Source organism: Acinonyx jubatus, chromosome D3 (genome assembly GCF_027475565.1).
Source record: "Acinonyx jubatus isolate Ajub_Pintada_27869175 chromosome D3, VMU_Ajub_asm_v1.0, whole genome shotgun sequence".
NCBI lineage: Eukaryota > Metazoa > Chordata > Mammalia > Carnivora > Felidae > Acinonyx > Acinonyx jubatus.
In genome coordinates this window covers 22,820,004-23,083,691 of record NC_069392.1, presented here as the reverse complement: position 1 = coordinate 23,083,691, position 263,688 = coordinate 22,820,004, and the positions used below count along the sequence as shown (strand labels likewise).

The 263,688-nt window shown below is 49.3% G+C and overlaps 7 protein-coding genes, 1 long non-coding RNA gene, 1 other non-coding gene and 1 pseudogene across 29 annotated transcripts; 5 read left to right on the top strand and 5 right to left on the bottom strand.

Moving 5' to 3' along the window:
- The first annotated feature begins 40,759 nt into the window (after positions 1-40,759).
- On the top strand, positions 40,760-88,731 carry EMID1 (EMI domain containing 1). 9 transcript variants are annotated; one of them, XR_003417457.2, is made up of 17 exons: positions 40,766-40,961; positions 49,098-49,211; positions 49,703-49,806; positions 57,448-57,531; positions 58,645-58,706; positions 60,683-60,803; positions 61,007-61,057; positions 61,141-61,230; positions 62,007-62,162; positions 63,144-63,233; positions 63,379-63,431; positions 63,912-63,974; positions 64,081-64,125; positions 78,551-78,595; positions 83,575-83,659; positions 84,642-84,732; positions 87,947-87,994. XR_003417457.2 is itself a non-coding variant. In XM_027050765.2 (16 exons), exons 1-16 carry the CDS (start codon positions 40,861-40,863, stop codon positions 88,069-88,071), a joined length of 1,395 nt encoding a protein of 464 aa, XP_026906566.1. In that variant the 5' UTR covers positions 40,763-40,860; the 3' UTR covers positions 88,072-88,731. The 9 variants fall into 9 exon arrangements, 8 of the variants coding, with proteins under 8 accessions (XP_053062085.1, XP_026906570.1, XP_026906566.1 ...); XM_027050765.2 differs by lacking the exon at positions 83,575-83,659 and having other exon boundaries at positions 40,763-40,961; positions 87,947-88,731; XM_027050766.2 differs by lacking the exon at positions 84,642-84,732 and having other exon boundaries at positions 87,947-88,731.
- Positions 66,829-66,996, top strand: LOC113596676 (uncharacterized; annotated as a pseudogene).
- Positions 83,438-95,927, bottom strand: RHBDD3 (rhomboid domain containing 3). 5 transcript variants are annotated; one of them, XM_053206113.1, is made up of 8 exons: positions 95,592-95,927; positions 95,211-95,263; positions 94,520-94,667; positions 92,698-92,886; positions 91,687-92,070; positions 90,624-90,786; positions 90,248-90,535; positions 83,607-83,926 (listed from the first exon to the last, which is right to left on the bottom strand). In XM_053206113.1, the coding sequence occupies exons 4-8, from the start codon at positions 92,843-92,845 to the stop codon at positions 83,629-83,631; spliced, it is 1,281 nt and encodes a 426-aa protein (XP_053062088.1). In that variant the 5' UTR covers positions 92,846-92,886; positions 94,520-94,667; positions 95,211-95,263; positions 95,592-95,927; the 3' UTR covers positions 83,607-83,628. The 5 variants fall into 5 exon arrangements, with proteins under 5 accessions (XP_053062090.1, XP_053062088.1, XP_053062089.1 ...); XM_053206115.1 differs by lacking the exons at positions 91,687-92,070; positions 95,592-95,927 and adding an exon at positions 91,160-91,266 and having other exon boundaries at positions 83,438-83,926; positions 90,624-90,790; positions 95,211-95,351; XM_053206114.1 differs by lacking the exon at positions 95,211-95,263.
- On the top strand, positions 95,310-122,633 carry EWSR1 (EWS RNA binding protein 1). 3 transcript variants are annotated; one of them, XM_015083638.3, is made up of 17 exons: positions 95,310-95,472; positions 99,438-99,474; positions 99,617-99,668; positions 101,426-101,549; positions 105,880-106,066; positions 108,016-108,183; positions 109,928-110,139; positions 111,179-111,359; positions 114,132-114,166; positions 114,702-114,734; positions 115,052-115,170; positions 119,219-119,348; positions 120,201-120,323; positions 120,830-120,992; positions 121,411-121,508; positions 121,809-122,061; positions 122,216-122,633. In XM_015083638.3, the coding sequence occupies exons 1-17, from the start codon at positions 95,460-95,462 to the stop codon at positions 122,253-122,255; spliced, it is 1,968 nt and encodes a 655-aa protein (XP_014939124.1). In that variant the 5' UTR covers positions 95,310-95,459; the 3' UTR covers positions 122,256-122,633. The 3 variants fall into 3 exon arrangements, with proteins under 3 accessions (XP_014939124.1, XP_014939123.1, XP_014939125.1); XM_015083637.3 differs by having other exon boundaries at positions 114,129-114,166; XM_015083639.3 differs by lacking the exons at positions 114,132-114,166; positions 114,702-114,734; positions 115,052-115,170; ... (4 more) ...; positions 121,809-122,061; positions 122,216-122,633 and adding an exon at positions 112,999-113,314.
- A 6,646-nt stretch (positions 122,634-129,279) lies between these two features.
- Positions 129,280-134,780, top strand: GAS2L1 (growth arrest specific 2 like 1). The gene is made up of 6 exons (XM_027050761.2): positions 129,280-129,434; positions 130,413-131,064; positions 132,353-132,460; positions 132,555-132,651; positions 132,755-132,926; positions 133,451-134,780. Exons 2-6 carry the CDS (start codon positions 130,432-130,434, stop codon positions 134,484-134,486), a joined length of 2,046 nt encoding a protein of 681 aa, XP_026906562.1. The 5' UTR covers positions 129,280-129,434; positions 130,413-130,431; the 3' UTR covers positions 134,487-134,780.
- A 149-nt stretch (positions 134,781-134,929) lies between these two features.
- RASL10A (RAS like family 10 member A) lies at positions 134,930-138,441 on the bottom strand. Of its 2 annotated transcripts, XM_027050775.2 has the most exons (4): positions 137,232-138,441; positions 137,018-137,053; positions 135,850-135,974; positions 134,930-135,567 (listed from the first exon to the last, which is right to left on the bottom strand). In XM_027050775.2, the coding sequence occupies exons 1-4, from the start codon at positions 137,448-137,450 to the stop codon at positions 135,300-135,302; spliced, it is 648 nt and encodes a 215-aa protein (XP_026906576.1). In that variant the 5' UTR covers positions 137,451-138,441; the 3' UTR covers positions 134,930-135,299. The 2 variants fall into 2 exon arrangements, with proteins under 2 accessions (XP_026906576.1, XP_026906577.1); XM_027050776.2 differs by lacking the exon at positions 137,018-137,053 and having other exon boundaries at positions 137,232-138,110.
- Positions 138,442-147,404: 8,963 nt separating this feature from the next.
- AP1B1 (adaptor related protein complex 1 subunit beta 1) lies at positions 147,405-232,960 on the bottom strand. Of its 6 annotated transcripts, XM_053206107.1 has the most exons (23): positions 202,927-203,065; positions 195,303-195,393; positions 183,354-183,416; positions 180,319-180,424; positions 177,337-177,472; positions 176,305-176,550; positions 174,318-174,508; positions 173,298-173,519; positions 170,660-170,780; positions 170,100-170,195; positions 168,991-169,106; positions 168,477-168,642; positions 161,385-161,483; positions 160,588-160,847; positions 159,734-159,935; positions 158,938-158,958; positions 158,244-158,387; positions 153,283-153,428; positions 151,399-151,528; positions 151,017-151,101; positions 150,233-150,319; positions 149,975-150,129; positions 147,405-148,406 (listed from the first exon to the last, which is right to left on the bottom strand). In XM_053206107.1, exons 3-23 carry the CDS (start codon positions 183,388-183,390, stop codon positions 148,332-148,334), a joined length of 2,841 nt encoding a protein of 946 aa, XP_053062082.1. In that variant the 5' UTR covers positions 183,391-183,416; positions 195,303-195,393; positions 202,927-203,065; the 3' UTR covers positions 147,405-148,331. The 6 variants fall into 6 exon arrangements, with proteins under 6 accessions (XP_053062082.1, XP_053062083.1, XP_014939128.2 ...); XM_053206108.1 differs by lacking the exons at positions 195,303-195,393; positions 202,927-203,065 and adding an exon at positions 232,937-232,960; XM_015083642.3 differs by lacking the exon at positions 195,303-195,393 and having other exon boundaries at positions 202,927-203,086.
- On the bottom strand, positions 152,619-152,715 carry LOC113596680 (small nucleolar RNA SNORD125). Its single transcript, XR_003417499.1, has one exon. It is a non-coding gene; the product is annotated as a small nucleolar RNA SNORD125 (small nucleolar RNA).
- Positions 164,412-167,397, bottom strand: LOC128312409 (uncharacterized). The gene is made up of 2 exons (XR_008291718.1): positions 166,483-167,397; positions 164,412-166,258 (listed from the first exon to the last, which is right to left on the bottom strand). It is a non-coding gene; the product is annotated as an uncharacterized LOC128312409 (long non-coding RNA).
- A 9,732-nt stretch (positions 232,961-242,692) lies between the features above and the next one.
- Positions 242,693-251,276, top strand: NEFH (neurofilament heavy chain). The gene is made up of 4 exons (XM_053206015.1): positions 242,693-243,654; positions 245,492-245,691; positions 246,665-246,789; positions 248,427-251,276. The coding sequence occupies exons 1-4, from the start codon at positions 242,781-242,783 to the stop codon at positions 250,666-250,668; spliced, it is 3,441 nt and encodes a 1,146-aa protein (XP_053061990.1). The 5' UTR covers positions 242,693-242,780; the 3' UTR covers positions 250,669-251,276.
- Positions 251,277-263,688: the final 12,412 nt, after the last annotated feature.

Here is a 263,688-nt window from a genome sequence, read left to right as displayed (position 1 = left end):
AGATGCAGACGGCTGCCTCCTTTGCTGCTGGCAGCATATGTGTTATGCAGCTGCAAAGTCTACCACCTGGGACAGAGAGGGGACAGAGAGGGGACAGAGAGGGGTATCGGATAAAAGGCACAGCACAGCAGGTATTCCAGATACTTCTCTGGTATGGAGCCCGAGTGCCCCTTTGCCCGCTATCCTCCCCGTGCGTCGCCAGCAGCCAGCACTCACACCCGCTGTGGCCCTCGGAATATGAGGGTTCCTTGAAGGCCAGCTTCACCTGAGTGTTTATCCTCTCTCTTCTCCTGGAAGCTCTCTCCTTCCATGAAGGAAAATATTTTTGGTGGCTGACGGAAAACAAATGGGGTGGCCTTGCTGTTGAATCAGCCTGCCACAGAAAAATGGATGCAGCCAGAGTATGCAACTCTCCTGCCTAAAACAGGACTGGGAAGAGCCCCCCACACCCATCTGTGTGGGCTTTGGGGGCCACCAGCCTGGACCTCGTCCCCTTGTTCTCCCAAACCCTCGAGATGCGGACATTGTAAGACCCGCCCATGGGGAGCCAGCACCAGCCCCATCCTTTGTCAGGCAATCAAAGGCTCTTCTTCCTGTGGAGACAAAAAGGGCTGGACAAGAGTGACCTTGTCTCCAAGCTTGGAAGTCACATGATTGTCTCTTCTCCCCATGGGCTGTGTGTGCCTGAAACTTCAGACCATCTCTGGGAACTGGGAAGCTTTTGTTCCCCGGTGGCGGGGTCGGGTCCCCATGGGGGACTGTTTTTTCTTGGCTGAAAGGGACACTTTGGGGATAGAATATTTCAACCTCAAGAAGCAGCAATATTTGCTTGTAGCTGGAACTCTTCGTTTCTGGTCTCCAGCTGTTGTCTGGAGCCACCAGGCCCCCGCTGAATGGGACTATGCCTGGTAACCGAGGGCGGGCCGCACTGGGCTGGGCTGGCCGTGGACCAGCCCGTGTCCAGGGAGGCCCGTCTCCAGGACAGCCCGGAGGCAAGGATGCCTGCGGCCCTCCCAAAGGTGCTCACTGAGCTCTGGAATCAGCCTGCTAGCAGCAATGACTGGGCTAGAGAATGGCTCCACAGAGAAGCATTTCAGGGGGAAAGTGGATCCAAGATTAACGTGCAGAATAACTCCTCAGGGGACGAGCAGAAAGGACTGAAACAGCCAAGGCTTTTGCAACTGAGGAGCTTCAGATATCACTTATTTCACTCTTAGGAATGTTTAGCATTGTCCCCATTCAAATGAGGCCACCAAACTTTTAAAAACTTAGTAGGGGTCTGCTACTTTGCGCGTTAATCGTGTGAACACGTTTTGGGGCGCCTGGGTGACTCGGTTGAGCGTCCAACTTCCGTTCAGGTCATGATCTCACGGTTCATGAGTTTGAGCCCCGCGTCAGGCTTGCTGCTGTCAGTGCAGAATTTGCTTCAGATCCTCTGTCCCCCTCTCTGCCTCTCCCCTACTCACTCTCTCTCTCTCTCTCTCTCTCCCTCTCAAAAGCTGAATAAACATTTTTTAAAAATCGTGTGAATATATTTAATGAACATGCTTTAGCTGCTAGCACCAAAGATAAAATTGGATCAAGGGCACCAAGGGGTATTCAAACCTCCTATTTGGCCCAATATGGGGCAATTTTTTGTTGGGCTTGGAGGTGAGCTGAGGAAAGCACTTTTCAATGTGCAAGGATAATAATAATGATGAAGGTGATGATCATAACAGCCAGACACTGTGCCTAGCACTTGACAGACAAGACTACATTCATCTTTGGGACAACCCAGCCTGCGGACCTAGGCTCACAGAAGGGGCTCAGCCCAGGGGAGGGCAGAGCCAGGATCCAGCCCCCGTCCACTGGCTCCGAAACCAGGGGGCCTTACTCCTGTTGTGCTGCAGGCCTCTTCCACCCAGGCAGGGGCATGGGCTCTGAGGAAGGCCCCGCAGCCCCCAAGTATCTCCCCATCATGAGCGTCGCCTCCAGACAGCCCAGGGACAGTACCAATCAATTTTCTTGGAGCAGGGAAGGCATCAGACCTATGCTTCTTTACCTATTTGTGGACACAGGACCCTCTGAGAATCAGATGAATGTTATCAAGCCCCTCCCCTCCCCCAAAGACCCCACCTACAAAAATCTGCATAGAAATTCTGGAGATTCAGAGACACTCTCCCCTCCCTGAAACCGTCCCATGGACTTTAGCTTTAGAATTTCTCCATTAAGCTATAAGCAAGTTTACCTAAAAGTTAAAATTAGGCCAAAAGAGTGTCCTAATAATAACAACCGTGGATACACTTTCCTGATCACTTATTAAGTGTCCAGCAACCTTTTCTGCTAAATAACTATTTTAGACTTTGCAGACCATGGGGTCTCTGGTCTCTGTCACAACTACTCAGCTCTCTGCACTAGTTGGGAGGTATCTGCTTGCCAGAAACAGGGCCCATCCTCTGGGACCCTCAAGGATCCCATATGGCACTACCCATCTTGGCGCCATCCAGACAGTTCCATGAGGGGTGGGGGATTGGTGGGTGGGTGGGGAAGGGTCACCAAGTCTCATGAGTAAGCAGCCACAGCCAACATGTAAATAAACCTAGTTTATGGACACTGACACTTGAGTTGTATATAACTTTCACATGCCACCCACTATTCTTTTAATTTTTCCCCAAATCAAAAAATGTAAAAGCCATCCCTAGCTCGTGGGCCCAACCAAACAGGGGACAAGCCCGCAGCCCAGGGTTTGCTGCCCCCTGCGCTATGCTGAGCACTTTTCATATTATTTCATGCTCCCAACACCTGTACGGATTAGGCATTCTTATTATACCTTTGTCAGATGAGGCCACTGAGGCTCAGAGAGGTTAAGTAACTCACTGAAGAAGCACAGGAGTCAGGACTGGAACCCCCTCCCAAAACTACTTGCTTTCCAGAGAAAGGGAAGGGAAAGTTGCCGTTGGAGCAGGAAGGGGGACCCTCACTCATGGCAGCACTCTGGGCACTGGGAGGGCCCAGAAGAGGCTCCTTCCTTCCTCATCTTTGCTTGAACGCTCTGCACTGCAGGGGAGGGTGGCTCGTTTCCTGACCCCCTCCTCCAAGGATGGAGGCCTCAGACCCAGGGCAGCTGGTGGTCCTCACATTGTTTTGCACCTCCCAGTTTCTCTTAATTATAACCAATTTACCACCCTCAGCAATTCCTTGTTCTCCTTTGCTAACACCCGCAAGTTGGAACCATCAGCCGGACTCCCAGCCAAACGCTTGGCTAAAATCACTTCCCTTTCCCATGTAGGGAGCCCCCGTCCCTTACAGGATTGCCTTTCTTCTCAGGCCTGTGAGGCGGGCAACACCGGCCTTTTTGCATGCCGCCTTGCTTGGCTGGGATTTGCCATCCAAATCTCTTAGCAAAGGGGGAGACAGGATCTGTTTAACTTTGTCCGACTCCCTGCCTTCCGGGCTGTCTGGCTCAGAGACTGACTGCAAAGGGCAACCTTCCTTCCCTGGTGCTCTTCGCCATTTCTCCATTCCAGCCTTAGCAACTTGGGCCCAAGGCTTTGGAACTCTCTGCTCCAGAAACACACTCCGGGGTGGGGGGGGGGGGGGGGTAGGGGGTGACAGGCACCCAAGGCTGGGCCTGAGGAAGGTAGAAAAAGGACACGGGTTTGACGTCACAGCCTGTGTAGGTAACCTTGGCCGAGCAACCTGGCTTCACTTTGGAAGAGCCTTGATTCCTTATCGGAGGGACATTAGGACTATGAGCTCCAGACTCGTGGGGACCTGGGTTCAGTTTGGGCTCTGTGGTCACAAGTTCCCACATATCAGGCAAGTTGCTTTACCTTCCTAACCTCAGTTTACTCACCTATAAAGTAGGTATGGCAGTAGTTTTTCATAGGGTTGTTGTGGAGCTTTAATCAAATAATAAAGGTAAAATGTTAGCTCTGCTCCCAGCATTCTAACGGTTTTTATCAGTAAACTCAGGGTGGTTATCCTCCTAACCACAAAGGTCTGGAGAGGAGTCAACATGTCAGGGGCCTGGCCTGTAGTCCCGATCCTGCAAGGGGGAGCTAAATCATAGGGTTCTCACTAGATCCCACGGAGACCACCAGGAGCACAGGGGACTTCAGATGCACCCCGTCTTTGGGATTGAGAACTCCATTTATCAAACTCCAAGCACACAATGCACTAAGGGCAGTTCTCTCTGTAGAAAATAATTCCTAATTTGGTTCCTTTAAGGAGCTAGTTTTCCCCAGTGCATTCTATATGTGGCCCTGTTTTACAAAAGTATCTGACCTTCACCTTCTCAGGGACGTATCTATCTATGGGGGTGAAAGTAACCTTCTCTGCTGGCTTCATGCCCGCAGTGGATTTCCTTATCAGGAACAAATACAGAATTTGGATGTAGTCCTATTTCCCTCCTGGCGCCAGGTGAGCAAACAGTCCGGCTAAGTAAGCCCCCGGGCTCAGCTCGCAGAGGGAAGGTGCAGAAGGGCTGCGTGCCAGTCAGGCTGCCCCTCTGCACAGCCCCCAGACCCGGTCTTCCGCGCCCATGCTTTCCCTGCAGGAGCTTTCCCAGCGCAGCCTTGCTCGCCAGCGCCGCCCAGTGGTAAGACCAGAGACCTGCCGAAGAAGGTCCGCCCTGAACCGCCGCTTCCGCGCAACCCTCCCGGTCATTAACTCCGGCTTCTCACTCTCACCATGACACTTAGAAGCTCTGTGATTTGCTAACCGTGCCAGAAGGTGAGTCCTCTGGGCCTTGACCCCACAGAAGATCTTTATTTAAGAGCATCCTTTTTGTTCTGCTTATAAAAGGAAGCAATTACATCAGGTGGGAGTGAAGCTGCCGAATCCGACCTCGAATCTCTCCCTGTCTCCCGGAGACACCTGCTGGTGCAGGGGGCCTCCCAAAGCCTTCTCCCCAGGGTCAGCAGGACACTCGGCCCCCATGCCGAAAGGTCCTTCTCTTTGTGAAGTCAAAATAAACATCCCCAGCCCCCCTGGGCTACTTGAAGTACAAATGTTTCTGCCTTTGGAAAGAGAAAAAAGAAAGACGCAAGTTCTCCCTGAGCAGATGGGCGCCAAAGCAGTAATTAACCCTCAGCAATCGGGGTGTCTGATCTTCTGCCAACGGGTCTGCAGCAGGTTGGGGGGGTGAGGGGGAGGCTGATGTGGGCTTCTGCTATAAGTTTGTGTTTGATGGGCCTTTGAGGCCTTGGAATGCTCTCTGGAAAGGACGCTGACTACGTCTTTAAAACTCTGAATTAGGCCCTAGGGACCCATCCACAGAAAGTTCCTGATGCCGCAGCACCCGTTCTAGGTGGAGGGCTGTGAACAGCCACAGCATTCAAACCACTCAGGACGAGGTTCCTGGTTGGGGGTGTACATACAGAACCCGGAGGAGCCGGGCCCACCACGGGGCTAACATTGGCTAAAGTCACATTAGTAGCCAACATTTATTAAATGCCTAAGGACCAGGCTCCCTGCTAAACTCTACACACAGCATATTATTTCATTTGGTCTTCCCAGCAACCCCGTGGGCTGGGTATGGTCATACTCTCATTTTACAGATGAGAAAATTGAGTCTCAGAGAAATAAAGTCTGTTGCTGATGTCACTTCATCCCAGCTGAATAGACTCTCTTCTTCATATAACATGTGTCCTTTGCCCAAGGTCATCAAGCTTGTGAGTGGCAGCAGAGCTGGGACCGAAACCCCAGGCTTTATGACTTCAAAGTCCCATCTGCCCAGCCCTGCCCATTTGTGTTCACAAACACAAATGACAGTTATCACTTTTCAGACTTCCAGAAGCACTGCCCAGCTCAAAGGAGCTAACCTATGGCCACTCACTACAAGGATTATGGTCAGGGCTCCCCTTGGGTGTAGCCAGAGAGAATGGGAGAGGCAGTTGTCAGACTCCCATCATGAGAGGCCAGGGCAACTGAGAGGATCAACCCCTTCCATCTTTCCAATGAGGAAACTGAGGCCCAGAGGGCAGAACTCATGCCCAAGATGCCACTGTGACTTTGTCTCCACAATCAGCGTCCTTTCCATGGCTGCATGGAGCTTCCTGGTGAAAAATGGAGCCAGTGGCAAGAACCAGACTGGGAATATAGGGAGAAAGCTGATCTTCCTGGTGTGTTCCCTAGGCCCTCTAGTATGAAAGGAGGGCACCATGCAGTTTCTAAGGGTGTTTCTTGCTTATGCACAGTCATCCATGGATGGCTTTCACCTTTAGCTCTACGATCTTATAGATTTAAGGCACACTTGTATCACAAACAGGCAGGTGAGGGCATGGAGTGTGCATAGAGGGTCTCCAGGAGATTTTAGGGGTAAGGGCTAGGAGTATACTTCTTCACTGTAGTTCACTTCCTCCCACATCCCATTGGCCATAACCAGTCACATGAGCTCACCTGGATGCAAGGGCCTCTGGGAAATGTAGTCTTCCTTTGGGCAAGGAAGTATGGGAAATGAAGTTGGTAAATCCATGGCATTGTCTCTGACACACTATTCAAAAGTGCACAGTCATGGGGTGCCTGGCCGGCTTAGTTGGTAAAGAATGCAACTCTTGAACTCAGGGTCATGAGTTCAAGCCTCACACAGGGCATAGAGCCTACTTAAAAAAAAAAAAAAAAGTTTATTGTCATGTCAGGGTCTGAAACATCTCAAGATCAGAGGGAAGTCCAGTGTGTGTGTTGCTCAGCACATGTGAGGTTGGTGATGTGGGTTGGCACAGCGTGAGAAATGCCAGTGAAAAGGTGAAAGGGGAAGAAGGTACTGATTTGCATTCAAGCCCGATGTGGCTCAAGTCCCTGACATCAATCCAGCCATAGCAGAAGGTCAAGATGGTGCCAGAGCAAGATGCAGAATCTTCCAGATGAATGTCAAGGGAAACCCAATAACCCTGAAAACATGAAGCGAGGAGGCCTTGCTGGCTCTCCAGAAAAGAAGAGGATGCAAACTGGGAAATACAAATAAAGAACAGAAGAGAGAAGCAAACAAGGGGCACTAGGGCATTCTAAGACACAGGGACTGGTTCCAACAGGGCCTGCTTCACAGGTCTGCTACTTCTCAGTCACAGAAGGCACCATGTTCAGAAGGGGCCCATGCTTGGCTCTGCTGTCGCCATCTTGAAATTCTTTTTATTTTTTGTTTTTTTCAGGACAATCTTAAGTTTATTTTTCCCCCATTTATTTATTTAAATTTTAATTCCAATATAGTTAACATACTGTGTTATGTTAGTTTCAGGTATACAATATAGTTATTCAACAATTCTATACATTACTCAGTCAGGGTGAGTGTACTCTTAATCCCCTTTACCTATTTCACCCATCCCCCACTCCCACCTCCACTCTGGTCACCATCAGTTTCTTCTCTATAGTTAAAAGAGTTTGGTTTTTTTTGGTTTGTCTCTTTTTTTATTTCATTTGTTTGTGTAGTTTCTTAAATTCTACATAGGAGTGAAATATGGTATTTATCTCTCTCTGGCTGACTTATTTCACTTAACATTATACCCTCTAGATCTGTCCGTGTTATTGCAAATGGCAAGATTTTGTTCTTTTTTATGGCTGAATAATATTCCACTGTATATGTATGCCACATCTTCTTTAGCCATTTATCTATTGATAGACACTTGGGCTACTCCCATAATTTGGCTATTGTAAATAATGCTGCAATAAACATAGGGGTGCATATATCTTTTCAAATTAGTGTTTTCATATTCTTTGGATAAATAGCCAGTAGTGGAAGTCCTGGATCATGTGGTAGTTCTATTTTTAATTTTTTTTAACGTTTTATTTATTTTTGAGACAGAGACAGAGCATGAACAGGGGAGGGTCAGAGAGAAAGAGACACAGAATCTGAAACAGGCTCCAGGCTCCGAGCTGTCAGCACAGAGCCCGACACGGGGCTCGAACTCACGGACCGCAAGATCATGACCTGAGCCGAAGTTGGCCGCTTAACTGACTGAGCCACCCAGGCGCCCCTATTTTTAATTTTTTGAGGAACCTCCATACTGTTTTTCACAGTGGCTGCACCAGTTGGCATTCCCACCAACAGTGCACAAGGGTTCCCTTCTCTCCACATCCTCACCAGCACTTGTTGTTTCTTGTGGTTTGGTTTTAGCCATCCTGACAGGTGTGAGGTGATATCTCATTGTGGTGCCATCTTGAAATTCTTAATAACTTTCAAAGAAGGAGCCCCACGCTTTCATTTTATATGGGGCACCACAAGTTATATAGCCAGCCCTATGTCCAGAGATAGCAGCACTGGTTCTAGATGACTGTGTCTCCAGGACATGGGGTGCTGCTGACACAGGCTGCTTTCCAGCCTGGTGGGACAGTGAGGCAACAAGGAGCTGGATCTGAGGTAAGATGAGTAGGGGTGGTCAACCCCCGAGTATCTTGCTCCTTAATGTGCCCAGGTATAAACATTTAGAAGGGACTGGCTTCAGATTCCACTTGCTCAGGGAATCAGATTGGGAGGAAACAGGTGCTTACTGGTAAGAGATTTTTCAAAAACAGAGAATGATGAGCTCTGAAAGAGGTGTGATGTTGAGGATGACAGATGAGTAGATGAAGTCCAGGAGCCCAGGCGGGAAAACGAGGGCATCAAATCGAAGTGCGGATGCCCCTAAAATCAGTAGTCTCTACTTTCATATACAGACATCCAAAGAGGCCTGTGCATTTTTAAAAAATAGTCCTGATGCTGGAGACATTACAAAAGCAGGGAATAGATTAATCGGCCTAAAATGGAAATGGCTATGGATGGTGGTAGTGGGGACCCTCTTCAAGTCAAGGAGGGATTCAGGCACAGCTGGCAAGCTGATGGGATCAGCCCCCCATTGCATTAGCTAGAAGAGGCCACGGCCTAAGGGAAGTAGGAAGCTGGCAAAGTGAGCTCAACCCAGTTACAAGTAAGAGGAGTGAGTAGTAATAAGACCTTGGTATCATTTGTTCAGCACGTACTGTGCCAGGCACTGTGCTATATACATATTAGTTATCCCCTGCTGCATAACAAATCATCCCAGAATTTAACATCTTAAAACAATGACAGTATATGACCTACAGTTTTTCTGGGTCGAGATTCAGGAACAGCTTATCTGTTCACAGGGTCTCCCACAGGGTCATAATCTGGATGTCAGCGAGGATGGCACTCATCTGAAGGCTTGACTGGGCCTGAATGATCCGTGTCCAACATGGCTCACTCATGTATCTGGCAGGTGGGTGCTGACTGCTGACAGGAGGCCTCAGTTCCTCACCACTTGAACCTCTCTATGGGGCTGCTTAAGCATCCTCAACACATGGTAGCTGGCTCCCCCTGGGGTAGTAGAAGAGAGAGGAAGATGGAAGTTTCCATGTCTTTTGTGATGTAGCCTCGGAAATTACATTCCACAATATCCTATTGGTACAGAGGTCAGCTCTATTCAGTGTGGGAGGCAACTACACGAGGGCATAGATACCAGGAGGTGAGGGTCATGCTGGGTACCATGGCGTGTTACTTGCATTATCTCATTTAATCATCACAATAGAGTTGTGGTTATAATATTTTCCCCTACTCAGAGAAAGAAAGTTTATTTAATATCAAACAACAATACATAGCAGAGTCGGGATTTGAATCCAGCTGTCCCTTGGATATGTCTGAACTCTGTGGTGAGCAGCAGTGATGTAAGCAAGGCCAGAGAGAAATGTTCAAAAAACCCCATTAGACAGTGGACTCCAAGCAGCAGGATGTGTTTCTCTCCTCTGCGGAGTTCCGAGGGAAAGAGGCATCTTCTCTCGAACTGTCTTACGGGACATGAGGAGCTTTGGTCTGGGAGGACAAAAAGTAGCTGCCTCTCTCCAGGCCCTCCTCGTTTCTCTCCAAGAGGAGGGGCTGCTACTCCAAATGAATCTGATTCCAGAATAGTGACTGAGTTGAGTTTATTGGTGGTCAGTCATTTTTAGAAGATACTTCTCACATGCACCTCTCTCTGTCTCTCCACATACATACATACCACATGCATGCATACAACCACACATGCATAAGCCTGTGCACACACTGTCATACGCACGTGCGTACCACACAGTGCATGTGTGTGTCACATGCATGAACATGTCACATACATGAACACACACCACACACTCTCCTTTTAGGCTCTCTGCCCCTGAGCGAACACATGATTCATTGTTTTCTTTTTTTAAATATTTATTTATTTTTGAGAGAGGGAGGAGCAGCAGAGACAGAAAGAGACAGAGGATTGAATCAGGCTCTGTGTTGACAGCAGAGAGCCTGATGTGGGGCTTGAACTCATGAACCGTGAGATCATGGCCTGAGCTGAAATTGGACACTTAACCGACTGGGCCACCCAGCCACCCCCATTTTTTTTCCCTAAATATTTATTGAGCACGTATTTTATGCCTGGCATGGTGCTGGGTTCAAGGGATAAGGGATATGGCATTAAAAACAGACATGGTTTCTCCTAATGCAATGGGACAAGAAAGAAAGTAAAAGGTATACAGAGTGGGAGGGAAGAAATAAGACTCTCTTTGTTTACTGATGACATGATCATCTATGTAAAAAAATTTTTTAAACTTGACCAAAAAAACAAACAAAAACCTCCCAGAAATAATAAGTGATTATAGCAAGGTTGCAGGATATAAGATTAATATACAAAAGTTAATCACTTTTCTATATACCAGAAATGAACAAGTGGAATTTGAAATTTTTTAAAAAATACCATTTGGGGCACTTGGGTGGCTCAGTCAGTTGGGCGTCCGACTTCAGCCCAGGTCATGATCTCGCAATTCATGAGTTTGAGCCTCACATCGGGCTGTCAGCACAGCTCAGAGCCCAGAGCCTGCTTTGGATTCTGGGTCTCCCTCTCTCTCTGCCCCTTCCTCACGCATTCTCTGTCTCTCCCTCTCCCCCAAATTAATAAACATTTAAAAAAAATTCTGTGAATTGGACAAACTGACTCTTAAGTTTATAGAGTGGCAAAAGACCCAGAATCACCAATACAATATTGAAGAAAGAAGAATGGAGAACTAACACTATCCAATTTCAAGATTTACTATAAAACTACAGTAATCAATATAGTGTGGTATTGGTGAAAGAATAGACAAGTAGATCAATGGAACAGAATAGAGGGCCCAGAAATAGACCCCCATAAATATAGAAACTGATTTTTGACAAAGGAGCAAATGCAATACAATGGAGCAAAGATGATCTTTTCAACAAATGGTGCTGGAACAACTGGACATCCACATTAAAAAATCTAGACACAGGTCTTACATCCTTTACAAAAATTAACTCAAAATGGATCACAGATCTAAATATAAAGTGAAAAACTATAAAGCTACTAGAAGATAACTTAGGAGAAAATCTATATAACCTTGTGTATGGTGATGATTGTTTTAGATACAACAACAAAGACACAATGAAAGAAATCACCAATAAGCTGGACTTCATTAAAATTAAGAACTTCTGGGGCACCTGACTGGCTCAGTTGGTGGAACAAGTAACTCTTGATCTCAGGGTTGTGAATTTGAGTCCCATGGTGGATGTAGAGATTACTTAAAATCTTAAGGGGTCCCTGGGGGGCCCCATCAGTTAAGCTTCTGACTCTTGACTTTGGCTCAGGACATGATCTCACAGTTCGTGAGTTTGAGTCCTGCATTGGGCTCTGTGCTATCAGAACAGAGCCTGCTTGGGATTCTGTCTCCCTCTCTCTCTATCCCTCTCCTGCTTGCTCTCTATCTCTCTCTCAAAATAAATAAAAATAAACTTAAAAAATAAAAATAAAATCTCTTAAAAAGTTAAATACTTTTGCTCTGTGGAGCTCCTGAGTGGCTCAGTACGTTAAGCTCAGGTCATGATCTCACATGATAAGCTGAGGTCATTTTGGCTCAGGTCATGATCTCACAGCTGGTGAGATTAAGCCCTGCATTGGGTTCTGTGCTGCCACAGAATGACCCAAACCTGGAACACTGACAACACCAAATTCTGGTGAGGATATGGAGCAATAGGAACTCTCTTTCATTGCAGTGGGAATGCAAAATGGTACAACCACTTTGGAAGACAGTTCGGTGGTTTCTTACAAAATTAAACATACTCTTCCTGTACGATATAGCAATCATTCTTGTTGGTATTTACCAAAAGGAGTTGAAAACTTATATCCACACAAACCTCTGAACACAGATAATTACAGAAGCTTTATTCATAATTGTCAAAATTTGGACACAATCAAGATCCTTCAGTAGATGAATAGATAAATAAACTGTGATACATCCAGACAATGGAATATTATTCAGCACTAAAAACTAATGAGCTATCAAGTCATGAAAAGATGTGGAGGTAACTAAAATGCACATTAATAAGTGAAAGAAACCAATCTGAAAAGGCTACATACTGTATGATTCCAACATTCTGGAAAAGGCAAAACTATGGAGACAGCAAAAAGTTCAGTGGTTGCCAGGGGCCTCGGGGGAGGGAGGAATGAATAGGCAGAGCAGACAGAACAATAAAATACTCTGTATGATACTATAATGATGGATATATGTCATTCTACATTTGCCCAAACCCACAGAATGTACAACACCAAGAGTGAGCCCTAATGTAAACTATGGACTTTGGGTAATAATGATGTGTCAATATATGTTCATCAGCTGTAACAAATGTCCCACTCTGGTGCTGGATTGTTGAGGGGGAAGGCTATGCATGTGTGGGGCAGGGAGTATATGGGAAATCTCTGCATCTTCCTCTTAGTTTGCCATGAACCTAAAACCACATTTTACTGTCATGAAGCCTGTGGTCATGCACCCCAAGTGGAACTGGCCTTCTGGGTGTCCCTGCTCCTCCTATCACATCTGCTGCACTCACTCACCCCTTCCATTCAGCATTGGGTGCAGGCATGGGAAAGGCCGGCCTAGACCTGGAGCCTGAGCCTTGGACTCTGCCCGGTTTTCCAGAGGTCCACAGTATGGAATTGATCATTAGCTTAATTAATGGTAACGTGTATTGTAGAACCTGCCAAAGTTATAGATGCACAGCCTCTCTTGACTTTTTGAGTCACAGTAAAATGGAACATTACAGAAATCAAGAGACCAAGATCAAAGGGTTTTTACTGTTCTTTTCTCTTCTGCCCCAACTGTGCTAAGCAGCTTGTAGATATGACTCGTTTCTGCTTTCTGCCTTCTGCCAGTGGTAGGATTTCTTTGCCCAGGCAATGCAGGACTCTGCAGTGATGAAACTCAGCATGCCCTATTCTGTGGGCACAACTAGTGGTAACTTCAAAGGACAGAGAGGACATTTTCATTACCCCTCCTCAGATAGAAACAGTGGGCTCAGCACAACTGTCTGACTTGCTTGAGGCAGGTCACAACTTTCTTAGCTCATATGGGACCCCTGGAGGTGACTCCCCCTTTCCTCTCTCATCAAAACAGCACACAGCAAGCTGCAAATTCTGGGGCAGAAGGAAGGAGTTCCCACAGGAATTCAGCCCTGGTTGCAATATGTTTTATCATCTGGAAGGCCACATAGAGCCTTGTGTGGCTTCCTCAGGATCGGTGATCACAGTTGTTTAATTCCAAAGAAGAGCTTGTCACCCAGTGATGTCAAAGTGCAGTGCAGGCTTTTCTGAGAGTGTCCCAGAACCAAGTTGCATATTGATTTCCTTTTTGTCAATGTCTTTGCGCATTTAACAAGCGGGGGACCTCCCTGGAAACAGGATTAGAGCATTCCTGGAACTCCCAGCCAGACACCAGCTCTGAGAACTACAACCACAGGTCTTTGGGCAGTATGAGCTCCCAGCAGAAGACAAGGATGGTGGGCGATGCCCTGTGGAGAGTGCATTTGGTGGGTGAGCCCATAAGTGCATGTGAGAGAGCCTTGGGATCCTCAGCACATTGGGACCACCCCATCTATAGACCAGGCCTACCTAAGTTACCTCTGGTTCCAGATGTAAATGCCAAGGCCAAGTGATTTAAAGTCACAATCCGGAAAGTCTGCCCATCAGAGCTGGAGATCAACTGCAGACACCTCTGAAGCATCTGGGCAAATGGCCCACTACCCCCGCTTGTACCCTCCTAGGGGGAGAAGCTCATACCTCTCCAGGCAGCTGGTCCTGCATTCAACAGGTAGGACACTTGTCTGTCCAGACTTTGGACTCCTGTTGGCTCAGGAATATGGGCCTTGTCCTGACCAGTCTCTCAATCCCATCTATTACCCTTTACCCCTCTGCCACCACTGAGGTCGTGCCATAATCAACCCTTGCTGAGTGACCATAACAGCACCCTCAATGGTCTTTCTCCTCCCACCCATTCTCCACCATCCCACAGGGGTTCCTTCCTGAACATAGGGCTTACCAGCTCTTTCCTACCTAAAACCTTCCCTGGTTCTGCAGTGCTCCCAGGATAACAGGGCTTCCAGGGCTTTCATGAACTGGCCTCAACTGACCACTCCAACCTCAATGATGATGATGATGATAATTATAATAATAATAATATGATGATGATGATTGTCAACACTTACATGGCACCTATCAAACTCCAGTTTAATAGGAGTTTAAATGTCCTGACTACACCGACTCACTTCATCTTCTCAACAGCTACAAGGATGGGGTCTCCAGCATCCCTAACTTATGCCCAGCTTCAGTCCTTGTACAGTCCATACTCTTTCTCCTCTGGCCCTCAGACACACTTTTCCCTTAGCCCTGAACACACCTCCATGTCCTCTTTGCCAGACTAAGGCCATCCCTCCCTCAGTCCCCAGTAAGGCCACCCCTGGGCATGTATCTATCCCAGTTGGAGCCCCAGGAACAGCTACATAATCTGCAGGGCTAAGTATGAAATGAAAATAAGGGGCCCTTATTCAAAAACCATGGAAAGTTTCAAAACAGTGACAGCAGAGCATTAAACCAGAGCATTAAGCAGGGCCCTTCTGAGCTTGGGGTCCTGTGTGACTATGCAGGTCACACACCTATGACATCTGCCCTGTGGGTCCCTGCAACACTTTCGTAAGAGCCTTGCATTAAATCCTGTGCAGTTAGCCCTTTTGAGTCTGGCCTTGACTGATACCAGCATCCAATCTATGCTACCAAGGTCCCCAGGCTAAGCCCCTGGATGGAGATGTTGCTGGCTTAGCTCTCCAGGAGAGCAAGGTCCCTTGATCCCCAGGCCTGTGCCAATGCTGGGTACACATTAGAGGCACTATGGTACTGGCTGGGGACATGGATGAGTCCACACAGATACCTCAGGGGTCATGAGCAGGCCCACTTTGGGTCCTTGCACGGAATGTAGTGCGCAATGCCAGTGGCAGGGGCCAGGCCTCCTGAGATACCGCACTACCCCACACCCTGGACTCCTTAAGCCAGCAAGAGAGACTCAAGGCGGGGCTTCAGGGTGGACTGGATGAACTAGGGGATGAGAAGGAGTGGTCTGGCAAGTGTGGAGAGGAACAGGTCAGAAGAGGAGGCCCCTCCCAGAGAGTAGGTGGTGAGGGATGAAGAAGAAAGAGTGGGCATAGGGGTCTGCAGAAATCTCAGAGGTCCAGGCAGCAGAAGCTTTAGAAACAGACATGCATGTGACAGATACATCCAATGTGAGGAGAAATGCCTTCAGTTATCCAAGGAGAACCCTCTGGGGACACCCGGGACCCCAGAGAATATTTTGCTAAGTCCAAAAGGGAGGACATGAGACTGGCTGCAAGAATCCACCCAACCCTGTGGGTGTGTCTCTACATGTGGCCTCCTCAGGCTTGTGTCCCATGGCTGCATCCCCTTGGCTGTATCCCTGTGACCCTGTGACAGACACCCTTCTGGAAATGGAGAAACCAGGACACAAATATACAGTGCCTGTACTCCACCTAAGCAGGCACAGAATCCAGTGTGACTCTCTGTGTGGCCAGAGGTTCCGTAGCAGCCTGGTCACCAGGTCAAGACCTGGGACCCTCAGGAGGGTGGGAAATTGAAAGTGGAGCACCAGCCCCACCCAGTAGAGAGAACCTATGAGGGGGGCACTCAGGGAGCAGCCATGGGGGCCACAATATAGACGGGGCCAGGGCCAAGATGACTTTGAACCTGTACCTCCCTCCTGGACCTCTCCTTGCCATAGCCACATGTTTGCCCAAGGCCCTGGACAGACCATCCCTGCCCAGACTTAGCCTTCTCCATGGCTGGGAAATACTCCTGCAACTTCTGTAACAACCCCTGACCTTCCCTTCATTGCCTGGACTGAGTCAGGGTTTCTCCACATTCAACCTAATTGGCATTTACATAATTCCCTACCTAACGAAAGCAGAATGCATATCTCTCCAAGTGCGCATGGAACATTTACTAAGATAGACATATTCTGGGCCATAAAACAAGCCTCAGTGAATTTAAAAGAACTGAAGTGAGCTTCCACCTTAAGAAACTAGGGGGAAAAGGAGGAGGAGGAGGAGGGGGAGGAGGAGGGGGGAAAGAAGAGGAAGAGCAAGAAGAAGGAGATGGAGAAGGAAGAGAAAGAGAAGAAGGAGGAGGAGGACAAGGAGGAGGAGGAGATGATTAGTGAGACCCAAAGTAAGTAGAAAAAATGCATAAAAATCAACGTGGAAATCAAATAAATGGAAAACAGAAAAACAATAGAGAAAAATCACTGAACCAGATCTGGTTCTTGAAGAATAACAATAAAATTGGTTAACCTCTAGCCAGATTGACCAGTAAAAAAAAAGAAAGAAGACACACTACAGAAGTGACATCTCTATGGATTCTATAGATATTTAAAAGACAAAAAGGGAATATTTTGAACAACTTCATGCCAATTAAATTGGCAATTTAGATGAAATGGACAAATTCCTTGGAAGACATGATTTACCAAAGCTCATTCAAGTACCAAGAATAACCAGAATACCTTTCTATATTTTAAAGAGTTGGAATTTATAGTTAAACATCTTTCTACAAACAAAACTTTAGGTCTAAATAGCTTCTGGGCCTGGAACTCTACCAAATGTTTAAGGAAGAAATAATACCAATTCCATACAAACTCTCAGAAAATTGAAAAGGAAGCCATATTTCCCAATTCATTCTATGAGGCCATTGTATCCCTGACACCAAACTGGACAAGAGTATTATAAGAATAGAGAAACTATAGTCCAATATCACTCATGAATATAGAAACAAAAACTCTTCACACAATTTTGGCAAACTGAATCCACTAATATATAGCAAATTCTCTCAGTTCTTGTTTTTCTGGGAATGTCTTTATTCTTCCTTCAGTTTTGAAAGATAGTTTTTGTTGGAGATATGATTCTTGGTTGACTTATTTTTTCCTTTCATCACTTTGCCTTCTAGCATTGTTTCTGATGAGAAGTCAACTGCTAATCTTATTGAGGTTCTCTTGTAGGTGATGACTCGTTTCTCTTTCTGCTTTCAAGAATTTCTCTGTCTTTGAACACTTTTACTCTGATGTATTTGGGTGTGGATCTGTTCATATTTTTCCTACTTGGAGTCCATTAAGCTTTTTGGATATGTACATTTTAGGTTTTCATCAAATTTGGGGAAGTTTTGGGGCACCTGAGTGGCTCAGTCAGTTGAGCACCTGACTTCGGCTCAGGTCATGATCTCGCAGTCTGTGAGTTCAAGCCCCATGTCAGGCTGTGTGCTGACAGCTCAGAGCCTGGAGCCTCCTTCAGATTCTGTGTCTCCTTCTCTCTCTGCCCCCACCCCTCCTCTCTCTCTCTCTCTCAAAAATAAATAAAAATTAAAAAAAAAGAAAACATAACATAACATAAAAAAATTGGGGGAAGTTTTCAGCCATTATCTCTTCAAAAAGTTTTTCTTCTCCTTTCCCGCTCTCCTCTCCTCTGGGGCTTCCATTATGCGTGTGTTGGTATGCTTAATGGTGTTTCACATTTCTCTAATCTCTGTTTATTTTTCTGCATTCTTTTCTCTCTGTGTCCTTAAAATTGCATAATCTCTACCAGTCTATCCAAAAGTTTGCTGATTCTTTATGAACTGTTGTGGATAGGGGAGGGAGGGAATAGGCCATGGCTCAAATGCTACAGACTCTTGTGTTCTGAGATTTAGTAGATTTTCTTGAATAAATGTTTGTTTGTTTGCTGTATGCCCTTAGGGACATTTTCAGAGGCTTTAAATGGTTGTTGTTGTTTTTTCAAATAAATTTTACCAGTTATAGTTGTTTCTCTGGGGAGAGGGACCACAGAGCTCCTCACACCACTATTCCAGAAGCCATCTCTGAATATAATATCTATAAAAAGAGTAATACATCACAACCAAGTGGAATTTTCCTGAAGAATGCAAAGTCACTTTAACACTGGAAAATCAATCAGTGTAATTTACCATACTAACAGACTTAAAAATAAAAACTATAGAATCATTTTAATAAATGCAGAAAAACACCCATTCCTGATTTAAAAAAAAATTTTTAAGCAAACCAGGAATAGAAGGGAACTTTCTTACCTAATAAAAGACAACTACCAAAACAAAAACAAAAACCAACAAAAAATACAGAGCTAACATCATCTTTGATGGGGAAAAACTGAATGTTTCCCCCTAAGATCATGAACAAGACAGGCCTATCTACTCCTACCTTCTATTCAGCATTGTGCTGGAGGTTCTAGCCAATATAGCCAGGCAAGAAAAAGAAATAAAAGGCATCCGTATTTGAGAGAAAGAAGAAAAACTTCCTGTATTTGCGTATAACATGTACATCTCTGTTGGAAATCTGATGGAATTTACAAAAAAGCTACTGGAACTAGTGAGTATTATAAAGATGCAAGATACAAAATCAACATACAAAAATTAATACTATTACTAGCAACAAAAAATTGGAAATTAAAAAAATTTTAAACACTATTTACAATAGCATAAAAATATGAAATATTTAGGGATAAACACAATACAAAGTATTAAACATTGCACAGAATATTGTTGAGAGAAAATTTAAAAGTCTAAATAAGTGGAGAGGTATACAATGTCCATGGATTGAAAGACTCAATATTGTCAACTTTCCCTAAAACAATCTATAGATTTCAGCATAAACCGTAGTCAAAATCCCAGCAGTCTGGTTTTGTTGTTGTTTTTTGTTTTAGAAATGGACAAACTGACTCTAAAATTTATATGGAAATGCAAAGGACTTAGAATGGTCAAAACAACTTAAAAAAAAAAAAAAGTTGGAGGACTTAAATACCTGCCTTCAAGACTTGTTTTAGGGGCTCCTGGGTGGCTCAGCTGGTTAAGTGTCCAGCTTCAGCTCAGGTCATGATCTCACAGATTGTGAGTTCGAGCTCCGCGTCGGGCACTGTGCTGACAGCTCAGAGCCTAGAGCCTCTTCAGATTCTGTGTCTTTCTCTCTCTGCCCCTCCTCTGCTCACACTCTGTCTCTCTCTGTCTCTCAAAAATAAATAAACATTTTTTAAAAAGACTTGTTTTAAATTTATAGCAATTAAAACAATGTGGCATTAGTATAAAAATAGACAAGTAGCTTAATGGAAGAGAACAAAAGTCCAGAAAAAGACCCATATATGCATATGGTCAATTGACTTTTTAAAAGTTGCAAAGGTGTTTTTGTAGAGAAAGAGTAATATTTTCAACAATTATAGTGTGCTGAATGGTACCCCCTCTCCAAAAATATGTCCACATCTTAATTCCTGGAACCTACGAATGTTACCTTATTTGGAAAAAAAAAAAAAAAAAAAGGTCTTTGTAGATGTAATTAAATGAAGGGTCTTGAAAGGAGAAGATTATCCTGGATTGTCTGGGTGACAAGTATTTTTTTTTAAATTTTTTTTAATGTTTATTTTTTTGACATAGAGAGAGACACAGAATGTGAGTGGGGGAGGGGCAAAGAGAGAGGGAGACACAAAATCCGAAGCAGGCTCCAGGCTCCGAGCTGTCAGCACAGAGCCTGACATGAGGCTCGAACCCACAAACCATGAGATCATGACCTGAGCCAAAGTCAGCCGCCTAACCGACTGAGCCACACAGGCACCCCGACAAGTATTTTTTATAAGAGACACACAGAGGAAAGACACATAAGGGGAAGGTGGTGTGAACTCAGAGGCACAGTTGTGATGTGACCACAAGCCAAAGAATGCTGAGCAGCCACCAGTAGCTAGAATACATGAGGAATGGATTTTCCTATAGACTTTCCAGAAGGAACATAGCTCTGCCAACACCTTGATTTCAGACTTCTAACCTCTAGAACTGTTACACAATAAATTTCTATTATTTTTATTTTTTTAAGATTTTTTCAAGGTTTATTTATTTTAGAGACAGAGGGGGGGGAGGGGCAGAGAGGGTGGGGGCACAGGATCTGAAGCAGGCTCTGTGCTGACAACAGAGAGCCCGATGCAGGGCTTGAACTCACAACCCTCGAGATCACGACCTGAGCTGAAGTTGGACGCTTAACTGACTGAGCCACCCAGGTGCCCCAAGCATCCAACTCTTGATTTTGGCTCAGGTCATGATCCCAGGGTGGTAGTATCGAGGCCTGCCTTGGTCTCCAAGCTGAGCATGGAACCTGCTTAAGATTCTCTCTCTCTACCTCTGCCCCCTTCCCCTCTCATGCATGTGCTCTTGTCTCTCTAAAAAAAAAAATTTTTTTTAATGATCTCCATATCATCGGTTATTAGAAAAATGCAAATTAAAACTACAGTGAGGTTCCTTGCACATATTTTAGAATGGCTAAATTTTTTTTAAGTAACCTCTACACCCAACGTGGGGTTTGAACCCACAACTACGACATCAAGAGTCACGTGCTCTACTGACTGAGCCAGCCAGGCGCCCCTACAATGGCTAAAATTAATGACTGACAATACTAGCTGTTGGTGACGCTGAGGAGCAAACGTAGCTCTCGTGCACTGTTTTATAACCACTCTGGAAAACAGTTCGGCAGCTTCTTTAAAAGTCATCCTCCTTGCCCATGACCCATCAATTCTACTCCTGGGTCTCTCTGCCCAAGAGAAATGAAAATATATGTCCACACAAACAGTTGTATGCAAACGTTCATGGCAGCTTTATTCATGAGAGCCCAAAAGTGGAAACCACCATCTATGTCATCAACAGGCTGAGGATAAACAAGCTGTGAACCACTTTAGCAATAAGAGGGAATGAACTATCGGTACACGTCACAATGGAGAACACTGTAATAACTATGTAGAGTGAAAGATGCCAGACCAAAAAAAAATACAAATACTATGATTCCATGTATATAAAATCCTAGAAAATACAAAATAATCTATAGTGACAGAAAGCTGATCAGTGGTTGCCTGGGGATTGGGGAAGGGGCTGGAGGAAGGGAATACAGCACACAAGCAAAAGCACAAGGAAGCTTTGGGGGCCATGGGTGGATAGGTTCGTTATCTTGGTTGCGAAGAAGGTTTTTCCAGATATAGACATATGTCAAACCTGATCAAATCGTACACTCTAAGTGTGTACGTTGATTGTAGTCAATTTTACCCTCATTAAAACTGCTTAAAATAATGTCTTATGGGGGCACCTGGGTGGCTCAGTTGGTTAGACATCTGACTTTGGCTCAGGTCATGATCTTACGGTTTGTGGGTTCGGGCCCCACGTTGGGCTCATGCTGGTAGCTCAGAGCCTGAAGCCTGCTTCGGGTTCTGTGACTCCCTCTCTCTGTGTCCCTCCCCCATTCAACGGTCTCTCTCTTGAAGATAAACATTTTTGAATAATTAAAAAACAATAATGTCATATGATATATGACATAATATAATGTAATTTTTTTAAATAAAGGGGCTTTTGTACTGAGGATTGAGGGCTTCTTTTCCTTTTTTTTTTAAGAATGTTTATTTATTTTGAGAGAGAGAGAAAGAGAGCATGAGTGGGGAAGGGCAGAAAAAGGGAGAGAGAGAATCCCAAGCAGGCTCTGCACTGTCAGCACAAAGCAGGGCTCGAACCCACAAACCATGAGATCGTGACCTGAGCCAAAACCAAGAGTCAGACACTTAACTGAGCCACCCAGGTGCCTGGCCCTCTCTTCCATCTTAAAAGGGACATCAGGAAGTAGTCAGGTCATCTGACCCGGAGTCTGTGCCCTCAACTGTCTCCTGCCTCTCGTTATTCACCAAAGATGATCCTTTCTGGGGCCAAAATGGAGATCAGATTCCCCTGAATAGCACAACACCCAGAGCACATGAGCCTATGTGAAGCATTTATGATACTTCACTTTCATCTATGACAATGATGGTGAGGATCATGATTTTGCTTTTCTTGTCCCAGGTGCCTCAGACCTCTTGAAAATAGCTCCTAGCTCCCATAACAGCATATTCCTACCTCAGGGCCTTTGCACAGGGTGTCTCCTCACCCAGTGGCGCCAGTCTCTTCACTCTCCACCAGTTAATTCCCCTCATCCTTCAGCTGTCAACTTACAAAGATTTTCTTTGACCTGCACCCCCACTCCCAAGCCCTGCTATCTAAATTGGGTCCTTGTTACTCTCTTGCACGTGCCTTGCCTCATTCCCTGCCATCATTTCCTATCACGATATGCATTACAGTTATCTGACTGTTGGTTTGTCTATGGCCTGTCCTCTCGGCTGGTCGTGCCTGTTCCTGCATGGCCAACACCAAACCTGAGCTTGGGCTCTGAGTGGCGCTCAGCAAACATGTGTGGGGCGAGTGAGGACATTCCCCGCACAGTGCCCGGTATGCTCGAGCCACAGAGCCAGCATTGAATCTCCCAGGGATTCAGTCCGCCACGTTCCACCCAGCAGGCGAATTTCAGAGCTGACATTAATTCAGACCCCACATACATGATTCTTACTGAGTAAGACATCAGGACAATCTCGCCCTTTGTCGGAACTGTGGGTGTTTCACTTACGCGTAGAGAGAAGCCAGTCTAAAATCAGTCGCTTTTTGAAAACCATCAGCTCAAGAAATTAAGGATTCTGTCAGCGTGCCCTGAATTTCTGGGCCCAGCAATTAATTCCTCCTAGATTAAAGGATTGTTGTGTTGCTGATACATTATTATGCAGAGTGGGCTTGCTGTGAATTTTAAAACTTTAACCAGAATCCTCATTAACTGGGACCTTTTATCTGTGTGCAACTTCTAGAAGAGGCCAGTGGCCAGAAAGTGAACTGACACATCCAAAAAAAAAAAAAAAAAAAAAAAAGGAAAGAAAGAAAAACATTCCAGGGGGTGTCCCAGTGCACATTCAGTCTGGACAGCTGTCCTCCCTCCTAATGGTCACAGGGCCTTTTACTCACAGTGCGCTGGGCACAGCCTGTACATCACCCCACTGAATCCTCTCCCGCCCTATCAGGTGGCCACACTTATTATTATCTCCAGTCTATCAGTGAGGAGACTGTGGCTGGTGAAGGGGAGTGAGATGGCCTGCTCAGGCCCGCAAGGGCCTCAAGTCTATTTGACTTCCAGACCCCAGGCTTGGCCCCATCGTCCATCACATCCCTTCTCCCTGGATGCTAAAGATCACTATGCAGAAGGATGACCCCAAGGCCTTTTGAGTACATCAACCAACCAAGGACCATTCCATCTCAGAGTGGTGCCCAGGGCCACTTGTGTGCTGGGAGGAAGGCTCTGCTGAGCAATGAGAGACGGCGGGCCAGAAGGAGCAGTGGAAGCAGCTAGTCATGTGTGAGGCTGAGGGTGACCCAGGGGCCAGGGGCTCCATCCTGTCGGGGAATTTCGAGGTCCTCTCTGGCAGGGTCCAGCCTGGCTGCACGTATGACAGAACATAAGCTCAGAGGCAGCTCTGGAGGGGAGATTTCCAGGACCCCCATCAGATGCTGGCTGAGACACCCCAAGTTAGACTGGGTCCTCTCAGTATTCACCACTCCCCTTTTCAGTTGATGTAAATTTATACACATAACCTTGGTGCACACAGCCATTTCTTCACCCCACCCCTGGGCAGGCTAGGAACCAGCACCCCACTCCTGCTCCAGCCCAGTGTGGGTTCCCAGAGCCCTGGGACCTTCTTTTAAAGTTTTTTTTCTTTTTTTTTTGTTAAATGTTTTTATTTATTTATTCATTTATTTATTTAAAAAAGATTCTTTTAACGTTTTATTTATTTTTGAGACAGTGAGAGACAGAGCATGAACAGGGGAGGGAGACACAAAATCTGAAACAGGCTCCAGGCTCTGAGCTGTCAGCACAGAACCCGATGCGGGGCTCCAACTCACAGACCGTGAGATCATGACCTGAGTCGAAGTCGGCCGCTTAACCGACTAAGCCATCCAGCCCCCCTGTTTTTATTTATTTTTGAGACAGAGAGAGGCAGAGCATGAGCAGGGGAGGGAGAGAGAGAGAGAGAGAGAGAGAGAGATACAGAATCCAAAGCAGGCTCTAGGCTCTGAGCTATTTGTTAGCACAGAGCCTGACACGGGGCTCGAACTCACAGACTGCAAGATCATGACCTGAGCGGAAGTCAGACGCCCAACTGACAGAGCCACCCAGACGCCCCAAAAAAGTTTTTTTTTTCTAGAGAGAGAGAGTATGTGAGCGGGGCAGAGGGGCAGAAGGAAAGAGAGAGAGAATCCCAAGCAGGCTCCACACTCAGCATGGAGCATGATGCAGAGCTTGACCCCACGACCCTGGGATCACGACGTGAGCCGAAATCAAGAGTTGGATACTCAACCAACTGGGCCACCCAGGCGCCCCTAGGCTCTCCTTTTAGAAACTTTAGAAACTCAAAAGGAAACGGCTCAGGAGCTCCAGCATCCCTAACAAAACACCCCATTCTGGCTCCCCAAACAAGAGGTAGACAAGGCAGCCTGCCCCGAGAGCAGACACTGTCCCAGGGCTTGCTTCCTCCAGGACCAGGGCACCTGCTTGTCCCTCAGTCACACAAACGACTTCTCAGTGCCTTCACCCGAGGTGACCAGGAGCCTGCCACAGCACGAAGCACTAATATTATTTTTCCTCATTAAAAAAACAACACACACACACACACAATGGGGCGCCTGGATGGCTCAGTCGTTTAAACATCCAACTCTTAAACTCAGCTCGGGTCACGATGTCGTGGTTCATGGGTTCAAGCCCCACATCAGACTCTGCACTGATGGTGAGGAGCCTGCATGGGATTCTGTCTCTCCTTCTCTCTGCTCCTCCCCTGCTTGTGCTCTCTCTCTCTCAAAAGAAATGAATCAACATAAAAAATTTGAAAAAAAAAAAAACACTAAAGGAAATTCTGACACATGTTACAACGTGGATGAAACTTGCGGACATTCTAAGTGAAATCAGCCACAAAAGGATTGTGTGTTTGCAGTACCCTATATGATTTCACTTATGTGAGATACCTCAAAAGGTCAAATTCATAGGCAGAAAGAAGGATGGGTGCCAGGGGCTGGGGGTGGTGGGGGGAGGGGGAGAATGGGGAGTTCAGGTTTAACGGGGACACAGTTTCAACTTTTGCAAGACGAAGAGTTCCAGACACAGATGGTGGTGGTGGCCGCACCACAGTGGGAACGTCCTTAATGCCACTGAAGCACTTACAAATGGTTAAAATGGTAAATATTCTATTCTGTGTATTTACCACATTGTTTTTAAAGAATAAAAAAAAAAATCTGAAGTTTCCCTTTGTCAAGCATCTTGCTATTTGAATTATCCCATTGAATCCTGGTGGCAACATCTGGAGGTAAAGTCTACTATTGTCCTTGTTTTATAAGCGAGAAAACCAAGGCCAGGGCGGTGACGTGAGTGGCCTGAGGTCACCCGGGGCCTGGGTGGCAGGACCAGGGTTCGGCCCAGGGCCTGCCTACAAGGCCTGCTGTCTCCGCACGCGGGGCCCTGGCCACAAAGGGAGCCACCCCCTTCCTGACCACGTTCCACAGTTCTGCTCAGATTCCCCTGCCAGGGGACAGCAAACAGGATCCAGATGGCAGATCCCCCGCTGACCGGGATGGGGGCGAACTTGAAACCCCTTCGCCAGGGTTTCCAAATGCATCCCAGACTTCTGTCCTGGAAGCGTCTGGTGCCCTCCTGCTGGGGTGGTGGGGAGCAGAGAGGCAGACGAGCCTGACCACAGGCCTCGTCGGTGACCGTTGGGGGGCCGGGGGATGGCACTAGCCCCCTGTATTCCCACAGCCCCTGGAGGGCCCAGTTTCCCCAGACAACGAGACTCATGTTATTCCACTGGCATTAATTCCCCGGAGCTGCCATGACAAAGTGCCACAAATTGGGTGCTTAAACAACGTAATTCTTTGTCTTGTAGCTCAGGAGGCCGGAAGACTGAATTGACGTGCTGCCCGGTTGGCTCCTTCTGAGGGCCGTGAGGGAGAATCAGTTCCACTGCTCTCTCCTGGCTTCAGGAGGCCTCAGGCGTTCCCTGGCTTGTAGATGGCCTCCCTGGGTCTCCACATCATCTTCCAGCCACGCATGCATGCCTGTCTGTGTCCAAATTTCCCCTTTGATAAGGACACAGTCATGTTGGATTAGGGCCACCCTAGTGACCTCATCTTAACTTGGTCTTCTGCAAAGACGATCTCTACATAAGGTCACATCCACATCTTCCAACATTTTTGAGGGGGATGCAGTGCAACCCATAATCTGTCCCCTGATGCCATTACTCCACTCAGCACCCAGGAGGCCAGAGGGGAAGGTTCTGCGGGCCAGAGAAATTGGCCAAGCAAAACGCTATCTCGCCTCCTCTCTGCGGTTTCAGGACTTCAGAACCTTCGCCATCGTGAACTGAATGCTTGTGGTGGGCCGGGCGCTACGGTCTACACGGTCCCCAGGCCTGAGCAGCTGGGTGGCTGTTGCCACCTATCTGATTTTACAGGTGAGCAACACGACTCTCAGCTGGAGAAGTGAGGCTCAAATTATTGCCTCGTTGGAGTAAAAAGCTATGCCTGGGGATTTGGGAGAGGAGCTATGTGAAAAGAGGTCGTTTCGACCTCCTAAAAATCTCTCGAGACTCCGGTGACTTTTCTCCATCCCTGCTGTGACCTCCTATACGTATTAGCGTCCAGAGGCTGCCGTAACAAATTACCTCAAACTGGGTAAGACTTAAGACATCAGAAATGTATTCTCACAGTTCTGGAGGCCAGAAGTCTGAAGTCGAGATGTCGGTAGGGCCTCACTCCCTCCGAAGACTCTGGGCTCGGGGGAGGGGAGGGGGGGCAAACGGAGGTGGGGGAGGGACCCCCTTCGGGCCTCTTCCAGCTTCTGGTGGCTCCAGGCATTCATTGCCCGGTGGCTGTGTCCCCCTGTCTTCCTGAGGACTTCTCGTCTTCTCTGCCTCTCTCTCCTCTGGGTGTTTCGCACTAGAACATTTGTTATTGGGTTTTGGGCCCACCCAGGTGACCTAGGATGAGCTGATCTCAAAATCCTTAAATTCATCATAACTGCAAAGACCTTTCGTCTCCCAAAAAGGACACATTCACAGATTCTAGGATCTGGACAATACATTTTGGGGGTCACCGTTCAACACTCGTGTACCGTGCTGGACACCGTCGTCCAAGCTGGACTGCTGAGCAACAGCCCCCATCTCCCGGCCTGCAGCCCTTGCAGCCGGAGGGATCTTGCAAAATCAGGGAGCAGCCTCGTATCCTTCCCTACTTAAATCTCACAGTGGCTCGAAGGGCCTCAGCAAGCGGCCCAGACCCCGGGCTTGGCCCTGCTGGCCTCTCAGGCGTGGGCTCTCTCTGCTGCCCTCCTCCAACCCTGTTCCCACTGCGCTGCCCTGCCTTTGGTTCCCACAGGGGTCTAAGCCTGCTCTCGCCTTCAGGCCTCGCTTCCACCACTTTCCCAGCACCTGGGACTCCTCCCTGGGCTCCACCCGATGACTTGCTCATCCACCACGTCTCGTCTCAGTGTAGACACCCCTCCCTCACCAACCCTGGCTGGGTCACGGCCTCCTCTGAGCTCCCATAGTCCCTGGGCTGTCGCCGTCATGAGCTACGGCAGTGGGGTATAGCGTGGGTTCACCTGATTCGCTCCCTGGATGGGGAGCTCGGCCAGGGAAGGCGAAGATTGCCCACATCCATCTTACCTCGGATGGTCACCACCCACCCCAGGGCAGTGTCCTAAGGTGTTTCTGGGGGCCTGAATGTCAGGCATGGCTGGACCATTCCCTCTACCTCCCACCCCTGCCCATCTTCCTTCCTCAGAGTCTTGAGGAACACCTTTCTCTCACTGTTAAAATCTTAAGTTCTGGGGCGCCTGAATTTCTCTATTGGTTGAACACCCAACTTCGGCTCAGGTCATGATCTCACGGTTCGCGAGTTTGAGCCCCACATCGGGCTCTCTGCTGGCAGTGCGGAGCCTGCTTCAGATCCTCTGTCACCCTCTCTCTCTGCCCCACCCCGTTTGCACTCTCTCCCTCTCTCTCTCAAAAATAAACATTAAAAACAATTTATAGGGGCGCCTGGCTGGCTCAGTTGGTTAAGCCTTCGACTTCAGCTCAGGTTATGATTTCTTGATCCATGGGCTCAAGCCCCGCGTCGGGCTCTGTGCTGACAGCTCAGAGCCAGGAGGAACCTGCTTTGCAGCTTCTATGTCTCTCTCTCTCTCAAAAATAAATAAACATTAAAAAATTTTCTTAATTTATAAAATCTGAAGTTATGTTTGAGTGTGTGTTTTATATATAACAGCTGTATTGTGATATACTTTACGTATCATACAATTCACCTATTTGAAGTGTACAAGCCAGTGGTTTTTAGTATATTCAGAGTTGTGCAACCATCACTGCAATCAAATTTAGAACATTTTTATCGTCTCCCAAAGAAATCCTGTGCGTATTAGCAGTCACTCCCCATTTCCCTCCAATTGCTCTCCTTCCCCAGCCCTTGGCAACCGCTAACCTGCTTTCTGTCTCTGTAGATTTCCCTCCTCTGGACATTGCATAGCAACGGAATGGTACAATATATTGCCTTTTGTAACTGGCTTCTTTGACTTCGCATAATGTTTTTGAGGTATTGTAAGCCTGTGTCAGTATTCATTCCTTTTTATCGTCTGAATAATATTCCATTGTATGGACACATCACCACCGTTTATCCATTCATCAGCGATGGGCATTGGGTTGTTTCCACTTTTTGATTATGAACAAGGCTGCGTGCAAGTTTTTGTGTGGTTGTATGCTTTCATTTTTCTTGAGTATACACCTAGGAGTGGTGAATGTGGGTTTTTTCCTTTTCTTTTTCTTTTTTTTTTTTTCATTTGGCTCTGTGACCAACATGGGGCTCGAACTTACAAACCCTGAGATCATGAGCTGCTTGCTGTACTGACTGAGCTAGCCAGGCGCCCCTGGAAATGTTTTTTAAATTAAAAATAGCTTTTATTTAAAAAATTTTTTAATGTTTGGTTTATTTTCAAGAGTGAGAGTGCAAGCAAGGGAGGGACGGGGTGAGGGGGAGAGATCTAAAGTGGGTTCTGCACTGCCAGCAGCAAGCCTGATGTGGGGCTCAAAATCACAAACCGAGAGATCATGACCTGAGTCAATATTGGACGCTCAACCAACTGAGCCACCCAGGCACCCCAGATAACTTCTATTTTAAATTACAAATGTGGGGTGCCTGGGTGGCTCAGTCGGTTAAGCATCCAGCTTTGGCTCAGGTCATGGTCTCGCGGTCCGTGAGTTCGAGCCCCGCGTCGGGCTCTGTGCTGACAGCTCGGAGCCTGGAGCCTGTTTCCGATTCTGTGTCTCCCTCTCTCTCTGACTCTCCCCCGTTCATGCTCTGCCTCTCTCTGTCTCAAAAATAAATAAATGTTAAAAAAAATTTAAATTACAAATGCGATACATTGGAGATCACCCAAATGACAAATTAGAAGAAAATATAGACACAGTCCATAATCCCCCCAAAGATATCTTGTGTCCGGCCCTGCAGACACCCCTTTGCTACTGTTTACTTATATGGTGGGTGGACAGGAGGCCGTGTATGTGGAAACTGACTACTTTCCATCCATGGAAAAGACAGCCTACATCTGGCACCCCCTGATCCCTCCTGTGACTATCAATAAAGTGCCATTCAGTGCAGATTAGAAAAGAAACCAGATTTGACTTCAAAGGACAAACAGCTAAGAGAATGGAGAATTTTCAGGTGTCTAGAGACAGATTTTCAAGGGGCTAAAACTTATCTTTGGAAAAAAAAAAAAGGGGGGGTAGTAAGAAAACAAAGGAGGTAACAGCCAAGCCAAAACCTGGGGAATCATTATATCAAGGTGGATGGCTTACAAGTGATTTATTTTCTTTTAAGAAATGTTAATGATACAATATTGTGATTATAATGTTTTACCACTAAAAAAGATTCTAAGAAGCCTTTGAGGGCTTACTGATGAAAAAGAATGATTTTATAAAACTCAGCCATTCTTAAGAAGGGTGTGGCCAAAAAGGCTTTCTTGCTCCTTTATAGTTTCTTCCAAGAACTGGCTCACTGAGACAGAGGCTGAGCAAGCAGACAGCCGCAGACCTGCGGGAAGCTGTGAAGATCTCAGCTCCAAGACAGAGCTGCTTATGAGCATGGAGGAAAAAGCAGGTAAGAAAAGGCATTAAAGCTTTTCCCCTTTAAAACCACTGTGGGGGGAGAAATTGGAAATTCTTAACCATTCATGACCAGTAAGAAAGGCTATGCCTACATATTTGTCTTTGTAAATACCTTCCTTCTGGGGTGCCTGGGTGGCTTGGTCGGTTAAGCGTCCGACTTCGGCTCAGGTCATGATCTCACGGTCCGTGAGTTCGAGCCCCGCGTCGGGCTCTGTGCTGACAGCTCAAAGCCTGGAGCCTGTTTCAGATTCTGTGTCTCCCTCTCTCTCTACCCCTCCCCTGTTCATGCTCTGTCTCTCTCTGTCTCAAAAATAAAAACGTTAAAAAAAAATAAATACCTTCCTTGTGTAAGTATCCATTCCCAAACTGTATGTTCTTATTATAATAATGATTTATTTTTTAATTTTTTACTTTTGAGAATATTTTGAGAGAGAACACAAGTGGGGGAGAGGGGCAGAGGGAAAGAGAGAGAGAGAGAGAGAGAGAGAGAGAGAGAGAGAGAGAGAGAATCTTAAGCAGGCTCCACACTCCTTGCTGAGTGTGGAGCCTGACACAGGGCTCAATCCCACCACCCTGAGATCATGATATGAGCAGAAATCAAGAGTCGGATGTTCGACATGCTAAGCCACCCGGACGCCCCTATAATAATAATTTTTATAAGCATCGCTTCTTAAACAGTGATGAATATTTCTAATATTTATGCTCAAGTGTTTTAAAAAGAGTCCCACTTATTCTAAAAAGTACCATTAAATAGAAAAACATGCTTGTCTACTAAACAGCACAGTATAGAGGTGGCAGGATGCCTGGCAGGGGACCGGCTACTTCCCCACCTTCACGCAGGACAGACATTGCTAAATGATAACAGCACTCTTTCCCACCAATCTCAGGACAGTCTCCGTAGCCCTGTCTACTCTTCTCAAAAGGCAGCTTCTAGGAGTGGATCGGTGTGGGTACAAACCCAAGACGCCACCTACTGGCAAAGCTTTCTAATTGCAGGCAGAGTACACAGGACCTGTTCTGAGCCAGCAAACCCAGACAAAATGATGGCACATGAACTATTCAGCCTAGTCTTGCATAAATACAATAGCTCTCCTAGACAAGAGCTTTGAATTTCAACATGACTTTTCCTTGCTTTAGCCCAACAGATTGGCCAGTAGAAGCATTTCAAGCAACAATTAGTGGTAAAGAGCCTTTAGGTAACCCTAGATTCTTCCCCAACATTCTCTTTGCCAAAGGCTGACCCTTCTGTCTGTCCCAGGCCTCAGGTCCCCAGGCTGCCCAGATGTCTTATTTCATAAACTACATGTCACATGCTTCAGATTCAACATGGGTACTTTTTCCTGGGCAGACGTGCCGGTCACTGGGCAAGGAGCTCATTTAAAGGCTCCTCATAGCAGTCTACCCTGAGACACCTGCTGCTATCCCCATTTTCCAAGCAAGAACACTGAGGCTCAGGAAGGGGAAGCAACTTGGCCAAGGTCACACAGTGAGGAAGACAGAGGCAGGATTGAAGCATCCTCCTGGTCAACGGGGGCTACGGGCCCCACAACATTAGCCACGTGCTGGGCCCCTTTCTGAAAACAGGCTGCTCTTGTTGCTGGAGGAGTCCAAAGCAGGTCAGCTGTGCTCCCGGGAGCATCCCACTGGGACAGGGCACAAGCAGCCCCAGAGGGGTCAATGGGCCCCTTTCGGCAGGGAGATGTCCATGGGGCAGGGTCCCAGGGCCAATTCTGGACCTGGACAATCCTGACCACAGGCCAGTCCTGACCACTGGCTCCAGGGTTCTGCAGCCAGACGTTGGGTCCCACTCTGCCATTGCCTGCGTGCAGTGTATCGACCTCCCTGGCCTCCCTTTCTTGGGCAAAATACCTCCGCGTGGGCAGCTGTGATAACGCACGCAGTCTGCAGTCACACAGATAAGGGCCTGGGGCTGACCCAGTAGGAAGCAGGTCAACGCTGGCCCCCTTCTCCCTGCCCCCACACCCCTCTCCACCACCGTGTCCTCCTTCGGACTCTCTGTTCTCTTAGTATCTATCTCTGTCTCTGCCTGTATGACTACTCTGACCTGCCTTCTCTCCACGCCAGGCTCAAGTTCTGCCTTGCTGACATTAGAGTTCAGTCTCTCTCCATCTCTCACACAGCCTCTCTTATCCTTCCCCTCTCTGTCTCCCACCCTTCTCTTCTCTGTTTCCATCTTCCCTCCTCCTCTCTTACTCTTCCTCCCTCCATGGGATCAGGGGATGACACCCAATTTCAGCTTCTGGTGGCTCCAGCCTGCAGACATGGAGGCTGTCTGTCAGCTCAATTCCTGGGACGGGCCCTTCCCACTTCTCTGTCACCTCCCTGAACAGCCTCCATGCAGGTGTGTCATGAGCCCAGGAAGCCCTGGGCCAGGCCTGCTCAGGCCAGGAGCTTGGGGTCCTCCTGGGGAGAACAGGTTCAGAGGTACAGTTCCTTATGCGGCCTTGGTACTAGCCGATCTCTGCCTGCCCAGTGGCGGAAATCTGTGTAGCTACCTCACCCCAGCACCCAGGGGCCCTCCCAAGATGCAGGCAATGGCCACCAGAGCTGGAGGCGTAAGAACTGCCATCTTATATGTGCATACATGTATAACACATAGTTAATTCTTAGGGCAAAGAGTGACTGTGCATGTGTACTTTTGGGTATTCATTTTTTTCAAACTACATAAAAGGATTCACAATGAAAACAAACACCCTCAGTCTAGCGGCTCACCTTCCCAAAGGCAGCTGGTTACCAATTTCTTGTGAATCCTTCTAGAGACAGTGAGTGCACGATGCACGTATGGGTATACATCCCTGCAATTTCCCCCCTAAATGGCGGCAGCCTTCATACACAGAGGTACTTACCTTTTTCACTTAACATCCAATCTTGGAAATTGTTCCATAATCTGCCTCATTTCACGTTCCACAAAATTCATCTTTGAACGTGCACGATTCAGTGGCTTTTAGTGTATTCAGGGCTGTGCAACTATTATTATGATCTAATTTTAGAACATTTTCATCACCTTAAAAAGAAACCCCGTACCCATGAGCGGTGCCTCCCCATCCCCCGTCCCCAGCTCCTGGCAAACATTAATCTGCTTTCTGTCTCTGTGGATTTGTCTGCTCTGGACATTTCATATGAATACAATATGTGGCCCTTGGTGTCTGGCTTCTTTCATTCGGTGTAATGTTTTCAAGGTTCATCCATGCAGTAGCGGGTGTCATATTAATGGCTAATATTCCACTGTAAGAGTATACCATAGTTTATCTCCTTTTTAAAAAATGTTTATTTTTGAGAGAGAGAGAGAGAGAGAGACAGAGGCAGAGAGAGAGGAAGAGAACCCTAAGCAGGCTCTGCACTGTCGGCACAGAGCCCAACACGGGACTCAAACTCACGAACTGTGAGATCATGACCTGAGCTAAAATCAAGAGTTGGACGCTCAGTCAACTGTGCTCTAGGCGCCCCAACCCCCTCATTCTTTTTAACGGCAATGTAGCATTCCACTGATGCGTGCACTTTAATTTACCCATCTCCTGCAATGGGCGCTTAGGTTGTTTCTAGTCTCTTACTTCCACAAATAGTGCTGCAGCTGATTTCCTTGTGTTCTTTGCAAACATATGTGTAAGAGACTTGCTCGGTGTGGAATTGCTAGGTCAAAGGAGTATACGTTTTACCTTTCACTACGTATTACAAACGGCACTTCAAAGCGGACATATGTGAAGTGACATTTTTCCCACACCCTTGCCAACCCATTTTATCAAAAATGGTTTAAATCCTTAGCATTCGTTTCGGAGGGTGCTATCTTATTGTAGTTTTCATTTGCATTGCTTCTCTTTTGAGTGAAGGTGAATGCCTTTTCATTCCACGTTGTCTGTTCATGCCTTTTGTTCATTTCTCTATTGGGCCATTGGTGTCATGATTTGTAAGGGCTCTTTATATATGGAGGGAATCAACCTTTTTATCTGACTGATACTTTGCAAATTTTCCTATAGCTAATCACGTTACTTTTTTCTGTACCCAAATGTATCTTTGATGATGCCTGGGGTATGTATCTTTCCTGGAATTCTTAGAAAAAATTACAAAACAGTCCCAGCATCTATGCCTATTTACGATCTACCAAGAGAACCAGACAAATCAACAGGTGGCTCCAATACAGAATGCTGTGAGTGGGGAAGCCCAGTCTTGGGGGGTATCATTCTAGGACATCTTCCAAGAGGCAAAGGGGGTGATAGCTGAGCTAGACTGAAGGATGAGTGAGCATCGGCAGGCAGAGGGGACAGGATAGGAAAGCTATATGGCCAGCTGCAGAGCACAGAGTGGTCAGGAGAACTAAGACACATTTGATATCCCAGGGTCAGGGGCAGAGGGAAGATGAGCAGGCTGGACCATATTCAGTTCTCAACCTGAGGGCCACAGAGAGGCTAAAGTATTCCTCACAGGGTGAATTGGCTTCATTTGCCTTTGGAAAGATCCCGAAGAACTGGAAGGGTCAGAGAGGACGTAAGGCCACCAAGGAGACTGAGGCCATATCCTGTGAAGCAGGGAGGCTAGAGGGGACAAAGCCATGGAGATGGAGATGGGATCCAGGCTCAGCGCCACAGGGCTGGACCAGAGGGCAGGGCGAGAGGAGCCTGGAGTCCAGGTGCTCAAGGGACACACATACCCCCATATGGCTGTCCATCCACTTAAGACTCTCCAGGCCAAGCAGGAAGCTAGGGATCCAATTCTTTTAGGCTCAGAGACTCTGTTACACAATTTATACCAGCCCAGGTCAGCCAGTGCCAGGCATGGGTGAGAGACTGGCTCCCCACCCTTGAGGCATAGGGGTGTGGTTCTGAGGGAGGCCAGAGCCCATGGGGTGCAGAGAAAGGGGCAAGGCTCAGAAGTGGTGCTGGGCTGGCACCCTGGTCCTGCCCGCTCTGCCCGGCTCTGGAAGGACCTGAGGTCTTCTGCCCAAAGGACCCTTCTCCCTGTCTCTTCTTCTGTCTCTCCATCCATTTACTTTCTCCATCTCTCTAGTTTATTTGTCTTCCTCTGTCTTGGCTTGCTGGCCCTTTCTCTCTCCGAGTACCTCTCTCTGGCTCTTTCCCCTTCCTCTTGTTCTTCTCTTCCCCCTCAGAATCACTTCCTCAGAGGTAGAAACGATTCATCCTAAGGGTGTCACGTGCTCATGGCCCAGCAGGCACCACCCGGGACTGGCAGGAGCCCAGGGTCTCTGTTCTGAGTCGCTCCTCTTGCTTGCCCTTCTTGCCTGCCAGATCCATATAACCCCAGGGACTTATGGCCAGCACCCCAAATGCATCCAACAGGGGGTGGGCTTCATTTCACTGGAGCTGGGAGATAGACACCTTAGCACACAGAAGGCCCTCTCACTTGGCAGACCTTTGTTCCTAGACCATTGGTCACCAAATATCCCCCTTATCAGCCTCGAGGTTCCACTACCAATGATTCAGGGCTTAAATGAGGAAGAATCTCTGTTAACTGCCCTCCAACATTTAACATTCAACATATTAGTCATTGACATGCTAGTGCAAGTGAGCCAACAGCTCCTCTCTCTGCCCCCCAGCTAGGTGGACGCTGCCAAAGGAGACCCCATTAACCCATTTTTGCAGGAGGACAGGTGTAAAAAGAGAAGCAGAATAAAGGACCCCACAGAAGGCAGATGGGACAGAGGTGGAAGGCAGAAAGGAGGGGATTTGGGGGAAGGTAACAGAGGATGGGAGGTGGAACAAAAAGTTGTTAAGCAGAAGGCCTCTTATTTGTCTATCCCTTCATAGTTCACAAAGCACAGTCACAGGAAAGCCCCCAAGTCTTGTCATCACCCCCACTTTCCAGATGGGAAACTGAGGCCCACAGAGAAGGGACCCGCTGTGGATCACACAGAACATCCAGGACTCCTGACTCCAAATCCAGGTCCCTTGTCCTGCCTGCCATGCTAGTTTGTGCCCTGTCTTATCACTCTGTTGTCTTCCTCCTGCTCCCTAAGGTGCAGGCCTCTCCTCCCAAGGATTCCTGAGGAGGGCAGAAGTCCCTCTTGTAGCCCTAATTTATGATTTTCTGACAGCTTCTTTCCTACCTTTCTCTTCCAGACTCAGACCCAGCTCTGTGAGGAAGGAATGAGCTGGGTAGAAGGCAGCTCCATGGAGCATAAATAATTTGTCCAGGCAGCTGCAGGCTCTCGGGAGGCCCCCAGCACCCCCGCCCTGGCCCAGCAGGGTGTCCTCTGCTCTGGGACTGAGGGGCAACAGGGCCAGGCCTCCAGATCAAAGGCACAGAAAGCGGGCATTGTTCCCCAACCTGGAAACGCTTGGGGAAGGCCTAGCCCTCCGGCCTGCCCTTTGTCTGGGCAGAAGCTTTGAAGGCCACTGACATTTACGCAGCCCCCTCCCTTTCATAACATCCAGGCACTGCCTGGGCCATTAGGCCTGGGGCCCTGGGGGCTGCTGCCATGGTTCTGTGGGCACCCCTGGGCCCCCAGCCCACTTGAGCTGCTTCCTCACCGATAGAATCGGGGTGATATGGACAGATGAGGTGGGGTTCCTGGGCTCACACAAGCTGGTACGCAAACAAGGCCGATAATGACGGCGCCCCTGAGGCCAGGAAGGCTGTCCTGTGGGACATAGGCAGGGGAAAGGCCCTTAGCCCAGGCTCCAGTGGGAGTTCATAAGGAAGGGAGGCTGCGACCCAGGTTTGTTTGCTATGAGAACACTATTTCCTGTTTGGACTAGGCCTGGTGGACATGTCAGTGAATCCACAGCAGAAGGGCTGTGTTTCCCCAGACCCCACGGCCTGCTCCAGGAGGATGTGTGTGCGTGTGTGTGTGTGTGTGTGTGGACATGTGTGTCTGAGTCCGTGTGCCTGTGTGGCCGACACACACGTGCGTGTGCCCATGTGTTTTCTCTCACCTCATCGGCTCCCAGACGGGAGCCTAAATCTGAGCCAAGTTCTCTTTTTCCCTAAAGCAGCCCCACTGTGGGGCTCGGCCAAAGGGCGCCAGTGTGGCCTGGTGGGTAGATCGGCACCCATCACTCACCAGCCGGGCCTCGGGCGAGCCCCACACCTGGGGGGATGATAAAGCGGCCTCCCTGGGGACGGAGAGGAGGGCAGGAGACAATGCAAGCAAAATGCTTAGCACAGCACCTGGCACAGGGTCAGCTCTGGGGAACGGAAGCTGCTGTCTTACTGGCCGTTGCGGTCTCGGGTCTTGGCAGTAGATAGGACCAGGCCCCGAGGGAGGAGGCCCCGCCCACAGGGACAGCCCCCACTCCCTGAGAGCTGGAGCCAGCGGCCCCTCTCCTCTCTGCCTCAGCAAACACTGAAACCTCAGTTGACCAAGACCCAGGTCCCCGCAGCATTTCCTGCCCTTCCTGCTTAGGGAGGAAAGAGGACCAGAAAACAGGATGACATTTACCAGGAAAGTGTGTGCTTAAAAGGGGGCTTCAGGCTGTGCGCCAGGACCACCACACGGAGACTCAGAGCTTTCACACTTCCCCAGAAGCACACTCCTGAGCCAGAGGGATCTTTAAAAGGTCCTACGGCTTGTTCTTTCAGGCAAGGAAATGAGACTCAGAGAGGGGAGGTGACTTGTCCTAGGTCACACAGCTCCCAGAGCTTGCTCTGGAATTGACACCTAGGTTTTTGAGAAACTGAGACCATGCAGTAACCAGCAGGCTGCACTACCACACGGTGTGGCTGTAGTTATAGGAGATCCCAGGAGATCCCAGTCTCAGCAAGGACAAGGACCCCTTCTGATGTCCAAATGTCGATAACACCTATTACTGAGAGTGTCCCTGGCTGAGAGGTCCCTTTTTTGACAGGGTTCGCTGGCTGGAAACATTCCTCAGTAGCCTGAAGCTCCCACAAGTTTGGTGGCATTGACAAAGGAATGTGTGTGCCAGTAATCACAGGAGCATCTTGGACACGTTGCACATAGACCTGGCAGTGCCTCCTCTTTTCTGTGGCCCCAGAGGGGGTCTCGGACATCTTGCAGCCCCTTCCAGGCACTCTGCAGGACAGAAGCCACTGCCTGGCACTTCTCCTTCCTCAAGAGATGCATGCCCTTCAAAGTGCCCTTTGTGGGGGTGCCTGGGTGGCTGAGTCGGTTGAGTGTCCGACTCCTGATTTCGGCTCAGGTCATGATCCCAAGGTCATGGGATCGAGTCCCTCATCAGGCTCCATGCTGTTTAAGATTTTCTCTCTCTCCCCTTCTGCCCCTGCCCCCAGCTCACTCTCTCTCTCTCTCTCTCTCTCTCTCTCTCTCTCTCTCTCAACCTGATAGATAGATAGATAGATAGATAGATAGATAGATAGATAGATAGATAAAATGAAGTGCCCTTTGGGGAGACGGTTTTTTATCCCAGTCGTTTAACCAGGATTTGATGGGTCTGGGATCCTCTCATGAGATGGCCCCTTGGAAGTGACCAGTCATCCAGGGGATGAAGTCACTGATCTAGTTGTGTCAAAACAAGGGCTAACCACAGAGGTGCAAAGCTGCATTTTGGGAGGTCAGACAGATGGTATAAAGTAGGTGGCCCAAAATGGCACATGGAAGGGAGGGAGGCAGCTCCCCAAGGAGGCAAAGTTGGCACTATGACGATGTCTTTGGAGGAAGTGGTGCATGCTTGGGGGACCATATGAAGCAAGGGACGGTGGATGCCAGGGCAGGGCCAGACATCTCATGGTCACACCCACATAGTGAACGTGCAGATGTCCTTACACAGAGAAACTGAGGCTGGAGAGGGGCAGGACTTGCCCAAGCTCACTTGGGCAAAGGCAGCAGAGGCAAGGTTTGAACCTGGCTCTCACTACTTGCCCCCTCGTGGGTATTGGCATACCCTCCCCCATCCTGACTTAGGCCCAGGACCCGGTGCTGGCCCAGCCCTGGTGAGTCCAGGAGAGACAGTCCCTGGGAATCAGAGTTAGGGGCTGGCAGATCCTTCCTGCTGGAATGTTTCTAGCAGAGATCCTAGGTTTGGGTCTGGACAAGCCACACCAGGATCCTGAGAAGCAGGCCCCTGGTGCACTGCCAAGCTGGGCAGGGGGCTCCCCAGCCCAGGACTGCCTGCCGCATGTCAATCCAGGAAGAAGAGGGAGTTGAGACTGTCCTGAGGTTCTGGAGGGGTCCCCTCTGATGACAGCTGTGGTTCCTCCCCATAAACACACACACCTATCACACCTGCACACACACATATCACACACATGCATCACAAGCATCATCATACACATACACATTCATCCATTGTGCACACACACACACAAACACACACTTGCATACACCTTTGAGGGATTCACAGCCCTCTCCCCAGAAGTTTATCCACGTACTTCAGATACTCTAAGCCAATCCTTACCTTGTTACAGATGAGGAAACTGAGGTCCAGACCAATATGCTGTCTGCTCTCTTCCCTAATTGTGCTTAAGAGGTAATCCCTTCCTTGGGTGGCTCAGCCCATCAAGCATCGGACTTAGGATTTTGGCTCAGGTCATGATCTCACAGTACCTGGGATTGGGCCCTGTACACGCTCCCTGTGCAAACAAGCGTGGAGCCTGCTTGGGATTCTCTCTCTCTCTCTGCCTCTCCCTGCTTGCACGTCCTCTCTCTCAAAATAAACGAATAAACATTAGAAAAAAGGGGGGGGGGGAGCTGACCCCTCTGAAGTCAGAAGATATGGGTTCAAATCCTGGCTCTTCCAACCACTGACAGCCCCTCTCTGTGCCTCAGTTTCTTGATCTGTAAGATGACAGTAAAAGAAGACACTGATCTTATGACCAGCTCAGGTCTTCTCCTTGCAGGAGCGGCTACAAGGACCTGGGCCTCAGGTTTCTTCTCTGTATAATAGGAATAATCATGCCCACCGTGCCCAGAGTGGTTGGAGGAATAAACAGAGACAGGATGTGAAGTGGAGGCCAGGTGCCCTGCACACAGTGGTGCTCACCGCTCAGGAAGCCTTTGTTGCATGGATGGATGGATCCCGCGTGCCTTGGGAACTAGATCTCTCACAAATGTTGGGAAGGGATGAGGGCCCTGGCATCTCTAGTCCAGGCGTGGCGGCTCTGGTTGGGTCCGGGCTGCGTCTGAGATGGTGGCCCCGGCCACAGGTCCCTGGTCTGCAGCACGTGAGAGTGCACCTCCGAACTGGCAGCCTGGTTCCAAAAGGGCCACGCGGCGAAAGGCGCCAGGCTCAGGTGGGCACCTGGCGGGCCTCCCGGCGGGGGCGCCCGACCCCCCGGGGCTCCTTCCGGGTTGGCAACGGCTGCGCAGGGGGCGGGGGGCCGCGCCGAGGGGCCGGGCGAGGCCGGGAACGCGCGCCCCCGCCCCGCGCCCGCCTCCCGCCCGCCCTCCGGTCGCTGCGCTGGGAACCGGGAGCCGCGCGTCCGGGGAGGCTGGCGGCGCGGGCGGGCGGGGACGGCAGGCTGGGGGCGGCGACGGCGAGGGGCCGCGCGCGGAGGGCGCCGGGCGCAGCATGGGCGGCCCGCGGGCCTGGGCGCTGCTCTGCCTCGGGCTCCTGCTCCCGGGAGGCAGCGCCGCGTGGAACGTCGGGGGAGCCCAGTTCTCCGGACGCAGGTAAGGGCTGCCTCCCACCACCTCTGTGCCCTGCCAGCCCTGGGGCCAGGACTCCAGGCACCCCCCCTTCCCTCCCCCCAACCTCCGTGCAAGCCAGGGATTGGGGAGGGGACCTGGTCCCCCACCTCAGTGCCGGCCGGGATGGGAGTAAGGGACCTGGGCAGCCCAGCTATCTGGCCCAAGCTCCCGGCAGTACGGGGGTCTCCTACTGCAAGTGTCCTGAGCCGGCGTTCCCCTACAGCCTCCTCCACCCCTCCACCACCGCTTCACCTCCAGAGCCCCAAAGGAGGGGGAAGGGGAACAGCCAAGGAGAAGCCCGCCTCTCAGGACTTCCGTGGCCCTAGCTCAAGGGACCCCCTCCCTGCACACAGGAAAAGCCCAGCACATCCCCTAGCTGACCCCCCTTCGGGAACCTCCACCCTTTCCCCTCTGCTCTTGGCTTTTTTTAGTACCCTGGCTATTTATTTCCCTCGGAGGGAGAAGACAGGGGTGGAATTTCACAGTCCGTGGGTCAGTGGTCACCCCCAGGGACCTGGCATTTTGAACAGAGATGGGAGAGAGTATTCTGTGTTCCTGCTGCTGTTTCTGGAGCTGGGAACATTCTCTCTGTTGGTGTTTGTGGAGCATCTCCCCAGTGGGGAGTTGAGCCCCTTTATTTGCCGTGTGGTCATTAATCCTTCAAATGAGGGATTTGAATGAGGTAGGAAGCACTATCCCCATTTAGCAGATGAGCAAACTGAGGTCCCAGAGAATTAACATAATGTTCTAGGCTCTTGGGCCATTAGTAGAAGTGCTGGGATTTGAATCTGTCTTTCTGGCTTTGATAAGTGTTTGAACCTGTCCTGGCCCCTGGCCCGGCTGCAGCCCCCACCCCTGCTGGGGTCCTCTCTCTCGAGGGCCAGCCCTTGTCTGAGGCAGACAATACAGAGTAGCCAGGCCTCTTCAGGCCTTTTCATCCCATTCAAAGGCCTTCCCCGGCCCCCACCCCCTAGGGCCTCAATTCTTTAATTCTTTTCAGAGATTCCCTTTCTCAGTGGTCAGGGGCCAGCATGCCCCTGCTGGGCTAGCAAGAGCAGGTGACATGGCTGGGGCTGGAGGGCAGAGGTGGTCAAGGCATCATAGGCCAGAATAGCGCTTATCTGAGACAGGGACAGGCAGGTGGCAGATATCACAGCCGCCACCACCTATTACATGCTGAACACAGCTGACTTGGGTTGGGCATTTTACCCACATCTACCACCTCCAGAATCTTCTTCCCAACTGCCATGGAAGGCATGCATTTTGATGGTTCCCATTCCATAGAGGAGGAAGCTGAGGCTCTAAGGGAGGATAACACCTACCCAGGGCATGAATGTGAACCCCCAGGATCCTAGGTGCTAAGGTGACCAAGACCCTAAACTCGAATTCCCAGTGTCAGGCTCAGGATGATGGTTGAGGGGACTGAAGGTCCAGACTGCCCTCCGGCCAGTCCAGGGCAGGGCCTTCCAGCCTGGGCTTCTCACCTCCTCACGGCTTCCTGCGTGGGAGCAGGATAGTGGCTCTGGGCAGGTATCTGTTGTCACTGGGGACTGTCACCCCATCTGTTCTCAGAAGGCTCCCAGTGGCCTGAGCATCACAAAAGCCCTGTGGGCGGTGCTGTTGCTCCCATTTTACAGATAAGACTGGGGCCCAAAGAGGAAAAGTGGCACCTGGATCCAGGCCAGCCAGTTTCCCAATCCAGTGTCCTTTGCGTTGTAGCAGTGGTCAGCTGTGGGTCTGGGAAAGGTGTGCAGCTTATGGTTCGGAGGTGGGGGCTCTGGCCCTGGCTCTGGCACTCACTCAGTGTGTGACCTCAGGCAGGTCACTTCATAGCTCCGGGTCTCTGTTTCCTCAATGTTTCCCTCTTTCCTCCCCTTGTCCCCTGCCTGTTCTGAGGGTGGATGGTCCCCCATAAGAAGAATGAACAGTGGTTCCTCCTATCACTGACATTAGGTGGAGGAAGGGACCCCTAACTCGAGGAATCTGTGGTCCTCGGCTGCCAGGACCTCCCCTTGTGGCCAGTCCCAGCATTGTTGGAGACAGCATGGGGACGTCACACCCCATCAGCACTCCCTCCACCCCCAGCCCAGCACCCCAGGCGCCCCTTGGCAGCCAAAGGATCAGAGGCAGAAAAGAGGCTTTGTGCTTGGGGAGGGGGAGGCCCGGGAAGGCATCCAAGGAGCCGCCCCAGCCCCGGGAATGTGGCAAGACTTTGAGACCCCCGGAACCAGGGTGCCCGGGGGCTGTGCAGAGCTGCCTTGGCTCACCCCTGCCCCTGTCTACCCCCCCCCAATCCCTGCTGGGGCTGCTTCCTGGCCCCCATGAGATCCCTTCCCACCTGAATCCTTATTTCCTTTAACAACCCATCTCAGCACTATGGCTCTAGAGTAGAAGCCATCACCGCAGCCTGGCCTAGGCCACTTCCCTCTGCAAGATGGGCTTCCTTTGGGCAAATCCTAGAATCGAGAGGAGTGGAGAATTTTCCTCCCCAGCCCCTCCCTGGGGAGCTCAAATCCCAGCTCTCTGCCCACATGGGTGACCTGGCCAGGTGACTTCTCTCAGAACCTCAGTGTCCCCCTCTTTAAAATGAAGAGCCTGAGGCGCCTGGGTGGCTCGGTCGGTGAAGCGTCCGACTCTGGATTTTGGCTCAGGTCATGATCCCAGAGTCCTGAGATTGAGCTCAACCAGGAGCTCCATGCTCAGCGTGGAGCCTGCTTAGGATTCTCTTTCTCTCTCTCTCTCCCTCTGCCCCTCTCCCCTGCTCACATGCGCATGCTCTCTCTCAAAAACTAAATAAAATAAAATAAAATAGTAAAATAAAATAAATAAAATAAAATAAAATAAAATAAAATAAAATATAAAATAAAATAAAATGCAGAGCCTGGCAATTCCTATCCCAAAGTCAAAGGAAGGACCTGTGGAAGGTACTGTGCTGGTGTCTCTCAGCGAAGCCACTCTACCACAGCAGTGGGGTGTGGAGCCAGTGTCACAGTTCGAGAACAATAGCTATTAGCACTGTGCTTTACAGTTTGTGTGAGAGGAGATTCTGCTGTCCCCATTTGCAGATGGACAAAGTGAGGCGCAGAGAGGGTCAGGGTCCAAGGTCACTGAGTTAGGAAGCAGCAGGGCCAGGACTGGAACTTCTCCTCCAGAGCGGGGCTCTGGCTGTGATCACCCTGCCCCCACCGTGTACATCTCCTTTCTTTCCTCTCCTTTTCATAACGGCCCTTGGCCCCTGGCCCGCTTGGCTGCCTCCTGCAATTAGCCCTATCACTGTTCCGGATCGCAGCCCTGGGCCCTGCAGAGACAAAGTCCCCTGGGCCCACATGGCAGGGGGTGGAGGGCAAGTGGGGGGGCCCTTATAGGGGTAGCTGGTGCCACACCGAGCTGGTCTGGCCTGTTTTCTCTCCTCCAGCAGCCTCTGGGGGCCCAGGAAGTGCTGAGTGGGAGCAGTGGCAAGCCCGGAAGAGAAGGGCTGCCCCCTCCCAGCTCCTGCCCTCGCCCCGTCCCACAGGCTCAGCCTCACTGGGCTCTTGGGCAACTTATCACTGACCCGCATCTCAGAAAAGAACCCCCCCACCCAGGGGTGCCTGGGTGGCTCAGTCGGTTAAGTGGCTGACTTCAGCTCCGGTCATGATCTTGCAGTCCGTGAGTTCGAGCCCTGCGTCGTGCTCTGTGCCTGGAGCCTGTTTCAGATTCTGTGTCTCCCTGTCTCTGACCCTCCCCTGTTCATGCTCTGTCTCTCCCTGTCTCAAAAATAAATAAAATGTTAAAAAAATTAAAAAAAAAAAGAAAACCCCCAGGGACAGTGGGATGTAGGCAGGCTTCCAAGTACAGCACCTATCTCTGGGAACCTGGGTCCTGGCTCCTCTGACCAGGGCCATTGCCTGTTCTTGGTCATTCAGTCATTCAGCAAACCTCCCTGGGCACCCTCAGGCTGAGCCCCATTCTAGTGTGGCCCCTGCCAGTGCCTTCCCTCAGCATCTGCAAGGAAGGGAAAAGCTCAAGGCTGCCTTGAGTGGCTGAAGGTGACCCCTGGAGGTGCCTCACCTCTCCTGGGATCTTAGGACTGAGACTTAAAGGACAAATAGGAGTTTGCTGGAGCAGGGGGGAGTGGGTGCTTTCCAGGCAGAGGGAATTCGAATGCAAGGACAGGGCTGGCAGGGCTCACAGGGCGATGGGGAGCCTTGGTGGCTGTGCACTCACAGCAGGCAGTGGCAACCTTAGGTCTGTGCTTTAGAAGGAGGTCCTGCTGCCCCTGGAAAGTAGACAGAGGGGCCAGGCCAGGACTCTTCAGAGGAACTTGGGTTTATCCTGGGAGCAGTGGGGCTGGGGTCGTCAAGGCCTGGGGAAGGGTGGGCGTGGTTATTGGTGACTCCCCGCCCCATCCCAGGGGAGTGGCCAGGGGCTGACCTTGAACCCCACATGGCCTAAGTATCCCCTCCTGTTTAGTCAGCCATCAGCTCCACATCTTTTAAGCAGGGGATTCAAGCAAACTCCAGCTCGTGGGAAATAAACCAGGGACCCACATGGGGGCAATTTTAATTAAGGAAGAAGAAAATCGTTTTCTTTCACTGCCCCCTGGTATAAAGAAAGAGGGGCAGGTCAAGCAATTGTGGGCAGTCACAGGCCCACCTCCCCCAGCCCGGTCCAGGGCCTGGGCATAGAGGGAGGCGTGTGTGCACAGGGCCGTTTGCCTGACAGGATGATCATTCTGTGGCTGCGTGTCCTATTGGATTTGCCTACGTCTGACTGTGTGCTTGAATGTGTGTGTGTGTGTGCTTATGTGGGTCTGTGTGTGTGCACATGGGTACACGTGTGTCCAGGAGTTGTAGGCACTCATAAATACGTGTGTGTGTGTCTGTGTGTGTACTCACTGCGTTGATGGATGTGCATGCCTTTGCGTGTGTGTATACAACCATACACTGGGACGGAGTCTTCATTCCTGGCGCAGGGGCCCCTCCAGTATCTGGAGCTTCTGACTGTCCTCTGCCCGGGTTGCTCCCTCCCTCCCTCCCTCCTTCCTTCAATCCCAAAGCCCTAGGGCCAGCCTGAGGAACATCACACAGGCTGCAGGGAACCCCCAGCACCCCTCAGGAAGTGCCTTCCAAAACTTGCACCCCAAGTTTTATGCATTTTTCTGGACAGGAACCACAACTGACATCACTTTCTCAAAGGGGCTTATGCCGCCCCACACACCAAACAAAACTCAAACAGCTCTAGGGACCCAGAGGATCTAAAGAGTGGGGCCTTTTTGAAGAAATGTATTTTTTTTTTTTTTAACTTCTAAAATCACCCACCTGCTCATTGGGAGAAAATTTCCAGCCTGAGGTTAAGAGTGCCAACTCTAGGGTCAGATGGACCTGAATCCCAACCTTTACTGTGTTGTTCATCTTGGGTGCCTGGGGCTCATCCCAGACCTGAGAGCCTCAGTCTTCCCATCTGTAAAGTGGCACTCATAGTTGGTATGTGAAAGGCTTTGGACCCAAGCTCCTGGTGTGCAGCACGCATGATCATTGAAGGCTGCTGTTACTGCAGGAGACAGAGCAGATGGAAAGCTCCTCCCTGCCCCCATGGGTGGCAATTTGATGTGAGCGTGTGATTTTTCCTAACTTTGCACACATAGCTATATATGTGCATATACGTATAAATAGTCTTTGAGCTTTCTCTTTTTTAAATTTCTTTAAGTTTATCTATTTTGAAAGGGAGCATGAGCTTGAGCCCGGGAGAGGCAGAGAGAAAGGCAGAGAGAGAATCCCAAGCAGGCTCCCCCACTGTCAGCACAGAGCCCAATGGGGGGCTCGAACCCATAAACAGTGAGATCATGACCTGAGCGGAAATCAAGAGTTGGGCAGTTAACCAACTGAGCCACCCAGGCACCCCTGAGCTTTTTTTTTTTTCATGTAATGTTTATTTATTTTTGAGAGAGAGAGACAGAGGGTGAGCAGGGGAGGAGCAGAGAGAGAGGGAGACACAGAACCCGCAGGCTGAGATGTCAGCACGGAGCCTGACACACTGTGAGATCATGACCTGAGCCAAAGTCAGACACTTAGCCACTTAACTGACGGAGCCACCCAGGGCCCCCCACCCCCACCCTGAGCTTTCTTATTTTAATAGAAATCCAATCCTTCTCTATCCATTGGTCTGCACTTGCGTTTCTCAATTAGCCAGACATGGTGGTCTACACGTGGAGAACTTGGGCTCTATCTCGCATCTGGTTTTCCACGTCCAGTGGTCCTGTAGCTGTTTAGGCTGTTCCCAGTGTCGCGTGGTTCCCAGCAGTGCTGCCACAAGCCCCTGTCACCTCTTCCATGTGGTGTCTGGCCAAGGGCTATGGTGAGCCTCTGCCAGGTCATTGGTCTAAACAGAGCCATCCCTTCTCCCCACTTTGCCTTTGGCTAAGGCTGTTTCTTCCTTCTGGACTTATCCCAGGGTGACAAAACGGTGAAGGGACTTCCCCAGCGTCCCACAGTGAGTTAGTCGGCAGGTCCCGGCCAAGGACATTCTCTGATGGGTGACCAGGGTCGGGGGTGGGACGGCAGCTGGGAGACTGGATGTCGGTGGTGGCAGACATCTCTGTGATGGCTGAGACATTCCAGCGGCTCAGCAGCCCTCAGCCCTGCACAGGGTCACAGGCCCTGCATTTTTTGCCGGGATTGGGAAAGGAGGGACTGTTTCAGGTGACCCTTTTCAGCCAGAGCCTGTCACCCCACCAGACTTTCCTTTGTGGTCTTGAGCCTGGGGTCAGCAGGTTCCCAGGCTGGGGCCTTCACAGAACCATGGACCGTGGCTCAGGAGATGGGGAGGAGACAGGAGCTGAGATCTCTGGGATGAAGTCAGGGGCCAGGCTGGGCCATCCACATTCCTGGGTGCAAATCCGACTCTACCATGCACTAGCTCTGGTACGTGAGCAGTTGTCCTCCCCTCCCCAAGCCTCAGTTTACACCTTTGTGAAATGTAGGGAGGTGCCTTCCTGACTTACTAGGAAGATAATGTAAATACCCTTAGCATACAGTGGGTGCTCAATAAATGCAATGCAATTATGTTTTTTGTTTTGTTTTTTGTTTTTTTAGAAAGAGAACACATGAGCAGGGGAGAGAGGGACAGAGGTAGAAACAGAGAGAATCCTCCCTGCTGAGTGTGGAGCCCAATGTAGGGCTCGATCCCACAACCCTGGGATCATGACCTGAGCTGAAATCAAGAGTCAGCTGCTGAAATGACTGAGCTACCCAGGTGCCCCGCAAAGCAATATGATTATTAATGGGCATTTGGAGAATCCAGTCCCCCATGCTTGGGACATCTGGCTATCACACAGAGGGGACACAAGGATAAGTGAGATAGGGCCTCTCTTCTGTCATGCCAGGGGAGGGACAGGGCAGACATGAATCCTCAGCCTAACTCAGCGAGACAGGTATACAAAGTGCTGCAGGGGATCCCTGGCAGGGAACCATCAATTCTGTTCAGGTAGGGGTGGAGGTGGAAAAGGACTTGGGGAGAGGTGACAGCACAGTAGGGCTTTGAAGGTCGGAGGTGCCAAGTGGAGAAGTGGGGGCAGGGTGGGCCCAGCGTGTGGCAGTGGGCCCAGGCAGTGGGCCCAGCGTGAGTGTGTGTGAAGGCCTGGAGGTGAGGGTTCACAGCAGATGTGAGCACAGGAGATCTGGAGGGCTCCGAGTGAGGATGAGCATGGGAAGAACATGGCCAGGTTTCCATTTTATGACATTCTCCCTAGGGAGCAACTGAGGGGCAAGACGGGGGCTGCTGCTGTTGTCCGGGTGGGAGGCAGGAGGCCCTGGTGACCCGGATGGAGAGAAGTAATATCGAGAAAGGAGAGCGCAGGCAAGGATGCCTTGCTCCCGTCTTGTCCCCCGCAGCTCAGTCCCCACGACCTTCCGAGAGCCCCCAGCACAGCTGCCCCTCCAGAGCTATAGGAGTCACTCCTCAGCCACAGTAGCCCAGAGACTCCTGACTGGGGCCCAAAGGACTCAGAGCTCAGGGGTCTCTCTCCCTAGAGACTCAGGGCTCCTGGAGAGAACCTGGACCTCCTCACTCATCCTCCCCGGGGTCCTGGGCAGAGGCTGCGCATGGCACCTGAGCTTCCTCACTGTGGGTCTGTTTCAGGAACTGGTGCTCCTATGTGGTGACCCGTACCATCTCATGCCACGTGCAAAATGGCACCTACCTTCAGCGAGTGCTGCAGAATTGCCCCTGGCCCATGAGCTGCCCAGGGAACAGGTAAGTGAGACCATGGTGGAACAGGGGCTGGTGGCATGCTAGGTGGAGGCCAGCAGGAGCAAAGGCCTGGTTGTGACACTGCATCGAGAGTGCAGGGAAATGCAGGGGCCCGAGGGTGGGGGGAGCAAAGGGAATATTGGCCCCGTCCCCATCCTCAGCACCTCCCCTTAGGCTCCTGGGGCACTTGGAGGGCCTCCTGGTGGAAGGATTCCACCATTTACCCACATGCATTCACTTGGTGAGGCTTCACTGCTCGGCAGGACAGGCCAACCCAGCTTGCAGGGACTTCTGTCCACTTAGTATCTAGATCCCCCCACCCGGGGAGTTACAAGGGATTGGAAGGGCTGAATCCCTGTATAGAGGAGGAGAGAGGCTCCAGAGGGGCTCAGAGGTAGCAGAGGACCCTGGAGTTTGTCCCCACGGACATCCAGGTTTCTGGGAAAGGTGGCAGAAAACTCTGTCTGAGTCCGGCCCCCTGGACACTCTTTCAGCTACAGAACCGTGGTGAGACCCACATACAAGGTGATGTACAAGACAGTGACCACGCGTGAGTGGAGGTGCTGCCCCGGGCACTCAGGGGTGAACTGCGAGGAAGGTAGGACTACCCTGAGATACAGGCCAGGTGCCTTCCCTCGGGCGCGTGGGTGGGAGTAGTCAACCCTTGCTAAGTCGGTAGATGCTACAGTGGCCAGCACTGGGCACACCCGGGCCCACTAGTGAGGCGTGGCTGGTATGCACACAGTCAGGGCCTGCTGTCCCATGGGTGTTGACCGCCTAACTCTCAGGAACCCTGAAGGAATTTCATACATGCTGCATAGCTCATGTCTTGAGGCACACCATCCCAAGCCTTTCCTCCAAACTTGGGGAGAACCCGTGTGGACATTTCCATTGGATATGGTAACAGCACATGGAAGCAAAGCACCCCTTAAGTCTGTGAACTGGCCCGGTTGGGATGGTTATATCCATCTTGTGGGTGAAGAAACTGAGGCTCAGGAAAGTGATGGGTATACAGCTCCTGAGTGGCGGTCAGGATTTGAAGGCTGGTCTGCCTGGCCTCTCCCGGGGCCTTAGAGATGGGCCACCACATGTGGAGTGTGTCGCAGGCAGAGGGAGCCCTTTCACCCCACCCCCCTTCTCTGCATGCAACACGGGTGGCTCAGGGCCCAGCACCCAGCAGTGGTACAGAGGACACAGCCCAGGCCTCCCTGCACCCTGGACACATGGTTACCTGGAGAGCCCTCTCTCAAGGGCACCTGCCTCTCTGCGAAGCAGTCTGGATGGTTCCCACCCTCACTACCTATCTGAACTCAGCGAGAGAAGCTGTCAGAACCAGCCCAAGAAGCACGCCTGTAGGCACATCAGTGGAAAGAGGCATTCAGGGCCCCCAGAGCAGCACGTTAATGTGAGCATCAGTCACAAGACATACTCTGATTCCAGAAACACGAACGTGTGAGACATGGCCTCTGAATCAAGAGAGCGTGATGCTAAAGAAGTCACCATTCATAGGTGCTTCTTGAAAGATTTACATGCTTCGCCTCCCTGGGACCCCACAAGAGTCCTGCTTCATAGGATGGGCAACAGAGGCCCAGAGAGGTGGAGTCACATGCCCAGAGTCACACAGGGTGGGGGGTAGAGCTCACGACAGAGTGGGGCAGGGAGGGGCCTGGCAGATTTCCCTGTGGGGTTGGGGAGTCTCCAGTTCCGGTAGGGGTGGCCAGAGGGAGTGGGGGAGCTGCCTGATGCCCAGCAGGGGTCCTGTACAGAGAGGCAGCTGCCGTGCCGGTGTGGGAGGGCAGACATCAAGGGGAACCAGGAATGGGACCCTCCCCTCCCTGGTGGGAGGAAGAGGGGCCCAGAGGGCAGGAGGAGAGCCAACAAGGAGGGGCTGCTGCCAAAGAGGACACAGAGTAGCTGGTCGGGGGGGAGTAAGTCCCCAGAGTGTGGGGGCCACCTGGGCCTAGCGGGCCTGAGCCAGGCAGGGCCTGCCCAGACAAAGGCCACTCTGTCAGTGGCTTCCCTCCCAAGGGCAGACCTTCCCAGGTCTGTGGGGCCATCATGGAGCCCGTGAGGGCGGAGGACAGGTGGGGGCAGCTCCCATGCCCTTGAGTCCCACAGCTGGAGGCTGTGTGTCCAGAAACCAGGATCAAGGCTAAGGTCTCTGCCAATGGCAAGGTTGGCGTGCAAGACGGGGGCTGGGCTAGGCCAACCCTGACATCTGCCATCTCCTCTTTCAGGGCCTCCAGGTCCCAGCCTGGGATGGACGTCTCCAGGGCTTCATGGGCCAGGCCAGATCTGCCACACACCAGCTGTGTGCCCTTGGGCCAGGGACTCCCCATACATTGTGCAAGTCATTGTGCAAGGGCACCGGGCAGAGGGGGCGGGGTGGGGACTGCAGTGCAGGTGGCCCGTATCTCATGCCCATTCAGAGGGAGGAATACCTTCTCTAAAGAGCACCAAGCTGCTGTGTGCTCTTGTAGAGCCTGGGCTCTCCCACACTAAACTTCTGTGTTCTCACTTGTGAAATGGGCAAGGTACTAGAGTCTGCTTCCCAGGGATGTTTCAAGGATGAAATGAAGCCATAAAGACCCTGCAGTGGCACGGCAGCCCGTGGTGGGCACTATGTGATAACCAGAGACAGGAAGGGCCTCTCCCACACACATACCGGCAGAGCAGACTAAAGAGATGCCCAGGCCTGGATGTTCTGGAACACTGCTCTTCTGGGGTCCTGGGAATGAGGGTGGGGAAGCATGAGGACATTGCAAGCCCAACCCAGGCCATGCCCTTCCTCTGACAGCTTGGTTGAGGCTGAGCCCCACCCCCCCAGCAGTTTCCCTGGCTGGTAACTGCCCTCATAGTCTGCCCAGCCCTGTGACATGGCCCTGGGGCCACAGAGCAGTGTCACCAGAGCAGTGTGGGGTGACATGAAGGAGGAGAGGGAGCACCCATCATTCCAGAATTCAGATCTAGATCAGCTGTGCTCTGCTGTGTGATCTGGGGCAGGTCACCCTACCTCTCTGAATCTTGTCTCTATCTGGAAGTCACCTGGGATTGAAAAGTGCCCACCTTGTACTTTATTATGAGCATCTGAGACTCATGCCTCGAACACAGTGGATATTCATAAATTTATATCTTCCTCTCCCCCTTGGCCCCTGTGCTGGGGATTCTGCGATGGCTCTCTGGGACTGTCCGGCCTCCCACCTCTGAGATTAGTTTCTCAGTCAGCTGCTCAGCAAACAGGCCTCAAGTCTGCATGTTCTTCATTCACTCGTAGCTCTTAGCCCTGGCTTTCTCATCTTCAGAATGGCAATGTTCACTCTGGGATGATGAGTGAGGATGTTCCCTGATGTTTATGACAACCTATGAGGAAAAGACTGGAATAGGCCCCATTTTACAGATGGGGTAACTGAGGCTCAGAAGGGTATTCACCTGGACCTGGAGTCACTCAGCACGGGACCTGTCTGATCAAGCCTCTACTAATGCCTCTTGGCCTTGGGAGGTGGGACTAGATGGAGGAAGGGAGCCTGGCTGAGTCTCACCTGGCTGCCCACTCCCACTGGAAAACGTTGAGGAAGGGCCAAGGCCAGATGCACTGTGTCTGCTGGTCCTGAGCCCCTGGTGGGCTCTGCTGAGGGCAGGGCTGCTGTGGCCTCCATGTTATTCTGCCTCTGGGAGGAGGGAGTCCTTGCAGACAGATTTTTGACCCATCAGCCCCATTGTTCAGGCGATGTAAGTGAGGCTCAGAGAGGGTGTAGATCTCATCCAGGGTCACACAGCAAATAAGCTTTATAGCTGGGATTCTCAGAGGTAGGGCTCTGACCTGGGGTCTGCAGCTTCCCCCTGGCTCAGACCCTCCCGTAATAATAATGATGAGGGGAAGGAAAGCGTCCGCTGTCTTCCATGCCGGGTACCATGACTCACACCCACCGGTGTCATGCTACCTATCATGCCATGATGCAGAAGGTCCAGGTATGGAAATTGAGGCTGGGAGAGGGAAATGCCTTGCTCAAGGTCACATCCCGATTCAAAGTCCATCAGTATGACCTGGGGCCAGGATTTTTCCTCTGCAGCAGCATCAGCTGAGGATTTCCAGTAGGGGAGTATTCAGACAGCTGGGGCACCATGAGACTGGTGGAAGCCAATCTCAGCCCCAGTTGCTTGCTCCCTGATAGAAAAATCGAGAAGCTGCCTCACCCTCCTCTCCCATGGGATCCCCTGCAGCTAGGTGACCTGTTTGCCCCTCACTGTTCCACTGTCCTTAGCACACATGTCCCTTCCCCATCTGTGGACTCCCACAGCCCTTCTATGATGGGGTACCAGAGAGGGAAGAAGTTTGCCCTAGGTCACACAGCAAAAAAGCTTAAGAACAGACCAGAGGTTCTGGCCCAGGTGTTGCCTGGGCCCTGGGCTTCTCCACCATCCAGGGCCAGGCCCTTCCTGCACCTATCTTTCCAGCCCTAACTAGATGCCAGTTACAGTGCAAAGTTTGTGCTTTACTCTGAAGATTCAGGATCCTGTGGGCTCAGTGCTGCCCGAGTCTGCCACCCATCTACTCCACTCCTGTCTGGAAGGTCCAGCAGCCCCTGTCTTCTGACTCCCTGCCTGTCCATCCTTCACCCCTAGCTGGGTGGCTCCCCTCTCCACCTTCCTGACCACCCCAGTGATGTGCTCCAGCCTTGCCCTCACTCCATCTTACCCCTGGCCTACACTGGCCTTCTCTCCCACCCCACAGCCTGGTCAGCAGCTGTCCCCTCTGCCTGTGACCCTCCTGGAGCTGCCACCTGGCTACGGTGGCCGCCGCCTTGCCATCACTACTCGTGTCTCTCCAGTGCCTGACGTACAGTGGGTACATGGGAAATGAATGGGAACCTCCTTTTACCCTGAAGAGAGGGCCAGGCTAGACACAGACTGAGGCTTCCCAGAAGCCAGCTGGAGGGTTCTTGGAGCTCCTGGCCCCATCCCTGACCCCATCTTTGGTTCAGGCCAACAGCAGCAAATATTTACATTTGCAAAGTAAATTCCCAGGATGACACCTGGACTGAGGCTGGGGAGACTGCATCTCTGTGGCTGTGGTCACTGGACCCAGCAGACCTGTGGGTGGCTCATGAATGAGGAAGCCCCTCTGCTGGCCCCTGTCCTGGAAGAGAAAGCCAGAGATGAAGCCCAGGGACACTCGCAACTTCTCACACCCACATTCCCAGTGTAGGGTGGCGTTTGAATCCCCACATCCCTACCTCTCTGTGTGGGCAGGCAGCCTCTCCTTTCTGGGCCTCATGTTCTCATGAAGACCCAATGAGAAGGGGCTTCTTAGCTTAGCCCTAGTGGTGGGCAGGGGGAAGGGGAGCTGCTTATGGGGGCACAGGGCTTGAAACTGTACCTGATGCTGTCCTTGTGCAGATCAAGGCAGGGAGTGATGAGAGTGTCATGGGGGGAGCTTTGGTGGGTACCCTGGTCTGTCTGGGAAGGCTTCCTGGAGGAGGTGATATAGGACTGGCAGCTGTGGGGAAGGGGGTAGGGAGGCAGTGTGTGTGGTACTGGCAGAGACCTCCCAGGTGGTTCGAAATAGCCCACAGTCAGGTTTCCCAGAGTGAAGCTGGGGTTTGTGGTCCTGGAACCCAGCCTGGAGCCCCTGAGAGGGCAAGGTTAGGGCTGAGGGGTGGAACTTCAGGACAGACCACCAGGCTGGGGTCTGGGGGACTTTCAGCCCGCTGGGGTCTGCTCCAGAGGTCCTGGCCCAACACCAGTGGGAAGGATATGATACTTTTGGATGACAGGGGACCTTGTCCCAACCCTGGGCTTTTTCCCTACTGGGATTTGCTGTGCGAAAGGGCCATTTTACAGCCTGATTTGCCCCTTAAAGTAGTTCTGTCCACTTACCAGAATTTGAAGTTTTAGGGATTGTTTTTGTGAATCCTGAAACCAAACCAATATTTTCTGGGTTTGTTTGTTTTTTTTTTTAGCAGTTTTGTTATTTCTTTAACTATCTTCCTTCTTTCCTTCCTTCCTTGCTTCCATCTTTCTTTCTTTTAAAATTTTCACTTGCCATCACTTTGAACCAGTTACATCTATGCTGATGGTCAGACCATGTTTTCATTAGTTTTTCTAGTTCTCTCTGGCGTCCAGTGAAATGTATGAAAGCAAATTGGTTGAAAAAGAATTTCCAACCACAAGTGCATAGATTAGTAACTCAGGGAAGCCTTCGTGTGACATTAGAACATTTATGCTCATTTTCAAGACCATTGTGTCTGCCGTCCACATTATTTTGCCTTTTGTTTTGTTTGTTTTACATTCATTTTGGGCCTGTGATTCATGCATTTGTTAACAGAAGGTCTGTTGAGGCCACTGAGGCCCTACTATGCAACAGGCACTTTTCCAGGCCATTCATGGGACAGACTAGGTCCCTGCCCTGGTGGGGCTCATGTTCCAGCCAGTGGGGTGGGTGACTGGCCGTGAACTGGAGAACTGACACAGTACATGTTAGAGGGTGGGAATGCCATGAAAAAAGGGGGAAACAGCAGGGTAAGTGAGGAGGCCGGGCTGGGCAGATGCTCTGCCAGACTTCATTCCAGAGAAAACCCAAACTTCCATGAGGTTGCAGAGACAGCAGCTTCCTTTGGTTGACTTCCTGAAAAGAGTAATAAAATGGCCTTTTACATCTTCACCTGGGAGCAAAGAGGACGAGGAAGGCTTGGCGAGCCCATTCTCCTCCAGAGCCAGCATTCCTACAGGTGCCAGGCCTCCCTGCCTCCACCCAGTGGGCTGACTCGAGGTGCCAGGTGGCCCAGAGGTCGACCCTGGAGTTAGGCTAACCTGAGTTCAAGTCCAGGCTCCAGCCGTCTTGGTTTCCCCCCAGAGAGATACTCATATTCACTCGTCCATTCATCTGAGCACAGGGGACAGAGGAGCTCTGTGCCTCAGTTTCCCATCTGTAAAGTGGAGGTGGTACTAGCTACCCATTTATAGGGTTCCGTGAGGATAATGAGTTAAAAATGTGTATGTGAAGTGCTTACTGGAATGTGCCAGGCCCAGAGTAAGTGCTAGCTGTTAAGTGTTAGCTGTTACAACCTACCATGTGAGATTGAGCTGGGGTGTGTAGAACACTTAACATTGGCCTTGGCTCACATGGCATTCCCCCCACCTTGCCCCGATCCCTGGCCCCGGTCCTGGGCTGCCAGCCCACCTTCCTCTGTCCTGGGCCAGATTTATTCCCTGCAATGGGGCAAGTCCCAGGTCCCCAGGGAGGGTGAGCGGGAGATGCAAGGCCAGTCTGAGCAGAGGCCCCATAGTGGAGCAGGGTCTGGCCGCCTCCCTGCTGGGGGCTGGCCAGAGACACCCGTCTGGTTTGAGTTCCCGGCGCCGCACTCCCTGCACCAACCCGCAGCCTGGCCCAGAGCTGCCAGGTCTGTGCCTTATTTGGGTCTTTTCTCCCCGCCCCCCCCCCCCCAACCAGATGGCACTCTGTGGCCTTAAAAGGCAGGCCTGGGGGGCGGTGGGGGGGGGGGGTAGGCAGAGAAGGGCAGTTGCTACTGCTGGCTCCAGAGCCCCTCCAGCTGTACCCCTGCCCCTGGCTCGGCCAGCCCATCACTCTGGCTGTGGGGAAAACCAGGCCCCCAGAGCCAGACCAGCCAGGGTGGCCGCTCTTCATAGGGGTGGTGGCAGAGTAGAGCACAGCCCCCCTTGCCCTTCCCAGGCAGCCAGCCTCCCTCTGGTTTTCATTTAAAACCAGGGCAGGTTCCACTTCAGTGTCTTCTTACCAATTGGGGCAGGGAGAAGGGGGACAGCCATGTCCCAGCTGCCTGCTGTGTGCCTATGTGTGCCCAGGGGGCCCTTTGTATACATTGCCTTCCTCAGGATCACGCCAGCCTGGGGGGTGTAGTAGCCTTATGACTCCACTTTACAGATGGGAATATAGGCGGGTCCAGAGAGGACAAGTCATACAGGTCAGCAAGTAGCAGGGCTGGGACCCAACCTTGCATCTGTTACCTCTAAGCTCTTAACCCATGCAGTTTGCTGGGGTCATTGGCCCCTACCTGCTGCCAGCCCGCTCCCCAGTCCCATCAAGTTGGCAGTCTTGTTCCAGTTCATCCCAGCTCTTGCTGTGTGACCCAGGAAAACTGTCCCACCTCTCTGGGCCTCTGTCTCCCTCTTCACCAGGAGGGGTAGGGATCCTGGCGGGGGCCACAGTGGCACATGGGGAATAGTGCAGGCCAGCGGGGCTCTCATCAGTATCATCCCTCAGTTTCAGGTTCCGCTGGCTTCTTGGAGCCTGGCTGGTCAGGCAACACCATGCGACGGATGGCACTTAGGCCCACAGCCTTCGCAGGTGGGTCCTGGGGCAGCTGCTTGGGGTCCCCCTGGTTTAGGAGAGGCCGGGCGGGGGCACAGGCAATGTGGTGATGATCCTAAAGCCAGCTGAGTCCAGCAATGGAGGGTCAGGGAGAGCACCCACCCTTGCCCACCCCAGCCTGGAAAGAAAAGTGAGGGGTGGAGAGAAAGGGCCTAGAAGGAGTCTGACCTGGGCCCAGCACCCCAAGACCCATGACCCCCAAACTCTTTTTTGTGTGTGTGTGATCCCCAGACTCTTGTAGACGTGGGCCCAAGCCGCCAGTCCTCTTTTTATTTAAACTATGTTTTTCTCCGCATCTGCAATGAGTGAGGCACTGCGCCAGGTGCTTTCCATTGTCAACCCATTTCAATCTCACAGCCCCAGGAAGGCATCATTGTCCCCATTCTAAAGAGGAGGAAGCTGAGGGTCAGAGAGGAGACGCGCCCTTCCCAAGGCCCCATAACCAGGAAGGGGCAGCTCTGGGACTCGACCCCAGACTTTGTGCTTGTCAAGAACTCACTGCACCCTTGCTCTGAACTCAGTGCCCTCAGATGTGAACTGGGGTGACATTCGTCGTAACACATGGGATCCTGGCGTGGACTGGAGAGATGAGCCCTTAAAGCACTAGTCCCCGTGCACCGCAGCTGGCAGGTTCTGGAATGGGCCAGAGCTGCTACCAATAACTTAGGGGTATCCCTGGGGAGGCCTGAGGAGCTGGACGGTGGTTGCGGAGGCAGAATCAGAGGGTAGCGCCTCTGAGCCAGCTCAGTCCAGGTTGTGATGTGTCAGTCCCCAAAGCTGGCAAGCCCAGGCCAGCCGTGCCCAAGGGGAAGCAACAGGATTTCCTGCCCTGGCTTCCAGGGAAGGAGTCATCTTGGATGTAAAGATTGCAGGAGGTGGGTCCCTGATTCTGCTCTGGAGGATCTGGAGCCAAAGGAAACCCTCAGGACATGGCCTACCTTGAACATGGCCCCTTCTCCTGCATCGGGCTATCTCATGGTTTGGGGTCATCAGGTGTCCCATTGCCTCCATCCTGCCCCCAGGCGTTGAGGGGCTCCATGGGGAACCTGTGGCGCCTGGCCCCAGCCCCAGCCTCGTCCATCCCTGCAGGTTGCCTCAACTGCAGCAAAGTATCAGAGCTGACTGAGCGGCTGAAGGTGCTGGAAGCCAAGGTGGGTGAGCAGCTGCCCCTCCCCTGGCCTCCCCACCCCCTCCCTGTACCCCTACACCCCATCCACTCATGATTCCCATTGCATCTCTGAGCTGAGCTTCAACACCCAAGAGCATGTGACCTCCCTACCAGGCACCCACCATCCTCCAGAACAAGCTGGCTTCCCCTCTGTGCCCTTCCCCAGGAAGCCTGCTCACAGTCAGATCGCCTGGCCTGCTCTTCCTCCGGGAGGCCTACGAAGCTCCCTGTGCACCCCCAGCTCCATGCCATCCAGATATTTGTAGACCCCACCCCCCCAGAGCCCGTGGCTGAGTCTCTTATTTGCCCTGTCGCCTTTGCCTTTTATTCCCCTCCACCACCATAATACTATCTTCCCAGTTTCCAAAGCAAAACATCTGCACATCCCAAATTATCTCAAGATACAAAGGTTTCAGCAATTAAAAAGCAAGACATTCTAAGTTTAGAAACATGAATAGCTCAGAACTGTGAAAAACCTACCAGAAAACCATCTGCAGCAGTCACCTATGCCCCGAGAGAGAGCAACGGTCAATATTTAAGCATCTTTTCTTCCAGATTTTCTTTTCTTTTTTTTAAGTTTACTTATTTATTTTGAGAGAGAAAGAGAGAGAGCGTGCACAAGCATGCGGGGGCAGAGAGAGAGAATCCTAAGCAGGCTCTGCACTGTCAGCAGGGCTCAATCCCACGGACCATGAGATCATGACCTGAGCAGAAATCAAGAATCAGACGCTTAACCAACTGAGCCACCCAGGAGCACCAACCCCCCCCCAGATTTTCTAAGCACACGTAAAGACATACATGTTTTGTCTGCATATCCTTTCCTCCATCATTCTCTCCTTTGGGAATTTATCTTAAGGAGAGTAGATAGATGCAAAGGTGGTTACCAAAATGTTAATGATTAATAGGGAAGGGGCGCCTGGGTGGCTCGGTTGGTTAAGCATCTGACTTCGGTTCCGGTCATGATCTCATAGTTTGTGAATTCGAGCCCCCGCAGTGGGCTCTGTGCGGACAGCTCAGAACCTGGAGCCTGCTTCAGATTCTGTGTCTCCCTTTCTCTCTGCCCCTCCCCGACTTGCACTCTGTCTCTCAAAAAAATAAATAAATAAAAATTTAAAAAATAATAATAATCAATAGGGAAAATTGAAAACCAGATGGCAGAGGGAGTGGTTGCATAATTAGCATAATACCAGACAGCCGTTCACAACACCTCCGTTTTGTAACATGAAAAGATGCCCCTGAGGTATCAAGGGGGAAAAGGAAGTTTCTGAACAGCATGTGCTAGAACCCCCGCTAGGAAGTGTGGGAGCTCCGGGAACCCCACACTGCTCCCCAGGCTTCCTCCCAGGAGGAGCCGGCATGAGGGGTTCAGTCTCAGGTCTGGGGTGTGGTTCTTAGTTCTGGGTCTGTCTGGGAGTTTCAGCTTTTCTCTGGACAGAACCACACGACCCCTGCCCCCTGGTCAGTGGGCATTCTGGCCCCTCTTTAATCCCAGGTCAGAGGCTCAGCGGACACCACTGACTTTCAGAGGCTCCCCACACTGGGTCCCAAAGTGGTTTTGTATATACCTCGGGGCCTCTATTTCATGTCAGACCTTCCCAAACTTCCCTCAAAATTTAGTAAAAATCCTCCCAGCCTGTAGTACTTGAATAGACCAAGAGGAGTTTCATGTTATTTATGCAGCTCAGCATAGGAAAGACCCTGTGGCCCAGCAAACATGACGACACAGAGCTCCACTTGGGTGGCAGTGACGGTGTATGATGGCTTTTTTACGGTGACGAATTGTGTAGTTTGAAAACCACAGTCACTTCTGATGAAGTTCTGAGCCTCTGGGAGGTGGGTCTCCACTCCAAGCTGGGCTATGCTGGCTGCATGGGCCTCCTGCCCCCAACACGGGGGCCCCTCGGCTGACCTGCCCCTGTTGAGACCCTGGTACCTACCTGTGTTTTTCTTCCTCTGCAGGTGGCGGTGCTAACTGTCACTGAGCGGGCAGTGCTCCCGACCCCAGTGGCACCCGGGGACCCTGTCCCACTCTGGGGCTCCCCAGCTGCCCGGGGTAGCCCGGGAGATGGAAGCCTCCAAGGTGAGTGGGTCAGTAGGGGCAGTGTGTTGGGAATGAATCAGGGGAGTGAGACTCCAGTCCCCACCCTGCTGCTGACTCCCAGCTTGACCCCTTTCTGGGCCTGAGGGGATGGGGCGCAGCACCCCAGTAGCTCCTGTCATACACACTGGAGCTGGAGGCAGGGACCCTGGATGACACTGACCCCTGTCTACCCCCTGCCCCAGGGCTACCAGGAGCCAGAGAGAACGTGAGGGCCCCGCTGCTCCCTCGAGAGGGTAGGTGCTGACTGGGGGACGAGGGCCAGTGTGAGGGCAAGAGCAAAGTTGGAGCTGCCAAGCTGATGAACTTTCTCCCCCAGATCGAGTTGGTGGCCAGGGGCTTCCTGGGCCCACTGGCCCCAAGGGAGACACTGGCAGCCGGGGCCCAACGGGGATGAGAGGCCCACCAGGTGAGTGCCCACAGCACTGCCCCTACCCCCAGCTTCCTAGGTCAGCCCTGTCAGGTGAACCCTTACTTGGCCAGAGGTAGCCTGGGCCCCTTCCACCCACATGTCTCTCAGCTCATCACCCCTCCACTCACACCTGGGCTCCCCAAAACCCTCTTTTGCATTCTCTGGACCCATGCTTCCTGGGCACCTACCACAGCAGGCTCTGAGCTGGGTACTTGGTGGGGTCAGACCTGTCCATACCCTTCTGATGCTTCCAGACCAGCTGGGAGGAGAGGCAGGCAGAGGAGAAATAGCAGTGTCCCCCACCATGTGACCAAGGTTGTTCTGGGGGAAGTTGTAGGTATGGAAACCCCAAGGAAGGAAGCCTAGACCCAGCCTGGATGGGGTGGGGCATGGGAAGGGCTTCCTGGGGAGTGACATCATAGCTGAGGCCTAAAGGATGACTTGGAGGGGACACCAGACAGAGCAAAGGGAGGACTGATGGAGGGAACAACTCATTCAAAAGTCTGGAAGGGAGAGAAGAGAACATTCTGGAAATCAACATTTCCTAAGAACCTGCTGTATACCAAGTGTCCATTGTCCTAAAGCCCCTGAAGAGGGCTGTGTTCATCCCCTTAATACATGGCCAGGGAGGTCAGGGCCAGGACCGGCCTGGGCTTGTGGCCTCCGCAGCCATCGTGTACCCACTCCCCCAGGCTGCCTTGTTCCACCCCCTTGCAGCCACCCTGGACCTCCCTGCCTCTCATACACCCAACAACTCCCTGGTTCCATTGTAGGTCCTCAGGGCCCCCCAGGAAGCCCTGGCCAGGCTGGAGCTGTGGGCACTCCTGGAGAGAGGGGACCTCCAGGTCCACCAGGGCCTCCTGGCCCCCCTGGGCCCCCTGGCCCCCCAGCCCCTGTTGGACCACCCCATGCCTGGAACCCCCAATATGGTAAGTCCCTTGGGGTCATGACAGATAATGGTGGGAGTGGGGGCAGGGCTGGCATAATGATCATCCCATTGTCACTGCCATCTACCAGGTACCTTCTGTATACTAGGCTTGCCCTTGGTCAGCTATTGTGTCACCCAGTCCTCCAATAGTGCCATTGTCCTCTTCTGTTCTCCAATGAGGAAGACTGAGGGCCAGAGAGGAGCGATTACATAGCCAGAACATGAGAGACCAGCTTCAAACCCAGGCGTCCTCCGGAGCCTGTGCTTAGAATTACCAGCATCCGGCCCTCCTGCCAAGCCTTGGAGCTGGCGGTGATCCAGCCCTCAGAGCGCTGGAGAGCCCCAGGCCTGATGGCAGGAAATGAGTTCTGTGCTCCCTGACCCTGTGCTCAGAGAGCCTCCTCCACCCATCTGGACCCAGACATGTATCCTTGACCTCCTCCCCAGGCTGACCTATGTGTGTGCCGCCAGTGGTCAGAAGCTAGGAGTACCAGGTTCAATCATACCTGTGCCATATCTTTGGTGTATGACTGGGCGCCATTCATTCCATCTCACCACTCCTCCCTCTCCAAGCCTCAGTTTTCTCATCTGTACAATGGGGAGAGTGACTGCACAGTTCTCCCAGAGCTCCATGACCCCCATGCACAGAAGCCCGGCACAAAGTAGATGGTCAATAAATGGTAGCTGTTATTATTATTCCCATTTGACGTGTGGCAGTATAGGCTCAGCAAGGTGGAGGGTCTTGCTGAATGTCACTAGCCAGAGTGCGGTAAGGTTAGAACCCAGGCCTCCCTGCTTCCTGGTCCCATATGACCAGCACTCTCCACACTCCCCACCCTTGGAGCAGGTGTCCAATGGCCCCGCCCACACTATAGTTTGTCCCACAGGGTACTCAAAGCTGGCTTGGCAGAGGTATGGCAGGTAAAGACTGACTGCCCTATCCCAGCCCAGTCCTGCTCACTCACCATCTTTCCTCCCCCAGGGGACCCATTACTGTCCAACACCTTCACTGAGACCAGCAGCCACTGGCCCCAGGGACCAGTCGGACTCCCAGGCCCCCCAGGGCCAATGGGTAAGTTGAGTCCAGGCCCAATGTAAGGGGTGGGGTCAGATGATGGCAGAGTGGCTAGGGCTGTGGCCATCAGGAGGGAGTGGATAGTAGACTTACTAGTATTGTACTCTTGTTTGAGTCCTGAGGATGTCGTGTCTTACTCCAGGTCCCCCTGGACTTCCTGGTCCCATGGGCATTCCTGGGAGTCCTGGACACATGGTGAGTAATTCTCCAAGTGGTCCCACTCATCTGTCCATCCATCCACCCACCCACTATCAGTCCACATATTCATCCATTCACCCATCTACCATTCATTCATTTGTTCATTCATTCAAGCATTTATTGAGCACTTAATATGCAAACTACTTTCAGTAAATCTTTTTATTTAGTCATTCAGTCCATGTAAGGAAGAGCAGCACATACAGCCAAGAATGATAGAGGTTCTTTTTTTTTTTTAAAGGGCTGCCACCAGCACATGGCAACTTGCAGATCAGGGGTAGGGACTCTCTGACTCCAGGGCCATAACTCTAAACCCTGAGATGTATAAACTGCCAGCTGTATGCCAGGCACTGGGAGTGTGGTAAAGAACCCAGAGGTCCAGGCCAAACTGGGACTCCCTCCTCGACCGCTGTGCCCCCCAAGTCCTTGCCCACCCCACCCTGCCTCAGTACAAAGCTGAGGCCCTGTCTTGTTGCTCAGGGACCCCCAGGCCCCACTGGACCCAAAGGAATCTCCGGCCACCCAGGAGAGAAGGGAGAGAGAGTGAGTACTGAGGCAGCCCCTGGTGGAGGATTCTGGGGAATCCTGGGATCCCTGGGTCACACCCACTCCAATAGCTGACTCTATACCTCTCCTCCCTCCCACACAGGGACTGCGTGGAGAACCTGGCCCCCAAGGCTCCATGGGGCAGCAGGTGAGTGATGCTGCCCACCCTGCAGCACCCCCTCCAGGATCCCACAGGCTCAGACCCCTGCTCTGGCTCTACACACTGAGACCAGAGCTCCTGACCCCCTTCCTCTCCAGGGCATGATCCATCCCTCTCTTTCCTTATCTCTGGGTCCTGTCAGCCTCTTAGTATCAGGCCATATACCTCTCCGTCACTCGGGCTCTGTGTCCCTGTAGCTGTTTCTCTATCTCTTTCTTTCCTCTGTGTCTCTGACACTCTATATTTCTTTCACTCTCCATCTTTCCAACTATGATTGTTGATTTGTCTGTTTCTCCCTTTAGTTTGGTCAACTTTTGCTTTGTGTGTTTTGAAGTTTTGTTATTAGGTGCATACATGTTCAGAATTTTAATGTCTATGAAATGAATATTTTTCTCTCTGGGAATACTCCTTGTTCTACATTCTACTTTTTTTAATTAAAAAAAAATTTTTTTTACTGTTTATTTTTGAAGAAGAGAGAGAGACAGAGTGTGAACAGGGGAGGAGCAGAGAGAAAGGGGGACACAGAATCCAGGTTCTAAGCTGTCAGTACAGAGCCCGATGCGGGGCTCAAACTCATAAACCATGAGATCATGATCTGAGCCAAAGTCAGACATTTAACTGACAGCCACCCAGTCACCCCAATTCTACCTTTTTTTAAATAAAGTTTTTTTATTGACTTTTTTTGTAGAGAAAGAGCGCATGTACACATTGGGGGGAGAGGTAGAGGGAGGGAGAGAGAAAGAGAGAAAAAAAAAAGTCTTAAGCAGGCTCCTGGCTCAGTGCAGAGCCCAACAGAGGGCTTAATCTCATAACCCTGAGATCATGACCTGAGCCAAAATCAAGTTGGATGCTTAACTGACTGAGCCACCTAGGTGCCCCAATAAAGTTTCTTATTTATTTAAGTAATTTCTGCACTCAAAGTAGGGCTCAGACTCACAACCCCAAGATCAGGAGCCTCATACTCCTCAGACTGAGCCAACAAGGGTATCCTCTGCATTCTACTTTGATACTAAAACACACCAGCTTTCTTACACTTAGTGTTTGAATGGTATATCTTTTTCAATACTTTTGCTTTCAACTTTTTCTATTTAAAGTATACCTCTGGTAAACAGCATATAGTTAGGTCTCTCTTTTTTCTTAACTGCCTTGACTGTGGAGTTCATTTACATTTATTAATACGGTACCATTTACGTCAACCAGCTTGCTATTTGTGTTCTATTTACTCCATCTCTTCTTTATTTTTTCCCCCTTTATTCTGCTTTCTTTTGGATTGAGTACTGTTTACTCCATTTTATCTCTACCAATGACTTTGTGTTATTTTTTCACAGTTGTTCTAAGGATAACAAATACATCCTTGACTTATCACAATTAACTTGAATTAATATTATACCACTCCACTCCACGTCTGAATAGGAATGTTACAACTGTATAATTTGCCTCCTTCTGACCTTGTGCTATGACTACCATATATTTCACTTCTGCATTTGTTATAAACCCCACAATACATTGTTGTTATTGCTTTAAACAGTTGACTTTGAAAGAAGTTAAGAAAACAAAGAAAAATTGTCTTTTACATCTATTGATATATTTATCATTTCTAATGATTTCCTGTAGCTCCAGATTCCATCTGGTATCATTTGTCTTCAGCCTAAAGAAAGAATGCCCTTTAGCTCTGCTTGTATGAGTCTGCTGGCAACAAATCCTCACCGCTTCTGTCCAAAACTGTCTTTATTTTACCTTAATTTTTGAAAGATATTTTAAATTGGATATAAAATGATAGCTTGGCAGTTTTCCTTCCTTTTAGCACTTTAAAGATGTTGTTCCATGGTCTTCTGGCTGAGAAAATTAGCATTTCTCATGAGAAATTGGCTGTGGTTCTTGTTGTTTTCCTTGTACATATCTTTTTGCTCTGGCTTTTAAGATTTTCTCTTTAGGGGTGCCTGGGTGGCTTAGTCGGTTGAGCATCCGACTTCAGCTCAGGTCATGATCTCACGGTTCGTGAGTTCAAGCCCAGCGCCGGGCTCTGTGCTAACAGCTCGGAGCCTGGAGCCTGCTTTGGAGTCTGTGTCTCCCTGTCTGTCTCTGCCCCTCCCCCACTCGTGGTTTGTCCCTCTCTGTCTCTCAAAAATGAATAAACGCTAAAAAAAATTTTTAATAAAAATTTTTTAAAAATTAAATAAGATTTTCTCTTTACCCTTGGTTTTCAACAGGTTGATAATGATGTGGTTGGGATGATTTTATGTTTATCCTGCTTTGGGTTTGCTAAGATTCCTAGATCTGTAAGGATTTTTATTTTTGTTAGTTTTTTTTGTTGTTGTTTAATTAATGAAATTATTTCTTAGAGCATTTGGGGGGGGGGGTTCACAGTAAAATTGAGCAGAAAGTACAGAGAATTCTTATATACTCCCTGTCCTCACATATACACAGCCTCCCCCCACTATCAACATCTCGAATACAGTGGGACATTTGGTACAGTCGAACCCACACTGACACATTATTATCATCCTCAGTCCACAATTTACATTAAGGCTCCCTCATGGTGTTGTACATCCTACAGTATCGATGGATGTATACTGTTATGTATCTACCATTGTAGTATCATATAGAATAGTTCACTGACCTAAAAATCCTTGGTGCTCTGCCCATTCGTCCCTTTTTCCTCACTAATATGCACTTAAGTTTCCTCCATATATTGCTTCTCGGCCTTTTGGCTAAGATCAAGTGTAGTTTCCTCCATATCTTTTCATGGTTTGATAACTCATTTCTTTTTAGCTGTAAATAATTTTCCATTGTATATACCACAGTTTATTTATCCATTCACCTACTGAAAGACACCTTTCCGAGTTTGGGCAATTATGAATAAGCATCCACATGCGGGTTTTTGTGTGGACGTAAGTTTCCAGTTCATTTGGGTAAATGACATTGAGTGCAATCACTGGATCATATAGTATGTTTGGTTTTGTAAGAAACTTTTTTGTAAGGGGCATCTGGGTGGCTCAATTGGTTAAACGTCCAACATCGGTCAGGTCATGATCTCATGGATCGTGAGTTCAAGCCCTGTGTCAGGCTCTTTGCTGCCAGTGCGGAGCCCACTTCGTATCCTCTGTCCCCCTCTCTCTCTGCCCCTCCCCTACTGATTCTCTTTCTCTTTCTCTCTCTCTCTCAAAATAAATAAACTTTAAAAAAAAGCTTCTTAAATAAGAAACACACCTTTTGTGTGTGTGTATGTGTGGTGAGAACACTGAAGATCTCTCTTAACAAATTTCAGTTATACAATGTAGTATTATTAACTCTAGTCACCATACTAAATATTAGATCCAAAGAACTCGGCCATGCTATAACTGAAAATTGATATTCTTTTATCAACCTTCCCCATTTCCCATCCCCTGCCCCAGGCCCTGGGATCCACCATTCTACTCTGTTTCTCTGAGTTCAACTTTTTTTTTCTTAAAATCCACATATCCTTCTTATCATTAAGATTCCATCTTTTTTAAGGATGAATAATGTTCCATTATATATATACACACACACATATACATACATACCACATTGTGCTTATCCATTCATCCATATCTTGGCTTTTGTGAATGATGCTGCAGTGAATATGAGAATGCAGATGTTTCTTCAAGGTAGTGATTTTTGTTTTCTTTGGATAAATACCCGGAAGTGGGACTGCTGGATTGTATGGCAATTCTATTCTTAATTTCTTGAGGAACCTCCATTCTGTTTTCCATAATGGCTGTATTAATTTACATTCCCACCAACAATGCACAAGGGTTCCCTTTTTTTTTTCACATCCACACCATTTTTTTATCTTTCTCTCTCTCTCTCTCTCTCTCTTTGATAATAGACATCCTAACAGGTGTGAGGTAATATCTAAAATTGTGGTTATGATTTGCATGTCCCTAATAATTAGTAATCTTGAACATCTTCTTACATACCTATTCGCCATTCGTATATCTTCTTTGGGAAGATGTCTGTTCAGGTCCTTGCCTGTTTTTAATTGAGTTATTTGTTGGGTTGGGTTTTTTCCACTTGATTTGTATAAATTCCTTATATATTTTGGATATCAACTCTTGTTGGATAGGTGGTTTGCAAATATTTTCCCCCGTTCCATAGATTGCCTTTTTTTTCCTTCCCTTTTTTTTTTTTTTTTTTTGAAAGTGAGCAAGCAAGTGGGAGAGAGAGGGAGAGGGCGCCCAATGATGCATGGCTCCATCCCATGACCCTGCATCATGACCTGAGCCAAAATCAAGAGTCCAACGCTCAATTCACTGAGCCACCCAGGCACCTCTGTGCAAAAAATTGTTAAATTAGTTTTCTTATTGTTGAGCTTTAAGAGTTCTTTGTGTATTTTGGATAATAGTCCTTTATCAGGTGTGTCTTTTGCAAATATTTTCTCCCAGTGTGTGACTTCTCTTATTCTCTTGACATTATCTTTTGCAGAGCAGAAGTTTTTAATTTCAATGAATTCCAACTTATCAGTGATTTCTTTCATGGATTGTGCTTTTGGTATTGTTTCAAAAAGTCATCATGAAATCCAAAGTCATCTAAGTTTTCTCCTACATTATCTTCTAGAAATTCTATGGTTTTGCTTTTTGCACTTCGATCTGTGATCCATTTTGAGTTAATTTCTGTGAAGGGTATGAGGTCTGTGTCTAGATTAATTTTTTTTTAATTTTGTAAAGTTTTTTAAAATTTATTTTGAGAGAGAGAGAGCATGCATGCATGGGAGGGGCAGAGAGAGAGGGAGGGAGAAAGAATCCCAAGCAGGCTCCACACTATTAGTGTGGAGCCTGATGCGGGACTTGAACTCACAAACCATGAGAGTTCAACCATGACCTGAGCTGAAATCACGAGTCAAACACTTAACTGACTGAGCCACCCAGGCATCCCTAGATTATTACTTTTTTTTTGCCTGTAAGTGTCCAGTTGTTCCAGCATCATTTTTGAAAAAGATTATCTTTGCTCCACTGCATTGTCTTCATTTCTTTGTTGAAGATCAGTTAACTATATTTATATATCTGGGCTCTCTGTTCTATTCCATTTATCTGTCTATTCTTTAGCTAATTGCACAATGTCTTGATTACTGTAGCTTTATAGTAAGTCTTGAAGTAGGGTAGTGTTAGTCCTCGGACTTTGTTCTTCTCCTTCAATATTGAGTTGGCTATTCTGACTCTTTTTCTTCTCCATATAAACTTTAGAGTTAGCTGATCAATATCCACAAAATAACTTGCTAGAATTTTTATTGGAATTCCATTAAATCTATAGATCGAGTTGGGATGAATGACATCTCGAAAATATGGAGTCTACCCATCCATACATATTTATTTAGTTCTTTGCTATCTTTCATCAGAGTTTGGTGATTCTCTTCATATAGATCTTGTATATATTTTGTTAGATTTATACCTAAGTATTTCATTTTGGGGAGTGCTAATGTAAATGATAATGTGTTTTTAATTTCAGGGGCACCTGAGTGGCTCAGTTGGTTAAGCGTCCGACTTTGGCTCAGGTCATGATCTCACAGTTCGTGGGTTCAAGCCCCACGTCCGGCTCTGTGCTGATGGCTCAGAGCCTAGAGCCTGCTTAGATTCTCTGTCTCCCTCTCTCTCTGCCCCTCCCCTGTTCGCCCTCTGTCTCTCTCTCTCTCAAAAATAAATAAACATTTAAAAAAATGTTTAATTAAAAAAAATAGATCTAGGCCTACTCAGATTGTGTATTTCTTCTTCTTTTGGCAGATTAGGTTTTTCAAGGAATTGGTCTAGTTCATCTAAATTACCAAATTTGTTGGCATAAAGTTGTTGATAATATTTTATCCTTTTAATGTCCAGGGGATCTGTAGTGATGTCCCCCCTTTCATTTCTGGTGTTAGTCATTTGTGTCTTTCTTTTTTCTCTTTTAATTATCCTGGCTAGGGGATTGTCAGTTTTATTGATATTTTCAAAGAACCAGCATTTGACTTTGTTGGTTTTCTCTATTGATTTTCTGTTTTCAATTTCATTGATTTCTGCTCTAATTTTTATTATTTCTTTTATGTTGCTTACTTTGGATTTAATTTACTCTCCTTTTTTCTACTTTTCTGAAGTCAAAGTTTAGTTTATTGATTTTAGATTTTGTTTTTAAGCTTGTTTTTTTTTTTTTTTTTGAGAGAGAGAGAGAGGGAGTGAGGTCATGAGCAGGGGAGGAGCAGAGAGAGAGGGAGAGAGAGAATCCCAAGCAGTTTCCATGATGTTAGCATGGAGCCCAATGCAAGGCTTGATACCACAAACTGCAAGATCGTGACCTGAGCTGAAATCAAGAGTCAAAGGCTTAACCAACTGAGCCACCCTGGTGTCCCAGATCTTTCTTCTTTTCTAATATATGCATTCAGTGCAATACATTTCCACCTAGGCATTGCTTTCGATACATCCCATAAATTTTGGTAAGTTGCAATTTTATTTTTATGTAGTTCAAAATATTTTTAAATATCTCTGGAGATTTCTTATTTGACCCATGTGTTATTTAGAAATCTGTTGGTTAATTTCCAAGTATTTGGGGAGTTTCCAGTTATCTTTCTATTATTAATTTCTAGTTTAATTCCATTGTGACTTAATAACATGCATGGTATGATTTCTATTCTTTGAAATTTGTTGAGATATATTTTATGGCCCCAAATGTTCCATGTGAGCTTGAGAAGAATGTGTAATCTGTTGTTGGATGAAATGGTCTATAAATGTCAATTATATCCAGTTGATTGATGGTATTGTCGATTTCAACTATATTCTTTCTTTTTTTTTAATTTTTTTAATGTTTATTCATTTTTTTGAGAGATAGATAGAGATAGAGCATGAGTGGGGGAGGGACAGAGGGAGAGAGAGGCACAGAATCCAAAGCAGGCTTCAGGCTCTGAGCTGTGAGCACAGAGCCCAACACAAGGCTCGAACCCACGAACTGTGAGATCATGACACCATGACCTGACTTGAAACAGCACTCTGAAACTGACTGAGCCACCCAGGCGCCCATCAACTATGTTCTTTCTGATTTTCTGCCTGACTACATTTGTCTGTTTCTAGCCAAGGTTGTTAGAGTTTCCAACTCTAATAGTGGATTCATCTATTTCTCCTTGCAATTCTATCAGTTTTGGCCCCGTGTATTTAAAAAAAATTTTTTAATAATTTTTTTAATGTTTATTTATTTATTTTGAAGAGAGAGCACAAGTTGGGAGGGGCAGAGAGAGAGGGAGAGAGAATCCCAAGCAGACTCCATGCTGTCAGCACAGAGGTCAATTCGGGGCTCGATCTCACAAACCATGAGATCATAACCTAGGCTGAAATCAAGAGTTGGACACTTAACTGAGCTACCCAGGCACCCCTTTGCCTCGTATATTTTGATGCTCTCTTGTTAGGCACCTACACGTTAAGGATTGTTGTGCCTTCATTGATCGCTTTATCATCATTATGTATTGCCCCTCTTTATCCGTGAAAGTTTTCCTTGCTCTGAAGTCTGTTCTGTCTCAAATTAATATAGTTACTCTCATTTTCATTTGGTTAGTGCTAGAATGGTATATCTTTTTCTATCCCTTGGCTTTTTGTGTGTCTTTATATTTAAAGTGGGCTTCTTCTGGACAACTTACAGTTGGGTCTTGTTTTTTTATCCACTCTGACAATCCTGTCTTCTAACTGGGATATTTAAACCATTGGCATTTAAAGTGGTTATTAGGTTAATATTTACCGTATTTTTTACTGTCTTCTATTTGTTGCCCTTATTCTTTGTTCCTATTTTTGTCTTCTACAATTTTTCTGCATTTTGTGGTTTTAAGTCATCATTTCACATGATTCCATTTTCTCTCCTTTCTTGGTACATTGACTGCACTTCCTTTTTTTTTTTTTTTTTTTTTTTACTTCTTGTAGTTGTTTCCCCAGAGTCTGTAATATACATTTACAACTAATCCAACTCTACTTGCAAATAACACATTACTGCTTCATGGTTAGTGCAAATACCTTATAATAAAATATTCCAATTCTTCCCTCCTGTTCCTTGTATCATTGCTGTCATTCATTTCACTCATATATAATCATATGTAAATCTATCTATCTATACACACACACAGATATACATAGACTCACATGCATAAGCCTATATGATCAAATATATTGTTGGTATTACTATGTTGAACAAAGTGTTTTCTGTTAGGTCAGTTAAGAATAAGAGAGATAAAAGTTTCATTGGGTTTTTACCTTCATTTATTCCTTCTCTGATGCCCTTCCTTTCCTTATATAGATCCTGAGTTTCTGACTTGTCACTTCCTTCTCTTTGAAGAATCTTTTTTAACATTTCTTACAAGGCAGATCTACTGGCAAGAATTCCCTCAGTTTTTGTTTTTCTGAGAAAGTCTTTCTCCTTCACTTTTGAAGGATAATTTCACAGGGTACAGAATTCTAGGTTAGCGGTTTTATTCTTTTAACACTTAAAATATTTCACTATGCTCTCTTCTTGCTTGAATGGTTTCTGAGAAGTTGGATGGAATTCTTATCTTTGCTCCTCTAGATAAGGTGATGTTTTTCCTCTGGCTTCTTTCAAAATACTTTTTTTGGCAGGAGGTGGGGGGCACCTGGGTGGCTTAGTCAATTAAACATGTGACTCTTGATAATCAGCTTAGGTCATGATCTCATGGTTGTGAGATCGCGCCCCACATCAGGCTCTGCACTGAGCATGGGATCTGCCTGGGATTCCCTATCTTTCCCTTGCTCTCTCTGCTCCTCCCCTGCTCTTACTCTCTATCTCTCTCAAAATAAATAAATAAACATTTATTAGGTATAAAAATACACTTTCTTAAACTTAAAAAAAAAAATAATCTCTACAATCATTGTGGTGCTCAAACTCACAACCCCCAAGATCAAGAGTCGCATGCTGTACCAACTGAGCCAACCAAAGCGCCCCTTTCAAGATACTTTTTTATCTTTGATTTTCTGAAGTTTAAAGATGATATGCCCAGGGTGTAGTATTTTGGGGCGGGGTGGGGGGACGGACATTTATCCTGCTTCGTGTTCTCTGAACTTCCTGATCTGTGCCTTTGAGAAAATTCTCAGTCATTATTGCTTTAAATACTGCTTCTGTTCCTTTCTTTTTCTTTCCCTTCCCATCTTCTCATTACATGTATGTTATACTTTTTTTGTGATCATCCTATCATTCTTGGATATTCTATTCTTCTTTTTTTCAATCTCTTTTCTTATTGCTTTTCAGTTTGGGAAGCTTCTAATTGTCATAATTTCAAGTTTAGAGATTCTTTCCTCCACCATGTCCAGTCCACTACTGAGCCCATCAAAGGCATTCTTCATTTCTGTTACAAGTTTTCAATCTCTAGTATTTTCTTAAACATATATGCAAGTTTTTAACCTGAAAAATCTAAATATTAATATTAAGTCATATATTCATGTGCCCAACACCAAGCTCAAGAAATAGAACCTTATCAGTACCTTTGAAGCCCCCCATGTGCCCCTTTTGAGTCTTTCTCCTTGAAAGGTATCTTTATTTTTATATTTTTAATTATTATTTAAAAACTTTTTTTTAATTTTTGACATTTATTTTTGAGAGAGAGAGAGACACAGAACATGAGCAAAGGAAGGGCAGAGAGAGAGAGGGAGGCACAGAATTCAAAGCAGACTCCAGGATCTGAGCTGTCAGCACAGAGCCCAACACAGGGAAACCCATGAACCACGAGATCATGACCTGAGTCAAAGTCAGATACTCAACCGACTGAGCGTCCCAGGCACCCATGAAAGGTATCTTTAAAGGGAATGTGAAGGGTGCCTGGGTGGCTCAGTCAGTTAAGCATCCAAGTCTTGGTTTCAGTTCAAATCATGATCTCACAGTTCATGAGTTTGAGCCCTGTATCAGGCTCCGTGTTGACAGTGCAGAACCTGCTTGGGATTCCCTCCCCCTCTCTCTCTCTCTCTCTCTCTCTCTCTCTCCTCCCCTCCCACGTGCTCTCTCTCCCTCTCTCAAAATAAATAAATAAACCTAAAAAATAAATAAATAAAGGAAATGTGAAATCTTGGCCAAGAAACTGAAGGACTTTATGACTACAGGTAGTGTTTTGTTATTTTTCTTGCTGTAGGTAGAACTTTAGGGAGGGGACAGTCTGGGATGAAATTCTGTTGAATTTGTATTTCTGGAACATGGCTCCTGATACTAGAAAGAAAGGCCTTTGTTAGGCCTGAAATATTTCTTTTTTTCTTTTCTTTTCTTTTCTTTTTCTTTTAGAGAGAGAGTATGCATGAGCAGGGAAGAGGGGCAGAAGAAGAGAGGAAGACAATCTTTTTTTTTTTCTTGGAGAGAGACAAAGCATGTGCATGTGTGTGTGTGCAAGCCAGGGAGGGGCAAAGGGAGAGAGAAAGAGAGGGGGAGGGGTGGGGTGGGGAGAGGATCTTAAGCAGTCTCCAAATTCAGTGCGGAGCCTGACACAGGGCTCGATCCCACAACTCTGGGATCATGACCTGAGCCGAAATCAAGAGTCAAACACTCAAATGACTGAGCCACACAGGTGCCCTGTGGATTTAAGTATTTCTTAAGAGGCCTGGGAAAAAGTGATTACCCTTAGCTAACAGACTTTATGAAGAGGACCTTCGACTGAAATCTAGCATTTCTTTTTGATTTTTAGAATTTTCATCTCTCTGCTCACATTATCCGTGTTGTCAATTTTTTACATTAAAATTAATGGAAATTTAATTTAGAATATTAATCATAGTGTTTTATTTGCTAATTCCTGGTCTGATAATTCCAACATCCATGCTATATCTGACTCTAGTTCTAATATTTACCCACTCTTTTAAAACTGTGTTTTTTGCCTTTTAGTATGCCTTGTAATTTTTGGTTAGAAGGTAAACATGAGGTACTGGGTGAAAGGCCTCTTTACTCCAGTAAAGAGTAATGTGGTGGTAATGTACTCCAGTAAAGAGTAATGTGAGGAAGCATTCTGTAGTCTCATGGTTAGGTCTCAGTCTTTGGGTAAGCCCATCTCCCTACATTGTTAACTTCACCAGTGCCTCTTAATTTTGTTTTGTTTGTTTTCTTTCCCCTCAGGTGGGACAAGGTGGCTAGAGCTGGGATATTTCTCTTCCCCCATGTGGAAGGCTAAAGCTAGCTATAGTTGGGCATTTCCCTCCCCCTCCAGATCGGTAGGCTCTGATAAGACCCCAGCAGGTTAAACTCTGATAAAATAGTTTCTCCTGAGGGCAGGCCTTGCTGAGAGCAGAATGCTCTGGTGTGTTTCAAGATGGTACCTTTCCCCCTTCCTGCTGCTGAAAGCAAGAGGAGATTTTTCTACAGAATTCACTATAAGGACCTGACAGAGCTCTTGAGTAAAACTAGCAAAGATGTGACTATTCTCCAAAATCTGGGTCCCCCTGGAATGGTTAACTCTCAGAGTTGTCCACACTGAGCCTTTGGCAATTTGTTAATACATTTGGGTTTTCCTACCCTGGTGCTGGTTCCCAAGGAGGCTTATGTTCAGTAAATTATAATCCACCTCTCTTCTTCTTCTTCTCTCTCTCTCTCTCTCTCTCTCTCTCTCTCTCTCTGCAATTTGGGGGGCAGTGCTTTGTCCTGTGACCTCACATCTTTGATGGTTCTAAGAAGAGTTGTTGATTTTTCATTTTGTTCAGTGTTTTATTTGTTATTAGGAAAAAATGGTGACTTCTGAATTCCTCATGTGCCATACCAGACACAAAAAATCTGTTTTGTTTCATTGTTTTTTTTTTTAAGTCAAATTTAGGGAAAAATTGGTTAATATTTCTCCACATTTTTTCTGTTCCTGTACTCTCTTCTCTCCTTTTGTGATCCTAATTATATTTAATACTCTCTCATGAGTCATTGAGTCTCTGTTAACTTTTCTAAAAATCTTTTTTCTCTTTGTGCTTCAGTTTGAGTTATTGTCTTGACCTGTCTTCAGGTTAACTAATTCTTTCTTCTGTTATGGCCAATCTTCCGTTAATCTCAGCTACTGAGTTTTTTCTTTCAGGTATTATCCTTTTCATCTCCAGGATTTCCATCTGATGCTTTTTCACAGTATTCACAGATCTCCTGAAATTCCCCATCTCACCACCATTATATCAGTTCCACTACATTCTTTAACATGTTTATCGCAGATACTTTAAGTTTGTATTTAAATTCCAGTTAATTAGCATCCAGCGTAATATTAGTTTCAGGTGTACAATATAGTGATTCAACACTTACAAACAACACCTGGTGCTCATCCAGACAAGTGCCCTCCTAATCCCCATCACCTATTTCACCCATCCCCTCACTCCCCTCTGGCAGCCATCAGTCTCTTCCCTATAATTGAGTCTGTTTCTTGCTTTGCCCCCTCCACCTCTCTCTCTCTTTTTTTCCCTTTTGCTCATTTGTTTTGTTTCCTAAATTCTACATATGAGTGAAATTATAAGACATTTGTCTTTCTCTGACTTAGCATTATAGTCCCTAGCTCCATTCATGTCATTGCAAATGGCAAGATTTCATTCTTTTTTATGGCTGAATAATATTCCATTGTATGCATACACCACATCTTCTTTATCCATTCATCAATCAGTGGACACTCGGGCTATTTCCATAATTTGGCTATTGTAGATAATGCTGCTGTAAATATCAGAGTATATATATCCCTTTGAATTAGCATTTTTGTATTCTTTGGGTAAATACTCAGTAGTGCAATTGCTAGATCATAGGGTAGTTCTATTTTTAAATTTCTGGGGAACCTCCATACTGTTTTCCACAGTGGCTGCCCCAGTTTGCATTCCCACCAATAGTGTGAGGAGGTTCCCCTTTCTCTGCATCCTCACCAACACCTGTTGTTTCTTGTGTTGCTGATTTTAGCCATTCTGATAGGCATGAGGTGGATATCATTGTAGTTTTTATTTGGATTTCCCTGATGATAAATATCACAGATATTTTATTTTTTATTTATTTTTTTGAGAAGATGCCTGTTTTCTTTTAATGTTTATTTATTTTTGAGAGAGAAAGAGCACAAGCAGGGGTGGGACAGGAAGAGAGACCCAGAATGTGACACAGGCTTCAGGCTCTGAACTGTCAGCACAGAGCCCAATGGGGGGGGGCTCAAACCCACAAACCACAAAATTATGACCAGAGCTGAAGTCAGATGCTCAACTGACTAAGCCACCCAGGTACCCCCATTTTTAAAATTTTTTTTAATGTTCATTTATTTATTTTGAGAGAGAGAGTGCAAGTGGTGGGAGGGGCAGAGAGAGAGGAGAGAGAGAAAGAGAGAGAGAGAGGGAGAGAGAAAGAGAAAATCCCAAGCAAGTTCCATGCTTGTCAGCACAGAGCCTGATGTGGGGCTCCATCCCGAACCATGAGATCATGACCTGAGCCAAGATCAAGAGTCAGACGCTTACCCGACTGAGCCACCCAGGTGTCCCTGGATTTCCCTGATGACAAATATCACAGATATTTAAAAAAATTTTAATGCTTTTATTTATTTTTGAGAGAGAGAGACTGAGCACAAGCAAGGGAGGAGCAGAGAAAGAGGCAGACACAGAATCTGAAGCAGGCTCCGGGCTCTAAGCTGTCAGCACAGAGCCCGGCGCGGGGCTCAAACTCGTGAACCACGAGATCATGACCTGAGCTGAGCCACCCAGGTGCCCCAATATCACAGATATTTTAAACTTTGTGTCTACTAAACCCAAAATCTGGGTTGGCTATGGATCTGTTTCTACTGACTTATTTTTCTCTTGATATTGGGCCACATTTTCCTGTTTCTTCACATATCTAGTAATTATTATTGCATACTGGACAATATAGATAACAGAGTAAAGAGAATCTGGGATCTATTATTTTCCTCTGAAGAGTGGTGATATTTGGTCCAGCGTGTGGGTTGGACTCAGCTTGTGACTTTAGGATGGGTAGTTCATGGACCATCTGAGCATTAGAGGGGGGTATTTATATAGATTTCACTCCCCTACTGTAGCTCCCTGCTTTCCAGTATTTCCTTTCAATTTCACTCTCCTGTGGCCATCTCAACTCCAGCCTGTGATTCTTTGGCCCAGTAAGATGATAAAGCTTTCTGCTTGAGCTATTTGCCAGGCTGAGGGGGCTGCAGTGTGCCCTCAGAAGAAACGCCACAAGTATTTATTTTTTACCCAGTGTAGTTCCCTTCTTTCAAAAGTCAAATAGCCTCCAGTTTCTGGCTGCTCTTTCCCACGTTCTATTGTCTTCAAGTCACTGTTTTTTGGGGTTTTTTTGCATTTAATCTAGTGTTAGTCCCATACAAGCCACTCTCTGTCTCTCTCAGCCTTCTAGCTTCTTCCGGTCTCTCCTTCCCTCTTTCCCTCTCTTTCCCCCTCTCCTCCCCTCCTTCCTTTTCCCACTCTCCCTCCCTCCTTCCCTCTCTCATTGCTTCTACCTCTATCTCTCCTTGCAGGGAGAACCTGGCCCCAAAGGAGACCCTGGTGAGAAGAGCCACTGGGTAAGCTCCAGCCGAGCACTGACCTCCCACTGCCCTTCCTGCCCTGGGCTCTCAGGAGATCATTAGCAGTGGGGACACCTCATCCAAATCCCCACTGTAACCTGGTCTCCTAGGAAGGAGGCTTGACAGATCTCAGCTCTAGCCCCCTCCCAATCCTGTCCTTCCCAACCGGACAGGGCCAGCCTTATCAGCAGACCCCATGCTCTCTGTCTCTGTCTTTGTCCCTGTCTCCGCCTTCCCTCTGTGGCCTTTCCAAGCCAGGGTGACCCTGCCTGTTCCGCCTGGGTGGTTTGGGCTGACCCAGTCCAGACTGCATCCTCTGCCTCATAGTCCCTTCCCAGCAAGGGCTTTGGCTTCTGCTCCTTTGTCTGCAGAAGAAAGGGAGGTGTGAAGACAATATCCACACAAAAGAATGGGACAGGGGCCTTGAGAAATCTGTGAAGCATAGGAAGGGAGGCATAGGAATGGTGAAGGCCCTATGGTTAAAGGGACAGGGGACCTAGATACCACCGTATACATAGGAAATCCATGGAGCACAGGAAGGGAGGCCTAGAAGCCATTATGTATACATGGTACATGGTAAATGAGGTCAGGGACCTAGACTTCACTATTCTCAAAAGACCTGTAATTAACACGAGGTCCTAGACACCATCACATACATAGGAGACTCAGGGGGAGTGCAAGGACAGGACTATCATGCATGGGAGAAACACGGAAAATGAGATGGGGTGATCTAAAAATCACTCTGCACAAAGGAAGCCCAGGAAGATTGAGAAGGAAGGCCTAGAAACTGTCACATACACAGGAGACATAGCATGTATGAGAAAGGAGACTTGGAAACCACAGGTGGGGTCCTAGAGACCTTTACAATCATTGGTGATGGTTGCAGTGAATGAATTCCCAGGCCTAGAAATTGACCCACCCAAGATACATGGGGAGAGGACCAAAAGCCCACAATGCAAGAACCTGGAAACCATTGCGACATAGACATTTGGAAAATGGACAGGGTGGAGGCAGACACCCCTACAGGAGAGAAAACTGGGAAGCTCTTTAGGAGACTGGTATCGTGCCTCCCTTTCCCCCAACCCCGTCTGGATGCAGTCTGGCTGGGGTGCCCTGCTTTCCAGCAGGCACTAGTTAACGAAGACATGGGATGCACCCAGCGCCTGCCTTGCCCTCTCTGCTCCTGATTGTGGGGTCAGTGATGGATACAGCCGTGGGAGCCCCTCACCCCGCACGAGCCCTTCCCCATGTCTTCCCATGACTTCTGGGGCCCTGCTACCTCTCCGGCAAACCTCCCCCAGCCCCTTGCTTGTCACTCCACTCCCCATACCCCCCTTCATCCCCCAGTGGCTCTAGAGTCTCTTAAGCATACTACCAATAGGTGCATGAGCCAGGCCGGGGGTCAGGTAGACCCATATAAGCCCAGCCCTCTGCCTCCCCTGGGCCTGTCACTGGCCACCTCCACTCTAGGAACATGTTTTCTACTCAGCCCAGGAGAGGTAGGAGAGGTGAAGTGAAGCTGAATTAGGTTATGCAGCTTTATCCATACATGGAGATTCTGGGAGGAGAATGGATGCCTGAACTATCCCAAACCAGGCCTTGAACTCAGGACCACCTGTAGGAGGGGCTGCCCAAAAGGTAGCAGGGCCCCTGCCCATCCTCCTTCCTCCCTGACTCCCACCTGTACTTCTGCCCCTGCTTGCTGCCTGCCTGAGGGGGACCTGCTGGGCTGGGGTCAGCATGAGGCTTTGGGGACTTGAGGACCAGCTCTGTGGGGGGTAGGTGGGGATGAGGCCCAGTGTGGGGAAGGGCCCTGAGGGGCCACTCACTCTCCACCTACCACCCCCAGGTAGACCTGAGCCAACAGTCCGATTGCGGCTCGGCAGTGACACCCAGTGGTCATGAGCATAAAGTGCAGGCACTGCCCCAGAGTAGGCTGAGCCATTCCATCTAGCCAAAGCTCATACCCCTTATTCAGACAAGAAAAACTGAGGCCTAACTCCACAGAGCAAATTGTTGGCAGAGCTGGAAATGAAACCCAGGATTTTCAGCTTCCAGGACCTGGGAAACCAGCCCTTCCTTGGTGGGTGCCAGGCCCCAGGCTGGGTTCTGTGGACATAGATGTGATTTGGGAAGTGGTGGGGGGGGGAGGGATACAGACCAGTAACCAGCAGCAACAGGATAGAGGGAGCTCAGCTGTGATGGGGGAGGATTTAGCCTTCTGAAGGAGGAGATGGGAGCTGAGGCCCGAAAGGTGCATTAATCAAGCAAAGGGTATTCAGGTAGAGGAGTGGGAACATCATGAACAAAGGCCTTGGGGCTGGAGTGAGCCTGGGGTAGCCAAGGAGCTGCAAATACTTTGCATGGTACAGTGTGACAGTCAAGGGGTGAGACGGAGGTCAAATAGCCTTGCAGGACTTAGGCCATGTTGAGGAATTTGAACTTCGTTCTGTGGACAGTGGGGAGTCACTGAAGTATTGAACAGCAGGAAAGAGACACAGTCAGATTTCTGTTTGCAAACCGTTCCTCTGACTGCCCTGCAGAGAATGGATGGGAGAAGCAGAAAGAGAGACGGCAGGCAGGAGTCTGTTGTGGCCATCCTGGCAAGAGACCCTGGGAGCTGGAACTGGAAGGAGGGCAGTGAGGATGGATGGATGGATGTCAGTGGACTAACAGAGACTTGGTGCTGGTTTGGCTGTGAAGGGGAGCAAAAAGTTAAGGCAGCTTTCACAGAAAAGAACAAGAAGAAGAAGCCCCCCCCCCGCCGGGGTTCTGCCCATGGAAAATGGGAGGTATCTGTCGTAAAGCTGAGTACGGGGTGTCCGGCAGACACTGGACGCTCAGTCTGGGTTTGGAGGCGACTGGGGTGTTATCAGTACAAACAACAGGCCTCTCATCTTGGAAGGGATCCAAATAGCAGGAATGTTGCTTTAGTGTTTTCCTCCAATTTTCATTTAGAAGATTTTCAAATGTTCAGGAAAATCCAGAATGAATATCCTGCCTTCCACTAGCCAGACCAACTATTAGTATTTTGCCACGTTTGCTCTTTCTTTACTTATATTTACAGACTTTAAAAAATCTATTTGAAAGTAAGTTGCAAACCTCATCTGTATTTTCCCTAACACATCAGTGTGTATCTCAAAAGAGTGTGGACATTCTCCCAAAACGCTCCAATACCACCATCACACCTAAGAAAGCTGAAATTGATTCAGTGAAATGATGCTGTAAAGTGATGTATCATTTAACCTACATACAAATTTTACCAGTTGTCCCCAAAATGCCTTTTTTTTTTTGCTTTTTTTTTTTTAATCTAAGCTCATCAGGATTCATGCATTGCATTTGGTTGTTATAACTCTAGTGTCTTTTCATCTAGAACGGTCCCTGTCCTTTTCTTCTTTCTCTTGACTTTGTCTTTTTGTGAGTGTCCCACCATCTATCTAGATTTGCCTGATTGTTTCCTTGTGACGAGATGCAGTTAAATGCTCTTGGCAGGAGCATTGGTGGGGGCTGCAGTACCCTTTATTACATCTTATCAGGAGGTTCGTGAGGTCAGCTTGTCCCACTGTCCATGCTGGGAGTGGCTTAACATAATTTTTGAAGGTCATCCATTTTTAGATCCTGCTCTTGTAATACTTGAAAGGGATTACTTTGGTGTGCGGCCCACGGTGACTCTGACCGTTAGGCTGCAATGTCCAGTCAGTGGCCTGAGAGTATCCAAATCCTTGCGATGTGGACAGGACAGCTGGGCTATAACAGACAGCCCCAGCAAGGCCACAGCAGGCTCACAGACACGTTGGGAGGTCTCTCGGTTGTTAGATGTTGGATTTCAATCGTGGCAATATGCATATGCTACCCCATCCCTTCACTTAATCTGAACCAAGTAAAGGACACTGAGAGAGACTCCCAGATATGTGAGGGCTGGAATAGTTCTATTTGCTGTCCTGGGGTGCTCCTTTGGAATTAAGATATCAACATTCCGGAAATAGCTTTAGTCTGGATTAGGAAAGAGGAAGGAGTGAGGGAGTGTGGAGTTTCAGCCAGATCGTGGACCTCATGCTGGGGAAGGAAAGGACAGACAGACAAACTGGAAGTGAACGTGAGGGCTGGCCTGAGCCCTGGGTAGCAGCCGACAATATCTCGGGGTGGGGAGGCCTGGGGCAGGGGCTTTGGGGGCCCGCTGCCACATCCCTGGGCCTGGGAGCTACAGACCTAGGGATGCTACTTCGAAGGGAGGGTGGGGCTGGGGGCCTGATTCCAGGACATGCAGAATGCGGACTTGGAACAGTCAGAGCCTGGGGAGGGATTGAGCCCAAAGTGAGAAGGGCTGAGGAGTGGACACCTGGGCCTGAGCCTTAGTTTCTCCAACACGTTAAGCACAAGTTCCCAAAAGTGATGCCACTCAAACATTTTCTAATTTTACTTGCCTATATTCATTTTGATGTTAATGGAAAGAAGATCAGTGGGAGCCTGAGTGGAATTGATGGAATTCATTAGAGTGAGGTTAATGTAGTATGTTAATGTAGGCAAAAAGTGAGTCAGTTTAAAGAATATTAAGTAAACAAGAGTACAGGTGGCCCAGGGATGTGGCAGGAATCATGCAGGTGTCAGGCAACAGAGATTTGGGGGTGCCCCATGACAACCTCCAGGGCAGGCCCCGAGGCAGGTTTTGGGACGGCAGTGCGGCCCCTGTGGCCTGGCACTGCCCTGCCCCCAGTGCAGCAGATGTGCAGGGGTGTGGGCAGAGAGCAGCCAGCTGGGACCCATCAGGACTTACTGAGGGGGCCGCTTCCACCTGTCTTGCCCCCCCCTGCCCCATCCTCTCCCGGCCTTATCCTGGCTGTCCGCGGACCCTGGGTTGTGGCAGGTGGTGCAGGGCCGCAGGTGCATGTCCAGGGTGGGGCATGGGCCACCAACGAGCTTTGCAGGACCTCCTCCCTTGCCCCCTTCACGGCTGCATCTGTCTCTTTCCTCCGCAGGGGGAGGGGTTGCACCAACTACGCGAGGCTTTGAAGATTTTAGCTGAGAGGGTTTTAATCTTGGAAACAATGATTGGGCTCTATGGTGAGTAGAGACAGACAGACGGACAGACAGCCCAGCCCCCACCCACCAGCCTTCCCCAGGCCCTCCAGGGGTGGAGCTGCCTGGACCCAGTCATGAGGCTGGAGAAGGTGCCTGCCCCAGGCAGGTGAGGACGTGAGAGAACAAGGCCACCCATACCTCAATGGCTGGTTCCTCCTCCACAGGTGAAAGGGAGCCCTAGAAACCTGGGCCCCCACCTCTGTGGTCAGACTGGGCCTCCGGGCATTGTGAGTAATGCGGTTTCCAGGCCTGCAGGGAAAGCAGAGATGACAGATTTTGAGTTTCGAAGAAACTAGGGGCAGTGGAGCCAAACTCCAGACCAGAAAGGGATTGTGGGTAACAGAACCAGATGGCAAAAGAGCAGGGGATCATGGGTAATAAAGTCAGAACCCAGGCCCACAGGAGGGTTATGGGTAAGAAATCCAGACTCCAACCAGGCTTCATTCAGCTCTAGAGAAGTCATGGGTAAGAGAGCCAGTCCCCAAGCCCACAGGACAATAGGTCATGGAACTAGACTCCAGAAGTGTGGGGACTGCGGGTGACGAAGCCAGGCTCAGTCCCCGGGGTACTCCAGGTAATATACCACCCACCAGTTCTGATCTCCCCTCCCCCAGGAGCCCCCAGAGGTTCTCACAGGGCAGGCCTTCCTGGCCCCAAGTATCTCCCTTACAGTTCCTCCTCTGGTCCTCCTAATGTGTCCTGCAGGTCCCTTTGGGGGCTGGAGGGAGCCAGACTGTCACCCCAGGCTCTCACCCTCCAATTTCTCCACCCATCTGATCACTTGAGGAGCCAGGCAAGCCCTGTCCCCAGTTAGAAGGGGAGACCGAGGTCTCAATAGAGACTCACACCCAGGCTCCTGCTTCGAAGCTGGCAGGGGCCTGGCCCCTACACCCCACCTTCAGCACCCCGGCCCAGCCCTTGGAGGCCCGACTTGCACCGTCTGCTTTTCTTGATCTCCCATCAGGCTCCTAGCTTACAGAGCTTCCTGCAGCAGCAGGCTCAGCTGGAGCTCCTGGCCAGACGAGTCACCCTGCTGGAAGCCATCATCTGGCCAGGTAACGGCAGGGCGGGCAGGTAGGGGCAGTCCCTTCCAGGAAGGGCCTAGGGACATAGAAGTTACCTCCCACTGCTGGATCCAGGCCAGCAGACACTCCTCCTTTAGTCCTTCCAGCCAGCCAGCAGATGGTGCCTGACACCCTGCTGGCACAGGCTCCCAGATTAGACAGACATAGTCCTGCTCTCATGGAGTACAGGGTGCAAGGACACGGGGGTTGCCCTGGTACGGGCTGCTAGACCCAGGGCAAGGAATACCACGGTGGAGTGAGTACTGTGACAGCACAGAAGTGCCCCTGACCCAGGCTGGGGAGTGGGGAAGGGCATCTCAGGGAGGGCTTCCTGGAGGAAGTGTCATCTAAGTGGAGACCTGAAGGGCAAGGATTGGGGCAAGTAAATGGGCACAGGAACAGCATGAGCAAAAGCCAAGAGGCCGGTTCTGTGAGGTTGCTAAAGAGCAATAGGTGAAGCTAGAGAATCTGGCAGGGCCCAGTTTGAGAAGGCTCTTGAAGGGAGGTAGAAGGCAAGGAAGGAGGTTAGACACCAAGTGGGCAGCACCCCTCCCTGCGCCTGGATTGTCATGGTGGGGCTAAGGAGGGCCCTCCCCATGAAACGGAGCTTGTGGGTGGCCCTCAAGAGAGGCAGGGATTGGCCACCCTCGGGGCTGAGCTCTGGTCTTCACCTAACCACTAAGAGGCCCCCATAAGCCATCCTTCTCCCACCTCCAGCCACCCCGTATCACAGCCTGGTCCTAGTACATCAGTGCACATGGGCCTCAGAATCATGTCCAAGTTCGCATCTGTTTTATAGATGAGGAAACAGAGGCCCCAAGCAGGAAGGAGGGCTAAGAATACAGCCAAGCCTCCTTCATTCAGCAAAACTGTAGGGCACATCTACTGAGTGCCAGGTCTGGGCGGACGCTCTGCACCCATCAAGTGATGGGGGATCCTCAGTGTCTACAGAGATGAGGGCCAAGGGGTACAGGGGCACCAAAGGATGTGAGTGAGTGGCAGTCACTTCTGGCTGTGGGTTGGAGAAGCCTTCCTGGAATGGGGACACTTGCACTGAGTAATGGAAAATCCCTACGAGAAGGTAGAAAGGGCAGCCTTGACAGAGTCCTGCATGGACAAAGACCTGGAGGTGCAAGGGGCGTGTGGTCTGCTTCCCAAGCTCCTCTCACCTTGCCACATGGCTTCTCTAACTTTTAGAAACATCAGTGACCATCTCCCAGACCTCCTCCCCTCTCACAGATTTGGGACCAAGGACCAAATCCCAGGCTCTCAGCACCTTTTTCAGGTGTCTCTGCACCTCCTCTCTCAGGAGGATAGGGACAGGAACCAGAAGGGACACACTAGCCTTGGAGCCATACCCGCACTTTAGTCTACTGTATCCAGCAGCCCAGGGAGGGAGTTCTGGTCACCTTAGAAAGCCCACGTCCACTCTCTGTGGCCACAAGCCTGGGGGAGTGACCCCATAAGCAAGCTTGGGTGATGGGCCTGAAGAGGGGGTGAGGGAGGAGGGGAGCATTGAAGAAGGAACTTTCCCCTCATCCATCGTACACAGCAGGTGCTAACTAAAGACCCAGATAGGGCTCATGTTTAGGCTATAATCAATAATGAGATAGTAACAGCTGTCACACATCCAGCCCCCCAGGCTGGGGGATTTATATCCAGTCCCTAATACAAGCTTGCCAAGTGGGCAATGCCACGCCCATTTCACAGATGAAGAAACAGAGGTTCAGAGAGCTCACATGATTTCCGCAGGGTCATAGCGATAGTAGTGGTAAGGCCAGGGGTCCACCGTAGGTCTGTCCTTTAAAGCTCTGGCTCTTTTTGCTCCATCAACAAAAGTTCACTGATGCCTCTGTTCTGCCAGGCATTGAGTGGGGCCAGGGGAAACCAAGGACCCTGAACTTGATTGTGTCAAAATAGCATCTCATGAGCAACTCAAACAGTAACCAGGCCTGCAGGAGACCTGGGTCAAAAACACATTTAGTGACCACAATAATCCAACATTTATTATGAAAACCACTCCTGGGTACCTTAAACACTTACCACAAGGGTGGGACACAGTATTATCCCCATGTTCCAGATGAGGCTCAGAGGTTCTATACTTGGTTTAGGACTTGGCCCTAGCTGATATTAGAGGCTGGGCTCTGTGCTACTCTCCTCCTATGCTCCCTGATTTAGGGCATCAAATCTCCCTTGACTGTGAGCACACACAAATCGGTCTGTCCCAGAGGCCCCAAATTTCGGCCCAGAGGTGCATGGGAGGCTGGGACACACAGAGTCAGGGTGCTAGACAGTTATTATGAAGGTATAGCCCATTCCCCTGGCAGTGGCCCAATGGGACGCTGGTGCTCACCAGAGTCCAAGTGTCCATCCCTTTAAACAGGACTTTGGAGGCTCAGCCAAGTCCCCCATCCTAGAGCTCTGCTCCGTGGATGTTCCTCTTCCCCTGGGAAAATAGCCCAACCTGACCTACCTGACCTGTTTGTTTAACTTAGAGAGGGACTAAAGTTAGTGGCAGAAGGCTTCCTGGAGGAGATAGGCCTTCCTCTGGGTTTTGAAGGATGAGTTTTCCAGGTGGCAAAAATGCCAATTATTGTTTCACTCTTGGGGGATACCTTATTTCCAGGTTGGGGCATATTTCACCATAGTCAAATCAGAACTGATTTCAATATTATTGAAGCTGGTCAGGACCTCAGTGTATCTGGAACTATCCCCCCTGGTTTTAGAGATGAGTGTAGCCTCTGACAGAGGTTAGACTTGCCCAAAGCTGCACAGTAGGTCAGTGGCAGAGCCTGGCCTTCCTAAACTCTTCCCCATCACAGGTGGCCTGAGTCTGTTCCCTGACCTTAGTTTACCCAGCTACAAAATGAGGATGATTCACCTATATTCCAAAGTGTGGAAAAGAACTATACTTGTATGGATCATTCATTCACTACGTGCTAAACATTTCAGAAATATGGCAGGTTCATTTATCCCCCCTTGACAGAGAAAATCAGAGACCCTTGAGTGCTCTCATTGGGCTGGGAGCTGCTAACTCCAGGGGGTAAGGGGAGACACTAATCAGCTTGCAAACTACCCTTTCTCACAGCTCTGCCTCCCAGATGCCAGGGCAGAGTGCCCAGCACCCCAGCCCCCAGAGGGCCGAAGGGAGATGGGCACCTCATACAGACCTCACTAACCCTGACTCTCTCCTTCCCTCCGGCAGAACCAGAGGGGTCGGGGGCAGGCCCTGCCGGCACAGGCACCCCCAGCCTCCTGCGGGGCAAGAGGGGAGGACACGCGGCCAACTACCGGATCGTGGCCCCCAGGAGCCGCAACGAGAGAGGCTGAGAGCAGGGGCGGCCCTAGGGGCAGACCTGGCCTGGCTTCCCTTCCTAGCCTGGACTTGGCCAATTGCCTCCAGGGACCGCCCATGCATATTTATTAATGTCCTCAGGGTCCCTTCTGCCACCTAGGCCTTTGGGATAGGCAAGTCTTGGTCCTGACACCCCGTGCAAGTCTGCCTACTATGAAGCTGAGAAGGGACTGTGGCCTGAGAGGGAGGGGCAGCCCAGGCAAGAGGTGAGACCTTGCTCAGGGCCTTGGGCCTCCATTGCCCTCTGTGAAATAGGATGGTGCAAGCCTGCAGGGAAGGGGTGGCAGGTTGGAGGCTTCGGTATTCTCACGGGCTGCCCGGGCATCCATGCCTGTGGGCACTGATGGGTGGCTGGAGCTAGGGTTCTTCTGGGCCCTTAGCACACACGGACTGGTGGGGAAAGGCAGGCTTGCCTCTCCCTCCTCCCCAGCCAAACCTCGGGGAGCCCACCGCAGCCCTCCTCTCCTTGATTTCTGGTGCTGGGTCCCCACCCTGAGCTCAACAGGCAGGACATTGCATAGGTCCTGCCTCCTAAGCCCCCAGCCCCTCCCATGTCCCAGGTGGGGGCGGAGGCATGGAGAGGGAGGGGCACCCTGGAGGAAGAGGTCTCCAGCCAATAAAGGCACCCAACCTGATGTCCCACTGGCCTGGTCTCGGTGTGTGCTTAGATGGGGTGCAGCTGGGCAGGGCCAGGAGCCTCTTCTCTCTTCTTGGTGGCCTTCCCTGCCCACATGCAAAGCGGGACTGTGAGGGCAGTCAAGGTGCTGTTGGGCAGGGGGTCACGCAGGGGTAGGTGAGCAGAGCAGAGGCTCACACCATCCCCATTCCCTGGCCAGGTGTTAGGCAATGGCTGCAGCTTCTGAGAAGCCCAAGGAGCAAGAAACTGCCAGACCTTGGGGCAGCTTCCAGATTGGGTGACCCACAGCATCCCCCCCAAAGACTGTTTCCTCACCCATAAAAGGACGGCATGACCTTCAGGCTGTCCAGTCTGTTTCTGGCCCCTTGCCTGTGGCCAACGGCAGGGCTGGTCTCTACAGCCCCTTTACTCTGGCCCCAGTGTGGGGTACAGCCCCTTCAGGCGACTAGTCTGTAGGCTGCTCCAGGACACACAGTTCCCTGTATCACCCCTCAAAGTCCAGCTTCCCAGGTGCCCCTGGCCTTACCTCTCCCCACAGCCCATCAGCCTCACACCCAGGCCCCACCCTCCACCCTCCGGCTCAGTCTGCCCCTCCCCTTCCTGGGAAGGGGTCAAGGACTGAGGAGGGCCAAAAGGGAGGAGCTGCCTCTTCCAAGCTGAGGAAGCTTCTCCCTCATGGCACCCCCACATTGCTTCCTGTGCAGGGAGCCCAGCAGGGCACAGCCACCAGATCCAGAGCCTCAGGAGACTGACTGAACTGGCCCCTGTCCAGCAGGGACACTGTCAGGGTGCGGGCAGCGAAGGGATGATATTCCTGGGGAATTGGGGAAGGTTTCCTGAAGGAAGGTCTCCTGTAGGCTGAGACCCAAGGCTGGGTAGAAATCAGCTGGGAAACAAGATTGTCCTCAGCAGAGGGTCTTCTGTGCCCCGAGGTGGAGGGTGTAGCTTCCCCAGGAAGAGGCTGCAGTTCAGCCTTGGTCTCTGCACATCAAGGAGCTGTTCGCCTGAAGTCAGTCAGTCCCTCCCCGCTCATTCATTCATCCCCCTTGCTGCCAACACAGAAGAGTCAGACACTGCTGCTCCCGAGGAGGTCTAGGTTGAAAAGTGCACTGTTTTTATTCTGAACGGTGCCAGGGTGGGGTGCCAGACGGGCCTCTCCTGCACCACACTGTGACTCTCAGCAGACAGGGCTGGGGCTCCGACTCCCCAACCACAGGCCAAGCCCCTCGTCACCCAGGGGCCTGCATGTGCTAGGGGGGACCAGGGCCCTCAGGGTGGGCGGGTCCACCCCTCCCCTGAGTCACTAAGGCCTCAGTGCCCACCTCCCCCTCAACCAGCAGGGACACGGCACCCTCCACTCGGCCCGTGGCTGCCAGTGCCACCACTGCCTGCTCTGTGGGGAAGCCCATGCGCTCCAGCTGCTGCAACCTGTGGGATGAGGGGACAGGGAGGGAATGTCAGGGCCACCTCCAGCCCCTGCACCAGGGGACCCCACCCCCACCCAACCGCCTTACCGCAGAGAGGAGACAGAGGACTTAGGCAGCCGTAGCGGGCTCTCAGGACACTGGGCTGGCCCCTCAAGGAGTGAGGCCTGGATCCCCTCCTGCAGCATCTGCTCATCCAGGGCTGCCCACAGTGGGGTCCCTGGGGGGAAGACGGGCCCGGTCCAGGCCAGGCCCACCTCAGAGGAGCCCTCCCAGGTCAGCTGCACAGGCCCTAGGCCTGGCGGGAGGTGGGCTGAGCCTTCGCTGCGGGACCAGAGTCTAGGGGAGGCTGTGTAAAGAGGTCCGGGGGCGGGAGGCCTGGAGAAGCAGAAGCAGAAGAGGGCCTGACTGCCAGCACTGCCGCGGATTACACCGGCGGGGCCGCCGTCTCTGGCATCACTCTCACCTGACTCCGGCAGGATGGGTGACCGGCAGCTCGGCCAGGCTGCCTGGGGTAGGAAGGAGTCTGACCGGCCAGCACTCTGCCAGGGCCCTGCACAAGATGCCCTCCTGCAGTGCTTGCAGCCGCCGCTCAGAGAGCTCCAGCCACCGGAAGGCCCCGGCTGCATCTGTCTGCCCGGGGCAGGGCGGCTGGTCAAGGAAAACCAAAACCAGCAGGGGTGAGCCCACACTGCATGCCAGGCCCTGGGCCAAGTGGTGACAGGCATTCCCTCACATCTATCTCCTCACTATGGCCCAGCAAGGGGTGTGTTGTCATCCTAGTCAGCAGCTCTAGGAAAAGGAACCTGCCCGAAGCTACTCAGCCAGTAAGAGGGGGAGGCAGGTGTATCTCCCCACAAAAGCTCTATCCCCTCGTCTCCAGCATCCCCTGCCTGCTCTGTTCCCAGAGCTCTCCGGTCTGACTCAAGGCCCACCCTTGTGCCCAGTGACACCCCCCTCATTGCCCTCAGCCAGGGCAACGTACTCCCCACTGCAGGATACAGCCAGGCCTGGGCAACTGGTGTCCCCAGTCCTAAAAAGCCACAGCGGGTAAGCCTGTGCCCACTGTTCTCTCCAAAGGCACGGTTTCCCCAATGGGCACGGAGGATCTTTGGAGCAAAAGCCTGTGTTCAATGCACCTGCACCGCCAGCCACTCGTGTTCCACCTTTCAGTGCTGAGCCCCGGGGCTCACTCTCACCCTGGCCTTGCACTTCCTGCACCCTCTGCCTGGCCTGCTCTTTTTCACTTGCCCTGAACCCTTCATCCTGCACATCTCAGCTCAGATGCCGCCTCCGTAGGGGAGGGCTCCCCTTTATATTATAGTTGGTGCCTCTACCTGGCCATTAGCCCTCAGCTCCACCCCCGCCCAGTCTGGCCAGAAGACGACTCACAGATGCTCCCAGAATGTGTTTGCACAGCTGACCTGCAAGGACCTGACCTCCTTGTGCTGCTTCCCTCCCAGGCAGCCTGGAGGCCCAGCCACAGAACCCACATGTCCACGTGGGCCCTGGACCCAGGCAAAGGATACAGGCGAGGCCAGCAAGGAGGCCGCACAATAGCTGCAGGAAGGGTGGCTCGGAGCTGAGCACTGGTGTCAAGGCAAGCAGCAGCCACGGCAGCAGCCACGGAGGCAGTACCCCCTGGGGCTGTCTAGGGTGGTAACCCTGCCCCGCCAGCATGGCCAGGTGGACAGGCATGTAGCCACAGCCACCAGCTGCGCTGGGTACCCCGAGGCCTGCCAGCAGCACACCCATTAGCCCAGCAGCCAGGGCGAGCAGGGCAGAGGCATGCAGGAACCGCAGCGTGCCCAGGTGGCACTCCTGCCACCAGCCCAGTGTGGGCAGGAGCAGCAGGCTCAGGAGGAGGCCAGGTAGGGCCGTGTGGCCCAGGACGTGGGTCAGCAGACGGTGTGCTGGGAGAGAAAAGGATCTTACGTGCCAGGTTAGTGGCCCTAACCCCCAAGGCTGTCCCAGAGTGGTAGTTACCCTCTACAGAATACCCACTAAGCCAGCCTCCTCTCCCCAGGAGCCAAAGTCTGCCCACTGCCAGCACTGTAATTACTCGTGAAGGGGACCAAGGGCTTCTAAATGCTGCGGCTGCTCCCCTACTGTGTTAACCGAACATGCTGGAGACACCACTCAGTCTTCTCAAGAGCAACCCAACTATGGATGAGTCACTTAACGTCTGATGGGAAACACTCAGCTGGGGTCACTCCTCAAACTCCCAGGACCTCCTGAACATTCCTGTACTAAGCTGAAAGCCTTAGTTCTTATTTTAAGAGAAAACCACCAAAAAAGGAAGCCATCTGAAAAGAATACCTACTCACAGGCTCCCACAGCTCTGCTGGCCCCTCTGCCTAGGTGCTCCGCCCTCCCTTCTTGGCTGTGGATGAGCTGGGCATGCTCCTGTCCAAGGCCACTGGGGGCACTGGGTCCTCTCTCTGCTTGACCAGTGTATGATGCATGCCGCTCCTATGAACTGGTCTTAGGCCCTACCTAAGTCTCCTGCCTCTTCCAAGGTCCATGGGGCTGGCTCTCACCCTGCCAAGGGTCCAGCAGCAGCTCTGGGGCCAGGGCAAGGCTGGGGCCAGCCCCCACCAGCCACAGGCAGCTCAGCAGCAGCATCAGGACAGAGGAGGCAAGAGGCAGCGCCGGGGACAGTGGGCCAGGGGGACCTCTGGCATGCATAGCACGGCTGAAGGCGTCAAGAGTGGTCTTGGGGCTGTGTGCTAGGAGTAAAGGAAAACAATAACAATAGTTATTACTGCAATTTTTACCCAACTTCCTTTCAACTACCCTCCCAATGGCTCCATTTTACAGAAGTAGAAACTGAAGCTGGAGAAGCAGGTTCAGCAACTCAACCATAGAGGAGCTCGGACCCTAACCATGTGCTTAGCCATCCTGCCATCCCCTCTGCCTGTGTGAGGATGGTGAGGAGCCAGACCAAAAGGGATGTGAGTTGATTTGGGGCTCTGGACTCCCAAAAAAAGGGGTGCAGCACCCCAGGACAAACTAAGGGTCATCTCCAGCTTTCCTCTGCCTCCCTCTTCCCTCGGGTTGCAGACCAGCCACCTTTCTCCCTTCTCCCCTCCACTGTGCCCAGCCTTAGAGCTCTAGAGGGGCTCAGCTGCCCTTGACACAGGGTGAGGCCAACCAATCGGCAGGCAGATTCGGAAGGGGCTAAGGCAGAAGGGCTGGAGGAGGGGCAAGAGTCCCACACCCTAAGTGCAGAGAGACAGAGACATTCCCTTTCTTCAGCTATGAGTACAGCCCTTCTGGCCCTAGCCCTCCTTCCAGTGTCCCCTCCACTCCTTCCTGCTATGCATCCCTGGACAAGTTTTCCATCCTCTGAGCCTCTCCTTCCTCATCTGTAAAATGGGGATTAAGAAAATCCTTTCCTCATACAGTGAGAAAAAGAAATGGACTAAGGCAGGGCCCAGCCCACAGCTCCTGCTCAATAAACTGTAGCCATCCCAGCTAATTGTGGGAGGAGGCAGAGATAACTAGCCACCAGTGAGGTGGGGGGCGGGAGGGGGGGTGGCTCCTCAACATAGAAGCAGCTGCTCCAGCCTGGCTGGTTCAGTCTGGCCCTCAAAAAAGCCAACTCCCAGCCCACAAGGCACAGGCCTTGCTGAAACCTTCTCACCCCCAGCCAGGCCTGGAGCCTCCCAGTGAGCCTCCCAGTGAGCTGATCTCATGAGGCAGAAAGCAAAAGCCCAGAGACAAGAAGACTGCTTCATCTGCTCCTTTCCCAAGAGCAACCTCAGCATCAAAACCCACCTGCCAGTTTCCTGCAGGAAGAATGTAGAAAGTTCCTCTGCCTACAATGTCCCTCCCTTCAGCTCTCCAATAGGCAAACTCCTATACACCCCTTGAAGCCCAGTTCAAATGTCCCTGTCTCTTGCCCTGGCCCGCCATGTCATGGGTCATAGATCTTATCCTATCTAGTGAGTACAGCTTGGCCTGTCTTTTTTCCTGAGCAGATGGTCTGGACAGGGGGCAGGTGGGAGTGCCCTCCTCTTACTCATCCCCAAGTTTCCCATACGTGTTCACTGAAAGAGAGACACTGGCTTGCTTCCAGGTCCGGCTGAAAGATTTGGGTGAGCCCTGCGCTTCCTTGGGCCTGAGCACGTTTGAGGAGACTAGACCGAGTCCAGAAAGGCAGACAGGTGCCAGCCTTGCCCAGAGCCAAGAAAACCACTGCAAGCCTCCCTCCTTCTGCACCTTCACAACCATTGTACCCAGGGCACCTTACAAGGCTGAAAGACTTGCACACGGACAAACAGAACTGGGACTGGAATCCTCTGGGCCTCAGTCTCTTCATCGATAAAACGGGGCTGTGCACCATCAGACCCTGCCTACCTTACTAGGAAGACTGGAGGACGCATTGAGAAGACAAGAACCGGGAAGATTCTTCCGAGCGATAAAGTGGGAGTCCCAGAGCGTGGGTCGGACTCAGCTTTGTGACTTAGGAAAAGCACACAAATTCCTTGGGCCTCAGTTTCCCCTTCTGTAAAAACAAGGGTATTGGATGGGGGGGTACTAAAAGGGCACTCTCAACGTTGACCGTTACTGGGGGGGGGGGGGCTCTTAGGATCTGGCGCGCTACGTTCGGGGGGCGTCCCATCTAGCCCACCCGCCTCGGCCCCCTCCCCCCTCCGGCCCAGGCCACGTGTCCGGGGTACTCACTGCAGAGCGCGTTCCCCCCCCTCCCCCGCCCCCGGAATGCCAGGTGGGGCCCCGGCTGGGAGTCGGGACTCTAGCTTCCCGGAGAGGTCTGAGAGCCCCGAGCCCATTCTGCTTGCACTCGGGCGCGTGACCCCGGCCGGGCTGGCTCGCCACCTCTTCCCCCGCCCTCCCGTCCCCCGCCGTCCGCCGATTAGTCAGCAGTTGTTCTAGGCCCGGGTCCCTTCCCCCAGCCCTCCCGCCGGCCTCCGCGTCCCTCCAAGGCAGACTCTTCAGAGACGGTCCCTAGAGCCAGCGGACGTAACCATTCCGAACAGCTTAGCTTTGCACGGAGAATCACACCGGGTTGATACCAAGACCCGCTCACCCTCCGCTTCGGACCCTTCGGCGCTAGTTTGGCCCGCATGTCACGCCCAGCGCCTTTGAGAGAACATTAGGACAAGAGCTGCAGGCGAGAAGGACGAGAAGGCTGTGGTTCATCCCTCCTTCCCTCACCCCTGCGGCCTGGCCCGATGGTAGCGCCCGAGGTTGCGGGTTTCGCGCCTGCGCAGTGCGGCGCCTAGAGGGAAAGCGAGAGGGAGACGGACGTTGAGAGAACGAGAAGGAAGGAGAGAAAATGGCGTCCACGGGTGAGTGTGGTGAAACCACGGTCGCGCCGGCGACGGTCGGGACACCCAAATGTGAGGCCGCTTGTCTCAGGGGGTGGCCGAGACGACTAAATAGAGTTGCGGAGAAGGGTGTGAGGTACCTTCCGGGGCCCGACGAGCTCGAGGGCCCGAGTTCTCCTCCCCTCCCCCCACTGGGAAGGCCGGTTCTGGAATCTTCCGGCGCCCCCGGCGCGCGGGGTGCATGCGGCGGCCGGGGCGCGCGGGGCCTGCCGTGGTCTCCATTGTATGGCGGCCGTCGGGTCCCGCGCTCCGGGCTGCTCGCCACGTGGGCGGGGCCTTAGGCCTCCGGGCCCCCGCGTGGGGATGGGGGTAGGGCTCGGCAAGGCCTCGAGTCCGGCGCCCTTAAACCGGAGCGCGGGCGGGGGGGAGGTCTCGACGGCTGCCCAAGAAGTCGCAGCACTGCCGCTTCTGTGATTCCTCACCCCACCCCCATTTTTAGGGAGGCGGCCCAAGCTTGAGGGCGACTCTGCTTCGCCGAGGAGCCCGGGGGGAAAAGCAAATAAACAAACAAAAAAGGCATCGCGGGTTTGTGAGCCGAGGGGTGCCGACCTATGAGCGGGCGCCCCGTCATGGCCTGGTCGGCAGGGGCGTCCGGTGTGGCCGAGCTGCCCTCTAGGCGGGTTCTAGCCCCAAACCGAACTTCTGCCCGACTGGGCTTTGGGCGGAATGTGCTTCCCCCTCCAGAGCAAACCCCCCCCCCCCACCTCCGCTTCGTTCTTACTATTATTAATCCCACTATCTTTTCTCCTCAAAAAGCAATTCAGTGGCTTCCCGGGGCCATTTTTCAGCAAATGCCGAGGGAGATCCGTTGTATAATAAGACCAGCCTGGATCGCGAGGCCAGAAATCCCTACCGAAAGGAAATTCTGGCCTCTCTGACCTAGGAGAAACAAAAGGCCCGAGTCGGCATTTGAATTATTCTTAAGCAGTTGCCTCGCACGTTTATTCGACTAGGTTAAGCTGGCGGGCTTGTTTATCTCTTGGACTGATACGAGAGAGGGAAGGGAGACGCAGGCTGGACTTTGAAAGAAAGCCCGGGGTGGGGGTGGGGAGCTCGAATGTGAAAATCTAGGGTGGTCTTTGATGCGTGAGTTGTTTAACCTTGTAGCCTAAACATCACCGGCAGTTTGCAGCCTGTTTGTGCACTAACCTGCGGTTTTTGGTAGGGCGGGGCATTTTTGCCTCGGGGGGGGGGGTATTCTTAAGCCATCTAACACCAGGCCTTAGAAGCAGTTGGTAGAAGTCGAGGGAAGACCGGAAAAGCTCTGGTTCCTTCCGAGATTTAATTTGAAAGGGGTCCAGAATCCAGCAACTTAAGGACAATTTTAAGTCTTCCCCTGCTGTGTGATCAGTAAACAGGCAGGTAAATGCTGGCTATGGGTTCAGAGTGCCCATAGATGAGAGGACTCTGAAATACCACAGCCCAAGGCACATCCTGGTGGAAAGTGGTTTCTGCAGAGCCCTTTCCACCTTCCTCTTCCTTGGCGGTGTTTAAATTTTGTGAGGGGAGAGTGCTATTCTCCCTTCCCTCTTTAAGCATGGGGAGTCAAAATGTGTATGGTCAAATTTTTGCGAGGCTGGACATGCCAGTTTCTTGGTCTACTTTGCTGAAAATGTTTTTTGGAAACCTCCATGTACTGTATTAGAATTACAATTGCGTTTTGTGTTAGACACACAGTATTAGGCCAGCTGGAGGATCTTAAATCATGGACTTTGGTTTCCTTACGTTCAAAATGGAGTGAGGCTAGATCTTTTCAGTGCTTTTTGAGCCCTGAACTTCTTGACCTTATAGAATATTTGGTTCCCACAAATTACTCCATATTGACTTTTTAACGCCTTATGTAGACTGAAGCTCTAAATCTCTGTTTGCATAGTGAGTACCCTAAAGTATCTGAAAGTCACTACTTTGGGTAATGTAAGATGTGGGTTTTTTTCCCTCATGTATGTTATAGGTAGAAAAGTGAAGTCGATGTCCACTTTAACAAAGAATTACAGTGCAAACTCCCAAGTAACCACCATTCAGACCAAGAAATAGAACATTGCCAGCACTCCGGAGGCTCCCTTCTCCTCAACTTGTCTTGTATTTTTAGTGGAGTCTTCAGCTGCGCATGTGAGAGTTAAAAACAAAGTATAACTGACTGCCAAAAAAAAATCTGACCATTGTGTAACTAACATTTTTGAGTCCATAAAATGTTTGTGTGCTGTAGGTAAATAAAATAAGTTCTCAGGAAACAAATTTGCTACCTCCCTTAGCCCACCCGTGTGGGACTAAATGGTCTGGTTTCACGCTGATCTGTCTGAGATCATTCGTTGTTCCATATCAGGTTTGACAGTTTTCTGTTTTTACATAACTGTTCTTGTGTAAAAGTCCTCTTGCAAAGTTGAACTTATATGTCAGCAATTTAGAATAATTTCTCATATAAGACACCAACAAAACGTAGACTGAAATATTTTATTTTTGATGCTTCGTTTGTTTTGTGAATACCACATGGAAGAAGTGATTTGCATTTATTTTTTATGCACTACATAGGAAGCATGACTTGTGCTTTTGAAAATGCCTTAAGATTGTCTTGAACAAATCAATTTGTTCATTATACAAAGCCTTTGGACATTTGATTTGGTCAATGTTGATTTGATCAATGTTGATTATTTGGGATTCTGTGTTAAGGCTGTACAGAGGAAGGAAAGTAGTTACAGGTAGAGAGGTAGAAAGGTGACCCTACTTGAAGAGAGATTCAGCAAAATGCTTTGGGGTCAGGTGGACTGTGAGGCAGGCTTTGGATGGAGTGGGGGTAGATAGAAACTCATCCGTGAAGAGCTGAGATAGATGTCCACTGTTGCTTTCAAATGAGGGGCTACTTTCTGATTGGAAAATAAAGGACCCTTTTGTTTAGCACTAATGGCAGTACTGTCTTCTGGCATAGAAGAAGATAAGTATTTCTTGTGGAAAGTAAAGCATTGGGCAGAATTTTCAAAAATAATTAACTTTAAAAATATATGTCAAATTCAGTAGTGCTGTGAAAACTTCTTAATCATTTTATTTTCTATTTTCACTACTTGTAGACACCTCAGTGAACCAGAGTTCCTTTCTGTGCATGTTGTAAATTTCATATGAAAAGGAAAATTATGGGAAGGATTATGTAGAAAGAGAAAAGAAGAAAAGTTGTGGGTTCGTTTGTTTTCTTTAGAATTGAAATCATTTTGAGTTTTTAAAAGATATTACCTAAAACCAAATTACTCCCGTGCTTTCTTCTCTGCCACATTTCAGATTCTGAAACTTTTAACTGCTGGGATTTATGTCGTGTCTAGCTTCTGACTTAACTGTACACATGTAACCCTGATATACTTAGGAAGGCCTTTAAAACACTGGATTGAGATGGCTCTCCTTTTTGCCATTCCATGTCACAGTCCTGCTAGGGAATTTTGGTTGGTCTAACTTGCTAAAGTGAGGGAATGATAGAAAAACTAGTTTTTGAGGAGGTGTAGTGACTGATGTAACCAGTCTGATGTTAAACATTGTGATATTGTGGCATGCTTCATTTTTATATGAAGGTAAAACTTCTGATCCTGTTGGTTCATCTTGGGGTTTTTTTGTTAGTCTTAGGCTGATGATCCATGTATTTGAAATGACAGCCTGCAGTTAAGGGGGGTTTGTGGTCATGGGAACCTTCAAAGTAGCTCTGCCAAATCAGCTGATCTTGACCTCATTAGCTGGCACTATATTCAAACTTTGAATTTAACTGGCTTAGACTTATTTTTTGGTTTGATGTTGAGAGGCAAGAGGTACTTATTGGAACCTGTATTGGCCTGTACTTCCTGTCAACAATTTAAAGAATTTATCTCTGCCACCTGAATTCCTTCACCTCTTTTTTTCTTTTTCCTTGCCTCTGCTGACTTGACACTATTTTCTCTCCTTGTTTCCTCTAGATTACAGTACCTACAGCCAAGCTGCAGCCCAGCAGGGGTAAGTCAGTCTTTTATAACAGGACTTTGGGTGTGATTGATTATACTGTTTTTAGAGTACCAAGTCTCCTGGAGTTATAGAGAATTTTGTGATGGAATCTGAATGTTCTGTATTCAGTTCTTGAATTTAATTTTTCTTACAGCTACAGTGCTTACACCGCCCAGCCCACTCAAGGATATGCACAGACCACCCAGGTAATCTTTAAGATAATTGTATGTGATTGCATCCCCAAGCAAAATGTTTCTGTCAGCCATTAAAACAATAACAGATACAGATATTTTTTAAAAATTCAGTAATAGGAAAGTATGTGCTTGTAATCATAAAAATACCTAGGTGTTCTAAACTTTCACAGTGGGAGTGAAATGACACCATTCTCAAACTGGGAATTGCTAGCTCCCCATACCTTTCTGGTATCATTTCTCAAGTTAAGTGCCTTGTTTTGTGCTAGGTCCGTCTACATACTATATTCTGTTTAAATTTATTTAACTTTATTATACAGCAATTCTGTCAATACAAAAAATTGCAGTGCATAGATATGTCATTTGCCAGTGTTCACACAGTAAATGGCAGGATCAGCTCTGCTAAGTATGGCTGCTTAGCTACAGAGCCTCTGAGCCCTTTCCAGTACAGGAGCTTGTGTTTAAAAGCCTAGGCCAGGGTACCTGGATGGCTCAGTTGGTCATTTAAGTGCCTGACTTTGCCTCAGGTCATGATCTCATGGTTTGTGAGTTTGAGCCCCAACTCAAGCTCTGCACTGACAGCTTGGAGCCCGCTTTAGATTCTGTGTCTCCCTTTCTCTCTACCCGCCCCCCTTCCCCCCCACCACTTGTATTCTCTTTCTCTCAAAAATAAATAAAAATTAAAAAAAAAACCCAAGTGGGGGCACCTGGGGGGCTCACTCGGTTAAGCGTCCGACTTCAGCTCACGTCATGATCTCACGGTTTGTTGGCTTGAGCCCCACATTGGGTTCTGTGCTGACAGCTCAAAACCTGGAGTCTTCTTCAGATTCTGTGTTTCCCCTCTCTCTGCCCCTCGCCCACTTGAGCACTGTCTCTCTCTCTCTCTCTCTCTCTCTCTCTCTCAAAAATAAATATTTAAAAAAATTTTTTTAATGATAAATAAAAACTCAAGTGAGTATAAAGTTAAAAAAAGAAAAAGCCTAGGCCAACAAGTGTTAGAAACTATCATCCTAGAATTCTTAAGATCACTTCAAATTCTGAAATGATCCATACATTAAATGGGTGCTAATAATTCTTCCATGGAAACATCCTAGGACAGACAGATTGTGAAGTGTCTGGCAGATCTTACATAATTGGTCATTCAAATCTCAAATGTAATCTTGCTAATAACCTGGAAGAATACCTCATTCCTTGCCAGGTTTTAAGTATTAACTAAAGTCCAGGTTCAAAAGACTGCCCTTGATATGTTAATCTTAAGAGGAGACACTTGGTGTTCTGGTTTGGTTTTTGTTTTTTTTGTTTTTGAAGTGATGTGATAGTTTTTAAATCTGTATGTCAGGCTGAAAATCTGGTTATCAAATCAACAGATTTTAATCCCATTTTCCTTTCCTTTGGCTCATTTTGCCTTCCTAACATTTGTTTCCAGCTGCTAAAACTGCTACACTAAGTGTTGGCAATTATGCACCTGTTCCCTTATTGCCCATCCCTTGAGAGTCTCTTGTTAATCTCTTGTATGTTAACTGAGATTTTGCCTAATTATCTCAGGAACTTTTTTGTAGTTAAGTTTACGAAAATATGAGTGAATTAGATAAGGGAAAACAAGCATTTGTGACAATGTAATCACTTGTCTGTTTTTTCCAGTCTTTTTACTAGAAAGCAATATTTTTGGCTTTGGTCTCCCAATTTGGAAACTCATAAATAAGTCGATCTATTTTATTGCTAAAATAACAAGGTTTACATATGAACTTCCTGCATGCGTTTTCTTTGAGCAGGCATATGGGCAGCAAAGTTATGGAACCTATGGACAGCCCACTGATGTCAGCTATACCCAGGCTCAGACCACTGCGACCTATGGGCAGACTGCCTATGCAACTTCTTATGGACAACCTCCTGCTGGTAAGGCCTGCCTTGGAGAGACTTTTGGGTCATAGCCACTGGGAGTTTGCTAAGAATCTTGTTATTTATGCTGTATATTCTGGTCCATACTTTGGCATCTGGGGATCCTTTATTTTTAGGAGGAGCACTTTTTTTGGTCTCTTTTTTCTTTCCTTAGTTCTCCTAAAGGATCTGTAATAGAATGTGGGTGGGATAATTTTCTATTAACTATTTCATACAGTGTATTGAATAATTTCATAACAAAATGGAGAATATATAAAAGATTGTGCTAATGGTAATACTGGGTAAGAATGAGCCTTCTTAAAGTGAGCTGCTTAAAATCAAACTGATTTTCACATCTGTTTGCTTCATCTGATAGTGTACCCTCTACTTTTTGTTTTGTGCTTTCCACAGTAGAAGGGACCAGTACAGGTTTGACTATCCTGCTCATTCTTGCATGGGAAATGCTTTCCATCTTGTCTAACCCTGTAATGTTGACCCTTTAGGTGTTTCCATCTGTTTAACCCTCAAACTTTCTAACATCACACACAACAAGGTGCTAATGGGAAATTGCTTCAGGTGCCATTCACAGATCCATGTCCTTTTCTTTTTGGGATTTTGGGAAAGGTTATGCTTTATTTTACATTATTTTCTGTCAGGCCCTAATAATAGTTCACTTTCCCAAAGGTATTTCAGATAACTATTCCCCAGCTGACTTCCTCCTATTCCCTGAAGAATAGATTGCATGAGTAGATTTATTTAGAGGAACAGACTGCCACCCTGCATGTAATGTTTGTCTCTTGGTTGGTTTCCAGTCCAGACACATTTTATTTTCTGTTTTAAATGTTAATTATTTTAATTCATAGTATGTCGTACCAGCATTCCAAGGAGCTAAAAAAATAAACTACTCTGAGAATTAGAACAAAGTATACCCTAATACTAGGATTGAGTGGAATATGTGAAAAATTTATAAGAATTTTTATGTTTAGTGCTTCTGCATAACATTTTAAAATCCCTACCTTCTCCTCACCCACCCACTCCCGTCTTTATTATTATAAGAGAATATTGAATATACAATAGTCTTAAAGATGTAAAAACTCTAATTTTCCAACTATTTTTAGTTCCCTGTTCTATTAATCAAGAGTCTTTAGTAGGGGGAAACCTATATATGTAATATATGTAATTTATGTCATTGAGTGACAATGTCTTGGATTTGATGGGAAGAATTCCCTAATCTGTGTAATTAATGCATATCTCATATAGCATGAGAAATGTTTGCACTTCCTGTTGGTGTTAGTACTGGAAGAAAAGCTGGAACTAGTACCATGCAATTTGAATTGTGAGATTCAATTTTGAAATCGTGAGGTGAACTTTACATACCAAGCTACTAGAGTTTTTTATTGATCATAATGAGCATACAATATTAGTTTCAGGTATACAACATAATGATTCCATATTTGTATATGTCGTGAAATGATTGCCACAGTAATTCTAGTTAACATCTGTTGGTACACATGGTTAACAAATTTTTTTTCTTGCATTGAGAACTTTTAAGATACAGTGTCTTACCAACTTTAAAATATACAAGACAGTTTATTAACTATAGTCAAGGTGCTGTACATTACATCCTTGGGATTTATTTATTTTGTAAACAGAAGCTTTTGACTACCTTCACTCGATTTTAAAAACAAGTATCATTTGAAAATAAATAATACAGCTTAGATCTAGCCTTTGGAGTCTAGATCATTTTATAGGGACATGATAAAGTCATTTATAGGAAATGCAGGAGTCTTCTAGGTTCTTTAGAGTCATGTGTTCTCATTGTCATTAAATGGACAAGTTCTATCATGAGTACAAAAACATAGGACATTCTGATACAGAAACCACTGGCTTTAATGAGCAAGAGATTGCACTTAATAAGGACTGTTTATATGGATTTTATAGTTTATGGAGAACCATTTATACCTCCCTTAGTGCTCCCATTGATCTTTGAAGTGTAGACATCAAAATTAAACCTGATGGGCAAAACTGAGGCCAAACCAAACTAAGTTAGGAACCTTCACAGGCAGTGAATGGGTTCAGACACTTTTGTCCTTACATCGTGCTGTGTTTACACATAAAAGTCATCAGATAGTTACTGGAAGGAATGTATGAAAAGACCCTTTTCTCTTAATAGAGTTTTTTTTCTGTATTAAACTTTAAGAGAAAGTGGCCATATAAATCTCGTCTCATTACTTAGAATAAAAATCCGAAACTTCAATTTTTACCATTCAAGTCGAATAAAAATTTTGGTTGATTTGTGTAATGTTTCCTTTTTCCTTAAAGTCATCAGCACAAAGGAGATGTGTTGTCTTTTTGCTGTCAGTTGTTTTTATTGTCATTAAATCATTTTGCTCTGTTAATTTTTGCTCATTTGCCTGGCTGTTTGTGTGGGTACTACAGATTATTTTAAAGATTATTAATTAACCCAGTGTCTATTACCTTAATCTTTAGCACTACAAGGCTCTAACAGTTACTGCGTAGTTTTATGACATCAGTTGTTGGCCTGATCAGTCATAGTTTGTTGTTTTTACTTGCCCTTGTGAATCTTATAGATGGCCCTGTCATCTGTAGGGGGAAAAATCTGTGTAGGAGTAATAGGGTAGGTGGAATTAGATTCCAGTTAAATTTAAATAAATGAGTGCTTTATATGTTTGACATTAGGACTCTGCAGAGAACTTTTAAATTAAATAAGCAGACGAACGACATGCCAGCTTAAAAAACTTCCATTGCTTGGGGCTTTCTGTTTTGTGCATTATGCTTTCATATACATTTCAGCCTAGCAGTTTTGAGAAGGAAATAACTGTCTTTGTGTATAATTAACTTTAGAATTTACCTAAAATGTTTGGGATGGAGAAGAAAGTATTAGTCTGTCCAACAAGAGGTGATAACTTTAGATTGTACAGAGGGAAGTTGGTATTGGCTAATAAGGTGTGTGTATAGTGAGGACATTTTACTAAAGGTTAAGGCCCTAAATCCTAACTAAATGAGCAGTCTTAATTCAAGATTTGTTTTTAAGTGCTGAAACTTTTTTTTACTTTAGTTGAGATATAGACTATTTTTTGGTGGATATAAATGCTGAGAACTAGACCCAACTTTTTGTTGCATGGCTTACTTGTGCTCACTGACCATGAGGAGTCAGAGAAGAGCCCAGTACCAGGGAAGTTTATAAGACGTCTCACAGGAGGAGGATTCAAGTTAGAAGCTGCAGATTTGGGGGCCTTTTGTCACACTGCAAGCCCAAGTTGCAGATGAAAGGGTTTGCATCCTGCCTGGTCTGGTAGAGGCACAAGCTAGGGAGAGAGCCTACCTTGGTCTGCCTTCTCCCAGTGAGAGCAGGTCTTTGTGATGCTAACTCTAGGGTCTACTTCCAATATTGCCAAATGGGAAAAAGACCTTTTTGCTTGTGGTGGGTGAAGAAAGGAAGGGGTGTATGGGTAGTTTGATGACAAGCCTAGAATCTCAGATGGTTTTATTATGTGAAAAATATTTATCTTTTAAAGGTTTATTTGGGGAGTATTAAGTTTTGTTAAAATCATTTATCAGAAAGGTCAAATAGGATAACCTTCGTTGGTTATACTTAAGTAATATAATTTGTAGTGTCTTATTACTTGAGTGCCATTTCAAAACTTGGTGCTGGTAACAAACATCTTTTTAGTTGTGACCTGAAACAGAAGTAGCAATTGTTGGAGTGTTCATTTGTTCTTAATATCTCCCACTGAAGATTAAACACGTGTTCTCTGTGATTCAGTTTCCTTAAACCTGAACTGTCTGTTTTGGAGTAATTGGGATTGAAAGTAAAGTAATTCCAAATTACAGGTTTTATTGCTGAAACTAGTACCTGGATCATTACTTTTAGCTATTTTAGCAATGTGTCATTGGGTTTTCCCTTTCTGGGATGTTTTATTCTTGCTTGAGAGTTTTTTGGGGTACTTAACTAGTTAGTCAATAAAATTGGTAAGAAGGCCTGCTAGCAAAACCAGAGAAGATTTAGCAAAAGCCGACTTTTCTCCTATTCATTCGGGGCGGGGGGGGGGGGGGCTGCAGCAAGAACCTTGTTTTCTGTAACATACCCTATTTCCTCCTTTCTGTTAAGTGTGGTTGTAGAGCAAAGGAGAGTGCTTTGCTGAAAAGTGGGCGACTTTCAGAGAACTTAGGCTTTAAATACTGGTTTGTCGCTGAACGGGAAATTTTTAAGGGGCTAAATATTGTGGTTGAAAGTAGGTGGTTTGTTTACAAATTGTTCTGTTAATGAGTGTATAGGCAGATCTCTGAAGGGCCAGGAATCTGATATAGCTGTCCTTTGTTCTAGGTTATACTACTCCAACTGCCCCCCAGGCGTACAGCCAGCCTGTCCAGGGGTACGGCTCTGGTGCTTATGATACCACCACTGCTACGGTCACTACCACCCAGGCCTCCTATGCAGCCCAGTCTGCATATGGCACTCAGCCTGCTTACCCAGCCTATGGGCAGCAGCCGGCAGCCACTGCACCTGCAAGGTAAGGCCATGCTCACCTAGTTCTGATTCTGCAGGGCATCAATCTATTTTCGGGAAAGAGAGCAACTATGCACACTTAAGAGTGTCCAGGATTTCATTCCTTTTTGATGGTTACTCTTAACATACTTTTAAGTGTGGACTGTGTGCTTACAATCATCACGCTAATGTGCTAGGACACACCACAAATACATTGTTCTCCATTTAGTAGAGAAGTGGTGCCATCCAGGGGCCAAGATGAGGAATGTCACTGGCCAGATGGTCTAGTTTCAGAAGAGTGATCTTTTAGGATAGGAGGCTATTACCAAACCCAGAAAAAAATCGGGTGTGTGTTTTCCCTCACAACAAAGCTGATAGAGTTATACTATTGGTGCTTTTATTTTTGGTTTTATTGGCCTTGTAAATGGGTAACACGTTTCTCTTTGGGAAAAACATGGCAGTTCACAGTAAAGGGGAGGTGGGAAGTCCTACAGTGGTGTCTTAGCTGAAGGAATTGACATGATTTTTTCTGTATTATGTAGTTTGGTTATCTAAATACCACAGGCAAGTATACATTCTTAACTGGATATCCTGTTATGGGGTGAATATTTGGGCAAACACATTTCATACTCCATGACTAATTAGCAGGTAAACAATATTATTACTTAACAGAAGATTTCAGGTCTTTGCTTTAGGCAATGCACATAGGTGGCATCTGCATACAGTCTTGAAGGAACATTGAATTCTGATTTGAAAGAAGACTTTAGGGAATAAACAAGATCAACTTGTAACCTAGACTTTTTGCCTACTGTAGAGGTAAGAAATTAGCTCTGGCAAACACTCATGAAATTACTTCTAATGTGCACAGTGAGTAATCAGAGCTACTTGGTAGTCTGCATCTGCTAGACGGCCTGTGCAGTAGTTAGGTGAAACTCACTGATTCCTATAGGGCTCCATTTCAGTTGACCTAGGCATTGCCGAGTGTTATCGAATGTTAAAAGGCCCGTTAGATGATCCGTTGCAACAGTATATCCAAGCCGTGGGGTGGGGGTGGGGGGCAGATCTATTAATTGGTTTTTATAAATTACTCTTTTTGGTTCCTTTTTTTCCCTCGAGTTTCAATCCTTACCACTTTAAAACTGTCTCGTGACCAGTGACAGCTACTCCTCTTTTCCACTGGAAAGAGGGGGCTTGTGACCTATTTCAGCTCTGGAGAAAGCAGTACTTCCACATCCTGTCTGGTCTGCCTACCGATTCTTGGGGGTTTGCTTAAAATAGCTCAAGCTCACTTTGCTACTGTCTTGTTGCACAGTTAGGACTGAGAGGTAATAGAAAACCCTGGATTTTTTTGTTTGTTTTCCTTTGGGATTGGGATTGGTTTTTATCACTTAAGAATATTTCCCAGTTCATCCGAGCATTGGTGAGAGGCATGTCCCTCCCCTACTCTGGTATTTTCATTATGGAGATGTTCAAGCAAAGTTAGAGTTATTAGTGGCAGTCCGAGTTAGGAAAATGTGTTTTCAGGTTTGGTCCTAATAAATGAGAAACATAAAGTAACCCACAGTCACTAGACAGTACTAAAACTTCTGCATTACCGTTAAAAGTTTCTTGTCTGTCTGCAACATCCTTTTTGAGAGAAAGCATTTTCTTACCTAACAAACCACCTCCCCTCCCAGATCACTTAAATTGGCAGCAGAAAATCTTGTAACTGCCTTTCATAGCTGTGTTAATGTGGAACAAGTGGAACATGTTGGTATCTCTTCTGTGGGTGTGATGAATTCTCCCTCTTTTTTCATGTCCTCTTCCAGCAAATACAGTTGGACCAACACTGGGTTTGATGTAGGTCACTTCACAATTGTATTTACTTCCAAGCTCAATCCTACCATTGCACGTTGCTCCGAGGTTGTAGAGTTCTTATTCCCGGGAGTTTTATGGTTGAGGGAAAAAGTCTTACTTTTTTATTTCTCCTTTTAGACCGCAGGATGGTAACAAACCCGCTGAGACTAGTCAACCTCAATCTAGCACAGGGGGTTACAACCAGCCCAGCCTAGGATATGGACAGAGTAACTACAGTTATCCCCAGGTACCTGGGAGCTACCCCATGCAGCCAGTCACGGCACCACCATCTTATCCTCCTACCAGGTCAGTATCCTCCTGACCAGTGAGCTAGTAGAATAACAAAATCGTTTTTGTCAGGCTGTTGACGTGCTTCTTCCTTAGGTGAAATGGGTTATCTGACTCTCTCAGTGTTTAAGCCTGGCCATGCAGTATTACATTAATTAGTCTTAGGTCCCTGTAGTAGTACCTGGCAGCCGGTAACTCTCTTCTCTTGAATACAAATGAAAACATTGTTACCACTCCAGGTTCTTCCTTTTAATTTTGCTCTTTTAGCTAATTCAGATGCATGAAAAACAGGTATATGAAAACAGGTAAACCCAACCATGGGAGCCACCTTCTCCAATGCAGTTTGGATGGATAAAGTGCAGGACATAAAAAAGAAAAGAAACTTCACTGTAATCATTTCATATTTGACTTAATTCAGAGGTCCGTTCATGCACAAGTCCTTTAATGATCGGGCCAGGGCCTTTACTTTTGTCTACAGGCTTATTCAACATTTTCTGTCTTAGGTTAACCACACCAGCAGCTGTAATGTCTAGTTTGGGTTTCTTTTAATAGTAGAGGAAAGAACTGCACGTTTTCTCGCTCACGGTTTAATTAGAAGCAAATTTTCAAATGAATTGTCTGAATTGTGTCCTGAAGTGTTGACTTAGTTCTGCTAGAGGTGGCAGTTCCCTGTTTTGTACTCAATTTCATTGGTTTACACAGTAGAGCACAGCAGATGTGAACAGGTTTAGAAGCAGATACAGCTGACCCGGTAAGTGCACAACTTGGAGCAGCAATGGGCAGGCTTACAGCAAGAGTTCTTCACAGAGCCCAGTTGCGCCTGTTCTGCTGCAAGTAGTTAATGTGGCCCATTGAATAGGTGCACCTAGTGAAGAGAGGCTGTTGGGTCTGTATAGCCATGCTGTTGGGTGTGGTGGTAGAGGCTTAGTTTAACTGTACTTCTAATATGATGGGGTTGTTTTGTTTTGTTTTCTTCATTATCATAGTTCGTCTAAAGTTTAATAGTTCTTTTCAAGGTTTATTTCTATGCAAGAAGGTATCTTGGTTTAGTTTCCCTGACATGTGGTTGCCATGTCAGCAGATGAAGAACTTCTGATGCTTTTTGTATAGTGTCTTAATTCTGAAGTTTTCTTCTCCATCTTTCCTTCATTAATGCCCAGATTTCATAGATGATCGATCAGACATGTCTAAAAGTTTAAAACTATATACCGTACATAGAAAAATAGTTTGAAACTTGGGACAAATTGTCAAGAGAAAATTGCCATATTTGTGTGACCACACACACACACACACCAAGCAGTCTTGTACCTTCTGAAAAATCACTGTCATGACTGAAGGGAATTGTTGGAGCCAGGCTTAGAGCTGCCATACTTAACTACCTCCTTTTCCTTGGTGGCTTTTTCACTGGGTCAGCATGCCCTATGTATTCTTCCCTTAATCCAGGAAGCACCTAAACTCCCAAATTGGCCTTGAATTTAATTAAAAATAACTCTGGTTTTAATGGGGTGCAAAGTAGAAGAGGAGACTCTTAGGGTCGTATGTTGTATACTAGATAGGTTTTCGGTATTTTCCTCTCTTGTGCATTTAAAGCTTTATTGTTCCAAATACAAAAATATTTGCTTATTTTGAATTCAAACTGTTGATATGTAGAAAGTAAGTGCATTTTTGAGTGTTTCTATGTCACATGCTTTGAATGTCTCTTGATTAAAGGGGGCTTGAAGAAATAACAAGCCTCTCTAAAAAGCTTTTTTTTTTCTTTCAGCTATTCCTCTACACAGCCGACTAGTTATGATCAGAGCAGTTACTCTCAGCAGAACACCTATGGGCAGCCGAGCAGCTATGGACAGCAGAGTAGCTATGGTCAACAAAGCAGCTATGGGCAGCAGCCGCCCACTAGTTATCCCCCCCAAACTGGATCCTACAGCCAGGCTCCAAGTCAATATAGCCAACAGAGCAGCAGCTACGGGCAGCAGAGTGAGTTGCTAAGAGAGAAAACCAAATAAGAATGATTATGTTTGGAGTTTCTGAACGTGGGGAAATGCTCTTTACAATTGTTTACTTTCAGACTCCAGGATGCATCTTTAGGATGTAGCATCCTGGCTAACCACTTGGATGTCCCACTAAAGACATGAGTGCTTTTCTCCAGTTTAGTTGTTGTTAGTATGCCTTGCAAAAGAGAGAAAAGAGAGTTTGTAACTGACCAGAGCACACATGTTAAGACTGCCAGCTTTGCTCTCTTTGAGGTTACATACAGTGAGTGAAGCTGGCATTCCTGTGGCCTGCCCACCACAACTCATTAGAAGGACATGAGCAGGTAGCTGTTGAAGACTACTGCAATTTTGATAGTCTAAAAAATGCTAGGTTTTGTTTTTGGTTTTTGTTCACATCTGTAAAGAAAAAAAAAGTCCTTCTCACAGAACACTTAGTTTGACGTGGAGAAATAACCAAAAATTCAAAACTGCTGTTTCACAATTTAATTTTTACCCGGATTGTTGGGGGATTTTTGTTTTGAGGTTTTGGGGTGTTTTGTTGTTGCTTTTTTTTTTTTTTTTTTTTTTTTTTTTTTTTTTTTTTTTTTTTTTAAGTGTTTTTTTAACTAAACTCTACCCATGGGCATGTTTCATTATGGCTATGAAATGAGTAGTGCTGCTTGATGGGGCAGTATTCTAAAGCCCTAAGAAACCTGGCTCTGTTTTTGTTTTTGAGAGTAGTTTAAAGCAGCAGCTTTTGAAGACATCTTAGGATACAAAACCTTACAAACTGTTGGCCAGGGGGCTTTTGTTTGTTTGGGTGGTTTATTCTAGGGTAACTATGTAAGGTTATTTCACTTGATGAATTAGCAGTTTTGGTTAAACTTATAAGAGCCTACTGATAGATGTGCCTTGTCAGGTGTGAAGAAGATAGTGCCTTGGTTAGTGCCTTGCAATTGAGAATTCTGTGATTCCAGGAGAAAGTACAACAGGCAGTGGTTCAAATGCTGGTCCATGGCTTACAGATGTGACTCTTTCCTCAGGTTCATTCCGACAGGACCACCCCAGTAGCATGGGTGTTTATGGGCAGGAGTCTGGAGGATTTTCCGGACCAGGAGAGAACCGGAGCATGAGTGGCCCTGATAACCGGGGCAGGGGAAGAGGGGGATTTGATCGTGGAGGCATGAGCAGAGGTGGGCGGGGAGGAGGACGCGGTGGAATGGGGTAAGAGCAAACCTTTTATCCTTTTACTTAATTTTGTTTCATCCATAGGATTTTCAATGGAAAGAAGGGACTGAAAGACATAAGAAATTTATTTCTACATTTCCATGGACAATCTGTTGAGCCCAGGCCATCTTCTAAAACATGGAAATGTCATCTTTGTGGCATAGATTAAGTGGCAGTTTGCTTTTTTCCCTGCCAATCTACTTAGTTGGGTTGGGGAGAATAAAGAATGGTTTTGAAACTAGAGCTTTCAGTTCCCTTCATGGTTTCCAGAGGTCAAAAGCCTCTGTGGGTAATAGACTCGGGATGGAACACACACAACCTTCTAACACCCCTAGGTTTTTAACTAATGGCCTCTGAATGGTTGTCTTGAAACACCTGGTGTATATATATATATATATACTGCAGAAAAGGAGAGCAGCTGTTTTCCGGTGTTTGTCCCCAACTTCTGTTTGTACTCGCAACTGTTGAACATAATGATGAAGATATTGGTCCTGTAACCCTGAGGTGCACCTGGTACACAGAAAAGTCCAATAGCTTTTTGCAGAGTAATGTATATAATTACAGGATCACTCCCCATTGGAGATCTTGAGAAGTCTAAATCAGTTTGACCATTTTGATTAATGGCACAATCTGGTTTAGAAAACTTTGTTTAGATCAATATAATAACCCTGCTACCTGTGCCTGCCCCTCCCCTCCCTTCTCCCGTCCCTTCTCCCCTTTCTGGTGTCTGTACTTTGATGAAGGTGAGGTATAATGTTGGTGGTTAACATAATCCAGAAGGTTTAGTTCTGTGTGTGTTCTGTCCCTATATAAATTAGTAAAAAAAGTTATGCAGAATGTTACATATTATGTATATTGGAATCGGTGCCACTGTTGGTTCAAGGAAAAACTGGATAGGATTTTTATATGTATATATATATATATAGAAGTGGACTTCAAAATTAGAATAAAAGTTGATCTCTGATTTTTATATTAGCAAATCTGTTTACTGTTGAAAGATACTGATTGAACATACCACTTTGCATATTCTGCATAACTTAAAGTCTTTGGTGAAATCTTTATTGGAAGAAGCCGTTACTTGACAAAATACAAAAATTTATGAACAATTTGGTAAAAAGTAAAATCAGTCTGATTTGGAGAAAATCATTCCATTATAAAGGTTTCACTTCTTTATATGGATGTTTTAAAATAGATGTAGACACTTGAAATTACTATCATCACGTCTCCAATCACCTAGAATTCTTAGAATTTTTCAATTGCAAAACCAATTACAAGTTCGCTCATTTTAATACTCCAGAAGTAATAATTCTACTAATTTTGCTAGACTTTGCTAATAGAGGGATCCCCTCTTTCTGGATGAGAAGTCTCTCCTGGAGCCATAGAAAAAATCGTGGCTTTCCCACAGGTTTTTCAACTGACTGTGAAGCAGTCAGTTGGATTCCTTGGGGACAGGACAGGGGCATTCTCCCCTCCCTCTTTTTTACTGTGGTGTGGTGATGGTTTTCAGTGTCTTCAGCAGGTAAGGCACTCAATGTTGTTAACATGCCCTTTTTCATTGCCTCAGTATTTTGATATTTTCATTGGCTGTTAAACGTGGAAACTTTTTAACATGCTTTGTCGCATTTATATGCTACAGGTTACAAAGTGAGAGCCTTGTATACACTTCAATACTTAAAAAGTACCCGTACTCAGTACTCAGCCGGCAGCATAATGAAAAGTGGGACTAGACACGGTGTCCATATGGAGAGGAAAAATATACATAGAATATTTTTAACAAAATGTATTCATTGTATAAATGGAATCCTTCTGTAACTTTGGTAACTGCATACTTGTTATTTGGTAATGAACCAGAGGAGGTATAATACTCTAGAATTGTGTAACATTAAAGTGTAAACTTTTGTGTTTAAAGAGAGAGAACATTTTATGGTGTGTACTTTTAAAAAGGAAAGAAAGCTGCATGCAACAGCTTGAAACTGTATATTCAGGTATTAAAGGTGCAATACTGGTTAGGAAAAGCTCAAGGCCTCCCACTGGGGAGCTGCCTTTATTTAATTTTAAAGAAAAAACAAAAGGCCCAGCATATTCCCTCCCCCTGTTTACAGTATGTGAGGCAGTAATATTATACTACTGTCATCTCTGTTCTCAACTGACATGTCTATAAAGTTGCACCCCCAGTCTGTTGAGCCTTGGTATTTGTTGTAAATTCTCCTTTCACAGCAATTGTTAAACCCATTAGTGCCCTGAAATGTATAGCTTTATGCTGAAGATTGGCTGGATGCGTCCTCTGATGTGTGTTGTAGGCGTTTAATGTGGTTGTCTCCTGCTTGATTATACTGTGACTTGTTAGGAAGCCTCCCTGGGCTCTCCCCTAGGAGAGGTTGAGGGTGCACCTTTATGAACATGGAAAGCAGTTGCCCCAGCTTTGTTGCTCCACTCTACAACCAAGCTCTCCCTGTTTTTCAGCCGATGGGGTGGGTGTTGGGATCTGTTTTCTTCCCCTAATTTGCCAAGTATTGCACTATTAATACCAGCCCCCGAAATGAAAGGAACCAACCACACTGGTGTGTACAATCAGACAAGCAAGGTTGTATATAAAGAAAATTTGAGCAAGCTGCCCTGAAGAAAGGCATAGTGACAAGATGAGAGAGATGCATTGTTTGGAGATGTGTTTAGCCAGTGCCCTTCTTCCCCACGAGCCCCCCCAAGGCTCAGAGCGGTACTGGCTTTTAAAGGGAAAGGCCTTCATTTCTTCGTTTATCCCCCCAGCAGCGCTGGAGAGCGAGGTGGCTTCAATAAGCCTGGTGGTAAGTTTTTGAGTATTACCATGGATAGTGTTTAAAAAAAAATACAGTCAGTTTTTAGAAAACTATAATTTTTTATTAGTTTCATAAGCGGTTTAAAAATGATCTATACAAAGAGACTAATGGGTACTGCCGGCATTGTCTTAGGGGTAATAAGGTTAACCTATGGTTACAAAACAAAGGGTAACTTGAAGTATTGAGCAACTGCTTCTGTAATATGGGGGAGAATCCATTTTTTAAATTTGGTTTGTTTAGAGGAAAATTTTTGACTTAAATTTAACACTAATTTGGCACATAAGCATTGAGAGTGTATTTGGTTAATGGTTTAAAAGCAAACCAGCAAAGAAAAAGCAAAACCCTAGCAAATCTTTCACAAATGTTTAAAGGGGCACTGCTCCATTTTAGCAGTGCGGGTCTTTTTGAATTTAATGAAGCCCCATCAAATGGTGGTATAGTAGATAGCTATGTGTGTTTGTAAGGTTTGTAGCTTGCAAGACGTGCACTAATAGTATCTTATGTGATCTTTCCTGGTTGGCAGGACCCATGGACGAAGGACCAGATCTTGATCTAGGTAATTTTGAACTCTTGAATTTTGTATCTTGCTTTATAAACAAACAGCACAGAAGTTAAGTGTGTGCTGGAGCTCAGCAGCCTGACAGATCGGTGTGATATTTTTGCTGTCGGGAGCAGTTTGGGCTCCCTTTCTCATGAGCGTCTACTCCGTAATAGCCTTAGACAAAGGAAACCACAAGTTCCAAGGCATTCTTGTTAGTGTGGCTGGTAGTTCTCTTAGCTTTGTGATAATTACCAGTGAGTAGTAGTGACTAGTGGCTTAATTAGTCCATGTAGATACAGGACAATAACTCCCTTCTGTCTTTTTTCTGGAAGGCCCACCTGTAGATCCAGATGAAGACTCTGACAACAGTGCAATTTATGTGCAAGGCTTAAATGACAATGTGACTCTGGATGATCTGGCAGACTTCTTTAAGCAGTGTGGAGTTGTTAAGGTGAGTAAAAGCATAACCATGTGAGCTGACAGATCTTCCAGTCACTAGGCATTTACTTCATAGAGACATAGTTGATGTTGAATGTTTCTGAAGATCTGACTGCTTCTGAAGTTGCCTGACTTTTCTTAGTGTGTTGTAGTTTGCTCCTTAAAATACAAAAAAAACTTTATTTTATGTGGAAAAGAAATGCTAAACATGGTTTGGGTATACTTAACAACTCAGTCCTTTCTTTAATTTGTTTTTAATATTTACTTATTTTTGAGAGAGCGTGAGCAGAGGAGGGGCAGAGAGAGGGAGGGAGACACAGAATCCGAAGCAGGCTCAAACCCTTGAACTGAGAGATTATGACCTGAGCCGAAGTCAGACGCTTAACTGACTGAACCACCTTGGCACCGCAACAACTCAGTCCTTTGTTTATCATTGTCAGTTACTTATAAGAATACTTACATGGACACTACTTTTTGTGAAATACAGAATATAACATAACAGTTTTAAAATAGTGAACATTTATATTCTTCCCGGTGTAAGTAGTAGAGCTTTAAGTGTATGTGGCATATTTCTTTTCCACTTTTATCCCTTGTCAACACTCCCATCCCAAATCTTACCTCTCCCTTTTTTTTTCGTAGACGTATGCTTAGTATTGGAGAATGTTTATTAGATGGTACTGTAAGGCAGCGGTATTCTGGGAATACAGGAATGGGCAGATAGAAACCCTTGGAGTTCACGTATAGGGAACATAGTAAAAAGAAATACAGTATGTTAGATGATGTTATGGAGGAAAAGTAAATACAGCAAGGAGGACTGGGGTAAAACGAATAGAGCTGTATAGTTCAGAATCGGGAAGGCTTTTCAGAAAAATGGAGGGAGTAGCAAGGCAGAAGGTCCGAGGAGCTCAACAAAACTGGTGTGACCAGAAAGTTTTGATCTGAGCTATTGCAGTGGTGGTTGGGTTATTCCTTACGTGGGGAAAACTAAGAGAGATTAGGGTTTTGAGAAGGGACTGGGGGTCCCCAGGTCAGAAATCCCAAAGTTTGGGAAGGGGCATGTGGTTTGCTCAGTTAAGCATCAGATGCTTGATTTCAGCTCACGTCACAATTTCCGAGTTCGTGGGATCAAGCCCCACATCAGGCTCTGCTGGGTGTGGTGCCTGCTTGGGATTCATATTCTCTCTCCCTCTCCCTCTCTCCCTCCCTTTCTCTCTCTCTCTCTCAAAATAAATAAACTTAAAAAAAATACTAATCTAAGATTTAAAAAATTTTGGGGGAGAGTCTTGTTCATTTGTAAATACTTCACAAGTTATTCATATATTCTCTAATAGACAGTTGGGTTATTTCTAAGTTTTTAGTCTACAGCCCATGATGCAGTGAACATTCTTGTACACTACTGGGGCACAGTGCACTTACTTGCAGTAGTTAAGTTCTGTAAAGTCACTACAAAATACTGAATTAATGAATGCTCAACCACTGCTCCTAGGGAAAGTTTGTACACAGCTGTATACACACATCTCACATAGATTATAATCATAAATTCTAAAAACAATTCACCCTGAGATTCTCTTTACTCTTACAAAGAGAAAGTGAGGTTCTGAAGTGTTAAATGACTTGCCTGAGTTGACATTCAAATTCATCTAACCGGCCCCAGGGCCAGAACTTCTTGCACTACACTGCCCTGTCCCCTACAGTCTCCATCCCCTGGTCTTATCTAGAGAGAGCTGGAATGAGGAGGCAGTGTGTCTCTGGAGGTCAGCTGGAACACATGCATCAGGCAGCATAAATTTTTGTCCCTCTGTGCATGTGTACAGGTAACCACAAAAGTGCTACAAGTATTGGGTTTGGAGTTCTAAATTTTAGCAAGTAGGCAAATTTGCAAATATTGAACCATGAATAATGAGGATCGACTGTACCCAGGCATAGAATTGCTGGTTCTTAAGGTGTGCATGTTTAACTTCACAAGAGTACAGCTGAGCAACTTCAATTCCGCCAGCATTCCTGATACCACATTCACCACATCCTCACTGCCACTGGGAATCTCCCGAATCTTTAGTTTAAGCCAATCTACTTTAAGAAAATGGAAATGTGGTTTTAATTTGACTTGCCCTGATTGCTAATCATGTTCTAATTGCATGCTATCTTTTGTGAAATGCCTGTTAGTCTTATGCTCATTTTTCATTGGATTGTTATTTGTTGTTCTGCCTATAGTTCTTTATATTCTCTGAAGGCTGATCCTTGTCTGATACTGCAGATGTATTCTCCCAGCCTTTAACTCCTTTTCTTGGGATGAATGGAAGCTCTTTGTGTAGTTGAACTTACCAGTCTTGTCCTTACTGGTTTGTGTCTTCTTTTTCTATTCGTAAGACCTTGTGTTCTGGCAACGTTTATTGAAAGATCTGTCCTTTCCTGGATGGTATAGACTGTATCAGTCACATAACATATCTTGTATACTTCGGGTTCATTTGTATGAGCCTGTGCTAATGATAGCAGAGCTCATTATTTTTATGCCAAGTCTTGAGATCTGCAAATACCAAGCGAATTCTTCAGTTTTGTTCTTTTTCCTCAGGAATGCTTTGCTATTTACTGCTTGCTCTTCTGTGTACATTTCCATTTAGGAAGTTCTTTAAAAACCCCAGTTGGGTATTTATTGAATCTGTAAGACAGTTTGAGGAGAATTGACATTTTTATAATACTGAGTAGTTTTTTCCATGAATATCCTATGCCCATTTATTTAGGTCTTTAATAAAGACTGTGTCCTTAATAAGGTTTTGCAAGTCTTCGTTAGTTTTATTTTTAGATTTTTTTTTAGTTAATGGTCATTTTCAAATGATATTTTGTGGTGGTTGTAACTGATAGAAATAGGGTTGATTCTGGTAGATCTTAACACTTACATAATGAAGATTTCTCTCTACTTGTGATGTATATGGCATGTTGTTTATTTGGGTACATGGGGTTTTTTCCTAGTTTAGAAAGTAGTGTATACTTTGAATTTTGTAAAATAAAGGAGATTTTAAAAATACATAGCCCAAGGGGCGTCTGGGTGGCTCAGTCACTTGAGCATCTGACTCTTGAATGTCAGCTCAGGTGATCTTGCCTTCATGAGATTGAGCCTCACGTCGGCTGGCTCCATGCTGAGTGTGGAGCCTGCTTGGGATTCTCTCTCCCTCTCTCTTTGCCCCTCCCCCACTTGTACACCTGTGCTGTCTCTCTCAAAATAAATAACCCTTTAAAAAAAACACACATAGCCCATCATTCATACCGCTATTTCCATGTTTCTTTTCAATCTGTGTATGTTATTTATAAAAATATAGATATCTGTACATAATCTTACAAAAGTTATCTTTCTTTTAAAAAAAAAGAAAGCCTTCTATGTCAGTACTCTTAGGTATCACTACGTGTATAAACAAACATGTATAGATTAGACTTTGATCATATGCACATTTAATGCAAAAAACACATGAAGCCATATTCTTGTACAGTGTGGCTCCTGAATACAATCTCATTGCATCTGGTGTTCACCTGAAAAGCTAGTGATGTGTTCTAGCTCTGGAGGAAAAATTGGCTGTGTTAGACGTAATCAAGAATGCTTCTAGCACACTCAGACCTGTAATGATTTAAGGAAGATTTTTCCTTAAGCGAGACATAGCTTATGTGATGGCATCAAAGCCTGACTGTCACATTATAAGAGGTGGCTGCTCTGACCAGGTGCCTGTTAGTATGGACACACAAAATGTCGGGCAGGTGCAAGGACACCAGCAGAATGACAACTAGGGAAAGAACGGAACCTATATTGTTCATTGACACACTTCAGAACTTAAGGCATGTTTTGGTTTTCATGATCCCTACGCCTAAGGGGAAAAAAAATCACCTAAGTGTATATGTTATGGCAATTTAGATCAGCCACCCATAATTTCAGTACTCAGGAGATAAACTAACATCCTACTAAATGTGCGTGTGTGTGGAAAAATTACTGCTTTGGACGATCCACGGGCTTATCTAAATTTTGCATGGGCTTTATTTCCCCCCAAAGAAGCCTAACTGTGCTATTTTGTGCCTAGATGAACAAGAGAACCGGACAACCCATGATCCATATCTACTTGGACAAGGAAACAGGAAAGCCCAAAGGCGATGCTACAGTGTCCTATGAAGACCCACCAACTGCCAAGGCGGCCGTGGAGTGGTTTGATGGTAGGAGCTCTAGAGTCAACAGGGGGTGCTCACTGGCATTCTTAACTCCACCTGCCCTGGGGCACACTGAAGGTCTTAGAGTAGATGTGTGTATCAGCCTGCAGGTGAAGCAAGGGTCTTGCTGATGTATGTTAGAATATCGTTCTCTGAAGTAATTTTAGGGACAAGGATCTGTTCTCCCTCTGCGTGACTAGAAGGAATGGTGGGAAGGAGGAACTTGAGAGCCGTAGGAGCCAGAAGACCCTCTGTCTGTGCTAGAGGAGCACTGGATGGCTGTTGGGAAGCTACATGCCTGGCTCCCTTCTGCCATGGGAGGGCCCAGTTGCTGGCCCTGGATTAGGAGATTCTTTATTTTGAGTCATTATTATTACAAATGCACCTTGCTTAAAGTTGTAGATGCTTCTCTAAGCACGAGTATCAGGAGGTACAGACAACCACACAGAAATCCAGTATACATTTCAATATATACATTTGGCCTTTGGCATTGGTTCTGGAGTTTTCACTGCAGACAAAACCAACTTGAAAGTGCCAGAGGACAGCTCCTGGGTCTTCTCTCTTCGCCACTTTCATGCACTTGTCCCTACTTCTCACCCTTTTCTGGGCACAGGTGCCAGTGCACTTTGTTTTCCCCTGGCTTAGGGTACAGAGGTTTATGAGGTTGCTTTTGAAGGTGTTTATGGCCTTGCCACTGACGATCTTAGAGCAGAGTGTGGGTGGAGCACGTGTGCTGCGCTGGGGTTGAGGGGATGAGTGTGGTGGTGGTGGATTGTGAGCAAGGAGTGTTCTAGCCTTGCCTAGTCCCCCAAGGAGGGAAGAGTTGGGAGTAACTGGTATTCTGTTCTCTTATTCCAGGGAAAGATTTTCAAGGGAGCAAACTTAAGGTTTCTCTTGCTCGGAAGAAGCCTCCAATGAACAGCATGCGGGGTGGTATGCCTCCCCGTGAGGGCCGGGGGATGCCGCCACCGCTCCGTGGAGGTATTTACCAGACACCTTCCCTGAGCTGCTTCTGTGTTGCTTTGGGCATTTTATGGCACACTTGTCTTTGAGAAACTTGATTTCTAGAATGTAAACAAGCCCGTTAGAAATAGTAAGAAGGTGTGTAGAATTAATACTGAACCACTAAATACCAACAGCAAAAGTTTGCAGGAATGAAAGGAAGAGAAGAACGGGTTTTTTGGCCGGATGGGTAGGGGGGTGCTGGCGTGCCTGGGAACCACTGCCTGGCTATCAGCCCAGGGCTGCCATTTATTTATATTTATTTTGCTTGGGTCTCTTCATCTGCATGAAATGCCTATTCTTGTACAGTTTGTGGGAGCTAACTGAAATAATGTGCGTGGAAGGCACAGGGCTGGGCCCTCATGTCTGGGGCCGATGATGGGACAGTTGACAGCTGTGCTCTCTGCAAATGCCTTTAATGCTAGGGTGTTCCCTGCAGCAAATCTAGTGCTGTGGAGAGGTGACTGGCTCTTTTCTTATTGCAGGTCCAGGGGGCCCAGGAGGTCCTGGGGGCCCCATGGGTCGCATGGGAGGCCGTGGAGGAGACAGAGGTGGCTTTCCCCCAAGAGGGCCCCGGGGTTCCCGGGGGAACCCATCCGGAGGAGGAAACGTCCAGCACCGAGCTGGAGACTGGCAGTGCCCCAATCCGTATGTACTTCTCTTGACAAACTGACAGTCTGCACTAGTGAAGTCACATCTTACCCATTCCCACTGTGGAGAGGAGGGCCACTGGATGGTTTTTGTCTAGATGGTTTTGTAATGAGGACCCAGATTGCTCTGTGGTGGGGTGGATGGGGGGGCCTTCTGAAGGAAGTCATGGTTCCAGTGGACTCCTGGGGTCCAGGTGTGTGGTTTTGCAGACATTTTCTGGATCATACCTCAGTCGTTTGGGTGCCTTGCTGCCTGAGGTGATGGCTCTAAAGCCAGTTTCTGTTGACAGACCCTCTTACTGGTGTTTGACCCAGACCCCAGTATATTTATGCTGGTGGAAATACAGTGAGTGCCTTTGCTTAATTAACTTCCTTAGTTCAGTTGGTGATTTCTGTTGTGATACAATTTTATGCAGGGGGTGTGGAAACCAGAACTTCGCCTGGAGAACAGAATGCAACCAGTGTAAGGCCCCGAAGCCTGAAGGCTTCCTTCCACCACCCTTTCCACCCCCGGGTAGGTATAGGTTTTGGGAGCATCCCCTCAGCTTCTTCATACTATAAACCTCTCTTGTTAACTTGGTGGACTTAGTAAAGTCCTGCTGCTGACGGCCAAGCTGATGATTGCAGTAAGTGCAATCTTGGCAGTGGGGTCCTCGAGTCCTAAATAAAGTATGGCCCAGATATTCAGATCAAGTAAAGGATCTGCTTTGTTTCTGTTCTGGGAGGAGGTCGCAGATCCTGAGCAGCCTCTGAGGCATGTCCATAGCCGCCTCCATCATGTCTTGCTGCTGATCTGTCCTTTTCCTTATTTTAGGTGGTGACCGTGGCAGAGGTGGCCCTGGTGGCATGCGAGGAGGAAGAGGCGGCCTCATGGACCGCGGTGGTCCTGGTGGAATGTTCAGAGGTGGCCGTGGTGGAGACAGAGGTGGCTTCCGTGGTGGCCGGGGCATGGACCGAGGTGGCTTTGGTGGAGGAAGACGAGGTGGCCCCGGTGGGCCCCCTGGGCCTTTGATGGAACAGATGGGAGGCAGAAGAGGCGGGCGTGGAGGCCCCGGGAAAATGGATAAGTATGTGATGGTGAAAACCAGCTGCGGCTACCGGGCGCGTCGGGGCCACAGCCCCTTCCTGTCTGATTGGAGTGGGTCCGGCTCCAGTGGGAGGGGGTGGGAAGCTCCCTATCATTCCCCCTCCTCTAACTCATCACCCCTTTCCGCCTTGCAGAGGCGAGCACCGTCAGGAACGCAGAGACCGGCCCTACTAGACGCAGAGACCCCGCAGAGCTGCATTGACTACCAGATTTATTTTTTAAACCAGAAAATGTTTTAAATTTATAATTCCATATTTATAATGTTGGCCACAACATTATGATTATTCCTTGTCTGTACTTTAGTATTTTTCACCATTTGTGAAGAAACATTAAAACAAGTTAAATGGTAGTGTGCCGAGTTTTTTTTCCTTCTTTTAAAGATGGTTGTTTAACTAAGACTAAACAATGGGAACCCCTTGTGAGCATGCTCAGTATCATTGTGGAGAAGCAAGAGGGCCTCTAACTGTAACAATGTTCATGGTTGTGATGTTTTTGTTTTTTTTGTTTTTTTTTTTTTTTTTAAATAAAATTCCAAATGTTTATAAACAGTCATCCTTCTCGGCCTCTGTTCCACAGTCGCTGCTTTGTCTCCTTGGAGTGCGCCCCGACCCGCCAGATAACCGCTCCTTCAAGTGTCCTGTGAGGGAAAACCTGGTCGGGACGTGAAAACAAAACGGTGCCATGTCAGTCATGGTGCTGCCAGCACGGAGCCAAGGTGTCACTCTGACCCTGAGCTGTATCTGCAGATGGGGACATCTAGCCCGGGTCCGTCTGATTTGTAGGGAGGAGCGCTGTGTCAGGGCCCGGTGCTATGGCTCGGCACGTCCCCTTTGGTCACACGGACACGGGTGACTGCCGCTTCCAGGCTGTGTCCTGGCTTAGTGGCATTCTGAGTCAGGCTCCACACGCTTCAGGATGAAGGTCTGTTTCAGTGACTGCTAACGGGAACCATTTTATTTTTACTTCCTCCTCCATGATGGGACACTTCCTTGATGTTACAGGGTCAGGGTTCGAGAACTTGGTAAATAGAGGCCACTGTTCAGCTCTCCCCGGTTGGTTGTGCAACGTCAGAGGCCAGGCCTTTTTCCCGTGGGCGTGCTTCTGAAATTGTTAGAAGAGCCCCAGACCGTTCGCCTCCATGTCTTTTTGGTGAGTCTTGTCTCTTCTTGGACTTACGTGAAGAGAAAGGTCCAGGCCAGATTTAAGTCTGGATTCCTTCCTGCGTGTGGGTGATTTCAGGCATTCGGAGATTGAGGCTCTGATGTGCCTACCTGGGATGAGGTTTTCCAAGTAAGCAACTGTGTGTAATCCAGTCTACGAATAAGTTAATCACCAGATGCACTGGAAAGAAACGCAGGCCTTAACATACCAAGTCAAAAAAGACCAATTAGGGGCGCCTGGATGGCTCAGTCGGCTGAGTGTCCAACTTCGGCTCAGGTCCTGATCTCACAATTTGCGGGTTTGAGCCTTGCATCAGGCTTTGCGCTGACAGAGTGGAGCCTGCTTTGGATTCTGTCCCTCTTTCTCTGCCCCTGCCTTCCTCCTTGTGCTCTCTCTCTAAAATAAACATTAAAAAAAAAAAAAAAACCAGCTAGGGCAGGGCTGCGCACGTAGTCCTGATTGACCTCTGTGTGGGGAGGCCTTCTGGAAATGGGATGTTGAAAACTAGGACTCCTGGCTCTGAAGTACCCTGCATATAATATGCTCAGTGAGCCCGAGTCCTGTGTAACTCCTACTTACTCCCAAGAATAACATCGCCAGCTTTTCTCTTAGCATTTATGTTATTCCGTATTTCAAAAGTTAACATGTATGAAATTTTTACTCTGGTTTTTTGGAGCTTAAAAAAAAAAAAAAAAAAAAAAAGGGTGTTTGGCCCTGGGTGGCTTGGTCGATTAAGTGCCTGACTTGATTTTGGCTCAAATTGCGATCTTGTGATTCTGAGCCTGGAGTTGGGCTCCAGGCTGGCAGTGCAGAGCCTGCTTGGGATTCTCTCTCCCCCTCTCTCTGCCCCTCCCCTGCTCTCTCTCAAACTAAATAAAAATAAACTTTAAAAAAATATTTAAAAAGCCAGCTAGTGTCTGAAGCGTCAAGGAGAGATTGCCACCTTTGCTAGGGGCAGGCATAAGAATTTGGAATAAATTATTTCCCCTCCATCCCCTGCCCAATGAGAGCAAGACCTTGGGAAACCTTTGAGGAGCTCATATGCCCCTCACTGCTCACAGGACTCGCCTGTGCTCCTCGGGGGCAGATGGGGACAGGTCCTCTGCACTTTCCCAGCCCACCTAGGCATACATTCAACATCTCTATGGCTTTGTCTTTTAACGTTACCTGGTCATTTCTCATGAATAGGCATTGCTTTTCCCGTCTTTGGGAAACCTCTCATCAGCCCCTCTAGATACCAAGCCACTTTTCTATTCCCCTAGTGCCTACCTCCTCTCCCTTTCTAGAACCCACTTCCAATCAGTCGTCTGTTTCTACTGATACCGTAGTTCTCAAAGTCCCCAGTGACCACAGTGGTTCCAAGTCAATGCTTCTCTCTCAGTCCTCTGATGACTGCTGCCCCTCCTCCTCTTCTGACCTCTCAACCTCAACCAAGGAAGGCCTTCTCACCGCCTGGCTGATCTCCCAGGCGCCAGCTCCTGGGTGTCTGACGGGCTTACAGCAGGGCGGGAGCCAGCTGCTCCCTCCGCCTCAGCTCATCCGGAACCTCACGGTCCTCCTTGCCTCCTAAGTTGTCTCATGTGGCCCCAGCCCCAGCCGCGACCCAGCCCAGCAGGCTCTCTTCCAAGTACAGGACAGTATAAACCACCCAGGCCTCCCACCTCGAGTTTGTTGCCTCTCACTGAGCTCCCCGCTTCCCTCGGCCCCTCCAGCCCTTGCCTCACAGAGGCCAGAGTGACTTCCTGACACTTTAAGTCCCTGCAATTCTAGAAACTCTCCAAGGGCTTCCACTGCACTTGCTGTGACCCACAAGGCCCTACTCCATCTGGCCCCAGAGGCCCCTGTGACCTCAGCGGCCCCGCTCAGGCTTGCTCGCTGCGGTCCAGCCACACAGACCAGTGCTCCTCCTCCAAGGGGCTCAGGAGGCTCCCGCCTCAGCCTTGGCAGGTGTCTGAAGCATCAGAGCCAGGGTGCACACCCTGAGGCCCAAACAACCATGACATGCCCGGCCTTGGGCATCGTGCCAAGCACCACCTCACCATGTTTACTTCCTAAGAAGTCTGGGGTAGGAGTCTCCCAGGTGAGGAGACGGGACTTGCCAGCGGCGGTCTACAGAGCCCCACACACAGGCGTCTCGTGTCCAAAAGGCTGGGTGCTCCGGCAGCAACGGATGTGGGTTAGCCAACCCCGTGGCCTGCAGCCGGAGCTAAGGCACAACAAGCAGTCCTCATGGGGACCTGCTGCACAGAAGCCCATCACATGCGACCAGCTCCTGCCTGGAGCTTGAAGCTGACCCAGGAATCACTCGTGTCCCTGCCTAGAGAGGGGCTTGTCACTAGCACTAAATAGCCCTGTAAGAGGTATTGACATCCCAGGTGCCTAGGCCTTGGAGCGGAAGTGTTCATGTCAGAAGGGCCGAGATTTCTCTTAGCCAAAAGAAACGTCTGGACTGCACCGGCCCCAGAGGACCTCAGACAGCATGAGTTCCAAGCCCTGTCTCAAAGGGCTGTACAAAGCTGCTCAGTGCCCTTGGAAGTGGAAGAGGATGGAAAGCAGGGGCAGTGGTAGCCAGGAGCAGGAGAGATGGGAGGAAGAAGTCTCAAAAAAAGGTCCTGGTCAGGTTCCACACCCTGCCCCAAACTCTCCAAGAGCTCTTGGTCAGTCACACTTGGAATAAAAATTTCCATCGCAGCCTCATGGTTCCACCAGGCCACACTCCACAGTCCTGGGCAAAGGTTGAGGAGTCAGTGGGGAGACCCGTCTATGCCCCGCATGTGAACAGGCTGCAGGCAGTGGCTCACCTGCTCCACGGGAGGGAACGTCGGGCTCCAGGGCTGCAGCTGCTGTGGGGCCAAGGACAGTGAAGTGACCGGAGCCAAGCCCCCAGACACCGGGGCCAAGAGCTGGCTCACTGAGAGCTGCCGGGCACAGGGCAGGCAATGAGCAGCGTAATGGAGGCAAGGTTGGAAAGCAGGCCCTCTGGGGCTTTCTGGTTTCTCTCATGGAGGGCACGGGAGGCAGCTCAGGGTCACTTGTCCCACAGCCGGGACAGGAGCAAGCAGTCAATCATGGTTGAATCCACATCAGGACAGAGCAGCCTCAGGACCCCTGTGGGTCACTCACTCAGCCAGGCTGTGCTCACAGGCTCAATCTAGCCTGCAGAGCTTTGAGTAGACCCAACCAGCCCCTGAGCTGCCTGGTACCAGGGCTGAGTCCTGCCAGTGAGGGTTTTGCTTGAATACTCCCTGGCCATCATCTGACCTCCATCTGCAACCAAGGCCAACAACACTATCCCCTGGCACCCAGCAGTGAAGGCAAGAAATCCCAGCCATGTGCCCACTGGCCACAGGCAAGACCATGCCTGCACTGGGGGCACAGCATTCTATACACCAGAGTGGCTTCCGGGGTCTGTGGGAATGGGTCCAGGACATAGCCCAAACCATAGCCCAAACCTCCTGTCCCTCCAGCAGTTCCTGTGACTTCCCTTGGTCCTGCAAGGAACAGGAGAGGCCACCACACAACAAAGGGGGTTAAAGCCAAGGTCCTCCACGGCTTGGGCCAGGAGTCTGGCCATGCCAGTCAGCCCTACACTTGCTGCCTGTCCTGTAATCAGACTGTTGGAGCCTGTGGTCTGGAGTGGGCCTCTGGGCTCAGGGTATGGGAGACAGGGAGAAGCAAGCCCCGCCCCCATCCCCTCCTCCTCAGAGGAGTAGCAGACATAATGCCCTGACTGCTAACTAATGATACCATTTTCACAACTCTATGATCTGACTACTACTGTTGTCTCATTTTACAGGTAGTATCACTGAGGCTCAGAGAGCTTAACTATTTCACCCAGTGACCAAGAGCAGAGCCCAGGTTCAATCTAACCTCTCTTATGTCCAGATCCCTGTAGTTCAGCAAGGTAGATAATAAGCAGGAATCAAATTCCTGCACAGCTACCTACTGACCACACACATCCCTTGTCCTCTCTGGGCCTCAGTTTCCTCAAATTATAAGATGAGAACACATAAAAACATCATACCACATCGGATGATTTTGAGGACTAAATTACTTAGTTTCCATATCTTGATCTCCACCCTGATCCCCGAATTCCCCTGCCCCATCTCCAGCAGCCTCTCCTCCTCAGGTATCAGCAGTCCCAGACCGAGGAGCCATTCCTGACTCTGTCCTCACATTCACACCCAACTCACCAGCACATCCCACCGGCTTTCCCTTCAAATACAGCCAGGAGGCACCATACTCCACCACCCTCACTGGCACCACCTGGTCTCCTCTGGGGTTCCTGCCTGCCCACTACAGCAACCACAGAGTACCTGTTAAGACCTAAGTCAGGTCACACCCCTCCCCTGCTCTAAATCCTTCCATGGCTCCCATGTCCCTGCCGAGAGGCATGGCCTGCAAAGCCCCACTCAATCTGCCCCCAATCCCTTTATCTTCATCCCTACCTTCACCCTAGCCTCATAGGCCTTCTAACTCTTTCTTGAACACACCAATCACACGCCCACCTCAGGACCTTTACACTGGCCATTCCCTCTATCTGAAACACTCTCCTTCCAGCCATCCCCACAGCTCCTTCTCTTAGCTCCTTCCCTGACCACTGATTTAAAACTTCAGGCTCATCCCACCCCACACTCCCAGTCCCCTCACCTGGTCCCTGTGCTCTGTCCTCCCTAGTGCCTCATCCCTGTTTCAGCCCAGGGGCTCCCTTCCTACCACACTGGGAACCCTGAGAACTGGCTGTTTCCTTCCCCACTTTTTGCTCTCAGTTCCCAGTGCCAGATGAGACCCATCACACAGTAGGTGCCAAGTAAGTGTTAGCTATTACTATTACTAGTTACCCGCCTTCCTCACTCTTTGTAGGTGGGGGTGCTGGCGGAGAGGGTTGATTGGAACCACCTGGGTATCTAGGACACTGGGGTGTGAGCCCACTCAGTCATGAGGACTCAGTGAGATGATGCATGTGAGCAGCCTAGCACCAGAAGGTCTGGCACACAGTAAGTACTCAACAAATGCCCCTGATCCTTGCATGAGAGTATTCCCATAATAGCCATGTTCAAACCCTGAGCTACTCTCCTGAGACCTAGTCTGGGGAAAAGAGAGTCCCTCATAGAGGGGACCTGACCGGTCCAGGTCAAGGGCACAGAGCAGCCCTGGCACACAGTAGGCACTTTATTAAAGCTCTGAGACTTGGCTATTGTTGGTGGCACTTCCCCCAAGGATGGCCCCGCCTGGCCAGCAAGGCTGCAGCCCAGCCAGGCCAGCTGTCCCCGCCCAGCCAGCAGCTGGGGGGGGGGGGGGGGGGTGCAGGATTTCCCGCAGATCCCAGCCAGGTCCCTCCTCTGCAGTTTGAAAAGAAACTAGCAGCGATTAACCCTCCCAAGCCAAACCTACCCAGGCTCCTTCTTAACCTCCTGTCCCCTTAATTCTGTGCCTGACCTGGGCAACCAGACGTGGTAGGGGACTGGCCTCCCGGGGAAGGGCAGGGGCCAAGGTGTCAGACCCACAGGCTTTAGCCACCAGCCTACCCCTCTGAGCCTCAGTGTTCTCATCGGAGAAACAGGTTTCCCTAACCTCCGCATAAAAGATGAGGATTCGGTGAGAGTGGGACACCGGGTGGACACAACAGGCCATCCTCCCCTCCACGAGGCCCCCACTGCCGGTAGGAAGCTCACATCCCAGTCGCTCGGGCCTCATTTATCTGACATGGGGAGGTTCACTCCAGACGGAGGTGACTTTGCAGCCCTGGTCCCTATCGCTTCCTGAGCTCCTCTTGGGAACAGGCCGTGCAGCCCGCCTGGGGAGGCCGATATCTGGGGAGGGGGCAGCCCAAACCTCTCTCCAACAGACCAAGGAGGGTTGGAAGGGACTCTAGGGACTAGCTTGGGCAGGGATGGCGAGTCTGGGCTGGTAGGGCCCTGGTCCCGCTCCTCCCACCCCCAGTCAGGAGACTCCAGCTCCTCCCTCTCTCCGTCCACCCGGGAACTGCGCTGCCCCTTTAAGAGCGCGCGGCCCCGCCCGCCCCCTCGGGCCGGAGCCGAATTCCAGGGAGGCGGGGCGGAGACAGCGGGCGGGTGCGGAGGCCTCAGCCGCGGGACCGGATTGCTGTGGCTCGGGCGGCGCCTCCCTGCGGCGGCCCGGCCCGCTCGGCCCCGCCGGGGCGATGCTCCCCGAGGCCGCAGGATGAGCCAGGTGAGCGCGGGGACCCCCAGCACCCCCTGCCTGGCGCGCACTCCCGGGGACCTGGAGGCTGCGGCCTCTGTTCCCCCGAGCTGTGTGACCTTGGGCAGCCCCGCACCCTCTCTGGGCCGAAGCCCGGAGGACAGCCGGGGCTGTCGGAGGCCATTCTGAGTCCCGACCCGCACGCACCCGGCCTGCGGCGCTAGGGAGGCTCCTCGGAGGAGGCGGGGCCTCGCTCCGGCCACCGGGCTGCCCACGGCGCTGGGGATCAGCCGCGCGGCTCACGTCGGCCTGGCTTTGCCATCCTCTGCTCTGCGACCTTGAGTGAGCTCTTACCCTCTCTGCACCTCAGTTTCCTCATCTGTAAAATGGAGATAATATCACTGGCACTCAGCCCTGGGCAGGGACACTGAGTTTACTGTTACTATTACTGCTGTTACGTCGTTGTTATAATGGCACAGTCCTCACGGAAGGGGAGCTGAGGGAGGACCCCGCACCTTCCCAAAGGAGGTGGGAGAGGCATCAGCCTTGAGCGATGGAGCTAACCATTGCTGTGGTTGGGACCTGGATTCCTGTGCTGCCTGTCCATTGAGTGCAGGGCTGTGGGCTTCATCTCTCTAGGGCTCCACTTTTCACCCACCGTATTGGGCAATAAGGATGCATTGCAATAAGGGCAATAAGGATCCCACAAATGTGTCCCTTTGTGGGAGGGAGGACACAGCCAATTCCCCCATTGCCCCCACCCCCAAAGAGCAAAATAGCAAACATTTATAGATACTAAATCTTTCATGCAAATTATCCCATTAGGTCTTGCAAGGAAGGTAATATTGTACCCATTTCATAGACAAGGAAACTGAGGTACAGTGAACTTTCTCACAGCCAGCACGCGCAACCAGGCATTTGGCCTGAGATGACAGGCGAGTGCGGATGGTCTGGGGCTTAGTCTGTGCTGAGTCCTCACAGCATTCCTGTGTCCCTGCCCACCCACAGTAACTCGGCCGGCCCGGCCATGGCGGACCCAGTGGCGGGCATCGCGGGCTCGGCAGCCAAGAGTGTGCGGCCGTTCCGCTCAAGTGAGGCCTACGTGGAGGCCATGAAAGAGGACCTAGCTGAGTGGCTCAACGCCTTGTATGGCCTGGGTCTGCCGAGTGGTGGCGAGGGCTTCCTGACGGGGCTGGCCACAGGCACCACCCTGTGCCAACATGCCAACGCCGTCACTGAGGCCGCCCGCGCTTTGGCCGCTGCCCGCCCGGCCCGCGGCGTGGCCTTCCAGGCACACAGCGTGGTGCCCGGCTCTTTCATGGCCCGAGACAACGTGGCCACTTTCATCGGCTGGTGCCGAACAGAGTTGGGTGTGCCTGAAGTGCTCATGTTTGAGACTGAGGACCTGGTGCTGCGGAAGAACGAGAAAAGCGTGGTGCTGTGCCTGCTGGAGGTGGCACGGCGTGGGGCCCGCCTCGGCCTGCTTGCCCCTCGCCTCGTGCAGTTTGAGCAGGAGATTGAGCGGGAGCTCCGTGCCGCGCCCCCGGCCCCCAGTGCACCTGCTGCTGAGGAGGATGCCACGGAAATTGCCACCGTGGCAGGGGCTCCTGCCCGTGGGCCCCGCATGACTCCCAGCGACCTGCGCAACCTGGACGAGCTGGTGAGTCCACCAGTGAGTGTGCGTGCTCATGGCCCTGCTTGTGCCCCCACCGTGCGCCAGGGATGGGACAGCCTGCCCCATGGAGTGGGTGCACATATTGAGCACCAAGTGTATACCTGGCCCCAAGGAGATAAGCAGACCCAGAGAGGTGCTGGTTGAGGTCACGAGACCCAGTAGGGCCTGGGATAAAATGTGAGCTCCCCCCCTTATGCGCTTCCCGTGTGCCAGATCAGTTCCTTCATCCAGGGGGCCGCATGATTTGAACCCCTCTGTATGCACTTGAGTGGACAGTTGCATCCACAACATCACAGAGCTTGAGGTTGAGTGGGTACCTGTCATGCTTGGCCCTGAGCAAGGTGCCTGGCACACAGTAGGCTCTCAGTGAGTGCCTAGGGCAGGTCCCGGGGGGCTCTACAGGCCCACCCACTCTCCAGGGGCTTATCTGGGAAGCCAGGCCCAGAGCTGCCACTGCTGCTAGGATCCAGAGGTCCTCTTAGGAGGACAGGATTAGCTCTACTGTGAGCACAGGAGGTGCTGGACCCCACTCCCAGCTCCCTCCTCCTTTTCCCAGGACCTAGGTATCCCTGACACCCCCGCAGCCTGGCCAAGAGTTGCCTTCTTATCAGAAGGGCAGGACTATGATGTGCCTGTCCCAGAGGGGGTAGCCGGAATCCGTGGGCAGAGGCTGTCACCCCTCCCCTGTCGTGGGCACAGGGTCACCCGAGGCTCCACCTGCTCATTTCCTCTGGCTCCACTGTGGGCTGGGAGGCGGGCAGGGCCGCCCACATAGCCAGCCTGGCAGCTCCTGGCTTAGGGGCGGGGGTGGGGCATGTGGGCAGATGTGTGCCTGTGTGTGCATGCTGGGTGGTGTACTCTACGTGTCTTTGACACTGATGTGGTGTGGGTTCCCTGCACTCGTGTCCCATGGCCTGCGTCCTCCCAGAACCTGGCCTCCCTGTGGGCCTCAGCCTACATCTCTGTGAAGTAGGTGAAGGGGGCAGGGAGTGAGGATGGGTTCCAGGGCTTCCCCAGGCTCAGGGGCCACAGGGTTGTGCCTCACTGGGGTCCCAAGCCCTGGCCTGACCACAGACCCTGACCTCCGATAGCCAGAGGGGAAGGAGAGCTGGTGAAAGGTCAAATGTAGAGGCTGCAACCAAGTCTGGGGCAACATGATCTATGTCCCCTTTCCCCGGAAGGACCTTCTTCCTCCTGACCCTGGAGCTGCTGACATCAGGCCCAGGAGGAGGGACTTGATCCCTGACCTCCAGCCTCTCCTCTCTGGCCTCAGGTGAGGGAGATCTTAGGCTACTGCACCTGCCCAGACCAGTTTCCCATGATCAAGGTCTCAGAGGGGAAGTACCGCGTGGGAGACTCCAGTCTCCTCATCTTCGTGCGGGTAAGAGTTTGGGACTGCCCGGCAGATGGCAGCCCACAGTGGGCTGCCAGGCCCATCAGACAGGCCGTGACCTGTCCACGCTGGACTCCCACAGGTGCTGAGGAGCCATGTGATGGTGCGCGTGGGTGGTGGCTGGGACACTCTGGAGCACTATCTGGACAAGCATGACCCTTGCCGCTGCTCCTCCTCGGGTCAGTGCCCCTGGCAGGGATGGGGGGATGGGGGAGCGGGCCAACAGAGGGCTTGTCTCTGTGGCTCCACCCTTCAAATGCCACCTGTCCTCTCACCTTGCAGCCCACCGCCCGCCCCAGTCCCGGGCCCGCACCTTCTCCCCACAGAGGGTGTCTCCCACCCCCAGTCCCCGTGCAGGCAGCCCAGCCCCTGGGGCTGAGCGGCGGAGCTCCCGGCCAGAGGTGACGCCCATTAGCTTACGCAGCTCAAAGGAGGGAACTGAGACCCCACTCAGGTGAGAGGCACTAGGACAAAGGGGTGAGGGGTCCAGAGGGGGCAGGCATCCGCCCTGGCCTGGATGACGAAGGAGCCTGTGCTCCAGAGTGACTCACCCTGGGAAAAGTTCCCGTGGGTGGGGGCAGGCCTGGCTTCCTATCTCCATGGCAACCCAAGCAACCCAACAACACAGCTGGGGCGGGCCCTGGGGGCTGGGCGTCGGCCAGTCCTACCGCTTCCCTCTGGCCTACCCAGGAAGCTGGAGGCCTGGGGAGGGGGAGCTCAGAGCCTGGCTTTTTCTGCTGCCTGGGGGGGGGGGGGGGGGGGGGGGGTGGCTGCCGGAAGCTGCTGCCCAGTGGCTCACTTCTCTCTGGAAGTCCCCAGGACAGAAGCCCTTGATTGCCCCCACCCCCGCCCCCCACCACAGGTGTCTTCCCCAGCCCCACCCACTCAGCTGCTTGTTCCTTCCTCTGCCTGCTCTTTCTACACGCCAGTCCTCTCTTGAGATGCCCCATCTCTCTCTCTCTTGTTCCCCTGCCCCAGGGTCCGGGACCAGCTGCCCCCCCATCCCCGCTCCCGCCGCTGCTCCGGGGACAGTGACTCCTCAGCCTCCTCAGCCCAGAGCGGCCCCCTTGGTGCCCGCAGTGAAGACTCAGGCACTGGCTCCCGGAGGGAGCGACCCAGCCGGAGGCTGACCACAGGCACCCCGGCCTCTCCAAGACGGCCTCCAGCTCCGCGCAGCCAGTCCCGAGACCGGCTGGATCGAGGGCGGCCGCGTGGGGCCCCAGGAGGCAGGGGAACCCAGCTGTTGGCCCCCAGCCCTGCCCGACGGGCCCGGAGCCAGAGCCGTGAGGAGCAGACCACGCTGCTCGTGCGCAGGGACCGAGATGGGCAGCACTCGTGGGTGCCCCGGGGCAGGGTCAGCGGGGGCTCAGGCAGGAGCAGCCCCCAGACTCCCCGGGCTCGCAGCCCTGCAGCCCCCCGGCCTCTGCGGGTCTCCAGCCCCAGTCCAGAGCTGGGCACCACACCGGCCAGTGTCTTCCGCACCCCCCTGCAGCTTGACCCGAAGCAGGAGCAGCAACTGTTCCGGCGCTTGGAAGAGGAGTTCCTGGCCAATGCCCGAGCCCTTGAGGCTGCTGCTGGCGGGACCCCCCCTGGACCAGCCTCTGACCCAGCTCGGCCCCCAGACCCTCCAGCTTCTGACTCGGCCTACTGTTCCTCCAGCTCCTCCTCTTCATCCCTCAGTGTCCTGGGTAGCAAGTGTGGCCAACCTGGGGACTCTAGCCGGATGGCCAATGGGCTGCCCGGACCCCGAGGCCCAGTCCTGTCCAGCTCTTCTGATGAAGGCAGCCCCTGCCCTGGTGTAGGGGGCCCACCAGATGCACCTGGGAGCCCCTTGGCTGGCCTGGAGCTCCCGAGGACCTGGGCACGGGGCCGGGTGGACACACAGCCAGACCGAAAACCTTCACGCATCCCAACGCCACGGGGCCCTCGCCGCCCATCTGGATCCACAGAGCCTGGGTCCTGGCATGCCCTGCACTCAGTGAGCCCAAGGGGAGAGCCGGATTCCTGGATGTGATGAACCAGCCCAGTTGCCCCTGGACCCCATTCCTTTTTTTCCTTTTCCTTTGTGGCCTTAACCCCTCTGCATCAGGGAGCCCCCCCACCCCTGCCTCTTGGGTACCAGACCTCATGGGACTAGACCCCTTGGGACCACATGGCACAATGGGACCTCTGTTGTACATTCCGGTTGGGGGATGAGCGTTGCTATTTAATTACTAATATTATTGAATGCCTTAGAGGAGGCCAGTGAGGACCCTTCCTGAGGTCCTCTGGCCTGCAGAGCCTGACAGTAAAGTATTTGTTCCAGCCACTTGTGTCTGCTTCCTGGCGTACCTTTGGGGGCCCCTTAATCCATGTCAGGATTCTGGCATTAACTGCCAGGGAGCAATGCCTGGCAACTCTGGCCTCTAAGGTTAAGATCATGCTACCCACCCAAGAAATCTAGGTACACTTGTATGCTTGCATTGGTTCCCCCTTTATTACCTCCTGAGAGGTGTGATTTAAGATTGTCCACTGAAACCCCAGAAGCTACCTGAGAACTTCCAATCAGGTTCATAGCAAGTCCCTTTCATCCAGTGGGATTGTAACCCAATGAGGTCCCAGAAAGGACTTATCTTGCCCAATGTAGCTTGGGGCCTGGTTGGGTCCAATGAGGCACAAAGAGTCCTGTCGCCCAGGAGACTGGGTGGGAGGTTTCCAAATCCAATCAAGGAGGAGACTTTGCCTAGTCCAATCCGAGAGAAGTTGGGCAGCTGCGTCCAATCCAGGTACCCGGTTGTTCATCAAACTGGGACCCTCCCCCCACCATCGGCGTTGTCGTCCAATTCGGTCACATGAGGCTGCAGCGCGCCGGGTGCAGCGCCCCCTGCAGGCGCAAGGCCGGGTGCGCGGGACGCGCGCGTACCAAAGCGCAACGCAGCAGTTCGCGGAAGAGACGGAGCACGTGCCAGTTGTACTTGGCGGAACACTCGAGGTAGCCGCAGCGCCAGCCCCTGCGCACCAGGGCGGCCAGCGCGCGCCGGGGCCCGAAACGCAGCCGCTGCCGGTCCCGCTTGTTGCCTACTACGAGGATGGGCGCCTCGGGTGCGCCCGCCGGCCTGGGGGCCAGATGGGAATGAGGGCTGCGGTGCCGGACACGGACAGCCCACGGCCGGAGAACCGCCCCCCCCCCCCCACCCCAAGGGGGTATGTACACTCCTGTGGCCGAGAGCCGCCCCGGGAAACACGAGACCCATGTGGCCCAAAGACCGCATAGCTGGCAGGCCCGACACGCGGCCAGGACTGGGGAAGAACCTACCCACTACCCTCTGGCAAAGGCCCAACAAGACTGGCAAAAACTCCCCTCCTCCGCCCACAGACACCTGTGGCCGCGTCCCTACCTGGTCTCTGAGATGCGCTGCCGCAGCGCCTTCACGTAGTCGAAACTGTCCGGGCTGCAGATGTCATAGACCAGCACGAAGGCGTCCGTGTCCTGCAAGCTCCAGTCCTTGGGGTCCGGCCACTCCTGGGGCGGGAGGCCTGAGTTTGCCAGAGACCTATTCTCACTGTCCCACGCCCAGACCCTCTGAAGGGACTTGACACTAAACCCACAGTTCATCCTCAGGCCTCAGCCGTCGCCATCTCCCCCGAACTCTCTAGGCCCCACTGTCCTCACAGTCGCCAGGGTAAAAATGCCTACCCATGCCTGAAGCCCGTCAGCTACCAGCCCTCCTTCACTCTCGGCCTCCTCTCAGCCCACCCCTCATCTTCCTCCTACCAGCTTTCCGAAGCTCAACGTGGGTCACGCCCCTTCACTCCCTCCCTGGTTATTACAGCTGCCTCTAGGACTAATTCCAAAGCACCCGGCTCCGTGTTCCCCAGGCCCTCAGAGATCACTGATGATGGGCAGCTGTGCACATTCAGGCCTCCCCGCCTAAACACATGCTGTTCTTTGCATGTGGAAGGCTTCTGCCACTTCCTTTAATCAAGACTTGACTCATTAGGGGCGCCTGGGTGGCTTTGTTGGTTAGGCCTCTCACTTTGGCTCAGGTCATGATCTCATGGTTCGTGGGTTCAAGCCCCACATCGGGCTCTGTGCTGACAGCTCAGAGCCTAGAGCCTGGTTCGGATTCTCCCTCTCCCTCTCTCAAAGATAAATAAACAAAAAAAAAAAAAAACTTCACTCATCATTCCAGGGTCAGCCCAATTGTCACCCCCCTCTTCCCCCCTCTTTCCCCCCCTCCAGGAAGCCCTGCTTAATCCCACTTGCTCTTTCCTCTTCACCTCTCCCAGGCATCCAGCTCCAAGAATTCAAAGTCTGTCCTGGACTTTGCATAAATTAAGGAAATGAGGCTTTGCTCCAACCAAGTCACAGGAATAAGGGAGCAGAGAATGACAACTCCCCCCACCCCTGACAGTACACCCCTGTGTCTGGCCCCTTTCTCCCCCACCGAGGCTCTGCTTAAGGTCCCAAACATACAATGCTCACCCTCAGGAAGGCACAACCATGCTCCGTCATGCACTGATCCAGACCCACCAGTGGAGGCAGACAAATATACAGGCACTTACGTGTGTTTCAAAATCCCCTGGCCTGATCTTGGGCAACTCCAGGTCGGCAAGAAGGAGAGACACACAAACCACCAGGACACACACATTCATCCTTCAATCCATGAACACAGTTGGGCATTCCCGGGCTGTCCAGGCGGACATGCACGTGTGCACCAAGCACATCCCCACCCCCCACACGCTGTCACACGCCCCTGCCCGCCCTTCGAGCCGCTACCTCTGGACCCCCGGGGTTCTGACTCGGGGGAGCGCCGTCGCCGTCCCGGATGCTCAGGTCGTAGACCGCGCCGTCGAGCAGCACCGCGGGCCGGTAGAGGCGTGGCCCGTCCGTGGGCCGGTGGCGCTCCGGGTAGTCACCGAACAGGAACTGGCGGATGATGGCCGTCTTGCCCACGCCAGGGGCGCCCAGCACGGCCACCCGCAGGCTGCCCCCCATGGCCGGCGCGCGCTGCCGCGCCCTGCGCTGGAAAGCCTCATGGGCCAGCGCCGCGCCGTGCGCTCCGCGTGCCCAGCCCCGTGCGCCCCGACCCCACGCTCCTCATCGCCCCCCGGAACACCCGGGACCCGGAGAGGCCAGGCCAGAGGACGGAGCAGGCGGCGGGAGGGCAGACAGATAGTCGAGCAGGCCGACGGAGGACGCACGAGCAGCTCCGGCAGGTGCCGGAGCTCGGGAGAGAACAGACCCCGCCGTGCGCCGCGCAGACACCGCCGCCTCCGATCCGCAGCGAGACTGGGGGCTCCGCCCGCAGTCGAAGCACCGAGGTCCGACCTCCTGGCGGGTCCTGCAGCGGGTCCTGCAGCGGAGCGGGGCGCGAGGACAGCGCTGCCTCTCGGAGCCTCCGTCCCTCCGTCCTTCTGTCGCTCCGGCTCCCTGAATCGCCTCCCCAGCCAGCGGCGCGAGCGAGCGGGCGCGCGGAGCCTCCCGGAGGCGGAGATGAGGTAACCGTCTGCCCGCCCCTCCTACCTCCCCCTCTACCCACCCGGGACGCCCCTCCCGGGAAGGGTCGCGGGAAGGTGACTGGGGCGCAGGGAGCCCGGGGAGGGACCCAGCCCCCTCCGCGTCCCGCGCTCCTCTCACCAGCTCCAAAATAGAAGTCCCTTCCCGCCCACGTCCGCGTCCGCTCCTCCAAGCACCGCTCCCCCAAGCTGGCTCCAGACAAACCCAGCCCGCTGGAGTCAGGCCTCCAGGGGTCGGATCTGGCCCCAGCTGCGTGACCTTGGGCAAGTCAGCGCACTGCGCTGGCTCTCTGCTCCATATTCATCACAGGCAAACATCTTTCTTGAGAACCTACTACGTGCGGGGCCCTTTACTAAGCTGTTGCTTAGTGATCACTGAATCTACAGCCTTATTCTGCTTATCTCCGTTTGAGAGAAGAAAACAGGCTGGAGAGGGGACTCTTCAAGGTTGGGGGACAGTGGGTGGCCCCTGACCCACAGCCTTGTGGTCTCCTCTAGGGAACCCTCCCGCCTTTGTCCTACACACAAGGGTAAATGGCCAGCATTAAACAATGTATCAAATGGCCGTCATCCAGGTGGGGCTGAACAGAGTGTGCTGAGCTCAGTACACACTGGGTCACAGCAGCTCAGCCCCAAATCCCTGTCCCAACAAGGCTGAAAGATCCAGAAATTGGTCAACACCACCTCTGTCACTGCTAAGGCCAAGTTTTCTGCCTGAGCCTCCACCTGTAGCTTCACTCAAAACCCAAATTCCCACCTCCCTGGAGCTGGTGAGAAGCTCCTTAACCAGCACAGCCTGGAAAGTTTGGGTTGGTCCAGCCCCCCATCCTCTGCCTCTGCTTGCCTCCTCCCTGCAGAGGAGGGGCTCCCACTTCTCTGACCAGATAGATGCCCAGGCACTGGGTGAAATGTACAGACATCAGTGTTTCTGCACTGGCCAAGAGTTTTCACTTACCCATCTTTTCAACAAATATTCCCAGTCTTACTGCTTGCTGGGACTGGAGGTGGGGAGGAGAGGAAGAGGGAAGGGGAAAATCCTACCTTAGTAGAACACATGGGATCCAGGAATTGTAGGAGCAGAGACAATAAGCCCACTCCAGCCTGAAGGAACTGGAGGAGAGAGGAGCTCAGCCCTGAAATGAGGAGAGGGTGCATCCTCCAGGAAGCAGGTGATGGCAACAGAAGATGTTTCTCCAGAGCACTGGTTGTGTTTTCATCCTCCCACGTCAGATAGGGAAACTGGGTCTGCTTTCACTCTTCTCCTCAGCCTCTAGGGAGCTCAGAGTGACTTGTGACTACCTCTGGCAGGTGTTCTAGGTCTTCAAGCCCAGTGAGTGGGGACTCCTGGCTTCATCTTCCTTTCCTGCCATGATTCTTCCCCTTCACCCAACTATCCCACTCATTTTCTGACATTTCAAGCTTCTGGGTTTTGTGAGCTGCCTCAATTCCTTGTGGGGAACAAGGCTGAGCATTAATAAACTAAGCCCCACTTCCCTTTTGGCATTCAGCAGGGTGTGCGGCTGACATCAGGATGGTCTTCCTTAAAGCCCTGGTGGGACCCACACCTCTGACTGGAGCACCCTCTCTTCTTGCTCTTTGGGAGCAAGCCCACCCTTGGGAGCCAGTTCTGGGTGTCCTTCCTCTAGAAAACCTTCCTTGCTTCACTCTCTGTCAGAGTGCCTTCCTGGGCAAGGCTTCTTCAGGACCAGCAAACAGGGCTGTGTGTGTGTGTGTGTGTGTGTGTGTGTGTGTGTGTGTGTGTGTGTGTTTTGTCGGGGGTGGATTTCTGGGTCCCAGTGTGGTTTTTCAGTGCATGGTTTGGGAATGATGAGCATGTCCTAAAGCTCCTACAAAGCCCCGCAGACTGCACAGGGGTGACCAATTCCCTAGGAAACTCCTGCATCAGCACCCCTAAGCAGGAGTCCCCATTTAGCACAGGCCTGTGATATGCCACACCTGCCCCAGAGCCATGTGCTCACTGAGGCCCAGCAATGGGATGCAGTGGTTTGTCTGGGATTGCCTGGCAGGAAAGTGACAGCAAAGCCACTGGAACCAAGGACGTTTGGGCCGTTGAACCAGACTTTCTGAGCAGCCCAATTTTATCTGGGCCCAGGGACCAGAGGGCCTTCAGGAGACAATCAGCTGTCATCGGTGGCCACTGAGCTATGACAGGAGTGGGTAGCCCAGGTGCCAGGCTTCCCAAAGACTAGCAAGCCAGAGAACTCTGGCTGGGGTGTGAATTTCAAAGTTTCCGTCATCGGTCCCTTCACTCCTTCCCCGAAGGAGAGGCAGCCAGGGTGCTGTCTGCTGTACCACGTCTCCCAGGCTCCTCCCAGTCTTCCATGTGGTGCTCCAGAGAGCAGTCACCAAGCATCCATACATCTTTTCCTTCAGGACTTGGTGCTGGGCCTGAGGTGGCCGAGCTGGTTCCTGCCTGCCCTCTGTGGCTTGTGAAGGAGCCACACATGCAGCCAGGTACTGACAGGTAGAAACAGGAGCACTGTGCTGCTTCAGGCCTGGGGGCTGAGAGGACTGAGGGGAGACACTGGCCTATGGAGGTTGGGGGCTCAGGAAGGGCCTCATGCCACACCTGAGCTGAGCCCTGAAGGGTTAAGCTGCAGAAAGTTGGGTGGGCAGGGAGGCTGTTGAGAGGCCCTGGGCAGGGGCAAGCACCAGATGGAGAATTCTGAGCCCACAGCCTCCCAGTGCCAGCCCGCTGGGCAACCCCCTTCCCTACCACCTGTGCCCACATGGCTTCTTCCCAACTGGCCTGATACCAGTCCTTCCCTGGGGTCAAGCACCCTGGACTGCATCCAGCTCCCAGGGGCATTTGCTCTGGACCATGCCCCTGACCACGAATGTGGTCTGTCTTGTTAATGACAGCACGATTCCATTTGTCCCAACAGTGACTCACTTCCGGAGCCCTGGATGGCGGGGGGTGGGAGGGAGTACCCCTGTCTCTCAGATGCTTGGTGTGTAGTGGGTCCTTGGTCATCATTATAATGCCACCCATTGAGTGTAGCGGTCAGCCTCTTGAAGGCCATCAGGACACCAGGGGGCAGCACAGAGCAGGGCTTCCGGGCCTCTTGAGTTTGAGGCTTCTTTCCAGGAGTGTGTTATCTGTGCAAGTTACTTAAACTCTCTAAGCCTCAGTTTCCCTCTCTGTAATGGGATAACAACGGTCGTGACTTCACACAAGTTGTTGTGGGATGAGAGGAGATAAAACGGACAATTTTAATTTGTCTAAAAGCAAGACAATTTTAGTAAGGTTGGGGAGGGACAAGACTTGTAAATATAAAACAATTTCATTTTTATATGAAAATAGCTATTAGTTACAACACGGTGGAGGGACATGGGTGTCTACACGGGTAAGTATGCACAGATATTTCCTAGCTCCGCTGCTGACAGGGCCTAGAAGTGTCACCCCAGGAGAAATAAGCACACCCAGCACCTAGATCTTGGTTTCTAAGGCCACTCACCAATGAAAGGAACCATGCTCCTTGGAGAAGTGGCTGATACGAGATGAGCCTGGAGCATCACATAATGCTGGAAAGTAAGGAAGTTGCAAAGAAACAAAGGGATGGGTGCATATCAAAAGAACAGAGGGTACCCAAAAGAGCTCCCAGTGGCCAAATTGGACCAATTTAAACAACAAAATAAATAATGTACTTTTAGATTAATTCCAAATTGGAAAATAAATATCCATGAATCCAAACTGACATAAATGACTGAATTAGTACATAAATACAAGAGAAGAAACAAATTCTTTCCTACAGAAGAATTTCAAATAATGACGTACTACTCCCTGCCCCCATGATCCTTCCAGAGTGTAGGCTGCACTTGGTGACTTTGCTTCTAAAGAACAGAATAGGGAAAGAGGATGAGAGTAACTCCACAATGGAGAAAGCTGGAAATACCACCTTGGCCAAGTGATCCAGCCTAATGTGACAGTGATAGAGTCTTATCAATGGTGTGTGCCCTTGATCCGATGTGATGAGAAGGCCAACTCTCTGGCCTTCTTCCTAAAAACCCACAACCCCAATCTAACCACAAGAAAGACATCAAACAAACCCAAACTGAGGGATAGTCTACACTATACCCAACTAGTACTCCTTGCAATTGTCAAGGTGATAAAAAACAAAGTCTGAGAAACTGTCACAGACCAGAGGAGCCTGAGGAGACACAGCAATCACATGGAATGTGGGACCCAGGATCAGAACAAGGAACATGAGTGGGGAAGCTGGTCAAATCTGAATAAAGTCTGGAGTTTAGCTTAAAAATTGTATATTCACATCACACACACACACACACAGAAAGAAAGAGAGAGAGAGAATGGATGGGGTGCCTGGGTGGCTCAGTCAGTTGAGTGCCTGACTTCAGCTCAGGTCATATCCACAGTTCATGGGATCAAGCCCCGTGTTGGGCTCTGTGCTGGCAGTGTGGAGCCTGCTTGGGATCCTTCACCACTTGCGCTCTCTCTCAAAATAAATAAACTTAAAAAAAAAAAAAAAGGAATGGAAAAGAGCGCATTTACAAAAAGGAACCAAAAAAAAAAAATACTCATGAATCTTTGTAAGAATAAAATAAATGTACATACAAGAACTTTTAAAATGAATAAAACTTAAAATATTAGAGATGGGGCCCCTGGCTGGCTCAGTCAGTGGAACGTGCAACACTTGATCTTGGGATTGTGGGTTCAGGACCCACACTGGGTATAGAGATTACTTAAAAATAAAAATATTCCGGGGCACCTGGGTGGCTCAGTTGGTTAAGCGTCTGACTTTGGCTTAGGTCATGATCTCACGGTTCATGAGTTCAAGCCTGTGTCGGGCTCTGTGCTCACAGCTCAAAGCCTGGAGCCTGCTTCGGATTCTGTGTCTCCCTCTCTCTCTGCCCCTCCCCGACTTGTGTTCTCTCTGTCTCTCTCTCTCTCAGAAATAAACACTGAAAACAAATTTTTAGTAAAAAATAAAAATGTTCTCTGTGCTGACAATGTGGAGCCTGCTTGGAATTCTCTCTCTCTCTCTCTCTCTCTCTCTCTCTCTCTCTTCCTCTCTCTCTCTGTTTCTTCCCCACTTGTGCTCTCTCTTGTTCTCAAAATAAATTTTTAAAAGTCTTTAAAAATAAAAATATTAAACAAAATATTACAGAGGCATAAAAGAAAGCATGAACTGATGGAGAAGCATCAACTTCTCTATTTGAATATAAAGATTAATGTTATTATTGACATCATTATAAGAACATCAGTTCTTTGTTCTCTTAGGTAATGTAAACATTTGGTGTGATCCAAATAAAAATAATACCACCGATTTTTTTAATAATGTGTATTTATTTTTGAGACAGAGAGAGACAGAGCATGAACATGGGAGGGGCAGAGAGAGAGGGAGACACAGAATCCAAAGCAGGCTCCAGGCTGAGCTTTCAGCACAGAACCCGATGCAGGGCTCGAACTCATGAACCTGAGCCAAAGTTGGATGCTCAACCGACCGAGCCACCCAGGCGCCCCAATACCATTGATTTTTTTAAAGACAAACTAGTTCTAAAGTTCAATTGGGACAAAGAGGGGGAATATAAAATGGTACTGTGATTTATGGAAATACAAAGGTATGATACTTTATTTAGTTATTTTAATGTTTTTGGGGTTTTTTTTGTTTTTGTTTTTGTTTTTGAGAGAGAGAGACAGCACATGAGCAGGGGAGGGGCAGAGAGAGAGGGAGACACAAAATCTGAAGCAGACTCCAGGCTCTGAGCTGTCAGCACACAGCCCAACAGGGGACTCGAACCCATGAACCACGAGTTCATGACCTGAGCCGAAGTTGGACGCTTAACCAACTGAGCCAACCAGGCGACCCAAAGTTACGATACTTTAACAAAAAAACAAAAAAACACAGTAGCCAATGAATAGACCAATTCTCTGGTAGAGAACAGAGTCCAGAAAAGCACTCATATACATATGGAAACGTAGTCCATGTTACAAATGACATTTCAGCTCTGTGGGGAAAAGATGAATTGCTCAGTGAATGGCATACAGGCAACTGGGTAACCATCTGGGAAAAGAGAGAGTTGGATCCCTACCTCGTCCCAAACATAAAGCCCAGATGGAGCAAGATTGAAATACACAAAACGAAGATCAGACAAATAGTAGATCAAGCAAGTATAGAAGAAATTAAAGGAAGATAGCATAGGAAAACCATTTCGGAATGGAAAAGTAAAAAGGCAATAACAAGATGGGAAGAAATAATGACATATCAGTAAGAGGACGACTCTACAGAAAAAGATGGGCAAGAAATAGGATGAAGCAGCTCACAGAAAAGGACATACAAATGGCTTGAAAGCACACAGACAGAGGCACATTGAAAACACAGTAAGGGAGCACTTTTCACCATCAGTGTGGGGGTCATTTGTGCAGGGGTGGGGGACGCAGGCATGTCACTCCTGGCTGGCAGGAGTGGAAGTTGGAGAATTTTTAGCAACAGCTACCAAAATTATGAGCGCACCTACCTCTGACCCAGAAACTCGTGCCTGAGGAATTTATCCATGTGTGAAAGTGAATATTCTTTGCAGTATCACTTGTATTAGCAATACCCTAGAAACAATTCAATGGGCATTGCTGGGCTATTGGTTCAGGATGGTACCTCCGTTCAATGGAAATGCATACAGCCCTCAGAAAAAGGCTTGAGGACCCTCTCTGTAATGGGGGGAGGAACAGAGATAGAGAGGGAGACACAGAATCTGAAGCAGGGTCCAGACTCCTAGCTGTCAGCACAGAGCCCGAGGCGGGGCGCGAACCCACGAACCATAAGGTCGTGACCCAAGCTGAAGTCAGACGCTTAACCAACTGAGCCACCCAGGCGCCCCTCTTTGAGTCTCTTTGGAAGGTAACACTGCATTCCTTTGGGAAGAGGATTGAGCAGTAGGATTTTTCACTTCTTTTTTTGCCTTTGGGATTTTGAGTCATGTGAATACATTGCCTTCTCAAAACAAGAAGTACACTTTAAAATATAAAATGCTACACCTTCTGGTCCAGCAATTCTGGAGCTAGGTCCTACAGCTACATTTGTGCCCACGAGCGAGGACGTATGTAGGCAGAGATTTACCACACTGTTGCTTGGACTCACAGAGGATGGAAACTGCCTGAATGTCCAGCAGCAGGCCCCAGCTACTGGCAGCCCGTTCACCCGTGAAATTCTGAGGTGTGCCTGTTTGCACTGATAGGTAAGGAAAGCAAAGGGCTGGTAGTGTCTGGAAGGTGCTGCCGTTTGTTTAGTAAGTATCTCCACGGATTTGCTTGTATACATGCACAGAATATTCCTGGAAGAAAACCCCAATCTAGCAACAAAGTTTGCATTGAGGGAGAAAAACTAAGAACTGAGGAAGATGGGAGGGATATTTTGTATGGCTTATCTTTTCCCATGGTCCAGAACCTAGCCCTCTCCATAGGGAAAAAAACAAAAACAAAAACAAAAAACAAAAAACAAACCCAAAACAAAAAACAAAACTAGAAACAAAGCAAACCACTAGCTGAAGAGAAAAAAAAAAAGTAAAATGAGGTCCCCCCCCAGGCCTTACTTAGCACAGCGTCTGGCACACAGGGAGCCCATCTGGCCCCTGGGCATTTGTTGGGCCCTCCAGAAATAACTGGTTGTTGACAAACTCCTCAACTGGCTGGGAAGGCCCAGAACACTTGAGAATCTTCTATAGGACACTAAGGCTCCCGAGAGGTGTCAGGCCCTGAGAGGGGGCAGGCCTGAGCAGATCAGGACCAGGGAGTGCCACCTGAGGAGGGTGAAAAGGCACGTGATGGGCCCTCACTCAGATGAGGGGAAACAGGGAGGCTTCTGAAGGACAGAGCTGGGGCTGACCGGCCATCCCCTAAAGCACTTCTCCTAAAGGCCTGGGCCCCAGTGGTGGCCCTGGCTGCTTGTTTTTTGGATGCAGTGATGTGGTAAGGCCCAGGCTTGGGGAACTGGGGGTGAAGATGCTCTCCCTGCCTCAGTTTTTCCCTGCAAATGTGGACTCTGCTGGGTCCCATCATGCCAGATGCCATGTGACTGGGGGAAAGGCACAATCATGGTAAGGTCCCGTCCACAGCTTTATATAGGACCCACGGTGTCCAGTGACAGTCCAAGGTGCTCCGTCCCAGCAGGCCAGTCTTTCTCATCAGCTCTGCCTCCTCACCCCAGTACTCAGTCCTGGGCCTCCTCATCCATCATCACCCCACTGCGGACAGCTACCCTACACTTCTAGTCTGCCCTCCGTGGCAGAAAGGTGTGGAGCCATGACCTCAGCCAATCAGGGGTGGCAGGCGACATAGCAAGCCAGGGTAAGCCTCATCAAGGGCTCAAAACCCTGTTTCTCTAGTCCACAACTGAGGGTACCACAGCTGTGTTGGTGTAGGGCCTTCTGAGCCCGGGACTTTCAGGTAAACTGAGAACTGGACTGTGCAATCAAGGGATTTGGCCACTCTAGTCTTTTTAGTCCCAGGGGTTAAGAGGTGGGTCAGTGAGAGCCAGGTACTCCTGCTGACACTGTTCTTTCAGCCCCTCCAGAGCTAGGAAAGCAACATTGGGTCAGAAGCAGGCAGTGCAGGGAGTGGCTGGGCTGAAATGGGGTCAGGGCACCCAGGCTGCTCCCCCCACAGTGGCAGGCCGAAGGCCCACTGACCACCAGGCACTGAGAACCACAGGCAGCTTTGGCTGTTGGGGCTCTGCCCAGGGTCTGGCTGCCCTCCAGTGCCAGCACTGGAGCCACAGGGGACGTCCTTAGTGGCAGCTGGGGTGGGCACCCGCTTAGTACCCACACTCAGCCAGCCGCAGACGCAGAGCGGGGAGGAGCCTGCCCAGACAGGCCTGGCGCTTGGCCTGCCCGACTGTTCCCTCTCTCCCGCAGCTGCCCCTGATCAGAGCACCTCCCCACCGCTCCTGGGAGCCTTCCTGATGGCAGGGAGCTGAGGAAAACCAGAACAGAAATCAGCCTTCTCAGGCAACATCAAAAGGCAAGACGGCTGGGTGGAGTTAGGATCAAGGGCAGGAGAGGTGCCAGGGAGACGAGCAGGCCTCAGAGGTCCGTTTTTAAGGACAGGGTAGAGGAAAAGGCACTGTCCTCAGAGAGCCAGGGGAAGGGCTGGGCACACAGCTGGAGCCCTTGATCTTGGACCCAGGACCACACCCAGAAGAGTCTCAGGACCTGACACACTGGCCAGGGACACGCTTGATGTCATCATTTTTATTCACTTTCTGTTTTTGAAAATAAGAGTCGACATACATTTTACATACATGAATATATATATATATATATATATATATATATATATATATATATTCTCTTCTCTATGTATATTATAGTTACTGCAGGGGTCAGAAAACCATCCTCAACCACTCGGAGCCAATTTTCAATTCTGACATTTAGTGGAGGGGGAAAAAAGTGTCCGTGATTGCCAAAAGCAGATTCTTTCTTTATTATTAAACAGCAGTACAGGAAAACCTAATGGTCTGTCAGACACAACTGAAACTTGAGAGGCCAGGGGGAGGGCAGCAGACACTAAGGAGAAACCCCAAAGAAACCCCAGATAGGAAGCACCGCGCTCACCCACGTACCCCATCTCTCAGCCCTGTCTCTGTTTCAGGAACGCAGGGGACGCCAAGGACTATATCGTAGGCAGTGACCGTCCTCAGGGGCAAGAGAGGGAGTGGGGTGAGTGGGTGTGTGCAACTGCTAGGGGAGCAAGAGTCTGGGCAGGGGCTCTGGAAGTTTCTGCCCAGTCTTGCCCATGTGGGTCAGTGCTCAGGAGGCTGTGGCCCAACTGGCACAACCACAGGGCCCCAGCCTGGGTGGATGCAGGAGGGAGGGTTGGGGTGTAGGCCCTGGGAGCCCTAGACCCGACAGAAGAGCTCCCCACAGCCCACCAAGAGAACCTTCCACACACACCAGGGCAGCCTGGCACGAGAGCGGGCAACAGGGAAGACCTCTAACACTGACCCAAAAGAGACTGAAGGGCAGGGGGCTTCCTGGACCAAGAGCCCCGAGGAGGGAGCCACACACTCGCCCTTCAGGCACCAGCCGGGGAAAAGGAAGAGAAGAACCCTGGGTCGGCCGATCAGCTTCTGTGGCCCCTCTGGCTCTGTTTTCTTTGGTCCTCTCCTCACCTGACCCTGTCAGCAGCAACAGAAGAGGGGAGACCCCGAGCTTTCACTCCAGGTGGAATGCTGCCCCACCCCGAGGACCTAGGTGGGCCCGGCGGTCAGGACCAGGGAGCTCCATGGGCAGCCTTGCTCGACCTCTCCGGGGAGGAGGTGCTGCCACTCCCGGGGGGCTCCTTGACAGGGCTGGCAGAAGGCTGAGACGGGCACTGGATGGGGCCTCAGTTCTTGAGGATGGTCTCATAGGCCTGGTACACATGTTGGGACACCTCTGGCGCTCGACATTTCAGGGACAGCTGCGGGGGGGAAAGAGAGGTCAGGGGACGGAGCACTCAGTTCTCCGGGCTCCTCTCTGGGGCTGGGAAGGAACACAGGGAGGGAAGAGAGGGGGAGAACCAGATGGAAGAGTGCGGTGTGCACGTGTGGCCTGGGGGCAGCACAGCTGGGGCAGATGTGTGGTAAAGCGGAGTGGGTGGCTGCTGCGTGGACCAAATATACTTGCAGCCCACACACCTGCTGTCAGCCCAGCCACCACGGCCCTGCTGGCAGGCAGCGTGAATCATGAGCTGGAGGCTGTCAGGGAGTGCCCAGCCCCCACCCCGCAGAGCTGATGGGGCCTTTCACAGCCTGTGGAGGGCTGGGGTCTCTGAGGAGGCAGGGGGCCGAGAGGGAGCAGGCCTCTGCTTAGAGAGACTGGGGGGCAGGCACCGGGGATTCTTCCTGGCTTCCTGCACAGGAAGTTTTGCCGCATCGTGAGCCTGGAGAGTAGGGAGAGGCAGAGGAGAAACGAGTGTCGCCACCACTTCTGCCAAAATCACTGCTTCTAAAGGGTGCGATTAGGAAAGGGAGGAGCAAATGGAGCTCCAGAAGCCAGCCGTGGTGGGCCCGTGGGGTCCAATCTTCTCTGGAGGACTCTGTGCACACTGCGTGTGTGGGGAAGTAGGGGTACCAGCTCCTCAATCGGGTTCACCTGGTTGGGAAGCTTTGGGGTGCCCTCTGCCTGCAGCCTGCATGCATGTCTGCCCTGCTCTGGGGAGCAGCAGGGTGAGGCAAGGCTAGGAGAGGCAGGGTGCACTGGAGCCAGGCCGGGATGTGAGCTGTGCAAGGTATGGCTGGGGAGAATGAGGGGAAAGAGGAAGAGAAAAGCAATCTGCTAACCTCCAAGTCCTGCACCACGGGCACCGGCAGGGAGGGTGGGCATGCAGCAACCAAACATAGGGAGACGGAAATTACCATGACCGAAGCCAATGCCGCGGCCCCCGCCCAACCACAGTGCCAACACTGCCAGCGGGGCCCGGGAACAACGTCTGGAGGGCCACGCCTGCCAGACACTTTGGTTCCGGGGGAGAAGCAAAGCCTGGAGCTCTCTGGGGCCTGGAACAGCAGCACGGCCTCCACGACAACCACGTACTCCGTGGAAGCCATGTTCTGACTGGGGTCTGACACAAAGGCCAGGAAGGACGAGATGCTGGGAATCAGCATCCTCTCAGGAGGGCCCTCAGGCAGGAAAGAGTAGGAGGAGGGCCAGGGTACAGGCCCAGGAGTGCCATTTCCCAGTCAGGTGGGCCTCGGGCCAACTGTGCCACCTCACAGGGGCCAATGTTATAGAACCTTCTAGTCCAACTCACTGTTTGGTGACACAGTTTGGTGTCTGACTGGATAACCTGATGAGCAGAATTCGGAGCTAGGGTCAGAGTTCTGATGCTCATTCGTGCCAGGTTCCAAGGGGCCCCAGCCTAGCTGGGCTAGAGCGCACCCCATCAGAACTGACCCCTAGTCTGGGAAGGAGCGAGGGCAGGAAAGGCTGCCCGGAACATGGAGGCAGACACCCTGGGGCTGGCAGGGCAGGAGCGGGGACCCTCACCGTGAAGCTGGGGTTGCCTGGCTGGATACGCAGCTCTGCCAGCACCCAGATGCCGTTGGTCAGCTTCAGGGACTGGTAGAGCATGTCCTGGCCCTCCACGTTCCTCTTGGCGACAGTGAAGATGTTGCTGCTCTGTAGCCTGCTGCTCACAGCCTCTGAGAGCGAGAAGGGCCCCCAGTCAGCGGTGTGAGGGCCGGGGGCACGGGTGCAGGGCAGTGTGCAATGGGCAGGAAGGTGGAGGAGGGTGCAAAGTCCTACCCGCGTTGAGGGGGCAGTCTCTGATCTGGAACTGGGCTTCATTTTCATTGGGAATGTCCTTCCACGTGGCCAGGAACATCTGCCGGTCTAGAGGATGGGGGGGCAGGGTAGAAGATGGGACCCCGATAAACCTGTGGCCCTGCTCATTGACATCCAGCAGGAAGTGGGTCTGCCAGGGATGCCAACCTGAAGCTGAAGACAGGGACTGGCTCTGCCACCGCGCCTGCTGCTTCCCTGAACAAACCCTCAGCTCTGTGAAGGTGGCTGCCAGTGCGCTTCCAAAAGGCCCTGGGCTTCCCACCTCTGCGCCTTAAATCTCCCCTTCCCAGCATCCACACATGCGCTCCTTCCTGGTCCCGAGCAGCCTGCTTGTTAATCACAGCCTGTGTCACAGGGCTTCTGCGGTGACTGAGAGATGATGTGGGCAAAGTTGTCTGCACAGCTCTGAGCTGGCAGAGAGCCCTCCTGGGGTGGGGATGAGTCTTCTCAGGGGTTTCAGCCAGGGCACAGGAGACGGACATCAAGTGTGGCACGGTGTTGGCTCGCGGTCTCGAGAGCCGTGGGGATGGCCGAGGGGCAGAGCAGGAGAACCCAGGAGTGAAAGCTCCCGCGTGGCCCGCCCCCACCTCGGGACAGAAATGGCCAGGCAACACCCAGCGGGCCTTGAAGGAGGTGTGACCCTCGCCTTAGGCTCTGCAGAGAGGCCAGCGACTCACAAACTTCACTGTGGGGCAAACCCAATTGTTCTATTCCAGGGACTCCAGGGGGCACCATCAGGACTCACCCATCTTCCCATCCTCCACAAAGAGGATATGCAGTGGGTACAAAGTGCTGAAGTAGAAGACGTCAATGTTGTTCTTTACGGCCACCTAGGAACAAGGCCACCTAATTGGTCCCTGATGCCCAATACTACCTCTGAGGCCCCAGGAAAGGCCTGTTCCCTGTGCTTCCCCCTGAGCAGGTTCCCTCACATCCCTTCCCTGGTAACCACATTCTCTCGGATTAGGCCTCCCCTGCCAGATCTTCAGCTAAGGGCACAACTCCATAGACACACCCTTTTGCCAACAAAGGCCAGACCCCCAGACCCCAGAACTCTCCACCGGGCTCCTTCCCTGCAGTGAGTGGGCAGGTGAGGATGGGGGTGCTTGGCCCTGTCTGGAACACACCTGGAGGTTGTTCAGAGGCTCCATCTTCATGACCGAGCCCACCGTGTTGAGAGGCAGAGAGATTTCCACAGTCTGGTTGGGGCTGAGTGGTGCGTGGATCTGGAGGGGGGCGGCAGGGGCCAGGCCGAAGCTGGGGAAAGAGAAGCCCCCGCGGGAATGGCAGGGGGAACAGGTGCTGACGAGGGATGTATGGGCTCCTCAGGCTCCAGAGCTAGGGCAGCAGCTGGCAAGAGGCCTCTCTAGTCAGCTGGCCTCACCTCAGCTCTAGGCCCAGGACAGAAGGATAAGTTCCTGACCCCACCCTCAATGGCCATGTGGACAGGAGGAAGGAGCCCCAGGCCAGCTGCAGGCCTAAAGCCTATCTCTACTCCTCTGCTCCTCTGGCCTAGGCACTGGGTAGGCCTGGGTGAACATGGCCTTGCTCTGTCCTGCCCTTGAGGAGCTCCATCTGACACCAGGGGCCTGGACTATAAGCTGCTAGCAATCCCCATCTCCCAAGACAGATGTGACCACCCCAAGCAAGATGCCAGATTTCACTGTCTAGCTTAGAACTGGCCAGGGAGAGATTCAGAAAAGCCCTGCTTCTTGGTAAAGCAACACGTGGGTATATCAAGAGGATCCCCATGAGTGTGATACATGACCATGAACCAACAGCTCACTGTGTCCAACCTGGACATTTGATATTATACCAACTCCTACCCTCATAAAAACAGTGAGAAGTATACATTCTCTCATCCTCCAGGACACGGAGAATCAGGGAGGGGCAAGCCTGTGTTCAGACCCTATGGGGTGAGTAGCTGAGACCCAGAGCTTGAGCTGCCTGACCTGGCCTGTACTTGCCCACGATGGCAATCAGGCCTGCCCGGGACACAGTGGGAGAACCATGGGCTCCTGTGGTGGCCCAGCGCTTCAGGCTTTCTTGGAAGCTCCCCCACTGATCCTGGGCAAGCCACCTATTTTGAGCCCAGGTGTCATTATCTACTGAAAGGGGGATAATGGCACGGACTTCCCTGGGCTCAAAGTAAGATAATATGTACTCCTAAAGCCCTCGGCACAGGGTCTGCTACCCAGGAGGTTGTCAGCATGCTATACGTCTGTTATGAGCAAGCAATGGGACTACCCCTTAGAACCCCGAGTGCTTCTACAGCCTCTGGGGCCATCTGAGGGTGAGTAGCAGAGCTGATGGAGGGTCAGGACCCACTGGCTTGAGGGCTCTCCCTGAGGAAGCAGCCCCTTCAGTCAACTTCTTAGAGGCTCAGTTTGCTCATCACTAGAGCTGCTCAGGAAGAAGAATCATCAGGAGAGGCTGCTTGGGTCCCCTAGAGAGCCCTGGCCTAGTGGGCCTGGTCCGTGAAGACCCTCATGGTGCCAGAGAGGAAACCTTCCCCAGGAACCTCCAGCGCAGGAGACCCAGTGGGGGTGAAGAGCCCGGGGCAGCCACCACTCCGAGGCTCAGTCTGATGGTTTAATCCTGTGCCACAAGGGGCTGGGGCAGCAAGGTCCACCCCCCATCAGGCTTCTTAGAGCTGGGCCCTGAGATGAGAGCAACTCAGGCCTGGACAGGAGGCTACCTCCTGTTATGTGGGGTGTTTGCCAAAGGCAAGTTCCTAGTTTGGAGCTGGGGGTTTTTGTCAGCAAAACACTCTTTGGGCAGTGGAGGAAGGCTAAAATAAGGGGAGACACTCTCCCCTATGCTTGGCATTGTGGGGTCCACGTAAAGAGGTCACTGGGAAGAAAAAAAAATCGCTGCTTTAGAGGGCTTTGGCCTGAGATGCAGGAATATCCGTCTTCACCAGAAACGAGGCATCAGACCCCTCAGAGCTCTCAGCCGCTGCCTACAGTCACCAGCACGGGCTCTCGACAGACCGGCCTCAGGGAGCTCACCTGTTGCGGTTAAACTGGATGGCAAAGTCGGTCATGACCTGCAGAGCCTTGTTGGTCAGCTGCAGGTCCATGGAGATGGAGCCCACCTGGCGGGTGAAGGTACCTGAGATCTCCAACCCCTTGGCCTTCATGGCCGGGAGCCACACCTGCAGGGAAGACAGCGGGGACGAGGCTCATGTTTGCCACTGCGCTAAAACTTAATAGCCCACTGGAGGGTCCGCCCCCTCTTCTCCTTCCCCCTCTCCCCCGCTCTCTCCGATCAACCACACCTGCCTTTACCACTAGGAGGTGACCATGTGGATCTTGGGACGAGAGGAACAATCCGGCATGGGCCATGGAGGGCACCACCTCAGTGTGGCTGTGTATCAGAGCAGCCTGGGGTAGGGAGGTGTTTGGTGTGCCCAAGGGCTGACCAGTCTCCAGAGGTCCAAGAAGGAACACTCAGTCAGTAGCACTGAGGAAGGTAATGAGACACGTGGGTCCTGCCAGCCTCCTGAAGAGCCAAGTAGAATCAAGAGCCCAAGGGCATCTGGGGCCTCAGCCAGAGCCTGAGGCCTCCCTGGCTGTCACAGTCTGTTCTTCCTAGCAGAAGGCAGGGCTGGCCTTTTTTTTTTTTTTTTTTTTTTAAGTTTATTTATTTTAAGAGAAAGAGAAAGAGAGAGAGGTGTGCATGTGCACACAAGCAGAGGAGGGGCAGAGAGAGGGAGAGAGAGAGAATCCCAAGCATGCTCCGTGCTGTCAGTGCAGAGCCTAACGCAGGGCTCAATCTCATGAACCGTGAGATCATGACCTGAGCTGAAATCCAGAGTCAGACACTCAACCGACTGAGCCACCCAGGCGCCGCAGGACTGGCCTTTTAATTGTAGAAACTGGCCTGACCAAGGACAGCACCTAAGACGGCCTCTTGCCTGGTAGGCCCTCTGCTGCCTGGCTGCACGGGAGCCTCAGCTCAAGAGCCACTGCCTCTCACCTAGGTTCCTTCCCTACATTCCCACCACCAAGACATTTTAACGGATAAATGTGAGTCTGTGTGTCTGTCGCCCCTGTTCCCAGCCAGCTCTTTGAGGGGAAGGGCTCTGCTTTCTGTCTTTACATCCTTGGCCTAGAGCTTGCTGTGGCACCGGCATTCACACAGCGCTTGCAAAGTGAGACAGCTTGAATTAAAACCCCAACCACGCAGGACATCCACAAGCGTCACCCACGGCTGTGAAAATGCCTTTCAGGACGTTTTTGTCTCAGATGCCTCACAGGCCCCCCGAGGTCAAAAGACCCAGGCCCCCTTGAGAGCTTTCCCAAGGTGCCCTGCATGGGCAAATGTCTCACCATCTCTCAAGGTGCCAATTCCAGGAACTTCAGAGACGTCTAGGTCCCCACCCTCAGCTGATCCCAACCCCTACAACACTGTCACACGGCCCAGGTCCTATCACCCCCACCTCCTCCATCTGCCGCCAGGGCCTCTACTTCTCTCTGCAGGCACTCCTGCATCTGAGCCAGCCAGAGTCCACTGGGTAAGGCGGCAGCCCACGTGGCTGACCCAGTCCCTCTCTCCCCACCCTTCACAGCAGCCAAGTCATCTTTTATTTATTTTTATTCATTCATTCATTCATTCATTCATTCACTCATTCATTCATTCAGAGAGCGTAAGAGCAAGCAGGGCAAAGGGAGACAGAGAGAATCCGAAGCAGGTTCCAAGCTCTGTGTGGAGCCGAACACAGGGCTCCATCCCATGATCCTGGGACCATGATCTGAGTCGAAATCAAGAGTCAGACGCGCAACCAGCTGAGCTACCCAGGTACCCCTAAAGTCATCTTTTAAAATGCGAATCTGGGGGCACCTGGCTGGCTCAGTCAGAGGAGCATGCAACTCGATCTCGGGGTTGTGAGTTTGAGCCCCATGTGTGGTGTAGAGATTACCTAAATAAATAAAACTTTAAAAAAAATGCAAATCTGACCATGGTATCCTTAAAAACCCTCCCAGTCCTGCAACGGCTTCCACTCTCCATGGCTTCCATGGCCTGGTGTCCCCTCTGCCAGGCTTGGATTGCACCTGCTCCTCTGCCCTCCCCCACCACATTGTTCCCTATTTGGAAAGTGCTTCTGCAGGCACTCCCACCCCCACCCCACGTGCTAACCTGATCATCCTTTGTTTCCCTGGGACAAATGTGTGAGGGCAGAATTTCAGGGCTTTAGCCTCAGCTGAGATCCAGCAAGCAGAGAGCTCAGAGAATGCCCCCACAGTGGCTTCCCTGGGCCCTGCACCACCCCCCACCAGCAGGCCCCCTTTCGCAGTTCTTGCAGAAGTGCCTGTCACTGGGACTTACTGCTGAGGGCGGGGACCTCGTCTCTCTTGGTCACTGTGGGTTCATGGAGTCTAGCCCACCACAGAACTAATCTTCAGCATTTCCTGAAGGACCCAAGGAAATATCACCACCCACCGGTCCAAATGCTTGAGGAACTCAAGTTCTTGCGCAGAGAAAGCCTTATTCCCTTGACCAGGAATTTTGGCAAATGGATTTACCCCCACGTGCATGGGGGGGGAATGCACGTGGGACAAACCATTCTAGGTAGTCACAGTGCTGTTAGGAAAATGTAGATGACATAGCTACTACTTCTGAAGGCAGAACACACCCACACCCCAGAAACTCCTGTGTCTCAGATAAAGGGGAAAGTCCTGCCTGTGCTGCAAGGATTCCTCTTGCAGGCAGCCTGCGCTGAATTCCTCTGACCGGGTGATCCTCTAACCTCCCACTTCTAGCACTCACTGTTGGCACACCCAAGAAAAAGCAATGACAGCATCCAGTAAAATGAACACACAAGCAGAAGGCCAGCTCCAGACTTAATATTCCTGGCGGGTCTGCAGTCCTGGCAAGGCCTGGCACCCACAGGATTGCAGGAGTCATCGTTGCTCTGGGTTTTTAACATGTATGCATAGGCCTCATGCAGTGAGGTAACCAATCTGGGGAGCAATTAGTGATTCTGCCAACCTATGACACTGAGGCAGGCACACAGGATGTTCGCAAACACTTCGGGGCATGATCACGCAGGGATAAGGAACAGAGGCTTTGGTGCCACCACCCTGCATCAGTTTCAGACTCTCACTTACCGGCTGTGTGACCTTAGGCAAAACACCCAGATTTCTCAACCTCAGAACAGGAATCACAGCACCATAAGGCTTCTGGCAAGATTTAGGGGTGTGGGGGCTGTGCCATGCTCACGCAGTCCATGGCACAGAAGTGTGCAGCTGTTGGCACTTCCCGTCTAGACTTCCTGTCTGCCGTGGGCTCCGTGGGCCCACATCCTGCTATCACCACCTCAGGTACAGCCAGCACACCTGGTGAGGCCAGGGCAGGTGCTGGCTCATGTCCCCCCCAGTCACAGCAGAGATATCCCCTTGCCCCTGGAGCTCAGCGGCGTCCTGCTCTGGGAAGGGAACCTTGGAAGAGAGAGAGGGGCTCCGGCTGGGAACAAAGTGGCAGACACAGTGTCCGACCGGAGTCTGGCCATGTCGGTCCCCTCTGGCAGCTTCCTTGATGCTGGGGGCCTGGCCCGCACTGCGCTCTCCTCAGTGCCAGGCCCACATGATCTTGTCTCCCAGACTCAGCTCTTCTTCCTTCCCCTCGCCCCCATCTCTGCAGATGGCACCTCCCCCACCCCACCACTTGAGCCAGCATCCTCTCCTCCCCACCAACCCCCACATTCTGCCAGTCCCACCGCCCGAGCTCTCCAGTGCAGCCTTTTGCCTCCACCCTCAAAGGTGCCCACCTTGTCCGGGCCACCATCAGCATACAACTCCTACCAGTCTCCTCACTGGGCACCTGCTTCTGTTCTAACCCTTCCAACCTGCCTCCCGCCCCACACACAGTGGAGCCAAAGCAATCTCTCTCAAGTGCAAATCTGTTTCATCTCTGCTTAGAACCTTCTAAGAGCTCCACCGCTAGGACTGAGAGAAACCCTCACAGCCTGGCGCTGCTGACCTTGCCGGTTTCTTCCCTCCCGAATCTCTAGTGTAGCCAGGAGTCTTGGGGGAGCACCGCCCTTAGGTAGCATGGGGCATCTTCAGGTGGCACAATGGCGGGGAGGCACCACGTTTAGTGGGCTGGGGTCAGGGATGCTAGACATGCTGCTGGGAGGACAACAGTCCCCTCGACGAGCAATTGTCCTCCATCCCTCGAGTATGTTTTGCACGGTTTCAACATACCCCCAGATTGCTGGGATCCTAACTGTGGTGAAAATCAAAGAAAGCCTGTTCCTCGTGTTGTTTTACTGAACCTTTAGTGGGAGTCAGTCACCACTTCAGAAGCTGAGGGCACCACTGGCCACAAGGCTTACAACACCCGAACTACAAACACCTGACAACTTCATCAGATCTTCCGGGGCAGGTGGGCCCAAACCTTTATGACACTGAAATATATAATTTGATACTCCTCCCTGGATGTCTCCTTTATGAAGTGACAGCATCTTACTAAGTCTGAAATGATACACATAAGTAGGTTGCACAGTCCACGCATCTCCTTTAAACACAGGAAATAAAGGATACACCGGGCACTGTCTATCGTTGATAAGGGGTGTTGGGTGGGGCAGCACTGAGAACTGCTGCTCCGACGAGCCAGGACTTCCGCCAGCTCTCTCTCCCTCACCTCCAGGCCCCTCCACAGGCCGTTACCTCCACTCAGAGCCGTCTCTCCACTCGTGTGTCCGGCCAATTCAGACTTGATCTACAGGCCAGAGCTCCAGTGACCCCACTCTGGGAGGTCTTCCCAGGCCCCCAGGCCCCACCTAGCATCTCTTCCCTCTGCTCCCACAGCCCCTAGCTGCCCTCAGCATCGTGTTGGCAAACTGTTGCTCCTTGGGCCCATCCTTGTTGGCCTGAGCCGATTCCATGAACGGGCCATCTAAGGAACCCACACATCAGCCAGTGTCTTAATTTTCTGCTCCTGCCATGGAAGGAGGCACAGTACTTACCGCTTTGGGGGCCACGTACGATCCTGACAGCGTGCCCACACCACTGGTCAGGTCAAAGAGGTCACTCAGGCCACTGCCCATGGATGCTCCTAGGTTGGCTGGGACTGTTGCTGCTGGGGGTGCCACAAAGTTGGGGCCCCCAATCTGGAAAGAAAGGGAAAGGGGTCAGAGGTGGGCATCAGAGGTGGGGGACATTAGGGGCCCAGGCATGAGTGGAGCCACCTGGCACTTTAGAAAATGGGACGGGGCAGAGGGGGCTGTAGGGCTGTTGTCACAGCAATTCTTTCAGAGACAAGACAGGGTGAGGTGGGTGGAGAAGAGAGGCTGTGCCCTCCCATGACCTGCAAGCCTCCAACCTTAGGGGTGACCTCTGGGAAAGGGCTGGGACGCTTGTAAACTAACATGCAGCCCACAGATAAAAGGAGCGCCGAGACCACTGCTGTGAGGCTGTGCTCAGCAGACAGGAGCACACTCTCTAGGACGTCACAGAGGGCCCGTGGGAACTGAGAGCGTGGGTGATCCTTGGGATGACAAGGCAAGTTTGTCTTAGGGTAGTGAGGATGGGACACTGGATACAAGGCCGTGGCTCAGCAGGAGGAGGGACGGCTTTGACATCAACCACCCCTTGGGACGCTGGGCCAACACTCAGGAAGAGCAGGGACAAAGGCTTGGGGGCACAAGGGTTGAACCGTACCCCTTCAGGCTCATCCCCCATCTCCAAGCGGAAGCAGGCAGGGTGAAGAGAACAGGCAGCCACATGCAGAGAGAAAAGCCAGCAGAGAAGACAGAGACAGACAAGAGAGAGAGGGAAAGAGGGAAAAGATTAGTCACCGCTGCTTCACTGAGATGAGTCTGTGGCAAGACAGTAAGACATATGTGCCAGGCGTAAGAGGGGGGCCCAGACCATCTCTGTGAAGGGCACTACTGCCTGGGCTTCACCCCCAACTCAGTTCCTGTGCCATGACCTTTCCTCCCCTTTCCCGTGCGATGCCTTGGGGACCTGAGCCACACATGGCCAAATGACAGGGATTCTGCCACCCCTTCTACCTGGTTCTACCAGCTGCCCGGAGAAGTCCCAGGGAGATACCTAGTCCAGTCTTACCACCCCCTTTCTACAGGGGAGGAAGGTTGTCTCTGATTGCTCCTGGGCCTCCCAGGCCTGCTTGGCTGCTACCCTGAAGTAGAGCAGGGTGTGGGGCTAAATGGACACTGGTCTGGCTCCTCTCCAGCTTTACCGGCCCCAGGTCTCTTGGGGCTCAGTAGCTCAGCAAGGGGCTAAGGCCCGTGTAAGCCCCATACTGTGCACTCTTGGAGGGAAGATCAGCTGAACTCTTTAAGCCTCGGTTTTCCTCCCCTGTAAGTAGGGAGCTACACCATCGCCTCTGCAGACAGGGGTGCCCCTGGTTCGTGAATAGCACAGACAGGGCCTTCAACGACTGCTCATCTGAAGATCATTATCAGTGTCATCCAGAAGGGGCCCCAGGACATACCAGGCTGTCAAGGCCTCCACCAAGAAGATCCACAGCTCCCATCTGCACCGAGGAGGTGGCCAGGGGTGGACCGCTCACTGGGGGGCCAAGGTCCAGGTTGAGGAGGTCGCCCAGCAGGTCTCCCTGGGTGGGGATGACATCCGGCTGCTCACCAGAGGGTGCTCCGGCAGGGGCCGTCTCGGGGCTCTCTGTGCTCTCGCTCCTGTGAGGACACAGGAGAGAGAGGTTCAGTGGGGTGGGCGTTGGGCTGTCTCAGGGAAGTCAGAGTCCCAGGCTCCGGGATCCTCCCCTAGGACGGGCTCCCGTCTCCTCACAGTCCCAGAAGTGCTGTCTACGTGCCTCCTCCTCTTCCCCCTTCCCACGCCCGATCCAGCTTTTTGGCTCTCCAAGAGATCCAGCTTCCTGGGGGTGAGCGAAGGGAGGGGCCCTCTGTACTTCCACCACTCAGCGCACTTTAAAGACTGGATGCTGGCCCTGGAAGCCTGGGCACCCAGGCCAAACCAACCACCAGGGGGTGGCAGAGGAGGGTGAGAAGAACAGGGCTCTGGAATTAGAATTGGGTCTGAGCCTAGCTGTGCTGGCTGTGGGATGCTGCACAGGCCCTCAAGCTCTCCGTGCCTATTGTCCTCGTCTGTTAAATGGGGTAACGTCTTAGAGCTACTATAACGGTCAAATGAGGTAACTTAGTCCACACCTGGTATGCACTTTTTTTCATTAAAAAGTCACTAGGATTAGAATTTTCCTCAGACTCAGGTCTTGCCAGGGGGTTACTACATCAAGCCCGAGTGCTTGTGCTAATGGCTCAGAAAACCAGGTAAGGAGGCTCAGCCTGGAGCCTGGCCCACGTCACTCACGAGGCGGTGCGAGGTGGCAGGCTCTTGTGCACAACGCCCCGGCCCCCCTCCACAAAGGCGCTGGGAGGCTTGTGGTAGACGGAGGCCAGTGTGCCAATGTAGCAGATGAGCTCATCCAGCAGTGTGGGCTCAATGAGGTCCGTCTCTTCGGAGATGAGTGGCTTCTCAGCCAAAACCACTTCCTTGGCAGCCACCGGGTCCGTGGAAAGCAGACGCCAGTAGATGTAGCCACGGTCCCGCAAGTCCGGGTTATCAGAGTCCTGGGATGGGGGTGAGGGGGGTGATGAGAAACCTACTAAACTCAGAGCAGAGCTACCAGCTGAGGGAAAGGGGGGAAACCCTCCCCAAAGCCCATGATCCAGACATGGTCACAGTGCTGGCTGCCGACAGTGATCCTGAGCAGTCCCATGAACCTGTCCCTAAACATGGACTGGTCCCTTTGGTGTCTTACTCTAGCCCAGGATTAAATACGCCATTCCCACTCCTGTCCCCACTCTCCACCCTCCCCTTCAAAATCTTCCCTCCCCATCCTCCTACAAACCATCTGGCTCTCCTGGACCTCCCTCTCCTCTTTAGTTTACAGTCTGGCTCAACTTTACTACCTGACCCCACTCCATCTTGATTTCTTTATGACTGAGCTCCCTGCATAGGGATCCTGGATTACTCTGGGGCCAAACCCCCCAGTGGTACCAGTCTTAGGAGCAGGACCTTGGCTCGAAGGTCTGGCTCCTGGGACCGGAGCACCCCCTGCAGAGTGAGACCTGCACTGGGCGCAGCAGGGAGGCTGAGGCACGGACCTGAGTGGCCAAGCTGAGGACCTGCTGCACCAGCTCCTGGGTCTCTGTTGGCTTCTTCAGAAAGAGTTTCACAATGGCTGTCAGTAGCTGCAGCTGAACCTGCAGGAAGACAGAGAGGTAACAAGGAGGAAGTAGCAAGGGCTTCATGTCGGGGACAGAAGGAAACCAAATCAGGCCCTCAAAGAGAGAAAAGGGTATTTTTCAAAGGTCCTGAAAGCCAAGAGCAGCTACTCCAAGTTTGGAGGTGGCCACAGAAAACGGACTAAGGCCAGGGGGCTGCTGGTAGCGCCAAGTAGCCTAAACCTTGGCGTTACCACCCAGGCAGGAGAGGGCCACTACTATTTGGACATTCCACCCCAGGGTCCCAGCAGCCTGTCAGGGCTCTCCGCCTCCGGTGCCTTAAAAGAGCTCGCAGCTTAAAAGGGCACCTTAAAAGGGCACCGTGTGTAGCTGGTGTACTTCTTAAAGGGGCCACCTGTCAATAAGCAGAGACGGTGCCAGGGAGGCCTGGGGACAGGGCCAGCAGGGCCCACAGAGCCAGCCCGTCACTGAGGAGCTGGGCTTCCACCAGAAGGTGGGAACCACTCTTGCCCAGCCCTCTCTTGGCACCCCTTTCTTACTGAGCTGCTGCCTTCACCTGATCATGCCCCCCGCTGCCCTTACCCTGGCCACTATCTTCTTACCCCTCGGAGCTCATGCTGACCCCAGCACCCCCAGGCTTCTGCAGCTGCCTGCACCCCCTCATGGGCATTGCCCCACAGTATTAGAAATGCTGTCCAGCCACCAGGCTGTCTGTGCTGTGGAGACAGCCCTTTGAGGGCAGAGATCATGTCTGTCACATGGTATTCCTGGTCACTATTCTATCTAGTGCCCAGTGCACAGGAAGCATTTGAGAAAAACCTGCTAACTCAAAAAACATCTCTGAAAGAACAATTCTCTGCACATAGTCCTTCCTTAGCCACATTTCCTTTTTGCCAGTCACGAGACAAGAGGACAGCCTGAGGTTCCCAAGCCAGGGCGGTGCCAGGGGCAGACCTGTGGCAAGAGGGCGGCAACAGGGCTGACAGCACCTCCCGGGTCAGGCCGGCAGGAGGGCACTCATAGAAATCCTGGTACACAGGGCAGGCTGACAGCAGGAGGCAGGATAGAGGGGATATAGTCCATTTCTGGAATCAAGCAATCCAGAGTTCTTGCGATTTGGTTACACATGGGCCAACAGCAGAGGGGCAGTGGGCTGGCTGTTGCCCAGGTAGGAGGCAGCCCAAGGAACTGGCTTCCAGGACTTGGCTACAGTCCCTGGCCAGGTAGTCCAGGGAAAACCATTTATCCTCAGTTGGTGGGGAGAGGGGTGTTTTGCTTCAAGGGGTTCTATGAGCTCTGAAAATGGCAATTTATGACAGTGGACTTTGAAGTTAGAGTTACATCACACCTCATTTGAACGTGACTCTGGACAAGTAATGTAACTTCTGAGTCTGCTTCCTTATTAATAATGTGGATTTAAATACCTCACAGGGTTAATGGAAGAGTCAATGAGACAAGAAATGTAAAGAACCAGGGTGCCTGGGCGGCTCAGTCGCTTAAGCATCCGACTCTTGATTTCAGCTCAGGTCATGATCCCACAGTACATGAGACCGGCCCTCGTATCGGGCTCAGTGCTGACAGCGCAGAGCCTGTTTGGGATTCTCTCTCTCCCCCTCTCTCTGCCTCTCCTCCCCAGCTCATACTGTCTCTCTCTCTCTCTCAAAATAAACAAACAAACATGAAAGAAAGAAAGAAAGAAAGAAAGAAAGAAAGAAAGAAAGAAAGAAAGAAAGAAAGAAAAAGGAAGGAAGGAAGGAAGGAAGGAAGGAAGGAAGGAAGGAAGGAATGTAAAGAACCTATCATGGATTCTCTCAATATACAATAGCTCTCACTGTGGTCATCAGTATCACTACAGCCAGCACGCAGGGATTTTTTTCTTTTAATTTTTAATGTTTATTTATTTTTGGGACAGAGAGAGAGAGAGAGAGAGAGAGAGAGAGAGAGGGAGGGAGGGAGAGAAAGACAGAGTATAAGTGGGAGAGGGGCAGAGAGAGGGAGACACAGAATCTGAAACGGGGTCCAGGCTCCGAGCTGTCAGCACAGAGCCTGATGGGGATTCAAACTCATGAACCACGAGATCATGACCCGAGCCGAAGGTGGATGCTTAACCGACTGAGCCACCCAGATGCCCCAGCACACAGGGATTCTTTACCAAGTTCTCAACCCAGGTCAGCTGGCTGCCTGGAATCATTCATCACCCAATCACTCATTGGGTTGGCTACGCTGCCTGGGAACTCTGACCACTAGCCCAACTCCTCCCACCCCTCACCAACACACAACACCCTCGTGTTAGCATGCATGTTCACGGCAACCCTCCTGCAATGATGCCCCCGCCCCTGCCATCCAGACAGGGGCGAGGCACAGGCTGGACTGACATACCACCTCAGCCAAGTCTTTCTGAGCTCCAGGTCCATGGGTGGAGAGGCCTAGGAGCCCAGGAGAAGGGAGCTCAAAGAGATAATCTAAAGTAAGTTTCCAAGCTGCAAAGCACTGAACAAGTATTCTTACAAAAGCTTTGAATGGTGCTGTGAACCCAGAAGGCAAAGGGAGCTGGCCACTTAATTAAAACCACCATCACCATCACCCAGCTACTGTTTGCCGAGCACTGGAGAGGCCAGTTTACACATGTCATCCAATAAGCTTTGCAGCAACCCCGTGCTGGAGACAAAGAAACAGGCTTGGCAAGTTTAACTTGCTCCAGGTCACCCAACGGGGGAGGAGCCTGGATTTCCTCAAGCCAGGCTCCTGCTCAGCTTTCCCTTGTCCGACTTCTCTCATCCTGGGCTCTTCAGCAGGCTTTGCCAAGGGGGAAGCGGCTACAAAAGATTTACTCTACTATATGGGCAGAAACACCCCCCAGAGGGCATTCTCTGCAGTAATCCCAGGCAGGACTCAGGGGCACAAGCAATCCCAAACGACGCTCTGCTTCTCTTAGAGACAAGCGAATGAGGGGGTGGGTGTGAAAGTGAAAGCAAGCCCGGGGCAGGCTGGCAGCCGACTTGGCAGGTGGCAGTGGGAGTGGGTGATGGTAGGAGTTAGTACTATTATTTCATGATGGACATCTGTTGTTTTTGCCCACCCAGCATCTAGTCTGTCTTCTGGCACCAAAAATGCTTGCTTTCCTTCAGAAAATCACTCTCTTCTCTTGCCCTGTCCGATCCACAGAGACTAGGACAAGTGTCTGACAGACATAGTCACTTGGATTCATGGCGACTGGCTTAGGAGAATGCAAACGGGCCTGGACTGTTGCTGGAACTACCGAGGGGAAGGGAGTTAGGGGAGTTGCTAAGCTGTAAGGACACAGCCTGGAACAACTGACCTCACGCAGGTTCCACCTGTGGGAACCTTCCTAAGGGAGAAGCCACCCCAAGGAGACAGAGACAGTCCTGATGCCACCATCTGGGCACCCTCACCCAAGCATGCTGGAAGAGAGCACACTCCCAGAACTTATCAGCTACAGGAACCAGTAGGTGCCCTCTTTGTTGCCTGGACCAATTTTCAACCAATTCTGACCAACACCAATACTACCATTCGTGAGTGCTTATCATGGGCTGGGCACATGTTAGGGACATTACACAAAGCATCCCATTTAACTTTCAGAGCAACAGGATGAAGAAAAGTCTTACAACACTCATCTTACAAATGAGGAAACTGAGGCTCAGAGAAGCAGAAAATTAGTGGAAAGCCACCAAGCCAGGAAAGGGCAGAAGAGGGGTTTGGACTCTGGGGTCTCCTATCCCAAGGCTCATGCTCTGACCCAAAAGGTTACACTCCCTAGCTGGAGAGCAAAGATTTCTGTGCTTACAAACACGTTTTAGAAGCCCCCTTGCGTGAGCAGACAGTGCCTGGTTCACAGAAAATGGAATACAATATGAAAAGATGCTCAACCTCACTCAGAACAGAAATGCAAACAAAACCAACCAAGGTACACTTTGTTGTTTATCAGATTGGCAAAAATTGTTTGAGGATGTACCAGGTTGGCAAGGAGGTAAGGTGAATGCCACCTCTGAGATCGGAATGTAAACCCTCTACACTGAGGGAAATGTGGAACAACTACTCCCATCATCAATGCACGGGCCCATTTACTAGAAAGAATTTATCTAAGGGGGTGCCTGGGTGGCTCAGTCAGTTAAGCATCCAATCTCACAGCTCGTGGGTTCGAGGCCCGCGTTGGACCCTGTGCTGACAGCTCAGAGCCTGGATCATGCTTCGGATTCTATGTCTCCCTCTCTCTCTGCCCTTCTGCTGCTCACACACACTCTCTCTCTCAAAAATAAGCAAACATTAAAAAAAAGAAAAAAAAAAAGAATTTATCTAAGGATTATCCCCCAGCTAGACTTGCAGATGTGCCCTACCCAGGTTATTCACAGCAGTATTGATTATAAGAGTAGAAGACTGACACCTTCGTATCTATCAGGGGAGGCTGGTTAAATAAACATGGCACTATGCAGCTGCAGAGTCCCATAAATTAGTAACAGCAGGGCCTTCAGATGTATTTTTAAGGGAAAAAGTCAAGGTGTTATACAATTTGACAGGGTATAGTGTGCTATCAGTAGCATTTATTTATTTACTTTGATTATTTTTAATGTTTTATTTTTTTGAGAGACAGAGAGAGAGAGACAGAGAGCATGAGTGGGGGAGGGGCAGAGAGAGAGGGAGACACAGAATCCAAAGCAGGCTCCAGGCCCTGAGCTGTCAGCATAGAGCCTGACCTAGGGCTCAAACTCACAAACAGTGAGATCATGACCTGAGCTGAAGTCGGATGCTTAACCAACTGAGCCACATAGGTGTCCCTTATTTATTTATTTTTTTCAACGTTTATTTATTTTTGGGACAGAGAGAGACAGAGCATGAACGGGGGAGGGGCAGAGAGAGAGGGAGACACAGAATCGGAAACAGGCTCCAGGCTCTGAGCCATCAGCCCAGAGCCCGACGCGGGGCTCGAACTCACGGACCGCGAGATCGTGACCTGGCTGAAGTCGGACGCTTAACCGACTGCGCCACCCAGGCGCCCCACCTTATTTATTTATTTTTAAAGATTATATATTTATTTTGAGAAAGAGAGAGAGAGGGAAAGAGCACGTGGGAGGAGCAGAGAGAGAAAGAGAGAGAATCCCAAGCAGGGCCTGATGTGGGGCTCGAACCCACAAACTGTGAGATCATGACCTGAGCCAAAACCAAGTCAGATACTTAACTGACTGAGCCACCCAGGCGTCCCCAGTAGTGTTTATTTTTAAGTAATTTCTACACCCAACACTGGGCTCGAACTCACAACTCCAAGATCAAGAGTCGCATGTTCTACCAATAGAGCTGGTCAGGCACCCCATGATAGTGTCTAAAAATAAATGAGAGGCAACATATACATGGTTGAGCCTTAGTATTTATACACAGAGTCCATATTTCGAATTTGCCTATTTTCTAAAATGTACTTGTAACCCCAAAATCAATGTCTGGGGGCTTTCGCGATCTTGCACAGCAAAGTGCAGGGCAGTGAAAAGTTCAAGTTGCCTGAGGTGTTACATACTCGCAGCTGAGGTCCAAGAAGGTGATGCTCTGCCTTGTTGTTTCAGCTCTCCTACCATAAATAAGTGGCCTTTTCACAATCTATTTAGTACCATATCTTTCACATTTTGTTTTTTTGTTGGTACTTTCACTGTTTCAAAATGGTCTCCAAGGGGCTCCTGGGTGGCTCAGTTGGTTGAGCATCCGACTTTGGCTCAGGTCACAATCTCGCGGTCCGTCAGTTCAAGCCCCGCATTGGGCTCTGGGCTGATGGCTCAGAGCCTGGAGCCTGCTTCCGATTCTGTGTCTCCCTCTCTCTCTGCCCCTCCCCCGTTCATGCTCTGTCTCTCTCTGTCTCAAAAATAAATAAATGTTAAAAAAAAAATTAAAAAACAAAAAAACAAAAAAACCCAAAATGGTTCCCAAGTGTAATGCTGAAGCGCTGCTGTCTAGTGTTCATAGTGTTCATATGAGTGTTCACAGCCTCATAAGGAGGCTGTGATGTACCTTATGGAGAAAATATATATGTTACTTAAGCTTCATGCAGGTGTGAGTTATAGTACTGGTGGTCATAAGTTCAATGTGAATGAATCAATAATACATATTAAAATGTCCCTAAACAGAAACACAAAAAACAAGATTACTGTATTGACTGACGAAACTATTTTAATTAGAGGCTTGTAGGAACTCAGCTCTATACTTCTCTTAGAAACAATGGGTTCAGCACTCGTTAATTCAGTGTTTGCAGTGACTTTATAGAATGTAAGTACCATGAACAGTAAGAACCAACTACATCTGTATATGTTTACTTGTATGTAGAGGTGTGTATTCCTATACTATCTCTGGAAGTATCCTCAAGAAACCAATAAATGACACCAATGACTTCTGTGAGGAGAACTGGGTCGTTGGGGTGCCTGGGTGGCTCAGTTAAGTGTCTGACTTTGGCTCAGGTCGTGATCTTGGTCTGTGGGTTCCAGCCCCACGTCAGGCTGTGTGCCAACAGCTCAGAGCCTGGAGCCTGCTTTGGATTCTGTGTCTCTGTCTCTCTCTGCCTCTCCCCAGCTTGTGCTCTCTCACTCTCTCCATAATAAATAAATAAACTTTAAAAAAAAATGATTAAAAAAAAGAACTGGGTTGTCAGGAAAGTGGTAGGAAGACTTAATCACTATATATGTTCTTATTTTCTCAATTTTGAATCAAGTCAAAGTATTACCTATCCAAAGATAAATATGAAATTAAACCCAGAAACTTCTGCCTGCATTCAGTGCACACCATCACAGACCGTCCTCACAATATCCCCTTAGGCAGTGCAGTGTGAGAGGAAAAGGGGCCACACCTGTCAGCGCTACAGCACTTACGTGACCACCCTGTCAATGCTGTATTATGAAGGGCAGGGCCCTGAGGCCTCCTGGCTGAGGGGACGGTTTCGGGGCAGGATGGACTGTAGTGGTGCCAAGCCACCAGTCATGACCCACATCCTGCCCCAAGTCACCCCACTGGACAGCTCACCTGGGTGCTCTCATCATGGAAGCCCTCAAGGAAGCTCTCTAGCAGTTCATCGGCATTGTCAATTCGCTCAGCGTACTCGCCTACAATCCAAATCATGGCAGCCCGGGCCTCAGGCTCATCCAGAGAGTCCAGGTTCTCACATAGCGTGGCGATCACACTCTCGTACCTAAAAGATGGGCACACAGACGGCATATGAACAATGAAAGAGCCCGGGCAACCCAGGGGAGGCCCAGCAGGGGCCAAGAGAGACAGGAAGCTGCGCCGCAAGACTCTGAGAGAGTGGTGAGTAATGGGATTTGAGTTTATCTGTTACATTCTAGTGCTTATTTTGGTGTGGGGAGCAGAGGAGAAGTAGCTCAGAAGTAAGAAAAAAACAATGGGTTTCTTTTGAGAATGCCATTTATGGCAGAGCAATAAGGAAGAAGGGAGAGGCTCCTTCTTGCTTTTCCTACCCACCACCCCTGTCCCCAGCAGGAGCCACATCACTCTCACACTGGGAGGGGTGGGCACATACTTGTTGGGGTATTTGCGGAAGATGTCTTTGATGACCACGATGGCTTCCTGGACAACGTAGTTGACCTTGGTCTGGATGAGATCCAGCAGGGTGCTTACACAGCGCTCTGCAGATTGCTGTGGGAAGAGGAATGTGGGCAAGTCCCTTGCACCCACTTCCAACAGAACCTCTGATGACCATGCCTTGGCCAAGGGCTCAGTCATGCCTTCCCCCTTCCTTGCCACAGTGGGAAAACAGGAGAACACGCTCCCCAGATAACAAGGGGGAGAATGAGTACAAAATGACAGCCCGAGGATGGCAGGGACACAGAGAGATACAATTAGACTGAGAAGGTCAGTGAGCTCCTGAGTGGGGAGGATATTTGCAGTGCCTCCAGGCGAAGCCTTGAGGGCAGAGTGACTATGCTCTAGCCTGATACCACCTCTCTTCTACTTGTTTCCTAAAATGGGTTCCTATGATCAAAGCCAGAAAGTCTCTACTTGAACCCTACCCCCACCCCTTATGCCAACATACTGTACTAGTGCCCTTGTGGGAGAGACTCTCAGATTCTCCCCATAAGCACCAACAGGAAAATGCCTCAAGGGGCTGTCCCAGGATCTCCCAATTCCCAGTGGACTAATTTAAGGAGAGTCACCTCATTGGTCAAGGAACAATGCCATAGGCAGAGAATGGGAGGGATGAAACACCAGGACACAGGGGTCTGGACAGCCCTTGGGAGCTTGGAGAAAAGGATGTCTGCACAGTCAAATCATGATTATTGCTAAAACGTACAGCAGGCAGAGCCCCTGCCCCAAAACTCCATGGAGTGAAAGCTAAGTCTACTGGGGCCACCACTGGCTGGGGCTGTCCCACCACCTTAGCTAATGCTGCAGAACCCATGGTTACAGATGGGTTTGTTTCATCTGCAACAACCTGAAGGCCTAAAGGCGATTACAGAGAGAGGAGCCTAATCAAATCTGCACAATGTGTGCCTTGGGGCCTCCAGTGACTCTCAGGCCTTCCTGGACCATGAGCAGCTGACAGATTCTGCTACAATCAGACTGGTTTCCTGGTTTCAGCTTCCTTCTCCTCCCTCTCCCCGACCAGAGGACAGAGTCCCAGAGTCTCACCTCCACCTTGATCGCACAGCGGCCGATGGCTCGCACAGCCTTCCGTACAAAGTCCACATCCACCTCTGTTGCATATTCTTTCAGCTCTGCCAGAACCTGTGGCCGAAACAGAGAAGGTGGGGTTGGGAGGGGGGATCTGACAGGGCAACCAACACCCCTGGACAAAGTGTATGTAGACCTCCAGAAGGATGAGATTCTGCGTCCTGCTTGAGGTGGAAGGGTCAAGGGAAGGAGAGAGCTGTCAGGTGGCCCAAGAGGAAAGCAGGGAAGAACTAATTGGCAGGACTGGACAACCCTTGTTTAGGCTGATCTAGCTAACATGGCCACCGAACTACCACTTTTCTATGGATAGGTAAGTAATAGGGAGAACAAATGCCTTAATCATAAAAATGTCAGTTAAGAGTTGCTGAGTGCTTGCCTCTGGAGCCCTGCGCTAAGCACTCTTCATGAGATGAACTGTTAATGGTGAGACAAGGCAGCCTGCCTCGAGACCACAGCTTGGTGGTGGGGCTGCTGTCCAATACCAAAGCTCACGTCCCTGGCTGCAGCCCTCTGCTGACCTGGGCGATGTTGGCCTGGGAGGCCAGACGGATCATGATGTCCAGCTTCTCCAGCTTCACGTAGATGGGGTCATTGTACTTCACAAAGAAGACCTTCATTTCGTGCTTCAGGATCTCAGGCCTGGTGGCAAGACAGGATTGCCCGAAGAGCAGAAAGCAGGGCGTAAGCCCTATGAGAAAACCCCTTCCATGTTTACTGGGGCATTTCTGGGGTGTGAGGCAGACCCTGATATCTGAACTGTTGTGGCTGCAGGTTCCTGGGCAAGGATCCATTGACTGATCCTGAGCAAGGTTCTGACTGGCCATTGTATGACCAACCATATCCCAGGAAGGGAAGAGGGAATATGAGCAAGAGACAGTTCATATTTGAGAGGTAGCAGGCACCAGGAGACGGGCGTGGCAATCAGACCTTGTGCCAATCCCAGCTTGTGACCTCAGGCCTCTGTTTTCTCACTCATGAAATCAAAATGACACCATACAGGAAGCGTTACCATTGCAGGCCTCAGTCTCTAGTCCTAGAAAGGCCTGGCATCTGGGAGCTCATTTTTCGGGAGTGTTCTCACTGTTCCTTAAATGATAAAGGTGGCTAACTGTGCCTAGACTGTTTGTATAAATAATACGATTTATGCTGAATATCTGCCTTCCCTCTGGGAATCTGAAATTTTGCTAGGTGCGTATGTGAACAGCCCCAGTAAAAACCTAGGGCGCTGAGTCTCCAATAGGCATCCCTGGGCAGAAAAAATTACACACATGTTGCTGCATTTTTTGTTGCTGGGGGAAGAGTGTGCTGTGTGTGATGCCCTCCCTATACATGGATTCCTCCAGACTCGACCTGTGTATCCTTCCTATGTCCACACTAAATCTGAGCCATGAAAACAACTATATGTTGACTCCCGTGAGTCCTTCTAGTGAATCTCTGAACATGAGGTCGGTCCTGGGGACCCCGAAAGACACCTACAGGGTGAGAGGTAGATGGGAAGCATCCAGCATGATCGACACCTGCCTCCAAGAAGGCACTTGCTATGCAGGAGCTGTCACCAGTGTCACTGCCCCTCCCTCAACTGGTACCATGCACCTCGTTTTTCTTAGATGAGGAAACCTGAAAGGTGGAGGGGCTTGCACCAGGTCACATACCTAGTGCTAGTAAGGGCAGAAGTGAGAGTCACTACCCCCCACTCCTATGCCCTTTCCAGAACAGAAGGAAGGAAGAAAAAAGCAGGAGAGAAGACACAGCAGACAGGAAGGAGGGACCCTACCCAGGTAGTACTCAGTGCTGCTGTACAACTGCGGGGAGGTGCTGGCAAAGTAAGGAGGCTTTGTCATGCCTAGCGGGGGAGACAGGATCCTAAGCTGGGGTACAGGAAGACATGATTTCTGCAATCAGGACTTGGCAAAAGCCGCCCAACCATGTTGGGACTGGGCCAGGTGGTGCCTGGGCAACACAGTCAACTTCTTAAGAGATTTGCCACGTTAAATATAGCACAGGGAGCCCTTCACGCTGATTGGGGTGTACAGGTCGCTACACCTCACTAAATCCCACACCGCAACTACAAATGAATCCCCAGTCTTAGGGCTCTGTGTAGGCACTCAAAAAGTGTTCCCAAATTTACCTCCCAAACCTTCACAACTGTCACGATTCCACTGCTATCTCTAGGCCCCCAAGAGTGTCCTAAGAACCAGAATGATGCTTCAAGGACAGGCAGATGTGCTATCTTCCAAGAAAGAATGCCTACAAGAGGCCCTTGTTCTCCACATAGCCCTGCTTCCAGCAAGGGGGCTGCCGGAATGCACAGACGCTCATGAATTAGTTGCTGAGAGAGCCATTTGACTAAAAAGGCTGGGAGAACTCCAGAGACCAGCCTCACTCTGTTCTCTGGATTGTTCCAGAGAACCCCTCCTGTTCTGAGCCCCTGAGACCACACTAGTTGTTTTTCAGCTCCACCCACCCTGGGTATCAGGCACTTCCCTTTAGAAGCAGTGGCTTACAGCTGTGATCGTTCTATGGGGTGAACAGAATGGTCTTCTGAGTGACTTTCGCACCCTCCTGCTCAGCCCCCAATCCGATGCAAAGTCCATAGCACTTCACCACTTTGGAGTCCTCCAACCTCTGAGAATTTGACTAAAACTATAGACTCTGTCCCCAGGGAAAATACACACACACACACACACACACACACACACACACACACACACACACACAGAATCTTACACCCTGTTTCAGTCCTGTGGACTATGGAGCTATCCCTTGTGTATGGTTAAGAAGCTCCATGCTGCTCTTTACCTCACCTGCTACCTGATTAGGTGAAGCCAGGGTTTCTCACCCTCAGCACTACTGACATTTTGGGATGGAGAGTTCTCTGGGGGTGGAGGCTGTCCTGTGCACTCTACGACACTGAGCAGCATCCTTGGCCTCCATCCACTAGGTGTCAGTAGTACCTCCCAAAGTGTGACAACCAAAAATGTCTCCAGACATTTCTAAATATCCCTTGGGGAACAAAGCTGCCTGTGGCTAAGACTCTGGGTTAAGCTATTAAGACTTCCTGCACGGTGACAGGGCAGCTTCCCTTTGGTCCCGATCCCGTCAAGAGATGCCCCCCGACCCTGAGTGCACGCTGCACGTTTGCGGCAGCCCAGGTACCTTTTCTGTACGATGAGGTTGATGTTGCGCAGGGCCACGTACTGCAGCTCAGGCTCGGCCGACAGCAGCGTGACCAGGGGTGGGGCCAGCTTCTTGAGCAGTGTGCCATAGTAGTCCAGGTCCTTGGACAACATCTCCATGAACTTCATCAGCACCTTCACAGCAGACAGCACCACAGCAGAGTTGGCGTGGGAGAGCCTGGGGGTGACCCGCTCACAGATGCTGGGGTCCATTCCAAGGAGGGGGACAAACAGGAGAGACAGACAAGGAAGACACCCTGTTTTTAGTTATTGAGGGAGTATGTTTTCTGTAGGAAGATCGAGATCCTGCTTCTGGTGCTTGCTAACTGACCCCAACAGGTTAAAACCACTCAGAGTCTGTTTCCTCATCTAGAAAACGGAGGTGAGGATGCCAACTTCACAGGGTTGCTGAGGGCTTACATGAGATAAACCACATAAAGCACCAAGCATGGTGCATGGTAGTTAATAAATACTGGGTAACTGTCAAGTCCCTCCCTTCCCTCGCTACAAGGGCATTCAAAAGGGGCAAGGTATCATGTTGGGTAGGACCAAAAGTGAGGGGTGACCCAGGCGAGTGACCTGCATGACTTCTTCCACCTTCTAAGCTGGTGTTTCCTTACCTGTAAAATGTGGACAATGATGGGGCAGCTTCCATAGAGGTGCGATCATCTAATGCATAGGAAGCGCTCAGCAGAGCCCCAGCCACCCAGAAAGAATCCAGTGAATGAAGACTCTGGTACTATCCACCTCCTTTACTCAGCCCAAGGTGACCGGGGTCTCTGTCAGCAACCAGATCAGGCACTGGCTTCTGTTCTGTCTGTACCATGCTGAGCAGGGAGCTGACTGCCTGGCTCTGGCCTCCCTTGAGATGTGTCTGAGGATGGTCTGTGGGGCAAAGCCCTGGCAAAGGGCCCAGTAGAGGTCTGAGGCCCAGCTCATGGTTGGAGCCCTGCAAGGACCAGGTCCCGCTGGGCTGGCAAGCAAGGGGCAGCCTGCTCACCTCTGGGCCTCTCGGTCATCTTTGGGCGTATAGTTGGCCAGGCAGTCCAGGATGAAGATCTGGCCCCACTCGGTGCACTCATTCAGGGCTGTCAGTAGCTTATTAATGGACTGCGGGTTCAGGTCAAGCAGGTTGCTGCTGGGGTGAGACTCGGCAATCTCTGACAGGGCAGCCACTGCGTTTGCCACCACCTGGTTGAGAGGGTGGAAGGGGCAGAGGCTGGGGGCGCTGCTCGGGCCACAGGGCATTGGGGCTAATCATGCTGGCTGGTCAGAGGTTGAATATCCTGAAAGGAACAGGACCCGATGGGCAGGGTCTGCAGCACTGAGACCCCCTCCAAGCACTCACCCTACAGACTCCCCTGTAAACCAGAACAAACATAAGTGCTCCCAACCAGTGAAAAAAAAAAAAAAAAAGAGGCAAAACAAAAGAAACAAAGGAAAGATAGGGCTCCAAATGCCCGGCAACAGAAAACATTCCTAGCCACCTAACACACGGCCCCTGTCCACCACCTATAGCAAATCAATTCAGGGGCTGTTGAGGGTGCTTCTCGGAGCTAGAAGATTCCACAGAGCCCCTTAGGTCTGCTGGTAACAGATGGGGGCTGGAGTCCAGGGAGGTTGCCAGGTGAATCACTGGACTCTCAACCCATTTCCACCAGAGTAGCTGTTTTTATGTGTGTTCTGCAGGGTTTTGAACTCTTCCCTGTACAAACGGTGCTCTACTGGCCAATCCTGTACTGGCCACTCAGCACCCATGTGTGATCAGTGTTTCTGTAGGACAGAGCGGGATGGCTGAGCTGAGGGGTTTATGCATTTCACTTTTTTTTAAGTTTTGTTTATTTAAGTAATCTCTACACCCAACATGGAGCTCAAACTCACAACTCTGAGATCAAGAGTCGCATGCTCCCTGGGGCACCTGGGTGGCTCAGTTGGTTAAGCGTCTGACTTCATCTCAGGTCATGATCTCGTGGTCTGTGAGATCAAGCCCTGAGTTGGGCTCTGTGCTGCCAGCTCAGAGCCTGGAGCCTGCTTCAGATTCTGTGTCTCCCTCTTTCTGCCCCTCCCCTGCTCACACTCTGTCTCTGTCTCTCTCTCAAAAACAAATAAACATTAGGGGCGCCTGGGTGGCTCAGTCGGTTAAGCATCCAACTTTAGCTCAGGTCATGATCTTGCGGTCTGTGAGTTTGAGACCTGTGTTAGGCTCTGTGCTGACAGCTCAGAGCCTGGAGTCTGCTTCAAATTGTGTCTCCTTCTCTCTCTGCCCCTCACCCACTCACACTCTCTCTCTGTCTCAAAAATAAACAAACATTAAAAAAAAAAAAAAAAAAGTCATACGCTCCTCCCACTGAGCCAGCCAGGCACCTCTGTGCATTTCACTTTAAACAGTGACTGCCAAACTGCCTTCCAAACTGCTGCCATCCTATGTGTGAGGAGGAGCTCCCTCCCAGCCATACCCTGGTGCCCTGTCCTCCAGGCTATGCTACTTTAAGAGTGACCCTTTGCAACCCTGCAAAGATGTGGGGAAAAGGAAAAGTACTTCACATTCAGAGCTCACCGATGGTGTCGGTAAGACAGTGACAGTGACAGTGACTGGAAGGGGAAGGAGGGCACTAGTCTTGGTTGCATGCCCATTGTGTGTTGGGCTGTGCCAGGCACATTACCTTCACAGGTTAAGCCTCACAGCACTCCTGCCGGCCACGGAGAATTAGATCCATCTTACTGACGAAAAAAAGAGGGCTCTGGAAGGTTAGGCGGCCCGCCCAAGGTCACAATAGCTCATGTTAGAAAGGCCACAGAGAAGGCAACTCAGGTCTAGCTCACTCCAAAGATGGTTCCCAAACCACTGCAGGGAGGAGAACAATTAGCCTACCCAGCAAGGCTCTGACTTCCAGGACCCAGGGAGCACTTGGTGGAGGGTCAAGCCAAGGTGCTCCCAAGCAACCCAGTAGGTAATGGAACTGGCATGGTGGATGGCAACGGCTTACCATGGGGTTAGAGTCAGAGATGAGGTCTTTAAGGGTGTCCAGGAAGCCCTGGTCCTCTACCAGCTGGGCATTGATGTCGTGGAGCTTGGCTACACACACAGCCGCCGTTTTGCGCACGTATGGGTCCTCATCCTTCAGGCACTTCCGGAGTGGCTCACACAGGTACTCTGTGATCTTGTCAACGCGGATACAACCCATGGTCCGCACGGCCAGGGCTCGGATTAAGGGATTGGGATCCTCACAGTCCTGAGGAGAATCAGCCATTGGCCAGGGGAGCAGGGGCAGACTGAGCATATCAGGTGCTGCTGTGGGATCTCCCACCAACTGTGGCCAACAGCACCAGAAGTAAGTGCCATGTGGGGACATCTAGCATTTGCCAGATACTGTGCTGGGGCTCTGTGCAATGTTGTCTCTGATTCTCACAGCAGACACACAATACTGTTCCCATTTTACAGGTGGAGCAGCTGAGGCTCCCAGGAAGACTGGGAGCTCGCCCAGTCACAGAGCCGAGCCATGATTCAAACCCACATTCAAACTCAAGCTGAGCACCATACCCCACAGAACCCCTCACGTGTCTGAATCTGAGCACTGACAGGGCGAGGGGAGCTAGGAAGGTCCTAAAGATACACAGCACTGACACTTCAAGTTCTCGTTTGCTCCTTAATCTGGAGGATGGAAAACACAGAAAAGGGCAAAGTCTAGAAGGGGAACACAGCTCTCAGAAGCTTGCTGAATCCTGCCCTGGCAAAGGATGTAGGGCAATTGTGCATCTCAGGGAGACATGGAGGTCAACAGGCTTTAGGTCACCTCACACGGAATGAGTTAGCAGGGTCTGTAGCAACTGATTTTCTGAGAGAGTGGGAGCCCCCTGCTGGAGGACTAGGCAGCCTTCAGGCTAGGAGTTGGAGGGACTAGAAAAGAGCCTGAGTGTTTTTGCTCAGGGCGGTAGTGTCCTATCCCAAGAGACAAAAGGGAGATGGACCACTGAGCACCCAGGCCCTCTGCTCTTCCTCCCACCAAGCTCCCACTCACCTTCACAAAGGTGTTGACAGCCATGATAGCCATGTCGGGCTGACTCTTGGCATAGTTCATCAAATACAGGTACACCAGCTTCTTCAGCTCTAGGTTGTCTGTCTGCATGCAGTTCACCACATCGGGGAAGAGGGCACTGGAAAGTCAAAATGGTGTGAGTGTGGGGTAAGGCTGGAGAAAGGAAAAAGATTTTTCAAACAGCTAATGGGGAGTGTGTATGGGGAAGTGCAGGGCACAGAGACAGTGGATAGGAGGGAAGTAAAAAGATAACAGGACTTCCTAGAAAAAGGGAGGACATCAGCTCTGCTCTGTTACCACGAACACGTATTGGTAGAAACAGAACCCAAAACTTGATTTGAAAAGCAAAGTCCTCTGTTCTTTTCACAGGGTTCATTCACATACAAGCTCTGTAGCCCATCAGACTTGGCTCAACCCCAGCTCTGTCTAACGCTAGCTGTATGAAGTTGGGAAAATTCCTTCAGCCTCCCACCAACTCTGAGTTTCCTCACCTGCCCTGCAGGAAAGGTGAAACAAAACCCCATTACACAGGGCCCTTATGATAATGAAAGACAATATACTTTAGGTGTCTGGTCTTTGCCATCCAAGAGTACTGACTACTTGAAAACAACTGTTTTCCTTCCCTGATACTTAACATGGCCCCTTATATTAGAATGTTGGTTCTAGAAGCGGGGATGGACCATGCTGCTTTGACCACAAGGGCCAGCTCAGGTGCCCACTAAAAATCAGCCAGCATGAATGGGCTTTATATACATGGTCTCATTTAACAGCCCCGAGAAACCAGGCTCTTATCCTCATTTTACAGAAGACAATACTGAGGCTCACAAATGTCAGCTGGCCTGAGGAGCCAGGTCTGGATCTAAAGCTCATGCTCGTGACTGCCATTAATTTGAGGGGAGCCCCTCCCAACATGGTACCCCACAGTTCCAGAGCCACAGGCCCTTAGAGATGTAAAATATGCTTTTTAAAAATGTTTAATTTTTTTTTAATGTTTAGTTATTTTTGAGAGAGAGAGAGAGAGAGAGAGAGAGAGAGAGAGAGAATCCGAAGCAGGCTCCAGGCTCTGAGCTGTCAGCAGGGCTCGAACCCATGGACCATGAGATCATGACCTGAAGTTGGACGCTAACCAACTGAGCCACCCAGGCATCCCTAAAAAAAGTTTTTTTAACTTATTTATTTTGAGAGAGAGAGAGCAAGCAGGGGAGGGGCAGAGAGAGAGGGAGACAGAATCCCAACTAGGCTCTGTGCTGTCAGCAGATGCGGGGCTCCAACTCACAAACAGAACTGTGAGGTCATGACCTGAGCCGAAGTCAAGAGTTGGACATTTAACCGACTGAGCCACCCAGCACCCCAGAGATGTGAAATATGCTTAGTTAGAAGCCTATTTTCTGTCTCTGGAATCATAGCCTCCCCTCTCAAGTTTTCTCACTTAATGCACGAGAATGTGGTAACAGAGACTTAAGAGGTCAAAGTGAGCTTCCTGGGCCTCCATAGGAAATAGCCCAGTTGGTGCTGAAATTGAGGCATCACCTCGGAAGGCGAAGAACCAGGAAGCAAGAGGGGGGTGGAGGAGAGGGACAGTTGACAGGCATGTCACATGAGCACAAGTCTACTTGAGATGGAAGAACAAAGATGCTTCCTCTGTGAGGAGGTAACAGTGGTGTTCTAGTTAAAGGAGAGTGGCTTTGTCCTGAAAGGATCTGACTTGGAAGGAGGCCCAGTTTTCCAGCAGATGCCTGATCCCTTTGCCACTCTCTCTACAGCAAGTCTCCCTGCAGAACTGTTTCTTCTGCGGCCCTGTCAGAAGGTCCTTTGCTGAGGTGGCCATGGGATAGGGCAATCCGTGGAGAAGTCTGGAGCAGTGCAATCCTGACACGGGACCCGGATGTGCTGCTCCAGGCCTCTGAGGCGTGGAGCTGGGTACTATGAGGGCACAGAGGAGAGGGGATGGGTGGAATCACTCTGGATTTGGATTTCAGAAGGGCTGGGCATGAGTCCTAGTTCTGTCATTAACCACGTGACTGCCAGGAAGTCACCACACTCCCTTCTTTATGTGGTTTCCCTGGCCATGAATACACCATTACCTACAATACAGGAATTATAAGGAACAGCTAGGTAAACGCATCTGAAGGTGTTCTGCATACTATCAAGTGCTCTGCATTAGTTGCTGCAAAATCCAGTCCCTGTCCTTGGGGCCTTTATGACGTGGTGGGCAGGGAAACACAAGTACGTGTAAGAAAAGGACAGAATTAGTGACAAAACACAGAGCAAGAGCTGCACATTCAGGGCGGTGGGCTGCGGTGATGAGGGAAGGCAACAGGGAGACCTTGAACAGGTTTTTAAGAACAGGTTTTAAGAAAAACAAGCCGATAAACGGAAATGAAGAAAGGGACATTCCACGCAAGGACAACGCAGGAGCAAAGAAGAGGCAGCAATACTACATATGATCTGCTCTGGCAACCACATGCAAAGTAGAGGCTGCAAACCAGCGACAAATTCAACAATTCCCACTTGCAGGTGCATGTTACTGGGACAGAGCTTATCCGCAGTGTGTATGTGTTTGTTTAACATCATCTAGCGATAGAAAACAGCGAGATTTAAAATAAAAAATCCAGATTTCCTGTCCTTTTAGAAAACCAGTAGACCTGCCCACACTGGGTTCCATTTTCTCCAGCGGGCAGCAATCCTCTGGAGTTTCTGACAGGGTTCACATCACAGCCACTTCATTGCCTGTTGCCTTTTTGACCTTGCCTACTTCACTTACCCCACTACCGCCTGACCCCAGCAGCATCTGAGCATGGGACCCCTCTGTAAACAAAGCCCTTCTGTTTGGAAAGGAGGTTCAGGAAGAGAGCTGTAACAAGGGGAGACACAGGTCCCTAAAGATCCCCTCAAGGAGAGATCTGAATTAGACCCAAGCTATGAAGCCCCCCTCCGGCTGCCGCCTGGCCTGTGCCTACACACCTGACATCTTTGCCCACGGTCATGGACGCAATCACTTTCTTTACCGCCTCCTTCTTCTTCTCCTTCTTGTCACTGTTGAGCTCTGCCTTCAGCTCGAAGATCTCCCCTAAAAAAGGAGGGACGCATGAGTGATCCAACCCCACCCTGCCGGGGGGCCATTCCCAATCTTCCAATCCCAAAACAATGAGATTGTTTAGGTCCTTGGTCTCAGTGACACAGGCAGCAGAGAAGGACAACTCTTAGGAGAGGAATCATCAAGAGGGAAGCTTGGAGGTCGTGCTAGACTGAACAGAGGCAGCTGTGGAAGCTACAAAGGTTCTGACACAAAGTGTGAGGGCAGGTCCTGCTCAGCCAGACGGTTAAACACGTTCAGAGGAAAGTGCTCCTCAGCCACCCCCACCCAAACCCCCAAGGCAGTGTGTGATGGAATCTGAGGACTGAAAATTGGAAGGGAGAGCGTAGGATTTGCTTGATTCCCACACTTGGCTTTTCCTGTTTTCCTGAACCTCCAGTTAAAACAGCGCACTCAGGGTTTCACTTCCTGAGCCACATGTGGTTGTTCAGCTCTGAAAACAGGAATTCAGCTGCCTCACAAGGGCTCGAGCACGTAATACACTGTTCTTAAGAACTTGATGATCTGGAAAAAACAAATGAGGAAATAGGGTTGTTCAGGGCCCAGATAACCCCACTGACGGTTACAAGGGCAGACTTTGGAATGAGACAGGCCTCCTGCCCTCACAACAGCCCGCCAGGATTTCCTGAGCCTCTCTTCAAGTCAGGTGCCACACTAACTTTTCCCCACTTCTCATTTCATCCTCATGACAACTCTGCATTTCCCATTTTGCAGATGAGCACCTAGAGGCTGTGAGAGGTTCAGAAACTTGCCCAAGAATATGCAGCTAGTATCAGATAGGGCCAAGATTCAAAACCGGGTCTGCCAGCTCCAAAGCCCACATGCTCGGGCCAACCAAGGACATCCCTTTGCTTCTCTGAACCGGCTTCCTTGTCTGTACACTCTCTACTTTGGCTGGAACAGTGAAGTCTCTCATTTAACACTCAGAAGTAAAATGCTCATCTCAGTGCCAGCACTCAATGCCCTGCATGAAAGGAGACTGTTATTATTAACTTGCCATGTGACCTTTGGCTTAGATCCCTCTTTTGTAGGAGTGTCCCAGGTGGGAATAAAGCAGAGATCTAGATGGATTTACAGTGAGAAAAAAAAAACTTGCAGGTTTTTATCATGACTGAACGATGTGGTGTTCAGGAAAGAACTTAAGACGACAGACAGCAAACAAAGTTAATGAAGAACAGTGCCCAGCACAGCCCAGGGCAAGGCCACACTGAGGATATTGCTCAACAGAACCAGGAGGAATCTGCAAACCTTGCAGTTCAGACTCTTGATTCTACAGGACTGAAGGAACACAGGCCCTTCTCCTCAAGAGACTGAGGGGGCCACATCTCCCTGCTGCAGGATCCAACAGACCACGAGGACTCTGACCCTGGCTCCTGCTGCAGGGCTGCCCCTGCTTTGCTTAAAGTGTTTGGTCAGATTCAATACAACTGGCCGTCAATTGATGGATCTAGGCCTGCATCAACCCAGTTCTAAGAAGACTGGTGAGATGAACCTGGGATCTGCCTGTTTCTGAAATCTCTCTTTCCTCGAATGGGCCCCAAATCCAATCGGTCACCAAGCCTACTGCCTCAGTCACATACCACGCACCCAATTCTCTCTACCCACAATGCTACCCCCACCCCACTGGCTCAGGTACTATTATCTCTCATGGGAGCTTTAGTAACTGGTCTTCCTGCTTCGCCCCAATCTTCACCCTCTTCAAAACTTTATTAGAATCTGCCTTGCACCTCCTCTTGCTTAAAACCATCACTGATGTCTGATTGGGACCCAGGCATCCCTCTGCAGACATTCTCCTCAAAAGAAAACCCACAAAAACCCCACCACTGATGCCCCAATACACTTAGCAATAGGTTCACCCCCTCCAGCCCTGCACACCTCTCCAACCTTCCATCACACTCTGGTAACTTGTGCCCATGTGCTTTCCTTGGGCAGAGCAAGAGCTACCCTCCCCTCCACTTTCTTATCTAGCTAGCTCCACCCAAGGTCCTCCCACAGCCCCGGGTACTGCCCTTGTCATAACACCTACCACCCTTTAGTGTGATTACTATTTTTAATAGACTGTCTTCTCTGCTTAACTGCAAGCAAAGCCAGGTCAGAGACTCCAGTTTGCCGCCTCCACTGCACAGGGAAGGGGCTCAGTAAAAACCGGCTGACCAATAATTGAAGTGCTTGGTAAGGGGCAGGCTGCAGGTCCCGGCTCAGCTGTCTCAGCTGTCGCGACAACAGACTCTTTTCATCTGGTCAGCAGGCCTGTGTCAATCTCACTTGGAAGGAAGGAGGGAGGGAGGAAGGAAGGGCCAGTCAGAAAGAAGCTTACAGGGTTAAAGCACATTTGTCAGACACTACAACCACCTGTTTTCCAGAAAGCAGAAACAATACCCTACAACATAAGACTAGCTTAGCAAATTTCAGTGCAGCAACTCAGCAGACTTAACATTGAGTTGTTAGAACTGTGGGGAAATGGTTAAGATAATGTCAAATGAAAAACAGGATATAAATTCTGACTTCACGTAAAACATGTGCCCATGGATAAAGACCACACACACACACACACACACACACACACAATATCGCTGTGGGGTTACTGATAGGATTGTGTGCTTTCTTTCCTCCAGCAAAAAACATTGAACGTTAGACCATGGGGAACAAACGAGGGTTTTGTTCCCCCCCTACACTTGGAGCTAATGCTCTTCCCTTCCTGAGGTTTAAAAGAAGTGGTCAATTTCTTACACCATCAATACTTCAATTTTCTGGATCCACAGGGTTAAAGATGCTTGGGTAATCCCCACCAATTGCTTCTAGGCCTCCACCCCCTACCGCAAGCCCCACCCCAGCAGGGAGAAGGCAGAAGGGTGGGGCACAGAAAGGGTAGGAAGAGACCCCACAAAGAAATAAACAGTACCTTTCTTGGTGGTGGTGAAATATTTTGAGTCGGTCATTTTGGTCCCTTATCTGTGGCCAGACTCTGCAAGACAAAAAAAAGGGGTGACTTTCCATTGTGTCCATCCTGTTTTCAGTTACGGAGCATAGGAGGAGAAGGGAAGGATCCAGCACACATGTGGTGTGGGAAGATAGCTTCTTATCTCTCTCCTGGGAAAAGGGGCTGTTAGATAATGGCTGATCAGATTTTGGAAGGTCATTCTGAGGGAACTATCAAATTTCTGAATGTGCATATCCTTTGACCCAGCAGTTCTACTTTTTTTTTTTTTTTTAACTTTTTTATTTTTTGAAAGAGACAGAGAGAGAGGGAGACACAGAATCCAAAGCAGGCTTTAGGCTCTGAGCTGTCAGCACAGAGATCGACATGGGGCTGAAATTCATGAAGTGTGAGATCATGACCTGAGTAGAGAAGTCAGACGCTCAACAGAGTGAGCCACCTAGGCACGCCAGCAGTTCTGCTTCTAGAACTCTCTCCCACAGAAATACCTACACACAGATACAGGGGTTTTACTGCAGCACTGTCTGTAACAATACACTGTTGGAAATTAACTCAAATACCCATCAATAAGGGAATGGCTAAGTACTCTCGAGTCCACAGATTAAAAAGCACTTAGTTACAGCCACCCCTTCGTGGTGCTCACTCCACCCAGCACTGTCCTAAGTGCTTCACACAAATTAACCCATTAAAGCCTCATCACAGCCTCATGGAGGTACTCTTGTGATCCCATATAGTCAAATGAGCTTGGAAGATGCCAAATTTGAAAAGATGGGAAGATTTCTTCTCTCCCCAACTTTTCCGAGCTTCTCTAACAGTGGTATGCACTATTCGTCTCTAGAGAGGGCTAGAATCTATCTATATACTGTAGACTCTCCAGCATTCCTCAAATCTAACTGGCCAGTTTCCTCAAAGCATCTGTCAGGGCATCTCCCAATGACTTTTGTCACAGTGTGAAGTGCTGTTCTAAGGCAACAGGACAAAATACCAAGGCACCCTTGTTCATTCAACATTTTCTGAGTATCTACTATGTACCTACAATAGTTCACCTTGATGAACAGATGAAGATTAAAGATGCTACACAGGGGCCAAGCACCCTGGATACATGGCAGAGGTTCTTGAGGTGGTTCTAACGTTTAGAAGCATCCATTTACAGAGCCCCTATCACCGACAAGGGTTTTACACATATCATCTCATTTAATCCTACCAATAAGATAACTGGTTTTTAACCCTATTTTACAGATGAGGAAACTGAGGCTCAGGGTTGTTAAGAAACTTGCCCAAACATGGCTTGTAAATGGCTAAACTGAGAGACGATCTCAGGGCTGCCTGAGCTCAGCAGCTGTATTCTATCAATGAAGGAATTGTTTCCCCTACCTGAAAGGGAGGACGGAGCCCTGACGGGCTAAGGACTTGGTGCAAACACCATGAGACCTTCAAGTACAACTGTTCAGTCCTACCTGTAATCTCACATGGTACAGAAAACCACACAACCAAAAAAATACGAATTTGAATGGAAAAAACTCACTCACATTGTCCCTTTTGTTGCCTCCATGGAAGAGACTTAAACATAGAACCCATGGAGGGCGCTTGTGATGAACACTGGGTGTTATATGTAAGTGATGAATCACTAAATCCTACTCCTGAAACCAATATCATACTACATGTTAACTAATTAGAATTTAAATAAAAACTTGAAATCAAAAAAACATTTAATAAATTCATTACAAATAAAAACATAAGGGCACCTGGCTGGCTCAGTTAAACATCTGACTCTTGACTTCGGTTCAGGTCATAATCTCATGGTTTGTGGGATGGAGTCCTGTGGTGGGCCTCTGCACTGACTGGTGCGGAGCCTGCTTGGGATTCTCCCTCTCCCTCTCTCTCTGCCCCTCCCCTGCTCATGCTCTTTCTCTCTCAAAAATAAAAATAGGGGCGCCTGGGTGGCGCAGTCGGTTAAGCGTCCGACTTCCGCCAGGTCACGATCTCGCGGTCCGGGAGTTCGAGCCCCGCGTCAGGCTCTGGGCTGATGGCTCAGAGCCTGGAGCCTGTTTCCGATTCTGTGTCTCCCTCTCTCTCTGCCCCTCCCCCGTTCATGCTCTGTCTCTCTCTGTCCCAAAAATAAACATTGAAAAAAAAATTTTTTTTTAAATAAATAAAAATAAATACACTTAGAAAACAACAACACAGAATCCATTAACATCTTCTTTCAATGCGTTACTATGCGGGGCAAGATGGAGGTTAATGGTGGGATGGATGTGAGAGGTCAGGATCAGTTCAAAAGTCTCTGGAAACAAAGCTGACATAGCTCCTCTTCAGCCCAACTGAATTCTCCAGACTAAGCTTGTATTCATGGCACGATGGCAATGAGACTGTTCCCCAACTGAGACACCCATAGATCTCGTCTTACTAATCAAAGGAAAACAAGCATGTGCTGTCTCAGGGCTGCCTTACATCCTTTGTAGATCCCGTCAGAATAAAGGAATAAAGGCTTCGCTGACAAAACAGTACAAAGAGGAAAATGACAATTCTACTTTCCTTTGGGTATAAAAAGGGATGGTGGCACTTTCCTGTAGGAGGTGTAGGAAAAAGCAGAACAGACCGCGGCGTCTGATGATGGCAGACCCACAGGGGGACTCTAGCTTGCAGGCTGTGGCAGCAGCAGTCAGGGCTGTGGCAGGAGCAGTCAGGGCTATGGACGGATCCACCAGGTCAGCCCGGTCCATGGGTCCATCCATCCTCCTTCCTCACACCCGGCCCAGGGTTCTGCACATGGCCAGTGTTGAGTCTGAGTTGATAGTTGTTAAAAGAAACGAAAAGGGGCCAAGGAACATCCCCAGGAGCCTCAGCTTGCTCTCTGACAGCTCGGTTATGTAACTATTTAGCATTTGTTTCCTACAGGAGTTTACTTACACTGAAAATAATTTTCTTTTGAGCACACATGAAGCCATTTTCTCAGAGAAATCGCACCAACCTACAGGGGTTTCTTTTGGAGTGTTGAGAATGAGCAGGTAAACAAGATCATGGGATGTCTGCCACACAACAAAGGGCTGTATGGCTTCAGGAGTCACAAGCATGAACACAACTAGCAGTGGTATCCAAAACAGAAGTACCCCATTTCTCCAAGTTTAGTCTAAGAAGAGGGATCAATGAAAGCAAAAGGGGCTAAAAATTATAGACCGAAAGAATCACAGTAACATATAAACCCCTCCATTGCTAAATCCAGAAGGAAATCAAAGTGAACAAAAAGCAAAAACTACCTTAGATGTCTAATGTCTGCGCTGCCCAGAAATTCTTCTTTCTCCAACAGAGGAGGCTGTCGGGGGCTTTCCCTTTATCTGCAGGCACAAAACATCTGGGGGCCCCCTCAATTCCCAGAACACAACCTCCTGGGGACAGATCTGTGTGGTATGCAACCACTCAGGTGGAAGAAAGGGTAAGAAGCTTCTCTTTTGGGGGATTAAAAAAAGCAACAGAGCCACAGGGTCAGCTAATTAGACCCCTACAGCTGCTGTCACCCCTATAATGCTGAGCTTTGATGACACCCTTCCTTTTATAGGTGCTAAGCAACTACTCACAACTTAAACTGCTACCCAGCCCGGGTGCTGGCTGCTTCTTTTCTCTGCAGTGTCTATTTCGCATATCCCTCTGCAGAGGGCCCAAGGGGACTGATGATGCAGAAACTGTATCCCTCTGAAGTTGTTTCACATATAGGAAAATAAAGTGAAGGAGGAAAGGGTGGTAGGGAGAAGTGAAAACGCTTTTGCAAAGCCACCCAGAGCACAGATTTTAGAAACCTCCTTTCACTGTGGAAGATCAATGACACCTGGTTGATCTGCTAAAGGTGGTTATCTCCTGTGTCCTTTCTCTGCAGTTGCCTCTTAGATGTCAGTGCAAAAGATTTTTCATTCTTTCTGAAGCAATGGAGAAAACCCTACAGTTTGGTCTAAAGGACCAGACTTGCAGATGCCTCAGGAAAGGCTGGTGCTTTCCCTGGCACCGCTCAGCTATCACCATATGCTGTGTCCCTACTAATGGAGGCCAAAGGGGTTAAAGACCTTGTGTGATGGATCTGATTGCACACATGAGCCACAACTGAAAACAGGCAGCCAATTCAGGCAAGAAAAAGCGTAGGGTTTGGATTCCATCTTTGGAAGTGGCAGGACGCACTTTAAAAAACAATTAATTGGAGGGAATTTTTGGTTTGGAAACTGCTCTGGCCAGTGTGATGAGTCACTTTTGCTAAGGAGACAGCATTCTGGGCTGGGATACCCCTCATTTTCAGCATTTACAGGCTAAGGAATGCCTCAAGGGGAGGGAAAGTCAAAATTAAAGAGGGGTACACCTGGAAAGACTGGTTCTGTCTCTGAGGAGCCACAGATGCTGTGCTCACCTTAAATCTACCTTCCCACACTTGCAAAGTTATGACTTTGATCCCATAATTCCAGGACGAGTCCCTAGTAATTTTACTTAAAAAAAAAAAAAAAATCCTACCCACACTCCTGCTTTCCCCTGCCACCAGGCTTAAAGCAAAGAAACTGAGTAACAGAGTAACAAAGCCTGAAATGGAGTAGTTTTATGTTTTCTAAAAGAATTTTAAAGAAGTCCTTGGTAAGGGGGCACCTGGGTGGCTCTGTTGGTTGACTTCTGCTCAGGTCCCAATCACACAGTTCGTTGAGTTTGAGCTCCACATCTGGCTCACTGCTGTCAGCCTGTCAGAGCAGAGCCAGCTTCAGATCCTCTGTCCCCCTCTCTCTGCCCCTCCCCCACTGCACTCTCCCAAAAAGTAAGTAAATATTAAAAAAAAAAAAAAGTCCTCAGTAAGAAACACTGACACATTGGCTAGGACAAAGATATAATGCAATCTAAGAGTGGCAAAATGAGGTCCTAGGAAGAAAATGGAAGAAAAACTCATAAAAACATTCCCAGCTAAAGACTTTGAAGTTTAGCCACTGGAGTTAGAGTTAGTTAGATTTAAGGAAAAAAGTCCTCAACACTTTCTAAATTTGTGAGTCTTCACACATCCCATTGTAGTTTTATGAACAAGAGATAAAGAATCTCTTTTTGTGTTTTAAGCTAATAAAACGTATTTAAATGTACAAAAAATACATGAAGAACATTGAACATATTTTAAGTTTTCTCCAAGGTCTCAAAATTGCTAATAACGGTAATTATTTTCTTTTCTTTTAATCATTAGTATTTTTTTAGTAGGCTTCATGCCCGGTGTGGGGCTTGAACTCATGACCCTGAGATGAAGAGACCGAGCCAGCCAGGTGCCCCAACAGTAACAATTTTAAAGGAAAGAACACTGAATTGATATTAGTTTACTTCATCTCTATGATCCAATTCCTCTCTTGAAAAATGGGGACGTCAGCACTTGTCGCTCTTAGTTCACTCATTTCTTCCGACAGGGGACAATGTGGGAATGAAAACACACTGACAAGTATAAACATTGTAAATGTTGTGGGATTCCATATACATGAAATTCTAGAATAAGTAGAAGAGCAAAACTAACTTATGGTGGTAAAAGTCAGATCAGTGGATGCTTCTAGCTGAGAAGGACTGTCTTGAACGGGGCACAAAAGAACTCTAGGGGTGGGGCGCCTGGGTGGATCAGTTGGTTGAGGGTCGACTTCGGCTCAGGTCATGATCTCATGGTTCGTGGGTTCGTGAGTTCAAGCCCCACATGGGGCTTGTTGCTGTCAGCACACAGCCTGCTTTGGATCCTCTGTCCCCCTCTCTCTCTGCTTCTCTCCCACTCATGCACTCTCTCTCAAAAATAAATAAAACATTAAAAAAAAAAAAGAACTCTAAGGGTGATGGAAATGATCTATTTTTTTAGGTTTTTTTTTTTTTTAACGTTTATTTTACTTTTCAGAGAGAGAGAGAGAGAGCGCGCGCACAAGGCAGGGACAGAGAGAGAGGGAGACACACTTTGAAGCAGGCTCCAGGCTCTGAGCTGTCAGCAGAGCCCAACGCGGGGCTCGAACTCACGAACCGTGAGATCATGACCTGAGCCGAAGTCGGATGCTCCAGCCAACTGAGTCTACCAGGCCCCCTATGATCTCTCTATTGACACACTACTGGCCAGACTATATGCTCAAGAGCTGAGCATTTCACTTGGTATAAATCATACAAATATTGTATTTTTTTAAATAACAAAATAAAACTCAATGCTGAAGAAGAAAAATAGAAAATTGTATACTCTAGAGGAAATAAAGCCTTTCTGAGTATGACATTAAATCAAGAAATCTAGGGGCGCCTGGGTGGCTCAGTTGGTTGAGCGTCCGACTTCAGCCCGGGTCACGATCTCGCAGTTCGTGAGTTCAAGCCCCACGTCAGGCTCTGGGCTGATGGCTCAGAGCCTGGAGCCTGCTTCCGATTCTGTGTCTCCCTCTCTCTCTGCCCCTCCCCCATTCATGCTCTGTCTCTCTCTGTCTCAAAAATAAAATAAACATTAAAAAAAAAATTTAAAAAAAAATAAATCAAGAAATCTAGGAGTTCAATTATATAAAAATTAAGTTTTCCTGCATGGCCAAAAACATAATAAAAAAACCCAAAAATATGATAAACACACACAAATTTTAATCATATTGCAGACAAAAGCCTGTTTGCCTTAATACATAAAAAGTGTCTAAAAACAGAATGGCAAAGGATGCGGTGTGTTTGGAGAAAATGAAGAACAATGGTTTAAGCTTACTTATAAGAGAAATTGATACTATAATGAAATACCATCCATCAGCCACTGGACTGGTAAAGACCCAAAAATCTGATAATATGCCATGCTCATGCTGATGTGGGAAAAAAGATACCCTCATATGATGCTAACGAGGGTCTATATTGCTACAGTCTCTACATCAATTTGGCAACAGCTCTGAAAATTGCAAAGGTGCTGACCCTTTGACCCAGCAAGTCTGTTTCTAGGAATTTGTTTTATTTATATTTACACACACACACACACACACACACACACACTGCGTAGATCATGTAGTTATTCGTGTAGCATCCTTTGTAACAACAAACTATTGTAAACACCTTAAATGTCCTTCCACAGAGTGCTTGTTTAAAAATTATGGCACAACATTGGGTGCCTGGGTGGCTCAGTTGGTTAACTGTCCGACTTCAGCCTAGGTCATGGTCTTGCCGTTCCCGAGTTCAAGCCCCGCATCAGGCTCTGTGCTAACAGTTCAGAGCCTGGAGCCTGTTTCAGATTCTGTTTCTCCTTCTCTCTCTCTCTCTCTGCCCCTTCCCCACTCGCGCTCTGTCTCTGTCTCTCTCAAAAATAAATAAACATTAAAAAAAAAAAATACGGCACAACAGGGCACTTGGCTGACTCGGTCGGTGGAGGGTGTGACTCCTGATCTCGGGGTTGTGAGCTCGAGCCCTACTTTGAGGGCAGAGAATACTTAAAAAAAAGAAGGAAGCAAGCAAGCAAGCAATCAAGCAACAAGCAGACACCTGGGTGCCTCAGTCGGTTAAGTATCCAACTTCGGTTCAGGTCATGATCTTACAGTTTGTGAGTTCAAGCCCCGCATCAGGTTCTGTGCTGACAGCTCAGAGCCTGGAGCCTGCTTCAGATTCTGTCTCCCTCTCTCTGCCCCTCCCCCGCTCATGCTCTGTCTCTCAAAAATTAATAAACGTTAAAAAAATTAAAAATAGGCGCGCCTGGGTGGCTCAGTTGGTTAAGCATCCAACTTCAGCTCAGGCCATAATCTCACGGTCTGTGAGTTGAAGCCCCACGTCAGGCTCTGTGCTGACAGCTCAGAGCCTGGAGCCTGCTTCAGATTCTGTGTCTCCCCCTCTCTCTGCCCCTCCCCTGCTCATGCTCTGTCTCTCTCTGTCTCAAAAATAAATAAAAGCATTAAAAAAAATTTTTTTTAATTAAAAATAAAAAGAAAGAAAGAAAGAAAGAAAGAAAGAAAGAAAGAAAGAAAGAAAGAAAGGGTAAACAAGAAAAGTTAACAGTAGTTTCCTCCAGAAAAGAAGCTGGATTGCCAAGGGATAGTGAGAGACTGACCTTTCATCACTCACCAGCTTCTATCTTGGGAATTTTCTACCCTGTGCATATATCACCTCTTTTTTTTTCTTCCAAGATTTTATTTAAATTCAAGTTAGTTAACATATAGTGTAGTATTGGTTTCAAGAGAATTTAGGGATTCATCACTTACATATAACACCCAGTGCTCATCACAAGTATGTATCACCTCTTTCAAATATAATGCAGGGTTTTTTAAAGTTTATTTGTTTTTTTTTGTTTTTTGTTTTTTTTTTCAACGTTTATTTATTTTTGGGACAGAGAGAGACAGAGCATGAACAGGGGAGGGGCAGAGAGAGAGGGAGACACAGAATCGGAAACAGGCTCCAGGCTCTGAGCCATCAGCCCAGAGCCCAACACGGGGTTCGAACTCCCGGACCGCGAGATCGTGACCTGGCGGAAGTCGGACGCTTAACCGACTGCGCCACCCAGGCGCCCCAAAGTTTGTTTTTGAGAGAGAGAGAGAGAGAGAGAGACACCACGCATGTGCATACGCACAAGCAGGGGAGGGGCAGAGAGAGACAGACAGCAGGCTCCTGAAGCAGGCTCCAGGCTCCGAGCTGTCAGTGGAGAGCCTGCTTGTAGGGCTCAAACTCACAAACTGTGAGATCTTGACCTGAGCCGAAGTCAGACACTTAACTGACTGAGCCACCCAGGCACCCCAAATATAATGCAGTTTACAAAACAGGGGAGCATCTGTTGAAAGCACTGTTCCCAGCCCCATGCTTATCCTCAGTCTCAGCTCAAACACTCCAGACCCAGAGGGGTAGAGGTCTCCCCGACATTTGACTCAATCATATTATGGACTTCTCCACAGCCCTCCTCATGACTCTAATTTGGGATCTGTCCTGTTTAATGCTGTCAACCCAGTGACTGGCACTATAGCTGGCACATTCCAGGAGCTCACCAAATGTTTGCTGACAAAATGAATGAAAACGCTCCCAGAGAAGTCACAAAACCAGGGGCCTATAACAAATCAAGATAAGAGGGCTCCCTGATGAGAGTGACGATGGGGCAGACCAGGGACATAAGCCTTTGTGGATAACTTTCAACAAACATGGCAAGGCTGACCCAATGCCAAGATAGCTGCCAGGAAATCTAGCTTTGCTACCAACAGCTGTATGACCCTGGGCAAATCCCCTCATCTCTGGGACTTACTTTTTCCAATTGTCAAACAAGAAATTGTTTCCAATTGTCAACCAGATCAATGGCTTTTCAAGCCCCTTCTTCTTTTCAAACTGTTTAAAACAAAAACATGACTGCCCTGGTTGACATAAGACTGGCGGACCTATAGCCTAGCTCATTCCAGAATGCTCAACTCCCCTCCTTCACCAGGGGCCCTTCAGGCAACCCACAGTTCCAGGGACAAGAGTTTCGGCCTATCAAATGACAGATAAACTCCCTCCCACATCTCACGTTTTGTGATTCTCTGCTAAATGAGAAATCCATTTTTTCACCAATGAGTGTTCTTCCAGGCTATCAAACTAGAGGAAATGAAGCATGATCATTCTCAGAGCATGACAGAAGACGTTTCCAAGGGACAAGAGAAAACAAATGCAGAATGCAGCATGGACAGTAAACCTTATTAGGTCTTCAGTAAGAAGGAAAACAGTAACAAGCCAAACAATTCCCCAAATGGCCCGCCAATGGCCAGGGAAAGGACTTTTCTAGTCTCAGAGCAGTGATTCGTTCCAGAACAACCTATGCTCTGTAATCGAAAGGCATGAAGTTGGCGGCAGTAGCACAGTCTGCTACGCATGGTGGGCACTCAGTGAATTAACAAGGGAGACCATCAGTACCGTGAGATGAGCCAGAGAAGCAGCTTTAGGAAAGGGAAAGGGGAAGGAGATATTTGGCAAGGTCTGATCCAGCCACCAAGACTCATCTCTGAATTCAAGGATATTTGAGCAGGGGAAAAATGATCCCTGAAAGTCTGTGTTGGTGGCTTCCAACTTTAGTGCTGTTTAAAATTGTCACCGTTGGGGTGCCTGGGTGGCTTAGTTGATTGAGCGTCCGGCTTTGGCTCAGGTCATGATCTCACACTTTGTGAGTTTGAGCCCTGGATCAGGCTCTGTGCTGACGGCTCAGAGCCTGCAGCCTGCTCGGGATTCTGGGTCTCCCTCTCTCTCTGCCCCTCCCCAACTCACAGTCTGTCTCTCTCTCTCAAAAATAAACAAACAGGTCACTGTTAAACCCTTGCCTGATGAACAGCTGTTCAGAAGCCTGTTCTAGGCACATGTTAGCTCAAGGACTGTCAAGACTAAGCTAGGAAGAATGAATAAGAGGAGTTAGGGTGGTGCTGTTTCTTCTTCATTTAGAACAGAAAAGCCAAACTTAATCATCCCACACGTTTGGCTGTTTCAGTTCTGTCTCAAAGCCACAGGTTGATTCATTCACAAATATTCCCCTACTCTGTGCCACGCTCTGGATTATGTGCCCGTCCCATGAAGCCTAGAGTTTATAATAAGAGATAATGATTCTACTCACCACCCAGCAATCACTCATCACTGTTCACTTATCTGACTGGCCCTCGTAAAAGGAAAAAGGTCCTGGGGCACCTGCGTGGCTCAGTCGGTTGAGTGTCCGACTTTGGCTCAGGTCATGATCTCATGGTTCATGAGTTGGAGCCCCACATGGGGCTCCATGCTGGTGGTGTGGAGCCCGCTTGGGATTCTCTCTCTTTCCCTCTTTCTCTGCCCCTTCCCTGTGTGCACTTTCTCTCTCTCTCCCTCTCAAGAATAAACAAAGTAAAAAAAAAAAAAGGAAAAGGTCCTCACAGGTAAGTCCTAAAGTTCACTTTATATACAGGGAAATAGGTAAGGCCAACTTGAAGATTAAAAGGTGAATCAGCAGTAGAGAAACCAGATTTCAGACTTTCTCTCTGAGACAATGTAGTCGCCAAACTCAGACAGACAGGCTCTTTCAAGTCGGTTCAAGAATTGTGAGAAAATAAGCTGTGTTCGTCTTTAGGCTTGGCATGAAATTCAGAACAAAGGTGGCAGTGCTAGTCGTAATGGCAAACAGATGAGCACCATGGGCCAGACACTGTGTAAAGAGCTTCGCATTTAATCCTCACAATAATCTGTGGAGAAGGTACTGATAATATCACAAGTTTCCAGATGAGGAAACTGAAGCCCAGAGAGATCAAGGCATTTGTCTGGAGTCACACGGCTAGAAAACGGTAGCACTGACCCTCTCTATCCCTGCCTCATAATAGGTCCCACAGGTCCCATTCTGTCCAGCAAGGCAACTTCTCCTGTCTGAATGAAGCCCTGGTAGAAACACACACACTCCAAGCTAAAGGATACGTGAAATATGTTGCCACACATCCCTGCAGAGTCCCTCGAATGTTGAATTACAGGTTATTTCAGGGCCAGCCCATCCAGCTTGGACAACACGAATGTCAAGTTTGGTAACGTGCCTAGTGAAAGCCTGTCTGGATGAGCGTGCTGAGTTATGGGCCTCCTGGGATTGGAATGAAAAGTGACTAGCCAAAATCAATCTCCTGAGACCCACTAGCAATTAAAACCTCAAAATGAAAAGGAAGTAAGGCAGGCACATGCCATGTTCTTATGTTAGCACTGGGTCTCTAGAACCTATTTCTAGAATTGCATGCCAGTTTTCAACTATCTACAGACAGTAATGTTTGGAAAGATCTGCTATCAAGAAAAAGAGGCCAAAGACTATAAAACAAGGTGCCTTGAGATCTCAGCTTTCCCATCTATACAATGGGAATACTTTCTGAAGATCTGTCAAGTGTTGGAGGCATCCATTCAGCATGTGTAACAGTGTGGGGCACTGTCAGCTCTGAGATGGGATTGTGCCCCACATAGGAGCATGCACACAGCAGACAAAGGACAGTTTTCCCTCTGGGATCTTACAGATGCAGAGGTCAGGTAAAGGACTGCGGGTGAACGGCAGAGCAATCATGCGTTCCAGATGAGTGCCACCATTGCTCAGACGAGGAGGTTTCTGTGAATGAGAGAACATCCAGGGACGCCCTCTTAGAGGAACAAGGGCTTGCCTGGATAGGAAAAGATGATCACATTTGTAAAAGGAGGGCTGAGGGTGACCTGGAAAAGACCCACAAGATGCTAAACCGCTGAGGCTAAACCGCCAGCAACACTGACTAGGGTGCAGGCTCTGTGCTAAGTGGTTTATAGCCCCTCTCTCATTTAATTCTCAAGGTAACCAACCCATTTATAAGTGAGGAATTGAAGATGCTGAGAGAGGAGTGACTTATCCAAGGCCAAAGCCAGCCTGCGTGTTCAGGAGTTTGTGAGAAGCCCTGCCTGGCTGAAGGCAAGGACTTGGGAAAGAAAGGAGTAGATGAGGTGAGGCAAAGAAGGATGAGATTCACAGACGGTCTTGGATGCCAGAGCATGTTAGATCCTGCAGGCAGAAGATGCAGTGATCCTGTCAAAGGACAAGTCTCATGCTGACAAGCATTTGACACTGCTGATCACTCCCTCTTCCTTGAAACACTTTCTTCCCCTGGATTCTAGGATGCTGTGCTCTCCGCCTTCCCCTCTATCCCACTGCCTGCTCCTTCTCAGTCTCCTTTGTGGGTTCTTCCTCATCTCCCTCTTCTTCAATGCTGGAGGGCCCTAGGCCTGGTACCTCTTCCCTTCCCCACCAATGTTATCTGGCTTCTTTGGTAAGCTCACCCAGTGTCAAGGCTTTAAGTATCATCTACATGCTGACACCCACAAGTTTACATCCCTAAACCCAACCTCTCCCGTGAACTCCCAGCACAGATACCCAAATTGCCTAATCGACATCTGAACTTGAATGTCGATATAGCTAACAGGCAGCTCAAACTTAACAACTGACCTCAAGCTAAAAACCTCAGTTGCCCTTGACAACACACACTCTCCCTCACATTCCACATCTAATCTATCAGCAAATCCTACTGGGTCTACCTTCAAAATGAATCCAGAATCCATAAAGCGGATTCACTACCATCACTACCACCAGGCCCCAACCTACCATCACTCTTCATTGGGATTGCTACCAAAGCTGTTTCCACACTGCTTCCAACAACTCACTTCAGCAACAAGCAGAATGATCCCATTATTGTCTAAGGCAGAAAGTGCCACTCTTCTGTTCAAAATCGTCCAACGGTTCCCTGCTTCACTCAGAGTAAATCTCTACCATGAGAGATTTTGAGGCCAAAATCTCTACCATGGCCTCATGGACTATAAGGCCAGTATGAGATACATCCCTTCTGTCTCATACCACCCATTACTCCTTTCAACTCTTTTCCCAGTGTTTTCCCCATCATTCTCTCAATTCCAGCCACATGCGCCTCTTTGCTGATCCTTGAACACAATAGGAGTGTTTCTATCTCAGGGCCTTTGCACGTGCTGTGATGGTCACTTTGCCACAGAGGCTTTCTTCAGATAGTGTCATGGCTCAGTCCCTCACCTCTTTCAAATCTCACTCAAATGTCACCTTCTCTGACCACTTTATTTAAAATTGTACACATCCCTGGGGCACCTGGGTGGCTCAGTCGGTTAAGCATCCAACTCTTGGTTTCAGCTCAGGTCATGACCTCACGGTTCATGAGATCTAGCCCTGTGTTGCGCTCTGCACTGATAGCGTCCCTTACCCTCTCTCTCTCTCTCAAAATAAATAAACTTCAAAAAAAATTGTATACATCCCCAACCAATTCCCCAACTCCCTCTTTCTTTCCTCCTTTTGTATTTCTTCAAGGTACTTAGCACCAACATACTATAAAATTTATTTATTAAAAATTTTTTTTAAGTTTATTTATTTATTTTTGAGAGAGAGAGAGATAGAGAGAGAGAGCACAAGCAGAAGAGGGGCAGAGAGAGAGGGAGACACAGAATCCAAAGCAGGCTGCAGGCTCTGAGCTACCAGCACAGAGCCGGATGTAGGGCTCGAACCCACAAGCCGTCAGATCATGACCTGAGCTGAAGTCAGTCGTTTAACCGACTGAGCCACCCAGGAGCCCCTATAAAATGTATTTATATTGTCTATTTTTTTTCCCCTCCATAATGTGCTTCATGAAGACAAAGATTTTGTCCATTTTATTCACTACTGTGAAGCTCCTAGACTGTTATCTGGCAAACAGCAGATGCTCAATAAATGTCTGAACGATTAGTGCTCAACTCTCCACTCCGGGAAATTTCAAGTTTTGTAAACCAACCTCAGCTAGAGACCAGCTTCCCCTGTTCCATTTACAGGGTGTGCCAACATCAGAAATGTGTCTTCTCTGGCTGTCAAGCTATTTTGACAAAACTGAAGTTGAAAATGTCAGACCCTGTAGCCCATTTTACAGCCAATCAATGGAAGACAAGTAAATAAAGAAAAGAGAGAAGAAAGGGCAAAGGGGGGAGAAGATCAGGTGGCAACACCTCCAGCAGGAGAAAGGTCCAGGCCATTTCCCTCAGTGAGGCCAGATCGCCATGCCCTGCTCCCATGGGCATCGGCTCAGAGACAGGGCTGCAGGAGGTGGGGATGAACTGCTGGGGGCAGGGTGCACAGCTATGAAGTGAGCACAGGCAGGCCCTTCCCTCTGCCTGTAACCCTTTAGGCCCACAGGCCTTCTGTGTCCTTTGTCAAGCTCTTCACTGCCTTTGCCCTTGCTGAGCCTTCTGCCTGGATTATCCTTTCCAGCTTCTAGAGTGGCTGCTCCAACTTATCCTTCAAATATCGGCTTAGATGACATCACTTCAAAGACATGGTCCTGAGCTCACTAAGGAGGTATTTTCCCGTCCTCACCCTCACCCCTGTTCCTAGTCACAGATTTGCTGAGCACCTCCCTCCCATGTACTGTAAACAGGTCTACATGCTAGGGATGCAGCAGTGAATAAGTCAGATAAAAATCCTTCCCTTCATGGAGCACGCATTCCAATAGTAGACAGGGCCCACAAGTACCAAATAAGTACAAAATATACTATCTCTGAGAGTGATAAATGCTATGGAGAAAAAGAAAGTAGGGAAGGAGGATACAGGGTGTGGGGGAAGAGAGGAAAAGATGTTGAAATTTAACCAGGTGGCCGCCTTGAGAAGGTGACAGGTGACACTGTCTGGGGAAAGAGCCTTCCAGGACTAAGAAGTGAGAAGTGGGGATGTTTGAAGAACAGCAGGGAGGCTGAGTAAGTGGTTATGAGGTCAGAGAATGGAGGGGGCCTTCCAGGTCAAGGTAAGAACTCTGGCTTTCACTGAGTGAGGTGGGAGCAGCTAGAGGGTTTTGAGCAGGAGTTCTGAGATCGGACTTACATTTCAACAGGGGCTGGCTGCTCTGCCTGCTTCCCTCACGGCTTATCAGTTTTTCTAATTATTACACTTGTTTTCTATTTCCTCTTTGCCTCCCCCCCAACCCCACCCCATTCAAATCCAGTAAGCAACCCAAGCACAGAAATTGACTTGTTTACCTATCATCAATCACACTTAGCCCAGTGCCAGGCACACCGCAGGGCTCAATAAATACTGAATGAATAAACGCCAAATGTGTGATGGCTCTGTCCTAAGTGTCTCAACATCCAGCCCCTCAGCCCTTAGAGATCAGAGAATGAAGACCACAGGAGCAGACTCACCAGCTAATGAAATTTTGTCATTCCGTTCTCAATATGCTTAAGGCCCTAAAAGCAATTTGGTGTGGCAAAGAGTATGTGTCACCCAAGTCTATTTCTCTAAAGAGCTCTGCTTTGACGAATGTTTTTAGTACTGAAAGTGAACAATGCGGGACTGGTGTTAAACCTTGGAGACCTGACTTCCAAATCTACCATCATCCAGCTCAAGTCCACAGAGGAGATGGTAAATCTGGGAGAGCAGTCACTAAGGCAGGCATCCTGGCTGCTGATGAACTGTGGGCATTCTGGAGTCAACCAGCCATACTCTTACCTTAACTGGAAGGGGGTCTCCCAACTTCGGGGAAACCCTCTTAATGGAGTCAGGGATCAAGCCCAAGACTAAAGACCCGAAAAGGATGAGACTTGGGAATCTAAAACCACAGCCAAGGTCAGCTCCACTAAATAACAGGGGAGACAATCCAAGAACAAGGGGTTGGGATAGGAAAGGTGGCTACAGCAGGTGTGACAGGGGCCCTCCAGGGCGTCTACACAACTTAAGAAGCACAAGCATACCACCGCTGTAAACGATAATTGCAATGTCACATACCTGAGGGATTTGTGAGGCTAAAACGGGTCAATACATACAAAGCCTCCAGCAGTGCCCAGCTCACCAAGCGCTTGATGAATGTAGCCACTCTTCCTACTACCTAGAGAGAGTGGTTACCACCAGCACCTCCTTGCCGCTCCCCAACCCCAGGTCTCTGGAGGCCCTGAAGCACTCTGGTGGTTGGCTGGGTGGTAGCAACAGCAGCCCAAGAGGAGTTATCCTATCACTCGTCAGATTTCTCCCTATTCCCCTGGAGTGATATCAGGATGGACAGGAGATCATCTGGAAAGTGCTTTGAATTCTTTAGGAATCAAGGAATCCTGACAATTCAAGGCAACATTCATTCATTTACTGAACACTTACTGAGCACCTACTATATGCCAGACATTTCACTAAGTGCTAGACACACACACACACAGTTAAGACAAGTTCTCCCCAGGGATTAAGAGCTGTTTACTTAGAAGACAGCCAAGTGAACAGACAATGACAACCCATCGTGATCAGTGACACAGGACACGGTGGAAGTTCAGGCCTGCGAGGTGGGGGAGATGATTAGATAGGAAGCTCCAAGTAGTGGTCCAGCAAAGAAAGAACCATGTGTGTGACAGGGAATGGTGTTCAGGCAATGAGGACAGCACAAAACAGAGACAGAGGTAAAAAGAGTTGGAGGCTGCAGAAGTGGCAAGCAGCTGAATTTGACTGGAGCTTGGGAAGAGATGAAGTGAGGAGTAGGACAGATAAGGCAGGAGAGCTAGGCTGGAGTCAGCCCAAAAGGCCTTGAAGGCCACGATAAGGAATGTGAGTTTTAGCCTGAGGGCAATGAGGAGCCACTGATGGATAATCAAGCAGGATTATTTTTTTAAGGATTTCCCAACTGCTCAAGTGATATTTTCTCTCCGGTGTTATTTGCTTCTCTCTGTGTGAAGAGAAAAAAAACAACACAAAAACCATTTCTGGGCTGTGATCACTTATCAGTGACCTGTCTTAAGCAGCAAAAAAAAAGACTGTTCAGAAAAAGAAACATCTACATGACGTTGATGTCCTCTCAGCTTTCATAATTACACAAACGTGCAAAACCCACACCCGAGCCATGCTTGCTCACTGTCAGCACATCAGACTCTGGTGCCAGCCGTGAGGGTTTTCTGGGAAGTGAGCAGTTAAGACAGCAACAGTTTCAGAGGATGACCAGAAAAAGTTGAGAGGCCAGAGCCAGTAGGGCCAATAGACTAAACTTGTCCTGAAACTTTTAGGAAGTGAAACAAGAAGGGTAGTAGTAGTCCTGTGTATACAAAGGTCTCCGCAAGAGGAAGTAACACCCCACAAAGCAGGGTTGACAGCCTTCCTCAGACACAGGCCCCCAGTAGGCACCAACTGCCTAGAGTCAAAGCATCCAACCACAGTAACAGTCTCTACACAAATTTCCTTATCTAATACACACACACACAGGAGACTACTGGGGGTTGGGGGAGAGGAGATGGGGAGAAGGTGATGGTCACTATCATTTTAGAGCTGAAGTAAAGGAGGCCTAGCCCAAGTAAGTTGTCCCAGTCATATTACCAGGAAGCTGCTGAACTGGGGTCGGAACTCAGAGTTGACTGATGGGGAGTCAGGCAGTGCTTTTTCCATTACACCTCTGAGCCCTTCCAGTTGCCCAGGGTGAAGCCTCTGCTCAACCCATACTCAACAACCTCTGAGGGATCTGATTCTTTGAGAACTATTGAAGCTTTTCTCCATGACAATTTTTAAGAGGTTGGAGGAGGCTGGTGGGCTCAACTCAGGACAGGGAGCCAGATGCTCTGAGCTCTGCTCATGTTCCCACCATCTGGGACAAGCAGCTTCATCTCAAATCCTCCCTTGGAAGGATGGGGATAAGGTGACAATATTAAGTTTCTGTGAATTCAATGGAACTAGGAGAACAGATCATAGAGTTAAAAAAAAAAAAAAAAGGTACTACAGTAATTATATCACAGCTTTCTCCAGAAGCATGCGGAAACCTTCACGGGTTCACTAAGGCTTGTAACACCCAGCAGTGGATAGGAAGGCAGCAGGTCCTTCTTGTGCTGCTGTCAGGGAAACTGAGGCAGAAATGAAGTGAATGCCTGCAAAGGAACAAGGCTCAGACTCACAGAGTCTAGTCCTCCGGCCATTAAATGACCTCACCATCTTCCAGGCAAATGTGCTCTCCCCAGCCAAGAAGCCAAGGGGACTGCACTTTTCTCAGAGAGACAGAGACCCTTCCCTTGAGAATGTTCTTCAAGAACCCAGGGCCAAAAGATCCCCCTAGGTGTCACATGCTTCCTTTCTTTATTCCAAAAGGAATGCAGCTCAACCACTCTTAACAGTGGGTCTGAATATTCCCAAATTAGCTTCATGGATGGCCTGTTTTGTGTCTCACAGTTCTCAATAGTCAGGAAAAACTTCCATTTCTGTCCCGAGTGGTAATCACTTACAGCAACAGCCTGCAGGATTGTTTCACCCTAAATATGTGAATCAAATGCCCCTTATGAAGATTAGATGCAAAGTATTAAGACTACACTTTACCTGGCTGTGAATAAACAGAATGACAGCTAATGATACTAAATAGCCCCTACACCCCAACCTTGCTCCAGCCTCTTTGGTCTCTGCACTTTGCAGGTCCCTGAAAGCCCTGGGTAAGAACCCTGACTCTGCCTATACTACAGGATTGACCTTACCATAGGTGATTCAACCTCACTGTGCCTCAGTTTCCTTGTGGAGAAAATGGGGATATCAACAACAGTTACCTCACGCGGGTTGTTGTTAAGTTTACACGTATTGTATGCAAAGTGCTTAGCACAGTGTCTGGTCCGCAGTAGGAGCTCAATAACCAGTAGCTGGCATTTCGTCAGTATTTTTAACATGATTACAGGTGTCCCCAGATAACCTGTCCACGAAGCGCCAAGGGACAGATCAAGCCCAAGCCTACCGCGGGGCAGGCGGCGCAGGGCCGGTTCTTGATTTTTTTTTTTTTTTTTTTTGAACCTTGGCAAAGAGATAAGGCCCTGAACGACAGGGAGGCCTCAGAATGTGAAGGGGGAAACCAGGACCCGAAGAGGAGTTTCCCGTCTGGTCAGAGGCGGGCTCCCAGGGGCCTAAGTCTAGGAGTCTCTCCGGAGGACGCCCCAGGAGGGGCTGCGGGCTGGGGCGGCGGGGATTCAAGCCGGCGGCCAAGTGGGCGCGAATGAATGAACCCGCAGTCCTTCTGCCTCGTCGGAGGTTGGGAAGCCACTCTCGCCCATCTAGCGCCCCGTCCTCTCCGTGACCTCTGACCCTACAAACCCCCTCATCTCAGACCACCGCCTCCCCACTCCTGCCCCGCCGGACTCCCTTCTTCCTCACCCGAAGGTCCGAACGGCTCCCGGCGCCACGGCGCGGCTCGGATCGCCAGCAAAATGTCCGCGGCCTCGTCCTCCCTCTCCCCCGGTGCGTCCGTGCCGCCGGCCGCTCGGAGCCCCACGGCTGTCACCTGCCGGGCGGAAGTGAGCTGCCCGCGCGCGGGCACTTCCGGTGGACGCACGGCTTCGGGGCGGGGTCAAGGGTGCAACCCCGGCGGGGGTGGTGCCCGAGGGGCGGGGCCGGGGGGGCGGGGGCAAACGGAATTAACCCCTCCCCAGCAGCGGCGCTGCTTCGCTGCCGCCTCTGGTGGCGCGCTGAAAAGGAGCCAGCTAATCGCTAAGTAGCTTAAGGTGATGGAAACGGAGAAGGTCGTACAGACAGACTTTAAGGGCCATCTTTCTTTTGTGTTACAGACGGGAAAACTGAGGCTCTCAGAAAGGCAAAGTTTTGCTCAAGATCACTTACCTTATGAATGGAAGAGTCAAAACCAGAGCTGTAATTCTCCATGTACCTCCAAGGAACTTCTATCCAAGAGGAACTTCATAATACCCGTTTTCCCTTTTGCTGGGTCTGCCAGGACATCAATTCCTATAATCATCTCACTCTGATACTTTCTCCTCCTTATAGATAATTTTTTATCATACCCCCTTAAAACAGTATTTCGTGTCTGCTCTTTAAAAATGTTTTACTGGCAATGAGTTTAACTAGGACAAGCTCGTATTCTGACTCTTACGGTATTTTCTTTTTGCCATGATAGTGATTTGATTAGTTTGATTTGGGCACACTTGTAATCGGGTATGAGTGTCACCTCTGTCAAAGATGTTTCAGCAAAGATAATAAAGGTTTCTAAAATAAACTTCAGGTTGAGAAAAGAACACTTATTTTTTTTAAGTTGCTTATTAGTACATTATGAGACTGTTAAAACAGTCATGCTGGAGTGCCTGGGTGGCTCAATGGGTTAAGTGTCCTCCGACATCAGCTAGGGTTCTGATCCCTGCTTGGGATTCTCTCCCTCTCTCCCTCTCTCTCTCTCTCTCTACCCCTTCCATGCTCGCTCGCTCTCAAATATAAATAAACTTATAACATAAGTAAATAAAATAAAACAGTTATGCTGAAACACTAGTCAGTTAATATGATTTAGACGTCTAAAGTAACATTTCCCATTTCTTGTATGTAAAAGGTGACTTTACTGCTTCCTCAGTTCATTAAAGGAAAAGTAAAGAACATCTTGTTTTTGTGTGTGGGGGGGGGGAAGTATTTCAATTATGAACTATAAATATATATAACTGCTAAGTGTTATTTCTAATGTTTTAAACCACTCAGGTTAGCTAAAGATTATTTGTGTTGTTTTTGAGTACTTGCATAGGTTTTTTTTTTTTTAATGTAATTACAAATTTGGTGAGCACTTCGTATTGTAAGGCACTATCTTTACATGCATTACAGCATTAAACAAGTGACTTTGGTTTCACACTCTTTCTGACATTATTCACCTAAGTGTTAGAAAACATTGCTTTTAGATACATCACTAATATATTACCAAGTTATAAACCACATGCATGTATTTAACCAGAAGATAAGAAGAGGAATAAGTTTCATCCTCTAAATTGTATCAGTAACAGGTTTGCATTTGAAAGATGTGTTAATTCAACTCCAGGGGAAGAATGAAGTCAAACGTTAACCTAATGAAAAATTTTTGCTAGTGAAAATATGAAAATCTGGACAATGGCAAAGTTTGTTTGCTTTGCCTTTACTTAAATTTTCACATGCTTAAATATTAGATATTAAAAAGCCAAACGATTATGGGTTCCTCTATACCTCAGCTGACATGAACTTTCTTAAGGTATGTTCAACCTTTGTTTTGCTACCTTTGTGGCATGTAGCCTGATTAACAAGGTGATAGTAAAAGATATATTTAAAAAAATTGTTTTTAATGTTTGGTTATTTTTGAGAGAGAGAGCAGGGGAGGGCAGAGAGGTGGGAGACAGAGGATCCAAAACATGCTCCATGCTGACAGCAGAAAGCCCGATGCCCGGCTGGAACTCACAAACTGTGAGATCATGACCTGAGGCCAAGTGAGACGCTTAACCTACTGAGCCACCCAGGCACTCCAAAGATACTTTTTTTTTTTTTTTAAAGATTTTATTTAAGTAATCTCTACACCCAATGTGGGGCTCGAACTTACAACCCCAAGATCAAGAGTCGTGCGTTCCACCGACTGAGCCAGCCAGGTGCCCCAAAGATACATTTGAGTCTCTGCTTTGCTAACCCAAGCTGTTCAGTTACCTGAAGCTTTTGTCAAGACCAGAGAGAAGTACATGGCATATGTGTGTAGTTTGCTTCTATTGGATTTGATTGGTCTGTTTGTAAATTGAATCATTACTTAAGAATTCCAGTAGATAATAAAGTGTGATTGAATATGATAGTTTCTAATATTCCCTTAGATGTACCTAATTTACCAAAGGAAAAATCAATTTACCTGACGCTCTTCTAAGGAATTATGATACTGAAGGTGCGAAGGTGGTTATTTTCTTAGTCTCTTTCAAAACACCGGTACTTTTATTTGTAATGATTACTGGGAAGAGTGAAATGTCTCTTTTATCTATGAACTTGAAGCATACCTGGAATTTACCAGTGCACGTGCCCATTTTAGAATTTTGTTTCTTAAAATAATCCACTAATGTTTTGAACATTTTCATCATTTGGTTTCTCTTTCTTCTAAAGAATAATTAAATCTTAATTTGGCATTGGATCCTTTTGGGCTGAAATCTGCATGGGGCCAATAGCAATATAAATAGTTCTTTAATGCTTTCCCCGCCCCTTTACCAACACTTAGCAAAACAGAAAACTCTTATGACACATCTTGTCAGAAAATAACGGCCTGCCCTGTGGCTAAATATCTTCTGCTCTTTAATCATTTAAAAAGGTGGTTGGGCATGTAGGTTTCTTTGTACATAATCTACCTGTTAAGAAAGATAATCCTTGTTAGCACTTTATGCTTATGGTAGTTCTGGATATTTTTGTTACTTATGGAGAAATAATGGCAGCTCTCTTGGGTTCTGCTGAGAAGTAGAATAGGAGCTATTATTTTTTTGAAGGACAAACAGATCACAGGAGATTCTAAGAAAATCTGGAGAAAGCAGTACATATTTGCCATCATTAAATATTTATTTGTATTTATGGAAAGTGTGTTTTGGTTTTTAAACGTGTATTTTGCTTCATTTTTTTTTTTCACCTTGGCAGTGGAGAGTTTTATTTTCAAAGAATGAAAAATGTTTGGGTTAGGGGCACTTGGCTGGCTCAGTCAGTAGAGCATGCAATTTTTGATCTCGGGTCATGAATTCAAGTCCCACATGGGGTGTAGAGCTACTTAAATAAATAAAACTGTAAAAAATTTTTGGGCTGGGTGCCTGGGTGGCTCAGTCGGTTAAGCTTCCCACTTCGGCTCAGGTCACAATCTCAGCTCGTGGATTCGAGCCCTGCATCAGGCTCTGTGCTGACAGCTCAGAGGCTGGAGCCTGCTTCGGATTCTGTGTCTCCCTTTCTTTCTCTGCCCCTCCCCATTTGTGTGCACGCGCACATTCTCTCTTTTTCTAAAATAAATATTTAAAAAAATGTTTGGGTTATATGCAGTAAGTAGGCTGTTCATGCACTGATGACTTACTTTTAACCTGTCCCTTGGCTAGAAGCAACAAAGCTATAGATATTTGCCTGATTTTTTAGGAAACTGGTATTTTTCGTACCTCATGAACTATTAGTGGACCTGTGGTCATACTTAATAAACTTATATTTACCTCATACTTTCATTGCAAATAAAGTTTGAGCTCCATGCCCCTTTCCCTTCCTATTTTAGTCAGTGACAAAATAAGTATTTTTTTAATATACTGGAAAATGTGAAGATTTGTAATTAGACCACTTACTAAATGATAGGAATGGATATTAAATAAGAATTTGTGGGGGCACCTGAGTGGCTCATTCTGCTGAGTGTCTGACTCTTGATTTTGATTTAGGTCATGATCCAAGGGGTCATGGGATCCAGTCCTATGTGGGGCTCCTCGCTGAGTGTGGGGCCTGCCCAAGATTCTCTCCCTCTCTCCCTCTCTCTCTCTTTCTCTTAAAAAAAATAATAATTTGTGTTTTCCGTGGGGCGCCTGGCTGACTCAGCCAGTCGAGCACGTGACTCCTGATCTCCGGGTTGTGAGCTCAAGTCCCGTGTTGAGTGTAGAGATTACTTTAAAAAAATCTTAAAGAATTCTAGGGGTGCCTGGGTGGCTCAGTTGGTTGAGCATCTGACTTCGGCTCAGGTAATGATCTCACGGTTTGTGAGTTCAAGCCCTGTGTCATGCTTTGTGTTGGCAACTGAGAGCCTGGATCCTGCTTTGAATTTGGTGTCTCCCTCTCTCTCTGCCCTTCCCTTGCTTGTGCTCTCTCAAAAATAAATAATCATTAAAAATAAGAATTCTTTTTTTGTTATTTTTTTAGATGTTTAGTTATTTTTGACAGAGTGCAAATGTAATATTCTTCAGGAATTAATATAATTTTTTTTTAATTTATTTTTTGAGAGACAGACAGAGAGCAAGCTGGGGAGAGGTAGAGACAGAGGGAGACACAGAATCCAAAGCAGGCTCCAGGCTCCAAGCTGTTAGCACAGAGCCTGATGCAGGGTTCGAACTCACAAAGTGTGAGATCGTGGCCTGAGCCAAAGTCGTACACTCAACCGACTGAGCCACCCAGGCGCCCCAGGAATTAATATAATTTAAAAGAGTCGAGGGATTTGATAATAAAACATAGCAAAAAAAAAAAAAACAAAACAAAACCACATAGCTTTGTCTAAAAAAAGGTTTTACTGGGTAACCAATATCTGCATTGTGGAGAAATGGAAATATACTAGGAAGCAAAAAGAATAAAAGTCATCAGCAATCTCACTGTGCTGAGACAATCACTTTCAATATTTTGGTGAATATCCTTCTAGACTTCATATATCAGTTGGTATTTATTTTATTTTTATTTTTATTTTTTTATTAGAGAGAGAGGGCACAAGAAGGGAAGAGGGGCAGAGGAAGAGGAGAGAGAGAATCTCAAGCAGGCTCCACACTTCGCGGGGCTCAATCCCACAACCCTGGGATTATGACCTGAGCCAAAATCAACAGTTGGACTTTCAACCAACTGAGCCACCCAGGTGCTCCTCAGTTGGTATTTTTTTAGTTGAAGTGGAGTTGACACATCATTTAGTATTTTTAACTCACTGATATACATAAATATAAATATATTTCTACATGGTGCTTTCTAATTCCTGTATAGTATTCCACTGTATGGATGGTATTGCTGTTCTCAAAAACAATCCCCTACCGTTGTACACTTAGGTTGCCACGAATCTATTAATATTATAAACTTAATAAATAAGCTTCTACAGCCAAGTCTGTATGTCCCATCTAATGTAGATATTACTTTGTAATAGTTATTATAGTTTTATATGTTTAATCAGTCTCGAGTCCTTTCTGTAAAATTTATTTTGAAATAGTTATAGACATAGGGTTGCAAAACTAGAACAGAGAGTCCCATGTACCCTTCACCCAGCTTGCCTCAACGGTGACACTTTATATATCAGCAGTATAATATCAAAAGCAAGAAACTGACATTGGTACAATACCAGTTGCCTAAAATTACAGACCTTACTCAATGTTTAAATGCTTCTCTGAAGTAGGCAGGGGACAAGTAGAATAATTTTATATGTATGTCCTATGTTTCGCATGCTATGCACAGCTGCCTGGAGGAACTACCTTCCCCTGATGATAAATGTTGACAAATGCTGTCAGCCTCGCCAGAAAACAAACTTTCACTGGGAATGTAACGTGGAAAGAGAAGAATTATCCAGCAAAACAAACCAACAAACCTAAAGGTACCAAGGTGGAGAGCATATGTGAAAGTGTCAAGTTAATGGTAGGAGCAGTCAGAGCTTTAAGATTTCCAAGAAGACAGAAGTCACAGTGTTAGATTGTTCAGGAAAGACATCCTGGGGACCGTGACATCTGTGCCAGGCCTTGCCCAATGAGAACAGAGTCGCACAGGCTGAGATGGAAGGAAAAGGCAATCCAGGGACAATAGTAGGAAGGCAAGGGAGGTGGGAAAGTAAGGGAGCCAGGCATCTGGGTCCTTCAGAAAGCATTTCAAGGGCGCCTGGGTGGCTCAGTCGGTTGGGTGTCCAACTTCCGGCTCAGGTCATGAGCTCATGGTTCATGGGTTTGAGACCCGCATTGGGCTCTGTGCTGTGCTGACAGCTCAGAGCCTGGAACCTGCTTCGGATTCTGTGTCTCCCTCTCTCTCTGTCCCTCCCCCGCTCATGCTCTCTCTGTCTCTCTCAAAAGTAAACAAACATTAAAAAAAATTTTTTTTAGAAGAAAGCATTTCACAAGTCCCTATTCTGAACCAGGCCCTGGGCTGGGTGTTGGATGGTACATGGGTGAAGCAAAAGCCTGGCCCTTGCTGAACCTACAGTCTGTCTGGAGATGGTGACAGAGCAGTAGACCCAAATGTGATTGGTGCAGTGATAGGGGAGGTCTTAGGGGCTATTGGAGTCCAGAGCAGGAACTGAAGCTCCCTAGAGTTGAGGGGACAAGGGGAGGCCTAGACAAGTGGAGGGCATTTAATCTGGAACTGCAGAACAATGAATGTTTATGGAGCATCTTTGGTGCTCCAGGTGGTATGGAGAGGGTCTCATTTGCTCCTCACATCAGCCCCATTTTATCTGAGGGCAGGAGGGGATGTAACTCCAAGAGCTTAAGTCACAATGTGTGAGTTTCTGGGCTAAGGGCCTAGTCCTAGAGCCCCAGGATATGTGCTCTGATGAGTCCCACTTGTTCACCTAAAATATATTTGTCACTCCTACCTGAGCCAGCCAGCCATAAGGGGGATACAACAAAGAGAGGTAGCACACCTCTCTTTGGGCTACTGTTGAGTGTGGGAGAGAGACAAAGGGGCAATTATAACACAGCCCAGAAGGACCAGGGATGCACAGGAGACTCAGGCAGCAAACTCACCCCGGGAAAGTCAGGGAAGACTTCCTGGAGGAGGTGACATTCTATGAAGGATGATACTACTACTACCAATAGTTGCCATGAAGCAGGCACTGTGCTAGGCTCTTCCAAGTACTAACTCACAGGACTCTCCCCACAATTTGAGGTTCCATGGCTGTCCCCAGGTAAAACTGAGAAAACAGGCCAGTGGGCACACTTCCCTGTGGGTCTCGGCCTCCTCTTCCACAGTTTGGCCTGGCAGGAGAGCTAAAAATATAGTACTAATAATAAGAGGCACAGTTAAATGTCAAAGGCTGGATAATTACAGCTTGCAGAGGTAGGAGCCGGAAGCAAGAAGGGGGGGCCTTCTCGGGGGCTTCCCTTTCCACCCCTACCATCAAACCCAGCTGGCCACTCTGCCTCAGTCACACTCACCATCAAAGACTTACGGCTGTGGCTAGAACAGTCACACCTGGACCTTATGCATCTCACTTGCCATCGGAGACCCCAGGCCCAGGAGGAGCCCTTTGCTCCAGGAGGGTGGAGCAGAGCCAATGATGGCCAAACCCGCATGCAGCCAGAACTGACTTCTCCCAACAAATACACCACTACTGGGGGCGCCTGCATGGCTCAGTCGGTTGGGTGTCCGACTTCGACTCAGGTCATGATCTCATGGTCCATGAGTTTGAGCCGCACGTCAGGCTCCTTGCTGACAGCTCAGAACCCACAGCCTGCCTCAGATTCTGTGCCTCCCTCTCTCCTTGCTCCTTCCTCTCTCGTGCTCTGTCTCTCTAAAAAATAAATAAACATTAAAAAATAAATAAAAATACACCATTACTAACAATAACATCACATCCTGGTTGGAAGAGGATGTTTTAAAACTTTTCTCCAAGCCCTATTCATTTTCTACTCTGCTGTATTGAGCTGGCTGATGTTGGGCTGGCTTGTCTAACTCTTTGAACCTCAGTTTCTTCTCCTTTAAACAAAAAATATTTATTTATTCTGTTGGGAGAGTGCAAGCAGGGGAGGGGTAGAGACAGGGAGACAGAGGATACTGACAGTCTGACAGCAGTGAGCCTGATGTGGGGCTCAAACTCATGAACCACGAGATCATGACCTGAGCCAAAGTCCAATGCTCAACTGACTGAGCCACTCAGGTGCCCCACGGTTTCTCCTGAGAACCCTGTACTCATTAGGGGCCAAGCACCTTTGTATGCCTTTGACATCCAATCCCTTTACGTTAACCTTCACCATTCTCAAGAGGTGGGGGCTACAATAACCCTCAGTCACAGGTGAGCCTGCCAAGACCTTGAGAAGCTGAGGAACTTTCCTACTTTCACAAGGCAACAATGTTGAGCTGGGCGTCAGGGTTGATGACAGCAGGGCCCATGCTTTCTCCTTCCCCCACCCATACCTGCATTGTGAGGTTTCATCCAATCAGAGGAAGGTTGGGAGTTCTTGTGGTCATAAAATGATCGAAGATATGCTCCTGGCACCGTGTGCCCTTCAGTAAGTCCCCTCCTCTTTCTGACACACAGAATCTCCCAGCATGTCCTTCCAACCCTCCTGCCATACTGGTGCATTAATAAATATATGTTGCACAAATTAAGTATTATTTCTCTTGATGCCCACTAGAGGGCACACAAGTGACACTAACTGCCACCCTTTCCCTTCCTGTGTAATTGTTAGGCAGCCCCACCACATCCCTGTGTCTCAATCTTCCTTCTGGATTCTTCTTCCTATGTGATTACTATTCTTCTACTTCAATTTCTGTTTGCCATTTTTATTATTTTTACCCTACAAATTACTAAAAGTTACCTCAGATCCTTTCTGGAAGGAGGAAAGAGGTGACTTTGTCAAGCCCTCACTAATAACGCCAGTCCTGCACCTGCTGAGGGTGGGCAGCTCCATATTCTTCCAGCCCAGGCCAGGCCTGGCACAGCGCCCCCCGAAGGGGCAGAAGGGCCTAGCGGCTCCTGGGGACTCCTCCTCCACCCCCATCTCTTCCTGCTGCAAATGTTCTCATTACATCATCCCTGGTCCTCACAGGAGCAAAATTCTGCTCACCTCGTCCTGGCTCCATTGCTGCCACAATAGGCTGCTTCTCAAACAGCTCTGCTCTGCCTCACAGGTGCCCCCGAGAGAGCCAAACCGCCCTCCACTGCTGCAACTGAAGAGGCCAGGATCTGAATCCCACCTGGGTTCAAGTTCCCAACTGGACCTTACTTTCCAATTTTACAAATTTTACAAATGGGGCTGATGGGCTTCCTTATGTGGTTAAGGAGATTAAATTGTACAGCTTATATTCAGTGCCTGGCAACCTATAAACCCTCCTTCAATGGAAGCTGCTACTTGTGTTAATATTAGTTCAGCTCAGCCATTTCCTGGCTGTGTATGTAGGAGCACATAACTTAGCTTCTTTGAGCCTCAGCTTTCCCATCTGGAAAATGGGACTTATACAGATGTCAGGAGAATTGCACTGGATATTGTAGGTAATGTTTCTAGAGCAATGCCTAGCAAGCACCAAATGATTAGTAATGATTACAATTATTTTTTTAACATTTATTTATTTTTGAGACAGAGAGAGACAGAGCATGAACGGGGGAGGGGCAGAGAGAGAGGGAGACACAGAATCGGAAGCAGGCTCCAGGCTCTGAGCCATCAGCCCAGAGCCTGACGCGGGGCTCGAACTCACGGACCGCGAGATCGTGACCTGAGCCGAAGTCAGACGCTCAACCGACTGAGCCACCCAGGCGCCCCAATAATGATTACAATTATTAAAGGCCATAAATTAGGGAACAAAGGAAATATCAATAAACTAACATAGAATCAGAATTCATAAATCATTCTTAGATTGCAATCTAAAAGACTAGAAATCAATAATAAAATCAGAAAACTGACCCTACACCTGGCAAATAAAGCACCCTCTTTTAAATAACACCTGAATCTTCTGGGTAAGGGAGTGAATTCATGTATCTCCACACCCTTCTGAAATCCCACTAAAACTACATTAGGACGAGGAGGGCACCTGGCTGGCTCAGTCAGCAGAACATGTGACTCTTGATCCTGGGGTCATGAGCTTGAGCCTCATGATGGATGTAGAGCTTACTTAAAAACAAACAACAACAAATAAAAACCTACGTTAAGGGGTTTTATAATTTTGATAATGTAGAATGTATAACATGCAACTTATTTTAACCATTTTTTAAAAGTTTATTTATTTAGAGAGAGAGACTGCGAGCAGGGGAAGGGCAGAGAGAGAGGGAAAGAGAGAATCCCAAGCAGGTTCTGCACTGTCAGCGCAAAGCCTGACTCGGGGCTCAATCCCACGAATCATGAGATTGTGACCTGAGCCAAAATCAAGAGTCAGACATTTAACCGACTGAGCCACCCAGGCACCCCAATAACAGCCATCCTAATGGGTGTGAAGTGGTATCTCATTATGGTTAAAGGGATTGTTTTAAGGTGGGAATCTACAAGAGCCATGAGAACAAGAGACAACAGGAACAACACTGAAAGCTGAAAGCAAATGGATAAAAGGTTACTGACTTAGCTGAATCCTAAGCCACAAGAAGGGAAGCCAAGAAGCAACCCAATTGATACTGCAGGACCCCAAAGATCCAGGAACTGGTGGCACCAGAAAAGTCTGGAAGTGGAAGTGAAGAATTGAGTAAAATTTGTAGGATCGGGTGAACATCTGAAAAGGAGTCAGACACCCCCCAGATCCTTCCCCGACTCTGTCAGACAACTTCACCCTTCCCTCCCACAGAAGACTGAGGTCTACTCTCAGAAAAGAAAACCAGCATAGTGGGGGCGGGGATCACATTAAAAACAGGTGAAACAGGGATCCTGATCAGTGAGGACCATGGTGGACAAGCCCACGTCCACCAGAGCGATCACTCAGCTGTCAGTATCTCCCTTAAAGCTGAGGAAGCAGCCAAGGATCACCAGGCATTTGCAAAATATGGAAGTCAGAGGCCAAGAGGCCAGATGAGTAAAACAGCATAGATACAATCTAGACTAGTTGTGGCATACACATAGATTATTCTGGAAGGAAACAGAAGAAGCTGATAACATTGATGCCTGTGGGGAAGAGACCTGGGTGGCTGAAAGACATGGGAAGGTAGGAGACATTTGACAATACTTCCGTTTGAATCTGTAAAATTATTTTAAACTTTTTTTTAAAAAGCTTTTAAGTAATCTCTACACCCAACACGGGGCTCGAACTCACAACCCCAAAGTCAAGAGTTGTATGCTCCACTGACTGTGCCATCCAGGTGTCCCTAAACTTTCCTCTTTTCTTTAAGTAGCTTTATACCCAATGTTGGGCTCGAAATCACAACCCCAAGATCAAGAATCACATGCTCTGCCAACTGAGCCAACCAGATGCCCCTAAACTTTTCATTTTTAAATACTTCTGGATATACAGAGAAGTTACAAAAATGCCACCTACCTTTCACCCAGCTTTGTCTGATATTTACACCTTATCTAATCATAGTGCAATGCTCAAAATCATCGATACTATACCGTAACTATTTTAGCTACAGCCCTCATTCACATTTCACCGGTTTTCCTACTGATGTCTTTTTTCCGTTTCAGGGTCCAATCCACGATCTCTCATTGCATTTCATTATCGTCTCTCTCTCTTTTTTAAAAAAATTTTTTAATGTTTATTTATTTTTTGAGAGAGAGAGAGAGAGAGAGAGACCGAGTGTGAGTGGGGGAGGGGCAGAGACACAGAATCTGAAGCAGGCTCCAGGTTCTGAGATGTCAGCACAGAGCCTGATGCAGGGCTCAAACCCACAAACAGTGAGATCATGACCTGAGCCGAAGTCAGATGCTTAACCAACTGAGCCACCCAGATGCCCCCATTGTGTCTCTTTAGTCTCCTCTGGTTGCTGACAGTTTTTCCATTTCTCCTCTCTTTTACAAACTTCAAGCATTATACATTTTTGGCAATACGAAAAAGTGACGTACTCTCATCAGCATATATCAGGGGAGACATGATACATGATGGCGATATACCTTACTATTGGTGATGTTGGGGCTTCTGGGTGGCTCAGTCAATTAAGCATCTGACTCTTGATTTTGGCTCAGGTCATGATCTCACAGTTCATGGGAATGAGCCCCTCATCAGACTATGCACTGACAGTGCAGAGCCTGCTTGGGATTCTCTCTCTTCCTCTCTCTCTGCCCCTCCCCTGCCCTCAAAATAAATAAACATTAAAAAAAAAAAAACTATTGGTAATGTCAATCACGGCCACCTGGTTGAGGATGTGTCCATCACGTTTCTCCACCTTCCTGTTTTTCCTTTGGAATTAATGAATATCTTGTGGGGAAAGACTGAGGCATTACTGTTGTGTTTGCTTAATGATGATTTTCTAGTTCCCTGATTCCTTCTACATTTATTAGTTGAAATTCTGCCAGGAAGAGTTGCCCTTTCTTCCCCATTAATTTGTTCAATTACTTATTTCTACATCGTCAATTATTTATTTAAATTCAATTATTTATTAGCCATTTGAGCTTATGGATATTGAGTTATAATCCAAACCTATCATTATTTATTTTGCTGATCATTTTTCCCAGCTTTGGCCCTTAGGAATTCCTTTAGGTTGGCTCCTTTCAACATGACCCCACTTTTTTTTTTTTAGCACTTCCTTATTCTCTGGTACCTCATGATGTTTCCAGGCTCATCTTGTATTTTCTCTGTCCCAGCACTGGAATCAAACCATTTTTCCAAGTAAATTACCGTGGGATCATTATTTTATTAAGGGCAGATTAAAATGATCAATTGTGCTTTATTCAGGTTAATATTTATTTTTGAGAGAGAGAAAGAGACAGAGCAAGCAGGGGAGGAGCAGAGAGGGAGAGAGAGGAAGGGCATCTTATTTATTTATTTATTTATTTATTTATTTATTTATTTATTTATTTTTGAGAGGGAGAGCGTGTGCACCTGCACACAAGTGGCTGAGGGGCAGAGACAGACAAAGAGAGAAAGAGAATCCCAAGCATGCTCCACTGTCAGCGTAAAGCCTGATGTGAGGCTCAAACTCACGAACTGCGAGATCATGACCTGAGCTGAAGTTGGATGCTTAACCAACTGAGCCACCCAGGCGCCCGAGAGAGAGAATCTTAAGCAGACTCCACGCTCAGCACAGAGCCCGACTAGGGGCTCAATTTCATGACTGTGGGATCACGACCTGAGTCAAAATCAAGAGTCAGTCACTTAACCGACTGAGCCACCCAAGTGCCCCTCAGATTAATATTAAGTAGGTTACCTGAACATGTCTTCCTGGGTATGTTATATGCATTTTCTTTCTCTTTTCTTTTTTTCCTCCCTTTCTTTTCTTTATTAATGAGGCTCTTTTTTTTTTTAAGTAGGCTCCATGCCCAACGTGGGTCTCGAACTCACAATCCCGAGATCAAGAGTTGCATATCCTACCAACTGATCCAGCCAGGCACCCCTCTATGCATTATCTTCAATCCTCATGTTACCTCTGCAGGTTGTGCACTATTAACCCTCTTTTACACACAGAGAAACTGAGGCTCAAAACTCAGTTCATAAATGTCAGATTGAGAGTGTAAGCCCAGGTCTGTGGGCCTCCAAAGCCTGGGCTCTTTTCTCTGATGGATAATGGAAGTTGGGGAGGGCCCGGGGACATGAGGGAATGGACAAATCCATACCAACAGCTAGAAGGCTCTTGATGGACACCTCAGAGGCTATGGTAGGTCTATAAGGTGTGAATTTGGCTAGGTTGAATGACATTTCTCACAATTCCCTTCCCTGGTTGGGGCACAGGAGAGGTTCTTATGAAAGATTTAGGGGGACAGAAGTGAAACGGCAATGCTTTTTGTAGCTCCCACATATTGAAGCGGAGGGACTGGCTCATTTTGTGGGCATGAGGCTGATGCGGGCTGGTTGGGCCCAAGGATCCGGGCCGGGGGGGGGGGGGGTCCCGCACAACTAGCCAAGAGGGTCCTTGGCTTCACGCGGGATAGGAATCAAATGCAATCCAAGAAGAAGTGAGAGCAGAGTTTATTAAAGATAGGGAGTGTGTGTAGATTTGGACAGAGCATCCAGGAGACTTGGAAAGGAAAGAAGAGTGAGTTTCATCTTTGCTTGGAACCTGGGGTTTTTATTGAGGTCTATGGTCCAATGCCTGTGTCTTCTCAGGCACCTGTGAACAAAGACAACGGTTTAGGTGTCCACCATAAGTCACTTATGCCCTGAAGCCAGGGGTCTTGGTGTGTCAGAGGTCTTGGAAAATGTTCATGATGACCCTGGTCACTCCTTAGATGTTATCTGTTGTGCTGGAAGACTCCAGAGAAATCATCGATTTCTTGACCTTTACAAGGAGGACATACATTACCTGTACAAGAAGGCATGTGTAAGGCAGGGGGCAGGTCCTAGCAAGAAGAGAAGCAGGAAAAGGAACAAAAAAGCAGTTCTTCATGGGGGTTCCTTCAGTTTCTCTGTCTCAAGGCAGTGGCTGGTCTGCAACTGCCTCTCCTACCCTGGGATCAGCATTCAGCCTTGACACTTGCTAAGCCAGGTGTGTGTGTTTAGATCTATGAGAAGGGCCCTGGTCTCTCCAGAAACCCCACATACACCCCTCAAGGTTGGCAGCAGCAAGAACCAACCGGGGTTCCAGTCTGCCCACGTGGGTTCCAGCTTGTTCTTGTGGATCCCAGAATGTTCTTGTCCTTCCCATACATGATATACCTCTGCCCTTGCTGACAGCCTGCTCTATGTCTTCAAGCTCCAGCATCAGACTTGATGACAATATCCTTGCAGAGACTGCTTAAGCAGCTCCCATAATTGCTCAAGTTCAAACACCTGGGACAAATCCCTTCCTCTCTATGGCCTGGTATTTCTGCTTGACCCCTGACTGAATCAGAGGAGGGACACTGGGTCAGAGCAGGCAGGTTCTTAGAGCTCAGGGCCTCCAAAGGCCATCAGTGTGAGGTCCTCCTGACAGACCCACTCAGACAGAGTCCAACTCTCCTAACTTCCCTGTCACTCTCTGTGGCTGGAGGAGGACAGACTTTTGCCAAGCTGGCTCCAACAACAAAAAGCCACAGTTACCTGCCATCCCATGGATTTTCCTAAGCAAAATAAAAGGAAACCCAGAATCTTACATAATAAAAACCAGATCCTCTGTATCACAAGGGGTACTGTGGTAAGTGGGCATCCCAGAACTGGGACACCCCGGGGACCAAAAGGATGATGAGAGTCTGGGGATGAGGTATTAACACCCCACCGGGATGGATCCTATGCCCCATAGGAGCACAGTTCGGACCTTAGCACCAAGGTTGGGACACTCAGTGGGGTTGGAGCACCTGGGGGGCTCAGTTGGTTGAGTGTCCTACTTTGGCTCAGGTCATGATTTCACGGTTCCGCAGTTGAAGCCCTGCATCGGCCGTGCCGCTGTCAGCATGGAGCCTGATTCAGACCCTGTCTCCCTCCGACCCTCTCTCTCTTTCTCAAAAATAAATAAACATTAAAAAAAAAAAAAAGACACACATGTGAACCGGGCTCCCAGCTGGGGCAGAGCGGGACTTCCATGATGCCCAGACTCTGAAGCTGAAGCCCTAGGTGGCCACCAGAGGGCTCTCAAGCCACGTCTAGGAAGAAAGTGGCGTCCTGAGGCTGAGGTAGAGGAAGCCTCCAGGATAGAGCAGTGGGGTTCTCCAAGGTGGAACAGGACAAATTTCCTGTGCAAGGCGGCCAGCCACATCTGTAGGAACTCTTGGTGCTGTAGCTGCATCTGTTCCACCTTAGGTAGCTGGGGGTATAAAGCTGGGTTAGTGCCCCTTGGGACCCCCGTTGGGGCTACATTCATGGGAAGGCCTGACACTATCATCATTGCAGGGTGGGGAGGCTGGAGGTGGCAGGCCTGACTCATGAGGATTTCTGATACTCCCTCACGGCTCACCAACTGTGTGATCCACCGCCCCCTGTTCAGACCTCAGTTTCCGCATCTGTACAAGGAGGCTGGATCGGATGATCATTCAGGTGGCTTCTAGCCCATCGGTAATAATGGTGATGATGGTGGCAATGATGATAGCAGTGACATTTGCCATGCACTCAGTATGTGCCAGACTCCACACTAAAATCATTCAATTCGACTGTCTCCCTTAATCTGCACGATAACCCCGTGGGATAGGCACACCTGTCATCCCCATTTTCATCGGTGAAAACATGGAGGCTCACACAGCTGGAAAACTGTTGGGCTAGGAGAGAGATAATACAGCTAGGAAGAGCCCAGCCCAGAATCACATGGACCTGGGCTTGGACCCAGGTTCAGCTGTTTTTAGCCGTGTGACCCTGAACAAATCACTCACCCTCTCTCCTCTGATCTCCTCTGATGCTTCGGTCTCCTCTGATGCCCATTCCACAGGGCTGCCACGAGGACCAAAACCAGTAATGCCAAATGCCTGGTATACAAGGAGCATACCATATCGATCACTGTTCCATATTAAGTGCGTTATTATCTGTGGCTGGGATGTGAACCACAATCTACTTGGTCCTCAGCACCAGCTCTCCACCCTCTGGGTAAATCCCTGCTGAAGCAGGAGATGAAATGCTGTCTGGGTTGAGGACTTGGATTTCATGACAGGCTCCGGTTGCCACAGCCGCATAACAGGCCTGCCAGGTGCCCAGAAAGCTGCTTGGCCCCATTCTCGAGCCAGATGGGCCTGCCCCCCAGGGAAGGGGTACGGCACAAGCATTCTCACTCACCTGGCCAGCAGCCTCTGCCACCCCATCCTGGCAGGCCCAGAGCCAGCCTCTGCCCCCAGCATCTTCCCATTTGCTCCTCACCAAACTCTCTGCACCTCCTCTGCAAGGCTCACCCACAAGATAACAGAATACCTTATAACCTCCCATGGGCTGCCCTTTGAAAGATACCCCTTCTCTCTCCCTCCACGTTAGCCTTACCCAGATCTCTTACCCAGTAACCCCCAATCTGGCTGACTCCTTTGCCCCCACCCAGCTCACCTGCCTGAGTACCAAGAAGATGCTGTTCTCAAAGAGGATGCTGCTGGTAATTGTGTCTGGTGGATGCCATCAAGGGATAGGGTTGGCAGTGCCTCTAGTCTCCTGGGTCCCTACCATGTGGTTTCTACTAAAGCTGCTGTTCTTTGCACACAGGGTAGCCCCCTGAGAGTGGAGGGGCCGCTGCCTTTCCAGTGCCTGACATAGCCAGGCACACAGTGGGGCTCATGAGAATGTGAATGAATGAATGAATGAACAAGTGAACGAATGAATCGAGTGAAAGAAAAAATGAGGCAGGGTTGGGTTTGGTCTTTGGATTTGGGGGACTCAGGGGCTCTCAATGGCACTGGGAACCCTGGATCTGTGTCCTGGCTCTGTCTGCCACCACTCAGCAGCTGTGGGGCCTTGGTCAAGGCTCTCAACTTCCCCAAGCCTGTTTCCTCTTCTATAAACCAGGGAGAGTAACAGTCCTTACCTCTTGGAGCCAATGTGGAGACACCATGGAAAGAAGTGAGCACAGCCTGGTACTGTTATGATTACCCACCCTGTGAATGCCCACCTTCCTGAGCCACCAGAATTAGAGGAACTAGAGGTGGGTTTGGAGGTGCAGGGGTGATGCTCATCTGATAGCGAGGGTGCCGGCATGAAACTCTGACGGTGAGGCTTCTGTTGGCCCAGCTGGGTAGGGACGTGGGACAGGAAGCCAAAGGTGTGAGCCTCCTGGCCGGTTCAGTGGCCCAGCCCTGTTTACACTCCGCCCAGTGTGGCACATGGCCACTGGCCATTGCTTCCTCACCACCTTCCCATCCGATCCCTTCTGATCCAGTCCCCAAAGGGAGCCTTCAAATATTGCATCTGAGACATGGTGAGCCCCTGCCTGAACCCTTCTCAAAATTTCCCTGGTCCAGCTCTCCACATGGCACGATGCTCCTAGTCTCTCCCTTCGCCTACCTCACCCTTCTGCTCTAAGCTCCAGCCATCTGGACCTCCTCTAAAATTCCTCATGTCATTCTACCTGTGCTGGTCACTCTGTCCTTTGCCCCTTCTCTAGCAACTTCTTGCTACTAGCTCAGTAACAAGAACCTGGCCAGGCCCTGTTCTCAGCATCCTCTCCAGGGCAGGGATCCCAACACCAGCTGGGTAGGGGTCAGGGGGTTCTGATCCCAAGAGTGCCCTCTGACCCCACCCTTTGTCCATCCCCATGTTCTAGGCCTGCACCTCAGAGGGCTTTCCTGAGCCCAGAGGAGCCAGGCCTGACCAGTAGCTGGCTCACTGCAGGCACTGCGGACGGCTCCCTTCCCAAGTGCTGCACCAGGCCCTTTCTCTGTAACTTCCAGCTCCTGGTGGCCGTAAATCTTGGCCTGGCAGGGACTGCAGAAGCCCTGTCTGCTAGCTCAGGCAAGGCTGACTCCCTCACCCTCCTTCTGGTTCCGCAGGGCGCAGTTCCTCTCGGGGCCAGGGCAGGGTGCCCAGGGCCAGCAACTGCAGCATTCTCCCTGTCATCCTTCAAGGCCACCCCGAGGGGCTGGGCTCCCCACTCACCTGCCTTTCCCCTCTTGGCCTCGTTTTCTCCAGCTGAAATACTAGGGGCTTGGGTCCGAATCTTTTTAGAAATTCTGATGATACTCATAATCACCATCCCTCCACTCACATACACAAAACAGAATTTCGCATTAAAACTTTACCAGTCGCTTCCCCCACAGATCTGAGTGGTTAGGAACCTCTGTATTTCAAGAGCTACTGTTACTTGCAAAAAGCAAGTTGCAAAACAGAATGTACAATCTTCTTAAAACATAAATATTAACACTTACTTGTAAATGCATAAAAGAACCTGGAAGAATATATATAATAAGTGGTTCCAGAGCTTATCTCTGGAAAGTAGGGTTGCAGGGCCTTTCACTATCTACTTCAGACATTTTTGTAACTGAATATTTTTTTTAACAAGTGCATGCTACTTTGAGGGATTTTCCCCCCATTTAAAATATAATCCTATGATATTATCACCAACAATCTCAAATTCTCCAGACCATTGATACTTTGGTTGAGCAGAATAATAATGAGCACTCAGGTTTCTGAAGTCTGATTGACAATAGATTAGCAGGATTAAGCCATGACTTGACACTTACAGATGGGTTCCTCAGAGCAAGGTAATTAACCTACCTAGGCCTCACTTTATTCTCAAAAATGGGGTTAGTAGTAACTCCTACACCTCAAAGGATTTCTTACATTGGCAAGAAGAAAAATGTAACCATGTCTCTTTTTTTTTAAGGAAAGACTCTTTTTTTTTTTTTTTTTTGAGAGAGAGAGAGAGCTCGCACACACTAGCGGGGGAGATTCTCTCAACCAGGCTCTGTGACCAGCCCAAAGCACAGCTTGATCCCAATGACTGTGAGATCATGACCTGAGCCTAAACCAAGAGTTGGACGCATAACTCGACTGTGCCACCCAGGCACCCCTAAAAGGAAAGGCTCTTGAGTGAGGCAGACTCTTAAGACCCTGCCTGGGTCCCCAGGGGAGGTGTCACATCTTGTAACTGCTTTCATTGGCCCTGGCCAATGTCTTCCCAGTTGCTGGGTCTCACACTGGACCACTGGGAGGTCCCCACGGGGCTAGGAGTCCATAGGACAAATGTGGCTAATGGAATCTGGCTTGTACTCTTGTGTCTGGCACCAGTTCAGCAATGGGGATATAAAAAACCCAGACATCACCTCATTGCTGTTTCATCAAAAAAGGAGACTTTCTCCCTGCACATCCCTGCAGAGGACAAATTCTTGCTGGCTGTGTGGCCTGGGAGGGAGCAGGAAGAGAGGTAGGAAGAATCTGGGGAGTTCTCCCCATCTTGGGGGTCAGAGGGCAGCCTGTGTCATCGTAATAGCCATGGGACTGGCCCCTTGGTAACCATGATAACCTAGGTAACCACGCACTGTGTGGGCACCTGACAAGCATAAACCTCTCCTCCCCTCCCCACATCCTATGAGGGAGATACTGGCATCCCTTTCTAACAAGGGGTGAGGGTCCTTGTCTGAGGTCACTGAGCTATGGTGGGGATTTGTCTCCAGTCCAAGTGACTCCAAAGCCAGTGTTCTCAGCATCTTGGGAGCCAAGAGGCCCGTGCCATAAGCACAGATCTCCTCAAATGCCATGTGTGACCTTGGACAGGTCTGAGACCCTTCCTGAGTATCGCCTCAGGGATTTTCAGAGGAGAACTTCAGGCCGCCCAACCTCCTCCTCCAGGATAGTTCTGCCATGAGTTAACATATTGGGCTTTCCTGGAAGATTTGGTATGAACAAAGGGCCTGACAGCCTCAGAAAGAAAAATAAAACAAAAAGCAAACAAACAAAACCTCCACAGGACCAGAGAGTCTCCAAGAGCTAGGGTATTTCCATAGTCCTGGATACCCGGTGTGCTCTTTCTAAAGGCCGATCCAGCCCTGTCAGTTCCCCTGGCCCTGCCTGTTCTGTCCACCCGGCTCAGGGTCCTCATGGCTTCTCGTCTATCCCTGCTCTAAAGGACTTGGGGGTCCCTTCATGCCTCATTAGGTGCTGGTCAGAAAACTGGAGACTCTGTAAGCTTTTCAGGACTCCTCAGCTGGCCTGCCCAAGGCAGTGCCCCAGCATGACTCAGCAGAGGTGGGCCTTGCTGACCCCCATGCCCTGTCTTCCTCTCCTCTCCTCCCCTCCCCTCCCCTCCCCTCTCCTTTCCTTTCGTTTCCTTTCCCTGTCTACAGGGTCATTGCCAGGACAGGGGACTCAAGGATGTTTCGGAAAAAGTTATGAATCCAGATTTTTATGTTAAATGACCCAGCTGTCAGATGCTGACAACTGTACCAGTCATTTGCTATATGATCTCAGACCCATTCCCTGCTCTTCCTCTGCTTTTCTTGGCATCCCAAGTGCTCATTGGGAAACTACATTTCCCAAGCTCCTCTGCCAACGGACTCTGGTTAGGTTCAGCCAATGGGAGGCATTAAAGAAAGACTGGCAGGTAGGAAGAGGCCAGGGTATTTCCCAGCTCTCTGTGCAGTGCCTGGGTCTCCTCCAAAGCCACTGTGCCCTCCAAAGCCAGCCCATCCTCCATGTGCCCAGGTCACAAGTTTGGGTAACCATGCCCTTACTGCCTCCTATTTGGCTTTTCAAAATTGTCGCTACTGACCCCCATAAAGTGGTCTCTGTTTTTCTGATAACAGCAATTGATTCAAATCCTCTTTTTTCTGCACTTTTTAATCATAGTGTAATATATATAACATAAAATTTACCATTTTAACCATTTCTAAGTGTACAATTCAGTGGCATTAATTACATTCACAATGCTGTGCAACCATGACCATTATTTCCAAACGAATTTTTTTAATACCCTTGGTTGGGGGAGGGGCTGGACCAAGCTGCTCCACAGGCCACATCAGCCTGTGGGCTGACTGCTCGTGACCTTGGCTTTGCAGGTGGCAGATATTCTCTCATGTATTCCCCTGCCTGAGCATCCCAAATCTCACGATATTAATGGGAAAGGACAGATGACCCCAATCCCACACAGGAAACTGGAGCTCAGGCAGGCCATGGCTACTGACCAAGACACCCCATTCCCAGCCCTATGCTCTTACTCCCAGCCAGCTTCCTGTTAGCCCCCTTCCCCTGGTCTTCAAAACTCGAACCTCCACACACAGGTCCCCTGCTGCTCTGCCCCCCAAGACAGTAAACTCCTGCCATGGGCTTCCCCTCAGAGTGTCACCCGGGGAGCAGGATAGGGGTGAGGTCCTTGGGGTCTACATACCCAAGGACACCACTCTCTGGGCACCAAGTAAGAGTAATAATAATACCAACGACAACAATAATAATACAACCTAATGTTTATTCACATTCAATTCCTTCGGCATGTAGAAAGGAAGGGAGAGCTGAGGATCTTGCATCCCCGCTTTCCAGGGGTCAGGTAGAAATTTGGAAAAGCTCAGAACAGAGGCCTTCGTAATTAAAACAAGCTGACTACCAACTTATCGGGGACCTATTACATTCCCCAAGCAGGTGCTTTGTCTCTTAATCCTCATGAGTGTCATGAGAGAACAGAGGCTCCTTAAGGAGGCAGGCCCATCTGGTTCCACAGCAGGAAGGGGTGGAGCCGGGACTCGGACCCAAGTCTCCTTGTACCCAAAGACCATGGCACCTCCATACCCCTGTGCTCATTCTTGCCTCCCTGCCTTTGCATGAGCTGTTCCCCTATGCTGGGCTACCACCATGAGGGATAGTAAAATGGATGTCAGACTGGGTTGAAGGGGTCCCCCATGGCTTGCCGCAGCCCTTCTGCCATTGCTGGGCAGGGCCCTGGACCAGTGCCCAGGCTCTGCTGCAGCCTCAGCCAACTGCTGAAGAGGCACAATGGCAGTGGGGAGAGGGAACTCGGGCAGAGGACAGAGGCTTTTGGGGTCCCCAAATCTCTGCCAGGGCATGGTGGGCACTCTGTGTCAAGCCCTGAGCCTCTGTGGGTGACGGGGAATCTCATAGGTGTGGGTTTAAACCTGGCTCTGAATAACACAAACCCAGGTTTGTCTGTGAACACACAGACCTGCTCTGAAGGACATTTGTGAATCATCCTAGTCGCCTCCAGGGGAGGAGCTGGGTGGCTGGGGACAGAAGACAGGGAGGCTTTTCATCATCTACCCTTTGGGCCTCTGGGCTTTTAGCCATTAATAAATCATTTAAAAAGTTTAAACTCTGGTTTGGTAAATCACTGCTGTGTGACCTTGAGCATGTCACTTAACCTCTCTGAGCTTCGATTTCCCCAGCTCTAAAATAGGGTTAATCATAACACTTACTTCATAAGGAAAGAGTAAGGCAGAAGTGAAAGTATTCACACACTGTGCTTAGCATGATGCCCGAGACACAGGAAAAGCTCTTAAGTGGGACTGCTATTATTATTATTAATATTGTTATTACTACTATTGGCCATTTGCCTGTCAGACCTCAAGCAAGGGCTACTACAAAGTTCTCTGACACCTTCCAAAGTCTCTTCCTCGAGACTGAGGCCATCCCAGCAAATGCCAGCTCTGTTACTGTGACTTGGGTAGGTCATGTCACCTTTCTGTGCCTCAGCTTCTCCCTCTATGAAACAGAGATACTAGACTTGCCCACTATTCACAAGATTATTAACAATCAAGACTTACCACATATGGTGGCAGGCACAGGGGGTGCCAAGGTGAGGGCAAGGGGCTCACAGTCTGGTGGGAAGGCACCTAAATTAACAGATGCTTGGGGCACCTGGGTGGGCCAGCTGGTTGAGTGTCCTACTTCGGCTCAGGTCATAATCTCACAGTTTGTGAGTTCAAGCCCCAATTGAGCTCTGCTCTCAGCGCACAGCCTGCTTCGGATCCTCTGTCTTCCTCTCTTTCTGCCCTTCCCGCCCCCCCCGCCCCCGCTTGTGCTTGCTCTCTCTCAAAAATAAATAAACATTAAAAAAATAAATTAACAGATGCTTGCGACAAGAGAGATAAGTGGGAGATGGGGGAAAGGGAGCGAAGAGAGGCCAGCAGAGGAGCCTAACCCAGCCAGGGGTGGAAAGGGCACCAAGGAAGCCTTCCTGGAAGAGGTGTTGCCACAGCTGAGCACCGAAGGATGACTAGGAGTTGGTCAGTCAGAGGAGAAAGAGAGTCAGAAAACACACGGCAGGCAGGGGAAGCTGTAAGAACAAGGGCTAGAGGTGTAAGACCCAATGGGTTGTTCCAGAACAAGCAGGAAGGAAATGAAGCCAGGCCCACTGAGGGCAGTGGGAAGATGGGGAGAGGTTTTTGTCACCGACCTCAGAGGACTGTCTGGTTTCAGACACCAGGTCTACGAGTTATCTGCTATGTAACCTTGGCCAAGGTACTTAACTTCTCTGTGCCAAACGAGGCAAACAGTGCTTACCCCATTCTGTTGTCATGAGGGTAAAAGTGAGTTAATTCACATAAGGTGCTTAGAACCAGGGAATGGCACACAGCCCCGTACTGCTCTGTCCTCCACAGGCCCAGGCACGCAGTGGCCTTCAAGGAGACTAAATTATTTGCTGAGTGGATGAACAAATGAGCAAACAGGGTGCCAAGTCCCAGGACCCCTCTGCTGACCCCCGGGGGTGGAGTCTGCTCTGGCCTCCCCGCTTTGTGCTCACCACACACACTTTGTGCTGGGATCACACAGATCACCTGGAGGCACACTGATGCTCCTGTCCCCCGCGCCACCTGGGAACCACCTCAGCCACAAAATGCCCATCGCTAGTTCATCCCCCATCCCTGACACTATCTGCAGGGACCTCTACAGAAGAGGCCCAGATTTGGGGAGCTAAGCTGCACTTTGAAGGGGAAGGAGACCCATGTTTATTGTCACCTGCTAGCGGTGTGTCTGGCACAGGGGTCCACCTCCAATAACTCAGGTCTGACTCTTCTGATTTTACAGATGAAGAGAACAAGGTTCAGGAAGGTGAGGACTGGCCGGGGCGGGGGTGGGTGGTGGTGGGTGGTGGAGATGAGTCCAGTCCAAGGTTGCAGGCTCCAAAGCTTGGCTTCTCCACCACCCCCATCACCCACCCTATCTTAGCTCTCTCCTGTTTGCCTGGCCTGGTGGCTGAGGTCACACAGGAGACCTAGTTTCAAGGTAAAAGGTTCAGGGTCGGGGGAGTTAAAAAGAAATCAGAAGGATGGATGTCAGTGCCGACACTTTCAGAACCATTCACACTGTACAAATGGGGAAACAGACCCAGAGAAATTCCATGAACCACTCTGAGGTACCCAGCCCATTCATGGCAGCGCTGTGGTGGGACCTTGACCTTACTCTCAATACACAACGTGTCTCATTATCCCAGGTGCCTGGCAGGCTGTAGCCTGAGACAACCATGCTGTCTGCAGATGGGAACCAGGAAAAAAGGGGGAAGGAGTTGTCAGAAGGCAGTTTTGGGGGAGAGCACTCTGAGGGAGCTGCAAAGCAGGCAGTGCAGGTCCAGAGTGGAGAGTAGCACCCAGCAAGGGAAAGCACACCCCTCTATCCCTGCCCTCCATCCACCACAGCAACAGGGATGCTGCAGATGCTGCTGCGGCCCTGGCTGAGTCGCCAGCCAGCCTGGTTTACAGCTCTGCAGAGGGAGGGATGTGGGAGGAGACGCTGAGCCAGGCTCAGCTTGCTCTAGCTCAGCTCCAGCCGCAGTGAGAACAAAATGCCCAGAAAGGCCTCCCAGGGGGCGGCCTGGTGACCTTACCCTGCAGCTGGGTGGAAGGAGAGGGGTTCAGTTCCCGGCTTGGCCAGACCTGCAGGTCCAGAGAAAAGGGTCTTAGAGGAAGGGGGCAAGAAGGGGGCTTGGGGCTGCACAGAGGAGAAGCTTCTTCAAGCCCCAGGGCTGGGTCTGAAAAGGACAGTACCAGGAAGGGGCATCTAGGCCCTGACCTGGGGAACTTGATCATCTAGGACAGGGACAGGAGAGATGGAGACCTGACACAATTCACCGTGTAACAAGATAGCTGAAATGGGGTGACAAAAGGCACTTGATCATGATATTAATGATAGCAATTAATAATAATGGTTCCCACGTATTAAGTGTAGTCACTGGGCCAGTCACTGTAAGCCTCAGTTCAGCTTCACCCGGGAGACACTATTTTTCCCCTTTTCACAGATGAGATAACTGAGGCCCAGAATGATAACATGACGGCTTGATCAATCCTAGCCTGGGAGACCCTTGCGTGTCCCTCCACCCAGGCTCCTCTGGGGTCCAGGGCTCTGGTTGTTGCCAGCCCTGCTCTATCCTTTGCCCAGTGCCTTAAATGCAATCTGCACTCAGTACTCAAGACGAATGGATGGGTGAAGCCAGTCCCACCTCGGGCAGAGAGAGGGAACATGCAATCTCCCTGCCCTTCTCTGCCTAAGTGGGGATGCATCCAACCTTGTGTCTGTATCTGGCAAAAACTCAGTCTGATCTGAACCTCACAGTGTCTCAAGAGGTGGCCAAAATGTGGAAAATCACCCCATTTCACAGATGAGAAAATTGAGGCTCAGAGAGGTTATGCACCTTGCTTTGGGCCCCTAGCCAGCCGGTGGTGGGTCAGGCTCCTTCCCCTCCTCCTGGAGTCTATCAGCCCTCTCTGAGGGAGGGCTGGACTTGCTACTGGGAATAAACAGTGCCAGTGATAGCTAACATTCAGACAGCACCTACAATGTGCTGGCATGTAGCATCTCATCGGATCTTCCCAACAACCTTTTGGTTTTTTGTGACAGTCTACTGAGATATAACTCACACACCATCCATCCAATTCAGCCACTTAAAGCGTACAAGTCGATGCTTTTTAGTATATTGTCGTGCAACCACCACCACAGTCGATTTTAGGACATTTTCATCCCCACAAAAAGAAACCCAATGCTCCTGAACAATCATCCTTCGATTCCCTCAACCCTCCAGCTAAAGGAAACCATTAACCTACTTTCTTCTTTATACATCTGCCTATTCTGGACATTTCACATAAATGGAGTCATATAATATCCAACAACTTTATGAATGGGTTATCTTATCCCCATTTCCCAGATGGCAGTAACTGAGGCTTAGACAGGTGAAAACCTTACTGAGGGCCTTTATAAACAATTTTTAATGCTTATTTATTTTTGAGAAAGAGAGAGAGAGCTGGGAAGGAGCACAGAGAGAGGGAAACAGAGGATCCAAAGCAGGCTCTGCACTGTCAACACAGAGCCGGAGCAGGGGCTTGAACTCACCAACTATGGGATCATGACCTGAGCCAAAATCAGATGCTTAACTGACCGAGCCACACAGGTGTCCCACCAAGGGCATTTCATGAAGCAATGATGGGTAGGCTTGAAACTCAGGCTCACCTGACTCAGAGGCCCTGCTCTTCGTCATTAACTCCACCAGTCAGTGAATGCTAGAGCTCAAGGACCACCCCGCTCCTCCCCTCCCTTCTACCTGAACCCAAGGCCCCACCCCTAAATTCCTCCATCACACCGGGGGTTCTGCCAGGGACCCCTGTGGTTCTCCCACAACCTCTGCTACCCTCCAGGCCTCAGCGATGCCACCTCCTTTGGGACCTTCTCCCTGATTGCTCACCTTTCTTGGAGCTCCCACTGCCCATGTGCATTTGCCCGTGGAAGACTGGGCAGCCAGGCTCCCTCTCTGTGTGGGAAGGAAACTGAGGCCCTGAGGAGGTGTTTGGGGTGACCTAGTGAGACCAAGTAGAAAGGGGACTGAGGCCAGATCCTCGAGTCCCACACCAATTCTCTCCCCACTGGCCTATTCCAAAGGGGAACCCTTAACCTCCCACCCCCTCACCCCTCCCCTCACCCCACCCTCAAAGTGGTGCCATTGAGCCTATGGGAAAGAGGAGGAAACTGACGCTCAGAAAGTCTAGTGACCTGCCCGAGGCTATAGACACGGAACCAGGCTTCACCTCCTGATTCCCCAACTTGCCCCCCCCCCCCCAACATGCTGGGTCAGGAGCAGCAATTTGTGACTCCCATAGCCCCTGGACTTGCCCTTCTATCAGCCCTTATAAAACCGGTTCCTTATTTGTTCGTGGTAAGAGGAGGTGGGATTCCTGTCTTTGTGGCTGTATTTCCAGTACAGGCCTGGGCCTGGAACAGGTCTCAAGAAATGTTTGTTGAACAGATGATGGAAGAGAGGAAGGAAGGAATAAGGTTTGAGGGGTGGAGGTGGGGGGTTCAGCCGCCTGCCCAGAGTCACACTATGCCATTTACTAACATCAGTTCTTCTGACTCCTAAATCGAGAACTTCTGGCATTTTGGGGTCCTGCACCTCTTGGACAACCACTCACACAATCCTACACACAGTTCTGAGGGCTCCTGGCCCCCTGTAGCTCACTCACAGGCCAGGAGTAGCATCTCTATACTGCAGGTGGAGAATCCTGTCCTATGTCACACAGCCCTGTCCTGGGGACACGAGATATGAATGCACTTCATAAAAGCCTGAAGCATAGCACGCACGTCAGCTGTGTCATCTTCAACCATGAGCCTGCACCTCGCTGCAGCCCCTGGCACACAATGCAGCAGTCCTGACACCATTCCTCTGCCTCTTCTGTCCTCAGACGGCCTCTGCCCCACCCCGGGGGCTGCTGCCAGCCAGGGACGTGCAGGAATGCCCGTCAGTGCTACTTCAGCCACCATCAGACCTGGCAGCCTACACCAGCAGTATTAGGGGTGGGGCCGCCTGTATCTCTTATCTGGGTCCCCTGCTGACTCAGCAGGACCCTGCGTCTCCTCCCTCACCCCTAACACCACCTTGGTCTCAGGGGGCAGAGGGTGGCAGGGTCCAAAACTCAGGAACTCTCCCAGCCCCAGGATGGCGCAGCAGACAGATGTTTTTTGAGGGTTTTCTAGGCCAGAAGCGGTTGTCTTTTTGCTTATGTTTTCCACCAAATCTCAAATGAAGCTGGTATTATTAGCACCCCATTTTACAGATTCAGAAACTGAGGCATGGAAAGGAGAGGTCGCTTGCTCGAGGTGCTCTGAGGGGAAGTGGGAATGCTAGCACTCAGCCTTGGGTTGGTCTGACCTCAGCAGTGGGCTCTGTACCATTGGAGGAGTAAGCCTCCCCCAGAAGTTACTCCTGATTGGAGGTGTCTGCTCCCCTTCACCTATGTTCAGTATCTGTCCTTGGAAGTCTAGCACCGGGACGTTCTGAGTGAAGTGGCAGATTTGCATTCATTAGAAATTCTCAGGGGATGCATGTTTTGCTGAACCTCAACTTGTCTCTTCATCTACGGTCATAAAATATTAAAGCCAGAAGGTGCCATTGCAATTAGGATTGTCTAGTCTCTACATCTTATGAAGGGGAAACTGAGGCTCAGCGATGCAGGGGACTTGGCCAAGTCATTCCCAAGTTGCACATAACTGGGAACAAACCCAGGACTCTAGACGTCATGTCAATGCTACCTAAAAGTCAAAGAATGTGAGCTCAGGAAACAATCAATGTCCAGGGTCTTCTGGCCCAAACCTCCCATTTCACAGAAGGGGAAACTGAGGCTCAGAGGAGAGTGGGGTAGGAGCGATATACAGGCAGGCAGAGTGCACCATCAATGAACTCGAAAGTCCCAGTTTTTTTAATAGTGTGACCTGAGACACGTGAGGTGACCTCTCTGAGTCTAATCGGTGAAGTAGAAATAACGAAACTTATAGTGTAGGGTCACTGTCAGCAGTATAAAGGATGCTGGCCCTTAGGCCAGCACCCGACACATACTTAATACTGGCAGGCCCTTGTCATTTTCCCCGTCTGCCATCCTGCCTTCCAGATCAAACATTTCTCAGAACAGTGTAGTGGGTAAGACTGTGGACTGCTGCTCCAGCCACCTGTTAGCTGGGTAACCTTGGACTGGTTACTGTTCTGTGATTCTGGGCCTCAAATATCTCCTCCATTCAACAGGATGGCAAGGACAGTACCTCCCAGGCAGGGTTGTGGCGAGGTGGAAGTAGCACATGTGATAGGCTTCGTGTAAAGCCAGGCACGCAATAAGTGCTCAGTAAATCTGAGCTAACACCATTACTTGTTACTTGCATGGCCATGTCTCAGGTCTGTCCCATCCCAGGCTGCAGGGTGTCTGGTCCACCAGGAAGGGGCTAGTCCCCAACCTCTAGGACTCCTCTGTCTCAGGACTGCTAATGCAGCAAGGGAAGGAGATCCCAGGGCTCTGCGCGGCCACACGGGATAGCCTGACCCAGCTCTGATTTCTCGGTGCCTGCCTGGTGACAGGAATTCTGAAAATACTGGACGGAATCCCGTTTTTTGTAGTCACGGAAGTGTCCCGAGCCCCCATTTTACAGGTGCAGAAACTGAGGTCTGAGGAGGGGGAGGGTGCTGCTCACAGATGCACCGACACGTGCCCAGGGCTGGATGCACGGGTGCCCTCGTGTGTGGCACCGTCCCCCAGGGACGAGCCTCTGCAGCAGGAACCCCTCCCAGAGCCCCGCCTCCTCTGCTTGGGGGTGGGCGTCTGGCCCTCCCCGACGCCCCGCGGCGTCCGTAGGGGGGGACATTACTCACAACGAAGGAGACGACGGCAGCCAAGGCCGCCTCCACCTTCCCTTGGTCCCTGGGGATACCTCTGACCCGATGCCGCGGCGACTAAGGCTGCCGGGAAGTCGGGTGCGGGCTGAACGTCGCGTTCCCGGCTTCTCCGAGCCCGGGCCTTGGGAGGAGCGCTCCATAATCTTCCGTGGCCGGAGGGAGCGTTCGGGCGTTTCCGGCGCCGAGGGGCGGGGCTGAACGTGACGCAGACGTCACCGTCGCTGCCTGCAGAGGGCGCTTGTTGCGCGATTCGTTCAAGTCAGATTGTGGGCCAAGCATCCAGGAGGCACAGGAATCAGCTGTAGTCCTAGAACCTCGGTTTCTTGCTCTGGAAAGTGGGTTTGATGACAAGTCTGGTGAGGCCGCAGTGGGACCTGGATAAATTTATGAAAGGAACTAGAAGAAACATTGATAAATATGCAGTTACTTAACCTTTCTCGGTTTGTTCATCTGTAAATGGGGATAATTGTACCTTCCTGCCCTGTGTATATTGTGAGATTTGCAAACTGTGGGAAAAATGCATATCAAGGGCTTGGCACCTTGTAAGCACCCAGTAAATGGCAATATTTGTGGTAATAGGCAAAGTGTCCTGCCAAGCCAGGAAATAATGTCCAAGACTTGGTTCCTGTCCTCAAGGAGTTCCAGTCGTAGAACCAGAAACAAAGCAGCTGGGAGCTGCAGTGAAAGCACTGGCTCGGAATCAGACCTGTCACTGACCACTTGGACCTCAGTTTCTTCCTCCTTTCTCTAGCCTGGCTTCCTTGGATTCTGGCTTGTGAAAAGCAGTCCAAGATGTATTATAATTAGATTCATAAAATGGAGTAGAGACTTTGCAGTGTCTACAGACTCTAAAGTCACCACCAATTGGCATTTATTCATACCAAAAACTTCACTGAGCTAATACTCTAATACCAGATCCTAGGGAAGCAATATTGAGTAGAGATGGCTCTCTCTTGCCCTTGGGGAGCTCACAGTTCAGTTAGGAGCATATAAACAGCCCTCTAGGATAGTGTTGGGCTAGAATGAGGGACAGGGAGAGGAACTGTGGAAGCCCAAAGGAAGCAGCTATCAAAACTTTGGCAGTTAGGGCAAGCTGCTGAAGGAGTGGATAACAAGAAGTAGCTGAAAGATGGAAAGGAGTTATGTGAAGGAAGGGTAAAGAGTGACTACTGGAGTGAAGGAAAGGATTTCAGACAAGAAGCTCATGGTGAAAGAGAATGTGGCAGAATCCAGAATTCCATGGAGGCAGCCCTGGAAGGCAGAAGAGATTTGGACAGAGAGGGATGTGGGCAGGGGAGGGCATACCAGTTCTCTCTGTCCATTCCATCCAGTCCTGCCCCCTCCAAAGACACCACGAGGGAACATGCTTGTGTCCTTCCATCTCTGCCTCAAGTACTTATGTCCCCACAGCTGCTTCACCCACTGCACACATCCTGAGCCCCAGGTGCAAGGACCACTCCCTGCATCCACAGGCCAGAAGACACAGGTGCCAGGGACTCCAGCACATGTCATCATCTAGGACCCAGGACATACACTTAGGTAATGAGTAGGGCATAAGGCACATGGAGATGGAGGAAGGCTTAGAGTGGAGTGATGAAGCAAGAAGGCATTCCTGGGAAAGATCTAGTTGTGAACAGACAGGAAGATAGGACAGGGTGGCTATCTAGAGCCAGACTGTGAAGTTTTGTGCCTGGCAAGTGGATTAGCCTCTCCAGGCCTCACTTTTGTTACCAAAGCTTCTTAGAGTGGATGTGACACCATAATGAGACAATGTATGTAAAAGGCAAGAGCAGGAGCTGAATCAGTGAACTTGGTAGGTTGGTTGAGAACAGATCCAGAGGCAGTTCTGCTCTAGGGACACTGGCATAGAATGCACATCCCCAGGACCTTCAGCAAAGATTCTGACTCAAGAAGATCAGGGTGGGCCTGGGAATATGCATTGGTTACCAGCACTGGGGCAGAACTAGTTTTAAAATTTTAATAAAAAGCACATTATCTCCACTAATTCCCCCTAAGAGCAAAGACCTCAAGTTCAGCTCTGTCTCCTCCTTCCTCCACCACTAATCTCCCCAGAAGCCAGGAAGCAGTCAGGCACCCAGCAGAGCTTTTTATGTGTAACTGAGTCCCCAGTCCAGGTCCTCCCTAGGCGCCTGGCTCAGGGCAGAGGAAGAGGTTTCAGAAACTTTCCTGGCATGTCTCCTCCATGCTGGCATTTGGTGCTTTTGGGTGGCCCCCTGTGTCTTCACGCAGTTTGACTGCAGAGGGACAGGCCAGGAGGTGGCTGCCCCCAAGTAAAGCAAGCTTCATGTCCACCAAGCCCGGGGCTGTGCCCACTTTCAGGGGCCTTTTTAAAGCCCAGTAATGCCTCATTTACCTGCTAACACTGACCATAAGGAATGACCTTTTATCAACTGGTAGTTCTCCCCTCAAGTCCCCAGAGCCTCAATTTAAACTCATTGGCATATAATCTTTCTAAAATTTACTATGTGCTGCCTTCTCTTCTGGAATAAAGAGATGAAACATCACTGAAACCTTTTTTTTTTCTGAGACCCATTGTGGAAACTGGAAAGTACAGGAGGCTTAGGTGTGAGCCACAGCCCCTCCACTACCTTGCTCTGTGACCTTGGCAGGTCACTTACTTTCTCTGACCTAGATCTTCTACTTTGTATTAGAGGATACCCTGCAGATCTAGCGAAGTTGTTGCAGACACCACATATGTAGGCGGCTAGCACACAGCAGGCAGGTGCTCACCACATGGAGGCTGCCAAAATTGTTTTCTTGATGACTCCAGATCTACACTGTGAACATCAATTATGGTTCCATGACCACTTTCTATTTATCAGTCTCTCCTCTGGTCAGGTCATCCAGAAAGCTGAGTTGGCTGTCATCTTAACTTCCTGACTATACTCTCTGGAAAGCCTCCTCCCCCAGAGACAGTGCCAGTTCTCAATGCCCCTTGCTTCCCCCAAGGTTACAGAAGGAGTGCCCAGAGCAAAGCCCCAGCCAGCTGTGATGGAACTGGGAGTGTTGGGTCCATTTCTACAACAGTGGTCCTATGGGAACCTAGTTGGGCCTTCCCATGGACGTGAGAGGTGGTAGCACAATCCTGTAGTTCATTATACCTGCTGCAATTGAATCCGTTAGACTTGAGTTCAAATCCCAGCTCCACCACTTTCTAGCTGTATATCCTGGGGCAAGTCACCCAACCTCTCTGGGCCTCCAATTCCCAGACCATGAAGTGGAGATAGTAACAGTATCTATCTACATCATAGGGTTACAGGGATGAGCAAGGCCAGAGGTAAACTCAGACGCACCTCCTCCCCTCTTTAGCTAAGAGCCTTCATTCCTATTGTTGCTTAGCCTCTTGCTCTACGTTACAAGAATATGACAGCATGTGTAACACAGCAAACCTCACCCAGCTGCTAGAACTGGTCCCTTAGAAAGCCCAATGAATCACCTCACTCCTAGTCTAGGAACCACAGCCCCAAATCATTCATCTATGATTACCCACAAAGGGAACTGGAGCAGGGGACATGGGGCAGATCAGTAAATCCACCCACCAGCCCATGACCTTTGCAGCAGAATTCTGCTTCCCACTTGGTGCCACCCCAGGGTGCAGACAAGTGGGCAGGCAGGCCTGCTGCAGGCTTTCATCAGCTGCAGGCAGGTTCCCTGGTGGTTAACCTGTGGGTGGACACTAGGAGGAGGAGGCTTATGGCAAAACTGCACGTAGTTCCGTTTTTTGTTTCCTTCATAAAAGGAGTAGGGGAAGGGAGGCTGCCTCCCTTTACTATAAATCAAGCCCTGCAAAAAATGGGACATCTCTAAGGATGGGGGAGGAAGAGGGCAGAGATAAATAGGACAGAGAAATTGGGGGAAAGGAAGAGGGATGTGATAACAGGGAAAAGGAAAGGGGAAAAGTGGATAAAGGACAGGGAAAGAGGAGAATGTGGGGGCACGATGAAGGGGATGAGAGACAAGGAGAAAGAGAAATGCTTAGTTTTTAAAATAAGTCTATATACTTGATCTTAGTCAAAAACCTGAGAAGCGATCTTCATAGATACGTGCAAATAATTGCTGAAGTCAAAAAGGAATACTGAGGGAGACTGCAGCGGAATAGACAAGGCTGTAGCCCCAGCAAAACTGAGCACACAGCTGGGCTCACGAGGCTCCAAGCTTGAGGGTGGGGGCGAGGGCGGGTGGGGAGAGTGAGGGCGGTGTACAGGGCATGTTTTCAAGCCCACCTTTCCCCTTCCCTCCTCCTTACTGGGGCCTGAAGAGCCCGGCAGCCTGGGAGCTGTCCAGATGCCTGGTGCTGAAATGTATAGGCTCTTACTAGCCTGTCAGACAGAACTGCTCAGCCATTGGACAACTACTTGTTAAGCACCTACCATATGCCAGCTATTGTTCCAAGTGCCAAGGAAGGCAGCAGTGAATAAAACCGACAAAAATCTGGGCCCTTATGAAGCTAAAACCCATGGAAGAAAACAAGATAAGAGAGTAGAACTATCCATGTTATGTCACTTTTTTTTTGTTGTTATAAATCGTTATAAATTATTGTTTTCAAACAAAGGTCATTTAATAAAATGCAACCCTAATTAAGTAATAGCTGGTGATGGATTTTACATCCGATGCCAACACCCCCCCACACACACCCACATTCACACACACACACACACACACACACACACACACACACACACAGAATGTTCTATGTATGTGATTTGTCATTTCACTTTTAACAAAGTGCTAAATCAGTTACAATTTTCATACAATATTTAATGTGGGAAAAGGGACACATTTTATGGAGAAAAATAAAGCAGGAAGAGAATGAACAGTTTGGCAAATGCACCCCTAAACAATGGTCACATGCTGCTCTCCAGAGAGGTGACACAGTGGTACAGGATGCCAAAGTTGGGAGTGAGCCCTTATATAAAGGATGTGCTGACATTGGGTCACAGGTCACAGGGACTTTCAATTGAATGACCCATCAGAGGCCAGACTCCAACCCTGGCCTGTCCCCTCTCTGGGTGATACTCATTCCTTCAACCTCAGGCCATCTGGGTCCCTACTGTGCCAGAGAAGTGAGTTTCCACCCTGTGTGTCCAGCACCAGTTTAGTTCTGGATGATTTGAGACACTGGGCTCACTTCTGCTTTATCAGTGGGTTCACTCAGGCAACTGACTTCCTCACTTTACTCATCTATAAAATAGCAACAATGATCCTTGCCTAGTGAACAAGGGTTGAGGAGGTACCAAGGAGAAAGTGGTGGCTGAGTTCTCTTTGCTATATACATGGCGGGGGAGGGGAGGATTCCCCCTTACTGAGGTCTCATTCTTTAGAGTCTCCAGTGCTCAACACAGGGTCTAACCCCATAGATGCTGAATGAATGAAGTGAGTGACGGTAATGTTTGGTTGATGTTCATGAAGAACTGCGCTGCTTTATCCTTCACATTGAAGCCCTGTTCCTGAAGAGCACTGATCTTACGGTCCACAGGGGTTCTGGATAGTTTTGCCCCAAGCATCTTTGCTACAAGCATTTTCACCACATAACTAACTGGCCATGAAACAATTTTTCCTTAAAAGATAAAAAAAAAATAATAACTGGCTGGCAGTTTGGTTTGATAGTTTGTTGATTTCATCAACTAGCTGACAGTTTGGTTTCATTTCTCCATTGACATAGTGCTCCCGTTTGTATATAATATAAACTGCAGCCATTATAATGGTCTATACAGTGGTGCAGTCTTTTTAAAATTTTTTAATGTTTTTTTAAATTTATTTTTGAAGGAGGGAGAGACAGAGCATGAGCGGGGGGAGGAGCAGACAGAGAGGGAGACATAGAATTTGAAGCAGGCTCCAGGCTCCAAGCTGTCAGCACAGAGTCCGATGCGGGGCTCGAACTCACAAACTGTGAGATCATGACCTGAGCCGAAGTTGGACGCTTAACCGACTGGGCCACCCAGGAGCCCCCAGTGGTGCAGTCTTGAACTCACATTTCCCATAGAACTTTGGGATGCCTATCAATGGTCATGTGGCAATATGCCAAGAACAAACAACAGAGTAGAAGGCTTTCACAATGCAATACAAAACTCAGTTACAAATATGCATCCTAGTATTTGGAAATGGATACCTCTCTTAATGAAGGAAAAACTGTGATGCTAAATGAGATGAATCAGCAAGCAAAAAATGTGTAATACTATGAACAAATGACTTTGAGGTAAGTGCTTAGGTACAATCCACAAAATAAAGTCAATTATTTGCAGTATTGCCATGAATGTACACACATTTAAAATGCATTCAAATATTTTTGTATTTTGCAAGTCTTTTAAAATTTTGTTTCTCAGTGGCACCTAGCTGGTTCAGTCAAGATAATGTGTGATTCTTGACCTAGGGGTTGTGAGTTCAAGCCCCACATTGGGTGTAGAGCTTACTTAAAAAATTGTTATTCATTTTTCATGTTTCATTATGTCCTTTTAAGTGAATGTCCTTCTTTTATTTTTCGTGATTTTGTCTGAGAAAAACAGACAAGATCCAAAGGAGCCCAGACGGCAGCCCAGGAAGAACACAGGGGTGTTCTGAGTGGGTCCTTCAGTGTGGGCTACCATGGGAGACACTTGGGGTCAAGAAGGACCTATGGTCAAACAGGCTTGGGCAACTCAGCACACTCCACCTACCTCAGGAGATTTTCAGTGTTCATTGCCAGTCCAGGCTCCAGGAGCCCTATTTAACTCATTTAGCCATGAAACTCCTCTTTTCCTCTCCTTTTGGAGGAACACTTATCATCCTCAAGAAGGTGCCTTAGGAAATGCTGGACTAGGATTTGGGAAGGACTTGAGGATTCTTGTCGTAGGGAAACAATTTTAGAGGTTTATGGGATTCTGTAACCTCCATGTTTTGTGTGTGCCTATCACACAGTAGGTGCTCAGTAAACATATAATGGATGGATGGATGGATGGATGGATGATTATGTTGTTCTCATTTCCAAATGGTAAAAATTGAGGGGAGGAAGGTGAAAGAGATGTGAAGCCCAAGGACTTAGGACAGAACCATTTTAGTTCCTTTTAGACCACAAGTTTGTCTGGAGAACTGATGGAATTCATTTATTCATTCATTCATTCATTCAACCAATGACAACATAGAGCGGTTAAGTGCAGTGTGGTAGATTAGCACTAAAGACTCAGAGAGGATAATTAACTAAATGCAGGGGTAAAGGAGGCCAGAAATGGCTTCCTAGATGTGAGTCAAATGGGCCCTTTGGAATAATGAACTCAGGGTTCCCACTCTCATGTTATTTTTCCAACCACACAAATCATGCTTGGGATTTCTTGCTTGGAATCCACAGGCAGCTGTGATCCCATGGTTGTGACCCCCTGACCTTGATAGAATCCATCTTGGCCCCCTCCCCTCTTTTACCCAGCCCCTCTCACCACTCTTCCTTGCTGTCAGCTGCACATCCTACACAAGCAGAGGATATATCTGCATTATGCAGATGACTGAAAAGATTCAAAGGAGTCTGGCTCTTCTGGCAAAATTCCAAGCAGAATGACAAGTAAATGGGGAGCCACTTGAGAGCATGGAGGCCCTGCTCAAGCCCCCCAAATGCCATTCTCAGAAGCCTCGACCAGACACTCACCTCCATCCTCCCAGCACCGACTGCAAACCAGCCCCTCTGCCCCCTGCAAACAGACTCATGACTGGATCTTTAAATGGGGGGAAAAATGCTTCATCATGTTCTGCTTCTCCATTCGAAACTAGAAACTCCCTTCCCCCTCCTTGCTCCTCCCTGGCGCACTCTCCTTCCAGTAAAACATGGTTAAAGGGACAGCACCATCACTTCTTCATCTCTGAGGGTCTGCTTAGAACCAGCGGTCTGGGAATGAGGCAGAGGGCAAGGAGAAACAAACTGGCAGAGGTCTTTTCTGGGGGGATCTATCTGTCTCCATCCTGGGGATCCCACCAAAGGAAAGCCAGTGTAAAGTGGAAGTGTAGTGGGGGTTGAGATAACTGCCTCAGGGACGCTCAGATCTGGGAGGAGAGGCTTAAAGCTCCCTCCCAGAAAAAGACTGTGGGGGTCCTTTCAGCTATCAAAGGAGGAGTGGGACAGCCCAGGTGTGTGTAAGTGGGAGAACATCATAGAAAACATGGGACTGGAACCCCTTGCAGAAGATCAAGGGGCTGTGTCCCTGACTCCCAGAGTGACCCCGCCAGATCATTCACTGCCCCCTCCTCGGTTTTCATCTGCATAACACATACGCATACCTCCCTCCCCTCTCCCCCCCAAGGAAAAGGCAGAGATTAACCCCTTTTTCCCCCTAGAAAGAACAGACCCTGTCCTCGGTGCTGAAGAGACAGACGCAGCCTGCCCCCACTCCCAAGGAATTTCACATGAGAATGAAAGCCCAAGAAAAAGTCATAGAACACCAGTAGCTGCAGGGCACCCCAAATTCCAGGTACCCCTTTTCTATCTGACCCTCTATTAGGGATTATGGGGGTAAGGGATTTTGGTACCCTGAAAGCATTCCACCACTTAGCTGGGGGCGAAAAGGGATGCCTATCACGGCACCCACTTCTCTGCTGTGGGAGTGGGGGAGAGATGACAAAGTCGAAGTGAAGGGAAGATGGACTTCCTAGTTGTGCGAAAGCAGCTGCCATATCCACGGGCAGTATATGGGTCCCCTTTCCTAGTTCAGCCAGAGATACCCCCCCCCACACACACACAAAGCAAAAGCTGTGGGGGGGGGGAGGGGGTTTCTAGTTGCAGCCTGTCCCAGGGCAGGGCCCCCTCTTGGTACAGACAGGAAAATCAGGGGTGGGGGACACAGCTTGTCCAAGGTCATTTGGCCAGCAAACTGTGGAGCTGACTTCAGTGTGCAGACCCTGGCCTGAATTCTCTCTCACACAGCCCATGTTCCTCCTGCCTATTCATGGCATCCTCTGCCTCTTTCACTGAGGGTCCCCCTTGCTGGGGCCAGCTGCAGAGCCTACCTCCTCCTATACTGTGGTCTCACTGTGTCTCCCATCTGGGCTCCCCTTTCACCATCTTCTGAAGTGTTTCCCATACCCCCAATTCAGGGTAGCCTTGCCCCCCTTCCCAACTCCAAGTCCCCCTCCCCTATTCCTCAGCCGGCTGCAGTTTCTTGAGGCCTCTCCTGGTGGGTCCCAAGCTATTAGGGAAAAAGTGTACCTCCATTCAGGAGTCTTCTATCTCTGTAGCACCCATCATGAGTCCATTTAGGATTACTCTGCTCCCTCCCTTATTCTGGGCCATCTCCAATCTCCAGACACGCTACACCCCCTATCTGAAGGTCCTCTCTAGCTTTCAGGAAAATTTTGTGCCCCCCCATTCAGGGGTCCCCTCATCCCACTGACTACAGAGTCATCCATCACTCCATCCCAAAGGCGACCTGCCCCTATTCCCACCAGGACTCCTTGTCATCTCCCCATTTCGGGCCCCTTTTCTGTTTCCGAACACAGTAGCAGGGTCTTCGGACTCGCACCCAGGGGTCCCCGCCATTCCACTCCAGGAGTCCTCTACCCCCTAACTCGATCTCAGGGTGGTCCTCTGACGTCGCGTTGATTCCCCTTCAATCCAGAGTCCCCCTGCCCCGCCCCTCTCACTGCGGCGGAGCTGCCGGACCCAGGCCGCGGGGGAGGAGGGAGAGAGGGCGGGGCCCTCCTCCCCCGCCCCCCCCAACTGCCTAGGGGCTGGACCCGACCGGGCTGCTATAAAAAGGCCGGCATCCCAGTGCTGCCGCAGTGCCGCCCGCCCCGTCTCGGCCTCGGGCTTCCCCCTCCACCGGCGGCCGCACCTGCTCCGGCCATGATGAGCTTCAGCGGCGCGGACGCGCTGCTGGGCGCCCCGTTCGCGCCGCTACATGGAGGCGGCAGCCTGCACTACGCGCTGGCCCGCAAGGGCGGAGCGCGTTCTGCTGCCGGCTCGTCCAGCGGCTTCCACTCCTGGGCGCGGACATCCGTGAGCTCCGTATCGGCCTCGCCGGGCCGCTTCCGCGGTGCAGGAGCCACCTCGAGCACCGACTCGCTAGATACGTTGAGCAACGGACCGGAGGGCTGCGTGGTGGCAGCAGCGGCAGCCCGCAGCGAGAAGGAGCAGCTGCAAGCGCTGAACGACCGCTTCGCCGGCTACATCGACAAGGTGCGGCAGCTCGAAGCACATAACCGCAGCCTGGAAGGCGAGGCGGCGGCGCTGCGGCAGCAGCAGGCGGGCCGCTCCGCCATGGGCGAGCTGTATGAGCGAGAGGTACGCGAGATGCGCGGTGCAGTGCTGCGCCTAGGCGCGGCGCGCGGCCAGCTGCGCCTGGAGCAGGAGCACCTGCTGGAAGACATCGCGCACGTGCGCCAGCGCCTAGACGACGAGGCCCGGCAGCGGGAGGAAGCTGAGGCGGCAGCGCGCGCACTCGCGCGCTTTGCGCAGGAGGCTGAGGCGGCACGCGTCGAGCTGCAGAAGAAAGCGCAAGCACTGCAGGAAGAGTGCGGCTACCTGCGGCGTCACCACCAGGAGGAGGTGGGCGAGCTGCTCGGCCAGATCCAGGGCTGCGGCGCCGCGCAGGCGCAGGCGCAGGCCGAGGCGCGCGACGCCCTTAAGTGCGACGTGACGTCGGCGCTGCGCGAAATCCGCGCGCAACTCGAAGGCCACGCAGTGCAGAGCACGCTTCAGTCGGAGGAGTGGTTCAGAGGTTTGTAGGCGCGCGGTGGTACGGGGGAGGGGGCGCCCCCTGGTGGCCTGGCAGGGTGGACTCCCAGGGTGAAGGCGGCAGGGCTGGAGGATGTACTGCTCAGCTTCCCCCTGCAAAGTGCATTCCCCTTAGTTAAACGACAGTTTCACTCTGGGTCTCTGGAGATAACCCCCTTCCCTTCCCTGCAGCTCTGGGTTCTCCTTTGGCTGCCCTCCTCCAGGGGCCTTATAGCTGTCCTGAAGCTCTGGATCCCCTCTGTCCCCCGCCCAAGATTGGATAACCCCACTCTGAGGCCCCTTTCCATCAGGTTCCTAACACAGTTCCAAAGCAGTGACGGCTTCTAGTCACAGGCACTGAGGACTCTTTGCCCTTCAAAGTAACATGCCTTCGCTGCCCAACACTGCCCATCCCCCTTGCCTGCACCCTGCAGGGGACCCCATTCTCCAGACTCCTATTAGGCTGCTCCCCAGTGAGGGATCATCACCTCAGCGAATGGGTGTGTGAGGCTGAGGTGGCCCCTTAATGTCTTCTCTCCACTTGAGAAGCTGGGAGCCTCTTAAGTTCCCCCCTCCTCCCAACTCCATGATGCTCTGAGTCAGCTAGATTGCAGCAGCAGCAGCTCTGAAGCTGTGCCCAGCACCTGCAGGGTGACCTTGACTAACACTTGCCTTCTCTGGTTTTCATTTCTTTGGGGGTTAAAAGGGGAGGCGGTTGACAAGCTGAGCCTCTTACTCAGGGGAGCTATATGATCCTTCCTGAAACTCTGTATACAACTTTTGCATTTTTCTTGGGAGAGGGTGCAGAGGCTCCAGCGATTTTCAAACAGGTCTGTGATCCACAATGGGTAAGGGTCCTCACCCACTTTGATGGTTTCTAAGTCTTTGCCAACACTAGCAGGGAAAGCCAGGAAAGCTAGAACTTAGATGCATGGTTTTTCCCGTTACTTTTCCTCTCCTTTGCAGTGGCAGAACCTTCCCCTCCCCCATCTCTGCAGCAAGACACCTCCCAGAGCAAACCTTTCTGCTCTCTTGGGCTTTGGCCTTCACATAGACAAACCATCCCAGGACTTCTGGCCCATCCAACTGGCTTCCCTTCTCCCTGGCCCACCCTCCCGACTCAGGCCCTGGGTGTTACTATTTTGGGATGCAGGATATTCACTTTCAGGAGATGTAGATTAGTCTCCAGACCTCCACTGATCCTGAGAGATCTTCTGGGAACCAGCAGCCCATTGCTCACAGGGACCAGGGTGTGGCTGTCCTTGGCACAGGGACTCCTGTGCTAGAGAATGCACAGCCAGGTGGGGGAAGGGACAGAGGAGATGGCGCATGGGCCCCAGGCTCTGCGGTGACCTTGGATTCTACAGAGCCAAAAACCTGCAAGAAAGGGGCTATGGCTACATAGTAGCTCATAGCACCTTTATGCCTCCAAAGGTCACAGGCTCATTAACTTGTTCAGCCACATGCTCACAATTAAGCCCTGTACGCCAAGTTTCACATTTAAACACTAGCACCGCCAGCCCTTGCTGGGGAGCTGAACTGGGTATTAGGACCAGAACTGGGGGCTTCTTCTGCCTTATGAGTTTTCAGATCCTGAATTGGGGGAGACAATCGAATCTTTGGAACCAGATAGACACTAGATTTGAATCTTAGCTCTGCTGCTTACTAGCTAGGTGGCCTTGGATATTAGTAATTTGCCTATCACAAAGGATAGGGTGGATTAAGAACCCAAGATGGCACCAGGCACCAGTAGGTCCTCAACCCACGTGTGTCACCTTTTGGATCAGTAGAATCCAAATCCAGGTGTGTCTAACTCTGTTCCCTGTCTCCTTCTCCCCCAGTGAGGCTGGACAGACTCTCAGAGGCAGCCAAGGTGAACACAGATGCCATGCGCTCAGCACAGGAGGAGATAACTGAGTATCGGCGCCAGCTACAGGCCAGGACCACAGAGCTGGAGGCGCTCAAAGGCACCAAGGACTCATTAGAGAGGCAACGCTCTGAGCTGGAGGACCGTCATCAGGCCGATATCGCATCCTACCAGGTGGGCAGGGGTGGAGCAGAGACCAGACTACCTTACCTGGTTGGGTTATCCTGAACAAGTTATTGCCCCTCTCTCGGCAGGGTTGTGGTGGTGAAGACCATGGGCCTTGGAGTCAGTGAGACATATGAGGGGTATCACTGTGTCTTTCTAGCTGAGTGGCCCCAGGAAAGTTACCTGCTTTATCTGAGTCTGAATTCCTTGAATGCAATGAAGAAAAAAAAATGCCCACTTTGCTCTGCAAAGGTTAAAGAGATGGGCAAACTTTTCATGAGCTGTGTATGAGCCTGCTCAGCAGGGTCTTAGTCACAGTGCACATCTGGTAAATACTAACCAGTGTCTGGGAGTGAGCGTAGCCTGGGGAAGGCCTTGGCAGATTCCTTGCATTAAAGACAACTGGCAAAAAAAATAACACTTTGAAAGAACATATTATGCAAGTATGGTAATTGTGGTGATTGTGGATAAATTAGAGAACGGAGAAAGCAGAAAGGAGGCAATAAAAATCAGCCATAATGTTTCACTTTAAGCAGGGCTAAGTGAGCCTTCATACTAGTGGAGAAGCTTCCACTAGTATTTAACCTGCTTCTGTGTGTTGCTTCAGTCATCAGCTGTGGGTGCTTCCTCAGCCCTATCTGGCAGGCACTTGGGAGCATTGGGAGCCAAAGCAGACAAGGCTGTGTTCCTGCTGAGCATTTTCTAAGCTTAAAAGATCTGTAAAACATCACCCATCATTCCTGGTGTGTTTCATTCGAGACCACTCCCCAGGTTGAGGTCATATACATACACGGCAGGATTTTTGCTTCAGCTGGTTTCCATGTCCGTGAATGAGGCTGCCACAGCTTTGACAGCATGGCCCCAGTGAGACTGGCTAGATTGAACTGCTTTGGGTTTGCACAGTCTGCCCCAGCTTCCCTGGTGCTGAAGGCCAGGCACTGGCTGGTGCGTGACATGTGTGTGTGTGACCTCTCCTCCCCAGGAAGCCATCCAGCAGCTGGACACCGAGCTGAGGAACACCAAGTGGGAAATGGCAGCCCAGCTCCGAGAGTACCAGGACCTGCTCAATGTCAAGATGGCTCTGGATATTGAGATCGCTGCTTACAGGTGAGGTGGGCCAGGGGCCTTTGGGATGGTGGGGAGCCCTTGCGTTCTTATGAGAAGCGAAGCACTGAGTTTCAAGTTCCCAGCAAGATGGCCTGCCTGTCTTAGAGAGCAAAAAGAATTTTTTTTATTGTGGTAAAATGTGTATAACACAAAATTTGCTATTTAACCATTTTTAAGTGTACAGTTCAGTGGCATTAAGTACACTTACATTGTTGGGCAACAGTCACCACCATCTATCTCTAGAACTTTTTTCATCTTCCCAAACTGAAACTCTGTGCTTGATAATGAATAACTCCCCACTGCCCTTTCCTCACTTCCTCTGGCCCTGGCAACCATCATCCTGATTTCTGAGAGAAATAAGTCTTGAGAGTGGCTTATTTTCATTCTGACAGTGATTTAGAGGATTAATGTTCCTCATCCCTCCCCAAATCCAGCTGACTAGAGGTCTGCTTTGGAGGGAAGGGAGATACTTCAGTTGTCAGGGGCCTTTACAATTCTCTTAGTGTTTTTTAGCTCCCTGAGCTTTGGTTTTCCGGGGAAATAAAATGGGGATGATAATAACAGTACTCTTGTTGGGTTGTCAGGAGGAGGTGCTAATCCAGTTCCTGAGCGGATCTCAGTACCGCTGGGTTGTCACAGAGCAAGCCCTCAGGAAATGGTAGCCAGGAGAAGGTCATGAGACCTCCCAATTTAGCAATCTCTTGCTAAAGAGCAGGCTGACCCCCTGAATACCTGTCCCAGTTGCTGGCTGGTGACCCTTTACTTCTCACCTCTTGGGTCTAGTTTGTAATCTTGGTGCTCAGAGTGTGGTCCATGAACCAGCACAATTGGCATCTTCCACAAGCATGTTAGAAAGTCAGACTCTCAGGTCCCACCCCAGATTTACTGAATCAGAATCTGCATTTTAACTAGATCGCTGGGGGATGTGTATGCTGTTAAATTTGCAAAGCACTGGGCTCTAGGGGTAACCCCTACACCTACTGTGAGGCAGGTACTGCCAGGTTCTTTTTATTCATTATCTCACTGAAACAATCCTCTGAGGTAGGGACTCTTAGTGACCCTCTTTTTGCCAATGAAGAAACTTGAGGCTTAAAGTGTTTGAGTGGCTTGGCTGAGGTCACATATCTACTGAGTAGGAAAGGGTAGAAACTGCTGCCCCCTCCCTATTCCTAAAACTCAAAGAATGAGAATACAAGGTGAAAAGAGACCCTTAACATTCCAATGGGTATATTCTGAGACCTCTTAATCACAAATTTATAAATGTGGAATTGTTTGCTCAGGCTCCCATCTTCCTCTTAAATGTTTTAGTTGAGGGACAATTAATGTAATTTTTGTTAATGCAGGTGCTCTCTCTTGAGGACCATGTTTTTGTGCATGTTAGGGGAGGTTGTTTTATAAGTTTCATACTTAGCTGCATAAAACCCCAGTGCCATTGGGGTGCAGATTCTGGGTAGTTCCTGGGATGATTTGCCAAGTGACTTTTTCCGGTCTCAAAGTGCCCACTATTCACATTCCTTCCTCCACCAAAGTCCATACCGTTGGATTCTATGGGCCTTCAGAGTAACTCAAGAAGACCCCCAATCCATCAATCTGTTCTGAGTTAATAATAATAATGTGTTCCATTATCCATTCTGCAGAAAACTCCTGGAGGGCGAAGAGTGTCGGATTGGCTTTGGCCCCAGTCCTTTCTCCCTTCCAGAAGCACTCCCCAAAATTCCCTCTGCAGCCACTCACATAAAGGTCAAAAGTGAAGAGAAGATCAAGGTGGTAGAAAAGTCAGAGAAGGAAACTGTGATTTTGGAGGAACAGACAGAGGAGATCCAAGTGACTGAAGAAGTGACTGAAGAAGAAGAAAAAGAGGCCAAAGAGGAGAAGGGTGAGGAGGAGGAAGCAGAAGGAGGAGAAGAAGAAACAAAATCTCCCTCAGCAGAAGAGGCTGCATCTCCAGAGAAGGAGGAGGCCAAGTCACCAGTTGGAGCCAAGTCCCCGGTGAAGGAAGAAGCTAAGTCCCCAGCCGAGGCCAAGTCCCCAGTGAAGGAAGAGGCTAAGTCACCAGAAAAGGCTAAGTCACCCATGAAAGAAGAAGCAAAATCACCAGCTGAGGCCAAGTCCCCTGTGAAGGAAGAGGCCAAGTCTCCAGCTGAGGTGAAGTCCCCTGAGAAAGCTAAATCCCCTGTGAAAGAAGAAGCAAAATCACCAACTGAGGTGAAGTCTCCAGAGAAGACCAAGTCCCCTGTGAAGGAAGAAGCAAAGTCCCCAGTGGAGGCCAAGTCCCCAGAGAAGGCCAAGTCCCCTGTGAAGGAAGAGGCCAAGTCCCCAGAGAAGGCCAAGTCCCCTGTGAAGGAAGAGGCCAAGTCCCCTGAGAAGGCCAAGTCTCCTGTGAAGGAAGAGGCCAAGTCCCCAGAGAAGGCCAAGTCCCCTGTGAAGGAAGAAGCCAAGTCCCCAGAGAAGGCCAAGTCTCCAGTGAAGGAAGAGGCCAAATCCCCTGAGAAGGCCAAGTCCCCTGTGAAGGAAGAAGCCAAGTCCCCAGAGAAGGCCAAGTCCCCTGTGAAGGAAGAGGCCAAATCCCCTGAGAAGGCCAAGTCCCCAGAGAAGGCCAAGTCCCCTGTGAAGGAAGAGGCCAAGTCCCCAGAGAAGGCCAAGTCCCCTGTGAAGGAAGAGGCCAAATCCCCTGAGAAGGCCAAGTCCCCAGAGAAGGCCAAGTCCCCTGTGAAGGAAGAGGCCAAATCCCCTGAGAAGGCCAAGTCCCCTGTGAAGGAAGAGGCCAAGTCCCCTGAGAAGGCCAAGTCCCCTGTGAAGGAAGAGGCCAAGTCCCCTGAGAAGGCCAAGTCCCCAGAGAAGGCCAAGTCCCCTGTGAAGGAAGAGGCCAAATCCCCTGAGAAGGCCAAGTCCCCAGTGAAGGAAGAGGCCAAATCCCCAGAGAAGGCCAAGTCCCCTGTGAAGGAAGAGGCCAAATCCCCTGAGAAGGCCAAGTCCCCTGTGAAGGAAGAGGCCAAATCCCCTGAGAAGGCCAAGTCCCCTGTGAAGGAAGAGGCCAAATCCCCTGAGAAGGCCAAGTCCCCTGAGAAGGCTAAGACTCTTGACGTGAAGTCCCCAGAAGCCAAGACCCCAGCAAAGGAGGAAGAAAGGTCCCCTGCAGACATCAAATCTCCTGAAAAGGCAAAAAGCCCTGTCAAGGAGGAGGTCAAGTCCCCAGAGAAGGTGAAATCTCCTGTGAAGGAGGAGACCAAGGCTTCTGAGAAAGAGGTCACAAAGAAGGAAGAGGCAAAGTCCCCCGTGAAGGAGGAAGAGAAACCCCAGGAAGTGAAAGTCAAAGAGCCCCCAAAGAAGGTCGAGGAAGAGAAAGCTCCAGCCACACCAAAACCTGAGGAGAAGAAGGACAGCAAGAAAGATGAGGTGCCCAAGAAGGAGACTCCAAAGCCTGAGGTCCAGGAAAAGAAGGAACCTGCTGTGGAGAAGCCCAAAGAATCCAAGGTTGAAGCCAAGAAAGAGGCTGAAGATAAGAAAAAAGCAGTGACCCCAGAGAAGGAGGCTCCTGCCAAGGTGAAGGAGGAGGCCAAGCCCAAAGAGAAGGCTGAGGTGGCCAAGAAGGAGCCAGATGATGCCAAGGCCAAAGAACCCAGCAAAGCAGCAGAGAAGGAGCCAGAAAAGCCAAAGAAGGAAGAGACACCAGCAGCACCTGAGAAAAAAGATGCCAAGGAGAAGACCACAGAGGCCAAGAAGCCTGAAGAGAAACCCAAAGAGGAGCCTGGCAAGGAGGCCCCCACACCTGGCAAAGCCAAGACGGAAAAGGCTGAGAAATCCTCTAGCACAGACCAGAAAGACAGCAGGCCTCCAGAGAAGGCCACAGAAGACAAGGCCTCCAAGGGGGAGAAGTAAGGCAGGGAGAAAGGACTATCCAGAACAGCCAAAGAAACTCAGGAGGGTCTGGGAGCTCAAGAGTTGACATAACAAATTTTCATGTTTTTCTCCCTTTTCTTTATATAAGAAACTCTACTTAGACGATGGGGCCCTCCTTCACCAAACAGAAATTTCTATTAGCAATATGTTAGCAAGAGAGGGTATTCCCGACCCCCCAACTCCACACCCCAAACCCTCCCCAGGCGATGGACAATTATGTTATATGATAGCTTATGTAGCCGAATGTGATATATGCCGAATGCCACATGTAAACACTTGAGTATACAAACTGATCCCCTCCTTTCCAAATAAGTGCATTTATTTCCTGTATGTGCAACTGACAGATGACCGCAATAATGAATGAGCAGTTAGAAACACATAATGCTTGAGATGTCTTAACTTATTCCTGAATGCCTTCTGTTTTCCAAAGGAGTGGCCGAGCCCTTGCCCAGAGCTCTCTATCCTGGAAGAGCTGGAGCAGGTGGGGCTGTGCACTGGCCACTGAATCATGCCAGGGCGCACTTTTCCACTGGAGTTCACTTTCAATTGCTTCTGTGCAATAAAACCAAGTGCTTATAAAATGAAAATGTTTCTGTTGTTATTTATTCTCTTTCCCCAGGCAGGTTGGGGGACAGGGCCAGGGGAAGTCTAGATGTCACACTCAAGACAGCAGAGGACTGAGTAAGCATCAGAGGTCTCATGCAGGTATGGGACCAGTTAATGTGCCCTTCCTTGGGCTGTTTCCTGGCATAAATCATGTGCCAGGCAATGTGCTTTATTTTTAGGATCTTGTAGATAAGTGGTCTGGTGTATGGTTTCACAGGGTGGTCCATGGATCACCTATATCAGCATCATCTGGAAGCCATATAAAAATGAAGATTCTGGATGTCTCGGTTGAGCATCCGCCTTTTGATTTTGGCTCAGGTAATGATCCAGGGTCATGGGATGAAGCCCCATGTCAGGCTCTCCCTCTGAGGGAGAGAAGATTCTCTCTCCCTCTGACACTCTCACCCTACTCACAGGCACCCTGTCTCTAAACTTAAAAAAAGAAAAAGTAGATTCCTTGTTTCCATTGTAGACCATTGAATCAAAATTTGAGGGGTAAGCCTGGGAAAGTACATGCTTTACCAACTCCCACTTGATTCTGATGCACCCTGACACCTGAGAATAGGTGAGGTCCTTTGAATATTAAAGTCTATTTATAGAGCTCTATGTCCTCTTTTGTAAGGAGGGATGAGTCTTCTGAATGAGGGGCCATATGTTGCCAATTCACCTGTAGTGAAGACTACAGTCACCACCATTGGGAACAATCTGTCAGTAGTCCCTTAATTGAACTCCAGCATACTTCTCCAGACACGATTTTGAAAGTTGTGTTGCTCTGGTGGACTGATGTGAGGTCTTTACTGTAAAATCCCTGTGTGGTTTCCAACTTTAGCACTGTCATGACTCCTTGTGTTTGTTTTTAGCACTTCTCCTGGGAATTGCTTCTTTCTCTGCCCCAACCAGGTGGTTCTCAGAGCCACCATGTTTTCTAATTGCTCTATGCCACTGGTCACTGGCGATTGGCCCAAGAATGACCACGTGACTCCAGGTGAGCCAATGAGATACCTTTCCGGGGATTTCAAACTTGAGACCAGATTGGCTGGCAGTTTTCTCATTGTGGAAGGTGGGAAGATATGGGAATCAGTAGCTATGGGCTACCATTTTTCCAGCCTTGAGGAAAAGTTAGTCTGTGAGAAAGGGAGAGATAGATGGACAGAGATAGATGGATAGAGACAAAATACCTAGAGAGTCATTATAGATTTCAAGTCCTTGATTCTGTTGTTCCTTTCCAAGGCTTGTTGGCCATTCTTTGAGCCAATAAAGTTTTGCCAAAATTCATTTAAGATACTTTAGGATTCTGTCATATGCAACCAGAAGAGTTCTGAATAATGTAGTGACTGAAGGGGGCTGGTCACTGTGCTAGAACACAAATGATGATCTCTCAGGGAATGAGCAAGTAACTCCTCAAAGTTGTGCCCAAAGTCCACTCCTCAGCCCAAGGCCCACATCTCACTTTTGGCAACCACTTTCATCTGTTACAGGTCTCAATTTTTATTTTTTTAATTTATGTATTTTTTAAAAGATGTTATTTTTTATTATTAAAAATGTTTTTATACATTTATTTATTTTTGAGAAACAGAGTGAGACAAAGTGTGAGCGGGGGAGGGGCAGAGAGAGAAGGAGACACAGAATCTGAAGCAGGCTCCAGGCTCTGAGCAAGCGGTCAGCACAGAGCCTGATGCAGGGCTCGAACCCACAAACTGAGATCATGACCTGAGCCAAAGTCAAACGTTCAACTGACTGAGCCACCCAGATGCCCCAAAGATTTTATTTTTAAGTGATCTCCACACCCAACATGGGGCTCGGACTCAAAACCCCGAGATCAAAAGTTGCACCAACTGAGCAGCCAGGAGCCCCATAGGTCTGAAGTTTTAAAACAAAGAGTATCAAGACAGTATAGGGTGGTCACATTTAAACAAAGGGGTCTTTAAATGTCATTTTAGAAACAGTTTTGATTGGCCCTTCAAGTTATCAAACACAACCAAGGACTCTGTGAAACCTGAGTATTAATTTTCTGAACAGTTCTGTCCTAGGGAAATCAGACCTCCACAGGCCCTGGCATATAGCTACACTACCTAAATATCGAGGGGGATCTAGGACCTAGGAAATCCCCATGTGTCTTTTCTGAAAAAAGTCACAATTAGTTGCGTTCCCCAAATTGCTTATAATGATAACTACCATTTGTTGAAGTAATCATATTTCGCATTTTCCCATCCACATGGGAGTTTTTCAAGGTAGCTGTTCTGTTGCCTATTGTATAATGCTGAGAAAACTGGTGAGGTGAGTTGCCCAGTCATACGGCTAGTAAGTGGCAAAGCCAGGATTTAAACCTAGAACTCCAGAGTCTGTATGTTTTCTGTAGTAAGCTGCCACAGAATCCTGAACAAGTTTCTGTGGTGTATCATTGGCTTAATTTTGGTCATCAGAGGACTGCTATGTAGGGTGACAACTGTCCTAATTTGTCTGGCATGGAGAAGTTTCCCAGGATATAGGGCTTTCAGTGTTTCAAACTAGGAAAGTCCTGGACAAATGAGGATGAACTGAAGGACAATGGCTGTGCAGCCCGTATCCAGATTGGAATGAGTCTGGGGGGGGGGGGGGGATTTCCAAGAAAAAAATTAAACTGATAAATTGCTTGACATGATCCATCATGTATAAAATTGGAAGTCTATTACTGAACTATTGGAGAGTGTGGGAAGATTTAGTCAATTCAAGGAAAATAAAACAAATAATAAAATAACTATAAGGCAAAAAATTTGTATAAGAGGAGGTGTAATATGCATAGTGAATCCAACAGGTAACAATATTCACATAAAGATAACAAAAGCAATGAATGTGGATTACACCCAAAGGTAAGATAAACATAAGGGAAAGATGGGGAAAGGGAAACTGGAGTGTGTAATTGATCAAAAACACTTATCTCTCATGCCAGTCTAGAGAAACTGCTTAAAACTGATAAATCAAAGGCCTGAGAAGCCATCAGACTAGAGGAGACTGAGGAGACACGATGACTTAATGCTGTGTGGCAGCCTGCATTGGATCCTGGAACATTAGAGGAAAAAGCAGTGAATTCAAATGCAGTCTGTCATTTAGTTAAGAGTAACATACCAATATTAATATCTTCATTTTGACAAACATACCATGATCACACAGAGGTGACTATTAAAAGAAACCAATTCCTGAGGGTATTCAGGAACTCACTATGCTGTCTTTGCAACTTTTCAGTACATTTTAAATTACTTCAAAATAAAGCTTACAAAAATGATATATCAAGAAGTTGCACAGGGTTAAAAACACAAGGTAAAATATCAGACATCAGAACCTAAGCAATGGAGTTGAAGATAAAGCAGATGAGGGTCAGGAGAGGAGGCAAAGACCCCTATGCATCACTATAAGCAGATCATAACCAGTCAATGCCAACAGGGTCCAAAACAGCTTCTAGCCCCATCTCCTTATTCTAAGAGGAGGCCAGAGGGGCAGGAGCCTGCCTGAGGCCAAGTTGGTAGCAGAGATTCGCTTTCCTATTTGTTCTAGAGAGAAACTATGAATTACCTGGCTGTCAATTTTTTACAGTTCTATTTTTTAAAAATTGCCCTCAGTGACCCTCATCTAGGAAATGTATACTTACTCAGTTTTGAAATTGCAGGGAAGACATGATTGGTGTTAGAGATACAAGGGCTCTTACAAATCACTGACTCAGCCGATGTCCACAGGAGACAACAGGGGGCTTGTCTAGATTAGAATCCAGGTCATCAGCTTTGATGCACCATCATGGTCACCACTTACTGAGCACTTTCCAAGGACTGGGCACTGGGCTACACATTTTATATTCAGAGTCTAACAACAGCCTGATGAAATGAGCACTCTTGGGCCTGCGTTTTCTCAGTCAAGAAAACTGAGGCTCAGAGAAGTGACTTTGCCCCAAATCCCAGAGCTAGGAAGAGGTGAAGGCTGGATTTAAATTTGAGCCTGTCTGACCACACAGCCCAAGCTCTTCCTTTCTTTGCCATTCTGTCTTCTGACATATTACATGACCACCCCAAACCAGATGCTGTAGGTATCTGGAATGCCAAAAGCTGTAGCCTTCTTTGGTGATATCATTTTCATAGTGGCCCCAAGTGGCACAGGCAGGGCAGAAGGATCTGAGCCAGCTATTCCTCTTCTCTTGCCCTAAGTGGATATGCTCCCAATGCTGTAGGTAGGATTAGCAGGCCAGATACCAACTAGGACTAACTTTAACCATCTGCCAAACAAAATAATTCTCCTTCTGAGAGGATAACAAAGCTTGGGAAAAACCAAGGGAGTCAATTTGCTAAGAAATTGCTTGTCAGATGTCAAAGGCCTGGGGGACACAAATGATACATGGAAAGAAGCTGATTGCTTTAGGATGTGCCCTTCCTGCTGGCTAGCTGTCGGTTCAGCAAACATAGCTGGGTTGATGAAAAACATCCTTCATTTTTTCTCAGGGGAATTGTTTCAGAAGGACTAGGTTAGGTTCTGTCTGTGATAATAAACAACTACATCTCGATGTAGCATCTTTCTCACTCATGCTACACATCCAGTGTGGGTCAGCAGGGGTCTGTGTTCATAGTGGTCACTCGAGAACCAAGTTCATAGGTGACCCATGTAGACCCAGGCTTTCCAAGTTCACTGAGGCAGGAGAGAGAGAATACAGCAAACTATGCACAGGCTCTTAAAAGTTCCACTTGAAAGTGATACAGGTCTCTTCTGGCAACATTTCACTGGCCAAAGTAATTCACACAGTTATATCTAATATCAGAGGAGATAGGCAGAGCAGTCCTACTCAGTGCTAAAGGGAGAAGAGGGGAAACTTTTTTAGGCGACAGCACTGATAATTCCACAGCAATGTTCCAGAGAATTCTGACCAGCAGCTCCTGAGAGGATGCACTGGAGGTTTCCATATTCATCAGCATTATTTCTGTTGCAAGTGGTCAAAACAGAACCAAACTAGTTTAAGCAAAATACCATTGCTACCGATAAATTAATAACTATATTACCTTACAGAACCAAGGAGTTTAAGAAGGTTGACTTGCCTCAGATAAAGCTAGACCGGGGGAATTCTCAAAGGATGTTCCCCAAGATGCTGTCATTTCTTTCCCCATCTCTCAGTTGTTTTCTTTTGTGTAGGCTTCATTCTCAGGCAGGACCTCTCCATGTAGTCTCTTCCAGCTTCCAGCTTCCATGCCACCAGATGAGTAAGCTCTTCAATATTTCAGGAAAAGTCCACGGGTTGGTTCTCATTGGGCTGGTAAGGTCATATGCTCCTCTCTGGTACACTGTAGGCTGTAGTCAATTGCTCATGCTTAGAGCTGGGGAAATATGTTAGGCCCCCAAATTGAAATTGAGAGTTTAGAAGGTGTGGTTCCTAAACGAAATTGGAGATACTGCTATTAAAAAGGAGTAGATGCTTGGTGGTAACAATGATAAATGTCCACAGTGCATGTAGTAGAAGATCCAAAGGAGCAATAATACTCAGTGTCAGTGGGCATGCTGGGAAACCTGAATTTTTTGGAACTAATGGTTGGAATGGAAACTGACAAAACCTTCTTGGAAGGCAATCTAATGAGATATATCAGAAGCGTAAAAGCTGAGATACTCTAACCAAAGTATGCCACTTTGGGGAATGTATCCTAAATCAATAATCAGCTCTATACAGAAATATTCAAATCCAAAATATGTTCACTTCAGCTTTGTTTATATTTTGGAAAAATGGAAAATACCCTGAATATACAATAATAGGAGAATGACTAAATAAATTAAATTACATTTATATTAGTAAACATTCTGCAGCAAAAAAGAAAACTATTTAAAAAAATTTTTAATGTTTATTTTTGAGAGAGAGAGAGACAGAGTGAAAGTGGGGGAGGGGCAGAGAGAGGGGAAGACAAAGAATCTGAAGCAGGCTCCAGGCTCTGAGCTGTCAGCACACAAGCTGACATGGGGCTTGAACCTATGAACCATGAGATCATGACCTGAGCTGAAGTCAGACATTTAACCAACTGAGCCACCCGGGCACCCCAAAAGAAAACTAATTTTTAATGTTACAAGTAATTTATATCAGTTTATAGCAAACATCTTTAAAACACTCCATGCAAGCATACGGAATGTTCTCCAGGACAGATCATACGTTAGATCATAAAACAAGCTTCAACAAATCTAAAAAGGATTGAAATAGGACAAAGTCTGTTCTCTGATCATAATAGAGTGAAATTAGAAATAACAAACAAATTTGTAAAACTCACAAATATATGGAAATTAAACAACACGCTTCTAAATAACAAAAAAAATCAAAGAAAAAACCATGGGGGATGCACCTGGGTGGCTCAGTCAGTTGTGTCTGACTCTTGATTTTGGCTCAGGTCATGATCTCACTGTTTATGGGATTGAGCCCCCGGTCAGGCTCTGTGCTGACAGCATGGAGCCTGCTTGGGATTCTCTCTCTCCCTCTCTCTGCCCCCCTCCATGTGTGTGTGTGCTCTCTCTCTCAAAATAAATTAACTTTTTTTTTAAAGAGAAAGAAACTATGGGGGAAATTAGAAAATACTTTGAGGTGAATGCAAATAAAGACATATGGAAACTTATGGGATGCAGCTAATGCAATGCTTAGAGGAAAATTTATAGTTGCAATTATCCACATTTAAAAGGAAGAAAGTTTTCAAATTGATAACCTAATTTTCTACCTTAAGATTAATGATAGAAAAAGAAAACTAAACTCAAAGCAGAATTAGAGTAGAAATTAATGGCATAGGAATAAAAACTAAGACAAAAGTCAGTGAAACTAACAATTGGTTCTTGGAAAGATCAACCAAACTGACAAACCTTTAGCTAGACTGAGGAAGAAAAGAAAGAGCACTCAATTGCTAAAGTCAGGAATGGAAGAGGGGACATTAATACCAAACTTACAGAAATAAAAAGGATTATAAGGGAATACTGTGAACAACTACATCCCTGATAATTTAGGTTAAATGGAGAAATTCCTAAAAAGACACAAACTACTGAAACTTACTCAAGAAAAAATAGAAAATCGGAATATATCTACCACAAATAGAGATTAAATTAGTGATTTCAGGGGTACCTGGGTGGTTCAGTTGGTTGAGCATATGACTCTTGATTTTGGATCATGATCCCAGGGTTGTGAGATCAAACCCCGTTGGGTAGAGCTTATTTAGTAAAAAATATACATTTGTATATTTTAAAAGTTTCTAGATACAGGGGCACGTAAGTGATTCAGTTGATTAGTCATCCAACTTTGGCCCAGGTCATGATCTCCTGGTTCCTGAGTTTGAGCCCCATATCGGGCTCTCGAGCAGAGCCCTCTTCGTACCCTCTGACTCCCTCTCTCTCTGTCCTTCCCCTGCTCACAATCTCTCTCTCTCAAAAATAAACGTTAAAAAAATTAAAAACTAAAGTTTATTTATGTATTTTGGGAGAGAGAGAAAGGGAATCCCAAGCAGGCCCCATGCTATCAGTATGGAGCCCCACATGGGGCTCGAACCCACAAACTGTGAGATCGTGACCTGAGCCCAAACCAAGAGTCGGATGCTCAATGGACTGAGACACCCAGGTGGCACAGCCAACTATCCATTAAAACTAATTAAATTATGGAACATCCGTTGAATGGAATACTATGCAGCTGTAAAGAAGGATGAGGAAGCTCTTTATATCCCTGCACTGATATGGAAAGATGTCTAAAAAAAAAAAAAAAAAAAAGAAAGAAAGAAAAGAAAAAAGCCAAGATGCAAAAACAGTGTATGCAGTATGGTATTTTGTGCAAAGATGGAAAAATAGTGACGCCTGGCTGGCTCAGTCGTTAGAGCATGCGACTCGTGATCTTGGAGTCATGAGTTTTAAGCTCTGCATTGGGTGTGGAGCCTACTTAAAAATAAAATTTCTTAAAAAATAGAAAAACAATTTGTGTTTGTTTAAAGAATTTGAAAGGATATACGAGAAAGTAAGCAACTTGGTTGCTTATTTGTGGGAGAGGTGGGAACTTGGCAGGTGGGGGTTAAGATTGATGGTAAAACTTTTCACTGTACTTTCACTTCTTATGCTTTCTGGTTTCTCCCTCTTGTGAATGAATTACTTATTCTAAAAATCAAATTAAGAATTTTGTATACTATGGCTTCGTTTTAGTAAGAAAACAAATAAATGTGAAATTGGAAAATATGAAACACCCAGCCAGTAAGTGATTAGTCTACATACAGTGGGAAATAAATATGGTAACTGGTCCTGTGGAATTTGACCCAATGGAATAAGAAAAGGAATAGTGCAATTTCAGCGTTTCTGCCAGTTCCCTGCATTGCCAGGGCAGATACCCCTTGGGCACAGTTGCTCACCAAAACCACCACATATTTTCACTCAAGCTGCTGTATCCCAGCACATGGGTGAGCGATTGATTGGTTTTTACGTCCTTCATGTAGGATTTTACATTCCAACTTGTTAGACTGGGTCCACCTTTGAAATATTTTGGGATGCCATCGATTCACTCATTGCACAAATGTACTCTGAGGGTCCCCCGCCAGCCCCACTGGGTAGTGCTGGAGTTTCCTTTCCCAGTTTAGGTCATCTGTGGAAGTAGTGAGAAAGCCAAGTGAGGAGAGGGTGTGGCAAGAGCCCAGGAAGTTGAGGTGACCCTCTGGTGGGAACCAGGACACAGGCCCACAGACAGCAGGGAGCAGATGCGAGGCTAATGGGCTGTGGTTGGTCTAGTGACAGGTAATGAGAGCTTGGCTCCTCCACCTGAGGGCAGAGCCCAGTTTAGCTGCGACAGGTGGAAGTGCTGGGGGCCAGGAGTGACAGGACCAGAGAGAGCTGGGCTTCCAGAACCTGGGAACCGTCTGCAGGGGAATGGCACATCAGGCAGGAGAGGCCTTCCTTACTCAAGAGGCCCCTTCTCAGGGCGCCTGGGTGGCTCAGTCTGTTAAGTATTTGACTTAACCTCCAGTTAAGCTCCGGTCATGATCTCACAGTTTGAGAGTTGGGGCCCCGCATCGGGCTCTCTGCTGTCAGAGCAGAGCCTGCTTCAGATCCTCTGTCTCCCTCTCTTTCTGCCCCTCCCCTGCTCGCTGTCTCCATCTCTCTCTCAAAAATAAACAAAAACATTTAAAAAAAAGAAAGAGGCCCCTTCTCTGGGGCTGAAATCTGGAAGGCAAGGACAGGAATCTCTCCCCTTTGCTGAGCAATGCTAGGTGTTGGGCACGGTGCTGAGAAAGTTGATACTTAATCCCTACAACCACTCCCAGTTGCAGATGGGGACCCCAAAACTTAGAGTCAAGCAACCTGCCCAAGGTCAAACAGTTGCTCAAGGGTGGAACAAGGACCTGATGGGTCAGCCGGACACTAAGCTGTAACTCTTGACCACCATAGTGCTCTTGGTGTACTTGTGTTGCTGAAATGAACAAACGGCCCAGCAAAAAGTGCCAGCATGAAACTATGCTGAACCTGTAGGTATTCTTATGAAAAGGAAAGCTCTGGGCGCCTGGGTAGCTCAGTTGGCTAAGCGTCTGACTTAATTTTGGCTCAGGCCATGATCTCACGGTTTGTGAGTTTGAGCCCCGTGTGGGGGTCTATTCTGGCAGTGCAGAGCCTACTTGGGATTCTCTCTCTCCCCCCTTCTCCTGCTTGTGTGCTTTCTCTCTCATGCTCTCTCCCTAAGTAAGTAAATAAATAAATACTTTAAAAAGACAAAAAAGGAAAGGAAAGCCTTCACGGTAGTTAGACCTGCTGAGATCTCACCCTGGGTGCTCAGCTCAAGAAGGCCTCCGGGTTGAACACCTCATTTTATGCTCTGAGCCTCACTTTCCTCAACTGTAAAAATGAAGAGAATGTGTATTCTTGGTGTCCTGTTGTAATTAAATGGGACAGTGAATGTAAAATTGTGACTAGCACAACTGTCTCGACAGACTGCTGCATGCCAGGGAAAGGACAGAGTTGGGGCTAGAGACAGGGAGAAAGTTCCTTTGGCAGTCTGGCAGCCCATGGATAGGGTTTTTAGCCATTTCCCCACAGTGATCAGCAAGAACACCCTTAAAATAAAAAGGGTCTTTTGGATTTTATTTGTAGAGAAAACAGGAGAGAGCAAGCTGAGAAGAAAATAATGGCGAGATTAAGATATACAAAGAAATCAAGAACGTGGATGGTAGCTTTAAAAGAGGCAAGGAGATGGGGCACCTAGGGGCTCAGTCTATTGAGCGTCCAACTTCAGCTCAGGTCATGATCTCACAGTTTGTGAGCTTGAGCCCCGCATTGGGCTTGCTGCTGTCAGCACAGAGCCGGCTTTGGATCCTCTGTCTCCCTCTCTCTCAAAGATAAACCAACCTTTAAAAATAATTAAAAAATAAAAATAAAAAGACAAGGAGGGGCACCTGGCTGGCTGTTGGCAGAGCATGCGACTCTTGATCCCGGAGTCGTGAATTTGAGCCCCATGTTGGGCACAGAGATTACTTTTTGAAAAACTAAAAATAAATAAAAAGGTAAGGAACCTGGGCTGAGTCCCAGGTATGGGAGGATGACAGAGAGGGACTACTGTCTGGGAGGTGCTCCAGGAAAGGCCAAGGACAATTCTGGTTGAGGGGAAAGCTTTGAGGTCCTTCCAAGCCAGGCCCTTCCCCTAACTGCTGACTGGAAGCACATATGGCTGTCAAGTACCTCAAAGGGGCTGGACTGTCCTGAGCTTGTCACTAGCTTTAAAATACTTCTCCTTACAGCCAAAGGATTCTTTTGTTCAGCCAGCTCCTTTGAAGAGGGAAAATCTCTTCTGGAGGGCGACAGGTTCTGACATCCGCCCCGGGGAAGTAGAGCCTTTCCCCTGTGCTCACATTCTTTGCAACCTTGTCCCAGCTACTGGAGACCAGCTTTTGTGCTGAGTCAGTTTGGCTGCCTTCCAGCCAAGAACAGTGGAGGCTGCAATGCAGGGGCCATTAAAGGAACTATTTTTAGGCCCCATTTCAATCTTATTCAGCACAGGCGGTGAGATGCAGGGCCTGAAGGTGTCCAGACCAAGGGGATGCCGGCAGGGACAGGGTCCAGGCAAGTAGGTCAGGGAAATGACAAGGAGATCTATGTGGAGAGAAAGCAGCACACGGAGGGAGGTTCACTCTGCTGCCCACGGTACGGAAGACAGAAGAGGGGGAGCTGATTGCAGAAAATCGGGCCTTCCTACATTATATGAGGAGTCACCAAGAAAAATGAGGGACGGGAAGGAAGTACAGCTACTTCCAAAAAGAGACTAGGGCAACGTGCACCTGGGGAGTTTGTTAAAAATACACTTCCTGGGCCCATCTTAGGTCAACAGAGTCCGAATATTAGCGGGAGGCACGGGAATCTGTTTTTCTAACGCCCTCTTGGGATGGGGGACTCACACATACTTATGTTTGAGGGCCTCTGGGCAGAAGAGTATCTACCTTTAAATTCAAAAGAATGATGCAGGCTGAGGGAAAGGAGAGGCACAGGTGGTGGTGGTGATTTAGCCACCAGAGAGGACATTCTCCTTTCTTCAAGGGCTCAGGCCTCCATCTGTAAAATGAAGGGCCCTGGGAAGGCCAGGAGTCTCCTGGTTCTTTCTCAGGAAATCCTTATTACTGGGATGCTCTGTGATCAGCCAAGACAGGAGGAAACAGCTTTTATAGACCCATGTTATCCAAGGATATTTAGTCCACCGAGTGAATAGATGCATGATAGGGAACAAAGTTCAAAGTATGTTCTGGGAGAAAAAAGCCACTTTTTAAAAAATTTATTTTTTTAGAGAGAGAGAAAGAGAGACAGAGAGAGAGAGAGAAGTCACAAGCAGGGAAAGGGGCAGAGAGGGCGAGAGAGAGAGAAGCCCAATCAGGCCCCAAGCTCAGTGTGGAGCCCGACGTAGGGCTTGATCCCACGACCCCCTGGGATCACGACCCAAGCAGAGATCAAGTTGGACTCTCAACTGACTGAGCCACCCAGGAGACCCAAGAAAAAAGCCTCATGACTGGGACTGTCACAAAAATAAAATTGATGTATATTAAAAGTTGCTACAAGAGTAGATATTCATCTTGCAGTTGAAAAGCTTTATAGATTATACTTGCAAGTATATAATTTTTTTTTTTTTTTTTTTAGTTTATTTCTTTAGTAATCTCTACGCCCAACGTGGGGCTTGAACTCATGACGAGATCAAGAGCTGCATGCTCTTCCAAAATGAGCCAGCCAGGTGCCCCAAGTATGTGATAATTCTTAGCTCCATCTTTCTATCTTATTTCTTAAATAATGAATTGAATATGGATTTTTTTTGAGGGAATGGGGAATAATTTTCCTGACAAAATTATCCAAGAACACTTCATGCCATCCTTCACTTTGATTTTTACAGAATTATAAAAGAGATCGCTTTGCAAACATTTAAGAGGG

What these genes read in the sequence shown, in the direction of transcription:
- EWSR1 (XM_015083637.3), top strand. An exon ending in GATATGCACAGACCACCCAG is followed by an intron (nt 99,669 to 101,425) that starts GTAATCTTTAAG and finishes TTCTTTGAGCAG; the next exon opens with GCATATGGGCAGCAAAGTTA. An exon ending in TGGCTTCAATAAGCCTGGTG is followed by an intron (nt 114,167 to 114,701) that starts GTAAGTTTTTGA and finishes CCTGGTTGGCAG; the next exon opens with GACCCATGGACGAAGGACCA.
- RHBDD3 (XM_053206113.1), bottom strand. Translation starts at nt 92,845, where the DNA reads ATGCATGCCAGAGGTCCCCCTGGCCCACTGTCCCCGGCGCTGCCTCTT. An exon ending in ACCCATCCTGCCGGAGTCAG is followed by an intron (nt 90,536 to 90,623) that starts GTGAGAGTGATG and finishes CTGCTTCTCCAG; the next exon opens with GCCTCCCGCCCCCGGACCTC. An exon ending in TCCTCTGTCTCCTCTCTGCG is followed by an intron (nt 83,927 to 90,247) that starts GTAAGGCGGTTG and finishes CTTTCCCTGCAG; the next exon opens with GCCTGGAAACCGCATTACTC.
- NEFH (XM_053206015.1), top strand. Translation starts at nt 242,781, where the DNA reads ATGATGAGCTTCAGCGGCGCGGACGCGCTGCTGGGCGCCCCGTTCGCG. An exon ending in CCGATATCGCATCCTACCAG is followed by an intron (nt 245,692 to 246,664) that starts GTGGGCAGGGGT and finishes TCTCCTCCCCAG; the next exon opens with GAAGCCATCCAGCAGCTGGA. An exon ending in ATTGAGATCGCTGCTTACAG is followed by an intron (nt 246,790 to 248,426) that starts GTGAGGTGGGCC and finishes TCCATTCTGCAG; the next exon opens with AAAACTCCTGGAGGGCGAAG.
- RASL10A (XM_027050775.2), bottom strand. Translation starts at nt 137,450, where the DNA reads ATGGGGGGCAGCCTGCGGGTGGCCGTGCTGGGCGCCCCTGGCGTGGGC. An exon ending in CAGGGGATTTTGAAACACAC is followed by an intron (nt 135,975 to 137,017) that starts GTAAGTGCCTGT and finishes CTCCCGCCCCAG; the next exon opens with GAGTGGCCGGACCCCAAGGA. An exon ending in CAGCGCATCTCAGAGACCAG is followed by an intron (nt 135,568 to 135,849) that starts GTAGGGACGCGG and finishes TCTGGCCCCCAG; the next exon opens with GCCGGCGGGCGCACCCGAGG.
- AP1B1 (XM_053206108.1), bottom strand. Translation starts at nt 183,390, where the DNA reads ATGACCGACTCAAAATATTTCACCACCACCAAGAAAG. An exon ending in CTGTCAACACCTTTGTGAAG is followed by an intron (nt 176,551 to 177,336) that starts GTGAGTGGGAGC and finishes GATTCTCCTCAG; the next exon opens with GACTGTGAGGATCCCAATCC. An exon ending in CCCAGGCCAACATCGCCCAG is followed by an intron (nt 170,196 to 170,659) that starts GTCAGCAGAGGG and finishes TTTCGGCCACAG; the next exon opens with GTTCTGGCAGAGCTGAAAGA.
- EMID1 (XM_027050764.2), top strand. Translation starts at nt 40,861, where the DNA reads ATGGGCGGCCCGCGGGCCTGGGCGCTGCTCTGCCTCGGGCTCCTGCTC. An exon ending in CCCGCTGCTCCCTCGAGAGG is followed by an intron (nt 61,058 to 61,140) that starts GTAGGTGCTGAC and finishes TTTCTCCCCCAG; the next exon opens with ATCGAGTTGGTGGCCAGGGG. An exon ending in GGGGATGAGAGGCCCACCAG is followed by an intron (nt 61,231 to 62,006) that starts GTGAGTGCCCAC and finishes GTTCCATTGTAG; the next exon opens with GTCCTCAGGGCCCCCCAGGA.
- GAS2L1 (XM_027050761.2), top strand. Translation starts at nt 130,432, where the DNA reads ATGGCGGACCCAGTGGCGGGCATCGCGGGCTCGGCAGCCAAGAGTGTG. An exon ending in TTGCCGCTGCTCCTCCTCGG is followed by an intron (nt 132,652 to 132,754) that starts GTCAGTGCCCCT and finishes CTCACCTTGCAG; the next exon opens with CCCACCGCCCGCCCCAGTCC. An exon ending in GGAACTGAGACCCCACTCAG is followed by an intron (nt 132,927 to 133,450) that starts GTGAGAGGCACT and finishes CCCCTGCCCCAG; the next exon opens with GGTCCGGGACCAGCTGCCCC.